This window comes from Vanellus vanellus, assembly GCF_965231255.1.
Source record: "Vanellus vanellus genome assembly, chromosome: 14".
NCBI classification, from domain to species: domain Eukaryota; kingdom Metazoa; phylum Chordata; class Aves; order Charadriiformes; family Charadriidae; genus Vanellus; species Vanellus vanellus.
In genome coordinates this window covers 13,318,968-13,603,804 of record NC_138919.1, presented here as the reverse complement: position 1 = coordinate 13,603,804, position 284,837 = coordinate 13,318,968, and the positions used below count along the sequence as shown (strand labels likewise).

At 49.8% G+C, this 284,837-nt stretch overlaps 2 protein-coding genes across 2 annotated transcripts; one reads left to right on the top strand and one right to left on the bottom strand.

Annotated features, from left to right (window-relative positions):
• Positions 1-53,060: 53,060 nt before the first annotated feature.
• SOX8 (SRY-box transcription factor 8) lies at positions 53,061-57,789 on the bottom strand (the record flags this gene model as incomplete). Its single annotated transcript, XM_082490490.1, has 3 exons — positions 53,061-54,668; positions 55,600-55,838; positions 57,344-57,789. The coding sequence occupies 3 exons, from the start codon at positions 57,787-57,789 to the stop codon at positions 53,932-53,934; spliced, it is 1,422 nt and encodes a 473-aa protein (XP_082346616.1). The 3' UTR covers positions 53,061-53,931.
• Positions 57,790-65,723: 7,934 nt separating this feature from the next.
• Positions 65,724-273,282, top strand: LMF1 (lipase maturation factor 1; the record flags this gene model as incomplete). The annotated part of the gene is made up of 11 exons (XM_082490667.1): positions 65,724-65,931; positions 76,285-76,594; positions 91,177-91,187; positions 126,416-126,564; positions 150,226-150,291; positions 208,212-208,379; positions 243,984-244,167; positions 247,230-247,383; positions 250,649-250,832; positions 261,228-261,340; positions 272,961-273,282. 11 exons carry the CDS (start codon positions 65,724-65,726, stop codon positions 273,133-273,135), a joined length of 1,722 nt encoding a protein of 573 aa, XP_082346793.1. The 3' UTR covers positions 273,136-273,282.
• Between the last annotated feature and the right edge of the window lie 11,555 nt (positions 273,283-284,837).

Here is a 284,837-nt window from a genome sequence, read left to right as displayed (position 1 = left end):
ATGTGTTTCCTAAGGGAGGAGTAAGAGTTGCACAGGACGAATTTTAGTCCCAGTGACCACGGATGAGACCTGCACATGCAGCATGGACCAGGTACAGCCCTGTGCAGCATCAGCCATGAAGGGAGGTATGTTACGGGAACTGAAGAGCGAAGAAGACATTTTATTTCTGCTTTTTCCCTTGCAGTGCTGTCAGCACACAACAGACGTGGAAATAAATGAAATGTGCCTTTTGGGTAAGGGACCTGGGCAGAGGCATCACTTGGGGTTCAGAGTGAATAGGGAAGCCCGTGGGTACCGCACCTACTGTGTTTGATTAGCACAGAAAAGGGCCCTCTCTGGGTACAGGCACAGTTTGTAAACTGCCCTGGGGCTCCCCATCGAGCAACAGAAGGTCCTCCAGGGTACTCTGCCTTGCCCCAAAGCATAGAGAAGGGCTGACGGGTGTTCCTACAGGAGTCAGGCTCTCCCATGGGTGTCAGCACCTTTGTGGACACATACGTAGATGTTGAGGGTTGGCTATCAAGCCGCTTTGCTCCATCCCAAGCAGCACACGCTGCTTTTCCCCTCCCAACTTCTCCACTCCCTCCATGCACATCAAGCTGTTCATGTCGCGCTGCTCGTGGTGAGAAGCCAAGTCCTTCCAGGGGCTCTTGGCAGACAGCTTGTGTCTCATACCAGGCTCATTTTGACCTGCAGAAAGGAAAGACAAGAAGTGGGGTGCAGCTGGGCTTGTCTCCATCGTCTTTCTTCTGCTCTTCTGTCCAAGGATGAAGCTGCTTCTCTTCCCTGCCGGCATTTGTGCCTGTCTGCAGCGGGGAGGAAGACTTCGTCTCAGAGACACGGGCATCAGGGAGTAATAATCACTAACAAAGAGAAACTACTACATGCAGTGAACATGCAGAGAGATTGTTGATTTTATAGCAGCAAATGATACCAATAAATACGTGGGCGCCAGGGGAATCTGCCGTCACGAGGGAAGTTCCAGGTTTCAAACCACCAGCTGCTCCGGCCGGTCTGGTATCAGAGCATGACCTGAAAAAAAAAAAAAAAAAAAAGGATTCTTATTTTACATTTGATTCCAGAGAGATGGATAGTGTCTGTTTTTGCTGAACTCATCAGCAGGCTTCTCTCGACGGCTGAGTATGCCAGAGGCTGTTGAATGATGCAGGCTTGATGTTATCCTAGGAGAAAATTTCATTTCCCCATTTTTACGCTGGAACGTCTCTGAACTGTTCCAGCTGTTTGGGAGTGAAGGTTCTTTAGGAATGATGCACCTCTGTCATATTCCTTTTCCCTCTCCACACATCAAAACTAGCAATGACACAACAGCGTGAGGCTTTCTGGAAGGAGAAGGTATGAAGTTCCTGCCATGGTCCTCTTTGGGGTGAAACATGCTGAGATGTGTGCCTGGGGGGCTGGCGAGGTCTGGAGCTGCTCTCCCCCCTCCTGCCACCCTTGTGCAAGGGCTGCACTTCCCTCTGGACCTCGCTTGCCCAGCACGGATGGCGGGAGCCCCTTTGGAGAAATACACCCCTTCCTCCATCAGGGGAATAACCTTGCATGGATTCACCAGCACACCTGGGAATGAGCTTCACCTTCCCCTTCCAAAACTGAGAGGAGACAATGGCTTTAGCCCCAGTCTGATACATTTCACGTAGCCGTCACAGAGAGTGATTGCCCCCAAAACTCTTGTTGAAAAACTTCGCTGGCACCCACCCAGCTTTGGGCGAGGGCTCACAGCTGGATTTGTCTTTTATCTTCTCTTCACACCTTGCGTAACAGAGTATGGCTTTTTGCAGCCAGGACTGCAGCCGACAGTTGCAAGTCTGTCTCGTAGCTTCCAGTGGCCCTAAAAACTGCAAATAATATATGCTGGAAATTCCCTAGCCTTGCCCATGCTTTCCCTGTGTAAGCCGTAGTACCTCCCATATCATTAGTCCTCCTTCGGCAAACTGCTATTGTGCATTTGATACTTTTATCTTTTAACAGTTTTCCTTTACATTTTTCATCTGCTAAATTGCATTTTTGTGGGCTTCTCTCTCTCTTTTTATTTTAGTTTATGTTAGTTCTTTCCCCGGTGTAACTGTACTCTTAGGAAGATTTTAATTACCTTCCTTTAAAGCCAAATGACAAGTAGAGCATGTCATTTGTAGCTAAAGTATCACTTGAAAATGCAAAAGCCCCGGCTTTATCAGGCTTAAAAGCTTTCCTGGAATATGTTCAAAAACTGCTGACTGGGCAAGATTAAACATCGCAATGTTAAGTAAAAGATCTCCGCATGTGGTATTCTTTTATTCCCCCGGGTGATCAAATTAAACTGCAATGCAGCCCTCGGGCCTTCTTCTAAAATATTATTAAGTTTTGTTGGGTTTTTTGTGTTTCTTTTTTCCTTTGTGCAACAGGGAGAGGGGCTGGGGCTTCGCTGAAGAGAATCTCCAAACAACTATACCCGAAAGCACAGGGGAGCTGAAGCCACGATGCCTTCAAAGGAGATCAGGTGTTCCTAGAGCAAAGCAGGGACAACAGAGGGCACCTGAGGAACAGCCCTCGTGCAAACACACCTCACGCTGAGCAAGAACCTCCCGCAAGCCTGGGCGGACTTCTAATCCCGCGGCACAGGAAGGGTCTGACTGCATCGAGGCATTAAGGGAAACCATTTGTTAAGATGATTTGTTGCGTGGGGGTCAGCAAACCCAGCAGGGGACCCACCTCTTAATTGCCAGGACAATGACTGAAAGTGGGACCGCGGCGTCGGGTGAGTGGCCCAACACGAGCCCAACAGCAACCAGGGTGGCCACAGCACCAGCTTCCCTGCCCACCTCTGCCTGGGGAGCCTGGGGCTTTGGAGCAGGGCCCCAAAATCCATACGTGCAGGAGGGACCCGCCTGTTTGGGTGCACAGGGGGGATGCCCATCCTCCCTGCTCCCAAGGCGGCCAGATCTGGGCTGCTCATCAGTGCAACCTGTATTTTCTGGGACCAGCGGGCAGGGTATCCCAACGTGCAGTCCTTGGGATGAGCAATGGGGCTCGCACCTTTCCCCCTGGGTAAGACGCTGCCTACAGCCGGCGGGCAAACAGCCCGATGCGACAGCCCTGAGCTGTAGGACAGCAGAGGGCCCTTGCAAGGATCCAGCGAGGCAAAGAGCCGGCACTGGGAGAGAAAAAGCCGTGGTGACAACCCAGATACCCACACGCACCTGCAGAGGTGGCTCTCACCGGGCCCTGAAGCACAGCGGTGATTTGTTACGTGTCTGTGGTATAAACCTCCTCAGATGTCGGCAGCGTGCTAACAGCACCGAGAGAGTCTCTGCTCCAGAGCAACGGGCGGCGAACAGCCCCTGCCAGGGGCAGAGCGGGATATTTCAACCAGGCATGAGCATAACCCATCCCAGCACAGCTATTAGAGAGCTCGGAGGTGTGAGCCATGCTGGTGGACCCTGGGGAGGCTGGGGATGGGGTGGGCATGTAGCCCCATCAGGGGCAGAGCCTTCACCCATCCACCCGTCACCAGGAGCTTCGTTTTGGATTTCCCTGAGGGCTGCAGGGATGTCTTAATTTATGGTAACAGGTTTACCCCTCCCTGGACGCAGTGAGATGATCCTGATCTGCTGGCCAAGAGCTCCTTAAAAATCCTTGGAAAGGAGAATTCTGGGATGCAGAGGGGAAACACTTATGGTTTAAAAGGCGCATTGGACTTCCAGGTCTGTCCAGATTGTCTCTGAAGAAATCCTCTGAGAGCTTGGATTACTCATTTTTAATACGAACAGGAACCACCTGCCCGCAATCACACACATAAACCGTTGGTTACTTTGCAATGGAAGAGCAGCTTGAATGCGTTTTACTGTAATGTTTAACCCACTGTGTGTTTTGGAGCTTTTTTCTTCTTTTAATTGAAAACACACTTTTCAGACGTGCCCCGTGCTGGCCTCTATCTCCCCCAGCCTCCCCAAGAAGCGGGAACAAATCCCAGGCCTTCCCGAGGGTGCCCCGTGGTTTGCAGCGGGGGGGATTTGGGGCGACAGAGCGAGTGGCAGGTCTCGCTGTGCAAACACCACCACGGCGGGGCTGGCAAGGGGTCCAGGGATCCACCACACCGTTGCCCGCTCCACCTGCTCACCGCTGACGAGCCCACGCTCGGACCCACCTTTGGCTCCCTCTGAGCAGCATCCGCATCCCTTCGCGCCACTCCTAACAGCATTTTGCCCGCCTCCTTCCCCCAGATCCCTCAGGTTGATAGAGGGGCACATCCTCGTTTCTTCCTCTGATTGCTGAAGCCTCCCAGGCTCAGATCTCCCAGGCAGACTGCTCAGCCAGCAGCTGGGAGATGCTCTGTCCATCACGTCCCACCAGCTCCCACGCAGGAGCCTGCAAAGAGAGGACAATCCCCGACAGGTCACCTTCCTCCTGCTCACTAACTATTTTGCATCACTCAAAGTAAATCTTAGAAAGTTGGGGGGGGGGGTTTGTCCATATTTTTTAAATTCCTTTCAAAAGCCACTGGATAAAATAAAAAAAAAAAAAAAAAAAAAGAAAGCAGCTGACCAAACAACAAGAGAAATGGGCAGAGGTCTTGGAGAAGGTCGCCCAGAAAAATTTCCATTTGTCTTTCTGCAGATTCGTTGAACCTGATCAAGTTTCCCCAAAAGTGCCAATTAAGACTTCTAGATCATTTTCTCCCCCCCCCTTTTTTTTTTTTGGACAGACAGGCTGAGCAGAGCTCATCACCCCAAATTTTAACCAGCTGGGAAAATGCAGCTCTCAGTTTTGAGCCAAACTTCCAACATTGGGGTGTTTTGTTGTTCCCTTTTTTTTTTTTTTTTTTTTTTTTTTTTTCTCCTCCCTCCAATCAGGCAAAAGCAACAGTTTTGCATCCTTGACCTGTGTGTGTGTAGCTGTGGGTGCCTTAGCAGCTAAAATCGCCTTTTGTCCCATTGGGTTTCCATAGGGACTGAGCATTCCCTTCAATAAAGGGCTCCAAATGAATGTAGCCTTCTCAGGGATATCATACAACCGGGCCTGCAAAAGCCTTTTATGAGGACATTCACCTCTGATGGGATAATTTTACCTATCAGATCACATAATCTCTTCCCCTGATGCTGAGCCAGGAAATGAAAAAAGACCGGTGGGGAGATTTTTGCCTGGGGAGCCAGGTTCTGCTGTGATGACAGCCTTGATTACCTGGTCACAGTTGTCTTAAAAGACGAGTACATCGAACGAAGCCTAAAATTACAATGCACAACTAGACAATAGGTGGGGCAAGAAAGAGAGCAACGACCAGACACTTTTAGATCAAATTATCAACATTTAGTCTATTCATAAATATTTTAGGGGGTTAGTTAGCTAGTGGAGCTCATCAGGCTGGAAGTGGAGATGTCTTCTGTTGCTCAATTTTTTGTCCACCCTGGTAATGTTTGATGCAAACACAGGTGATAGAAAAAACACAGAGGTTAAGAGGATTTGGGGAGAAGAGGATGGAGATTAGCGCACAAGCAGACCGAAACGTTAGCCTTCCTCTGCTCCCCGGGCTCCGACTTGTTACTGCATATCCTTTTTCATGGGGTAACATAATCATAGCAAAGTGAAAGGCTGCGCAGCCGGGTGGAAGGTAATTAACAGATACCTGGTTGCAAGAATAAACTGTTTCTGCCCCCAGAGGAATGGAGCCGAGGTTTCCGCTAAGCCCTTTGGGTGCACCTCATCAGCCCCATGAAAACAGAGCTACTGAGAGGCCGACGGAGGGCTCTCCCGCTGCTCTCTGCCCGGGGAACGGGCAATCGTACTGCCACAGCATCAGCCCCAGGAGCAAGGAAGGGCTGAGTTAGTCCCTTCTGCCCAAAAGCAGGATCGGCTTCTCCGCTGCCCTTTCTGGCCGGTCTGCTCTTAAAACAGACAAACCTTGACAGGAGATCCATAACACTGCTTCGCTATCCTCCCCCCTCAGCAGCTTTCAGCAAAATTCACTCCGAACCTCTTTTACTGAAATTTAAGCCCTCTCTTCTCCGCCGTGCATGTGGAGAATTGGTCATCCCCCCAGGTTTTTTTTTTTGCAGCAGTGGTTTGCAGATTGCTCTCATCTGCTTTTTCAGTTCTCTCTTCCCAAGGCCAAACAAGGCTCGTCCCTTCGCTTTCTCCATCAGGCCGGTGATTCATGCTCAACTTGTGGCCTGTAATAGTCTTCAGGCAGTTTTCTGAAGAGCCAATGCCTGTCCGGTTGTTTCGCCTCCTTTCCAATTGCCCATAGGTTATTCCTGTACTTGTTCCTCAGTACATCCCATTTTGGGGGTCACCCTCTCGATGTTGTTGGGAGCACTTTGAGTGCTATCACCTGTCACCCAGTACGAGGCAGCCCCTCCAGCCCGAGGGTCGCCTGCTAATCTAGTAAGCATACACTCAGTTAGGGTATCCTGATCGTTAATTAGAAGACTGAATAGCCTCAGACCTTGGGCAGATGGCCCAAGCCCATGGGATCCAGCTTCCTCATCCAGGGGAACCACCACTGGCTTCTCCCCCCCGGAGTTCCTCATTTCACACCCACCCTGACATAGACGGGGGTTTTAAAAGGCCAAATAGCAAAGTCTTGTACATCCACCAGCAGAATAATTCCGATGCAAGTAATCTGCTTCATGCTCGCGCTTCTGTCACTGCACCTGAACAATTCAGCTTTTGAAAGATAAGGCATTTACCCTCCAGAATGTCGTTGTTTTGCTGGAAAACAGTGGCTCACGCTAAAATGTCACCATTGTTCTCCCAAAATAACTTATGTGCTTGTATAACATTAGCTATATCCACTGAGCTGCTTGTCAAAACACCGGTTGTATTCCCACGAGCCCATCCAAACTGGCTGGATGCTGTTCTGCCATTTTTCACTGTAAATAAAACTACATTTTCAATATGAAATGTACATTACGGTTGCGGAGTTCATTTGACTCCTCAGTTAGGAAAACATCCTGTTTGGTCTAATCAAATGTGCCAGAGCAGGGTGGACGACCTTCCTCGCCCCATGAGCCACGACGCAAAATCTCCACCACAGCAAGAGCCACAAGATCCACCTCACGTACGCCAAAAACCCCCGAGGGGAGAAAGAGCTCTGGGGCATCATAAGGACTAAAGGCTGGGGGAGCAAAAAGGAGAACTGCGAAGAATTCATCCCTGATGGAAACCAGTCCATTGACCCTGGATGGAGTCCAGATCACCTCCCCCTGAATTCAAAGGCACGACTCCACATTGACAGGAGTGCCACTCGATCGAAAACGCTTGTTTATAGCTTGTACTTAGTGGAGGAAAGCCCTCTTCCTCGCTGACAATCTGCATCTATTTATAGGGATGTGAGGGGCAGAAGACAGAGGCTCTCTTTGTGCTTACCTTGGGATGATAATTTCTGGGAATTCCAACTTTCACTTGCCCTACAAGTTCATTATTCACTTATTATGGGGAAGCAAGGCAAGGCAAAGGCATGCGATCCGCTGACAAGTCACCTCCTAGGGTATTTTCTAGCCAGAGCAGGAAGTTGCAGCTGGGTTGGTAACAAAGACATCTTCCCTTTGATTTTCCCCCTGAGCCATTCCCTGCAGCCTCAGCTTGTTGCTTCAGTGTTGATCTGCCATTTCACCTCCGCTGCGAGCCTTCCTCGAGAATATTCCTACATGAAAGAGAAGGAAAACCCACGTGGGACGTTATTCTCTTGCAGCCAGACAGAGCCATTATGATCATCAAGTCTGACTTCACACGTAATACAGGACATACCTTTCCACACCAGGCTTAGAAGCCCTGCCTGAGCCGTAGCAGATCTTTGGGAAAAACTCCTGGGGTTAAAGTCTTCAAGTGACGGAGAATCTGCAGCACACCTAAGTAATTCCCTGCGCGCTCCTACCGGTGTCTGCAGCTTGCAATTCCCGCAGAGGGCACGGACAAAACGCAGGCACAGGTCCTCGTTCCTCCGCATCAGGAATGGCTAAATCAGCTGACGGGCACTGAAGGCACTCTCCATTCCTGGGAAGATGAGAAGAACAGGCTCCTTGCTGAGCCGCATCTTCTTTATCACACCAAAACCAGCATTTTGTGCTGTTTGTAAAATAATCCCTTTGAAAACAAAAACGTTCCTGAAACTCAGTATTTAAGAAGACTCTCTGGTGGAAATAGGGAAGAATGAGCTAGAAGGTATTTTCCATGCCATTTTGGAAAGAGCCAGGGCACCTTTCTCAGTACCCGGGTGGCAAACCAGCCCACCCGAACACCACAGACCCTTAACCCAACCCACAATTTCCTCTCTCCCCCTCGTTGCCACCCCCATGAATTAACTAGCCAACAGCTCAGGGTGGGGACCGCCTCGCCGAGGTGCTGCAGCAGCATCGTGGTGCTGTCGGAGGAGGCACAGGTCCACACACCCCCATAGCACCACATATCCCCCAAGCGGAACATCACCAAACTTCAACTTATTGCCTTCCTCCTCTGGAACATCTCAACACCGCGGTGGGGGTGAGCATCAGGTGCCGAAAGAGTTAATGGGGGCTATCTGCCGGTTCCTGGTGGAGGCTGGAGCGTGTATGCCAGTGACCAATTAATCAGACAGGCCACTTTCTCCTGCTCCGCCAGCTGGGCTGTGTTATGGTCCTGACGGCAAATAAAGACAGCAGGGAAGGAAAGCACAGGCTTTCAGCCGGGCAGATAACCCGACCTCCATTCCCAGGCAGATCCCCCCCAGTATCAGGCCCGAGAGAGGCAGATCACCCCCTCTCCCGGGGGGGGGTTCAGAGTTCAGGCTCATTAGCGCTGGCTGAACGAGAGCTAATCAGGGAGGAAGGGCTGATGGCAGAGCCCCGCTCACCCTGCCCTCTTCCCATAGGGGAGGAGAAGCTCTGGGCTCCCACACTGGCCTTTAATTAGCTCGTTGATGAGCCTTGGCCGCCCTGCCCTGGCACTGCCTCTCCCGTGCCCTGACCCCGGCTGCGATGGGGGCGTGCGGTCCCTGCGAGAGCCCTCCACCACAGTCCAGTGTCAGAGGGGAAAGGCCACCTCCCCAGGTTTCATCATGGGTTGGCTCAAAGGAAAAAGTCGTGTTTCAGGTGAAACACGGTCTTTGTAGAAGCTGAAGGACCGGGTGGAAGCATGGCATTCATTAAAGTCCATGGCAAAACCCACACTGTCTTTCCCGAGGGTGGGATTTTAGCCTGGGGAGAAGACAAACAGCAAAGCAGAGTGACTTCATATCATCCGTGTAGAGCTACGGTATCATCCTGCGAATGCTGCTGGCTCCTAAAGATGGACTGAGCTCCCCTCCCCTGCAGGAAAAGGGTTCATTGCTTTGAAAATCATTACAGAAAGTTGGCGCGGTTGAGCAGTCCGGTCCGTAATAGCTTAATCCAAAAAGGGCTGTTAAAATGCACGATTCCAGTTTAGTCCAGCTGGGTCCTTGTGTTGCATTTGTCACGGTGGTATTGGATGGCGGAGCAAGGGAGCGATATTGGGTGGGGGGCAGGGGGGAACGGCACAGCCGGGACTACCAGACATCTGCCATGCAAACCACAATCAGTTGGGACCAGCCAAAATCCTGAATCCATTGCACAAGGCAACAATTTGGGAGCCTTGACCCCGCTGCTGTGGGATGCTCAGGTGAGCCAGGTATCTGCAGACACCTTCTCAGCCCAGGGGAACTCACAAAGTCCTTGGGTCTACATATGGGGTTCACCTGCAGCTGGTGGGACCCCAAACAGACCACCACGCTGGACCAGCCTGGAGCCAAAGGAACATCATCTCGCGGTTAAAAAAAACATGCAGGGGAAGGGCTGCCCCTGGCCGGGTGCAGATGTCCGACTGCACCCGCACATTCCAGGCTGAATTCAATTTTCTGCTCCTCACCGAGAGCCCTGGAGAGCAGCAGCTGCCTCAGACTGCACCTAAGATGCATATAAATAGAGGCATAATACCTTATTATAAAGGAATGCATGCCTAAGCAGCAGATAGTGTTACCTTCTGAGGAGGAAGGGGAGGAGGCAAAATGCTGCACAGAGGAAGGAAAAGCAGGCTGACAGAGATCTAAATTGACTTACAGTAACGAGATGCTGTCAAGATTAAGGAAAAATTGCATTAACCCCCTCCTCTTGCAGCGCAGCAGAAGAAAGGGCCAAGCCACGGCACCCTCCGCTGTGCCCTGCTGGGGGGGGACCCGGGTTTGCTTCCAAGATGTTGGGGTGAGCCCTATGTCCCCGACTGTGCGGCCCAAGCACGCGCGGTTCCCCTGACCCTTCTGCAGGGGGATACAGAGCAAAACTGATGAATTCCGGAACCTACCACTTCTGCACTGCGAGACTTGAGGACAGGTTTTCATTCGAGGGCTGAAAATTACTTTGGGCATAGAGGAGCATTTAGTCCTTCTGACATATTCCCGGGCACCCTGCCTCAGCGGCGTGTCCCACAGCATACAGGAACCAGTACAACACCCCTGCTCACTGTGTATGATGTCCCCACTGTGTCCATATAGCGTGGAGACCACCAGGCTGAGTGACATGGCAGAGGCCGTGCGAACAGTCAGTGGCAGAGTAGGGCTCTGAGCCTGGGGGGCGTGTGTCCGCCCCAGCTCGGCCGTTTGTGCAATATTGGGACAATCCTGCCCCTCGCTCGCAGCCAGCAAATGCAGGCAGACCTCGGTGCTCTGCCTCCAGACCTGGCAGAAACCCTGCCTGACATAAATCAGTGGGCGAAGGAGAGCCGAGCCGGACCCCAGTGCTCCCCGGCCGCGTGCCCGCTTCCGACGCAGCAGCCCTGGTGGGCGCCGTGGGTTTTCTTGAGGGCTGTGTTATAATTGCGCGGGTCCCTGCAGAGCCCCGCTGTCCCCCGGGCTGCGCCCCGGCACGCCGCCCGCACGGCTGCTCGGGGAGGTTACAGCAGAAAGGAAGCTCTGTCGGGCTGAGCTTGCCAGCGCTCCGGCTTTGATCTTCCCAGCCGGGGATGTGATGTAACACCTGCAGAATTATACAGTAACGAGGGAAAGGAAAGTTTCTGGCAATTAAAAGGCACCGAAAGAGGTTGGGAACCCGTCGGGCAGCCCTGGCTCAGCGCAGCGCTCTGCCTGTCCCAGGTTAAAGGAGCTGCTTTTCAGAGGGATTTTTAAAGTGAGTTTGTTTTCCCAAGACCTACTGCCTCGACTTTGTGCTCGTGCTCCTGCATTTGCCTGAGCACCACTATGCCCCGCGAGCTATTGCCGTTGCATGTCGAGGAAGGGCGGCCCGAGCAGCCCCCGCAGGCGGCGATGCCCCTTCCCGGGGCTGCGGGGCAGTGGCTGTGCCCACCCATGCTGGTGGCCCCACGCGGAGCCCCGGGGCATCGCTCCGCTCCTCTGGCCAACTTCTGAGGTTTCCTAGCAATATTATGTGCTACCTCAGACCAAAGAAAACACATTTGCGGAGCATCTACTTTAGAACAAGGACAGAAACCGGTGCCAGCAACCATGGAAACCCCAGAGAAAACAACTGAAATTCATGTTTATATGCAGCTCCTGGTAGCTGCAGAAATTGGATTCCCACATGAAAGGGGACCTTCGGTGGCCGCGGTCAAACCCTGACAAACCCTCCGGCTGTGACCTTCCATGGATGCACTGTTTAATAAAGCCAGGGAGAGAGGGGAAATGTAAAGCGCTCTGCTCATTAGTTAATGTTCACCAAAGTACTTGGTAGGTGAAGCTGAAAAGCCTTGTACAAAGGCGGGATGTTCATCTTTTGGCGATATTCCTCAGCAAATTCAGGTATCAGCCACTTTGGGTTAGACAAGGCGTGACTCAACGGCATCAGACAGTGGTAAGGGAAGAGCAGGACCTGGACCAGTTTAGTCTGCGGGATTTACGCTGGGATAAAGCGGAGGGATGGGAAACGCACTGGAGAATTTTACCGACTGCGTCGGAGAGGTCAAACAAATTTCCGGATTGAACCCAGCCAGAGCAGCGGGTCCTTATTCCCTTGCAGCAAAAGCGGATTAAGCCAGGCCCTCCGGTCCGGGTATTCCTGTGCCCCTGACAGTGGACGGAGACTGTCATCAGCAGAGTCATGCGAATTTACACCCCCGAAGATGTCGCCCCCGGCTGATGGGGGCAAATGTCCTGAATCTGGTTTGTCTTTGGGTTTTGTGAGAGGGCTTTTCAAGACGAGGAGTTGGTTTTCACATTAAGGATCCTTCCATTTTTGATGATTTGTGACAGGCATAATCCCATACTAATTAGATTTCGGTGCATGTGTTGAAAGCACTGTGCACGTTTTGAACGGTTGGGGTTTATGGAGACTCCTGCTTGTTCTGCACAATTGTTTCAAAATTAATCCTTGGAAGCCAGAAAGCTCAGACCAGATAGAGCAGCCAGAAATCCAACAACAACAAAAAAAATTCACCTTTTTTTTTTTTTTTAATTCTCCCAATCTAGTTGGGTACTAGGCAGGTTACAATTTCTGACATTACGCTATCGCTCAAAAATGTCCCAAGCTGTCTACTTTCATTGCATCAACGATATCAGCTGTGTTGACCTGCTCTTAGAGAGTTTTAATTCTGTTTGCTCTTGGCTAAACTCCATTCCTAATCCTATTTTCACCCATTTCTATCCAATTTAATACAGCTCCTGTAAGTCAAAATTAATTACTCCATGTGCTCTCCCAGCCCTGTGGTCTAAAGGAATAATAGAGAAATCCCACCTTGTCGATAATGGCACCTCATGGCTGCTCTCATCTAGGGAAGCTGAGAGAGGGAAAGGGAGCTGGATAAAAGAATCGTAACGCTTTGCTCATTTTTGCAATTACTATTTCATCCTCATGGCTCTCTCCTTGGTAAGTCTCCACGTGCCCATTTGCTCCTTATTAGACGGTGATACCCATGGAGGAACGCAGATCTCCTGGGGCAAAGAAGCAGGTCAGCACCTCCAGGTCACGTTCTCCCTTTTCCTTCACCTACTCAGAAATAGTCCATTTGCCTTTCATTTCCAGTATTAATTACCCCTTCTGTCCAACCTTTGCCAACGGGGCTCCCAAGGGGCAGAAGGATGGTTGTCTGGTCACACACATCTCATGTTTCTTTAGTCAGGCCTCCTGGTTTATGACTTACCCCACCTAGAACCTGGGTTTGTTCTTTGCAGGGAAGCTGTAGGTTTGAATTAACTGAAATTCATAAAGTATCCCAAAGATGTAAAGCAGAATTCTTGTTAAACTCTAGAATAATTATTTTATTTCTCATTTGTAGGCACCTTGGAGCTCTCCTATCCCTATGATGACATTTATTCCTGGGGTTTTATTTCTAATTGTTTTAGCCTATGTGCATCCTCACATCCTCCTTTTTCTTCTCTCTCTGTAGATCCCCACAGTACACAGTTGAGAGGTATTTGAAACTTGGGAGCTCGTTCTCTGGTTTAACTTCCATGGCAGAAGAGTGAGAAAACATGCCACATGAAGGACACGAGAGCTGGCCAGCTGCTGATGCCTGTACGACACATCTGCACATCTGCAAACCCACCTTATCACCAGGTGCCTTGTGTAAGAGCAAACCTTTGATTCATAGAATCATAGAATGGTTTGGATTGGAAAGGACCTTGAAGACCATCGAGTTCTACCCCCCCTGCCATAGGCAGGGACACCTCCCACCAGCCCAGGTTGCCCAACGTCACGTCCAGCCTGGCCTTGGACACCTCCAGGGATGGGGCCTCAACAACCTCTCTGGGCAACCTGTTCCAGTGCCGCACCACCCTCACAGTGAAAAACTTCTTCCTAATAGATCGTATCCGTCCTTCATAGATCATATCATACAATAATATAATAAAGAGACTGTATATGCAAATGTCTTTTCTCCTTCATGCAGACCACCAGAAGATTTATTCATTGCACACGGACCGTGGATGGGAGTAAGCGTAGCTTCAGCCACTGAATTACAAACCTGGGGTGAGAGGAAGCCGTGCCAAGTGGCCAGCAGTGCTACGGCAGGGTACTGCACCAAGAAGAGCGTGTGGTCTGGCTCTCACGAGGACAGGCTGGCCAGAACAGGGGCAGCAGGGGATATTGTGGGGTGTTTCCTGAGCTCCTGCTCCAAAGGGTCTGTGAGCAGGTCCAAGTTATTGGGACTCCAGGAGGGCATCGCTTGCCTGCGGCCATCGTGGGGTCTGCATACCCTCAGAAGGGGAGAGCTTCGCTACGTGAGCTCTCTAATTCAGAAGGGGAAGAATGAATGAAGAGCGGAGCAATAAGCTGGTGAAAGAGAAATAAGAGATGTCTGTGTCTCTCTGTGTAACCGTGCACACCCAGCAACCAGCCTGGCCCCGACTGTTGCCCATGTTGATGTGTTTCAGAGCTAATTATGCCCATTGGAAATAGGACAGTGCAAAGCTTTAGAAGGAAACTTCAAACTTCAACCCAAGAGGCCTGAGAGGGGAAATTCCCTCCCCAACATTCAGTAAATTGTATGCAGAGGGTAGTCAGAGTCCACCAGGAAAAATCAAATGGCTTTCCTTGGGAGGTGAAATGAACCACAAATATCATGACATCATGATATCACGATGTCATCTTGAGATGACATCAGTGAAAGCGTTAAGGGGCTAAAACCATCCAGCCAATAAAAAGGTTTGAATTTTCTATGTCATAGAAGAAAATAAACCCACAATATAATAAAGCAAGGAGTTTGCTTTCATATAGGATCAGATCCCTCATGCTGGCCCACGCTCTTTACCAAAGGGTACATTCCAGTTATAGAAGAAACTACTAATAACGTGAAAACAGCCATCATTAAAAAGATCCGAGAGAAGGTGCATTTCTGCCCTGCTCAGCTTGACAAGATGCCACTGCAAGGCTCAGAAGTATTATGCAGCATAGGTTATTTGGCATTTGGGCAAATATTTGCTTGGCTTCTTTCTTAATCATCATCAATGCACCTGCTAAACCTTCACTAGAGGATTTTGCGTGCTCCAGAATGTGGTTGCCTTGTGTTTTTGCAAGCAGCAAAATAGCATTACGGATGTTAGGTAATCACCAGGAATTCAACCTGAATATCTTTGCGACAGCAGCGCAGTATTTATGTGGTGTTTATGAACAGCACACAACTTCAGTTTACTCTCAGAATAAACGTCATGGTCATAATTTTGCTCGTACCTCTGCAGACTTCTTACTTCAATGCCTTTGATGAAGATACTTATAATTAAGCTGTTACAAATAACTCAGAATTTAGACTAAGACATTAAAGAACAGAGATTACTGTGCCAAGAAATTACTTTCCTATGCAAAATATGAACGTCCTGTAGCTAAATATAACAGAGGTAGGTACTCATCTTGAGTAACTGCAGTGTGCTGAGTATCAAGGAAAACATGTCTGCAGGCTCGAAATCATCATTTTCCTATAACATTATGCTAATTCATGTAAGCAAATTGAAAACGGAAGCTCTTCAAAAATTAACTTCACTTCCATCACTTCATTTCCATTGTATATGCTGCATTGTATTCCTTTTAGCCTCAGTAAATCGTTCCTCTTTCAATTTCTCAGTAATTAGCACATCGGTAGGTGTTGGTCAGGAAGTTGTTTCGGGATTTGCTTACCACAAAGCGGTAAGACAGAAACACGCGGAACAGAATTGCAAGGCGTTGTGCCTTTCCTAAGTGCCTGGGTCTTACAGAAAATAATAACGTACTGTTGCTATTTCGTAATAGCGTTACCCCTTTAGCTTGAATAGAAAAAGTTTGTGCTGCAGAGCTGATGTGTTTTGCGTAGGACTGGCCAAAAAATTATGTTCCTTCCTAATGAAGAATGTCAAGGTTTCGTAAATCCTTTTAATCCCCACCAAGGTTTTTGGAAACTATTTGTGAAAAAAAAAAAAAAAAAAAACAAAAAAACAAACAACACCAAAACCCACAAAGAAGAGAAAGACCCTGATTGACCCACCCGCGCTACAGAAGCCAGTCGCTTTCTTGGTGGTAAAGCATCTCCCGAGGGAAGCAAAGGCCAGAACTGCTTGTTATATTTCATCTGCTAACAGAGTTGTGTTCCTAAATGATGATACGTAAGTGCTAAAATACAGCAAGCACAAAGGTGCTCTTTCATTCGTGGCAGCCATCATCTTAAAGTAATTAACTGGGGATTAGTCAGAAATGATGCCCAAACAAATGAGATACGGAAGGGCAAGAAATTGTATTCCTCTCTTGAACCTTGCGTTACGTGGAGCGCTGCCAGTGCAAACAGCGATGAGAACAGAGCGTTATGTCTTAAGAATAATGAAAAAAGTAAGATTGGCAATTAGAGCTGGATGGTTGTTTTCAAACCAAAGTGTCTCGGAGGGGGACACACACACACACATCGCTCCGCCTGCGACCGGCCACTGTCGTCTTCCGCTGCCCGGCATCCCGAGAGCTCGGCCTTCCTTCTCTCTCCGGTAGGATGCTCAGGCGGATCACACGGGACTTGCGGCAGCTTCCGCGGCTGTAAATCAAAGGCTGCGTCAACAGCGTGTCAGCGGCATGAAGGAACAGCACTGCTCCTCGTGCGAAGTTTTCTTCTGACAACCTCCTCCTTTCATTTGCCTTCCTGTGACTGACGCGTAGTTCGGGAAGCCAGCGCGGGAACAGTGGGTTCGCAGGGAATGGACCTGCAGCAGCTGCTGCACGGGGAGGTTTTATCCCTGTGAAACACCCCTACGGCAGGGCTGGGCTGCCCTTCCTTGGAAGGGAGGAGAAGAACTGCTCCAGAACCGCTTCCAAGGGTTGCTCACATCAGGTTCTTCGCAGCCTAAAGCCCCAGCCTGGTGTTGTCCCCCCCAGCGCAAGGCTGGCCCCGAGACTCCCCCCCGGGAGCCGTATCCCAGCGGGGAGAGGCGATGCTCCCAGCCCCCTGCACGAGCCGCAGCACCCCAGGGAAATCCTGAGTCGACACAAAAATCCCAACCCCACTCTAGATGAGCTTCATGGCTCCCCCCAAACCTTCACGAGGCGCACGGGCTGCTGTCAAACCCCAGTGGCTTGTGTGTCTTCTTGCTGATGTCCTGATAAACGCCGAATTCGCTCCCTCGCTCCCTCCCCGATTCGCGTCCTGAGGAACGCCACAACCCAGCACCCCGGGGCTCCGCGGGCAGCTGTAAATCCTCCGACCTCTGCCATCCGCCCGCTCAGCAGCCGCCGTAAATCCCGCCTGCGCTTCGCCCCGCTGCGGCAGCCCAGCATCCTCCCCCCTCCCCGGTGAAAGGCAGGCGGTTGCATTGCGGACACGGCGCACGGCGTGCAGATTGCGCCGGGAAGGAACCTGCCAGGATGTGAAGCCCGTACGGAGGAGCGGGAGGCGAGCTGTATGACCTCGGAGCAGTAATTGAGTGTGTGTGCATGGGCGTGTTAAGTGACTTTACAACCGCTCTTCGCTGGGACGCCAATAAAAGGGCGAAACACAATTGCTGGCTTTTAATTAAGAAGCTAACATTTAAATGAGGTGCATCATCTGTTTGTATTAAACGTGTTTAATTTAATTTGTTATAGTACACTTATTAAATAAATCAGCTTTATTGAATTTGCTATGCCGGTGGCATGCTGAGCAGAAGTGAATGGAAAGAAGCCGAGTCCGGAATTTTCTTTTTAAATCAACTAAGGCTCGGTCTGCGTGCGGCGACACTCGGGAAAATTAATTCCAGTTAATTAAAGGTGTGAATTTAGAGCAGATCAGTTCAGCCACCCTAAAACTCCGAGCAGACCTCTTCATTCAGAATTCAAATGCCATTGATTCAGCCCGGCTTGATTCACTCGGCGTGTGACGTAAGAAATTGAATTAAGGCCATTTTAAACCTGAATGAGTGCCTGCACCAGCCTTTCCCAGGGTTTAGTTTGTCCCCTTCTTTTTCCTGAGCATCCCTGTGTGCACCAGAGGTTTGCAGGAGCCGTGCAGGTTGGGTGGGTGGCCTCCGCTCTCCCGACCTTCAGCCTTGCTGGGAATCGCCGCCGGCAGCCGGAAAAACGAAGCGCTGGCGGTACTGTGCTGCCCTGGCTGCCACCGCCGGGCTGATGCCTGCCCCGCTCCATCCTCTCCCATCTCCGCTCCGCTGTGGAAATGCAATATTTCAGTTCATTGCTAAGGGAGATCCAGTCTAGAGCTATTAATACATACCAGCTGGGAAGAAATGTTCCTGCAAACGCCGGCCTCTGTCCAGACCGCGAATCACTGGATGCAGCAGCTCCCGGGGCCGGGGCTCCAGCTGCCCAGCGGTACCCGGCCTCAGGCTTCGGCTTCTTCGTCGGCACCGTGGACGGTCTTACACCTCGGCCGAGGAGCTGACAGACCCCCGGCTTCGATTCCTCCAGGCGTGGGGTTTGGAGGTGCGTACACACTACTGATGTACCCAAACGCACCCCCAGCACCCGACACTTCGAAAAACGCCGTTATGAGGCCCCGTCTTTTCCTGGCTCGCCTCCATCCCTGCGCAGAGTCAAGTAATACCTACTTATTTCACAGGGCAGCCAGGAAACTTTCAAAGCCGCCTTGCGAGCCCCTCTGAAACTCCCCAGCCAAAGAGCAGCGAGGCCGAAGCCTCGAGCGTCGGGGAGCTCGCTAACCCGGCACGTTGTCTCCGCTCCGGAGGGAGGGGAGCAGCAGGCGAGCGCCGCCGCCGCCACCGCCGTCCGTCCGTCGCCCCCCGGGGGGGCCGCACGTGCCGGAGCCCTCCCGCCACCTCCCCGCATGAAAGAGCCCTTGTGCTCCCCGCGGCCGGGCGGCCAGGCAGCCCCTTGTCATCCCTTCAACTCCGTGCGCGCTTTTCCTGGGAGGAAAATGAAATTCCTGCCTTGGAATTGGCGCCACCGTGCCAGAACGGCAGTGACCTCTGTAACCACACAAGATTTAGTGGTTACTTTATTTCAGCTGTAATGAGGCTTTGTAAACCGCTAAAAGCCAAATGTTTTCTTCTCCTTTAACTCTTGGTGGATCGCGCGAAATAAATAACAGAACAGACGTGCCGTCTGTGCATGAACTGAGAATTCGCTTAAAATTACCCAGCGTCTGAAGTGGGTGAAACGGTGGTACTGAGAGCAGGAAGGTGCTGAGTGAGAAGTTATTCGGAGAAATGAGCCCTGAGCTCCTTCCAGCAGGCGCAACCGTGGCCGGTCGGGGGCACGGGCAACAGCCCTGGGAGAACCCCATCTTCATCCCTGCACCGAGACCCATGGGGCAATTTTCTCCAAGCCTCGCTCAGGCACACCTGAGGGGTCACCGAAGCTCAGCCAGCATCATAGCACGTTTGTCAGGAGAAGCGTGTGCTCGTCCTTTCGATTTTCTCTCCAAGCTGCCTCTGCAGGAAGGCTCGTTCCCATTAAAAAGTGGTCCCGGCTGCAGTTTGCCAACTAACCATGAGCACTGAAGACAGACACCACCTGATAAATACAGTTGAAATAGTTAGAGGGCGTGTTTTTAAAGGTGAAACGCTCTTTCTTTGAATGCGCTCCTTCTTCCAGAGCCTGCTTCACCGCACCGAAAAGCATTAAAGATGGTGATGATGGAAACGCGCTGATGTGGCGGTGCATTATAGAAAACTTCTTCACCCTCTGCTGCTAAGAAAAAAAAAAAAAAAACCAACCAAAAAACTGGGTTTTATGCTTTGGAACAAGGCTCCAAACGTTTGCCACTTCCATACCATCGAGTGGGGAGGGCTGCCGGGGCAGTGCGGTGGGTTGGTTTGGGATTCAGCAGAAAGGCTGGGGAGAGGCAGTGTCCCCTTGACATAGGTGATGCCACCACCGTGCCACCACCATGCCGCTGCCGCTGGGAGCAACGGAGCCACGCAGGACTCAGCCTGGGCAACCCAATTAATTTGGAACAGCTGGAAACATCTTTCTCCAGGTTTAATTTGCTGCATGACTGAATACCACTTGTGTGATGATTTAATGTGGGAGAGGAGCAGGGCCCCAAGCAGGGCGATGGCACTGCATCGTGGAAATGAGGGCTCATTTCAAGGACCCTTCCTCAGATGTGCCATCCCGGGGTGCCGGGAGCCACGTGGCACCCAGTGACCCAGCTCCTTGCCTATGAAGGTATGGCACAGCGCCTGGTGCGGGGCAGCCAGAGACGAGGGATCTGCTGCACAGCCTGCACCCGAAGCGAGAAGGGCATAACTTCTGCCTGCTGTTAGTAGAGACCGGCTGCTCGTTGTGTGTAACTATTAATTTATCAGAAAACAACATCTTTTGCTATCCAGACAGCAGCAATGAACTGTGCCCACTCTCCCTCCCCAGAAGGTGAACTCCGCTGCACAACTTATCCCCTGCGGTCGAGATCAGCCCTTTGGGGTGGAGATACCAGCAGTGTGCAGAGGGTGAACTGAAAGTCAGGGTTGCTGGTTTCAACCCCCAGTTCAGCCCCGAGTAAATAACAACAAAGGAGGAACAAGCTTTCATCAGGAGTCTGATCCACTCATGCTCAGGGAAGATCAAGAATTTCCATTAAATTCACCTTGTGGGTATTTTGTGCCCAACCCTTTGCCCAACCAACGCCGCGCAGCAAACTGTGGCTGGAACAAGGGACTGGTTTCAAAGTGTTGGAGGGATTCACCAGATTTTTCCAAGCACACCGTCTCTTTGTTCATTTTCTGGTGAACTAATCTAGCTTGATATTCTAGTTTTTGTTACAGCCATGACCTTTTCTATTCTAATTCACATATATAAGTTTAACCATTTTGGCATCTGTTAGGCTCTCTGCTGTAACAATAATCTTGCATCAGTAAGTTCCACAAGTTTATAACCTATTGTACTGCACCAGTTTTATTTAAATAGATAAAGTCAGATTCTCACCTGCACTAAGTTGGAGTGAAGTCAATTTATGCCATCAAAAGAGCTGGCCCAAAGTTTTAATTTCATCAAACACCTCTTTGATCTTCTATTAGAGGAAAGGGAAAATAGAAGCATTTTATAATTGGAGGGGGGTTATGCCACATGTTTTATCTTCTTCTGCCTCGACCTTTCAGAGTGGAACTGTGCTGTCCCTTTTAACTGTTCCTGGTTAGAGACTCCCACCGCTGACCCTCTGGTCTGTAGTGACCCTCAGGAAAGCCCAGGGGTTCACCTCCTCGGCTTGACCTGCAGGACAAAGCTCCTGCTGTGTTATCCACTGTGAGAGGAGAAGACACCTACACATTGCAAACGTGTTTTAGGAAAGGCAGCAATTAATTCCACACCTGCAGGGTGCCTTGCACCTCTCGGAGGTGTTGGGTGCAAGACAAGACTCTGCACTCCATGGAGGTGGCCTTATCTAATCTTACTGCTCTCAAGTTAAGGAAGGACCTTATCCTGTCATTTGCTCTTGCTACCAGGAAGAAACATCTTCTCTGCATCTATGGTACTTCACACGTAACAACAAACAAAGGATTTACTGTGCCATACCCAGCAGCGTTCTCCTTCTCACCTTCCCCTTTAGTCCCTCCCTTGACCTCCCGTATTCCCTCAGAGGAACCAGCTCTCGTCCCATCGAACAGCCCCTCTGCAGCCAAACAATTTTCCTGTACATGTTCCCAATGTAATTTCTCTGTGATATGTCCTTTGGGATGAGGAGGAACCTGGGAAGGGTTCTGGAAAGGCATCTTTATGCCTCCATTGTTGAGTGGGCCAAGGAACACCATCTGAGAAGGCATTTTTCCAGCTAGAATCCTGGGGTTTATATGTGGGGCTTTTTGTGCGTGTGTGTGAGATCAATCTGAGCTACTGAAAGGGTCTGAAAGCTCAAACTAGGTCAATGTGCAATGATTGCGTGGTTGGATCGCTGCCTTGGTGATACGTATCTCACTGAGGACAAAGCCACGTCGCCTTGGCAGGCCTCTGAGCTATCATCTCAAGCTGATTGTTTTCTATACCTCCACCAGCCAGGGCTGGATCACAAACCCCAGGCAGCGATGGATGCATAAGCTGCCTACTCAGTAAAGCAGCTTACCTTGGAGCTGCAGGCATCCCCACGCTGGGGGGGCTTCCAGCGAGGAATTTAATCGAGTCGGGTCTCCCTTGTCTTCAGGAGTGACTCAGGCCAACTGCTTGAGAGGAAAGCATGAACAGACAGCCGTGGGCCAATGTGCCCGAAAGGGAAGTTTTGTCCTTACCCTTGCTAATTCCAGCTTTGCAGAGCACTGAAGCATGAGGATTTATAATCTTTCCCAACGATTGCTTCTGGGTTTCTCCTAAGGCTCTCCAGCTCAGGGTGCTGGTGTGGCACTGCTATTCCGGCTCCTCCTGGGGCGCTCTGCTCCAGCACAGCTCAGGTCACCTGCCACAGCACAAGGCACCAGCAAGCCCAACCAGTGGTTGTGCAATAAGGTCTTGCAAACTCCGAAAGGTTAAAACATCCTTATAAACAGAAGGACTGTAAAAGTTGTATTTCCAACCCTCCACCTCTCCCTGGGTGCCTTTGAGTCATGTTCTTTATGGCAAGGCAAAAAGCCCAGAGCTTTTAATTCGCACTCTCTGTGCTGAGATCCACTCAACGTTAGGAAGAGGGCACTGGCTTCTCTTCTGCTTTTACACATCCTGCACATGGCCATGCCAGATTTTTTTCTAGAGGCTCTGTTGACGGGGACAGGACATAGACCTCAAGAAACACTGATTTTCGGTATCTGACACTAATGCCAAGTTGCAGCCTTGCATTGTAGAAGTGGGGGGTGGAAGTCCCGAGGACTCAATGCACAAAACACTTGTGTACATCGCACCCAAGCAGTCTCAGTGAGTTCGGCAGGACCGTGTAGATGTGGGTACCACCTGGCTGAACAACAGGTACAACGTCAGGGCCAAAGGGAGAACGAAGACAAAACCCCAGAGCACGGGTGGGCAGCGATCTTCCACACTGTGCCCAAAGGCTTGCCCAACAGAAAAGGAACCTGAATTTGCCCTCCACCCCTTTAGTTAACATAAATGAGTGAAGTGTGATCCAAACTCTACCTGCTGACCCAGTATTGATTCGGCAACATCAAACCAGCTCATACTATCGACGTGTTCTACGCTCCTTGCAGCTAAAGCCGAGCTAAAGCTGCATCTCCAGGGACAAAACAGGTAAAGTCAGGCTTAGTTAATTCATTTTAAATAACTTTGACATAAGTCTGATTTTTTTTTTTTTTTTTTTTTTTTTTTGCCTAGGCAAAAGCAAGAACGGACTCGTTCATGGTGTGTAAGACCATTGCCAGGCGCACACCTGCAGCAGCAGAGGCTGTGACAAGAGCATGCAGGCAATTACCACGCGAACGTAGCTGTGACCCACAGGAAGACCCTACCAGCCAAGAGCTGGGACTTACTCCCTGCACGGGAAGGAAAATCCATTGCAACCGTACGTAAAGTAAGCCTGCACGGCGAAGGAAGGTGTCTGCCGCTTGGCTGTGCAGCAGCAATCGCGACAGAAGTCCCTGGCTTGTGAAGTTGTCAAACTGTAAAGTTAATGAGGTAGAAATGAGAGTTCGGCGCAGGCGTCTGAATGTTCGAATTGCTCCCCAACGGGTTCGCCCTCCTCTTATTGCAGCCTGCGTAAATGAAGTGACTAAGGGTCTCCTTGGACCCCGGCCAACTCGCCACCGCTGCTGCAAAAAAGCGCGCAGCCTTGTTTTGCAGATTAATAAATACGAAGCTGCCGGTGAAGGAAGAACATGTGGTTTCTGAGAACTAGACAAGCAGGAAAGGCAGACAGACATTACACTGCTCCTTGTCCCGGCGAAAAAATAAAAGCCGTAGAAGCCACGCACGCGCAAACAGCCCTCCGCCAAGCACGGGGGAAGCGGCGGTGGTGTGAGACAAAGCCGTGGTGTTCCCAGGAGGCTGGGGGATGCTGGGGGAGACAAGGGCTCGGGTGCTAGGTGGACAAAGTTGGAGATTTTGGGGCTTTGCCACTGAAAGGGGAACTTAAACTGGATGGATTTGGTTGGGGTTGAGGCCTGCTTTACCTGCGCGGAGGGACAGGTTAATGAAGACACAGGAGAAACCACCTGGTGAAGGACGACCTTCCCTTTTGGTACGGGTGAGTGGGCGGCTGCACAGAGAAACTCAGTAAGCATAGGTGTGCCCTCGTGGGAGCCCGAGGGCAGCGTGGGTAACACCGCAGGTGGAAACAAAAATCGACAGACTTATGTGCTACAGAAAGGTGAGGGACGAATTGAGACGTCTGCAAACAGCCTTGCTGGCTGAGTAACTCATACGTCCTTTCGGGAGCCCCACCAGCTGACCTGCAGCGCTATGTTAAAGTGTAGGAAGAATATTAATCGCAGAGAGCAAGCAGCAGAGCTAATTCCACAGAGACGTTCGTGTCTAAGGCTTGTGACTATGAGATTTTTCCTTCTCAAAGTCCCTCCAAGTTCGCCTAGAGAAGTGGGTCGTGGTCCTTGTCGTGGTCCTAAAAAGAATTATGCAAAACTGGAGGAAGATCACACGCTGCAAATTTTGAATCACTTTCTTAATTGCCAGAAAGCTCAGAAAACCCCGGAGCTGGAGCTTGGGCTTTAGTGCAGCTTGAAGCCCCAACGTAACCAGAAAGTTAGAGGTGTGCTGATGATGCCCATGAGCTCGGTAAAATACCCTCCTTTTGAAATGAATTATTTCAAACAAATCCTGTCTGTCCCTTCCTTACAGCTAACGAGATGAGGGGCCCCATTACAAAGCGGGGGCTCAAGGAAGGACTTTTAGCCGAGGATACAAGCAAGTTCAAAGGGATTTGAAAGTGGGAACAAGGGCTGGAACAAGCCTTTCACTACTGTTGAGACCACAGGAGTGATCTAGTTTGGTTTAAAAGAGGATTTGGACCCCATTGCCGTGTCTTCCCCACACCAGAGGAACTGATCCACATGTCAGCTTTGAGAATAGACATCCCAGCAAACCCGAAGCATCACGGGCGTGCTGATCGCCGTGTAAAACAGGCCAGACTCTCACCGCTAACATCTGTACGCTCTGCATTATCAGCACCATCAAGTTTTCTCTACTTAAGGCTCGAATCCATCCCCAGTGCACGTTATTTTGATAAAGAAGCATCTGTTTAGATCCTGTATGGTATCCAGGGTGCAGACAAACACATGTGATGGCAGCCCAGGGGTACTCTGCTCTCTGCTGATGACACGTACAGCAACGGGGAAATTGTGAAGAACAATTTTACACCTAATTTAACATGAGTTAACATGTCTCTGTAAGTTTCCTAATGGAACACAGTCCCACCGCGTGTCACTTACAGCTGTTTCTGTTATTTTGTGACTTCCAAAATTGTCGACTTGCGACTTTAGGAAATCGCCAAGCTGTGACTTTGGATTTTGCCGACTCGCGCCTTCCAAGAGGCTCTGGAAAGGCTCCAGGGAAGCTCTGCAACAGCTCTGGGAAAGCTTTGAAGTGTCTCGTTGGGAGTGGGGATGTCTGAGATGATTCTAGAACATGTCCAGAGAAGCTCTCAGGTACCTTTAGGACCAGGTCTGCCCAGGGTCTAGCGAGGCTCTGGGGTGGTTTTAGAAAGCCCCTATGAGCTCCAGGAAGGACTATTGAAAAGGGCTCAGAGTGCTTTGGGAGACTTTGTGCTTGTGCTATGGGGATGGCTCTGTGGGGCTCCAGAGGAGCTCTCGAGAGTTCTTGGTTACCTCTACAAAGGCTCTGTGGTACTCTGGAAAGCTCCAGGGAGGGTTTGATTTGCCTCCAAAGCAGCTCTGGAAAGGCCATAGGGAAGGTCTGGAACGGTTCTTTCAAAGGTAATGGGGAACACCGTGAAGGGTCTAGAAATGCTGCAAGATGTACAAGTCTCTAGAGACCTGCAGCCGCCGCCGCACCATCCTGCGAAAGCCACTGTCGCAACTTGACAACTTTGCAGAGTTTCCACTTGGCAGCGTCAGGAGGCCGGGACTGCAAAATTCACATTTGTGGCTCAGTGAATCACAAAGTCTGTGATTTACTGTGTTTCACTACTTCTCGCAAGTTTTTCATATTTGTGGGTTACAAATCTGAGGAGTTGTCAGTTAAAGGGCAATTTTCAAGCGTCCTTCTGTTCCACTACTGTTGCTCCATCACCGCTCAGAGAGAAAAACCAGAATTCAAAGAGGACAGGGCTCGAGCCTCCCACGTACCTGCACAGCTCCCTCCTCTTTATTCATTTCTCCACAGAGTGATTTTTCGCACACGCAGTTTTCTTCCAAGTTACTTCTTCATGTTTAATCACTGCTGGGCAGTCAGCACTTTCCTGCCTCCCCTTCTTCCCCCACCACAGTTTATGTTTTCTTACAGGTTTCATACCAACATCCAGGAGCGCACATTTGCCTCTGCCTTGCCTCGTCTCTGCTTTAATTTCTGCTTCCCTTCAGAATCCCTTTACTTTCCCGGGAAGGAACTAAGGGTTCTCTTCCACGTGTTTTCCAAGTCTTGCTGGATCTGTGATTTTAACTCCTTTTTTGCCACTAAGGCACTGCGTACACTTTGTAGTAATCTCTAAAGAACAGGACTTCACGAGAGGGATTCCAGAAGGAATCAGATTGCGAAGTCAGCACGCCAATCCTGTTTAATGTAATTCCAACATTTGCTTGTAGTTCTTATTTAAGACATTTTCACCAAAGCACGTTTTGGCCCCGTCGTTCGAACGTTCACGGCAGTCTCATTCGCGAAGCGCGAGTCATGTGAGAGATGCCAGTTCGTGCGAGTCAAGCCAAGCGGGTCAAACTTTGTGGGACTGGCACCTCCTTAAACGTGCTTTGCCCCATCGCTGGACTGGCTGTCCTCACTTGGGGACATCTTTCCATGGGTGTCCTTTAGCCGTACCAGTCCTGGCTGTATTATACCTGCCCGCCGCCCGCTTCTGCCGCAGAGGAGCTGAAGCCCCGCAGCCCTCACCTGGTGCCGTTACTCGGGTGGGATGTTTGCAGGAAGCCCTGCCAGCCCCTAACGTGCACAGGTTGGGACGTGCGCTGGCGACGGCTCCGTCCCACCTCCCCAGGCACGCTTCCTGCGAGGAAGGCGAGCAGCCGCTCGCTCGGTGTCTGTGTCGCCTCGCAGGGCACGGAGACACAAGATCTTGTTCGGGAGACACATAATATATTTCCAGAGCGTGCGCCCGCCCCGCGAGGCAACGCTCTTTTAAAGTGGTGGCAACAGCTCCTGTTCTGCAAATCTCGACTTCGTTAGCTCCCATCCCAGAGCCGAAGCTTGAGGTCCGGGGTTTTTTTTTAAACACAGATTAAATGCTGCAAGGAATCGAAGTGCTGCTTCTTCCAGCTGTCTTAATCTTCGGAAAAACAGCACGGTGCTTTCTTCCCTATTGCAAAGACTAAGACTTGTTGCTGCTGTGTCTAAAGCTTGAGCTGATGCCATGTTCCCAATTTCACATGTCAGAATCCTCCTTTACCCAAAGATATGAATTAGGCACGGTTCGCATCGCCTTCTGCCTCTGCCATGCCTGCGTTTTTCCCCTTTTCCTACGAGGGCCTTTTCATCTAGGCTGAGCCACCGGGAAAAATGTGAGCTGCCTCTCGGCTCCTTGGCCCCGCTGTATGGATGCTGGGATTATGTTGCAGATGTTGCCTGCGCTGAATGTGTAAGGATACTACATGGTGGTGTCACAGCTGGACATCCCATTAATAGGAACAATATTTGGTTTGAGCCATTTTAATTGAAACCACGGCTGTAGCAGCATGTATTTTTTTTCTTAATCGTACGCAAACGTGTTCCTCTCGTCCCTCCCCGCCTCCTGCGCGATAGTTATTGCTCTAAGACATCTGGTTTCACAGTTCAACAAGCACAGGCGTATTTCCACCATGTAGTTCTTCGCTTGTTGACAGGGCAGAATTTTTTAATATGGGGTTACTATCATCCAGACTTCCTCCACCTCCTCATTTATGTGACGGATACCTCTAAACAGTCCCTCAGCTCCTCCATCTTCAATCTGCTGGCCCGGTTTTATTAGCTCACATACATGACACCTCGATGTCTGATTTCCCGCTCCCTTCCCCTCCAAGGTGAAATCCAAACCCCAAATGTGAACCGGACCTAATACTTTTTTTTTCCCCACCCTCTTGTTAAGGTCTGTCCCATCGAAACAAGGCCAGCAGCTTGGAGCCCCTTCATCTTGCAAGCAATTTGCAAGTGGATATAAGGGCAGGATGAGTCCCCTCCCCATTCCTGACCAGGGCTGTAGGACAGCCCAGAGCAGAGCAACTCTAGAATCCCAATTTTTTTCTCTATAACCTCAGATTTTGCACAGACATTGTACTTTGCAGAGTGCTTTGGTACCTGGATGAGCGTGGAGGGTACCACCAGCTCCAGGGCACGTCAGGCTTCAGCATTTTTCAACGCAAACAGCTGTTTCACCATCTGCCAGCGTCACCAGCTTTGCTGATGTCCAAAAAAAAAAAAGCCCTGTTTGGTGGCGAGGCCCTTCTCTGCAGGGTGGTTTCCAAAGGGGAATCGATTTGCAAGGGGAGAGGTGCCCTTCGCAGGGGAGCACCATTGCCCCTGCGGTAGGGACATCAGCGGCACTTTGCCCCAGGCTGAGCCGCATATCCAACCTCCCGCTCCACTTCCGAACATCAGAAAACAACAGTTTCATCACCAATGCACCCCAAAACACACACCACGGTCCCTCCTGGCGAGTCACGTTATCTCCCGTCACGCTCCCTAATTTGTGCCTCATGCAGCCGAGGAAACCTGTGCCGGCAGCTCCAGCCCAGCTCCTATCCGGTGTCCTGGAGCTGCTTCCAGTGTTTCCCTGCGACATCAATCATTCTGGCCAGGCTGGGACAGGACCTGCCTCCGCCTGCCAGTGCCCTTCCAGTTCCAGCACGGGAATATTTCGGAGCCGCAGCTGACTCACGGCCACAGCTCAGGGATGCTCTCATCAGGGGAGCGAGCAAAGCTTCTGCTGCTTCAGCTGAGAGAGGGATGTCATCGTACGGTGTAACTGTGCCGTCTCAGGTAGTCACGGCGCACAGCATTGCCTCCAACTCAGCTTTACATCCTGCTGCCTTGGAAGGATTTCTCCAGATATGAATTAGCCCCTCCAGCACTGGATGAAACCATCGGCTCCGCTACAGAGACCGAAGGTGGGGAGGCACTTGCAGGGGGCAGAGTGGGGGTGACACGAGCTACCAGCAACGGGGACGGACACGTAGACTGCGAAGATGGAGTCAGTTTATGTAGATTATTGAGCAGACGAGAAAAAGCAGAGTTTATATTGCGTTAGACTGGAGGGAGCCCAGTGGCAGAGCAAGGACTGCAAACCAGAAAGTCTTCACTCTCCAAACCATCTTTTTTTTCCTAGCCTAGAGCTGCGTGTGCAACAACTCCAGCAGACCCCCGTTAGCTGAATTCACGCACCACCTAAGCCAGGCTTAAGCCTGGCTCACAGAGGTGCACTTTCACTGGAACAATTGCACCTGCTCGCCCAAGGTGTGAACTCAGCTCTTTATTTTCTTTTCAGGCTTTATTGTCCAAAAAAGGCAAAACCTAGAAAAAAAAGTAAAATTATTAGGCAAGGTAAAAACAAACTTTACCTTTCATTCTCGGTTTATTGGTTACTGGAAAATAAGTTTTACAAACTATCTCTTGCAAAGGACTTGTTTTCAGCTAGTTTATATAGTAGCTTTTGTTCACATAAAAATTTAGAAAGCTACTTTCCTCTTCTCCTTTCCCCCCCTCCAATACATAAGGGAGGTATTACAGTGTGAAATATATCTACCGCTAGCAGGGCTGTGTTGTGAAGCTAAAATGAACACAGTAAATTCTGAGAAGGAATTTGTTTAACCTATAACCTTAAAGTAATAAGTGGAGTGCTAAATGTTTTGGCTCACACTGATATATTTTTATAACACTTGGCAAGGCAGCCCGGAGTCTGAAAGAAAAACTTGAGCGCTGGAGAAACAGCTCGCTGCCTCTCCATCTCCGGGAGGCCGAGTCTCAGCCCGGCACGGTCCCCATCCCTCTACACGGGCACCGGCAGCACGCGTGTGGCCGCATGTTCACATGTGTGTGCGCACGCGTGTGGCCGCGGGAGTCAGAGCGCGGTAGGACGGTGACGCCGGCACCGGTGCTCAGCCTGCCCGCTCCAAGTTGCATTAGTTGCATTGGCTTTTTTAAAATTGAATTAAAACCCCTCTGGAGGGTTTTGGAGAGAACCGGGGCACCGGGAGCCGGTGCTTGAGAAGGTGTGAGTCCAGCAGTGCTCGGTCCCCTCGGTGCCGGCCAGGAGTGACCCCGGGGGCCCCGGTGCTCCCCCGCACCCCCGTTCCCCCATCCGCCACTGGGAGCAATAATTACCCTCCTCCCTCCAGCAGGCAAACACGTTTTCCCAAAGATTTAAGGGGGATGCAATACGCAGGCCTGGTTTTCCTTCATTAACACCCGTTTGACATGGATCTCAATAACCTCGCCTCCCGCTCGTGCCACCGCCGGAGCTGGGCAGGAACGCCGACGCTGCCGGTGTTTCGCCGCGAGTCCCTCCCGCTCCACGCCAGCTTGAGCAGCGGCGGGGCAGAGGGCAGCGGGGCTGACCTGGGATCCCTCGGTGGAAACCCGGAGTGAACTGCCCTGAAACCACCGAGGGGGAGTTTGCACGGCTGAGATGCCGATGAGGATTCGGCCCATCGCCTGGCGGGGCTCCAGGGTACAGTCTAGCCCGAAGCCCGCCTGTATACTTTGGTTGCAAACCCACACGCCGCTGGTGAAAGCAAAACCTTCTTTCTTTCCAGACAACGTCACTCCTGTTGCATCTCAGCCCAAGGTGATATTTTTCCTGGGGAGAGACCAAGGGTGCAGCGTTCGAGCTGGGCTGCGGAGCCCCGGCGAGGTGCTGCCGCCCCGCTCAGGGCAGGGAGCCGGGGGGGACGCGGGGGCTCCAGCTCCTCATCTCCATTTCTGGGGGGCTGCAAAGGCGGGAAACCAGGGGATCTCCCATCTGGGAAAGACCCCGAGGACTGCGGATGGTCCAGATCCTGAGCAAGGCATTGTGGAGGTGTCACCCTCACAGTGCAGCAGATGGGAAAGTGGATTTGGGGGGGATCATAGGAGATCCACGAGGTTTCCCAGCCCTCCCAGTGGGAGCTGCAGGGGCACAGCAAAGGGGTCTCACCTGTAACCACTGATGCTGCCTTGATAAATAGTAAAGTGTCTGCGTTCAGCCCGGGGCAGCGCGGGTCCCCCCCGGTGCTGGGTGCTGCCAGCCACCCCCTTCGCTCAGGAATATTGCCTCTGACAAAAACCTTTCCCATGTCCTTGGTTTAAAAATATCTAGCAGCACCCATTGCCGTGGCACTGAGCAGCCGTTTCTCCCCTCCATGTAGGACACTGCCCTGGGGAATTAGAAAGCATTCATATTCTGCGTATAAAGACGGGGAAACTGAGTCACAGCGCTATTAAGTGACTTTCTCCCGCAGCAGGTCAGGGGGTGCCACATGTCAGGACGACGTGAGAAGCTCTCCCCACCTCTGTCGGCTCTCTAAAGCTCATGGGAGATGAGGGGGGACCCACCTTCTGGATCAGGGTACTTCCCCTCCTGTTAGCAGCCCCCCAGGAAAGCACACGGCTCCCCCAGGGACGGTGGCAGCAGGAATGTTTGACACCCCTCATCCTCTTCTGTTTTTGGGTTTTTTTTTTTGTTGTTTTTTTATTTGGCATTATTAATCTCTGGGGGGATATAAATAACCTTGCTCACCCCTTCCCTGCCTCCACGTCCCAGATCATTTACTGTGGATTAATATTTGCTAGCTCGTTTGCACAGTAGCCTGTAGATTTTCAGCCTCCTCGCTGGAACGATGTTGACTTGCAGAGAAATTACAGGGGCTTTACCCTGGTACAAAGCAAACAGTGTGTGCTGTAATCAGACTCAACACCTCAGCAAATAATGAAAAGAGATATTATGTGGCTATAATTTCCACGCGGGATTAGGTGTTTGTCTTGTAAAGCATTCAGGTGCCGCCGGGTGTATAAACGAGTGTGTAATTATGGTCATCAGGTTAAACAGAGGGAGCAGGAATCCGACTCGGGGCTGGGGCGCGCACAGATGGGCCTGACGGTAGCTGTTAATTTGCAGCTATGAATGGCTCTTACAGGTCCTGGGTATTCGAGTGACTCGGCTTCTATTTATGGTACCCGAAAGCAGCGCCCGATCCAGGGCTCACGGGGTTCCGCAGGATCCGTTCCGCAGCTCTGCGCCGATCCCCCTTCTGAGCAGTTTCTGCTCATCTTATTTTCAGGGTGAACCAAGGGCTGCTCCCCCCGGCTGGCACAAAGCCACCTTGTCACGCGCCAGGAGATGGACCTCGTCTGCCTGCGGGGTTTGTGCTGGATCGAGGAGAAGGACCTGGGGTGGAAGAGCATGGCTGAGGAGACACTGCCGTCCCAGAGACACATCCCCAGAAAGGCTCTTTGCTCTTCAAGTATGTTCTGGAGGGGTTTAAGGCACTGAGTGGGAAGGTGTGAAGGGACAGGAGCGCATGCTAAATTTTTTCCTGAATCGGTGCCTTGTTCCCTAAAGGCTGGAGAGGGACCAGCCCATTTTGCCCTGGTCGGCCAAGAGCCGACAGCTGTCCCTACAAAAACCACCAAAGGCACCCAGGGCAGAAATGTCCACCCACAATGAAAAGGTGCGGGGGGGTAACAGCAAACCCCAGCAGGGTCCGGCATGGGACAACCAAAGCCCAGAAATGGAAACCAGGCAAAACTCGGACTGGGAATAACAACTGGTTTGGCCTGGGAAGAAGTGTTAGTTGCTGTCAGACACCCCATGGAAAAGCGATGGACTTGGCACCTCCGGATGGATGCGGGGCGTGGGCTGCGGTTCTGGCAGCGAGGTGCCAGCAAAGCACTCCCTCTTGGCCCAGTACAGAGACAACCTGGTGGTACCTCATCGCCAACAAGATGCTCCAATGCCATCTCGGCCTCTGGTTCTATGAAACCGATGAGTTTTCCCTTGCATGGGCTAAGCCTACCCAAGCAGCTCAAACCGGCCATCCAGCATCCAAGCAACAAGCTCTGCTCTCTTGGACAGTTCGTTCCTCCCTGTGCCCACGCAGGGGATGGGAGCCATGGGGACGAGGTGACTCCCAGGAAGCTCCTGGGCAGCCTGGCAGGGAGAGGAGCAGTTTTGCGAAAGGAAGGAGGATTGCATGGCAGTCGTGCTCCGCTCCCGGCGCGTGTCCCAGGTGGGCAGAGCCGGGCAGGAGCCCAGCTGCCGGGAGCAGGCTGGAGGAGGCTGGAGGAGGAGGCTGGGCTGGCTGCCCGGCCGGGAGGACAGGGCGCCTGCCCAGGCTCTGGCACAAAACCTGGAGGCCAAAAAGGACGATTTGCAGCCCCAGCAGCCGCCTGGAGCCATCCCGGCTGCCCAGCCTGAATTGACCCCATGGGGGAAGGCAGGAGAGCAATACACCCCTTTAGCACCCCCGGGGCATCTCCCCAATCCAACCCCACTCCATGGCGGGGGTTCCTCTGTGCAGAGCCCCCCCCAAGCACGGTGGGTCAATGCCCACAAGGAGGTGGGTCCGCAGCCCCTCTGTTGCCCCCGGCCATCTCCACGCAAGAGGAGCAGCCGGGCCAAAACGTCTACGCCACTCTCACGCCTTCCCCGAAACGGAGTCGCGGCTTATTATAGCAAATGTTATTGCAGCGGCGAAAGAGGCTGCATCCAGGAGCAGGCAATATCCTGCCTGAAATGTTCAGGGACCTCTGCCATGTGCACATTCTTCCACGGCGTAATTAGGGTGGCAGGCGCTGGCGACAAGCGCGCAGTCTGCTCAGAACGGGGTGGTTGGGTTGGGGTTTTTTTTTTCTTCTCTTTGCAGGAGATTCACCTCAGACGGGGAACACACTAGTTTATTGAACACAAAATGTTCCAGAGGAAATCATTAAAGTGGGGTGGAGTGACAGAGCTCTCGGTTAATGTCACCTAAGAGAAAAAGGGCTTCCAGAAAGGAAGAATTCAGGAAAGCCCTAACGGCCCCACATGCTCTCGGTGAGAAATGGGGACGTGAAGCCGATGCTCTCCCAGGGAAAGGCTGCAGCAAACTGATGATTTCTGGGATCAGCGCAAATAAAACGTAGTGCTCAGTGCTGTATGGCAGGAGGGACGGAGAGCCTCGCCGAGGGGTGGTGGCAGAGGGGACGTGCTAGCCGAGCCATGCTTGTAACTGCCTCCAGCCAGGGATGCAGATCTGGGGGGACCTGCCCCCACGTCTTCCGAAGCCTATGCCTTGGCCACAACATTATTTTCAAATTAAAAATTTCAACTATCTCTTTTCAATGCTATAAGACCTCTGATTTCAGCAGAGCGTATGCATCCCTCCTCGTTGGGGACTCGTGCTTTCAGAAAAGGTCCTCACAGCTGGAGCTGCCAGAGCCGGGTGAGTCTGGGCTCCTGAGCAGCCTCTCTGGTCACTGCGTCTGTCCTATCTCCTCACATGCAAAGTCCCTGATGCTTAGTAGGGTTGGGTTCAGCCCTTTCCCTTAACACACACTTGAGCAGCATCTCATAGGAAACTGGGATTTGTACTGTGGGAGGTCTCGGGACCGTTCACAGCATTGGGCTGAGTGAAGATCTGCAGATCTTCAGGCCTGCTTGTACCGTAGGCTTCCTGGGCGATGAGCTCAGGGTACTCGGAGGGAAGGATGCTGTAGGTATGTGACCTGTGGTGTCAGGATGTTTGGTGCCCTGAAATAGTCAACAACATATCTAATAATAATCTACTGTTTAAGTCCACGTCAGCTAGGGAAACACAGACTTTTAACCCAGACTAAGTAACCATGAAGCCCATCTCCTTAGATTGCAGAAGCATTAAAGAGTTTAGGGGGAAAATTTAACTACTGGGTAGGCTTGTGTTTGCTGAGGATGTCTGGAAATAACTTCTCCATTCATTCCACGCTGGGTGGGTATATGGGGGAAATGTGTTGTCCTGAGTGCTCTCTTTTGGGTTTCACGTTAAAGCGTATGCTTAATATTTAGCTTGTTGTTTTCCTGTTTCCTCTCTGGGGTGACTGAGTCCCCGGGGAGAAACCTCCACAGCTATTTCGGAGCCCAAGGATGTGATTCACATCACTTCCGATGCCTGTCCCCAGGAAGCGGAGGAAATCTGTCGCGCTTTAAGTCCTTGGTGGGCACATCACCGCACTGCATTTTTCTTCCAGCAGCCACACGGGTGGGTGCCACGGTACCACTGCCAGGTGTTTGCCAGGCTGATACTCCTCCCTCAGCCCGAGCTGAGTGTAAGTTTGGGGACTTCAGCACACTGGGAGCTGCTGCCTGTCTGAGCATCCATCCCTTTTGCCTCATAGCTGCCTATCCCCTTACAGCCGTGGTCTTGCCTTCCCATTGCAGCAGCCTATCCCACAGAAAAATAGGACAAAGCAACATGAAGTATATGCCCCAGAAAAAAAGGGCTGTGCTTTGGCTGGAGAATGAATAGCCACCTCCTAGCTCTGTGCCAGTTGGTTTTTCTGTCAGAGGTCTGGCAAGGAGCAGGGACAGCGAGGGCATCCAGAGCTCGGCAGCCCTGGAGCAACCCGGCACAGCGGGTCGCCCTTTCAAACCGGCTCCGCGCCCCGGCCTGGGCCGAGGCTGAGCGGGAAACCTCTTCACAGCAAAGCAGGGGGGGGATATTTATTACCACTGTCAGGATTTGGGAGTCGGAGAATGGCAGCAGAATACAAAATCCGAGCCCAGGGTACAAATTCCAAGCCCCTGGGAGTAAGGAGATTAAATAAAAGGGCTGAGTCCCGCAGGCGAGAGCCCACCTCTCCCTCCCTCTCTCAAAGGATGGGTTTCTGGTCTTGCTGCCCGCATGGAGAAGCGCTGTAAGAGCAGTGTCTACGTCTTGGCCCGTGGCTGCTCCTTCCACCGCCACAGCACAGCCCCTGCCAGCCGGCATCCCTCCGAGCCCCGGCTCCCGGCTGTGCCGCCGTAGGTTGAACTGGGAGGTGGATGCTGCGGTGCCGAGGGAGCTGCGGTGGGAAGGGATAACGCTAGTAAGAAGAGAGCAGGGCTGGTTCCGCGTTCCCTTCGGCTTTCGCACCCTGCTTTCACCCCATCCAAAATCATCCCACCTTCTGCGGGCCATCAAGGAGCGATCCGCGCCGCGCTCCCGCTGCGGTTGCGGCTACACGGGGCTGTCTCCTTCAGGAGGAGCCCGAGAGACGCGAGTGACGGCCCCGCGGCCGCCCCGGCCCCGCTTGCGCCGGGGTTGGCTCCCACGGTGCTGCCCGAACCCCTCCGTCCGGCAGAAACCCAGGGACACCTCCTTCCCCCCCCCCGGCAGGGACAACATCCAGCGCCCTCCTGGCGGCTTGCAGGCAGAAGGGACCTTCCCGATAACACGCTGGGACCATGGGGCAGAGGGTTTTATTTGCTACAGGCAGAAAAGTTCGGCCCTGTTATGCAAAGCAACAGCATCGCGCCCAGTAAAAATGCAGCCACTTCTGTAAATGCTGGGATTAGCCATGAGAGAGCTGGTTCTGGGGGGCCAACAAGCCCCTACACCAGCCCGGCTCCGGCAGGGTGAGGGACCGCAGAGTTCGTGGGAGCTGGAGGGGATGCGGAGCTCTGGAGTGAAAGGGAAGAGTATATTAATCAGCTAAAATGCAGAGAGTTTTACAGAGGCAATGTGTAATTAATAGGAAAAAAAAAAAATTAGCCAGCTAATTGTGACAGATGCAACCGCATTCTCATAAAGAGGAACAAGATTATAACAAGTTGAACAGTCCGAGCTTTAAGGTCCTTGTCCTTCAGACCCTACCTCCAGAAATCCCCTGTGGGCCCAGCAGCAGGGACATCAATATCCACCGAAAGAGCTGTAAAACGATTCTCTCCTGCCCTGGTATAGTTCCAAACAGCCTCTATGTGGAGCAAATGATGCAAATCGGTGCCCCTCTCTTTTGCATCTCATCTGCATGCCACCTCTTGCACCATGCCAGCCTGCCCACGCTGCAGCCCTCGGCTCAGGGGGTGGGGGCAAACTGGGAGGCACTGCCTAAATGGGATGGGGATGGGGATGGGGATGGGGATGGGGATAGGAAAAGGGACAGGGAAAAGGAAAGGGATAGGAATAGGGATAGAGATAGGGATAGGGACAGGGATAGGGATAGGGATAAGGATAAGGATAAGGATAAGGATAAGGATAAGGATAAGGATAAGGATAAGGATAAGGATAAGGATAAGGATAAGGATAAGGATAAGGATAAGGATAAGGATAAGGATGGTGATGGGGGTGGAGGTGGAGGTGAGGAAGGGGATGTGGATGGGCTATTGGTGCCTTCTCATCCAAGGCAGGATCCAGCAACATTAGCAGGTATTTTCCTTCCTCGTCTCCTCTGTAAGAACTGACATGATTCAGCTGTGATCATCTTTTAAAAATGAATGAAAGTTGCAGGGGAGACCGATTTCAGGAGAAGATGCCTGGGTCTAGCCAGCATGAGAAGGCAGGCAGCGGGCTGCTCCACCATCAGCAGAGACCACTTCATCTCACCTTTCCTTGTGCCTGTGTTTTGTCTCCAGCATCCCTCCTCAGAGAAAAGAAAAAGCAGACACTCGCAGCAAAACCAAAAAAAAAACCTTTGCTCTTGGAGCGGTCAAGAAACTAGGTATAACTCCAAGGGGGTCCTCAAAAACAACCACTTCCCTATTTGTTACCCTGGTTGCGGGCCTGGGCAGCTCCTGCGGTGAGCTGTGGTGTTCTCAGCCGGCAAAGCCCAGAGCGAAGGGCTGCAGGAAGCACCAAGGGGGAGCAAAAGCACAGCCTCCCAGTGCCCAGAGCCCCCAGCCCACCCACGGCCACCCGCAGCCCCCAGCAGGCGTGAAGGCATTCGCAAACCCTTCGGGCGGGATGATCACACAGTCATAATATTAATAAGAGTAATAAAACCCCCTTCTAACTGCGCTAGCGAAGCCGGAGTGTGGAAGAAAGAAAAAATTATGCAAATGAGGCTTATCGGCTGATCAGAATAACAAGTGAACTCGATCTGGAAGGGGACAGCCTTCCCGGGTAATGAGGATTATTTACCCGTGATTTCCCTTGCAAATCAGGAGCGGGTTCCCAGAGCCGGGCGCGCACAGGGCGATGCTCAGTGCCCAGCTACGCCTCTGCGGGGCAAAGCCCGGGGAGCGCACGGGGTGCTTGGCCGAGTCTTCAGCTCTCGGCAGTAAAACGCTGACTCTCGGGCAGGCGTTTCCCCCTGCGCTGCTTCGGGGGGTTGAGCCGGGTGCCGTACGGACACACCGCTTTGCTTTCCATGGCCGCGCTGCGTGTGTAAAGCTGAGGAGCGTTCATGTCATCCGCAGCCTCCGCTGAAGAGGGAGTTGCAAACCACAGAAGCGAGTTCACATTTTGGCAATTAGCAGTGTTCCTAGCTATTTTCTCGCTATTAGCGGGCAGAGCATCTGTCCTGTATCACGGAACAGCGCTCGCCAACGGCCTTGAAACCGTCCGGAGCGAGGCCGGGGTCTCAGCAGGCCGGTTGTCCTGTTTCCTCAGCTCCAAGGGATCGCCCTTTATTGAATGCAGCTTCCAAGCAGCGCTCAGAGAGCCGTCTCTTCGAGCTATTTGGGTCTTACCCATGCTTTCCGGGCCAGGACTATTCCCATATGCACGGTCCATGTGTTCCAAAATATTAGTGTATTGGAAAGGTCCTAACTCAATTTCACTCTGCGTTTTCCAGACATTTATTAAAACAGTGAGCTGTGAAATTCTGCTATGGATTCCCCCCGGCTCAATTTGTGTCTGGGATGGAGGAACCTGGAGAAGACCCATCCAACGTGTACCGGCACAGGAGACAGCCTCGCTAGGTGCTAATGGGAGTCTCTTGCAAGGATCCAGTGCAATTGGTGAAGTCAAAGCTTTTTCTTTCTGAATATTCAGTAGAGGACACAAAGAAACATCACAAATAGCCGAGGCCTCATCTTCTCTGCAAGAGCAATGTTTGTAGGACTCTCGGGAGCATCACCTCCCTTTTCACCGAGTGCCCCAGTTCCCAGCCCCAGCTCACTCTGAAGTCTTCTGCTGCCCTGTGGGAGGAGTGGGTACCTGGAAGAGGGAGCAGATGCACCACAGACATTGTGCTGATGCTGCTGGAGGTGGGCAGGATGTCAAGATCCAGCCCATCCCAAAGCCGTGTATTATCTTCCCTGCACATGCTCTTCCAGGCTTCTGGGAGCAGGATTTGAAGGTGCCACCCATCAGTGTGATCTGGCTCTGAACCAAGCACAAAGGTGAAAGATCTCCAAGCTGAGGTTCCTGGTGGGCTGACGTGGTATGCGGGGCAAGGAGATCAGAAGAGGAGATCTTGCCCTCCCAAAACTTGCTGATGGTGAAGGACCAGCAGTGTGACTGTTCAGAACCTCTCTTCCTTCCCACTCCAGCTCTGCTGGGGGATTTTCCATGGAACAGTAGGACATGGCTCCTTGGGAACAAGGGTTCAACCCAGAGACACCTGGCTGGGGTGGCCACATGGAGCTCCACCACGGACAATCTTGCACTGCCGGCAGTGCAGAGGAGCCACTACAGCCCTGGTGAGGGCCTGGAGAAGTATGAGAAAAGGGGAACAAAATTATTAAGGCCATGTGAATATTTGGGGCAGAAGTCCAAGTTTGGCAGGCTCAGTGTGCTGAAACCCACCACACCCTTGCCCAACAATGCATATTCATTTTGGCGTACCGGGGGGGCGGAGGGCAGCTGCTCACATGCTTGCGCTAGGACTTTGTTTCAGAGCATCATGCTGTGGGACAGGGACGTCCCGGCACAAACATTGTCCCATTGTCCCTCTGCCTCAGTGCTCCCACGGTCCAGAGCCGGTCTCCAAAGAACAGATAGAGGAGGTAGTCCAGGGTCATGTTTCCAACCTTGAGGCCATCTGCGCTGCATGAACTTGCCAAGAGCAGCATTGCTCGCCCCAGTAATCTACAGAAGCATTTGCACCATTGTTAAAAATGTAGGGGCCAGCGTGTTACAGGAGGTTATAGTTTAATTTTAGTGATGGTTTCTCCAGGAGTCGCTGTAATAAAGAGCCCGGTGCTTCATAGGCTTTGGGTACTCTTGGGTGAGGTTTAGCTCTCGTTACCCTTGTGCAAACCTGGAGTACTGTTCCTGGTGTCAGGAAAGATGCTGCATGTTTGGAGGCTTATAAGCGAAAATAGGATTGGGCCTAGGATTTCTCCCAACCAACCTTTCTCATGCAAATATGGCCATTTTGCACACGCCTTGAATACCAAATTAGTCTGTGTTTTACTACTCAGTCTCACATTTCCCCCACGTAACCCACACCGCCATGTCTGTCCGTGCCGAGCCCCGGCACACGGCTTTCCCTGCCCCTCAAACCCCAGGGTGCATTCTGCCGGCGGTGACTCCGCTCGCTGCAAAACCAAACTGCTGCCATTACCCCGATAGCAACGTTGACCCATCAGATGGGACGGCCAAGGGCTGCTCATATGGGAATATTTGACCGCGGAAATTGGGAGGAGCAGAAGAAATCAGGACACGACAGTGAACCCGGGAGAAGCTTTGCTCTTGGTTGTAGATGAAGGTGTCTGAGCATCACAGCACCGGGGAGGGGGCGGGTGTAAAACCCCCAGATTAGGTAAATGACCATTAGGCAGAAGCACTGGAAGAGAATGGCATATTTCTGTCGCACCGACGGTAACCAAGGAGCGGACCCCTCATTCCCCGTCCCCTTCAGGTGCTGCGCGGGATCGGAGCTGAGGGAATTTACTTTTGTCTGGCTCCGAGTCGTGCTGATCCCGCTGCAGCTGGGAGGGGATTTCCCGTCAGCTCCAACCCAGCTGCTTAAAAAACTCTTCCACTAAGGGAGCTAATATTTCATGAATAAATTGAAGTGGTCAAGTCCCATTTTGTGCAGAAAGCACGGTTCCCTGCCGATTAGCTTCCTTGGTACTTTCGGGGATATAAATAACTTCACAGGCTCATTCTCTGAGCCTTTCAAAATAAAAGCAACATTCAGTTATTTGATTTTTTTTTTTAATTTTATGCAAATGATCTTCTGTTCTGTGTTATTATGTAAACGAGCCAACTGAAATGGTAATGAAGGAACCCAGAAGTATGCATATATTAACTGCCGCTATAGAGCTTTACACCTACAGAAATGGCACTGAATTACATTTCTAAGGGAGGGACAGGTGTCCCGAGGGTGAAGATTTTACTCCAGGACTTGGTTACTTCTGAAATCCCTGTATATGAACGCTTCTTCCTACAGAGAATAGTCAAGCATTCAACTCAAAGAGCGACTCAGCACTTCAGTCAGAAATTGCTTATTTTCCGTGTGGGAAAATGCGTTGCATTCAGCCGCCATCAGTCTGGGCAGCAGCAGTTCACATCCCACCTCCCGCGATCCAGCAAGTCTAGCTCAAATCGGAGCCCACCTGAGGTTAGACGGCATCAGATGATCCCTGATGAAGACAGAGCTGTAGGAATTTTTCTCTCCATGCGCTCCGTTGCAATAGGGGAACCTATGGGGCATCCTATGTGCACCGCCCTAGGGCTGGGGAGAAAAAAGCATTTCTGGGCTCTGGTGAGCCCACGGCATGATAGACATATATAGGATGATACACACTAAGAGCGACTTTTTGAGTGTTTGAGGTAGAGGTAAAGCCCTTTTCCAAAGGTCATGCAGTCTCCAATGGAGTCCGTGGCAAAACTCAGTGGTGTTAAAGGAATTAAAACGTTTCTGACTCCTAAACAGCATCCTTGCCTGCTCAGAGGGGTCCTCTGCCTGCTCTCCCCCAAGGTACCACATGGGATACGCCTCAAGCTAGAAAAACTGCCACGAGAATAATAAGACAAGTAGCATCTTCATTTTCTACACTTTCCAAGAATACTCAAGGGTTTTAACCAAGGTGAAAGCAGCGGAGTTTCTCACCTTTCTAAAACCCTGAGAGAACTGAAGCTCGGATCACAAGGGAGCAGATGCCTCAAATCCTCCCTAATCCCCGTGTTCAGCAATGATGTTTGAGGCGATTAGAGGCACGGCGAGTACCGTTCCCAAGAAGGTAGAGCAGATGTTATACGCAGAAGTGCTTTAAGCTCTCAGTTGTGGCTGGACTGCAGAAATGCTGGCCAAAGTCCATCCCAGCATGTCTGACTGTTATGACTATTTGGCTCCAAACACAGTGGACTGGACCTGTAACATAACAACATGGATCCGTTTTTCACAGTTTGTGAACTCACCGCTGTGTCAGGAGCCAGAGTGAAGTCCAGGGACCTCCTGAAGGCGATGGGAATCTTGTCCTTGACTCCAAGGCACCTGGAAGCTTAATATCTGCAGCTTCTGTTTAATAATTAAATGAGAAACAGCAAATAATAGGTAATTTGTTATAGGAAAAACTACACCGAGTGCCTAGATCTGATCCAAAAGCCTGTGAAAGCCTTCTGCTGAGCCGACTGGGTTTTGGAACAAGCCCGTAGTGGTAATAAAAATTAATCCCTGTAATTAGGCAAAAGGGAAAATCCAAAAGATGCCATTTAAGCCATTTAGGGCTCAAAATCTGTGTCCTGGGGTTTGGGCTGGGTGGCCCTGAAACCTCAGCAAATCCCCCGAGCCCACGGGAGGTGGGCTGTGGGGGAGCTCGGCCATCCCCGTGGGAGGGGACGGGGGAGCATCTTATGCCCCATGGGTCTCAGCCTTCTGAAATGGCAATTCCCAGATGAGCCAGCGTGCCCCGAGCCTGGGCAGGATGAGGAGACATCGCCTGGATTGGGATCTGGCTGTCCCGTTCCCAGTCTCCGGTGGCAGTCCAGCCCCGGCTCTGCCTGCCTTTCCCTTAGAAAGATCCATTTGCTCCACCAGGTCTTGTCCTTCCTCCCCACAGGCATGTCTACGACAGTCCTGTCCGGGCTTCTTCGCCATCCGAGACACAAATGTCATTCCAAGCCATGCTACAGCCTTTTCTGCTTTGTCTGCTTCCCCTAGAGCGTATTTTCCCAGAGTTCTAGAAATTTATCACTTGGAAGGCATGGGCCCAAAAGCCGGATTTATTGCTCAGAAACCAGGAAACCCCGACTTTTAAAGCACGTTTAAAGTCCATTTTTCACCCTGGGATGAGACAAATGTGACCAGCATCAGTGCCAGGAGTGTATCGGGTCCCAACGCGGAGGCAGAGACAGGGACAAAATTCTGCCCGAGGTGGATATTTTTAGGTTTGGAGCTGAAATATGTTGCTTGCTTCTAGCTGGCTCTTTCCAGCCCAGACTGAGGTCTTTTGGTGTAGGCAATGAAGTACCAAATGGGGAAAGGAGAACGGGAAGGGAGACTGATTATTCTTGCCATCACCTGGTGTGTCTCATGATACAGCAGTCGAACAGAAAGCTGAAATTAGATAAAAAGAAAGACTTCTTATGTTTTTTTTCAGAGCAAACGGTTCAGCCGCAGAGCTCTGCCACAGGCAGAGGCCAAGAGCAGAGCTGGGTTCAAAGGAGGGTTAGACAAATGCATGGAAAATATTCAACTTCTAGGCATAGCATTGAGGCAACGCAAGTGTCTCACAGCAATCGCTGATTGCCAGAGGCTGGCAGAGACCAGGGGAAGGGCTATTTTATACAAGCCCCGTTTGTTTCCCTGGTTTGAGGGGGTTTTTGTTTGCTCCTACATGGCAAACCTACGTGTGCCTTTGCAGGATACTCCTGAGACAGACCTTTGCTCTCTTCCAGCGCAGATATTTCCATCTTCCCTCTTTTGTCCAAGCAGATCTGAACATCTATGTAGTTTGGGGCTGATTGTTTTAGCATTTCTTTTTTTTTTTTTTTTTTTTTTTTCTGGGGGGTTTCAGAGGATCTTTCCTGCGTTCCCAGAAATAGAACACAAACATCTACTACTCGGATGTTTTGTTAAGTTATTTTCATTAAAAAAAATAAACTTGCTTCCATCTGGGAATTTTGTTAAGTGTTTTAGATATGTTTTTAACTTCTCTGTATCCCATCACCAGGCGTGGATTTCAGCCAGCTATTCCAGGGCTTGAACACACAGCTCTTAAGGGATGGTCGGAATCTGGCTCTGAAGCGCTCACCTGACTTCATTCTGATAGACGTCGCTCCAAGCTCCTCCTCTGCAGATCTGATTTCTCCCAAATGTTGAGAATATCTGGATTCCTGCCTGAATTTTGTCCGTTTGGGTCCAGTTTTATCCTCATCTCCATCTGGTGACCAGGAGAGGCTCTCAAAGCCAACAGAACTTCTGGGGTTCAGGTGGCCCCGGGGCAGTGAGAACTTCAGAGGTGCAGGAGCAAGTGCTGGAGGACCTCGAGAGCCTGGGAAACTGCTGCCCACCTGCAGAAGGTCTCATTCGAGAGGTTGCATTAAATCCTCCTTGTTAGGAAAAGGGGGTGTTTGCAGGAAGAGGTGACTCGTTGGTCGCAAATAGCCGGCGGGTGACTCAGCTCAGCTCCAGGGGCCGAGATGCCAAGAGGATTGCAGCGAGTGTCATCTTTGGTGGCAGAGCAAGTGGTGGTGGCGTGTCCCGGCTCAGCAGGCGCCGGCGCTCCCCGGCCGATGCACCCCTTGTCGCTAAGAACAGCTTTTCCCTTTGCCTCCTTCCCAACTGCAGAGCGAACGGAGGAGCGCAAATGGCAGTATATTCTTTTTTTCCCCTTTCACAGTGTTAAGAAGCTGAAGTCTCAGGAGGAACATTACAATTTCCAGTGGAACCAGCTACCTTCCCACCTCTTTTTTTTTTTATTTTATTTTATTTTTGTTTGACATGCATGCCTTTACTTTCCCGAATGAAGAGTGCCACTAACTACCTCTTAAAATATTATTACAGAAGGGCTGTATTCTACAGAGAATGGCATTTTTTGTAATAACCCCATTTTCCTTTTCACTTATTCTTACCTAAAAAGTTTCAGATTGCAGCTCATCCATCTCCCTGACACCCAAATCCCCTCTCACGTTTTCAAATTTATATATATATCGTTAACCCGTTATTAGCCCATAGTACTATGGGCTAATAAAAGACAAAAAAAAAACAAAACAAAACAAAACAAAACCACCAAACAAAAAGAGAAGCGTGAGAAAGGGCCAGGTCCTGAGCGGAGGCGCGGGATGTGTGTGGGCATACATCAGTTTGGGCTGCTGTCTTGGGGAGAATTGTCTGCGAACGGGTGGCTGCCAAACCTGCTTTCTCTCGGCAGCCTCCCTCTGCAGAAGGCTTTGTGGGGAACACCTCAGTGTCACCAGTGGAGGGGACCCTTCTCCCTCCCACCCCTGGTCTCTGTCCGGCGCCTGGTGGGCAGCCGCAGCACGCTCTGCCCCACATCATCTCGGGGGTGACACTCGCTCTGCCCTCAGCCCGCTGGGACAGGAAGACCGGGGACCAAAAGCTGCGGAGGAGGAGAAAACCAAACTATCCCTGCTGTTTCCTCCAGCCAGGACCGGAGAGGTCATTTTCTGAAGGATGTGAGTGTGTGAGCTCATCCCAATGGGACCGCGGCGATGCACATGGTGCTAAAATCTCCCCGACCTGGGCTCCTGGGATGGAAGGAGGACGGGGATGGCGTATGGCTCAGGATGCAAAGGTAGACCTGGCAACTCCGTGCTGCCCACGTGAGCCGGGACCAGCCCATCCCAGTCCATCCCAGTCCATCTCAGCTCCTCCAGAAGCAGCCAGCAGGAGGATTCAGGCAGGCTGCAAGGGGCAGCCGGACAAGGTGCATCAGCACTCGGCGGCTTTTGCTCCTCTATTCCTTGGAAATACGGGGTCCATCCGTGGCACCGTGCAGCTCCTCGGCCGGCAGTGAGGATGCAGGAGCGCAGGTCCCCGGTACCCGGCAGGCGGAGGGGCGTTTGCTGCTCGGGATTTGGGAGGCGGAGGGCATCTTGCGTTTGGTTATCAAACAGCAGCGAGGGCGGGCGGCTTCCCGAGGACAGGAGGGAGGTTGTCTCAACTGAAGTTAGTTAGCCCTCCGTGAGCTTTCGAGCAGCATTTGAAATGTAATCTTTGTCGTGTGAAAATCTCTAGGCTACGCGGAGGTGACAGCTTTCTATTTTCATCAGCCTGGCATGAATCACTTGCAGGGGAAAAAAAAAAAAAAAAGCTGTATCTTCATGACAGTTTCCTTTCCCCCCCCCCCCCCCCCGAAACTTTCAACCAGCTATGTACAGACCCGACAGTAAACTGCTCTTCCTATTTCTTATCCTCTTTAAAAAAAAAGTGCATTCCTCCTCAAAATCACACCTACCCAACGTGCTGGGATCATTTTTTTTTTTTTTTTCAATTCTTTCTTTCCGTTCTGTGTGTGTGGTTTTTATTATAACTCACAGGCAACTGCTTAACATCAACAACAACACCACCGAAACTTTGGCAGAAGCCGCCTCAAAGGATCCGTGTGCGAGATGTTCAATGAACTTCCTAGCTACCAATAATTCCAGTTGGCTGCTTTTCCTTGAGCCGCATCCTCCCGGCGTCGGGGTGTGGAAGTGGTCAGCACCCCATCGCTCGCGGGGGCTCCGCCAGCTGCACGAGGCTTCCCCGAACGGCGGCTCTTCGGGAAGGGGGAGAAGTGGGAGAAATTGATGAGTCCTTTTCCTTTTTCTAAGTGAAGCTACTTCTCCCAAGTCTAAATATTTACTGCCGTTTCTGGACACACACACAAAAATTAATAAAACTATCCGCGGAGCGAGATTCCGATTCCCAATTATTTTGCCTTCGTGAAGTTAAAAAAAAAAAAAAAAAATATCCCAACTTTGTTTGTGCATTCTTATTGCAAACACAATGCCAACAATGGCTAAATAGACAGCATAATAAATAGCACCACAATGCCGACATAAAGGCCTTTCTGGTACTGCATACAAAATATAAACTGTGCCATGCCATTATTATTCCGGAGCCCTTGCTGAAACAGTGCAGTTGAAATTCCACCCCCAATGTGCACCTAATCAGCCATTCAGAGCCCCTTAATGACTTGTCAGTTCTTTGCCCTGCCATTTTCTGTCCAATTAATTCTTTTATTGTGCACCGGATAAAGGAAGACAAAGGCCTTCCATGCAATAATGAATCATTAAAATTCAGCAGCTCCTCTCTTGTGCTCTTGGCTCCTCACCAGCAATTCAGGCTGTTTCGCATTCGTTATGTGTGTGGTGGTTAAAATTCACTCTACCTCAAACAAGACCTTTCAAAACGCTTAACCCTTTCCTGGGCGAAGAGCTCCATCACTACTTTGGGAATTCAGACACACACGCACACACACACACACAAAAAAGAAAAGGAGGAGGAGGGGGACGCGGGAGGGGAGGAGAAAGGCAGGCAGAGGTATTTTGGGTAAATGTTTTAATATCACGTCTCTGACAGTCACAATATTGCCTGCGCACACATCCGCAAACAAATACGGGGAGCGGGAGCCGCTGCCAGCGCGGCTGCCAGAGCGGCCGGGCTGCGGAGCCGCGGCGGGACGGGTGCGCGGGCGCCCTTGTCCTGCCCGGGGGAGCGCTTTCCCACCCGCGCCGGCGGCGTCCCACCGCTTTCCCTAAACCAACACAGCCCTGGGAGCGGGCGGCGGAGGCAGGGAGGGACACCCTCTTATTCTGGATTAGGAGTGGCTTGGTTTTCGTTCCTAATTGGTTTAAGATAAACTGAAAGAAGGCGGCTTTTAAACCTGAATAAGTGTGTCCAACTGGCTTCTGCTTTTTTTTTTTTTTTTTTTTTTTTGCACGGGCTTCACTAAATCAGGTCAAAACCAACACTCCAGTTAAGCCAGTGACACACTGTGCACGGCTGAGCCCGCGGCCATATGGGAGCAGCTTAATAGGGGTCAGCAGGAACGCCGGCGGCTCTTTCAAGCACGGGGAGGGCAGAGCCCCACTTTCAGCAGCACCCACCGAGTTTTATCCAAGTGCCAAAGCATTTCTAAGCAAGACATCCCTCCTCCCCCCCGGGCTGGTGGCAACGGTCACCCCACCAGTGACTCCTGTGCCGCTGTGGTGGCTCTCCTGTGGGCAGCACCGCAGGCAGGTCGCAGCAGAAGCCGGGGGGAGGTTTGTTTTCTCAGCCCTGTTGAAACCGTTTTGTTTTTTTCAGTGCCCACTGCGTGGTTTTAGGGAAAGACGTTGCCTGCCGCTTCCCTTCTTGCGCAGTGAGGGTCTGCAAAAAAATAAACTCACTTTCCACCTAAGCCACAAAACCAGACACCGCTCCGGCCGCGGCTCCGCCGCTGCAATCTGCGCTTTGCTGCAAATGCTCTGCGACAGAAAGCCCACGGCCCGAGACCCACTGCGAGCCGCCTGGGCTGGGCGAAGGGCTGTCATTCCCAAAAACCCACGCTCGCCGTCTGGGAGCAGCCCCTGCATCGCATCGCATCACACCGCACCGGCAGGGATTGCCCCGCAGCCTCTGCGGCTCCGGCGCTGGTTGGGGTTGCGGGATGGCAGGAGAACAAAACAAATGTGTAATAAGCACGATTTTCCGTGGTTTGGGCTCCGGGGGGACTATTTTTAGCTCTTGCTGACTCATTTGGGAAATGGCTTCCCCTTCCCAAGCCTCATCCTTTGCCACTTGGTGCCATCCTTAATTCCTGCGTATAACACACATAAAGTGACACCACCCCGGCTCAGCTGGGCGATGGTGGAGGAGATGGGATTGGGGCTGGACCGGGTCTCCCTGGCTCCCGTGGTCCTGTGCAGCTTCCCTCCCTTCATTAACTAGGGTGCCATCTAATGACCCCCCCAAAAAACCTTGTGGAGGCTCTGCCGGGTCTGCAGGGAGGAGCGGGGCAGTGGTGGTACGGGGCGCTGTCTCTCCTGGGAGCTGGGCTTCCTCCGTGCATCCCTCATGGAGCACTTGGGAGTCGACGTGCAACTCCCTGCTCTCAGTCCCGCTCTCCGGGAAGGGAGTTTGGAGCCCTTCCGCTGGTGAATTCATGCCTAAGAATTTGCCTTCAGACTTAAAAGAGCTGTGAGTCAATTGGACCCAACCTCATGCTCTTGAAGGCTGAAAATAAGGCAATATCGGAGTTTCCTTAAAGCCTTCCCGGAGGGTTGGGTTCATCCAGAATCCCTGGGGACTGGGGCTGTGCCACGCTGTGTTCACCGTGGCACCTCCTCAGCTTGCCCAGCCTTGTCCCAGCAGCTCCCGTGGCCACCGAGCCTTCCCATGGGCTCTCACGCCTCTGTTCCTGCTCCCAAAATCTCCCCAGCTTTGCACAGCAGCATAGCTCTGCCGTACCGGGGTCGCTGGCCACAGCTCCCCCGAAAACAGCTTTTGCTGCCCTCCTGACCCTTAAACTCCACATACTCCAAACAGCACTCGTGTCTCTAATTATTTTTTATTCTATATATACTCTTTTTTTTGCCTCCAGATCACAAGCAACGCGTAGCCAGGGGCTGCGAGCGCCCGGCCTTGGCGACGGGCAGAGGGATGGGGCGGCCGCTCGCCTCCCCTCGTCTCACCCAGCACCAGGCTGGAGACGCCGGGCGAGGGCAGGCAGCCCCGCGGGGTCAAATTTGAGGACGGTCAAATCCCTGCGTGCAGATCCCTGGGGATCCCGCGGGGAGCCGTCCTGCGTGGGAAGGGCCGGGGAGGTCCCTCCGTGGGGCTGTCCTGCGTCCCCGCTCTCGTGGCCCCGCGTCCCGCAGCAGAAGAGCGGCGGGTTGGGACCAGCGAGCCCAGCTGGAAAAGCCAGAGGTCCCCCGGAGGTCAGTCCGTAGACAGGGAGCAGGGATAGACCCGCGCGGAAGTTTATTAAAACTGAACGCCCTCATAGAAATCCCATTTAAGAATTTCTTTGCCCTAAACCTAATACCCAACTGTAAAAAATGTGTAACCAAAGTTGGTATCATTCCAGGAAAAGTTATAGTAAGGAGGATGGGAAGGGACTTTTTCCACCACGCAGAAGGAATGTGGATACGGTCTATAAAATTAATTTCCTCTTTCTTACTAAACAGTACCTTCTGAGCAATTCAGCTAAACAGCAACATTCATTATTCTCTGCACCAAAAATAAAAAAAAAAAAAAAAAAAAGAGGAACTTTTACTGCTTGCGTATTCCTGCAATTATCTTGAGAACCCTTTTATGTTGACAGCCAGGGGTCAAAAGCCGGTCTTGGTTTCACCTGATCTCATTGACTTCTGCAGAGACATTCCAGATTCACGCCAACACAAGAGCCACCAGAGCCGAGCTCGGGACACACAATGCTGCCATTCACGTCAGGAGGACGCTCGGCTCATGGAAAATCACTTCTCTTTCTATAGATGATAGCTATACAGAAAATGGAGGAAAAGGACAATGCATGAGAACGCATTTATGCAAACAGCGTGAATTTCAAATCAAAATGCTCTTCTCTGAGTTTATAAACTCTGCCCCCGATCGCTGGTTTTCTCCTAGGGAAACGAAGTGGGAGACCGGTATGTTTAAGCCTAAATCTAGGCGTGGGGAATGAACTTCCAGTGCACTTCGAAATTTCCAGCGTACCCTAAAGCCTGAGTCACTGGGATTATTGGGGCCAGTGAATTTTACCTGCCTGTCACCTTCTCGAGCATCCGTTTTGTAATGCCTTCGAATTTCACTCAACGGCCAATGTGGCGCCAGTATCCCCCTACCCTGCGGGATGCCAAAAAAAAGTTGAATGTCACCATTCAGCATTAGCTATTCGAACGGGAGCTGCTTCCAGCAGCGGCAGAGGGGTCTCCAGGGCTCACGTTATCGCTTGTACCTGCGGAACGCCTATAGAGCTACAGCATTGTGTTTCTGCAAATATTAGTTAAAGCTAATTTGGTTTTGCAAAGCTTATGGAAAGCAAAACCAAGTGTGGCCAAAAGCAACCAGATTTAAAACCTGCGTATTTTGGTTGTGTATCATCTCCTCGGTGCGGGGACCCCATGGCCACCCAGGGCTCCCGCAGCCCCCGCAGAGGGAGCGCACGTCTCCCCGCAGACACCCTGCGGCTGCCGGCGGCGCCAAGGACGTGGCACTCGCTGGCTGTCACCCCGTGCGAGGGAGCCACGGTTGGGACAATAGACCGGCAGGAGAAGAAAAAGGAGAGAGGGATGAGCTTGGTAGCGTTCCCCAAGGGCCCCATCCTGCTCAGTGCGCACACCCCCACCGCACTCTCCCCTGAGCCGGGGACGCTTCGGTCCAATTCTTAATTTCAGTATATGGGGTGGTTTACAAGACCGTCGCATATAACTATTTTAACTCTGCTTTAAAGATTAACGCAGATATCGGCGAAGTCGCTGTAAGCTTTGCTATTCAACATCAAGAAGAAAGTAAAGATAAGCACTTATATTCCCGTCTCCCCCTTTTCCCCCCCCCCAAGCATGACTTTGGAGAGGAAGCCCGACCTCAACACGCAGAAGAGGCAGAGCCAAAGCCCACCCGTTTTTCAGGCACAAATTCGGATTAAGACTTGAAACTCACGTTGCAACCAGAGGGAGGAGAAAGGAGGAACGAAAGTCTCCTCTGCAAGTTATTCTGCAGCTTTGGCTTATAGCGGAACAAAGTCGTTTTGCCAGCAGTTTTGTAAATGAGAGCAGAGAAAATGGTGTCCAGTTACAGACACTCTGGCAAGATAGCTCTTGGCAGATCCTGCAAACAGCAAATTTGCTTTGGGACTCTGTTGTTCAGACTTCGTTAATGTTCTTGAGCCTCATTAATTGTCATCACATTTATTTTCCTCATGTTAAAACATTTTCCACAGCGCTGCACTGCAACCAAGTCCCGAGCGCATTTCACGGGCTGGGGCGGCCGAATTTCCCTAATCCCAACCCTTTCCTCCCAATTAGGGCCCAGCCTAAAAATCTTGCACCGGTTTGTTTGCACTGGTGAAAACAAACTGCAACTTAGTTTATATAAGAGGGAAAAAAAAAAAAAAGTCACAAATGTAACTATTTTAATGACTTTATTGAAAAAAAAAAAAAAAAACCAAAACGCAACAACCCAGTGCTACATGCAACGTATCATTTTGTTGCTATCATAATTAAGAGGTATTTCCAAGGGCTCACCAACCAGAAAACAGAATTCGGTACCGTAAAATTCCTACGTGCTGTACAGAAGATGATGGACTTGGTCTAAAACCATGCAGCCTGACCTCGCAAACCCCTACTCATGTGAGCAGCCTCAATGAAATCCTACGAAATCCTTGGGATTATGGATGTGGAAATATACTTCTCAAAGAAGTGGGGGGGAAAAAAATAATAATAAAAAAAAACCCACCTCATAGGAAGACACAGTTTAAGTACAGGGAAAGGGAGCAAGAAAAAACAAAACCAACAATAAAACCCAAGACATGAGGAGAACAGAAAACCTTGGTCAAAATACTTTATTCTGAACAGTCTGTCTCCTTCAAAGCTGCTCTCCGCATTTCTTTTCGGCACAGAAACAGGTTCAAGCAGAAAAAAAAAAAAAACAAAACAAAAAAAACATAACACGGACTTGATAAAAAGCAATTTTTAATTTTATCAAATTGATCTGTACAAAAGTTAGCATTGCTTAGTCAGACGCTAGTGAAGAGAACAGATAAGTAACAGCCAAAGTCTTTCAAACTTTATACAGAAAAATAGATTGCATAAAAATGAGTTTTCTGTATTTTCCCCCACCCCCACGTCCCCAAAAGGAAATATGCAAAAAATATTTTTAGAAAAAGAGTAGGAAACGTAGAAAAGGTAAAAAGATGATAACCTCTGAAATGTGTTTTTTAGATTTACAAAGTTTTTAAAGGCACAAGTTACCATAAAATAGATGGTTATTATATGCTCAGCATACAATGGAAGAAGTAGAAATATATCAATGAAATATTAGTCTAAAACTAAGTACCTAAAAATTTTTTTAGTGGAGAAGATTTTAGTTTCACAGCTTGATGGATGATATCTGGTCCCTAGAAGCCAAAATTAAAGCAGAAGTTGATAATTTCTCATTAAGTTACATCTTCCTATAAAGTAGTCCTGGTTCCGAAAGTGTACAAAGACTCTGCAATGCCTTAAATCCAATTTTAACACAGCTAGAAAAATCGCCTGCTCCTTTTCGCAACCGTTTTAGCCTCCCAATTTAATTAGTAACATCCCCACCCCCTCGTTATTTTACATTCCCCTTTGAGTTTCCCTGTTGGTGACCAGGTCCGCGATGGGCAGATTTGTTCAGTCCCTCTCTCAAACACGACTGCTGCAGCGGTTTAAAATGAGAAAAAAAAAAAAAAACCCAACCCAAAACCCAACGAAAAAAAAAAAATATCTATAGACTCAACACCATTTTATTGTATCATCTCCACTATTTTTATGCTCCCTCCCCACCCCACCTTTAAAATCTTTTAAAATTCTACTTTTTGCACAAAATTACTTCATTAATTAAAAGACAAAATAATACAGAACATAAATACATATTTAACAGATTTAAAAAACAAAACAAAAAAACAAAACAAAAAACACTTTAAGCCTCCAAAAAAAAACCAAAACAAAATGTTAATTACAGCCAAACCTTGCTTAGAAGAACTCTTGACTAAAAAAAACAAACACTTCAGACATTTAATTGGTTGGTCCCACCAGACTCGTTTGTTCCCACGAGATTGTTACACGGAATAGTCGGGTTTTCGGGTTTCATCCATGTTGGTCCAAGTGAGTTCTTGCCCTCAAGGTTGGTCCGTTCCTCACATTGCAATAGACCCTTAAAGTCTCAGACAGCTTTTTTTTTTAATTTCTTTTTTTTTTTTTTTTCCTTTTAATTCCCCCCCTTCCCACCCCCCTGCTCCGCTTTTGCACGTGTCATCTTCCACGACGAGTAAGTTCAGTTCAGTCCTCACAGAGGAGTCAAATGGTTTTGTCCTTCATTTATTCAAAAGGAATCGCCGGTCCTTTTTTATTTGTTTGTTTTTTAATTATTTTTTTAATTTTTTTTTTTTAAATTGTATTAATTAAAGAAAAATAGAGCTCTGTCCTTTTTGGAGAGTTTTGAAGCAAGGGGACATCCAGTCGCAACGAGCAGAGTTCCCAGTGGCTCAGGAGGCACTTCGGAAACTATCGCGGCACTCCACGCTCTTCGTCTTCATTCCTTCATTAGTGCATACGTTGGGGAAGCCCACGGGGGCTCCGCGCATCCTTTAAGGCCTCGTCAGGGTCGTATAGACCGGCTGGTCCCAGTTAGCGGTGGGGCTGTGGGCCGGCGGGATGGACAAGCCGTTGAGGATGGGCGTCGCGTAGGGACGGCGGGAGGAGTGGAAATAGGGATACTGGTAAATGCTGGAGGGGTAACCGGGGTAGGGGTTGTAGTAGTTGGAGCTCTGGAGGTCCGTGTAGTCGCACTGGGAGCTGGAGAAGGAGGCGGCGGCCGTAGCGGTGGAGGCGGTGGTGGCACAGGCCTGGGCGCTGTAGGAGCCGTAGTCGGAGTGCGCGGGGGAGCCGTGGGACTGGTCGCTGTAGTGGCTGGGGCTCAGCTGCTCCGTTTTGATGTGTGGCCTTTGCTGGCCCGAGTCGGCGGACGACGGTGACGCTGAGGCCGGGCTTTTGTGAGTCCAGACCTGGTTGGTCCCACCGGTGCCCGTGGCCGAGTGGGAGTAGGACGCGCCATAGGAGCCAGCGGCGGCGTTGGGACCGTGGTCGGCCGGCATGGCGGCGTGGCCGTTGAGCGGCAGGTACTGGTCGAACTCGTGCACGTCGAAGGTCTCCATGTTGTTGATGACCTCGCTGCTCAGCTCCGAGATGTCCACGTTGCTGAAGTCGATGTTCTGGCGGCCGCTCTCCACGAGGCGGCGGCCCTCGTGCTTCAGCTCCTGCTTGCTGCCGTGGTGGAGGTCGGTTTTGGGGGTGGTGGGTGGGGTGGGTGGCCCGTGGGTCTGGCCTGGGGACAAAGGGACAGCAAGGCTTTAACAAGAACAGCCACAATACACCCAATTCCTCCGAAGACAATTTTAAAAACGCACGTTTCTCCCCCCTCTTATTGCAAGAGGGGAAGGGGGATTGAAATCTATGGCCCCCATGTTGGAGATGGCTGATGGTCCCTGGCACGGTGGCAGAGGGACATGTCCTCAGCTGGGGTAAACCGCCCGCCTGGGCGATGGTTTGCAGCGGGGAGGAGAAGCCAGGGAGCCATCAAGGTCACTCTGGGACATGGCGGGACATGCCCGGCTGCACAATCTCCCCCTCTCCCGGGAAGCAGAACCAGGGGGCGGCTTCGGAGGGACCCGCGTGGCCTCTCCGCACAGGCGGCCCGAGGCCATCCCGGCTCTCCTGGAGGCAGAGAAGCCGTCCCGGCACCGCGGTCCGGGGCCAGGATCCCCAGCCAGGCTGGGCAAGAGCGCAGACGCGTCTGAAGCTGCAGGACGTTCGCAATCCTCCTGGAATCTGTCAACACGCGCCCCGTGCCAATTCGCAGCGCCGCTGGAGAAGCGGGGAGCTTCGGGGGGAAAGCCACATCTCCAGGACCCGCTCCCCCAGGCACCCTTCAAACGGCCAACAGCTTATTAACCCTTATTAGCTCGCAATTAATTTTCCCTGCTCCAGGGCCAGCTGGGAAAGCAGGATCTCTGCGATTTGGGGATTTCCTATGGCGCAGTCGGCTCTGCGAGCACTTACTAAAGAAAACCGTGGCCACGTTCACAACCTGGTGCAAAACCACAGCTCTCGGGGCAACAACTCCCGCTTTCGGATGGTCCCAATCCCACCGATACTCATTCAGGGGGCAGATGAGCCCGTGCCCACCAGCGGGTGCATGTCCCAAACCAACGCACCCGGGACCTGTGGATTTTTCTTGCCCGTTGGCGGTCCTTTACCTGTGTGATCGCCGTGATGGTGGGACTCGGCCATGCCTCCCAGCCCACTGTCCGCTTTGTAGATCTGCGTGCCCGCGTGGTGGCTGAGCTCGGCTCCGGAGTCGGAGTCGCTCTGCCCAGCTTTTACGCTTTTCCTCCTCCGTGGCTGGTATTTATAATCCGGGTGATCCTTTTTGTGCTGGACCCTGAGCCGCTCAGCTTCTTCCACAAAGGGACGTTTCTCATTTTCGCTTAACAAACTGGTTTGGGATGGATGGTAATTTTTTTTTTTTGTAAATAAGGAGGAGAGGGGAAAAAAAATATATCCAAAATTAATGTTTTTTCCTAGAAGTTTTCAGCCTATTTTCAGGCTCACACATCCCCACTTCCTTTACACTGATTCAAGCAATCAGAAAGTTAATTACAAAATTAATTTGCCATAGCAAAAAAAAGAGCTAAAACTATGTTGCAAAACTGTTTTAAAACATAAACTATAAAGGCATTAAAAAAAAGAAAAATGACCACTACTGATACCAATAACCAAGCAAAACAAAATCCCCCTGCCCTGTTTTAAACACCTTTGCCAAATATTATTCCTATGTTCGTCCTACCAATGCCACCCCCTCACCATGACAAACAACGCTGCCCATTTCCAGCTTTGTTTGCTGCTTACAAAGAAACCACGAAGGCAACAGCCACGGGATTATTTCTATCAAAACTCTTCCCCTGCCCAGACCTCTCTTTGCAAACTCTCAGAGGGTCTGAAACGGCAGCGGGAGCATCGCTGGCCCAAGTGGGCAGGAAAGTTTGGTACAGCCAGACACGACCGAATGTACCAGGCGGTAAAACGTGGCTCGTCACAGAGCCTGGGAAAGCAGAGAGCACTTTTTTTTGTGCAAAAAAAAAACCCCAAGTTTGCGTTGGTGTGCAGCGCTGAGCACGCACATAAGAAGAGAAATTAGGAAGAAGATTAAAATAACTACTAAAAATCGGCTTGTTTGGTTTTACAGCTCGCTAAGCAGTAAGTGAGCAAGGCATGGGGGGAAAAAAACTTTTAGAAAAAAACACTGTAGAAGAAGTTTTAAAAAAGTCTCATTCTCCTGGGGACGGGGACACGGGAAAGGCGGGCCGGGAGAGGAAAGGGCCCGGGCTGCACATCCCAGCGATGGAGCAGGGAAAATCCACGCGTGACACAGCGCTGGGGCAGCACCCGCGGGCAGCGCCCGGTCTGAGCCCGCGGCGGCCGTGGGCGCCCACAGCCCCGCGCGGGGGCTTCTGCGGAGCGGGGACCCACACGGGGCCACACGCTCGGGGCGGGGGGGGGGGGGGGATTTTTGCACTTCGGTTTGAAACGTTTGAAGAAGCCGCCGCGGACGGCAAAAACAAAACAAAACAAAAACAACCCAACAAGTTTTTTTTGTTTGGTTGGTTTTTTTTTTTTTCTTAAAAAAAAAGTATAGAGATTTTTAACAAGCGGTGGGAGAGGGAATCCAGCCGCGCATCCCCCAGGCAAAGCCCCGGTCGCCTCCCCCGGCAGCCCGCGGGGGTCCCACCGGTGCAGCCCCACTGCGGGGAGTCGGGGGGAGTGGGGGGGGGGGGGTGTCCGTGCGCGGATTCCGCGCCCTCAGCCCGGCGCGGAGCGGTGCCCCCCGCAGAGGGATGCGCGGTCCGGGGCGAGGATGCGCGGTGCCCCGCGTGGGCTGCGCGGCCCGGAGCGGTGTCCCCCCACCCCCCGCCACGGAGGGATGCGCGTCCCAAGACTCACCGCCAGAGTTTGCCCAGGGTCTTGCTGAGCTCGGCGTTGTGCAGATGCGGGTACTGGTCGGCCAGCTTCCTGCGGGCGGCCTGCGCCCACACCATGAAGGCGTTCATGGGCCGCTTGACGTGCGGCTTAGCCTTGAGCGATCCGTTGCCGCGGACGGGCATGGGCACCAGGCTCCAGTCGTAGCCCTTCAGCACCTGCGAGACGGCGTCGCGGATGCAGGCGGGGAACCGCTCGTCCACCTCGGCCGCGTCCACCTTGGCGCCCAGCGCAGCCGCGGCACCGGGAGGGCGCGGAGCGGGCGCGGGGGCGCAGCCCAGCCCCTCGGAGCCGGCGGGGGACAGCGGCGAGTCGGAGTCCGAGTCCACGTGGGACATGGAGCTGGTGGTGCCCGCGGGGCTGCAGGGAGCCTCCAGCGCTTTGTCGTGCTCCTCGGTCATGTTGAGCATTGGTGGCGGCGGGTAAGGGGGAGCAGAGATAGGGGAAAGGGGAGGGGAGGGGGACGAGGGGAAGAGTCGCCCCGAGGGCGAGGATGCGCCCGGGTGGAGCGGCGGAGGCCGCGCACCCCTCCGCGGGCGCCCGAAAAGCGAGAAAAAAATAAATAAATTTAAAAATTAAAAAAAAAAAAAAATAGAAAAACAAAAAGACACAAACGCGTGAAAATCAGCCGGGGGAAAAAGAAAGGGAAGGAAAAAAAAAAAAAAAGAAAATAACCAAAACCAGTCCTGCTGCCGTCCCGGCGCCCCGCTCTGCTCTGCTCTGCGCCCCGCGTCCGCCCCGCGCCCGCCCCGCGCCGCGCTCCACGTCCAGTGCGAAACTCGGACCCTGGCAACAAGTGACTTTAAGGCCGGGGCAAGCGGCCCCGCCCCCGGCTCCGCTTCCCATTGGCGGAGCGGGAGGGCTTATTTACATAAGGGGCGGGGCGCCCCGCTGGCGGGCCCGCGCTGCCCGCGCGGCCGCAGTCCCGCCGCTCCACCGACCGGACCCGCCGCCGCTGAGAGGTGCCGCCGCCCGGGGTAGGGGGGCGGCTGGACGCGGCCCGGCCGCGGAAGGGGCCCTCTTTCGGGGTGTGCGGAGTTTCCTCGTACTTCGGTCGCTGAAAATTGTCTGGGGTACTGGTGGGGATGTGTTTTGTACTGACGGCGTGCGCAGGGGGAATGCACCCCCCCCCCTCACCACCCCCCGCCTTTTGGGAGCGAAGGGGATACCGGGGAGCGGGTACGGGGCGGCCCGGGGCTGCGGAGCCCCTTTTAGAAGCCCCGCAGGACGGGACCGCCGCGGTGAGAAGGTGCGGAGCGCCGGCGGGACGGGGCGGCAGCAGCCGCCTCCCGGGGCTGCGGTCCGGTGGGACGCACCGGGCGGTTCGTGCCCTGGGGACAGCTGGTTACTTTTTAAGCCCCCTTTCCGAGGGGGCTTTTCGGGGGAGGGGGGGGTGGTCGGTGCGTGGCAGAAGTACTGAGTGCGTCCTGGTTGCAAACGGGGCCGGAGCTGCTCGTGTGACCCCGGCAACCGAGCCCCGGTATCCCCGGTGCCGCCATGCGCTCCCCGCAGCCCCGAGCGCATCATTTTTCCCCGCTTTCTCCAATGAGTAAATAACGGAGGAACGCGGGGAACTCCTGAAAAGAACGGAAACGAGCCCCACTGCGGCCGCCGCCTCCTCTTTCCCCGCAGCATTCCCATCTCTGGGCTCGGTCCCGGGCACCGGGGAACCTTCTCGGGAGAACAGAGCCGGGGCGGCCCCGGCCGTGTCCCCCCCGACGGCGGCGGCTTTGCACTGTTCGGAGGAGGATGCGGCAGCTCGGGGTGCGCCTTTGGGTCTCGGGGTGCGGGGGGTACCCCTCGGCAAAACCCCCCTTTTTTTGAAAGCTCTGCCTGCTCGATCCCCTCTCCGAGCGGGTCCTGGTTTTGCGGCATTTATTTGGAGCATTTGATTCTAATTACCGCGGAATCCAGCCTTCTAATTGCGACTTGGAAAAAAAAAAAAAGCAACTCCCCAAATTCCAGTTTTATCCGCTGCTTTCCCCCCAGCCTTCCTCCCCCCCCCGGAAAAAGAGGGTCAAGTACAAGATTTACAGGGGAAAAAATAGAAATCGTGTGAGTGCTTCGCGCATTTCAGTATTTAAAAAGTAACAGGAACGCAGTGTTTCTGAGAGCATTTTGTTTAGTTACTGCGATGTATAATCACACTGAAATAAAGCGTACACGTTGAATTTAAATGTAACACTGTTTAAGTGTGCCTGAGTGTCTGTATGCCTTCTATGTGAAAATGAATATATTCTGTTAAAGTGCAAAGCAGGCTTTTATTTTATTTAAAAATCATCTCATTTCCTTATTAGTAATTTCTCGGGATTTCAGCTTTCAGTTTGTAGAGTCACCAAGTGAGTTACCTTTGGGCAAAGTTGTTTTTGTTTTTTTTTTTTAATGTAATTTTACAAAGTGTCTTTTAAAACAAAAATAGTTTTTAAGGCTGAAGGCGCGCTGTATGTGTTGAACCTGCAAGTGAGGAATAATTAAACTTTTCTTCCAGGGCCAAATCCAAAGCTTAATGAGATTGTGGAAGAGTTTCTGTTTCCCTGGGATTTGGACTGGTGGCTTTGCAGTGTGGTTGGACACTTGACAGAACTTTTTTTTTTTTTTCCTCCTCTGACAAATAATTAACGTACACTTCTATCGTGCCTTTCTCTTTCGGTTCTCATAGTTCTTTAGTAAGTTTACCTTACTGAAATTCTGTGAGTCAGGTAAATTGTATTTCATCCGTTTTAGAGGTGGCTGAGTCAATGCAATAATCACTATTTTTAGTCCATCTTTTCAAAGATGGCCTCTCCCGCGGAGTCCTTTCCTCGGAAGAGTGGAACCTCATGGCGTGGCTGAGGCTGGGCTGGGATTTGTGGGACGCTCAGAGCTTTGGAGCAAGCCCAAGGAGGTAGGAATGAAAACAAGAGCCCCTATTTTCTGATCCCTGCCTTCCACTGCAAGTCAAATTCCTGCAAAAGCAGCCCTCAAGGACAGCAGGAATTAGAGACATTGGTTTTCTCCCCCCCCTCGCGTGCTGCTGCCTTTCACCGCTCCGCAGCTCTGCCCAAGGCAGGGAATTGCATTTCCCAGCCCACACACTTCAGTTCCTCTTTGTCCACTGCAGGTAGAAGGAGGAGGACAACTTTCAGTAGTTGCTTTCTCTTATTCCAGAGATGGGCACAGGAAGAGGTAAGTGCCCGGAACCCAGAGCAGAGGATGTGTCCTGCTTCATGTCTGGTTTTGTGATCTTGCACAAATCATTTCATGTCTCTGAGCGTCAGTTCTCAGCCAAGCTGGCGGAGGGAGCAGCATGGCCCTGCCTCGCAGACCGATCTGAGCTGGGCAAGGGTGCCAGAAGCTGAGATGACACAGGGAGAGGAGGGAGCTGGAGCCCCTGAGAAGCTTCAGTAGCTCTGGTTTCCTGAGAAGTTCACTCATTCATGGAATGGAATGAGATTACGCTGGGACAACAAGTGGGTTCAAATGGTGTCATTTGTCTTACGGGGTCTCATGCTCAAAGTTTGTATGACAAAGTTACCAGCGATGTTTGCACAGGGATGGGCAAATGACAGAGCTGCTGCGCAGGTCTTGCAGTGATCTCACATGACGTGTCGCCTAGACCTGGCCTAGCACTTCTCTGTCTTGACCCAGCCCGCTGCAGGGCAGGCCCTGACATCAGGATTTCCTGGAAAAGGGTGCAGACCTGGGAGGGAAGAACTGAGATTCCCATTGCCCAATGGAGCCTTGAAGAGCATACCCAAGCAGGGTTCGTTTAGAGAGGATTTGGTGGAATCAAGCTGGCTGTTCCTGACAGAGCAGGCACAGCACAGGTCCACCAGCTGCCTGTCAATATTGGTAATATTGCCTCATTTTCTTTAAAGTCTGATAACATCTCCAATAAGGTTCCTGGCCAGCTCAGACCAGTGTTGCTTGGGATCAGGCACTAAATACAAGGTCTGCATGCTTGACTCCATCACATTGTCACTTGTGACCTGGGAACCCTCAGAATCCCCATGGGATGGAGGTGGCTTGCCCTCCTGTCCCGGTTACTCTCTGCCATACCGATTTGTTATGCAGGAATAAATGGGTGTGTGCACTGCCTTCAGAGCAGTCACAGCCCCACTGGTGTCAGGTAGGAGAAATCTCATCTTCAGTAGAAGACAGGGAAGGCATTTTCAGAGCATGAGAGCTCGTGGGAAGCACTGCACACGATGGGATATGCTCTGCAACGTGCACACATACTGCACTCCCTCCCTGGCTGGGTGCTGGCCCAGCCCAAAGGTGGGCTCTATCGCTTAATCTGATCAAGTGGTAAAGTTATCATTTTTCCAAAATTGGCTACCTTTGAACTGCGAGCAGATTTTACATGGGAATTTCAAAAAGCAAATAGAAAGAGCCTTATGGGGGAAGAAAAAACAAACCCTGATCAGATAAGAGTAACCTACGCGTCGTGTTAAAATAAGACTCTGACATCTGCAGGATTAATGCTCTGCCCAGAGGATACAGCAGTTCAGTGGCAGCTCAGAGATTGCTGTGAAACAATGTTCAATCCTTTTCAGGACAGCTACTGATATCTGAAAAGAAAAAAAGACCTGTGCTAACTTTCAACTAATTTCATTTAAAATAGCAGCAGAAGAGCCAAAAAGCTTTGCTCCCGAGATGAAGTGTAGTGATGGTCCAATCCGACACTATGCGCTTGTGAAGGTTCCAGCACGTGACCAGTACCTGCTCATGCAGTTTTAAGACTAAATTTATATTGCTCAGCTGCTTGCAAATGAGTTTGTCCAAAATTTGTCTTCTGTTCACATGAAATGAGCCTTGCTGCTCTGAACAATTTAGGAGTAAAAGGGACAGAAGCTTTTTGCAAATTTTAATTAACACTTGGGGTATTTAGTCCTCAGCATTTCCACTGCTCCCAACACTGTGCTTAGCTTTGCTCTCGAAATTGTTGTTTTCACCTGCACAGCAGGAGTGAAAAATTACCGTGTGCTATTGTGAAAGTCATGTGTACTCCCACCACAGCAAGAATACATTTTTATGGTGCAGCCTCATCCAGAGCCCATCATTAGAGGTGTTTCCATGGATTGTGAAGAGCTGGGGACTCAAGGCTCCCACCACTATGAGTGGATGCAAACTTGCACCCCTTGCGCAGCTGCTGCAGTCTGCTGAGAACAGGAGGAAAAGACAGAGGCTTAAATATTAGTTTAATATTAGTTTTTACTGTGCTGACAGGGTGCTTAGCTCTGGCATCCCTCCTTTTTCTGGACAGGAATAGTTTGGCAGCTGCAGGGCAAACAATGGAGGAACACGTCCCCCAGCAGCTCTTTTCCAACACATGAACATTTACCTGGCGTTGGTACAAGAAACTCTGCACACCTGCACTGGGCAGGTCTCCACTGACCTCTCTCTTGCTTGAAATGCAAGTGGAGAGGAGTGCATGGGATTCCTCAGCCCTTTTCTAGGTTTCATCAAGGCAGAAGATATCAGAGGAAAAGGACGTTTATTTTTAGAAAGCTTTGACTTCAGTGCGAGTCAAAGGCAGCGAGGACTTCACGAAAATCTTTACGTGTTACATTGTGCCTGGTGTGGAATTTCTGCTCAAATGAAACAAAACCCAACAAAATAGCCCTTACTAACAAGAGCTTTTATCATTATTAATTCTTTAATATCCCAGTGGAAAACGTTAACTAGTGGCTCGTTCTGCCTTTTTATCTTGCATTTTTCCCAGCCTGAAGTTGCACACTGTGGTGCTCACAAGCCAAGGATCTGGAGGTGAAAGCAATTAGCAATTACAAACCCGAAAGGGACGGCCTTCTCTTTCGGTCCCAGAAAACACACGTGCATAAAGACCAAAACTAGTGGAAAGGGAAAGTTATGTCAATGTGTTATTTCCATTCAAATATTCCAGGATACCAGCAACAAAACCAAATTTGCTTTTGCGGAGTCAACAACATGCAGGTATGCGTTACCCATTAAAGGCCAGGTGAGACACCGGCAAAAGATCTCATCTTTCCTCCTGCACAGCAGAGACTGGATGGTGTCTTTACAAAATAGTGGAGAACCACAATTCTATTAATGATGATTATTGTGATTATTGTTTGTCCTGTGGTACTACTCAAGAATCCCTCTTCTGAACCAGCACTCCGTCATTACAGATGCTGTACAAATACAGGAGGGAAAAAAAGGTAATTCTTTCTCCGGAAATCCTTTTTAGCCTTAATCTTGCTAACCCTGGAGTTAAAGATTGGATTTCCACAAGGAAGGATCAGTGATTTTAATGGAAAAAATACTACCGCTGGAAAAATCTTAGCTAGTAGAAGGAAGCTCCCAAATTCTTTGCGAGATCCCCACCTCCCATTTAGCAAGCGCAGCTGAATGCTCAGCGGGATTGTGTATGACTGCATTATACATAATTGAATGTATGTTTTCTTTAGAGGAGTCCCCAAATGTTAATGCTGCTTTACAAAATAGTTATTTCTGCGCACATTCACTTTCTGTGTTTTATTTAAACCCAATTCCTGGCAGCCAGAGGGGCGAAAGACTAGACCTGAATGAACACAGAGTAATTTAGGGTGCCAGGGACAGCAGGGTTGAGGTGCTGGTGGGGACAGCTGCTGGGTGCTGTGACAGTAAATGCTTGTTTCTCTGTCACTTTTGCAGCTGTTTGGAACACAGCAAAATAGGGTCGGGCGGGGGGACGTGGCGGCGCGCATTTTGTTGAATGAAGATCAGCATCAATGATGCCTCAGCGCCTGCCTGCCGGCCTGACATTTATGAATCGCTTTCCCTTTGAGACTTTAAGGCTCAGAGCCTCGCTCTTAAATACCTTGTTTGCGTTACTTGCTTGGTTTTTACATCGTTTTCTATTCTGATACCTTACTTTTGAAAAGAGGGAATGTGAGCGAAAATCGCAATGAAAATAAAAGCTGACAGTAAATAGATAAGGGAGCAGAAAACCCGACACAGATGATGGTCCACACAAAGCCACGTACCAGCAGGAACTGCAGAACAGAGAGGAGGTCATCTGATGTTCTAATCTACTGTTTTATCACACTTTTTCCTTTATAGCTTGATCCATCTTCCAGTAAAGCTAAAGGAAAGGCTTCCATTGCCTTTTACTAGAGTTGGATTGGTCCTAACAACACTTTTCTGCCATTTAATAGGCTTAAAACTTTGCAGCTCGTATTGTTGAAAGACGCTATTGACACACGATGTCCCCCGAGCTCGGGTCGGCTGAGTTTGGTGTTTATTCCCGCTACCGTCCCAACCTGCGCATCTGGCAGATCTCGGAGCGATCTTCGGCAATGAAAACCGACCCAGTTCAGTGTTCCCTTCCCGGGTCCAATTATTCCTTTTGTTTTGCTAAATCTTTAGCCTAAACCCTCCGCTTTTCCTCAGTAATTTCCTCAATTATCCAGTTTGTTTTACAGACATTTCCGTTTAATGTGGAATTTGCCGTAAAAGTTTCATAAAGACCCCACAACAGAAAACCATTAGCTTACATCTATTTAAATTTATCTAGCCAAACCTCGTGGCTGATCCAAGGAGAGAGTGAAACTGCCATATACCACAGCCCTTTAACAAATAGCTTATTTTTCTTTCCCTATACAATGCACCATTATGTAGGGTTGTTTTTTTTTTTTTTTTCCTAAGGAGAACAATGCAAGCAGCAGTGATGGGAAACTGGAAAAACAAAAGAGGCATTTAGAAGGGACCGGTTTACAGCCTGAAAAGCATTGAATAATGTTACACCTGATAACAGATACTTTCTCAGAGGCCATCGGACGGTTTGGCACGGCGGTGTTTACTGAGGTGGGATACGCCACACGCGTCTCACCTCACCGATGACTGCCGAGGCCGCTTTATGAAAGCGGTTTTGCTAAAAAAAAAAACAACCCACCCAACCCAGTATTTATGAACTCTACACGGCGTCGAGCACTCAATGGCCACAGACTCTCTGAAGTAGAAATTGCGGCAGCACCGGCAGCGGCGAATGATGAAAACCAGAGGAATTTAACCGAACGTTTTCCCTCAGGGACGGAGCCCGGCGGGGCGGGGCGGGCTGAGGGGGCTACGGAGGGCCTTGGCCTCCCTGGGCGGGGTTTGCACCCAACTCCTTCCCCTTGATTTTATTATTTTTTTCTTAACTTTGCCCTTTCTCACCGTTTCTCCAAGGTCTTTCCCAGGGCTCGGGTCGTACAAACGTCATTTTTTTTTTTTTTTTTTTTTTTCTTCCATAGAAACCGCCGCCCGGGCCCCGCTGTGGTACTAAGGCCGAGCCGGGACAGCCTCCCCCGGGCTGCCGCCGCAGGTCTGTGGCCTCAGCCGCCGCCCGGTCGGCGCGGCGGGGGGCGGGCGGGCCGCACGCATGCTCGCTGCGGGCTCCGACATGGCGGCGCCCAGCGCGGCGCTGAGGCAGAGGCGGGCGGCGGCGGCGGGCGGCGGCGCCCCCGAAGCCCCCGAGAGGGCTGTGGCGGAGCCGGCGGGCAGCGGGGCCGGGTTACCGCTGCCGCCGCCCTCGGGCACCTTCTGGCTGACCCGCATCGTGCTGCTGCGATCCATAGCTCTGCTTTACTGTGAGTCTCCGGGCGCCGCCCCGCGCCTCTTTCTCTCGCCGGGGAGCGGGTGGGGGACCCGGCCCGGCCCGGCCCGGCCCGGCCCGGCGGAGCCCCGGGCTGCTGGGGGCGGCCGGGCCGGTCGCCAGGCAGAACGTCCTGGGATTGCCCCGTCCCTCAAGGCCTTCCCCGCTGCAAAGCCTCAGGTGGGGCCGGCGGGACCTCTGCCACGGGGAAGGGGGAGAGCCCCCGGTGCCCCGCCCGTCCCCGCCCGTGGGGTCTATGCCGCTGCCGAGGTCCCACCGTGGTGGGGGAGGAGGAGGCCCGTGACCGTGGTAGAGACTCGGTGGTGAATTTGTTTGCGGGACAGGGGGCTGTGCCCCCAGGTCCTGGGTCCGGGCCCCATCCTGTCATGGCGGGGGCTGCAGCAATCGCCCTGAGCAGCCCTGCCTGCCTTTCACCAAAGCACTGCTTAATTTTGGGTGTAGGGGGTGCGTGCTTTGCGTACGCAAAGCTCGAGGGGATGACTGAGATGTGCAAAGGGAAGAGCCTCTTGTTTTCAATTCTTGCTTTGCTGGTGGGACGGGGACCCCGCGGCTGATGGCAGGAATGGGGTTGGGTGGTGGTGGGGCTCCCGTGTTGGTGGAGCTGGAAGGAGAGTTCACTATGCCATGAGGCTGGAACCCGTCAGCAGAGCTGGTCGGAGCTGGTGGCCCTTTATCTTCAAGGTAGATGTTGTGTGCTAAATGTGCATGAGAGAAACGCCTCACCTCACACAGAAGCAGTCTTCAGCATCTTATGTAGGACTGGAGAAATGACGACATCCTTGGGTGCCAACGCTACCAGTCAGGACCTAGAATTGACATGACTTTAAAACGGTTAACGGTGAAATCGGTTTCCAACCTCGGCTGTGCTCGTTTGGCTCTCGCTTTGGCAAGAAACAGTGAGCGCCGCTCTTGGAGCCCACTAGTGCTCCACTTAAAAAATATTCACAGTGAAACCAAAACTGACATGTAACACACTACCTTACAAATTCTAAACTTGCCCCAGATTTGTCCACAAAATCGTTAGGATTTGTAGGCTGCCAGCCTGCTTAGATTATTTTGCATCAAAACCATGCAGAAGTTGTAGTTTTGTATGGTTTTGACACGTGCTCTGTTTCTAGTTTGGTTTCAGCTCTCGGTGAAATGCGGGGTTATGACTCTTTCAGTCAAAATGAAAGCAATTCTGATATTCCCCCGTGTGTAAATCCAGACTGCTGAGTTTCCCATAGCTCAGTTTGCAGTTTCCTTATGAAAAACTGATTAGCGTTCTCCGCTGCGCGTTTGGTGGAGGCCACTGCTTTCCGATCATGGGTTTGGGGTTATAAATATGCCCCATCTGGGACCAAATGCTGTCCTGTAGGGTGGTGGCGTGTTGGATGGGAAGGGGCTGGTGGGGAGGTGGGAAGGGAGAGGTGGTGGCTGGAGGGGTGGGAGTTGGTAAAGGGGTGATGAGGCAGACAAAGGCGAAGAGCAAGTCAAATGTATGGGACCTTCTGGTGAGCAGAAGACCTGCTTTGGGACAATGAGAGCAGTAAGAGGTGAGGAGCAAGTGTCCCAGTCAGGGTCAGGTGAGTTACAGCGATGAAATGATTGAAACATGAGCTGCAGGGAGAAAGGGAGGGTGAGCGTTTGTAAGCCAGAGGATGAAGCTGAGATGGCAGGCTGGTGGGTGAAAGCGGGATGACACAAAATAGGGAGAAGAACTGAATTTGGCACTTTTCGAAAGAGGAAAGGGGAGTGGGAATGCCTGGGAGTGGAAGAAGGGGGGAAGAAACCCTAAAATGCTCCCACGGTGCAGAGTGCGGAAGGAAACCTTTTTGAGAGACATAACCTCAGAGGAAAGGGTTTGGGTACCAGAGCTGGAAGGAAGAGGGTAGGAGGATGGCCCTGTCCTTTGTAATGGAGGAGGTGCAAGAAAGGAAAAGTTTATCTGCTTGTTGTGCAACTTCAGCTTGATTGCGATCAGATAACAGTGTTTTCTGCTGTTTGTTTTTGTTGGGTAACAGCCAAGGGACCCAAAGCCAGAAACCCCGGGCCAGATTTGAGACAGGTCGAATTCTTACTTGGGCCGTTACTTGCAGTGATGTTGGGGCTCCAGCTCTGATCCCAACGTGGGGGAGACACTGCACAGCCTACAACCAAAGCACTCGTGGAGTGGAAACTAATTAGCGTGTCTGAGATGGAGAGATTGTGAAGAGGCAGATTCCTCTGTCAAAGGCTGCAAAACCATGACACGACTGTTGGGGTGGGATGCTCTCGAGGGAAGGTGGGTTGCCTTTTGATCTCTTCTGAGAGCCTGGGTTTAGAAACAGCAGAAAACAATTTAAAGCCTCTGTGCCAAGCACCTCTTCCAAGCTCTTTTCTGAAGATGGAACCATTTACTCTGACAGATTATTTTTTTTCCCAGACGCGGCGATTCTGCACACGCCGAGTCTCAGACTTGCTGAGGAAACGGTTGATGCCGTTGTGACAGTTTGACATTCCTCAGTCGTGGGATGTTTTCCCCCCTTCTTTCATTTCAACCTTTTAAATGTAACCCTTTCATTCCTGCTGTGTTAAGCAACAAATCCTTTGGGGACATCTTGTGCTAAAGTATCAGCAAAGTCACCCCCTGATGATTGCAGCTCCTGCCTATTAGTGCAGCTGTGTGAGCTGACAGCTTTTTCTCTCTCTGAGGTGGAAAGGGAGGGGTGGGACAGTGATGGACCCTGTGGATGGGATGGAGAGAAACATGATTTGGGGGATACAGTGATACTGAGGTAAGGGGCAGAATTGCCAAGAGTGATTTGGGGGCCTGTCACCTCCTTCCTGCTCCCTACTCCACTCTTGAGAGGCTGTTTTATTGCCTGATGCAGGCTGGGGAGATCCTTTCCCTTTGGATCTTATCCTGTGGAAGGACGACAGGCAGAGCAAGGCAGGTGTGAAGTGTCCTTCTGTGTGCCCTCCCTTCTCCCCAACTCCCTTTGGTTATAACAGCTCTCCTCTTTTTTTTTTTTTTTTTTCTTTAATTTTTTATTTTGAAGGGGGTTTCCAGAAGCAACCAGAGCCTGGGAAGTCCCTGGCAAAGCAGCTGCTGTCTGAGAGGCAGGTTAGAGATGGGAAGGTGGGAAAGGATCTGATGTGATGATTCCTGGAGGCCAGCGACCAAAGCCACATGCTTGCTTGCAGGAATGGGAAGGAAGGGGAAAATGGATCCAAGCTGAAAGTGCTCAGTGGGGTTTGTTCTTTGCAGCAGGGCTGTGCCAGTAGGGTCCTCTCAGCTGAGCACTATAGCAAATGAAACACCTGTCTGTGCAATTCTGTTTTTAGTAGTGCACTTGTAAATTAGGTGACACTTAAATTCTTATAACTGACAGCCCTCAGAGGCGTTTTCGGATCTGAGACCTCTTTCTCCATTTCACCAAGTAAGTGTGGGCAGACCAAGTGGTAAAGCCCTTCTGGAAGAGCAGAGTGTGAAGTATCCAGCCCTGAACACTGAGGAAGAGAGCAATTGTGTAGGTCTTACCCTGTGCCCTGCTGCCCAGATTCCTCTGTTTCATCCTTGTACAGTATTGGTGTGCCAATGGAAGAGTATCATCTCACAGACTTCCACCGTTGCAACCTGTCGGTCACTGGCTAATTGCGGTCTTTAATACAGTAATTCATGGGACAGGGAGGCTTGGAGAAGTGCCGTTTTGAGATCTGAAGGTTTTCCATCCTGGTCTTGCACTGTGTTTGTTCTTTGTGGCAGGAATTGATATTTTGTAAGTACAGAAAGTCTTTGAGGTCTTGTTGGAAGTCCTGTTACAGTTAAATAGCTGGTCCCAAAACTCTTGACACCAAATGTGCATTATTTGCTCCCTTCATCTTCCTTCTAAATCATTGTTAAGTGCCCTTTTTGGATGATTACTATCATCAGATTCCAGATGTAGAAGTTTAAGTAATTAGATACCACCCTTCCCAATTTCAGCCAGGCTCTGTAGAGTGCTTTGAAAGAAAAGCTATTATTTAAATCCAGTTTATCTTCCTCTCCTTATGTATTGTTTAATAGTAGTATTTTCTTTCCCCAGAGCTAGAGCTACGGGAGGTTCATGCTACTTCTTCCTAATTCTGAAACCTAAAGCCTTCTCAGGGGGATTTGGCTTCCTGTAGGTTCCTGGCTCTCCCCGGTGTCCTTCCTCCTCTCTCTTTCTCTCTGCCATCTCCCCTGCTTTCCCCCTTCTCTTCCTTCAGTGATATTAAAAAGCTTCCAGTAGCTTTCGGCTTGCCTAGTCAGGATTATAGTCCATCTTCAGACGCTTTTTCTCCCCTGAAAGGTTTTATGTCGGCGCGGTACTTGTTAGCAAGTCTGCACAACAAAGGCAGTATGTTAGCACTGTGTCCCCTTAGCAAGCTACATGCCCCCCGTTTAACTCTGCACGAAAGAGCCACGTAAGTGAGACAGAAGCGCATTTGGTCCTGAACAAAGCACTTACACTGTGGGAAGATAAATTCATAGCAAGCAGTGATAGTTTAGGGGAAATGATAACAAGAACCGAGAAAGGGAGAAAGTCTGCCAGTCTGCTGTTTGCCCAGAGCCGGTCTGGAGCAGAGGGATCTTCTCAGGGCATCCTCCAGCTGCAGTCTGGGCTGCCATTGGTGTGGTTTTGAACAGTCTGGGTCCTACAGGGAAGCTTTTTTAGCAGGGCCACAGCCCAGCCTTTTCGATTTGCTTTCACATAATTTCAAACAAAGAGGCAATGGGGGTATAAGCGCTTAAAAAGCCTCCAAAGCAACCGCCCCAAAGTCTTTAGCTTTGCTGCGAATGGCAATAAAACAAAAAAGTGTTAAGAACAGACTACTTTGTTGTGTGTTTATTTGTGGCCGTGGGTTGCACGATGAAAAGGGGGTGCTTGGTTTCACTCGGGCTCTTTGCTCAGTACTACAGTGTTGTTGCTTCTGTGTTGCAAAACTTCACAGGGGAATTTATCAATTGAAACCTTATTTGATTCATTTCTCTGATAATAATGAAAGGACCATGGATATTCTCCCCCTTCTTCTTTTCAGTAGTACAAGCTCAGCTTGCCAGCATCCAGCAAAAGGCCTTTTTTGAATGCCTTGTTGGGTCAAAGGTGCACTTGATATATGGCTCCAGGCAGATTTTTCGTGTGTGTGCAAGATGTAGTTTGGTTTTCATGCAAAGCTCTGTGCTCTTGGTTCATTTCTTCTTGTGGTTTGGGCTTTAAGTAAAAGTTAAGACTTTTTTAATGGGGGGAGAGAGAAAGCCATATGACCGGAAGGTTTTGGATTTCACATCTTTAAATCTTTACAGAGCATGAAGAATGGGATTCTCTCATTCTCCTACCATGACAGGCTGAGCCTGGACTAGGGGAAAGGAACTGAGGTGACAGGGCAATGTGGATAGACCAAATTATTTCAGATGGGTGACTCTTGTGCTGCATGCTTGGGTTGTGTTTATTGGTAGCATGTGGGTTTGAACAAGGAACGTGTTCAGTTTGGGGAGGCAGAGGAGGCTGGGAGGGGAAGGAGAAGGTGGAGGGGGGGAGCTAATGGGAAAGTACAGTAAAGCACCTTCTGAGGTGAGAATAAGTAGTGAAGGTCTATTAGCAGTTGATGACAATTTACATGTATTACTTATGTAAAGATCAGCTCGCAGCAGGTAGAGGAGCGTGCTCCCATGTGAGCTGTCAAAGGCTCTGTCTGCCTCCTGAGTGGGAGGGAGCATGGGAGTCGCTGAGCTTTTTTCAATCTACGAAGGAGCGAATAGTCTGAAGAGTGGCAAAATGCTTCAGATGGAAAGAGGGGAAACTGGCACGGGCTGAAGATATGTAAATTCAGGGACTACTGGTAAAAAGTCCAGGCAGTGAGCAGCCATAGGGGTGATGGGGGTTCTATGCTGGGTTTGCAGAGCTGTGCTGGGAGCCCGCAGGGGATGTCCCTGAATTAGGAGCCTAGTCGTGGCCTCACATTGTTCCCATCCGTGATGCTGGAAAGGATAGCCATGGAAAAACATCAGCTTCTGCGTTGGCAAAGTGCATCCTGAACTCTGAAAAAGCACCCTCCTCAGTTATGCTGTCATTTTGTAAGATGATATCAGAAAGTCATTCTGAGGGGTTTGGCCTGCTAAAGAGGCTGGAAGGAGTGGGTGACTCTGGATCAGGCCCTGCATTAACTTGCTCCATCCTGGGGGATCCACCGTGGACTCCTCGGTGCCTGAGCTGGAGGTGGCTCGGGTGCTGGTGGAGGCAAGCCGCCCGGTGCATAGGAATGCAAGTGTTTGTGCTGTTCTTGCAGAAAAAAATATAAACCCTGAACCAACAGGAGACACTGATGAGTGCATTGCCCAAAGTTTGCAAATCCGGGAGTCGTGTTTGCTCAGGAAGAAAGCGGCTTCTCCTGAGTGAGATGCAGAGTCTTGCAGCTCTGTGGGTGAGTGAGACTCTGCCCGCTTGCCCGGCTAACAGTGATGCTCAGCAGCTGCCAGCTGCCCACTCAGGCTCTCCTTTGCCATTCCAGCATTCCTTTGGGTAAGACCCTCGTCTCTTTGTTGCCAGAGATGAGAACATCCCTGGGCTGGTGTGAACCTTGCAGAGACCCAGGAGCACAGCTTTACAGAGCGTTGGAGAGGCTGAGGCGAATGCAGTGCCATTGCTCAAGCAGACTTGGTGCCGTGGATCCTGTGGCGTGGTTGAACCCAGCACAGTGCGTAGGTGGGTCCTCCCAGCATTGTCTGGCTTACTAAGCAGAGAATTCTGGTTCATGTAACAGAATTGCACTGCCACCCTCTTGCCAAGAAGAAGCTATGGGAGAAACAAGAGAAGCGATTAACCTTGCCCCGTGCCCCAGCAGTGCAGCGAGCATGCCAGCCAGTGCCCAAGGTGGAAGCAAACTTGTTTGACCATGTTTACCTGTAGGGAGTGTGAAGATGGAGAGTGGAAAATCCCCAAATATGGGGCCAAAGGGAGAGAGGTTTCAGAATAGGGGTTAAGGAAGAGGAAGAAAAGCATGGGCTTTGGGGGCAAAAGGGATTTTTTCCCCCCCTGACTAAGCCAAGATCAAAGGGAAGGTTCCTGTAGAAGGGAGCAGGGTCTGTGTTACAGTCAATTTAAGGATACAGTTTCTCGAGAGGGGTTCATGGAGAGGAAGCAATGACATGCTGATAAATAACTTCCCCTTTTTTCCCCTGGACCTGTGTATGTCCTGTGTTGCTGAAATCCTTTGCAGAATCTGTCTTTAGTTTCAGCTACTGCACGTGTATGGTAACGTGGGAACTGCTGCCAACAGGGTGAAGCCTCTTGAAGACTTAGCTGATGCCTTGGGAGAGTAGGTCTAGATGATTTGATGGCAGGGTTTGAGAAGTGGGTGCTGGCTAAGGGATGTTGCCCTTCAAAGGTGCTCCAAAAGATGCTGGAGATGAGTGGAGTGGGAGCACGGCGTAGTGTGAGACAGCAGCTCATCTTGGGGAGTGTCCAGGAGAGGGAGCTGGATCCGGCATGGAGCAGCACGTCTAGGAAATGCTGCACACGTGTGAGCAATCAACGGCGCCCACCGGACATGGGCCCTGATGGCTTGGGAGGGTGATGAATCGAAACCTAAGTGGAACGGTCCAGGTTTGTTTTGGGTTAGATGAGTTCTTCATAAATTAGGGCTGTTGCCGATGGGATTTAGTTGTGAAATGGTAACATGTGAAATACCAGCAGCGCAGCAGCTTGTGAGAAGTCGATGTTCTGGGAGAAAACCACTTTGGAGCCCAAACTGGGCAATCTTTAGATGTGCAGTTCATGCCAACCTATAATGCAGTCTTTGCTGCTTTCAGGCTTAAAAAGGCTGTACAGTATTTTGTACATACAATGTGTACTTTTCTGCAATTGCTATAGTTTGTTTTTCCTAATTTACCCTTTCCTTGTTTATCTTGCATACTGTGCAGGGGTCTAATTTAGATTTTTTTAGAAAAAAAAATGCTTAGCAGTTATGGGTTGGGGCAGCAATTTCTTTAGCATTTAGAGGTGAATTTGATTAGCGCCTTTGGAAAACTATGCAGCAAATTGCAGTGCTAATCAAGGGAAATCAAGCCATGGAGTTTTAAGGCAGAGATGGTCTTTATTTTTTCTTAAAACCAAAAATGAAGATATTAAGTTGTCTGAGGCTCAGAAGCATTATATTCCTGCCTGTTTCATGTGTCAGGCTTTCTGATTACACAGTTGTGGCGTACAGAATATTGGTAGAAAAATATGAATATTCTAAAATATAAAACACTTAATTTGCGGTCCAAAGCTGATTCTTTAGTGTTGCGATCAGCTCTTTCCTCTTGTTCCTCCCTGTCCGTAATTGAGTAAAATATTCTGCATGTCTTTTATTAGTTGGAAAAATCCTTCACTGTGTATAAAAGACGGACAGAAAAAGATACAACCAATTAAACCTTTGACTTTATTGTGTTAGCGCTGTGATTCAGGATCTGTTGAAATCAAGGGGAACGTTCCCAGTGACCTCAGATATGTGTTGGATTGTGAGATGTAGTGGTTTTTCAAATGAGAACAAAATACACGCCATGTGCAAAGAGATGGCGTAAGTGTTAAGTGGATTAACTGGAGACCTTGGTGTGTGTCTGGGGGGAATGGGACATTTATTTCTATTCCCTGGGGCTGCAGATTTTTGGTTGCTAGTCAAACTTCAAAGAAACGGGAATCCAGGCCTGAACTCGGGATATGGTTTCACATAGGCTTTCTACCAGCGTTGCCTCAGTGAGAGACATCAACCAGATGAACACCAGAATTCTTGTTTGCAGAATGGCAGTATTCAGATAAGGAAGGAAACAGATTTGATCATTAACTAAGGAGTACTGGGGGGAAACAAATTGGCCTTTTGCAAGACCTCTGGTGTTGCTGCATGTGATGTGGCTGGTGTTTGGATAATGTTTGAAAGATGGGTAAGTTGGCTGCTGGGAGCAAAATGTATGGAGCCTAATCAGGAAATGTTGGCCTTCATCATTTTTTTCTGAGAAATGGAGATTACTGCAGTTACGAACTGCAAATTGGTAACTGGAGGAGATTCCTAAAATATGAGATAATCCCGAGAAACTGACCAACTTTCTCTGTAGAACATCAAATTCTAGGTCTATAATCTGTAATTAAATTGCTTATGTGCTGTTAAAAAAAGCATCTGGCTGTTCTAAGATTGTCCAGTGCAAGAGCATAGACACTACAAATGAGAGAGCTGTAGAGACATGTAAAAAGTAGCAATTTAGAGGACAGGAAAATATTAAGACTTTGTATCCAGCCTACCAGGATGTGAGAGGATCCAGAAGGTCAACCCATAGCATGATTACTGTGTTCTGCAATTGCAATGTATAACCATTAACCATTGCGCTGCCAGAAGAATTAAGGTATCCTTTGGACGCCTCTTGAATGGTGTGTATGAGTTTAAGCTGTCTCATTAACATTATTTTGAAATATTAAGTGTTTTCAATATAAGGAAATAATCCAGTACTTGATAGATGCACAGATAGCGTTATGTGAAAATGGAGAGATGTTGTCCTCTAAAGGCAAAGCATAACCCTGTGGGTACAATCTGCTATCAGTCTGTGGTGGGTTATCTGTACTGGGAACAGCAGACATTGTAAATCGCCATCAACAACAAACCTCATGCTGGAGCTGTTGTCTATTTACACTGCAAAATGTTTGGTGAAACCGAAGTAGGAGGGGTCAGAAAGCACAGCCCTGTCTTTGCTGCTGCAAAGCTGAAGGGAGATGTGTGTGCTCTTCTGGCTGCTTCAGCTGTGCTCCCCAGTATCTGTGCGTGAACCGGTGGTCCTCGAGGTCTCCTTCCCAAATGCTTGTTGAAAGGAAATTCTGTCTGAAAGTCTTGAAATTAATGCATTACTTTCACTCGTACTCCGCAGTGCAATTAAGCTGTTTTCCTCATCTGCATTAGGAGATGAATAGTGTATGTGACTAACGTAGGGTCACGCAGAGTCTTACAGAGCCGGGCTGAGCCTCCTGTTTCTACGCTGGGTCAGGTCGCTCAGTTACAGGGAGCTTTTCCCAGAAGTGCATTGTTGAGTTTGCCTGAAGCAAGTGGAATGTCCCTTACAGCTGTTGAGGAGAAAATTATCTCACGACAGACTGTGCCATTTCCTGGTTTGAAGGCAGAGACAGTATTTATAGAATTCCTCTGCCTTCTGCATCGTGGTTAATAGAAATGACTGTGTTGTGTTTTAATGGAGATGAGGACTTGTGAATAAATTCCTTCCCGAGGCATGAATATACTTCTGTAACTCTGGACTCAAATACGTACTTCGCCCTGGCTGATTTCTAATACTGCTTTTTTTCTCCCCCTCCTTGTTTTCCTCTAGTTGTGGCCTTCCTGGTGGCGTATCATCAAAACAAGCAGCTAATAGGAGAGAAGGGGCTGCTCCCTTGTAAACTGTACCTGCAGAATGTCAAAAAGTATTTCAAAGGGAAGATAAACCTGGATGCTCTGAGCTATGCGCCAACAATCATCTGGTTTCTGGACTGGTCGGACATGGACAGCATCTTGGACTACCTCTCCCTGTTTGGCCTGGCAACTTCAGCCTTTGTATTGATAACTGGATGTGCAAACATGGTCCTCATGTCTGTCCTGTGGGTTCTCTACCTCTCGTTGGTCAATGTTGGACAGATCTGGTAGGTTAATGGTTTCTCTGTTTTGTTTTTTTTCTGTAATCTCTTGCTGTTCGCTGTACACATTGACTTTCTATTACAATTTGAGGTTGGTAATCTGGTAAGAAGTGATGTAGTAATGTGAGATAAGGAAAGCATTTGGCAGAAATGAGTTATGGGCATGCCCCTGCGCTCTCTCTTACCCGGGACAGAGCAACTGAGAGGCAAATTGGCTGCAAGATGTGCCAGGCTACCTGCTGTCCCCGCTGTGGAGTACTTTCCCTCATGGCTGTTGCAAGGGAATTCCCCTATGAATTACCTTGGAGGTGGTTTCTGGATTTTCGGTTATATCCAGAAGAGAGCTGGAACACTCAAGATAAGCACATGAAACCCATGGAGAAAAAGTAAAGGAGAAATAATGACTATCTGCATATCGCTTTGCTGCAGGGAAAGGCTGTGGTGCAAAAGGAAAGGCTTTAGGTGGTCCTCACACTTGTTAAGGCCCCAGAGGGTGGGCTCTTAGAACCTCAAATTTCATTAGCTTACCTCTTCAGGTCCCTCTCTGCCTGTAGCAAAGGTGATGTGGTAACTTTGAGGAGCTGCCATGGAGGTGCCCAAGTTGCGGACATCAAACAGCTGTGTCACTGGGATGTTCTTCCCAAATCTTATGGCTCTACAACACACGACAGGACACCTTCCCTATAGATAGGCTCAGTGAATTTAATTTTAAGGATTTGCACATGCTTGGGCAGCCCTGCCTCTTGTCCTGTCCCATTCATTCCTATCCTACTCCAGATGGTATGTAAGTGGGTGAAGGATAACAGCGTCAGTTTTCTGAAAAGCTCTATTCTCTGAGTGCTTAACTCAGCGTGAACTTAAGACTGTGAAAGTAAGCCACAAAATTTGAAAAATAACTTGGTGGATAGTTTTCCGTTGCCCATTTCCAAGTTATTCCAAAATCGCTTGTCTGTTTTTCTAGATGTTTTATGTTACAGGGCAAGAATTCAAGCATCATCCTGCTCTTGTTTCCAGAGATACAGAAGCTTGTGTCATTGTGACAGCAAAATCTGGACGTATTCCTTGATTTCTTTCTGTTTGCCGTTCTGTTTGGGGCGGGGAGGGAACCCCTAACAACCTCCCCCTCAGGCTGCAAAGGTTTTGTAGCTGAAAGCTGGACCTGCAGTGATTTCCAAGGCTGAAGGTTTGATCTGGCTTGCTCCTGAAGCAGTGGGCTAACGAAGACATTAGCATGACAGGCTTTCTTCGTTCGTGCCCGCAAGGCGCTCTGGAGTGCTCAGCGTACTGGTGCTGTGGCTGTAGTGATGCTACAATGTCGTTATAGTTTTGACTTTGAAAAAAGCTAGCTCGAATGTGTTCACCATGTCTTGGGCAGTCGCGTTCTGTGCTGGTCCTCTGCTCCCAGTTGCTTTTCCTGGTACTGGCAGACTGAAGGCAGAGGCGTGATGTCTTCTCCGCTGATGCTGCAGGGGTGACAGTCCTGCAGAACTCTCCATTTTTTGCCAAAAGAAATCCAGTTGTGCCTGTTGAATGAATGGCTGTTTTGTCATCTTTCAAGTCTTTAAGGGGGAGGCGAAGGGCAGGGGACAGAGAGGGGAGCCTTTTTCCACCGCTGCACTGCACCGCCACCGGTGTCCAGCAGACCATGTCCAAATGCCTCTTCCTGAGGGGGGTTAGAAGCTTGTGGCCAAGCTTTAGGTCTCTGCATCTCTGAAGACAATGAGCTGGGCAGCAGGAATGCAAGTGGAGCCCAGAGTTTGCCTTTTGTGGATGCTGTGGTTGAAAGGAATTGACTCTTGATATTTGAGATAAGGCTGTATTTTTTTCCTCCTTTGCTACTTCAGATTCGGAGCTTAAAAGTTACTCTGGCACAGGCAGGTGACTCCTGTTGTAGAGTAATAGCACACCCAGGGTTCTTCTGGGGAAGGGGTGCGAGAGAAAAGGGGTGAGGGGCGATAGGAGGTGTCGCCTCAACTTCATCTCTTCTTAATTGTGGCATCAAATATATTAAACAGGAAATTAGGTGGTTTTTGTAAAGGGGTAAGGGAAAAGAATCAAAGCAACCCAGCAGTACAGTTCATTCAGCTGTGGTTACATTTTTCATTAGGTCTTCTGAAATGGGTCACTGGGTGGTCAAAACCATATTATTATTGTGCATACAGTGTGACATTCAATTCCTGGAGAAGGGAATGCTGGGTGGCTAGGTACTTGCCGTGCAAGTAAACATGAGGAAAGAGCAAAAGGGGGATTAACTAATTTCTCACCGTCCTTCAGGGAATTGTGGTCGCACGAGGGATGAGCTGAAAGTACCTGAAATCTCATGAATTCTGCTGCTGATCGTGGGTGGGTGGGTGGCAGCATTGGCCTTAAAACTAAGGCTGGCTTTAAAACTTCCTTTTCACACTATTTGTAAGGTGGGCTTAGATGGTCTGTTAACTTTGTTACTCTCAAATTTGGGCAGATTGAGAGGTTTTGATGAGTTCTGATTGTTCTCCAAAGCACCTGTTGAAGACCAGTGACTTCTTATAAAGGGGAAAAGGACACTGTTGTCAGACATTCCTGATCAGAGTTAGAAGATAGCTCAGCACAGAGGCGTCTGAAGTGAAGAAGAAATTCCTCCTGTGGCCACGCTGTTTTGTAGTTATTGTCTGGTCTTTCCTAATGTTGCTCCTCAGCTGGCAGGCATGGAGTCCTGCGAGCCGGCACTGCTGGGCTGGGCACGGACCCGTGGGCTGACCTGATCCACAAAAATCCTTTGCGGTAGTTGCCTGGGAAGGCAGTTCAAGGAAGATACGGGGTGATAAGGAGGCTCTTCTTCGTGCCAGTAAGGAACAATTTATTCCTTTTATCGCCTTTTCTTTTTCTATTTTAATTTTAAATGTTTCTATTTGTTTTGGGCTGGAGTCTCCAGATACCGGGCGCTGCTGAAGGAGCGAGTCTTTCAACTGCTGTCCAGCTGGCTTGGGCTCAGAGTCAGAGGAAGCTTTAGAAGAGCAAACCATCTCCTTTGAAGGGCAGGACGCATTGCCTGCCTGCCCCAGTACTGCCGACCTCCACCTGTGAGCTGGGGAATACACTGTGTGCCTGGGGACAGCTGAGCCTGCTGTGACAGCACGGCGAGGGACCTGCTAAAGGTCTTTGAGGGTGTTATAACCCTTAAGAAAGCTACTCCTGGAGCAGGCTGATATGAGCTGTTTGTAGTGGATTTTGCGATATAAGGATTACTTTGGCAACCTAAAATCCTGAGAACTGGGGCCAGGATGTTGTCCTGGCCCTGAATTCTTGACTTTGCCAGTTTGCTGTTGGCTCTGCCAAAGCGCAGGTGAACTGTCTGAAATAAGATGCACTGGTGGGTCTCAAAACTAGGCTGGCTTTCAGCGAACAGCCTATTCATTTTGATACCGGTGAAGTGCGGGGTCAAGACTGTGTTCCACTTTCAAATTTGGCAAAGGCATTGGGAAGCTTTGATAATTCTGGGCACTCTGTTCCCAAAACAGCTGTGGTATTCGGGGTCTGCTCAGACTAAACCTGGATGTGTTCTCTGGGTCATGGAGCATGTGTATAATGGTGCTGCACTTGCATCACAAGCTCAGTGCATCTGTCTTAAAATACTGCTGGTTTTTTTTTTTTTCCCTTCTGCCATTTTGAACTTTTCCTTTTGAATCAGGAGGAAACTGTCAAGAATCCAAAAATCTGGCAATGCAATAGAATATATAATGTCTGACCCATAGGCTGGGTGAAGTGCTTAATCATTATGTTAATTTTAGCCTTGATTTTTCTTGTAATTTCTGCAGACTGCCTAATTGCAGTAAAATAATAATAGTAAAAAGCAGTCCTAGTTTAAGTATAATAGATGCTATTTAATGAAGCTAAAGATGCTTAAAAAGATTTTGTGGGAATTCCCCATACTTCAGTGTCTATTTTGCAGACTGCAAGTCCTGCTTGTCTCGGTTCAGTCATTGAAGAAGAGTGCAGCTCCACAGGTCCAATACAAACAGCTTTGCCTTTCTCCCCGCTTCCTCTCTCCTGAACATTAGTATAATGGATTGCCGTACTTTCAAACAAGAATGGGAAAAGCTGCCCCTTTGTTTAAAAGTGAAAATACTTGTTGCAGGTGACCTCATGAAACCTCCATTTGTGGTTTTATTCCCTTTGGTTTCTGCTGGGGCATATGTCTGCAGAGATGGACCATTGGCAGTAGAGGTCCTTTGTCAGGACAGGCTCTCCGGGAGAGATCTTCCGGCAGAAGTTGAATCATTTTTGTACCAAAATAACTAATGCACTTCTAAAGTGAATTTATAATTCTGGAATAAAATCACTTTTATCCCACAGTAAGGTGTCTCCAGAGGGCTATTACATTTTCTTATATAAACAAACTTTTAAACTACTCTGCCACTGATCTCCTGTTTCTTCTTCTGTTGTTTCCTCACTGAACCACCCCCCCGCCACCAGCATTTTCAAATGTCATCTGCAAACACTTCCTTTCCCTTGCTTATTGTGTTCTTTCATTTTATAAAGCATATTGCCCACTGTTAGAGAGCATTCAGTGGTACAGTTTGTAAGACACTTGATATAAAAGCTAGAATTGTGGTTTTTTTAATCCTATTGCCTTTTTTCCTTTCATGACCGAGATTCTGGTAGAGTTACAAGAGCTCAGGGGAACAGGTTAAACAAGCCAATAAATAAAACATTATAGCATGAGGTGGCTACAGTGTTCTTTTCAGTGTGTTCTTCCCTTGTGGAAAACGTTGGTGGAGCTACTGCTAACAGGTATTTAGGGTAAAATAAGACTAAGCAACACCCCTTTTTTTCTGTAAGGAATATGAAACTGGACAGTGCTTCATCACTGTTCAACCCCAGAGATTGCAGGCGAGTGCCATTTGAGCTGTGCTCGCGTGCCCTTTGAAGCCCGCGTCTGCAGGTAGTTTCCAAGAAATTGCAGATGCAGCAGCGTTTTTCCAGAGCATGGAGGGGAGGACATGCCTTTGCCTTTCTGGCCCCTAATGCCTGGTGCTTTTGTTGTTGTTGTTGGGTGGTTTTTTTTTTTTTTTTTATATTTAGCTGATTGAACATAATATTAATAGCTTTTAATTTCAATATTAAGGACTTATTGGAGGGACAGGTATACTCCAGGTCATGAAAGCACGTCTCTGAGGCATGTAATTTAATTGCAATTAAATTACCATCCTCAGAAGTTCATTTACAATAGAGAAAGAAGAAAGACTTGTTATGTCATGGAGGTTTTGTGGTTTATATGTCTCATTAAAAACCACTTGACCTACGCAGGACTTTAATCACAGTCTTCTGTGTGCTAGTGGATGAACTGGTAACTGGTTCACGTTGAAGTCCATTAAATGCCGGGGGGCTGGTGAGATGCTCAGGGCTGTGTTTTCACTCTCCAGGAGGGCATAAGTAGCCATTAAACGGATCTCTTGCCCACTTTCTTTCCTCTTATATTCTATAGCTTTGGTTTTTCAGTCTAAAGTGCTTGGGTTTTTGTCTAGTGTCATCCTAGCCATTAAAGGTTAGAAGTAGATCTCTTCTGCGTTCCTTATTCCAGCTTGTAAAAAAGGCAGCGTGTGAATTGTGGGCTGGATTTGGCAAAGCATCATTCCCGTTTTTAAGTGTACTGGTTTGTGACCCTCTTACGGTGAGGGCACAGCACTTACGGAGACACTCATTGTATAACTAGAAGAGCTCTGTCTGACATGCAAAATACATATGGAAGAATCACCCTTTGAGTTTCCAGCAGTCCAGAGCCAGACCAAGGGTGAATGAATGTATCCACATGGGTACGTTTGAGCTCGTGCAGGTTTTATTAAGTAGTATGGGTAATTCCATAAGACGTTTTTGACTGCCCCTGAGCAAGCAAGCACTGAAGGATCAGGAGCCGTACAAGTAGGGAATAAAAACTTGCGTGTCCTGGGTTTTATCAGTACGTTGGGTCACTTGGGAAGTTCTCCGAGACCTCACTGTACAGGCAGGAATGGATGTGTTGGGCTGTACTTAACTCTGAGACCTTCGCAAGCTCTTTCCATCAGTCTATATCCTGCTTTATCTGCCTGTCTGGAAGTAATACAGGCTTGTACTGAGGGATTGTAAGACTTAATTGATATCAGCTTTACAGATATTGAAGTTTGAAGTGCAAACAAAAATTAATGTTGTGCCGGAGTCTAGTGTACAATTTTGTGGGGTTAAAAAAAAAGTATCTAGGATTTTAGATTAATCACATTTACAAATATCACCTTGATGCGTATGCTAAATTGGAGTCATTTGAAGTTTGCTGGGGGCTTTGCAAATAACTCGCTTGCAAAGAACCCTTTTTGCAACCTGGCTTTATTTTTCTAGCTCTCCAAAATATCCCAATGACAACAACAGCAACAACAAAAAAACCCCTTAGAATATCTTATTCCTTTATCTGGCCCTGGCCTTGGCAATAAACCTCAGGAATTTCTTTGTTATTGTGGATCGCAAACTCCCCTCCCTCTTTCCCCAGAAAGAAAAGATTATCTCTAGAAACGTAAACCAAAAGTTGAAGGATCTCAGGGGGTCATCCTTCCTGTCGAGGAAGCTGCTTTTTGGCACTTCCTACTCGCACAGAAGAGAGGGAGCGTATCGGTTTCAAAGAATGCTGTGAGCAGGCGTGAGCAGTTGATATGACATATTAATGAAAACAAAGATTAATACCATGTGACACTGTTGCCTTGCAGTACAACTGGGAACTAATGAGGCTAATGAGAACCATATTTTTGTTTGAGAGATTAAAATTTAATCACGGCTGATGTCAGAAATGAATCATTTAGCGTTCCTTTCCCCAGCATGTGTAAGGTTTCCCCTCCCTGCCCTAAGCTGGCTTCTAGTTTAGCAGCGGTCCTCGAGAGGGACCACAGCCCCTTGCCATCTACTGGCCTGGCATTCAGCGTGGCTGGGAAGGAGGAGGGTGCTGCCATGGCTGGCTGGCTGTCCTGAGTCCCCGAGACCCGTAAATGTCTGCGGTTACTTGTCTTGGTTGAGGCAGTTGAGTTAAACGCAGGTGGCAATGGGATGTGTGCCATTAATTTAGCTTGGCCTTTTTAGAAGGGCAATTAGGAGCAAAGAACGCAGTTGCCATAGGATGTCCAAGGAGCTTGCGTGTGCTCCTGCCCACGTCTACTCCAAATCCCATGTGTTGGTCTGGGAGAGTGGAGCAGACTGAAAAGGCAGGCGGAGATGTACCTGATTAAGAAGCCAGGTCTGGCTATGACATGAATTCGAGAAGAGCTGCATGAGCTGTCAGTAGAAGTCCTTTTGCCAAAAGCCTTAAGGGTTGTCAAGGGATGCTTCGGTGGGGTCTCGGGCTGCGCAGGACTGGTCGTTGCCTGCTTCCGTGAATATATTCCTGGAGAAGAACTGACCCGTGGCAAGTCTAGCTTGCCATTGAAACACAAGATGAAAAACAAGAGAAGCGGCTTTGGTCAAATGGTGTGCTGGGGGTTTTGAGCAGCTCCAGCATGAACGTTACAGCATTTCTGCTGAGGCTATTGATCTTGTAGCAAGTAGTACATCTAAGATCAATGTTATCTGAATAATGTGGATACTTGTAGAAACTTAAAAGGGTTTGAAAAGAGGGAAATTAAAGAAGAATTTATTTTACATTGATGGGTTGCATGTATTGTTTTGACTTATTGTAATTACTGGCTTTGCTTCACTTAATAATAGCACCTTTGGAGTTTTTATTTTTATTTTAATCTGCTGTAAGATAGCCAGAGATCTATGAAAATTAATTACCGTATGTAGAATAGATTGTGTCTCTGTGTACAGTAGAAAACAATATTGTGCTGAGGGTCCCCTTAAGGTGTGTGCAGGGACTGTAGTGTTATGTCTGTACCGCAGCGGGTGTTCGGGTGCTGACTGTTGCTGCTCCCGTGAGCACCCTAGTGCCACCCAGCTCCCTCTGCCCCGACACGTGCTGTGGCTGTTAAATGTGCACTGTGGGATTGCCCTCGGAGTCCTGGTTCATAACCTTTTATCATGTTAATCCCAGTAATCGCTTCTGCCTAAATGTCAGGACTGTTACCTCTCTCTAGTATTAAGGAAACACAGGAAAGCAGCGGTGTGTGTCTGCAGCTTCGCCTTGCAGAAAGCCTGACAAAATGACTTCACGTTGTAGAGCGTAACGCTTTGATAGCACAGCAAAAGTCAGCAAAAGGCATGTAGCAATATTCTTTCACCTCCTTCCAGCTTCCCCTGCCCCTGACTTGATTTCGTGAGAAGACTGTGTTGAACCATGAGCGGCGATTGGCACGGGAGGTGGGGTAAAGCCGTCGCACAGGGAGCTGTGTATTCTCTATGGACAGTTAATAACACCCCACTGTTTCCTTTGCACAGACCGTCTCTAGCTTCCAATCGCTTCTGCAAATCGCGGCCGCTGAGAAAATGAGAGCAAAGAAATTATCAGAAGATTATGTGGTTAGTGGCGTGGCTGTGCAGTGTCTGATGTACCACAGGGCTTTGCCAGAGACAGAGACAAGTATTTTTTAATTGGTTATTATCTGGCACATCTAATTGCCAGCTGTATCTAGTATGTAGACTTGGGTATTGATTCCACAGCTGAAGGATTTAGGAAAAGAATGAATAATGTTTTTTTCATTATTTTTTTTTTTTTTTTTTTTTTTTAAAAAAAACGGTAACTTGCCAAGTAGCTTCATGCACCCAGTCTGGTCCAGCACACGTTCATGTTGTTTAACTCATCTAACTTCTCAAACAGCTGTGGTTGGAAAGAATGTTAATGTAGTGATTGGTACAGCTGAAAAGCAATCAGGGGTTAGGGAAGGGTCCAAGCCGTGGTGGGATCCGTGTTTACTAACTTCCCTAAGGATCTTAATCCAGAAATCTAGTCTTGAGAACAGTGTTCGCTACCAGTGGTGCTGGCTCATCGCGGAGCTGGGGTTACTGCACCACCAGAGTTATTTGCCGGGCTGAGCCACGTTACTGGAGAAACGTTCCAGGTCGATCTGGGTAAACAGCAGCTCTGTCCTGGAGAAGGGGAGGTGAGCAACTGCAAAAACAAGCAAGCTCTCCTGGGGGAAGGGTCTGGGGTAGAAAGGAGGTGGAAACTTGTGTTAGAATAACTCATGTCGGTACGAACTTAGTGTAGAAGAAATGACCATGCTTTCACTGAAGCCCATAGCCTTGCTGCAGACCTCATTTAATGGAGTCGCAGAATGGTTGGCAGTGGGGAGACCAACCTTTGGAGAGAGATTAATCAGTGCAATTAAATTATTATTTTTTTTATTTTTTTTTTAATCAAGGAATGGAATTACTGAAATGCAGTTTTCCTGGGATTTTATCTGCCCAGCCCTCTGGCACCAGAAATACAAAATCTTTCTGCTGCTGATCCTGAAAAAGCAGGTTTGCAGCAGTCATTTTGTGCTGCCTCACCATGTGTGTGCACACACCAAATGACCGACCTCTTGCACGCGTTCAAGCCAGTGCTGACCCCTTCGTTTTCCATCAGTATCTGATTCCACTTGCTGGGCACACACTTTTGTTCAACTTTATTTTTGCCTAGGGAAATATATTGATTTCGGCAGGTCGGCCAGCCTGGCGCGGCTCCGGCAGGGCGAAGCGGGGTGGAGGAGCTGCGGTGCTACTGTGGTCGCCGCCTTGGTGCTGGTTCCTGCTCTCACCTCGCCTGCCTTGGACTCGCCGTCTGGCTTGAGGAGCAGCTCGGAGTAGGGTTCCCAAGGCTGCCATTTCAGCAACTGGTTTTGGCGCTGGAAGGATTTAACCAAAGCAAATTTTGCTTGAGTTTGGCAAATTCTGCTGTCGCGTAAGCCAGGGCTTGTAATAATTTTTAGCTTTGGAAACGAGCATGGAGAGAAGAGTTGGCGAGTGCTGGGGCTTAGTTGGGTAATTCACATTTGGTCTCTTAACCAAGCCTGGTTCTCAGCCTTGCAAAGGGGAAAATCAAGTGGTGCTGGGATGGATGGCTTGTAGCCCAGGACTGCCGCTTGCTCGGCGGCAGGGAGAGCCGTGCGGCAGTGCCCGACCACGTCGCGGCTGCATGGGATGGGGCCCGGGTGTGAGCGCCCGGCGCGGCTCCAGGAGGGCGGCCGTGCCGTTCCTCATCCCCTGGTTGGCTCCAGCTCTGCTCGGGCACCTTTCCCAGCACCATGTGCAAACCGAGGAGTAAACCTCATCCTCGAGCGCTCTTTTTTATTTTAATGTTATCCCCGTTCCTTCCATTTAAATGTGGATGTTGTAATTACAGAGCGCAGAATCCCAGTTTTTAGAGATCTGTGACCACAATAAAGTGAATCCAGAAACCAGACGAGTGGTTTCATTTACTACCATTCTAGCTTATTTCCTCCCCCCACGACCGCTGTGCAATACTAAAAGCTTGGCAGCAACTGAAACCAGCTGTCAAAAATGTTTCTTACCCCCACACTTTTAAGTTAATGATGTTCTGAAATTAATGGTGCACTAGACTAATTCTGTCGTCTCGTTTTGATGGACTCTCAGCCTCTTGCAAGCGGTGTTTGCCAACTGGCTTCTTTGTTTTGAGGCAGCGTGCTAAGGAAGTGGATCCCCAGGTGCCCGGTACTGTACGTATATATATATACATGGAAAAGACAGGTTTTTTTCCCCCTGAAGTGTTTACAGCTTTAATTTGGTTGGTATATTGCGGTTCACCAAACAAGCTTTCAGGCACGTAAACCAGTAACTTTTAGGAGCATCATGTGCAAGGCAGCAGTGGATGAGGTTTTCCACTTCTCGGAGCCGGGAGGTGTCAGCCACCATCTCCTCTCTGGTTGTCACATTGTGCTGGAAGTGGCTCCAGCCCCACGCCGGGCAGAGGAGAGGCACAAACCTCGGCGGCGGTGCAGAAAGTGGCCTGTTGTGGTGAGAAGCTGAAGGAGCTGAGTTTGATTAGTTGAGAGAAAGGAAAACTGGGGAAGGAGACAAAGATCTTCAAGCACGTGAAAGCAGCAGAGAGGATGGAAATTAACTGTTCACTGTCTCTGTGTGGACAGGGCAAGAAGCTGTTGGTTTATGTGATGGGAAGATATAGGTTGGACATAAGGAAAAGCCTTCTGAATGTTCATATGGAGGAGCGCTGGGCTGAATACCTGGAGGGGGAGGTACAGTCTCCATCCTGCTTAGACAGGCATCTGGCAGAGGTAATTCTCACACAGTCAGCCCTGTCTTGGGGCCGGCGGATTTTCTGCCCTTTCTATACCTCCATGGCTGAGGCCTTTTTTTCCTTCCCTAATGCAACACCTGGATTTATGGCAGGCAGCTCATCCAACTTTCCCTGTTACTGAAATTTTGGAAGGAAGCTCTTCGCTCTGCCAGTTATGTCCCCGTTTGATTGCCCGCTGTGGTCTGAGGCTGCTGCTGTCTCCTGGGGAGAAGGTCCCCTGCTTCCTCCTCTCCCTGGCTGGGTACCGGAGGGAAGACCGGGCTAGTTAATATGTCACATTTCCATCCTTCACAAGAAGGATTCCCTCCTGATTTCCATTGTGCTGCTGCGGAAGCCTCATTACAGCAGATTTTGGAGCTGTATCCCGATGGCGAATAGAAAATGTGTCTCTACTACCCAAATACCTTTTTCCCCATCCCAAGTTATACAGCCCAGAGCATAAGAGAGATTCATAATGGAGATGAAATCTGACATCTGGGTTCACTTTCCGTAGAGGATGTTCTCCATGGAGAGCAGTGAGAGAAGCTGTTAACACCAGCTGCAGATTAGGGATGCAGCAGGGAATTATCCTGCCTGTGGAAATCAGTTTAGTTGGAAGGATTTTGTGGTGTTGGGCACTGCCGGGCTGTGAATGGTGGGTAGGACTGTTTTCTTGGTTTTTTTTTTTTTTCCCCCTTGGATTATAAATACAGCTGCATTTTCCTAGTAAGCATCAATAGATGTAAAGATACAAGTTCCTGTCTGCATTCTAATACTATTTATTAATAGACTCGAGAATTTTGTCATGTCTTATAGACTTATAAGAGGAATCCCTGTCCCAGACAACTCTTGCATTAAATAATCTGCGTAGCTGTGGGGTAGGTGAGTGGAGAAAGAATGTAAATTTATTGGGCAAGTCTGGCTGATCTGCTTTTCCTCCTCCTTGAGCAAACACAAACCATCATCCCTTATGTTTTGCAAGCAGGAAAAAAAAGATGTGATACAGAAGAGGCAGTGTTTTGTGCTGGGTAGGTTTGGGAGCTCCCTGTTCGTTTGCGCGGCGATGCCTACATGTGGTTTGGAGACGCGGGAAGCTCTTGCAGAGCCGTGTCTTCAAACCCATCTTGGCTCCGCACTGCCTTCGCCACGGGCACTGATGGCGGAAAGTATTTTCATCAGGAGTGATGTAGTTTGATGTAGTTCAAACTATGTTTTGCTATCAGTTTTTGCTTTCCAGGAATATATTTGAGCTAGAATTAATCAGCATTACAATGTGGTGAAAACAATTTAACCCAAATATTTGATGATGTTTATGATTCCCAGCTGATACTTACAGTCTTTCTAAGTGTTACATGAAATTTGCCCGTAATGACAAGTCATGGCTAATGACATTGTTTCTCCAATCAGAGGACAGAAATGACATCACGTTTTAATTTGATTTAGAAAATCTGAATGGAATATACTTTGAATTTGCAAAATTTCTGGGTTTGACAATGTGCAGATCAAAAGTGACTCTGTTGAAATTTGCCAAAAAACCTCAAACCCGCAAAATCAAATCCATGTTTTTACTTGTCATTATCTGTTGGCAATGTTTCAAATGCCAAGGCGGGCAGTAGGAAAAGAAAAAATATCCATTTTTTGGATAAACACTTCTGTTTACTCCATATAAACAAGGAAGAGGACCTTGAAAAGGAAAAATGGTAATTAGGTTCAAACTCTAACATGAAGTCTGCGGGAGCTGGGTACCTGCCTGTTTGTACCTGTAAAAAAAAAACCCAATCCCTGCAAGAAGCCCTGCTGCTTTTATGTATTTGGAGTGGGCCATTTGGTTTGGTTTCCTTGGCATTTGTGTCGCAGGCTTCTTCAGAGAAATAAATTCACAAGTGTTTGCCTGTCATCACATGACAAGTTATGGAGCCTAGATTGATGTAATCAGCAACAGACACACGTCAGAAAACTTAATGTGGTTCAGAAGAATACAATATTTTATTAATTCCTCATTTTGTGTGTGTCTGTGCGTGTGTGTTTTAAATGAGCCTCAGGGGGTTCTTAACTTCTGCCAAGAAATAAGGATAATTCGTACAAGTTTATGTTTAACTGCACCACAACTGTGGTGGAGAATAGTGACGTTAGGTTGCCCTTAATGACAGATATCTTTATAAAGAGCCACTTTTATTAAGAAAGTTAAAACTTGTTGTGCATTTTAAAGTTATTGCTCTCTATACGTCAGTAGCCCTGTATGAAATTGTTGTTAAATATGTAGCAAAATGTTTAGATTGATGGATTGTATAACTATTCGAATGACATGTGTACGAGTATAAAATTTGCACACGTATTGAGGACATTTTCAGTAAGAGCAAATCTTTCTGAAAAATCTTTAAAAAGCCTGGGGTATTTTTTTGTTTTGGGGTTCTGGTTTTGTTTGTTGTTTTTTTTTTTTCTTTTGGTTAATGTAATGCAATATGCTGCAGATACAAATAATAAAGCCCTGATGTGGGATTGAAGCCATAATGGGACTAAACACAAGCTGTCTGTTGTAAAACAGCATCTTAAAACTTGTTAACCTTTGGGTTTTACTTTTAATCGAAACCGGTAATCTTACAGAAAATCACTATGTTGTAGTAAAGGCTAAAAGTAATTTCAATGAGTTAAAAAGGCAAGATAAATGAGGCACCAAATTGTGGCAAAAATTCACATGAAAATGATACAGTAAGTGTGTATTCCTTTGCCCGAGACACTGAGGATGGGTAAGCATCTCGTACACAGCGCTCAGCTAGCAGATGGCATCGTGCTAGACTTTTCTGTATTCAAAAGGGACAAAAACCCAACGAATAGTTCACCAGCGAGAAGTGACTTCTTGCTCTTCAGCAATGTGGACTTCATCAGTGCAGAAGTATGCATTAAGCTTTGTGTTTTTAATAACTTCCGTTGTTGCCTTCTGCCTGGGAAGTGCTTAGCACGGTTTGGAAACCATAAAACCTGGTTAAGCTGCACTATCAACTAGATAGCTCTCTCGGAGGAGTTTCTCATGTCAGAGGGAAGGTGGGGAGCAGCCTTTTGTGACGCTCAGTATTCGCTGTGATTTGGGACTGTGCTGTCTCTTCTGGGTGTGCTGCTTCAGCATCTTTATTGAAAGAAGAGTAACCAGTGTGCTAAAGAGTAACCGGAGTGCTAAATAACAGCTTAATTTGCCCAGAAGCGAATGATTTTGCTCTTCTTGCATTTCCAGGTAACAGATATTTACCATTTAGTGCCTTTGAGTTGCATGTTACATGGTTCGGGCATGTTTCCATACTAATTGACAGATATGTTTTGAAGCTCAAAACATGTGAAGTTTGAAATAAAATTAATATGAGACATAGGTTCCTACAATTGATCAACTGAGATTTTAATTATTTTGCTTTTTCTTCATTTTGTTTTGCAGGTATTCCTTTGGTAAGTGAATAAAAATGAGAAAAAATCTGCAGTAATAATTTATTGATGCATTTGTGGGTATGTAGCTTTTACATTACTCTAGCTTGCTTTCTCTCTCTCTGTCAAATGTTTAAGGTTTGATTGTCCCGATTCTCAACCTTTCACTGAATTTCTTTCTGCCCATATGCCTTTAAGGAGAGGAAAACTGGTGTAAAATCTCTAAACTGAGATTGGAGGAGACTTTGTGGAAGGGTTGCGTAAGTACCAACAGCATCATTAGGGGGGTGACATTAAAGACAAATAGTTCAATAAGCCTGAGGGAGCCAAGCGAAGCGAGGTCTGAAGGACATCCCCTGGGAGGGAACCTGTTCCTCCCAGATTCCGGTTCCCTTTCCACTGGTGATTTCCGTGAACATCAAAAACCTCTTACTCATCTCGTCTGCTTTTCCGCGGGTGTGAGGTGCAGATATTACTCCCTTGGAGGGCTGGAAAGTTGATTCGTGCTTTGCACAGGTTGGGTTTTTTTTTTAAGCATTAAGTACTCAAACCCACAGCCAGAGTCTAAATGGAAAGTTAGAAACCCTGGTAGAAAGCGTTCCTCTCTCTGGGAATATTAGGAAAACTGCTAGTGTACTTCTGATTTTCTGGGAAGTACTGCCGTGGCATAATGTCTTAAAACAGCTTATTTGGTCGTGTCCTCTCATCCCTTCAGCCAGGTGCTCGTGCTGTTGGATGGGTGGGTGGAGAAGGATGCTGCATCCCGTGTGGACGTAAAGGAGATTTGTATTCCCAAGTTGTCACTTGCCAGTCACAAATAGAAATTTGGTTTTTCTAATATTAGGCGCAAGAATAGTTAAAGTTCATTTGTGTCTATGTATTGTGGAGGCTTGCAAAAGTAACGACCAAGGATACCTCCCCTTCTCCTTCAGGGAATTGCATCCGTCTCCTTGTTTACTGATTGATCAATTTAATCAGTTGTAAGTGGGTGTACTAGTTTAGTGCGTGTGGGATCATCCAGATAGTGCTTCACCAAGTGGAGAGGCGGAGGAGTATGGAGAATTGTTTCCACTCCTGTGTGGTTTAAAGAATACTTCCAAATCAGATGTGGATTTTTTAACCAGGTGGACTTTACAATGTGAATCCACACTTTTGTTGGGTTAGTGAGGACACCCATCTTAGTTTTAACACAAGTTGCTCATCTTCTGTGTATGTTTTCCACTATCGCTGATGGTTGTAGAAAAACTGCTTTTTGCAAGTGGTGTTTTATCTTTCTTTGGCCTTTCTTTATGTCCCAACTGGATAGCCACCCTATGAGGATTACTGAAGTCCTTTGTACGCAGTAGGGTCTCTCCCTTCCTTGTTTTTGGCTTAAGGGCTCTTCTGAATAAGATGAATGAGATGTAAATCTTGAGTTACTTTTGTTAGAATACAGGAAAACCACAATATTTTTGTTATAATATAGCTGAAACAACAACATTGTCATCCATTGCTGTAGAAGTACATTAAATATTGCTGAGCTCTGGAAGCCTTATTCTTTGGTAGCATGTACTTCAAAGCAAGATCTTAAAAAAAAAATTCCTGGAGAGATCTTTGTAAATGCTGACTGTTTCCTATTCCCCTTCAGGAAGTGTGCTTTTTTTGATACATCTTAGGATGGATTTTGGTAGCCTCTATTAAAACTGCAGGCTGTCCCTATGAATTTTAAAGAACTCCAAAGTCTGGAAATAACAACAAGCTGTTAGGCCAAATGGGATCAACCGGTATTGCCACAGGTTTTGCTCTTTGCTCTTACTCCTGTCAGGTAACGGTTATTAAAAACACTCCTCACTTCAGGGAATGAACTGCGAAACAGCCGTGCAGGAGCTCTCACAGCGCAAAACACCGGCCGCGTTGGACTATTTATCTTTGAGAGGTGAAGAGGTGCTCTGCGACGCAAATCCTGGAGCGGGCGCCAGCCAAGGGGTTCGCGCTGTTGTGAAATTAGCCGAGCTGTAATAACTTCTCAGCTTTACTTATTGTTATTCGGGTATAAATTTGGCTTTAGATGTAGCGTGGCATGTTTCAGTGACCGTGCAGCGGTTTTACATTGGGTCCCTCCCCATGGATAGGCACAGCTCAGGCGTCTTCCTGGCCGGGAGACGGGAGCGCCAGACTGGATGTTCCCTTTTCCTCCCTGTTTTTGGCAGCGCAGTGCTCTGGTTGCTGAGCGTGGACTGTGCTCCAGTGGGACTGCTCGTTGGCTGGAGTACACTGGATTGCTTTGGTCCTTCCTAGCTGACTGAGGCTGCCGGGAGTCTTGGGGCAGTGGGCGATGGATGGGTGGGTGGGTGGATGGATGGATGTGGTGCCTGTCCTCGGTGGAGCATACCTGCAGGGCCAGCAGCCAGGCTGCTCCTGGAGAGCTGAGCTTTTGTGGCAACTTCGTCCTCAGCCTAAATCTCCTCCTTGAGTTTTGGTGTACCAAGGCCTTTCCTCCATGGCCCCTTCAAGCCCCTTTCTAGGTGCCTTGGTGACCTGTGCATGCCACTACGAGCCAACTGGCCTCGCTCAGCACCCTTGGTCCTGTCTCAGCTCCAGAAACGGCAGGTCTCCCTCTCTGTGAAGGTAGCAACTGTGGTGTTGGGGCTAGAAAGAACTAGCAAGGTCAACTTGTTATTTTTTCCTTCTTTAAGATTAAGGACATCTTTTGTTTTGCCTTAGAATGAGACCAGAGCTGCTTCAGCAGATTTGTGGTGTTGACAGCTTTGCTGTTTCTGACCCTTTCTGAGCAAGGATGCGCTCTCCGAGAGCACTGGTTCCTGATGATGCTTCAGTCTGACATATCCCCAAGGACATTTTTTTTTGCCCAGTGGAAGCCTGATTTAATATAGTGATTTATTATCTTTGTTCTAACAGAGACTTCGAAAAAGATGATGCTCTTTTACAGGCTTTCTTGTCCTCTTTCTTCTGCTCTGCCTTATTATTGTCTTAAATAGCGCCAGATATTCAGAAGAGAGTTTGATGGCCCTAAGTCTGTCCTGAGATATTGGTCAAATGAGATACCAGAGGGGAGCTACGCAGAGCTGCAGAAAAGCTGCAAAGATCACGTGAGTTGTAATGGACAGCCTCATCTCTCTGTAAAGTAAAAATCCAGGTGTGGTGTGGGAAAATGACGTAACTGTCCGGGGAGATTCTGACTCCACATCGTCACCTCCATGGCCGTCAGATACCTCTCAGAGCAGCAATCTGGATTCCCAGCAAGGAACACGCAGAATAGACAGAAGAGCATCTGTTTACCTTTTGGCTATCAATGGGATCATTAAACAGAAAGGATTGAGAAGCAGCTGATCTTATTTGACTCTTGATGCACAAAAGTGTCCTATTTGGAGCCAAAGCAAATGTTTCCTTGGGGATCGTTCCGGAGAGCCTTGCTTCTGCACTCTTTGCAGGCCAACTGTATGGCTAGAATTAGAAGCATATTTTAAAAATAAGAGCTTTTTTTTTCCCCTTCTTACAGTAAACTTTCTTGTAAATTTTGGGGTGGAGAGAAGACAATCACTGAAGGTTGAATTCAAGTCCTAGTTTTTTTCCATTATCCGTAAACTTGGAATAAGCAAATAATTTAGTTCATACCCATACCTGCCCCCTAATTTTATATTGCATCTATTATCTCAGAATTTGAGATGAAGTGTGTTTTGATTAGAAGTAGAATAAAAAGTTGAGAGCCGAGTGTACGTAATTCTCCATTACTTGTTAAATCCTCACTCTTTACTTCAATGCAAATTGTTCCAAGGAGGATTTTCTCTTAAAAGGTCTTCAGGGATCTTGAATTTTAGATGTGCATTGACATAAAATTAAATGCTAGAGTGCACAGCTGGGGTTCTGGCGTTTGCTGTACAAGATTGAGGTGTTTCTCCTTTGCGAGGGCATGTTTCCACAGAGTGGGCGAAGTTTTCATATTAGTTGCGCTACACTAGTGAGCAGCGCTGCGGTCATGGAAGAAAATGAGAGTAAGTCGAAATCAGTGAGGTCAAACTTCACTAGTGCAGATCCAAAGCGAAGTGTACTGCCATGGGGCTGTGTCTGGGCTGAACCAGATCTCACCCGCTGATTCCTGCAGACCCATGTGCAGCGTCTGCATGGTGGGTGTGAGGATGCCCAAGTGTAAGAGAATTCGCTGGCAGAGGTTTGCTTCCTCGCGTGGCAGCACGTAAGTATCCTGCTAGCACCCGGTGGCACTTGTTACTCCGGTAGCTCACTGTACAGACGGCGTGTGGGAGAGACACTGGCAGCGGGACGTGGAGGACGGGTTGGTCTGTGCTATTCCTGGGGAACTTTATTCTGTTCACAGCAGGAGACCGGGGAGCCGCGGCGCGAGCGTCCCAGCAAGCCCCTGGGAATCGCTGCGGGGTTGGACACCCAGATGGCCATAGGCTGCTATTTATTCATCCTCCCCCCATGCCGAGATGGGAGGGACGGGGTTGCTTACCGACTGTTCCTGTTCCTGGCTAATATTGTGATCTGCTGCTCCCATTTCTCGTGTAAGAGTGGGAAACTTTTCTCTCTGTCTTATTAAATCTATTTTTCAAGCTGTCACTTAACCAGGTCTAGTGACAGAGTCGGATGTTTATGTGGCCCTGGACACTTGAACTCTGGTGTTTTCAATCACAACAGCACCTTTTGCCAGCCGTTGTGAATTAAATACTCCTCGTGACCTTTTACCCTCGCCGCTCTTAAATTCATGCTTTAAAAACAGCTTAATGAGGGGTTTACTGGCCCAATTGGAAGTTTTTATTAAAACCTATTAGTGTGCTAGAGTAGCCTGCCTGAAGGAAACGATTAGCCCAAAGCAACTAAACTCGGAGCTGGCCCTTAGCCACACCAGGTTTTCACTAAACTGTTTCCAGACCCACGTTAACCCTAACACTGCAGCTTGCATGGTATTCATATCCTCTGCTTTAATTTATAGCTTGTCTGATTCTCTCCCCAGCCTTTCTCAATGTTCACGAAAGCATTTTGTTTTAATGTAATTAGAACTGTGTTAAAGGGCAACATGCCTTCGTTCAGGCCTGACTCGTTTGAGAACCTCAATTAAGTGGAAGGGTTCCCCCCCCAAAGTCCTCTGCTGATGCTGCCCGGGGAAGGAGCTGCCCTATAAGACGGGGTTGTGGAGCCCACTTGGACAAAGCCATGATGCTCCCGGGGCGCAGGTTAAGCTTCCCGTGAGGAGCATCCCAGCATCGACTCAGTGATGCAGCTGCATTGGCTGAGCACCCCAGGGTTTGAAATGAAGCTGTGTTATCTGGAGGACACAGACTTCGGGATAGCACGCTGGAGCTGGAGGGTGGAAATCCCAGCTGGCTTCTGCTGCTAACTTCCCGTTGGATCTTAGCTTGTTTGCTCTAAGTCCGTATTTTATATTGAAACCTGGGCCAGTGGTTCTTGCCCATCTTAAAAATAGCGTGTACAATGCTACTGACGCCCTGTAGCCACTGTCTTTGTGTTCTTGTGCTCCTGTCTCCATGCACCCGAGAAAAGCAGTCCAGAGCTCCTACGTGTTAAGAAAATTGCTGTAGTAAGTCCCATGCCCCAAAAGTGCTGGGCAACTCTCAACTTTGTATGTATTCCCTCCCCATCCTCATGCCTGGCTGCTTGGCCTGGCTGCTTGTCCAGGCTTCCTGCAATGTCTCCTGAAACACAAGGTCTTTGGAGAAGGGACTTCCAGTTCTTTTTTTATATATATATATTTATATATATATATTTATATATATTTATTTTTATATATATTTATTTATACATGCATTTATATTTTTATATATATATATATTTGGCACAGTAGCTTGCCTGTTTGTATATGTCTGCAACTGCTGAACTGAAGGCATGAAATAATACAAAACTTCTAAGCTGTATTTAATGTTTTGCTGGTGGTTTTCTTTGTTGTCTGGCTGCTCAAATGACTGTCCATATGTTAATGGTACGTCTCCAAAGTAACGATACATCACCCAGGGGGTCACCGATATATGTGCCGAATGCATTTGTTGGGCTTTATGTTTTTTGTTGCTAACCTGTAATCAGGGAAGGCAAGTTGAGGAGTGAGACACAGACTCTCGCTTGCAAAACCTTGGTTTAGCCTGCAAAGAAGCCAGATTCCCCCATTATAAGATTACAGATAGTAAGTATCAAAATTAATGGAAAAAAAACAGGGAGTTGCCCATGTAGCAACTAGGCTGCTGTTTAAGTGACAAAGGTTTAGGTTCTGGGATGCATTTTGAGCATCATAAAGTGATTTTCCGTAAATGAAGCACAAAACAAAAAGCAACTGGTCCCCCTCCACACCACGCGTTTCCCGAGTGTCACCTCCTGTCTTTATTTTTGCTGGCATATGGATGCACCAACCTTGGGAGGTGCCTTTTAAAAAGAATGTTTAAGGAAAAATCTGCCATTAAAGTTATTACTGTAAAGTAGTGCCTTTGATTGCGGCAATTATGCAAATGATTTTAAGGGATAAAATACTTCTTAACAAGGACTGATGTAAATGATGGTGCTGGAATGAGCGCATAACTTCTTCAAACAAGATCTTGCCATGCAAGTAATTTTCTTTCAGCCGTTTGCCATGTTGCCTGGATGTCGACCTGTGTAACCGATGACCGGCCTGCGGATGTGATTTTATTTTCTCTTAATACAGGAATGTAAGTGGGTGGAATGGGAACGCTGGTCTTGCAGAAACTGGGAAACCCTTTCCCTAAGCAAATTGTTTCTCCACAGCTCTTGTGACTGACTTTTGTCCTCGCCTTAACAAAAAGGAAACAAACAAAAATGCCTTTTTGCAGGCAGAGATTTTCCTTGGAAAAAGGCGAGTTGGACTGGGTGACGAGCAGGAGTGGAGCTCTCCTGCATCGAGACTCTTGCCTTAACGCGTTGCCAAAGTTAAGTTAAATGGAATTTCCTCCAGTATTAGTTTTAAAGCAGAGAAGTTGGAGCTTTGTCTTCCGTGGTTTGGAAAAACATTGACCACAGTTAGACGGCAAGGATCTGTTGTTGGTGTGGCTGAGAGACTTATCTCCTGCTTCAGACTGCGGTGCTTAAATTAAGCTTTTAGCTCTTGGTGGAGCAGAAATGCAGTGCTGCACAGTGCATGGCATCAGGTATGAGAAGGTTTACCGTTTCAGTTCAAATTATTCCCAAAAAGTGTCTACGGAGAGTCAGTGCCTCGAGTTCGGACTAGGTCAAGGATGTTCTCCCCATATTATGGATTCGTTGTCATTGCCCCCCCCTGCTGCTGGCATATAAAGGCATAAAAGCCGAAAGCCTTTATCAGGTCATTACAGTGAGTAGTCGTGGACGTAGAGCAGTGTGGCAGGGTGCCCGCAGGTGACGTGAGCACCGTTTGTGCTCTGCCAGGTAGTTGAATTGCTGCATCCCTTTGAAACCTGGGCATTAAAGCTGTGGTGGAAATGCAAAATGCGTGCGCATGTGTTCTCATTGGTGAGGTGCCTAGTCTGCCCGAAAACCCGCGTTGAGGGGAGAAAGCTGCAGGAATTAAAAGATATAACAGCAGGAAAAAAAAAAAAAAAGAGGTCTTGATGGCCTGGTAGCACTGATGTCATGTACGGGTGTTGGGATGCTGTGGGTTACAGGGTATTTTGTTCAGTGTGTGCTTCAAAAACGGGCACAGCCTGCACGAGGACGCCGCAGCCCCTCTCTTTGCCAGCAGCGGCCACAGGCAGCCCCCTTGTTCGGTCGGCGTCGGGCTCGCACGCGAGCGCTGCGTCTCCGGCCGGCGCTTGGATGCTATCACGCAGATCGAGCTGTGGTGCCCAGTTTGACTGGAGCAGGTGTAGTAATTTGCAATTATAATCACGGCTTCTGGTTTTGCAACTCTGTGCAAATAGCAAGGGTATTGTATTCAAAGCTTCATAACCTCCACCTTTTCTCCTGAAATGTGTTGTCCACTTTTTGGGTGCTTTTTGTCCTTTATAAGAAAAGGATTTAATGTGCTTAGGGCAATGATGTTAATATCTGCTTAGGTTTTTATCCTCTTAAGAAGATTCTAACGAAAGAAAATGTGTATGTGTATTTATTTTAAATCTGGACGTCTTGGTACTGAGGGAAGGACAATGCAGTTCGATTAACTTTAATTGCTGTAAGTATGTAAGAGTCAGCTATTCACAGGTATACCTGAACAGTTTGGTACTGGCACTGGGTTCGCTTGTGTGCATTATAAAGCCAGCACTTGTTCTCCTTATCTTGCGTTAACGTCTCTGTTATCTGCTGTCCTGAGCTTATGCTGGATTTGTGTTAAGCTTTTCCGTTAAACGTGGGACTTGGTGCAGTGTTCCCAGTTTGCGGCTTCCTGTGCAAAAGCAAAAACAAGACTAGGGTTAATAAAAGTGCCAGCTCACTTCTTTCTTTAAAAAAAAAAAAAAAATCTTTATAGTAGCCTTTTCATAGAGAGGTGCATCTGAACAAAGGCACTGGCTCAGATCATGCTCAAATTTTTGAGGACGATTTGACTTATGTCCAAACATCCCAGCTTGGACTGATTGCTACTTGTTTGTGTAAAAAAAAGAAGGCATTTCTTTTGCCAAAGGATCCTAAAGGCTTGTTCCAAACTCACGGTAGCCAAGGGAAATGCTGCCCACCGCCGAAAGGCTGCCACCGCTCGGGGTGAGGTTTAGCACTAATAATGCACGGGGATGGTGCACAGTGTGAGACGGGGTAACCCGAACACAATGCCCACTTGTTCGGGGGGGTTTAAGGAGGTCAAATGTGATTACCCAGTTGGAGTGTGGCCGGGAGAGGGTGACTAATTCCCCCAGTCCTTCAGAAAAGCCTGTGGGAATTTTAACGACCCCAGCCATAAGATCCTCAGTTTTGCGCATCACTCAGAAAAGCAGCGCTCCACCTGCCCAGCCCTGCTGTGACCCTGGCTCTGCTCGGATTCGGGACCCGTTCGGCAGCGAGGAGGGACGGGGACGTGTGGCACGGGCGAGAGTGCCATCTGGAGAGCTACCATGCGTGTCCTACAGCACAGAGGGGTTTCTGAGAGGTAACCAGGCAGGTATGACCGCTCTGACCTTGCTCACGTTGGGGGTTAGCAAGAGGTTGCAGCGGTTGCACAGACTGTTGGGAGTTGTTGCTTCTCCCTCTTTTGGTTCTTCCTATTTAATTGTGCAAAAGAATGAATTTTCCATCTGCAAAACTGGAGCAAAGTCTTTCAGCCAGGCTAGCTTCGTACAATGGCCACAAAATCGTTCCTGTAAATACTGTGCTGGGCCATTATTTTTTCCTTTTGCTCTATTTTAAAAAAAACAAAACTCGGGCAACTGTTGGAAATAGGGTTTTGTTAAGCGTTTAAGGCAATTGCAGAGGACACGGACTTTATTTAATGTCCTCACCTCATTTATGGGTTACTGCTGGGTTTTCTGCTTCTGAATAGTACCTTCTTTCTGGCCGTAGCGCTCACCTGTGTGTTATCCTCTTTGAAGGATCTTGAGCGTGCTGCTGCGAGCTGCCGAGCAAGGGTAATGGCACTCTTGTTGTCCCCGCGGTATTTGCCAGTTGTCACAAATGCCAAGAGTCAGCACAGCCCAGGCATTGCCCATCACCTTGGTTTTAATGTGCAGAAAGCAGTCAGTTCTAGGGAATATGTCTTGTAAGCCAGAAGGCCAACATAAAAGCATAATACACCTCAAAAGTGGGAGATTAGTAGAGTTTTTCCTGATTTTTAGCAAGAAAGACAAGTTGGGGAGAATCCAGTGAAAACAATGGATTAGCTCCATGACAGCGTTGGCTTCAACAGGCTGACACTTCTCAGCAAGGCGCTATTTAAATTCGTTGTGATATCGCCAGGCTTTTGATGGAAGGAGGATGAGAGATGGGCAGAGTTGTCTTCAAGGCATGCTTCGATCAAAAGTTCAAGTCTGGCATGGGAGAACAAGTTTTATTTTTATTTTTCTATTTTTCTTGAAGTTAAATAAACCTTGATGTGCAGAATAACCCCTGAAAAATAATAATAAACTGAAGGACATCCAAGGAACGGCTGCTGTTTTTATTTTTCATTAACCACACTGTCATTTCTAACGTGCATCTGATTTATCTATGGCTGGTTAACCATTCAGATGCCCTTTTTCTGACCTGATACATATCACATAAAAATTTTATGGCACTAATTTATAGAGGATGATTACAGCTCTGAATGTAAAGTTTTGGAGCACCGTTCTTCTTGGGGATGGTGAGTCTTTGCTTGGTGTTCCTGAGGTATATGGTAGAATTACAAATTAAAGGGTTGAGGTCTTGGGACTTGACATCTCTGGGCAGCAGAAGGAAGTTGTGTGTGAGCTCTGAGGAAGGTCAGTGAGAGTCTGGGCCCTTTTTAAGGAATCCAGCTCTATCGGGATTATTCTTCATCCTCCCTTTATTGTAGATTTGATCCGGAGTGTAGAAGTTTGAGTGGAAGTCCATAGATTTTGGATGTTTCCCATCAGGAATGTTTGATGAGCAGAAACGCACGGCAGTTTGGGTCAGGTTAAATGATTTAGATCTTTTGACTTTTTTTTTTAATCAGTCGAAGGATTTAAAAAGCTCTTTGGAGAATCAGCAGCAGACCTGCGCCGTGCTCCGAGTGCCTCTGTGCTGCTCAAACACAGGTGTGGAGGGAGCAGAGGTGACAGCATTGCAACAGCAACGGCATTTTGAAAAGAGGAAGAACGCTTCAGTGTTCCTGCCCATTTGCATCCGGTACTAACTTTTTTTGGCCGTGCATTAAAAACCAGTATTAGTCCATTGACTTGACCAATAAAACAAAGGGCCGGTTTCAGCACACATATCCCAGTGTGCGCTCATCTCTTCTTATTGTCTCCTTTTGCTTGCTGGGTGGAGGAGGAGTGGTACGTGGGTTGTGGGTTTTTTCCTTCTTTTCAGTCGTCTTTCTAAGGGTATTTATTTGGCCGTTCGATACTACTGAGGGCTAAAGAGGTTAACGTATTTATGCTGGCAGAGTCCCTCTTTGAAGCCTGTGCATTTCTTCACAAGTCCGTATTTTGAAGTTTATTGCTTTTTCTGTGTTCACTGCACGTATAAAGACTGGTAGAAGTACTGGCGTTGGGTGATGGAGTGAGAGCCAGAGGTCAAGTTTGATCTTCCTCTAAGTGTTGGACTCCTTGATCTCCGCAGAGCCGGGAACAGGCTGTCACTCTTCACTGTCTTTGCAGAAATTGATGCAAAAGTGAGTGACCACATGAATGGAGCCGTCTATGGATTTCTTCTTAAAGTTCCTTTGTCCAAAAATGTTGTTTCCTTGAAATGGAGATTATTCGTGGGAATGCACTGGTTTGAGCAGATTTCTGGATCAAGAAAATGAAGGCAACATTTTTGAAATTGCCGGAACTATTTTTGTCTTGCCATCTTTAAATTAGAAAAAAGCGTGTCATAGTTCAGAGAGACTTAGTATATAGAAATTGCAAAAGCAATTGCACTTCTTATAGCAAAAAGTGTGTTTGCAGTTGTGTGTTTGTGCATGCCAAAAAATGGAACTGTGCAGCACCTCAAAGCCGAATTAAGGTCAAATCTGTGGGTTTAGCAGCAACCAGAAATACTGCATTTCTCTGCCTCTCCCCAGATTTAAACATGCACAAACTGATTGATTTGTGTGACGAAAATGTTTCATGATTTAGCATCATTTAGAGCGTGTATCTTTGTAAAATTAGCGGGGTTTGACTGCATTCTTGAGCATCATCTGAATTTCAGAGTTGGGGTAAAATCGTTCCAAGAGCGAGTGTGCAAAATTTGAAACAAAAGAGAAGACGCGCAGTGAAAAGTGTGCGCTGTGCTGTTGAATTGAGTGGTGTCTCAAAGGTACCGCGAGAGGGAATTTGGGCCTTGGAGCTGCCAGTTTTCTTACTATCCCCAAAGCATCTTGTTTGACTGGAAGGAATTTACTGCGGCAACTGGGGGTTTGGAATATCTCATGTGTTTCTGTATTATTTGTGGCATCTTTGCGCAGAAGTCAGAGCTGCTTCATCTGCTTCCTACTAAGCCCTGTGCGCTTCAGCACGCTGCTGAGTGGGGTGCCCTTATTTTCTTAAATACCGTACTGTCACTTGAGTATTCTAGTTTTATGTTATCGGTTTTGGTTTAAGGAGAATGCTACCTAGCCAAATACTTCTGACCGCCTCCTCATAGCATCCACCATGTTCCCTTAAACTCTCAAAAAATTTGATTCATTTATTTATTTTTAGTCTAGCGAAATAATTTTCTCATGGGTTTCTTTTCCGTTTCTAAACTGGGTGAAACCGCAGTGTTAAGCCATCCTCTTCCCAGTCGTATATAGGAAGTGAGCGTGAGCCAAGGTACATATTTTATGTTAGTCAAAAGAGATAAGTGTCAGGATTTCAAAGTAAATTCCACCTTGCGATTTCCAGCGCTGAAATCTCTGCTGTACCTTGGCTCTCGTGCCTTGATTCAGAACATTGGCGCTTTTACTGCAACTCTCTTGTATTTTCATATTCTTTTGTAGGGGTTGGTGTGCCTGCATGCATGCCAAAATTAACTGTCCCAGTCATAATCCCTCTAGGAAAACCCTTGAATGGAGGGAAAACTGCAGGTAGCGAAGCCGGAGAGGGTGCCAGCGAGGAGGGGAAGAGGAAGGCGCATGATGCTGTGCTTTATCATCCGGAAAACAACAAAAGTGGGTCCTGTCCTTGCTCAGCAGAAGGCTTAAAGCCAGAAGGAGGTGGCTCATTCCCAGGGGTACGTACCTGCCGTGGGGAGGGGGCAGATGCATTGTCAGTGGGGATGGAGATGAGCGTGGGGCTGTGGTCCCATTGCCTGGTGCGCGTTAACTGCATCTTCCAGGTTCTGTTTCCCTTGACATCGGATGGGGATAAGGCTTTCCGCAAGGTGCTTCCAGACCTTTATGTAAAGCTGCTATGTAAAAGCCAGAGGTTGCTACTGAGTTAAGGCACAGTGCCTAAAATAACAGTGGTTTAGTAGTGGGATTTTGATTTCTATCCTATGCTTTCAGGCTATTAGGTGATTAAACCACCATTAAAACTGGACTAAACAGCTCTGGGTTTTAGTGGAACTGGTAGCTGAGGTGTGGAGGTTTATGAGGTTACTTCTTGATTTACCATTTATTATGAACATTTATCAAGGAGGAGATAGAGGGTAATTTTTTGTTTCGTTTCACGTTTGAGCCGCGCTGGGTCGTGCCTGATTCACCAGCTAACCTCGAGCTCGGCTGGAAGACCTGTGGGATGGAGCCCTTCGCTTCTGTGAGTAGGACGGAGATGGAATCCCCAGCGGCGGGCTGTGGTTTCATCTGCGCAGACTGAGCCTCTCAACAAGTATTGCTCAACCTCCCTGGAGCAGGCTCGGGGCTGGCCGGCGCGCTGCGTGGGCAGCCTGGGCTCCGACCTGCCTTGCCGAAACCCATGCAGGGACGGCTTCCAGGGATGGGTGGGAAACAGCAAAGGCAGGAATAGGTCCTGCAGCTCCAGCCTGTCACCACCCAGCCGCCTGCCTTCTGCAGATGCGGAATTTTTTTTTTTTTCTTTTTTTCCTCTGCAAAGGAGGGGTTGGGGCGAGCGTGGGATGACTGCGCTTGCACCCAGTGGAGATCTGCCCGGGAGCTGTGCAGCGATACCCGGGGGGAAAAGTCATCCTGCACTTCTCCAAAACCAGGGTGGTACCTTTGTGTGGGAGGGGCGAAAGGAGAGAGCAAAGCTGATCCCCTAAAAAAGGAGGGGGGGGGGAGGAGGGGGTAATAAAAAGCTATGCAGTAAATAAGCAGTGAGCAATCTGGGTGCAGGGTAGGGAGGAGATGTCGGGAAGGCTCCTCTGGGGGAAAGGAACCGCGGGGAAAGGTGAAGGATACGGAGTAGAAACCGATGGGGAAATCGTTCTTGTCCCTTGTTTGGGATGGCTGAGGTAATGCTGTTATTTTCGAACGGAGAGCTGGAGCGCGTGGCAGAGCTCGGTTCCCCCGTGTGATGTCTCTGCTCGGCCTCCCAGCTGCAGGAGGAAGGCTCTCGGCGACGGGAGCGCCGCTATAGCTGCGGGACAGCCGTGTGTTATCGCCAGTTGTCACAGGGGCAAATGACGCCAGGATATTTTTTTTGTTGTTGTTTAATGCATTTGGTAAACATGAGGGCCAAATTCTGGCTGTAAATCTGGAATAGCGTCAGTGCAGTTGGATCTATGTAGCTGTGCTGGCTGTCTGGCTCGGAGGAGAGTGTGGCACGGAGCTGGCACGGAGCTGGCACCCCGGGCTGCTCCGCTCTGCCTGGGGACAGTGAAAAATTACCAGAGGGATGGGGAAGGAGATGCTGGGGAGGTGTACACAGGGGTAATGCAGACTTGTAGCTCTTCCCATCTATTCTGCTCTTTGCTAAGCTTTAAAATGCTAATTTTTTTTCCTCTGTATTTAACCAATAAATGTATTACATTCTCATTTACTTGGCTTAGTTCTTAATATGACGTCTTCTGGCTTACTCAGCTTTTAAAACAGACGTGCTTGATAGCTAATGGCCAGGGAGAGGAGGAGGAGAACTTTTTAAAATCAAGACTTGATGCTTTAGATAAAACACCTTAAATTTGAGCTTCAGAAAATCCAGCTATAGGAATTCCTGTTTATATGGAAATGCGTGTGCCTTCATCCCCAGGCTTCAGCAGGAGGTTAACCAGGTGCCCTGCGCCCGTCTGGGAATTGCCCAGGCGATACCGGTGCCGAGCAGCCCCGAATGCCGGCAACTGAGCTGGGGCCAGGGGTGGCCACGGGGCCCTGAGGTCGCCCGGCTCTGCCCGGGGCAGGCGCTGGCACCGAGCAGCATCGCTCCACGCTGATTTCCACACTCGTGCGCATCTGCGGGCACGGCGCAGAGATCTTTGTCCTAAAAGGCTCCAGGATTTACAGCTGTGTTGGTTGTCGAACCCTTGGGGAGGGAGTTGGAGGGCGTTCAGCGCGAAGAGCTGCCTTGCCTGCGTCCTTGCTGCAGAGGGGGTGAGGTTCAGTCTGAAGTGTCATTTGGGCTTTAAAACTTACCCCCAGATAGAGGAGCGCGCCAGAGCTCAGAGCAAAGACAAAATCCGCATCCCTGGGGATTCTCCTGGGCTGCCGGGTCTTGTGATCCTCGCTGCAGCTCCTTCTGCGTCATGATACGACGCAGCTCGTCACGTAAAATCCTGGAGCACGTTTTGCAGCGTTGTGTCAGCCCTGCGGTGTGGCTCAGATGATGATTTTATTTATTTATTTATTTATTTCTAAAAGAAGGCGGCTCGGCGCGTACATTTCAATCGACAGGAACAGGGAGGGATCCGAGATCTGCGCTGAGAAAATGGTATCTAGATAGTTAAGCAGGGGAATTTGGCCAAGACTTTCTGGCACACAGCTTGGACAGTTATAATAATTTATTATAATATTTTCCCATCTGTTTGTTATTATTAAATATGAAGTACTGATGTTGCACAATCTTACCTTTTGGATTTATGCGCAGAAGAAATTGGTGTACGTTTTTATTGAATACCTTTTAACTCTAACTTACGGTTACGAGCAGCATTTTGAACTTCTCCTTTGTGAATTTAAAGTAAAATTAAATTAAAAAGCTCCCGACACATGCCACTCTTTAAGGGTCAGCACTTTCTCTTTAGAAAATTATCCTGTACACGAATATCTTTCTCAAGTGTTTTATTTCCCTTCTAAATCCTGGGTTGCCAGCAGCTGCTTTTGCTGCCCGGGTTGTACGTGAAAGGAAGTCGTCAGTTTTGCAGTTGTGTCCCTGGCACGCACGGGAGGCAAAATAGCCTATATTTATACCGGCACCAGGTATAAAACTGCTGTGAACAAGAAGGTCCGTGTGATGGCCAGAAAATATCTCCTGCTGCGGCAGGGCTGATTCCCGCTGCCTTGGACGGGTGCAGCCGGGGCCGGGGGCGGCTGGGGGTGTCCGCAGGGTTTTGTCACACGTGCCGCTTTGCGGGGCCACCCTCTGTAATGGAGACAACTCTGTAGACCAACAAGCGTCTCCAGAAATTCCAGGTAATTGCTAAAACCTCCCCTCTCTGCAGATGCACCGGTTGGAAGAGGATCTGGGCTCTTCTTTTGAAATGAAGCACTTTTTCACCCCTTTCGGTCCAGAGGTGTCCTGTGCTCCGTTGTCTTTATTTCCACGTGGCTAGATACTTTAAAAAATGTTTTATCCTTGATATCTGTACCTACCCTCCCATGGAGTCAGTTAGAGTGGGACATTGTGTCATGCTAAAAAGCTATTGATCTCTTTTAAATGGTTTTCTAGACCAATTAGGGAGAAGAGTAATGTTTTTGCGTAGAAGTTTACCGCACACGGTAACATTTAAAAATTGACTGGTTTATAGAGTACTTATTTTAACAAATAACGCAGATATTTTAGAATCGCTTTTGGTTCCCTTACCACGTTTCAAATGATTTTTAAATGAAACATTTTTTTCTCCCTTCCATCCCGGGCTTTATTGGTGTGAGCGTACTGCGGCCTCAGGTGTATGATAAATCACCGGAGTAAGCGGTGCTGGTGTTCGGGCTACCTTCACACGTGTTTCCAGTTACTGAATTGCAGCCCTCGGCTCTACCGACAAGTTTGCCATTAATGATTGGAAGTTCGCATCGAAGACTGGGCAGTTATTTCTAGCGACAAAAAGAATGCGTTCTTTGCGCGGCTGCTTTAGAGGTGTTTCCATCCACTTGCAATTTCAGCATTAAAGCAGTTGCAGGATATTTTCCCTGGCTTTGACGGGGTATTGATAACTATTTGTATAGAAACTCCCCAAGCGGTACCTGCTATTTTGCATTTCCAGGTTGGCTTTACATTGCTGAACGCTTAACGAACGACGCGCTCCCTTGGATCACTCTTTGTACTGGGGCACGTGCGTTTTCAGCCTGAATTAACAACACTGGAGAGTGAGGACAGAAAAGCCAGTGATTAATTCATATGGTTCGTTTTATGCACTGAAGTCATTTGGATTTCTTACAGCGGGGAGAGCCGAGCGGGTGTACGAGGCTTGTGGTATTGGGACATATGTGAATAGCTGTTTAATATCAGTTGTCACTATCCTGTGTGATTTTTTTTAATGTGGTTGATTTCAGCGGTTTATAGAAAAATATAAAAAGCTGCTTCTTCAAATTAGAAGCAAAAATTCTAATTATATGCTACAGAATATCCTCACCAGTGAATTTGATGTCACACGCATGGGAAACCCACCACCCAGGTTGCCGGCAGCGTAACCGTGGCCGGCTGCTTCGTGGCCAGGGGCAAAGGAAAATCTTGCTGTGTGCTGTTATGTTATCATTAAACCGCTGAATCCTTCCAACTGGCAGCTTCTCAGCAGAACTCGGGGAATGGTAGTATTTGTGGGAAAACACGCTGCTTTTCTTCCCCCCTCCTTTCCTTACCAGGAGGGCTTCGCGGCGTTTGCAGCTGGGCTGGAGAAGGGGGATTGCTGTGGGGTTGCTGTAGGTAGATGTTTGCTGGGACACCCGGCTCCATGTCTTCCGTCGGAAAGCCGTGGTGCAGGATCTGTCGGAGGGGCAAAAGAGTTCTTTTGTTGGGGTGACCTGAATCAGGACCGTCACCAGAGGTTGCACGAGCATCAGGACATCTTTGCTTGATAAATTGGCTGTGCAAACCCTTCGCTCAGCCCTGCTGGGTCTTCACACCTCACTGGTGGGCTGTGCAAACCCAGCCAGCCTCCAAGCGTGGCCAGTCACCCGGGCTTCTCTTCACGACAAAGTTAGGGTGAGCTGCCTTCGTGCTGCTACATCCTTAGGAATCTATACTGAGTGTCTGTGGTCACCAACGGAGCAAAATTCCTGCTCTGAACATCTCCAAGAATTCATTTGCAATTGGTTTAGATTTTGTAGCAGAAGCAATTAGTAGTAAATGGTTGTTCGGAGCTCTATGAAGTAGGGAAAGAGCTAACAATTTTAAAAATGCATTCCTGGGGGGGGGGAAGCCTTGCCAGTTAAACTGTTGGACGATTTCAAATGCAAGATTGCATCCTGTGAGTGTGGCGGTGGGGCTGCCTCTTTGGTTTTGTTGGTATTGTGTTTTTTTAATGATCTCCGGGCTAGAAGAGAGGAAGGACGGGACTGGATTTAGGGTTGTCTTTATTGCTGTGTTTGGCTACCGACTATGGGACGTAGGCATGAATAAAAATAGAATTGTGAGGCTTAAAATGTTAGCTATTGCTTCATAACGGCGCTGCATCGGGAGCTTCGGCGTTCCTCCATCCCTCTCTCCGGCCCTATAGGTGCATCAGCAACAGCTGTCAGAGCCTGCAGCTGGAGAGGGTGCAGAAATAATTAGTGTCCTTAATTCCCTGTCAAGGGAAATTGGTTTGATGGATGGGGCAGAAAACAAGAACCGAAGAGCCCCGCAGTTCTAAACCCGCCGGCGCCGCCAGTGCCACCGCCGGTGCCTCGGGAGCGGCTCTGCGTCGCTTTGGTGCCCGGTGTGGTGGTCCAGTGCAAAGCCGCCTGGCCCAAAGGACACGGGAGAGGAGGTAAACTGAGGCAACGGCACGGCCTGAAGCAGATCGTGGAAGACCGGAGACTTCCCCCCGGGCGTGCGGCACGTGTTTAGTCTTGCGTAGTCATTTCTGCAGAGTGCAATTATGTAGTTACTTTGCCTTGGGTAAATATAGATTTCAGCTCGCACGGGTTTGAAGTGGATGTTGTAATTTGGGGAACGTATATCTGTTTTAATTTCCTTCCCAAGATTTTCTTGATTGCTCCCTTGATACTTCTCCCATCAAATTATTCTCTTGACGGTTGAGCCTGACAGCTCAGGTCTCTCAAGAACATGTGCTCCTGTCCCAGATGGATTTGGGCTTGGAAACTGCGTCGGGGGGGCAGGTGGGGACGGGGCGGCGGAGCGGCCGTTTCTGTGGCGGCGCATGCAGAGTGCAAGCAGAAGGGGAAAATGAAGCGTTTGCCCAGAACCAGCTTAAGACACCGAACTCGCCAGTTTTGGGGCCTGGGGTGTGCTGCCCGCGGGGCACAGCCCGTGCTGCGGTGCAGGCACTGGCGTTGGTGGGGCGAGCGGTGCTCGGCGCTCCCACCCCAGGACCTGGGCTGGAGAGGCGGCCGAGCGCGGGGCTGTCACCCAAACTCCCTGATGACACTGTCAAGGGGAGGATTTGTCCCAGGATGTAGGTGACCAGCGCCACCGTTGGAGCACCTCTGTGCTGGGTCTGTGCGCCATCCTGCCTTGAGCGGTGGCCCTGGGCTGCCAGGTGATACGGCTAATGACGGGCTGAGTTACCAGGGGAAAACTCCTCGTTTAGGTTAATTACCAAAAGCTGTTGAACAGCGGCTCTTCAGCCTTCCCAATTAGATGGTGTCTCCGGGCCCTTTGGCTTGCCTTTTCTGAGCGGCTCAGTGAAGAAGCGCTCCTATTTACCCAGGCAGGCAGGCAGGCAGGCATTACTTTTTTAATCACTGTACTCTGCTCTCACTGTTTCCAAATTGTTTCTTACCTGAATAATTCTGTTTAGCCGGGTTTAACGCAATAGTGTGAAAAAAGGACACACAAGGCACACAGTACTGTGCATGCAGTGATTCCAGAGGAGTTAAGGGGAAACCGTTTGATCTACTGTGCTCGTTGTAAATCCCGATGGATGCCGATCATGTGTTGCTCGTGTTTATACCTGAGCAACCGGTCTGTGTTCAGACTTAGGGCCCCACCTTTGCCGAAGGTCTAAGTAATAGTTTTAGGGTTTGGTTTGGTTTTGGTTTGTTTTTAGTTTTTAGTATAAAAATAATATCTAATTTGCCACTTTTTCCAGGTTTGATACTGAATTCTGCCTCCTTGGAAGCTGAGCGTAGCTCTTCAGGGAGTTTCCTTTCAGGAAAATGTTTTTGGAAGAATATTTTTATTTTTACGCTTTGTTAGCACATAATGATATTGACTGTTCAATAGTAGGCAACAACTTTGCAAAATAGCAAGAAAGCAAAAAAAAATATACGTTCTTTTCCAAGTGTTGGGGAAGATTAGGCAAAGTAAAAGTAATTTATCCCAGCTGGCATTCTCAACCATAAGATGAACACGTAGTGTTTTCCAAAAAATAGGGTGGCTCATAACTTCCAGGAATTGAGAACTTTGTTTTTCTTCAGGCAATATTAACAGTGATCATTTTCATAGAAGTTGTGCAGTTAATGTCAGTTAACTGTGGCCGTGTCATTAACATACCTGATCCAGTACTTCGTATTTTATTTAACGAAGTTCTAGAGTATCTGCAGAACGTCTGCTCATGGATATCAGAGCTAAGGTACAGGTCCTCTGAATGAGAAAATGTATGTGAAAACACATATAAAGTGGTCTGTTTTCCTCTAGTTTCAATGTTTTCAAGAAAAAAAAAAAGTTACTGAGGAATTCACGCTCATGCAGAAACAAACTCAACGTTGGGAGTTTCCTTGTTACTTCTGTACTAATACCTTTTGGGGTTTTTTTGGAAGTTTTTCTCCTCGCCTTCCCTCAGCTTTTTCCTTTGTGGCTGCATCTTTGTGTTGGAGCCTGTCCTGCCACGCAGGACAGGTCCCCATCCCCGTGGTCCCCATCCCCGTGGTCCCCATCCCCGTGGTCCCCATCCCCGTGGTCCCCATCCCCGTGTCCCTCCTGCGGGAGCGGAGGGCCGATGGCGCTGGGCACAGCCTCCCCGCGCCGGGCACAGCCTCCCCGCGCCTCCCCGCAGACTCCCATTGCCCGCACTGGGCTTTTGGCAAAACCTTTTCAAAGTGCATCAAGGTATGACCTGTTTTCAGGCGCAGGAAGTAAAGGAGCGGGAAGCGATAATTTATCGTGCCCTTCGGGCGAATGGGAGTGAAATATTTGGAATATATTGATGCTAAATACTCTAGGTTGCTAGGTCTACTTTCCGCTGAAGGGAAGCACGTTGATATTTAATTTAAACCAACAAAGCGCCCCTGGGTCATGGCTCTGGCTGCTGGGCTGGGCGGGCGGGTGACACCTGTAGGGGTGTAAGCAACGGGAGCCAGGCGGGAGCAGGATGCCCCGTTGCCACGGTTACCAGCAGTAACCCCTGCCCGGACAAAACTGGGGGGATTTTGGGGTCAGGCAGCGGGTCTGGGGGTGCCTGTGCCCGGGGAGGTGGCAGGGACCCCGCGCCTGCCGGGGGCTGTGCATCGGGGGACGCGTGGCTCCCAGGAGCATCCCTGGGATGCGCACAGCCGGGGTGGGGGGGGGCACCGGAGCCCTTTACTGTGTCCCCCCCCCGTCCCCGCGGGTGTCCCCAACCCCAAAACACACAGTTCAGCTGCGTCTCCTCCCCGGACCCGCAGCCTGGCTGCTCTTACTGAGGCTTCCTTAGTTTCACAAAGTGGATTTCAGAGTTTCTTTTAGAACCCTCATAAACAGTTAAAACAACTAAACCCCAGCTGTCAAAATAAATAACTCTGCTTTGTGTTGCTTTATCTTTTTGTTTTCTTACCACTCTGAAACTTGCTTATTCCTAAAAATGGAATCCACAGTCATTCTCACAGCTGCTGGTTCCGATTAATAAGGGTGTCTGTCTCTGGCTTTCTTGCCAGCGACTGAGATTTTGAAGTTTAACAAGTAATATCTATACACGTGGCGAGGAAACATCGTGAATGGCACGTTAATAAGAGCAACGCATAATGAATGCCACATCTGGCTGTTTCTCAACATAAACCTGATTTGTATTTACCTTTTTTTTTTTTTTTTTATCAGCTAAAGTCTAAATTTATATTTTAGATGCATATTGTAATTGGCTTTTTACTCCTGTTATTTTGTAGGTTGTGAGCTGAGCTGCTTTCCGCTCGTGTTTGACACGGGTGGAAGCTGCTCTGGGTGGCTGCTGTGCGTCCCCATTTCCTAGAGGGACTAAAATATTAGGACAGGCTGAGAAAAGAGCTTAAAAGAAATGACCTGAGATCTTAAGACTCTCGCAATTATTTTTGTCTCTCCTCTCAGAGTATCCTGGTGAAGTAATTTGATCACGGTGGGGAATTTCTGTGGTAGAGGGAACAGAAAGGCAAATTTAGGGCAATAATTGGGGCTGCTTTATAGCAAAAGAAATATTGAAAATGTTATGGTATTGACATGCTGCTTAATAATTGTCACTGTTTCTGGGGGATGGGATGGAGAGGTCATCATCTGAAATCTTGACATCAGGCCCGCGGCATTTTAATTAGTTTTTTTTCTGTTTAAGCTGGAACTGGCAGGTTTTGGTTCGAGGTGGCTGAGCACGGCTCTGCGACCTGTGCTGGCTGCGTCCTCCTTCCCTTTCTGCCTCTGACATCCATTAACAGATTACCTTTGAAGGTGTCCAAAGGACACTTGGCTTTTTTTCAAAATGAGTAATGATGGGAAGAACACCAGCTTCTGCGGTGGGTGGGGTTTGTTTCTGCTGCTTTGGTAAATTGTCCTTTGTATGTGGCAGCAGATTCGCTGGGGTTGGTCGGTCACGTTGAAGGTTTAATGTTCCCTGCAGATGGATTGATCATCTGAACGGTCACTTACAGATCTGCTCGCTGCCGCCGAAAATAATTATGTTGAAGTATTTCTGATTTCTTTTATTGTTTGTAATTTTCAATGTGTTGTATGTCAGTTTAGTTGTTCGGACACTGAATTAAATGATTGCCCATCTGGTCCATCTCTTTCTTTGTATCAACAGGGAGATTTTGGGACTCGGAAGACTTGGCGCGTAGTTCAGGTCTCTGACCATCAGCATTTCTGCCTGTTAGTGTGTCCGCTCATCTCTTTGTACCGTGCAGGGAGAGGGCGACTTCCTAATGCAGTTGACTTTTTGGCATTTGTCCCGTAATTGCCAAAAAGCTGCTGCTTCCTCCTACGTATCCATCAGATCTTTTTAAAATCAGATGGGTTTTGAAAGCAGCTTTTTGATTTCCCGAGATCCGCATTTGGTCTTCCTTCCTCCTGCTCCCTCTTTCTTCCTTTGTTCTTGGAGGTTAAAGCTGTGGGTGTTGAGGTCCCATTAGTCATTTTGGCCACTTCTGAGCTCATCATGTTGAAAAATGCCTGGATTAAACCGTTCCTGAATTACAGCAGATTTACATCACTGAAACCTCGTTAGAGTTGGTTGAGTTGCTTCAGAGTGATGTGGCTGAATGGAGAGTCTTGTTTACTTCTGCTGGGATGGAGGGGATGCCCGAAAGGACACAGCAATATCAATAGTTTTTATCTAACTGTAATCCCCCAAAATAGCCTTTACTCCGGACGGAGCAAATCCCCTTTTAGGATCAGAACATTCATATTATAGGTACTGTGGTGGTTTTCTTATGCTGTCTTGTATAAATAGTCTCCTGCTTTTTTTTTTGGTTGGTTGGGTTTTGTTTGTTTTGGTTTGGTTTGGTTTTTTTTAAGGTTTTCAGTGTAAGAGATGGGGCAGGAATGTAACTGAAAGTTCCATGTGTGGGTTAAAGTAGTTTCTGGTGTTCACCACCGCTGAAGGAAATGGGCCCTGCGGTCCTCTCCCTCCTGATGGCTGTTGGCTTGAGCACTGTTGCTGTTTCCTTGGATGAGCGTGGTTGGTGGGATCCGGCTGTGCAAACACCGGCTCTCCCCACGCTCCCGCCCCACACCTGGTTCGCGGGGCTGATGATGCCTCCTGGGCGTTTGGCGTGCATGTTCTGTAGGCATTGGATGAGGGGTTCTGTGTAGCTGTGTGTTGATGAGCGTCTGTCACGCCGAATGGTGGGACCGTGACCGTGGCTGATGTCTCTGGCCCGTGCACCGATAAGAACAGCCCATCGGAAAACAATGTGCTGTGTCCGCTAGCTAATACACTAAGTTGTGCGCTCCTTCTCTGGGACTTCTTTTCACTACCAGGATCTGTATTTCTTCTCCTGCACCAGGATGGCCTTTCACGTTCAACCTAAAAGTTGGCCATAACCTGCTCATGGTCTTCTCACATCTCACTGTTGGGATTGCACCTTTGTCATCACTCCTGTGATTCTGCGGCTATTGAGGGGTTGGATGGGTATATCTGCTTTGAGGTGAATGAACTATGCAGCTTTTTCTTTCCCTACTCCGTATATAAGCTATATTTTAAAGGCACTACCTTCAGGAAAAAATTAGGGAGGCAGAGAAAATTTTAAATGAGAGGTCCACTTCAAACTGGTGGGGATGCTGGACGAAGGAGTCATCCCTCGGAAAGTATTTATCATCTCCTGCAAACGTTGATGCTAAGCCATATGCTTGCATGAGGCTAAAACGTGATCTCCCAAGGGCAGTGGGAATCTCACGTGATACAGCAGGAAAAATATGCTTTTTATTTCGAGACTCGAGACTTGCTTTCTGTCTGCTAGCGAAATAGCTTGCCAGGTGCCTTCATGGTATTGGTTTTAATTTGCTCTTGCTTGAAGTGTACAAGTGGGGAATGATAGTTTTGAAATGGTGAAGAAAGCGGGCTGGTTGAGCTGTTAGGCTCAACGTTGCCATGCGAACCATGTTAACAGCTGCTAATGGTTTCTTAAGCTGCCAAAGCAGCCTGAAGATGGATTTAACACCCAACAGACACCTGTTTTTAGCAATTTAGCTCCACAGGCACATGGCACGGTACTGCAGGGGTCCTGTCCATAAAGAACAGATAAAATGCATTCAACAGGTTGCTTGAGAAGGTGGAAATTGCTGGCTCTTTACTTCATATTAGGGATTTCTTGGTGGAGAGTAAGGAGGAGAAGCACAGTAAGAAGGAATATAACCTGGAAGAGATGAGCATCAAAGGGATTTTTTAGTATTTCAAATTCAGCTACACCTTCCAAAGCCCTTGGGGTCTTTCCATCAAAGGATCCTCATGGCCTTGGTTGCAGTGTCCTCCCAAGGTTCAGAGTGCTCTGCAGGTGGGAATAAGATGCTGATTCTCCCAGATGCTTAGAGGCTCCCGTTCCATCTTTCAAAGAGTCCACCTGTAGCAAGACTGGGTTGCAAGAGGACCTTCCCAGAAGTTTCAGCCCCAAGGTGGTGTCAGAGTTCCCACTTGCTGATCCCAGCATGACCTTAAGTTTCCTGAATGGACATTTCTGCTCGTTCCTGCTGGTTTTCTCCCTGCCTCGTCTCTTGGCACAGTGACCACACACACTGCGGTGGCCACCAAAGCCGAGCAGAGGGCCATGCCCAGAGTGGCGGGGGATGCTAGCCGGTGGGAGGCCCTGCTGGGAGAGCCAAGCTGAGCTAGGGAAGGTGTGTTGGCAACAGCGATGGCCTTCTGGCATATCTTGGGCATGTTGGGGTAGATTTGCACTTCTGACCCAATCAGGCCCATATCAGCTCTTTATCAGTGCTGGGAGGAAAACATCAATTTTGCTGCAAAAGAGGGCTGGGAGCTGAGGTCTGTCTCTTCTTGAGGCTTTCAGAGCCACCGCTTCAGCCTCCTGGAGCTTCTCTTGACCACTCAGTGCAATAAAGGGACTTTGAAATAATTCAGCTGCTGAATCGCTGTTAGCTTCACGGAGGGAAGGTGCTGCAAACGTTGCTGCAGGATTCCCGTGTGGACCTCCGCCGGGAGAGCAGCGCTGCGCCTGCAGAGCTGCGTACAGACCAGCTGCCAGCTGAGCAAATGGCGTGTTTCTACGTGAGGTGGATTTGGGGCTTTTCCAGTCACATAGCAGGGACGTGTACAGTAACCGCTGATTCCTGAACAAACCCTGACTGTTCTGGTTTGGCGGGTGAGGGTTCAGTCTTCGACTTTTTTGTCCTTTGGGTATGTTCTGGTTTTGCTTCTTTTCTTTTAAGCCGAACCCTCCTGCCTCTGCGCGCTTGGCTGTGCCATCACGTATTCTTTTCATCTGATCGGCGTGGGTTTCCAGAGGGAAAACTCACCAGAAAACCGGAGCTGGCTTTTAGTTATATCATGGACTTCAAAGCGATCGGCACAGAAAGGATAATTGGAAAGAAAATCCCTTCCAGGTTATAATTATTTGTCCCGAGAACCGGAGTTCCTTAGTGATGATACGTATTTTCCCTTTTGTTTTCCTAGTGCCATGGGAACCTGGCAGTAGATGATCTCCGCTGGTATGTGCGGTGTATACCTGAACCTCCGCACAGGAGGAATCCCAATATTGGATTCAAACCAGTGATCCATCAAGACTTGCTCCCAGCAGTACCAGAGCCAGCTGCTTCAAAGGAAACCAGGGGGCTCGGCAGTAGGCCGGTTACCGGTTCTGCAGGGAAAGCATCCCTCCAGCGACTCCGTCAGCCGGGGATTGTTCTCTGCCTTCAGGCGGTTTTGTTTCAAGCCTTTAAAGCCGCTTTCTTTTCTTCCGCTGAGAATTCGTTGAGTGGGAACTCGCAGCCCTTGCAGAGCGCGCTGCTGCGCCCTGATGCAACACGTAGCGGTGACACTAAACGGGTCGTCTCATCAGCTGTCCTTGGCCTCTCCTTTCGTTCGGCGTCCCTTCCTGGCTCTGTTCTTCAGCGTCTCGTCTCAGTCAGTCCCTTCTGTCACTTTCCATTTCTTTTATGAAGTTCTCTGTGTGGCGTGTGCTTTGTGGACGGCCGCAGGATGCGTAGCTTTGTTGTCTCCCCCCATCTTTGTGGCCAGCCTAAATGCTGCTGATCTTCGTCTAAATTTATTGATGGCCATCATTGACCCTTCTCCTAATAATCTGTTCGGGGGAAATGGGGCGAATTCCCCACTGCAGGAGGTGAGGCCGGAGGAGCTGTTAAACCTCCTGTGGGGTTGCCCTGGGGCTCAGCACCAACCCAAGCTGTGCCCGCAGGAGGACAGTGAGGAACCCTGGGAAGCCACTGCCATCTCTCGATGGTCGTTCCCCTCATTTCACCGAGGTCTGTGGCACAGGTCTTATGGCTGTTGGCCATGGGAAGATTTGAGGGATGGCTTGAGATGTTGAGAAGTCCGATGAGTAAGCAGTAGCTGCTGTGGTTACACATCTCCAGAGACAGCACGCACCTCGCTGACGGGCAGCGATGCTTGCACGTTCTCCTTGCCTTGATGGCCACGCTTGAGGGATGCTGGAGCCCGTGAGTTCATACGAACACAGGTGAAATTATTTTCCTTACTTTAAGACAGAGTAATTAAATACAGTATATACGGATCCCTCAAAATGACAGCCGCCCACAGAGCTAAAAACAGGAAATCCATTAACTTCATTATTTAAAAAATAAAATAAAAATCCTCCCAACTGATTCCTCTGTCACTTAAAGTTCTGCATGGAAGGAGGGCTAATTTAACGCTGCATTAACTCACTGTTATCACCCTCCTGTTACCTAAGTAGTTTCTAATGACTACCCTGGAGAGCACTTGGAAGCTTTTAAAAGTTTTTATGCTAAATTTTTTTTTTTTTCTGTGTGGTTTATACTTTAAGAACAAAAGTTATTGATAACATCTTTCCAAATCTTCCAACAACATCAAGAACTATTCTGTTGGCTGCAGAAACGCGAAGCTTCTGTCTGTTACCTCTTCGGCAAATGAGAAACGTGAAACATTTAATATAGGTGGTGTTTGGGGAAAATGGATATGGCGAAATTTGACTGTGGGAGCTAGTTCAGATCTTGGGCTCGTTGATGGTTGGGGCAGCCACGTGTCCGGGGGATGGGAGTGGAGGAGTGGGATAATCTGCTCTTGCCCAGGACAAGGTGCCAAAAGGAGCTCTGTCCTTCAGCCCTCTGAGCTTTGGCTTTCATCGCTCTGAAAAGACTCGAGACCCCGTGGGGCAGGCGGCTTGCGAGGCGTATCTCTTTGTTCTGGGATCCGTACGGGAAAGGCACCGCCGAACTGAGAAGCAATAAACCATTGTCTTTCCTCATTGTCCTTTCCTCAGAGCTGCGGTGGACCGATTTCTTCTTTTTTAAGCATCTCTCCTCCTTTCTCTGGCCAAGTTCAGATGTGCTTCTGAGGTCAGCATCTGTCGCACTTGGAATTTTGGGGTGGTTTTTTTTTTTGAGTGACTTCAAAATGAAACGTTCTCGTAGCTCTGCAGTGTTTTTAAGTCTTAAAGTAAAAACCTTCTGCTTTATAGCAGTTGAAGAGAGCTTTGCTGTGCTCCTGTGGCGCGGGCAGTGCCACTGCCTGGGCTTGAATTTCCCCCTGCTTGAAGACCTAAATTATTTCCAAGTTAAGCCGTGCGCGTGTGCTCTGCCTGTTGATGGAGGAGATTCAGAACTGCTCTCTGACATCATTAACAGGGTTTTCGTGTTCACAGATTGACTGTGTGACTGCGGAGAGACCTGATCTTTCCATTAGGAGTCACCAGGAATCCTGTCCATCAGGAGCCCTGGGAAACTTTTAAAACTTGACACAAACTTGAACGTTTCTTATATGTGCTCTTTGTGCCTCTACTTTTTATTGATACTCGGAAAACTAGAGAGTCAGAGGAATGAGTCAGCCCCCCTGATAGGTTTGTTGTCCTGCCGGAAAAGGAAAAATGGCTGGAAAAAAGCAGAGCCACAGGGGAAGGACAGCTGCTGGTGGTGCTTCATGGAGCGCCCGGTGCTTCTGGAATGGCACAGCAGCGGAGGGATCCTGCTGGCTTGGGTTTTTAGTGTTATCTTCAGCACCGCGATGCTCTTGCCCTGCCCCGGGGCTGGCTGCTGAGCCCGCTGCTCCCCTGCCGCTCCTCTCCAGCGGGGAGGAAAAAACCAGCGCGTTTTCGACAGGTGGTAGCTGAGACCTGTGGAACGCCTGGTGAAAGCCAAACCCCCTTGAAACTGGTGATAATTTTGCCATGGGTTTTAGTGTGGCCGGTGTTTCACGCTGGAGATAAAGTAAAAAGTATTTGTAGTTAGCTGGCAAGCGCGGTGTTTTAAGTTACTAGAGGACATGTTCGCAAGGCAATTCAAGACAATGCAGCTCCTTTTTAGGACAGTTAGGAGCTCTGCTTTCCTTTGAGGATGTTGTTGCTATGAATGATGAAAGCTGCAATGATTTACAGGGTATTTTGTTTTTTTTTAAAAAAATAAAAAAATAAGGAAAAAGCTGAAATGTTTATTTTCCATGGGTGGGGTTTTTTGGTTTGGTTTTTTTTTTTTTTTTTTTTTTTTTGTAGATTTATAGTTGGAAAAGAGGGCTAGGTTTGACCTGACTCTTCTCCTTTAAGGCACTAATGTACTTATTAAAAAAAGTATTGATATATTAGTAGAGCTCAGAGCATTTTCTAATATGTTCCGCGTTTCTGCACGTGGGGATGAGTACGGCTGGCAGGGTGAGGGTGAAGGAGGAGACCCTGACCGGGAAGGAGACGGGGACGAGCGGTGGGTGCAGAAGCGAAGGGCAGCCCGGCGCCCCTGGGAGCACCCCGGCAGGTAAACACCTAATTGCGGGCGTATCGCTCGCTGCCGGACACCAGTCCGTTTGCGTCGGTTGAACCGCACGTGGTCGTTGCAAAGAGCATTTGCAAACTGAAGTCCTTGGTCAGAATATCCTGTAGTCGTCAGCGTAACTCATACTATTTTCAACAGGTGTTTTAACGCTATAGCTGAAATTATATCATACTAAATTTCAGGGAGGTAGGGAGGAGAGGCTCGGGAGCAGTTAATGTAATTCCAGTGTAAGTCGGTCCGTATTGGGTGTCTCCCTGGCTCTGGCTGCCGGGGCGTCTGACACACAATATTCATAGGCGGACAGCTGCGGCGCCCTGGCTGCGCTGCCTGCAGAGAGAGCTCTGAAATGCGTGGACGTTGTAGAAGCATTTGTCTGTGCCGTGCAAACGTACGGCACAGACATATAAATATATATCTCTATAAATTGTATGTGTAGATATGTATATACGAAGAGAGGCGGTTTGCCATTTCACCTTATCCCATATTTTAGGAAGAGGAATTATTAAAAATAATTTATCTATCTGAGCTGTTTCTACCATGGCTAGGTATGGGGGTTGATTTTAACCAGATGATTTATTTTTTTTTCCCTTAGAAAAATAGATGGGTTGAAAATAAGAAACTTCATTATCCTCGGGTCTGACTATTTTGTATTCACTTCTGAAGGTTTTCTGCCCTTCTCTGCCTCATTGCTTTCTCCCCGACTGTCCGTGTAAACAGAAAACTGGTTTGGGGTGCGGGAAGGCTGGAGGGGCGGCGTGCGGGACTGGGTGGGAAGGGATTGCACGGCTTTCCTCTGTAGCCATGGACAAGCCGCGATAACTTAGCTGGTTTTTCCATCAGGCATTTGATGGTAAATAATAAAGATGAAAATTGGAAACCTTAATGATATAATGCTATATAATCTATATTCCATTAGAAATAATACTCTCTATAGGGAGCCATAATGGGGCTGCTTCGGACTTTCCTGGAGATTGTTCATACCAAATTGACTGTTTTGTCTTTTTTTTTTTTTTTTAACATGTTAAACACCAGTAATGTTTTCTACAGCGCATCAGATGTTCCTGCCGAGGCGTATGGTCTCTGCCGCGGGACGTGGTGCCGGTTTTCGCAGTTCCTCTTTCAAGCAGCAAATGGTTTGTGACTCTAGAGATCGCTTGCCGTTGAGCTGAATTTCCTAGCTGAAAATTTAAACTCTTGGAGGTTCTATATCATTTTGAAGAAGAAAAACATTTGAAATCCCTAAAAGGAAAACGGGAAAGGTGTTTTTTATGGTTTTGTTTTTGCTTCCTCTCCTTCCCTGTCTTTCCTGTCCCCCCCCCCGCCCCCCCGGCACATCCTCCCCGCTTCTCCTCCTCCCCTGCCCCAGCAGAGACCTCTAGAAAATGCCAAACTATGGAATTTGCCGCATCGAGTTCGGAGCATGTAACAAACATTCGAAACGCGTGTGGGGCAAGTGCAGCCGCCATTGGCAGTTTATTTTATTTCAATTTTTTTTTAAAAAAAAAAAAAAAAAAAACCCACCAAAAACCTCGTGGCTCCCTCTCCGGCTGCGCGGGAGATAACAATGGGGCGCTTTGTGCCGCTCTGCAGCTGCTGAAATTTGACTAGATCCAACTGAAGAAAACAGGAGCAGGTGGGTCAACAACGTGACCCTTTCGTTCCCAGCAGTATCAGTGTGCGTCGGGGCCGGAGGGACCGGGGCGGAGGTGAGCCCCGAGATTTAGCCCAGGCAACGAGGATGTGGTGGTTGGCGCTTTGAGGATGGGAGCTGCCTTTCTGGGATAGCCCCGATGCCTCTAAATATCGTGGGGTTTGCTGCCATTTATAAAATGGGTTTCACTCCAAAAATGCTAGGATTGGGAAGTGTCGCTGGATGTGATAAATGGGCGTCGTTACAGGTCAGGAATCTTTGCTCTGTTACCAGTGCTTTGATTCCCATACTGCCCACTAGTTTCTCGGTTTGCGCGATGCTCCGTGGCTGTCCCATGGGTGCTCCTAAAGCTCCCGAAGCTCAGCACCTGCCCTCCCCTCCCCTCCCACAGCCCCAAAGTTGGGGATCATTTGGTTCCCCCTCTGGGTCCCCCCAGGTCGTGGAGATGACTTCCGTCATATCTGTGCTTTTGCGGTGGTAGAACTGTCCTAAAAAATGTCGAGGATGAGAATTTCTGCAGCTTGGAGGTGGGTTCGGTACATGGTTCCCAGTGTGTTTGGTGGAATTGGAGGATGCTTCTTTGCCTGGCACTGCCACGTCAGCAAATACACCTCATCAGCACTGCCCACTTGATAACCAGAAGAGGACAATAAAGTGTGCTGGTTTGAGGACCTCGTTGAAGAGGGGTAGAGGGGAGCATCTGGCGCTCCCATCTGGGGTCCCCCACGTCCCCAGGAGCCAATTCGACCTATACCACAACATAAGGATACAGAGAAAAATACTGTTATTACTTAGCTGCAGGGCTGAGCTGGGTACCGCTTGTTCCTAAGGTCTTCCCTGCCAAGGTGTGATGACTTGGTTGATTCCTTGTAGGTGTCACAGTGTGTTTGGGCTTTGTGAGCCTCAGAAGTGATGGTGGCAATGCTCACTTCAGCAGTGTTCAGCAGACACGTGGTTAAGGCCTCAAACCTGTCTAAGATTGCAAGGGATTTTGAGTCTGAGGCTTTTAAGGGGTAGACACGAACAACTGTTTGAAGGCAGCAGCTAGAAACGCAAGGTTTCTGCTGATGGATTGTGTAATCTTGCCTTTCTGATATCAACTTACAGTAAAGCGCATGTGAGATGGAGCAGAGCTCCCCCCCTTTTTACGCTGTACTGGGGATACAGTTGTGGTGTTGAACGACGTGTTTGCGTCCTTGAAAGTCATCGTGATTTAGCTGTAATTTTTAGTAGAAAATATGACGCATGTAGTGTCTTGGATAATCCTACCATCACAAGCGCTTGCATTGCTCATGGAGTAACATCAAGCCGTGCTTTGTTTGCACGGGATGAAGCCTATAAGAGGTCTAACAAGTTACAGTCGGGATGAGATCCGTGCTAAATGGGGAAGGGGAAAGCGGGGACAACTTTGGCCGTGGGGAGGGAGTGGGAGGGCTGTCGTGGGGAAGGGTCCAGGGCGAGGAGCTGCTTGGGGTGGGAGGAAGATGGATGGAGGCTGGAGAGGAGCTTCCACTGCCGAGGGCAGGGTATGGGGCTGTCTGGGTGACGTGTGCTAGAACGGAAAATTGATCTGCATGACCACATTACCAGCTGTGGAGGCTCAGTCCATCAGGAAGAGGGTTGTTAATAAATCAGAGGCTCTCCGTGCATATCTGCGTCTAAAACTTGGGTTTTTAGCGGGAACTGGCTGTGATCTGATACGAAGGTCAGTGGCAGAGCAAAGCAGAGCACAACACTTCCTCAGCGCTAGCAAATCTGCCCGCTGCCATCGATGGGCGCAGAGCAGCCGGAGCTGGACAGGATTTAGCCGCAAGCCGAGGAGGTTTAGGCGGAGACTTCTGAAACGGTGCTGTGACCGTAGTTTGTCCTTGGCTGCACTTGCGCTTAAACCCCGTTTGGTGCCGGCTTAGCTGCGCCCGCCGCCAGCCCCCGTTGTCAGCAGCGGGTAATTTAGGAGGTTTCTCCCAACAGCTGGCAGCACTGTTCGCTCCGGTCCTCCCCTCCCGCCGCGGCGCTGGGCTGTCCCCCCGCGCTGGCACGGTTGGCGTCGGATTATGCGGTTGGATGGACTCGCAGCCGGGCGGTGGCGGTGCCAGGATTCAAACTTGTCGCTTTGGAACAAGAAGCACAGGTGCAGGCTGAACTCACGGTGATCCTCGGAGGCCGACGCATGCCGGGAAGGCTTCGGCTTCGCTTCGGACAGGGGCGCGCTCCCGCCGGGCGTCCCCGCCTGCTGGCTGCGCGCTCGCCCGACCCGTTTGACGCAGCAGAAACGCGCCGCGCCGCATCGCGCGGTCCCTTCGTGCCGCTTCCCTCCGCACGCGCCTCCCGAGGAGTTTGGGTTTAAAATAAAATTAAAAGAAATGCCCCCCGTGTCCTGCTTGGTGAGAGGCGATGCTGCTCTGGAAGGGAAACGCGTACGCGTAGGGACCCAAAGGGCGTTTTGGAGATGGAGAGGCGGACGCCTTCCTGCTCAGCCGTCCCGCGTGCATCCTATACGTCTGCAGGGGAACACAGTGATTAACATATGAAAACGGGGATAACAGTGGGATTCTTGTGCAGGCAGAAATGAAGGAGATATACTACCATTTTGGTGCCAGTTAGACCCGTAACTGCTATTTGTGGCTGGGTTTAGTAACAATTAACCTTTCACATTTTGCATTAGCCATCGCCTTCCTGGTGCAGCTGCTTTTATAACAATATACTTTGCTTCTCCTCTCAGAAGCGCTAAGTTTGGCAGTTGGGGTGTCTGTTCTAGAAACCACAGGATGTATGGAGGGAGAATGGGGATTTTTTTAATAGCCATTTGATGTATAAGAATCTTTTCGAGGAAAAAAAATTGCATTTTGATTTAAGGGACCTTGTGCTTATTAAGATAAAAAAAAAAAAAAGGAGATTGCATGACTGGTGCTTGAAATATTTTAAAGTAAATTCAATGTGTTTTTTTGCTTGTGTGACAACATCAAATCACGGGTTTGAAAAATCTCGACCTGGTGTGCAATGGGGGGGGGTCTCCGACTGGAGCTGGCAGAAATGAAAGCCTTTGGGAGGTGTTTCCCTGCCCGTCGGGGCTGGGTGAAGGGAGGTGTTATGGACCAAACTTTGTTGCTGCCGTTTGAAAACCAGGAAAGTGCCTGGGGGACTCTTGGGAAGGAACATGGCTACAGGTGACCCATGGGCACCGTCTGTATGTAGACATGTAGGTGGGGATACCAGCGTCTTAAATGGCTCCAACAAGGTTGCTGAGTTTTCAGGAATTGTCCCCACTAGCATGCCTTTTTTATTTTTTTAATGTTTTTTAATGGCTTTGGAGTGCAATTGCATCTCTCGGAAATAAGTGAAAATAAGGGCGTGTAATTGGAGGTAGGACGAAGTTGGAGAAATTTGGTTTTGACATCAGTATATTGTTACTTAAAAATGTAGTGGAGGTTGGATTTCACCTGTCAAAACAGACCTGCTGTGTTCTGGCTCTTCCGGAATAAACATTTCAATGTTTATACTTTATGCTGTGCTGGAAAGAGAAAATGCAAAACGCAGATTTGCGTGAAGCAGGTTACAGTCTGCCTTCTCCCAAGCGTCTGGTCTCGCAGGTGACAGGTTCACTGCGCGGTTACGAGGCTGTGCTTTGATCTCAGCTCTACCGGTATTCAGTCTAGAGGAATTTTGCTAAATCCAGCAACGTGTAAAACCGTCTTGATGGACGGTGCGGACTTTTTTCATTATGACGTCTCTTTGTGAGTAAAAATGCAAAGCTTCTGGTTGCACGTTAGTGTTGGTGATGAATAAGACTTGATGTGATTTTAATCATTGTCTTTTGAAGATAAAGGCTGCCCTATTTTGGCACAAATCCAGGAAAGTCAGTGGGAGTGTTTGCAGTCTCTGGGTCAGTCGGTGGTCTGCAGGAGTCAGCTGTGTGCCTGAGTCACCTTGCCCATTCCCAAGGCACTTAAATCACGTTTTCCTTTGCTTCGTAGAAGTTCTTATTTTTTCCTCTCGCTTTCACGCCGCATAAAATAACCATGTAAACAACAAAAGCGTCAGTGTGTGTGTTTGGAGAAGAACAACACAATGCTCCAAACGTAGATGCACATCATTCACACTGTAACTTAAAGCATCTGAATTCCCAGTGTGTGTGATGTGTGTGTTAGGACGGAGCTGGTACCTCAGTTCCCCTGAGTTCGACCTAAAAAGCATTACAGGTTGGTTTTTTTTTTTTTTCTTCTTGGGTGTCTAAAATTTGTGAAAGGTTAACTTCTAAGACTTGTCCAATAACTATTTTCTTTTTCATTTTTCACATGTTGGCACTACAGGATGGGAATCGCAGCTCCTGGAAACGGGGTTCCTGGGGATATTCCTCTGCCCGCTCTGGACCCTCTCCCGCCTGCCCCGGTACACTCCTCCTTCCAGCATCGTCATCTGGGGCTTTCGGTGGCTCATCTTCAGGATCATGCTCGGAGCGGTAAGCGGGACTTCGCATTTTTTGCCTTTTTTTTTTGAGGTGACAGCGAAAGGAGCGTCTCATCCCAGCAGAAAACCTGCCCCTGGTCCAACACATTGGGGTCCTCTGGTTTAGGAATTTTTCTGGTTAAAAGGAAGGAGCGTGTAGCAGGAAATGCTTCATGCTCTGGTTCACAACATCTTTCAACTTACTATTAGGGTGTGTTTTAAGGGGGACAGACATAGGAGTACGAATATCTGCGTTGATATGTTGGTGCTGCTCTTGTGATTGGCTCCTGAAGAGGAATAAAAGTGAAGTTTGAGACTTGGGCATTGTGGCTTTTTGATAAGATGGTTGGGAGTTCAGTGGGTAATTCCCAGGAACCAGGACCTGTACCCTGAGTTATTATTTCTTTGTGCGTGCTTTGCTGAAATGTCATTCTCTGCTCTGTGTTTTCAAAGAGAACAATTGCTGTGTGACTGTCCCAGTGCCAGTGGAAATTCCCAAGTAGCTTGTAAAAGAATCCATCAGGAACTGACACGTCTTTGTTAAAATAAAGGTGTGGCAGGGACATTATCTTGGCGTCTCAATATGCATTTTGGACATACGAAAATATCCCAAAACTTTAAGCTAAGGATCATCACCGTAGAAGGTGATTGGAGGCAGGTGGGGCGTTCCTGCATCCATTTGCTCTAAAATCCTTCTCTCACCCCACATCTTCAAGTGCTTAATCTGTAGTCATAGAATCACAGAATGGTTTAGGTTGGAAGGGACCTTAAAGATCACCGAGTCCCACCCCCCTGCCATGGGCAGGGACACCTCCCCCCAGCCCAGGTTGCTCCAAGCCCCGGCCAGCCTGGCCTTGAACACCTCCAGGGATGGGGCGGCCACAGCTGCTCTGGGCAACCTGGGCCAGTGCCTCACCACCCTCAGAGTGAAAAATTTCTTCCTAATATCTAATCTAAATCTACCTTCTTCCAGTTTGAAGCCATTCCCCCTTGTTCTGTCACTACATGCCCTTGTAAAAAGTCCTTCCCCAGCTCTGCTGTAGCCCCCTTCAGATACTGGAAGGCCGCAAGAAGGTCTCCCCAGAGCCTTCTCTTCTCCAGGCTGAACAGCCCCAACTCTCTCAGCCTCTCTTCATAGGAGAGGTGCTCCAGCCCTCGGGTCATCCTCGTGGCCCTCCTCTGGACCCACTCTAAAGCGGACCTCAGTAAGCTCTTAACTATCCTCCTGCTCTTAGAAAAAAGCAAATAAATGAAAGACAGACTTTTTTTTTTTTGTGTTAACCTTAGTGTTATCTGGTTTTAAGACAACTTTGTTAGTGGAGAATGTGTTATTGCAGTCAATATTCTTGGAAAACGTGTGCTGTACACTTGTTGCATCAAAGGGCAGCTTCCCCGCCCGTGGCGGTTCAGCAAATTCAGCTTGAAAGAGCAGAAAATTTTGCTTTTTCGTACGTGTCGTGCAAGTGGTATTTCAAAACCCACTCTTTGATGTTGCATTCATTTCTTTGCCATAGCTGTTGTGTAGCATTGACAAATTTTGCTCAGCTTCCTAAAGCTGCAGTTCTTGCTCGTTATTATTTCCTGCAGTTCTTGCTCATTGTTAATTAAATAGATCTGGTCCTGCTGCAGGGCAATGCAGATGGATAAAATGACTCCTGAAGGCCAACTCCAGCACAGCTTTCTATGACCCTATAGAATATCTGCATATGTAGATAATCCCGTAGATTTTAACGCAACTGCTGGTTGAAAGTATTCAGTAATTACAAAGTCATCTTTGTAATGCTTTTAAAATGCCGTAAAGCTTTTGGTTGGAGTTCAGGTGAATGATGCTGTTCTAGCGTCCTACTGTCCTGCTCCTGCCATACCCTGGGATGGAGGCTACTGGATGCATCTGTAATTGCAACTTTACTTCAAACGATAGAAAACCAGTCTTTTAGGAAGCCTGAGTCTTGTGAAGAGTCTGACACTTCTCAGGATGAGAGCGGGAGATGGAAGATCTCCGTGCTGGGCTGAACACCAGTGTCAGGACACTCATGGCAAACAAGCCGTTGTGCTTGGGTAGGTAAACGCAAAATTATTTAGGCTCTTGTGATCTGCTTCATGGAGCCTTTTCCTGGGACAGCTGGGAAATTCCTATTAGAAAAAAAGTTGGAATGGTTGTTAGCAAAACAGCGGATAGGAAAGGAATCAAAACGGGAGCGTCTGCGGAGCTTGGTGCTGCCAATGAAATGATGTTGAAGGGAAGCGTGATAGCCAAGCGCAGTGCTGTGTATGGTTTTGGGAGAGAATAATGGAAGATAATCTTTAAAAATGGCCTGCCTTAAACCAACACTTTGTAAATCTGTGCATGGGCTCTGCTGCAGCATCAGAGTCCATCACCGGGAGGAGCAGTCGGGGGCTTCAGGGCTGGCGCCGTGACAGGCTCTTGCTGCGCAGAGACACTGTCCCCATAGCGTCAGGGCTGCGTCTGTGACGGGACTTACTGCTCGCTGTCACTTCTGCATGAGGTGGCCTGTCGACTTGCTGCTGGCTCTGTGTGGAACTCCTTGGGGACAATAGTTTGCAGTCCACGTGAACATGACAGACGGTGAGATGTGGGTCTCCATGCAGTAGATCCAACAGGTATGTTGCTGGTCTAGTGAGAAAGGTTCTGTTGAACCTTTTTTGGATGAGAGATTAAAGGTGGGTTTGGTATTAATTGTTTTGTGAGAAGGCGTCTGTTGTTCTTGATGCTTTCCCATTTCTCACCTTGACTTGGTTAAAATTGATATCTCTCAAAGCTGGCTGGAGAAGGTCCCCGTCACACCTACGCTTGAGCTGGCTGGAGCCGGGTGTCCCCGCGCCGTGGGACAGGTGTGGGGAGGTCACAGCCCCGAGGGCAGCTGCCCTCCGCCTGAGGAAGGATTTCTACAAGTTGAAAGCCGCACTTAAAGCTTAACACACCGGCCGCTCCCGAGGCATGGTTTTTACAGTAGTTCTCACGTAGTTTAAGCAAGTGTTTAAGGAACGCAGTTGAAGGCTGCCAACCTGCCAGAAATATCCATCCACGTTTTATTACAAATTAAATTTCCTGTCTGCTCCTTTAAGCACAGAATGATAAGCACATTAGTAGCTGGCCTGCGGGGCTGCTTCATTATATTCTTGAAGGCAGCAAAGGTCTAAGTCGTTAAAGACCTGGGGGCGCAGTAGCGCAGCGCTGGCTGGTCTTCAGCGACAGTCGTGGGGACCCGCGTGGGTCACCCGAGGGGTCCCAGTCTCTGCAGGACCCCTGTGCAGGGATTTGAGAGGAGCTGAGAGTGTTCCGTGTCTTGCTGGATTTGATCCCATGAGGTGACCTGTTAATCCTCTGACCTGGTGAAGTCCAAGCTGCAAGTTACCTTAAATGCAAGTTAGACTTTGCTTTGACCGCAGGGCTTGGGGGGGTAGGGGGGGCATGGTTATGGGGGTTTGGTTTTTTGGGGTGGGTTTTCTTGTTTGCTTGTTTGGTTTTTTGGTTTTTTTTTCAGGAACCTCATTGTGAATGCATTATTTGGGCCATTTATCACCAATGACATTTTCACCAAATGTCAGCATAGCCCCTTTGTCCCCGAGGGATGGAGGCTGACTCCTGGGGTCTTGATGCTTCTCAGCTTCTGAAATGCTTCTTCTCAATCCTGATGCTGATTGTAGAACGAATTGACAGCCCATGACACCAAACGTAGGGAAACACAGCTAATTTTCTTAACAAGTTATGTGATCACCAGGTTTGCGTCCTGCTTTCCTTTGAAAATGGGAGTCTGACTGAGCTTTGCTCTGTTCCTGCTAATTTGTAATATATATTCCGAGTTGTGGGACAGGTTGGCTATAAAGGAAAACCACGCTCACCAAACATCTTTGTTTCTGTTATCTCTGTCTTATTTCTTGATTTTTATCTGGAGAGTAATAACTCTCCTGTTATTTTAGGGAGAGCCCTCTGCAGAAGAGATGCCGCCCCGCGAGTCCCGTGTCTGTCTGGGTTACTGATGGATAAGTAACAGGCATGGGAGAGGAAAACATGGAAAGGTCATTAAATGGGGATCTGTACAAGCAAGTGGAAATCAGTGATTGATGGTATCTTTAATGTTTTGGGGCCCAAACACATGTACGTTTCCTTCTCAGCCGGGGTAATGACGCTTGCAGGCACCGGGAAGCGAGTTTAATGCGTGAAACCGAAGTATCCTCCTGGAGCGCAGGTGCACCTGCTCACAGGCCATCTTTGATTTCTTCCCTAATCTGGGCTGGAGCTGAAGCATGTGCACAAATGGGGCTGAAGGAAGTTTTTCCCAGGGGTGGGATTGGCAATGATTATATTTTACTCAGAAAGAAAGTCCGACTTTCCCGCACGGTTCTCTGGGGACTCTTCCAGCAGGTTGGGGTGAGGCTTTCCTTGTCAAATGCCATCCTCCAAGTGAACGGCATTCCCTCGGGTCAGCCTGGATTTTCTCACCTTGTGCTGGATGTTAGGTGAGCAGTGCCCTGGGCGGGTTTGAAACGCCCCTTAGCTCGGCCCGCTTGTCTCCCTCTTGCAACATGGTGGCTCCCAGTGAAGGCTTCAGGTTCTTATCCCATAGCTCTCCTGTTTTTTGTAGTCGGTTCCTGTATCATGAACGGGACATGGAGGTGGATTTCACTTGTCAGCCCCTTTTTTTTTCCATTCAGCGTATCATATTTGGGAACTTTTTCCATGTGGAGCTCTAGCAACCAGAGACTTTGCATTGAAGCACTAGCAGTTCCTACCAAAATGAATTCTGATGTGCCAGTGCCCGTTGCAGCCCCTCTTCTGTCAGCCTGTGAAGGAACAGAAGATCAAGCCCAGTAAGCTGCTAGGTGCAAAATAAACCTGACTGGAAAGAAGGGAGGATGGACCTTGAGGATGTTGTTATTTCCTAACCCAAATTGGCATGATTGTTGCTGTCTGTCCCCCCGGAGCACGTTAACCATCATCTCAGAAGCTTCCTGTGTCCTACCACCCCACACGCTCGGTTACAACCTCCCTAATTAAGGCGCGTTGGAGCAGCGATATGTCTTTATACTTTCTACTTTCTACCACGTAAACCGTAGGAGTCCACAGAGCTGGTGGAAGATGTCTGAGCGGCACGTGAAGCTCATGGAGGCACTGTGCCCGCTCTCCTCTCTCCTGCTTTGCTGCTGCCTTTTCTTTTGTGTCTCCCTGTTGGTATCTCTTCTACTTAGGAGGTGACTATTGCTCCTGACGCTCAGCAGTGGTCCTGTTCCTCCTCTCTCAGTCTTAACCTGGTGTTCGCTGCTGGAGCACGGGAGCACCGTCATCCAGCTCTGGACTGGTGTAAGGGAGCCTTGCAGTTTCCTGGCTAATCCTCCCCCCAAAAATCACGTCCAGATCTTGCTTTATTGTGCGCGCCTTCCCCGGGGGCTGGCTGGGCTTGCTTAGGGGGGAGATGCAGCGTATGAGAAGTAAAATAATCCCGGCTGCGTACTTGCAGGAGGCGAGGAGCGCAGACAGGCTCCGCTTCTGGGGTTTGATTGGCAGCAAGCGCTGGGCTGATCTCAAATATTGCCAACTTTTTAAAAGGCATAATTATGTGATTCAATCTATATGTTTGATGTTCCTAATAATCCATTAGCGCAGGATGTAAAGACGGATGCTTCTTAGGAACATGCAGAGGCAACAGAATAGCGGTCCCTTTGTGTGAGCGAGCAGCTTGTTAGGAAATAAGTGATGCAAACAGACATTTACGGGGCTGATTTGCCTCAGAAGCGCTCGGTGACTTGATGTCTTTGTCGTTTTGCTTGTGACTCTCTGTCACTCTGATTTCTTGAAGCTTGGAAGGTGCAAAGCGTTGTTTTGTGTTTCCACAGGAATCAAGAGGTGGGGAAGCGAAGGTGGGTGCTCAGCCCGTCAGGCGTTAACCGAGGACGTTGACCAAACCACGATGACTTGCCGAAAGGAGCAGCCCACGCTGCTAGTGACGTGCTTTGCTCGGCAATGTTGCCTGGTGGTAATTAGGTGTTTTGACATCTGCAGCCACCTGGGGAGACATCTAAGGCACGATGCTGCGCTCTCAAAGCCTCGGCCCTCTCTCAAGTATATATGTATTTTTTCGGCAGACAGACTTTTGGTTTTCCAGCTGCTCCGTTCCCTGCAGAGCTGTTGTTGGCCTCGGTGCAGTTGATGGGTTTGAGGACGGTGGGGCTGTCTGCGTGCTGCTGGTCCAGCTCCCCCCTCTGGGCCAGCCTCTTCTCCGAGCCCCCCGGCCGCAGGCTGGGGGTCCTGGGGGGAACTGGGCTCCTGGCAGCCATTTGGCCAAACTACAGCTTTTCATAATCACCTGATCCCCAGTAATGGGACTCGTTAGAGGAGTAGCAGTGCTTCCCCAGGTCGGTGGAGCGGCATCTTGTGGCTTTTCAAAGCCAAGTCACATCTGTGCTGTCTGGGCTTCGTGCTCTGGCTGGGCTCTTGGGGGGAGCTTCTGGTTTAATTACCAGGGCTGTGGTCATCTGCTGCACTAGGTGAGGCTGTGGGCTTTACTTCCCAGATGGGCAACTTTCTCTTTTGCTTTGGGTTGGGTTTTTTTGGTGATAGGCAGCAGCGTAGCTCATGAGCTCTCCTCCTTTATCGAAAAAAATACAATTTATGGCTAATGCCCCATTCAGCAAATGTTAGTCCCATTCATTTTTTGCAGAAGACTTCAAAGTGGATGACAACTTTGTGGAGTTCATAAATTCCGTGCAATTACCTGCTGCAGGTGAAAACCGTGTGCTGGGGGAATCCAAATACCTGCCCCGGTCGTGCTGGGGGCAGGCGGGGGAGAAGCCGCGAGCTGGTGAATCGCTAACCCTGTCTTGCCGAAACTTCGTAGCAGCTCTTTGGATCCTGAAAGTCATTCGTCATTGCATATGTAAACCATAAAATACAGTTTCTGTTTCTTCATTAGTTGACTGTGTAAGAAGCATTGCGGGCGTAGTTGCTCAGAAATGTGAGAATTTTATTTTCGTCAACACCTGTGTGCGTAACTATAGTAACACTGATAAAACTTAGTAACTGAAAAAACACGTGTAAAAGGATAGGAGTACAGGAATGTGATTTAACTAGATTTTGGGAAGAGCCCTAGACAAGGTTCATCCTTGAGCTCCCCGCAGCCCGCCTTGGTGGGTGAGGGGTGGCAGTGCGGGGTGGTGGGGGCACCTCCCGATTTCTCTGCTGTGGGGTTTTCCTGCATTGCATGAGCTTTAACGCCTCGGTCCAGCCTGCAGCGTGATGCCATGCCGTGCCGCGGAGGAGCTCAGGCTGCATCTTGGCGTGCATCACGCTGAATCTTGACTTGCGAAGGATGATGCTTTTAACTGTAGACATGACTTTTATGAAGGCCAACTGTATCCTGGGCTGCATCAAAAGAAGTGTGGCCAGCAGGTCAAGGGAGGAGATTCTGCCCCTCTACTCCACTCTCGTGAGACCCCAACTGGAGTACTGCGTCCAGTTCTGGAGCCCCCAACGTAAGAAGGACATGGACCTGTGGGAGTGGGTCCAGAGAAGGGCCACGAAGATGATCTGAGGACTGGAGCACCTCTGCTATGAGGACAGGCTGAGAGAGTTGGGGCTGTTCAGCCTGGAGAAGAGAAGGCTCCAGGGAGATCTTATTGTGGCCTTCCAATATCTGAAGGAGGCCTACGGGAGAGCTGGGGAGGGACTTTTTACAAGGGCATGTAGGGATAGGACGAGGGGGAATGGTTTTAAACAGGAAGAAGGCAGGTTTAGATTAGATATTAGGAAGAAATTTTTCACTCTGAGGGTGGTGAGGCACTGGCCCAGGTTGCCCAGAGAAGCTGTGGCCGCCCCGTCCCTGGAGGTGTTCAAGGCCGGGTTGGATGGGGCTTGGAGCAACCTGGGCTGGTGGGAGGTGTCCCTGCCCAGGGCAGGGGGGTGGAATGAGATGATCTTTAAGGTCCCTTCCAACCTAACCATTCTATGATTTTCTCACCAATTATTGCCAAGGATTGCCTCTGCTTGTTACACACAGCTCCTCCAGTCTCACACCAGAGGGGTTTTTTGACAAGAGACAGTTAAACGTGGGGCTGTTCCCTCCTACCAGCACATCTTTCTGTTGCTAAAGCAGATAGAAACAGGGTGCGTAATGAGTTCAGGTCTAACTCTTGGCATAGTATTGCCTCTTCCGACTGGAGCTGGTGAAGTACGGTGGTAACAATGGGACAGATCCAGGACTTATCAGGTCAAAAAGCAAAGCAAGCAGCGAGTCCCCTATAAAAACTGTCCCCCCCGCTGCTGGGGGCGGAAAATATGACTTAGGGACTGGAATGGGAAAACAAGTCCCGAACTGAGCCAGGGGCCGTGGGAGAAACCGGGATGAGCGGGGGCAGAGCAGGCGCGAGGATGTGGGCGCCCCGTCTCGCACAGGATGCTGCGCCAGCCCCTGCCAGGCGCCGGGGCCCCTTCCCGCTTGGGCAGGTTTGTCGACCCTGGTGCTGCCAAAATCGTGTACAGCCGAGTTCAGGCCTGCCAAGATCTGTCCTCGCGTCGTTACATCTTTGGCTTAGTTGGGAACGGCGGTCCATCGCGGGCAGCTTTGAGCGGAGGGGACTCGGGCGGTATTTATGGGCGCACGCGGTGGCGTTTGCACGTGTGCTCTCTCTCCCGCTGCGTGTTATTTGAGGTTTTGGAGATATTTGAAGTACGCGTGAATGTTTTTAACGAGTGTGTATCAGCCGTGCACGGCCTGGATGGGTGCTGCAGGTGAGGGTAGCGGAGCAAGACGTGCGAGGGAGCCCTGCCTGGGAGCGGGAGCTGCCGCCGCTTTACTGCGGCTCTGCGCGGCTGCGACGGCGCAGCCGGCGCTTGGAGGGCTGGTGCGAAAAGCGGCGTGGAAATGCCGTTATCCGTTTAGGGCTGGTGTTCCTCCTGTAAAACACGAGGCACGCAAAATGCCTTTAGGTGAGGTTGGACTCGGGGCCAACAAGAAGCGAGGGCTGGGGCTGAGTTTTCTCGCACCAGAGCGAAGGCGAGTGTTTGCGGCGTGCAGATGGCACGTGGCCACGGTGCCGTCGGCTGGTAGTGGTCCCTCTGGAAGAGCCCAACAGTGATGGTGCGCTTCAATTTACGTGGCTTGTCATCATCTCCACTTCAGGCTCTCTCCTGTGCCTCTTCCCTCCCCGCCTTTCTCTTTGTGGGACACAAAGGTGGAGCCTTGGCCGTTCCCGGTGTTACACACAGCCGAGGGCTGGCGGTTGCTGTGCTGCTAACACGGATCCCGTCCCAACGCACCCTCTGAACGAGGGAGGCGCCAGTGGGAATATCTGCCAGAAACGGTGATGGAGGAGATTAAATGCCTTGAGATTCCCACTCTTTTGTTCCTGCGAGCCTGCTGCCTCCCCGTTTCACGGCAGCAGAGACGCATAAATTCGAGTGAATAAATACACACAGGCAGTGGCGCTTGTTCGGATTGTTAATAAGGAGGGGGTTGTTTCCCAGGGGTTTCCAATAAGCGCGTTATTTTCCATCGGGGTGGGTTTGCAATGCCCCGTTAGCAGAGAGCCGTCAGCACTGCTGAGATGTGTACGTTAGGCAAAGGACGGGGCGGGTAATGTTTGCCAGCTTGATGATGTGACGGTCTGTACAAATAATTATCACTACCGGAGGTGTAACGGGGAGGCGGAGGGGATTCAAGCGCCGGGGGTGTAACAGCACGTGGGGAAACTGGAAGTAAAGAGGGAATTAAGGTGGAGCTGTGTCTCGCGAAGGATCACAGACATATGGAATAAGTTACCAGGGAAGGTGGCTGGAGCAGAGAGTATAAGTGAGTCTGAGACATCTTGATTAGTTTCTGGAGGAAAGGATTGAAGAGTGTAGTGAAAAAGCAGGGAAACAGGATTTAAAGCACATTACCACTTTAATTTAAAAGTGCCCAAAGCTAGGAAATTCAGATTTAAAGCTGCCAATCCATCACCGGCTGATGCAGGTGTTGGGGTTGGGAGGACTCCGCGGGGTCTGCGTGCAGATGGGTCCGTGCCCTGCGGGCTCCGCTCCCCGGCGCCGGCCGTCAGCTCGCCCAGCTGAAGCCCGAGCCTCGCATTTGCCGCAGGAAGTAGATCCTTTAATATGTGCGTTATGTAATAATATAATAATAATATTTATCATATGTGTGTATTCTTATGTAATAATATTATCATCGTCTGCTGTGTGCGCAGCGCCCTTGGCGTCTTCCTGCTGTGATGCCCTCAAAACTGTCGCGGGGGCTGCTCCCTGCCCGCCAGGCTGGTGGCACACCAGGGGACGGGATCACCCGGGGAAGGGGGGGGTTCTCCCCCTTTTCTTCACCTATTGGAGACCCCTCCCCAGGAGCCGCTCCCCCCACTCCTCCCTACGCAGGGTGCATCGCGCGGAAGGTCCTGAGCGGCACAGGGGGAATTTAGGGAAACCCAAGTGCATCTTTTCAAGTTGTGATTTGTGACTTGGCGGTCCCTCCCCTTGGTTTACTTTCTGGAAACAAAATTTCTCTCTTTTTTTTTTTTTTTTTTTACACTTTCTGGATTTCCCTTTCTGCGTATAACTACAGACTGAACCCCCCCCAAGTCCGAGCTCTGCCTCTCCAAGTGGTTCAAGTACATCCTCGCAAGAAGCCGCTGCAGAACAGAGGAGTCCGGCAGCATTTTTGGCAGGCAGAGACTTAGAAAATAATTTAAATCCTCTGGCGTTTCAAGTCTACACAGAAGATAGTTTCCCCTATTCGGGGGGGGGGGGGGGAGATCATTTAAAGTGGTAGTCTTGGGAAAGAAATAGTGCAAAAAGATTTATAATAATTAGCAATAAATTCTTCCACTAAGTTCTCATCATTGTTTCCTAGTAAATGTTGCCCATCTTTCACACAGAGATGTGTTTTCACAGAGAAAGGATCAATTATTTCCAGATTATTTGTATATCACTAGGTATTTAATATCTTTTTAATTTTTTTTTTTTTTTTTACAATTAGAAAAAATGTTTCTTTTAACCAACTGCAGCAAATTATTTTAGAAACTAGTGGTTCCTGTTAAACTCTTCATTTTTCTTGTTTTGGTTTTGCTTGGATTCTGTTAAAAGTGTCATAACGTGGGTGGCATTTTAAAGGTTACTGGAAAGGGTGGGGATGTGATTAGCTAATAAGGGAGATGAACTTTCTGGCAAAAATAATGAAGACTTTGAAGCAAACAGAATCTGAATGCCTGTAGTAAAATTACATTAGATGTAATGAAATAAAAGTTGGAATTTAAGTGATCTGTAAATTTAAAAAAAAAAAAGAAGAAGAAGTAGAAGAAGAAGAATCAAACGGATGTAGTTGTCATTTCAGTGACAAGCGTGCCCTGATCCTGGGCATTATGGCTCTGAAATTGAGAATAATTATTCTAATTTGTTTTATTACATTAGCGTGGGTAGGAGGGAAGAAAGGGAGCTTTCTTTTATGGCTTTCTCATTATTCATAGGCGAGCGCGGCGGGACCAGGCTCCCGACTCCCGCGCCGGGGCTTCATGGGAATTTTTGGAAAATGATGTCTGCAATGTTCTGACCTTTGCCGTCCCAGCTGCAGCCCTCCTCCTCTCTGCAGGGATCCCACACTTGACTCCTTAGCAACCTCCTTTGTGCCTCTGATCTCTCTCCATTTGTCTAGTAATAGCCCTTGGCAGGAAGACTTGTTGTTCCTTCGGTGGCTGTAAAAGGCAGGGAGCCCTAATGCCAAGTACTTTTCAAAATCCCTTTCACCCACTCCTCGCAGCGCTGTCTTCAAAGTCAATCAGATGCTGGGGCAGTCCTGGTGGCTTCTCAAAGGGGCTTTCTGGTAGCTGGGGGAAAAAGCGGCAACAAATCAAACCAAACCAAAATCAACACCGCTGACTTCTCTTTCAGAAAAGTGGTTTTCCAGCCCCTTGAGTTGAGGTGCTTCGCAGTTGCGTTTCGTGGTGAGTCCAGTTTAGCTTTCGGGCTGGACCAACCTGCGCCCTTTGCGGCAGACTCTAGATGTTCACCTCTTCTTCGGTGGGACCTGTCCTGTGGGCATACGGTCCTCAGGGCCCGTCCCTGCCTGTGCGGGTGGGCACCAGAAGTTCACCTGAAGGTGGGTTGTTCCAGAGAATCTGGAGTCCTGTCCTATAACCTGCTGATGTTGAACCAGAACTAACGTTCTCTAGATGATGGGGAAGTCCCATCACCTTGGCGCAGGCTTGGACCTGAATAGGGCTGACTGCGGGCTCTGAAATGATGCGCAAGGTACAGAACAAAGCCATTTAATCAGCAGTGTCCTCTGAGGAGCGTAAGCTTGTCATCCTCTGGCTAAGGAAGAGGACTTCAAGCCCGCTATTTCTCTCTCTTTTCATGGAAGAAGCAGGAGAGATTTCAATTACCGCCTGTTCTTTAATGAGAGGTTTGTATGAACGTTGGGTACAGCTCTTCTGAACGCCTTTAGTTTGCTGCTGAGTTGTAGAAAAAAGTTCCCCAAAAGCCTAATACCTGTGTCACGTCTTCCCTCTGTGGCGTTTCTAAAAGAAAGGAACAAATCGCCCCTCTGCAGCACACGCGATCCGGATCATCCTTCCTGCGCCGCGGAGCCGGAACCCTCCGGCAGAGACGGGCTTCACGTGGAGGGTCTGGATGGGTCTGGCCCAAATCCAGCCTCTGCCAGCGGCACGGTTTGTGGCAAGCCCTGCACCAGCGCACGCTGCAGTTGGAGGTTTGGGCTCATAAATTATGTAAATATTTAAAAGTATGCAAACAATTTCAATAACCATAACATGAGCCATGAGGCATAAAAGGACCATAGAAAATGTACTGAATTTTAAAAAAGCTGGAGCCCTTGCTGGTCCTGGGAATGAAATATTTTTCTGTTATGAGGTGCGTTGGAAAAAAATGGCATAAAACAATGTTGTGGAGTTCAGAGGCAGTTTTACACGTCCAGACTGTGTTGCTGCTATAGGGTCACACCAGATGAGCGTCTTTCCCCTGGTGAATGCACCATTTGAGTGTGATATTCGTTACTGAGATCGAAATAAAATGCAGAATTTTTTCAAGATTTATCCTTCCAAATGCAGAAGGAAGCTGGAGCAGGTGGGCGGCGAGCAGGCTGGGCGACCGGGTGCGTAAAACCAGGGAAACTCAAAGTGCTTTAGTATTTCTGTTGTGGTCCAAAGGCATCGTGTCCGGTCCCTCGGATCCGAGTGCTTCGGGTAACCGGTGCGCAGCGTGACTGAGGAGCAGCGGAGCTGGCTGTCCCTTTACAGCCCTGCCCTGTAGTCCTTAAACAATTATTATTATTTTTTATTATTATTATTATTATTATTTTAACTTTGTAAAGCTTATTCCTCTTCCGGGAACTTGGGGTCCAAATCACAGCTGGTTTTGTCTTTAAAAATACGCTGGTGTGGTTTTGGCTTTCAGAAGATGCTCAGTGGGTAGCAGAGGCTGACGGGTGGCCGAGCGTGTGAAGCGCAAGGCACCGTTTGGGATTTTCTCTGGGAGTGTTTCGTGTTCATATTATGAGAAAAAATTAAAATCTAGAATATAGGATTGCCCTTCATTGAGTTTTTTTTTTTTTTTTTTTTCTGCCCATCTTTTGTATTGTGAGGACACAGAAAGGAGGTCTTTAAATTGACTCTAAATTTATAACGCTGGTGCCCCGTACCCCACCCTTCTCTCGCGAGCCGGCATCAATAGGGGTTTTGCAGACATAGCTTGAGTCACCAGGCTTTTTCTCGGCTTCCCGTGCTATTGGCCTGTCTGTACCATTTTTTTCAGAATTAATTTTGGGCTGAAAAAGTCTCAAAGAGTGCTTTGTTCCTCCTTGACACTCACTCCAGGGGAAAAAAAAAAAGAAAAAAGAAAAAAACCGTGGAAAATCTGACATCTGCATTGTAGAGAAAAATCAATAGATAGGGAGGAATATAATTATCCCCCACTCCTGAAAGAATTTTTAAGATATTTTTTGTAACAGTGACTCATATCGGCTTAGAGCTTGAATGACATTTTAATTATTTAGGCTTTTTTTCATTGTGAATCACCAAAGTACAGCAGCCTGAAAGGGGTACAGTCGGGCAGAGCAATCTGCGTAAGATGAAAAGGAAGGATTTGGCGTGTCGGAGTTCAGCCACTTCCCTCCCTCCCAGCGGTGTCGGAGCGGGAGCTGCGTGGCTCTGGGGCGTGCAGAGCAAGATGCTGCTCCGCTCCGCTCCGCAGCAACGGGTGATGGATCACGCCTGGGTCCGTGAGTCACGTTTGCTGGCATCAAGTAGATAAGGAAACAGTTTATCTCCTTTGGAGTTGCTTTGCTCCTTATGCAAAGCGTAAAATCAGAGAATCATAGAATGGTTTGGGTTGGAAGGGACCTTAGAGACCATCGAGTTCCAACCGCCCTGCCCTGGGCAGGGACACCTCCCACCAGCCCAGGTTGCTCCGAGCCCCGTCCAACCTGGCCTTCAACAGTTGCCTGCGAGGGTGCGTCCGCGGTGGCTCTCGACCTGACACTTGTGCCTGGGCTTCATCTGCTGGGGAAGGGGCGTCAGGGATGAACATGGGGCTGGTGGAGTTGATGGTGGAGAGGGAGCGAGGGCGATGCTGTGGATTTTGCTTGCAGGCAGGTTTAATTAGAAGGAGATCAGCTAATCAGAGAGGTAATTGAAAGGAGAGTGAACACAGGTGGGAAGGAGAGAAAGAGAGGTCTGAAGTAAAGCTGGAGGTCAAAGACTGGCCAGTGCCCATCAGTGTGGGGCAGAGGTGGAGTGAGAGCTTAGCAGGAGGTCTGGGGGAGCTGGAGGTTAGACTGGTGTGGACCTTGCCCAGAGGATGCTCCCCCTCGTCTCTGTTGCGGTGGATGAGCTGCATCTAGGTGGGACAACAGCTGCATCCAGGTGGGTTGTGAGGTGGGCAGCAGAGGGTGGAGGACCCTCAGAGGCGGGGGACTGGAGGTGGCTTTCTTGACCCTCATTGTCTGTGGTGGCTGTGAGGTGGACACAGTGGAAGGACTCCTCTCCACCTCTCCTGGGATGGATCCGCATGGTTCCCACACTGAGTCTTCTGCAGATCCAGAAGGTCTGAGGCAGGTCCTGAGGGGGTAGGGAGGGGGTTCCCTTTACGGAGCCTCTGCCGGTGGTAGCAGGGACCGGGCAGTCCTCACGAGTCAGTGCTTAGCGTAATCCTAACGGCAGGAGCTAGGGATGGGACCATGAAAAGGAGCAGTGGCCAGATGTGCTCCTCTCACCAAAAAAATGCAGTAGAACAGTGAGGACCCATTCTCTTCACATGTTCATCCTCTCTGGGAATTGCGAAGGCGATCCCCAGCATGGCACAGGGCAAATTCAGATTTCAGGGCCCTAAAACCGAACAGTGAGGTGTCTTCGGAGGACGCAGCGGGCGGTTGCCCAGCTCGCATCCCTCTTCGGCTCTGCCGTCCAGTCCCGTGTTACGTCCCCTGTGCCACCGTGTGCCGTGGCCTTAGGTTTGGGATTTCTGCCACAATTTGATCAAACTCCCGAAATGTAGAAATCAAAAGCTGTTGGTAAACTTTCTCTCTATGGCTTAATTTCCCCTGAAGTCCCTTTTGTTGGATACTCTTTCAGTGATGGGGAAAGAGAGGGGGCATGGGAGGTTACTCAATCAAGCGAGACTGGAATTGATTCAGTGGGAGCGAAGGGGTGATTTTGATTTCCATCCCCGAGGTTCCCTGGCTGCCAGTTGGCAAACCTTACAAACGTATTCGACAATCTACTGCATTTGAAAGATAATTTATTACTCATAAATAACTAGTTTTCAGCAGGCAAACTGAGGTTTATAAACGGGGCTGGTTTGGTGCCTTGCTGGCTGGGTCAAGTCCTGCAGCAGGCAGGAGGATGAAGTTTTGCAGTGTGGGTTTTGCTAAGAATTTGCTGGGAAATACGTATATATATATATTTTTTTTTTTTTTCCCTCTGGTTGCTTGTGGATCTGCTCGAGTGACTGCCTGGTCATCTTTCCTTTGACGCTGTAGCAAGCTGTCAACGGTAGTGATGATGCAGGAGGCGAAATGGTGTCTTATTCCACATAGCCCATATCTTACCTATAGCCGACAAATAAAATAGAAGTACAGTGACAAAAGTGATCCGTGACACCTGCGGTGTATCCAGGGCGCGCATCGGCTGAGTTTGGGAAATGCCGTTTATATGTGACCGTACGGGCGCAGAGCAGGGCGGACAGAAAGCGCACCGGAGGGGTTCTGGTGATTAAAACCAGGCGTTTTATTGAACACCATTAAAATAATAATGAAAAAGAAAGTCCTGAATGTAATTTTCCTTCCCCTGTGAAAAAGGCTGGTGAATTTAATGCGCTTTAATTGTGAGAGCCCGGGAGCCCCGGAGGTTGGTGTTTTCGAAGTACGGGCAGGTGCTGCATCTCCATCCTCCCCCGCGCTCCTCAGCCGTGCCCTAAAGGGAGCAAACCTAGTAGGGGGGAAGGTATTGAGCGCATATTTCATTCTGGATGCTAATTCAATCCAGGGTTAACGTTTTATAGTTCTCATGCGGACAGCAGCGCGAGGAGATTTCTGAGCGCGCAGAATGGCCCGGAGCCGCAGTCAGCTGTAAATTAATATGACAAAGATCTCAACTTTCCCCTTCCCCGGGCCGGGCTTCCTTATTACTGGAAGGGGCTCGTGCGCACGGTCTGGCTGCCACCGGCTCGGCCGACACGATCAAACCCCGGTGTCTTTGTAGCCACCCTCCCATCAGTATGAATTTAATAATTCTGGGTAGAGCCGGATTCAAAGCAAGGCCACGGAGGTGAAAGGGCAATTGCCGGTTCACTTAGCCACCTGTTTCCTTCCCTTTAGCTTATATTTAATTTGTATTGCTGAATACCTTTCCCTTCTGATACGCGGGGCTTTGAAAGTCCCTTCAACCCACCCCCAGTGTGCAAACAGAGCCGGCCTTTCTGGGGCTGCTTGGTTTTTTCCTGGGGTTGTAAGCCTGTGAGCGTGCATTTGCCTTTGTCATTGGGAAAGGAAAATAGACTTTAAAAGCCATTTTACTGTCATCGTCCCGTCCCATCCCCCCGTTCTATCTGATGATTAGAGCGGATCATAAAAAGGGAAAAATTAAAAAAATGTTTTCAAAAATCCCTGTCTCCTGCCTGTTAGTCCCCAATCCTTATATCAAAATAAATGCAGGATTCAAGTTTTTAGCTAATGCTCTGCTAGCTCAGAATGAGGAAGAAAATGCCTAAATTTGCCAACTTAAAAAAAAAAAAAAGAGAAAAAAAAGAAAAAATCCTTTTCAAGTTATTTGGAATTTAGAAAATGAGAAACAAGGCAGTGCGCTGACCTTCCTATAGCACATCTTTTCTGTGTTTCCCAAATTATTACATTGCCACGTGACAATATGAAGTGCATTATGCCAAGCTGGGATAATATAAAAACGTGTATAAACGAGAGCAATGATTTCTTGTAACAGCAGTGACTTGAATTGACAGAGGAAGCCGGAGCGGGTGCTCCTGGCTGGCGCGAGGTATTTAAAAGACGTGTAGCCGTGGCACTTGGGGACGTGGCTTAGTGGGACGTGGCAGTGTTCGGTTTCTGGTTGGGTTCGATGATATTAAAGGTCTTTTCCGACCTAAATGGATTCCAACCTAAATGCTTCTGTGAGGCACCTGCGGGGCTCACAGCTTCCTTCTGCGTTGGTACAGCATCCCGCCGCAGCGGGTCCTGTTTGGGGACATTAACTCCTCGGCGCTATCGCCGTGCGAATAGTGAATACCCGCGTGCGGCGTGGCGTCGGGTGCTGCTTCGTATCGCCTGGGATCTGGAATATTTCTTCGGTGTCTCAGACTTGTGAAATGGGGTCGGTGTGTTGTGTGATGTGCAGCGGTAATGACGTTACCAGCTGGCACGTAGCCCCCGCTGCGCGGGCAGCCTAACCTCGCAAGTTTAATAAAAAGCCAGGGAGATGGTTGCGTTGGACAAGGAGCTGAAAGCGGGATGAGAAAGGCTTTCCTCTCCATCGTCATGGTGTCTTATTATACTCCTATCTTCAGGATGCTTCAGAAAAGGCCATAAAATCCGGGATGGTTTAGTACGTTGAAGTGCGGTCTGGTCTTCAAGGTGAATTGCGGCGGGTAAACACTTCCCCATCATTTTTTTGTCACCCGGGAACTGGAGCTCAATAAAGAGCTCGGGTGCTCAGTAAAGAGGGGCTGGTGGGACCCGGCCCCACGTACGGCAGCAGTTTCTCAGGAGTTAGCAGCGGCTGCCCTTGGAAGTATATTGCTGCTTATTGCCTACCTGTAAGCACGGCCAACATCTGCCAGCATCAATTAGCTCTGAGCTAATGGATCAATTTTGATGTTGTCTCCAAAAACATGTGGTACCTGAAGATGCTTGAACACCACAGGGAGAGATTAAAGTTGGGAGGGATGGAAAGGGACCAGGCTCGGCATGGAGAGCACCAGACGCTGGAAAATAAGAAGAGGGTTTTGCAAGTGTTGCTTTTTTTCCATTTGTGTCCTGAGCCCTGAACTTACTCGTTACAAAAACTAGAAACTTGTACGTGTGAGAGAAGGCTGGTACAACAGGTTTGTGGTAGCTGCAGCCTGAGAGCTACTGAACGTTCTAAATGCCTTTATATGTTCTTGGGCTTTGAAGGTATCAGGCAAATCCTACTCTCAAAAAATGCCCCCCCCCCCAAAGTAACAGCAAAGTCCTTTGTTAAAACATCTCCATCCCGGTCTTTCTGACAGTCGGGTGTTGCCTCCAACACAGCCTTAACGCAGCAAAGCATCGGGTTTGTTCTTAAAGCCATCCCACCAAAGCTGATCTGGGGAGCTCCGTTTCAACCGTATGCTTATAACGAAATGCTGTGCAGCACGAGAGCCTAAAGATGAGCTGTTTCCTTTCCCTCCTTCCCTTCTGCTCCGGCCGTGCTACCGGGAGGGAGCTGGAGGTGTGAGACCTGACTGCCGTGTGCTGCAGGACGGAGCAGTTAGAGATGTGATTTCGGAGTTGTGAGCTCTGCTCTCCAAAGTGCTGCTAAGTGATTTCTTTCCTTCCCTTGTTTTCCGTTTAATTTGTCCGTATTGTTCACCTCTCAAACTCTGCTTAATATTTGCCCCCCAAATACTCCTTGCGAGATGTTTGTAGGTTATGTCCAAATGAGAGGAGGGTCTTCCAGGTCTTCTGGAGTCTCGTGGGGTTGTCCCATGCGTGTGCCCTCTGGCTCCTTTTCCTTTTGGTCTCTCGCAGGTCCTCTCCTCATCCAAAAGACGACAGTTGGGGTCCATCGGAGATGCGCTAGCCTCTGCCTGTCTGAGAGCAGGGGATGGGGATTTTTCCCTGGGCTTTGATCTGTGGTATGGCAGCGTAATGTGCTGCAGCTGTGGAGCCCAGGCCAGTTCCATATGCACAGAGAAATCTTGCCAATGGATTGGGAATTGTTAGCAGACCGAAAGAAATCCAGTGCATGTCAAACTCCACAGCAGATGTGGGCATCCCCATTTCCCCCCCAACCTTCTGTCCTCCTGTGCTCACTTGAACCCAGATACCATTTCTCAAACTTAAGTTTGCATCTTCAAGAGAACAGGAGCTGACTTCCAATAACGTCAGCAGAAGCCAAATAATGAAGGGAGAGTGTGTAAAAACAGAGTCCCTCCGAGCACGGAGCAGTGAGGGATGCAGAGCTTGTCCTGGGTGTTTCCGTACCCGGGGATGCACAACTCTGCACAGCAGGATGATTTAGCAAGCCACCATGGCTCGTTCTCCTTTCATGGTCTTCCTCAGCAGAGATGAAGCTCCAGGACAGGTAGATTTTCGTGCACGGCATGCTCTTGTTTCCTGGTCCAACTTCATTTGAAAACTGGAAATCTCACATGCCGGTGTGGGAGTGGAAGTGGACCTGAAGGCAGCAGCAGGGTAAAGATGACTTGAAATGCCTCCTAATTACGCGAGTGGGAGTTTTCTGTGCTGAAAAACAGATTTGATATTAAGAGCTTTAAGTGACTTTCCTGTTTGAAAGCTTTGTAGTAAACAAAATGTGATTAACTCCCTTCGTGACTCATTGCAGGAAAGATTTTGGTTTTCAGTGTGATGCTTTTCTATCGTGTGCTCATTTTAATTATTCCCGCTGAACAATAGAGCTTGATAACAGCTTGGGCAAGGTGGGAGGGAAGGTCATCAAGATAGCTGTCCTTTTTTAATATTCCAGCATTCTTGCACAGAGCCTTTCTTAGCGTCTGTCCTGCCACTGACAGGGCACCGGCTGCGGCATATCCTGTGAGATGCTATCACCGTATCCTGTAATTTTAGAAAAGGTTTGAGGGGCAGCGTGCGCTGCGGATGATGCGGGAGGGGGAGATGAAGCCGTGACTGTTGACAGCGAGCCTGTCTTGTCCCTGCCTCCCCTGCTCCAGCCCTCGCAGAGTGACGGAGGACAGTGACGGGATCTGCTGAATAACTCGCTGGAGAGTAAAACTGCAGAGCAGCCACCGGTCCCCACCGCTCTGCTTTCCCATCCCGCTGGTTTTGTGTGATACCGCTTTGCATCCGTCCTGCTTTTATCTCTGCCTTTATGGACCAGCTCTGCTTGGGGTTTTTTTTTTGGTGGCGGCGGTGGTGCTGGTGGGGGGTGTCCCTTTCATGCTGCTGCTGCCACGCAGACCTCCCGGGCCAGGGTGTTTCTAGCTCTGAGCTCCTGGCGTGGACCCGTCTCGGCTGTGCACGGAGCCACCCCGAGCTGTTCCCATTGCAACCTGCGTAAGACGACAGCATGCGCGAGGTTTGAAGGTGCCTCTCTCCTCCGGAGGCTGCTGGCAGGGCCGATGCTCAGGCTTCAGCATGGCTCTCGGGGAGTTTCACAGGTCTGAAGGCCAGCAGGGACGTGCAGGGTACCAGCATCCCGTGGGCTGCCCGCCCTGGGGGGACGGAGCGTGCACCGCGCTGCTGTGGTACCCTTCCTCCTTCTTGTGTTGTGCAGAGCCACATCAGACGCCGCAGAAACCTTTGCCTTATTGCTCTCTTCCTTATCAATCACTTCCGTAAAATAACGCTTACCTTTTACTGTATCTCCTTGTTCTTCCTTGCTGGTTATGGGGGTGTCACTTTGCTCTGTTGCATCTCTGGCGTTTGCCTCTGTGAGGTGATGCTTTTCCCGCAGCCGGTAGTTGATGCCGAGAGCCCGTGGGGGGCCTGTGCTGTCTATCTGGCATTTTCTTCGTACCACGGGGTGGTATTGTGTAAAAAATCACCCTGCCGGAGGGGATTTCCGTCCTACTCCATGAGATGTGCCATGAGGAGTTTGGGTTTTTACTGCCTTAACTCTACCAGGTTCTCCAGGTTTATTCTTGGCTAAAAATTACAGGATGTAAATTGTTTGGATTCACGGATTTTGAAAATATGTAATAGTTTCTGTTTACTGTCCTCTTCAGTTAGCATTGGCATCAAAAATACTTCATTGTTTTATGACTAGGGAAAAAAAGGAAAAATAATTGGGAACAGCGTGGGTGAAATCTGCTTGACCTCAGCAAGGTGCCTGATAACAGGTATCGTTTAAGGCTGTAAATAGCACTGTTGAAGGCCACTGGGGTCACCCCTATTCACGAAGACATATACGTCTAAACATCATACATCAAGGTGTTATAAGGCCCAGACCAAGAAGGATGCCTATTTCCTATTAGTTTACCTGCCAGATAAGCTTGTAACTATTTTTGTGGATCTTTGTTTGCTTAAGCATGTCTATGTTGGGTTAAGCCCAAGGTCCAACTAACTTCTCCTATTGTCTCTAATAGCAGCCATTAGCAGATGCTTGGGGAGGAATATAAAACGCAAAGTGATCTTATGGGGCAGCTCCTGGCAGTCAAGTGGTTTAGGGACTTTCCAGGGAGGAGGTTGTGTTCTGAAGTTGCCCCGAACCGGTCCTCTGGGAATGGGTCTAATACCCTTTTAACGCATTTGCACTTTTGGCTCCCGGAAAGTCAATGATTTGCTGGGTGGAAAAGTACATCTTTTGTTGGTTTCTAAACCAGCTACTCCATCCTTCCATCGGATTGCCTTAACGTCTTGGATCAGGAGAGACGGTCAATAATCGTTCCCAGTTGACTCCTTCTGTATCGGTCAGGAGTTGCCAGACCCTGCTCTGTGCCGCCGTTCCGCGCTCAGCAGCGCTGGGCGCTCAGGTGTCCCACAGCCCACGTGCGGTCTTGGGAACTGAGTATTTCTGGATATTTACTTATGAGGTCTGGACAGTTTTGCAGGGTCTTTAACTGGAATTTGGAATTTTTCCTCAGCCCCAAGCCTGCTAAACTTTAATGCTGCAAGTGAAGATTTTTTTTTTTTTTTTTTTTTTTTTTAGCAATTTGGAACTGATAGGCGGGATGTGCCATGGTGCTGGAATCCCCTCCTCCTCTGAGCTCTCACGTTTTAGCGCTGAAAGGTCACTGGTTTCTTCTTGAAAACCTTCCCTACTGCAAACGTAAAGAAGCTTCGGGATGCTCCTGGTGCAGCCACCATGGGTCCTTACAGAAACTCCCTGTATTCTTCGACTAAGGCAGGCAGGAACATTATAATTAGGGGCAATGTCAGAGGTAGGCAAATACCCCCTTAATTGTATGCAGATGATAGAGCTGGTTCAACCTTTTGACTAGTGAAGCTTTCCTCAATTTGGGATATTGTGATCCTAATCAGGGACCTTTCCGCCATACATCAAAGCCGCGTCAGGCTGGACCCGCATACCTTGGGGCTGGCACAGCCTGATTGCGCGGCTCCCTGCTAGCGGGCTCATCCCCGGCCAGGTGTCTCTCCCGCTGTGGACGACTGATTCCTTTTTACTCTTCATCACTGAGGCAAAGAAATTTAATCCCAATATTACTGCCAGCCCTGGAATGGACCCACTGATTTGGAAATTTCACCCTCTTGTTGCCCTGAAATATCATTGCACAGCAACCTCTGATACCTGCTCATTTCATTGCCAACCTCTAACCTAAGGTGGAGCAGACCTGTCATTAGCGCATTCATCTGTGTTTAGATCTGTCAGCTTCCTTCCCCTTCTCCTCTTTTGTTTCTCTAATTACTTTGATTGCATCTCCGCATCCAGCTCGGGGCTGGTGAGGCTGCCGGGTCCCCATCCCAGTCTGCGTCGCTCTTGCCTTTTCCGTCTGCAGCAGAGGTGGCTTTGCGAGAGGGAGAGAATTGCCTCCGGATTTTAAAATTTAGGTCTGCGGGTAACTTTTCGGTCTGTTATACGGAAACGTCCCAGCAGCAGAGCCTGCTTTTCAGGCTTTTCCGATGGCTTCTCGATGCTCTGTGCCTCCCCGCCTCGTACCAGCAATGCTGGAAGCCAGTGCTGGGAGCACTGGGCTGCTCATAGCCGCTCTGCGGAGACTGGGCTGTAGGCAAAGCATCTTCCAGCACCCTTTAAGTGATGTGGCATATTCCACAAGGACTTTGTGTCAGATTTTCGGTAAACAGGCAGTGGAAGGAGTCATGTTGGAGCTCTTGTTGCATTATATTCCCTCGGGGAGAACGACTGGGCCTGGGGTGCAGATGTGGTCGGTCTCCGGGGAGTTGTCCCAGCCTCTGCGCTTCCCTGTTCCCTGCCGTTACAGGCTCTTACTGTAGTTGAAGCGGAGTATTTGGCATCTTGAGATAATACCTTTGTAACTGTGGTTTTTTGTCTTTTTTTTTTTTTTTCCCAGGGGCTGATTAAAATTCGAGGAGATCGCTGCTGGAGAGACTTAACTTGCATGGATTATCACTATGAGGTGAGCGATCTGCACATTAGAACTGATTTCTCTCGTCTTCTTTACTTTGGTAGAAAAATGTTCTCTAACCTTTTCTCTTCTGCCAGGCAGCTCTCCGTGTTTTCTTTCTTTATCATAGCCTGTCTCTGGCAACACCGTCCATGTCCGTGCGCCAGCTCGGTGATGCTATTTTTCCCAACCACGGTCTTAAAAGACCAATTTCTCTCCTTCCTTCCCCTCACCATCATGGACTGCGTCAGGAGCAAACCTAAGCCCTGCTGAGAACTCCCTCTGTAAAAATTCTACAGGAGAGGAACAGAAAGGACTTTCCTGTAGCATCGTGCTGAATGCTCTCTGCTTCCGCTTCCAAAATGCAGCCATATGTAGACAGAAATAGAGCATCTCAGTGCTCTCCAAGATGCCGAGCACTAATCGTCGGCAATTCAGAATTATACGGTTTTATCTTTTCGACATCTGTTTCAGTGATTACATTGCATTCTGATTATAAACTGTGGTTTGTATTCTGGCTCCAAGTGTTGTCCCCTCTTTGATTAGGGAGAGAGGGAGCTCAGCTTCCCCTCTCTTTTTACCTATATTTTTGCGTTTGCCTTTTGTATGAACAGTGTTAAAAAAGAAAGAAATTGCTGTGTACAGTGACACTCCGCTGGGCGAGTAGCCCTGCTTTGAGGAAGGAAGCGGCGCTGAAGCAATATTCCCTCCTCCAGATTAACATCGCAGCCACTGAGAATGGCACACTGCCTTGTGACGCCTCTGATGCATAATCCGTGCCCATCTAACGAGCGGGTGAGCGCGCTGCATCTGTTAGCACGAGACTGCGAAGTCTCAGCCTTCCGCCGCGCTTGTCCCATGTCGGTAAGACCTGGGGACCTCTTCGTGCCTCAACCCCACGGTTATTTGGGGTCAGCAGGCCTGAGCTGTTGGTCCCTGGGGATGCACTGTTGGGGTGACGTTCTCAGCGGACCTTCGTCGCATCTGGAAACCATTTTCCCCCTCCAATTAAAGCTGACACAACCTGACTTCGCCGACCTGCAGGACACGTTCCGAGGTGTTGCCTGTGTATTACTTTTTACGGAGTAGGCGCGCTGAGCGGTGGAAGTGGGGACGCTCCTACAGTACCTCTGTCTTTCCACCCTTGAGTGAAGGGAATTGCACCTGAGTGCCGAGGACCACGTTACCAGTCCTGTTACAGGATGAGGATGCCTTTTTCCAAAATAGGAAAAAAATCTATCGGTTTCCCAGGTGCTGACACCTTCATCTTTCGCTCCTGTGACCGAGTTAACTGGTCGCGTGTTTTGACATGGAATTCTGCAGGTCCAGAAAGCCGTATCTGCCTTTTCCAGTTCAATGCTCCTTTATTTCATCACCATTTACTTTTAACGGGGTTTCACCCAGTGGATGCAGGGGGGCCCTTTGTGAAGGCTGCCGCCCAGTTAGCTCTTGTTGGACCACCGGTGTCCTGCTTCGTTTTGAGTAAAACTTCGGATGCAAAGATCCGTCGGTGCTGCCGTTCTTAATCCTGAGCACAAAGGCGGCTGCAGTAACTTGTCCTTCCTTTTCTCCCAGCAGCGCGAGGACTCTGCTCCGTGTGCTGCCGGGCACCTGGCAGCAGTCAGAGAAAAGGCAGCTCAAAGCGAGCCCCCCGCAACCCCCCGGCCGGCTCCGCCGGTGACCCCAGCCCACAACAGTCAGCCTGCGTAATCCCAAATATTTCAAATCAAAACCAGAATCAGTTCTGGAGCCCAGAAGGCTAATTAAGACCATTCCTGTCATATCCATAACGCAGGATCCCCAGCCTCTGCGAGTAATTGGGAACAGGGGCGGGGGGCAGATCACATTATCAATATCAATTATTTTAATCCGCACCAAAGAAGCTGCGATAAAAGGAAAATGAAAGAGGCCAAACTTCGTCTACCAGCGAAAGCAGACAAAGGGCCGCGATTCACCTGCTGATTTCCACCAGCCCGAGGGAGGAGGAAGAGGGCGAAGCTCGAGATGCCTCTGCGAGGGAGGGAGGGAGCTGGGAATCTGCTCGTAATTAGGATGATAAAACTGGGTATTGGACCAGCTCGTAAGTGGACCTGGGCCAAATGTAGTCTGCTGTGATGTATGTTGGCCACCCCAGCTCTCCTGTTCCAGTCCTGAGCTGCAGTCCAAAATCTACACGGGCTTCTCTGCCAAGAGAATTAACGAAAACACATGGCCTCCATCTCTCGCGTGGTGAGCGCGCCCTGCGCTATTTATTTGTAGTAGAACCAGCAGCTACGCTCGTGGAAAATAACATTTCCACTTTTGTCAGGAATCGTGTATAAAATAGTAAAATGTTGTTATGGCTTGGGTAATTAAACGGAGCATATTTTTCCTACCTCTTTCCTCTCTAATGTGCGGGGCCTTAATCCCAGCCTTTATGGAGATCTGTTCCTCAACTGAAGACCCTCTGTTTAGAGGGCGTACGATCTGTGACGCCGTGTAATTCGGAGAGGGAAATGGCAGAACGCGCGGTTTACGTAGGAAAGGTATTTTCCTACCAGCCTAACTCTCCTCTGATCCCTGAGGAGTAGATGGGCTCCAGTAAGCGTGGAAGGGAAAGGCAGACGCTGATGGAGATGAGAAGACTTTGCTACACCACCACACGCAGCCCGGCACGCAGAAACTACCTGGGGGCTGAGGTGAGGGGTGGGGGTGGAAACGCTCGGCGGATTAATCGTGGCTGTGGGTGCCAGGAGTCCCAAACTCTAATCCCAGCTTGGCAGGACACCGTGAACGGGGAATTTAACCTCCTCCTGCATTAGTTTCTTTGCTGACGTGGCCAGAGGCTCCGAGGTGGGTGCGCACCTTTGCGCCCTGGTGTGCACGCAGGTCGGGGCTGCCGATGCCTGTGGTGCCCCGGAGCTTCACGTGCGGCGGTGTCCCCGTTAGCGTGCGAGCACGGGCATGCCTGGCTGGCGGGTGAAGTCCTGAGCTCTGACCTGCCACGGGCTTGATTTATCATTTGTTGGGTTTGCCGTCGTTTCACCGTGGCTGCGGTTAGATGGCTTTGTTTCCCCTGTAAGAGGTCCCAGCAAAAAGGAGGCTCTTGCTCAGTGCGACCTGTTCCTGATGCAGTTAAGCCCGAAAGAAGCTGCCTCTGGGTTTGAGGTCTGTTTGTCATCATGATTATTAAGCATTTATCTGCTGTGTACACAATGGTTTACAAATATGTGTGCGGCGGTTTGCAGACTGGAGCTAGATTTCTGCTTCCACTGGAGCGCATGGCACGGATCCCACGGCGTTCGGCGTCATCGGGCGAGACAGAGCCACCTCGGTCCCTGTTTGTGTGAGAGGGGAGACGTGGCTGAGCGTGTCCCCCCTGCCCCTGCCTGTCCCTGCCTGCTCCAGAGCATCCTCCCCCCCCTCCCCCTCCCCCTCCGGCAGCGTGCCACAGCTCCCTGCCATAGCCAGGCTTCCATATGGACCAGGGAAAGAGTCTACTGCGGAAGGTTTTGTGCCACTTGAGGCCGTTTCTGGAGCTCGCACAGCTTGCAGCGCATTGCCCGGGCACGGGCTGGAGCAGCTTTCCAGCTGCTGTTGGTAGGTACCGGGACTGTGAGCCAGGCAGCGGCTCGGGGAGCGCCAACCTGCTCCCCGGGGGCCTCTTCCCGTTCCCTCCCGTGCCAAGCTTCAGCTGGCCCAGGCTCTGCTCAGCCTGGGTGTGCTGCTTCGCTGGCGCAAGCACAATGCCTTAACGTGCTCCAAACGGAGAAAATCTTCTTGCGCAAGACCCGCATTTCAAAATATCTCCCCGCCAAAGCTGCGGCTCTCCGAGCCTTGCGCTTACACCGCCGCGCACCTTGCGACCATATGTCTTGGCGCAGGGCGGGTTCGAGCGGCACAGGCGGGAGGTGAGCGTTTCTGACCCGCAACCAGGCCGAACGGAGCTTGGGTTTGGATGCCGGTGGTGGTCTTGGCAGAGTAGTTAAGGAGATAATCCGAGGGGTTTAGAAATGGGAAAGTCCTACGTGGTCACATCTACTGCGTCTCCCCGTATTCCTACTCCCCGTGGGATGCGATCCAGCGATGCGTTTTTATAACGGCTGCCAAAGCATTGTTGCTTTTTAATTACAGACAGATATCTTGTAAAATTCAGCCACCAACTGGTAGGAACAGCTGCCGAAGCAGCTGCTGGGGCAGGCGAGCGCCTGGAGGAGAGCCCCGCTGGGCATCCTCCTCCTCTGCCAGCTTTGCACTGACACTGCGCGGGAGCCCTTAATCGCATCCAGGGGGTCCCTCGCGTCCCGGTGGCCTGTCCTCGGCCCGGCCGGTGCTGGGGGAAGCTCAGCAGAGGTGGCAGCCATGGCAAAGGGCCTGGGGCTCTTCCGCTCACAACTGGAACAACTGATATTTCATAATTTTAATTTTAAGATTTTTTTTTTTTTTTTTAAGTAATGTTTTAAAGTGAATGCTTTTAATCCAAGAGTTTCGCAAAGATTTGCGTCCTTTGCTGCAGAAAGCCAGGCTAGGAAGCAAACTTACTACTGAGACAAAGATGAGGCAGAGGGACAAAGGGAAAGGAAAACAAAAACCCGCTCCCAGACCAACAAAATCCTGGTCAGCAGTGGAAGTAAGACCCGGGATTTGCTTCCCTGCTGTGGCGTTATGTGTAGGTGCTCAGGATGGGTCGGTTGACCACGAAGCAGAAAAGTTTGAAGGACTTTGCTGAACCAGCCTCTACTTAATAACTGAGTCACATTTTAGCTCTGAATTTGTCAGTGCTGCTGAGGAGAGCTTTGTTCTTTCCGTAAGATGCTGCGCAGCCACAAAGGTCACTTCTTCTGATTTGTACAAATTGTCGCTAATTGTTCTGTAACTGTTTTTTCTTAAATAGAGGCTGTCAATCAGTGCTCCAGCTTCTGGCGTACAGCAGCTCTCCAGTTCCTGGAGAAGCTCTCCAGAGCACAATGTCTTTTGTACCTAATTATGGGCTTGCTGACTGATCGCTGTGCTGATAAGGATGAGAAGGAAGCTCTAACTGCTCTTTAACTGCCTCTTGATTTCTTTTCTCCCTTCTCTTCACTGTATTAGACCGTGTTAGACTTTTCATCTAGCTCTTTCCAACCTATTATGAAACAAAAAGTAAATAATATCTGTCAATTCATTTTGACAAATCAGAAAATTATCTGCTTTCATGATCCCTGATGTCTTAGGATGGGCTTTATTCCAACAGTTTGCATTGCTGGAAGCAAAAATGTTCCTAACAGGGAAGCGGGTACTCAGATCTGGCCGAAAGTTACAAACTAATACGAGGGAAACTGTGCTGAATTAAACAGAAAACGAGAATATTTAAAAGGAGTAACCATCCAAAGCATTTTGGAGATCTTCTTTTCAATATCATTATAAACTATTTCTGTAGCATCCTAAGTTTACAATCATTGGCCCTTTACAGAATTTTCTCCGTTCTGAAGACGCTGTAGGTGAATCCTGGCAGGACTGATGGTTGCGATAATGAATTATTCAGGGTCAAAACCCAGTATTCCCCAGGTGTGGCTTCACTGTGGGACTCCCAGGTCTGGCCTGGCTATGGGAGCTCGGCTTTGGCAGATGGGCTTTCCAAAACTGATGTCTTGTGGGGGAAGCACAGAGCTTCCCTTTCCAACGGCCGCCACAGGGAAACCACAGAACCCACCTCGGTGTTTCTGGCAGAGCGTGGCTGAGCCCGTTGGTCGGCAGCTTTTCCCCTTGCTGCTGTGAAGGGGTCTGGTTTTGTTTCATTGAGTGCAGAATAATTCGCGTCTCTGCTCCTTCCTTCGTGCAGGCTGGGAACTTGTATGGTTTTGCTGGTGGATTTTGCTGGTTCCCCTTGGGACAGGAGGTGCTGGGTCACAGCAGTTGAGTTACCCAGCTCGGGGCTGCTTCCGAGTCCTGGCACGTGTGTTATCTGATGAGGTTTGCTGCAGAATTGGTTGAGGCTTGCAGGAGGGTTAAGATGCAGCCTTGACACGGGCAAGTTTTACATATTTTTCCAAAATCATCCAAAAGGGTGTGGAAGTCCAGCAGTCCATGCCTGCAGGGCCTGGGGTGAGCTCAACGCTGCTGGACACGTGGCTGTGAGCCCAGGACGACTGCCCACCCTCAGCGTCTGGGAGGGTTTTAAGAAGTGACCATGGGATTTGGTAGAGGTGTCGTGGGTTTCTGGAGTTGCTCACAGCCTGTCGTTACTTGAGACAGTAAAATTTGTACTCTGAAAGCTGTGTTTTTATAAAAATATGAGTGAAGCGAGTTGTGATCTATCTCTGACCTGACTGGACAACTTGCCCCATAGAAGCCAAAGCTGTTGATGAGTCAGTCCTCCATAAAGAGAGCAAGGCAGAGGAGACGCTGTTCTGCCCATGGTGGATTATAAACGCAGCTTACTTTCATCTCCTGGTGTAAAAGCAAACTGTTCTTTGAGTTAAGGCGACTGATGCCGAAAGGAAGAGCACGCTTGTGTTCAGCCTTTTTTCTTTTTTTTTGTTCCATTTGGTCATAAGTTTTGAAAAATGACCTTTTTGGAGGCATAATTGAAAAACCAGTTGTCCTCATTCACACATATCGAAGGGCTGCTTAGTGTGGATTTGAAGCTGAGGATTAGGTGCTTTCTTCTGGGTTTTGGTGATTTGCATGATGTCAGTGCTAGCACTGGAAGAAGGGCCAATTCCCGACCTTGCCTGTGATCAATTAAGTAACAAGATCCATCATAAGGTAAGTGCATGAAGCAATAATATTGGCAGATAAATGTCAACACGACATCAAAAGCTTATTACGCTGTATCTGGATTTTGTATCAGGCTGCTGCAAGAAGGTCTCTATCTGAGACAGGATTTTAGATGAATCCCAGGTGCTCTATAGTGGATGCAGGATACCTTTCAATGCGATTTGCTAGAAATGTTTGTTATTCCCAACTTTGGGCTGGGCTCTGTTGTTCTAATAATAGTTAAACGTGCACTTCGCTTTGAAAGGGAGGGAGCAAATGCTTTCAAAGGCGTAATTTGTGCTCCGCTCGGGAAGACAGGTATCGCTGGGTATGCACACGTCGGGTTCACTGGCAGAAGCACAAGCAGAGATTCGGTGACTGTATAACTTCCAGCTGAGCCCTTCTCGGAAGGAGGCCCGGTTTTCCAGAGTTTGGGCGCTGGCGGCGGGTTCTGCTGCAGACGATCGGCGCTTCTGAAAGCGTGGTCTGAGCTCTCGAAAGCTGCGAAGGAGTAAACTTGCAGAAGTGTAACCTTCCTGGTGGAGTTGCAGTTTTAGAGGACATAATGATAAATGCTGCCGTTTATGCCCAGTCGTGCTGCTTTTTAAAAAGTGAAAAGGAACACAGGTCTTCTGCCGTCAAAGGATGCTCCAGAAGAACGAGGGTGATTGATTAATAACGTTGGACCTCAAGCAGAACAAAAGCAGATTTCTCCTTCTTGCAGGGACATGGTGGGTGATATTTTATTCCGAGCAGAGCAGGCGGAGAAGCCGCTTTCCAGAGTCAGGCACTCGTGCGAGCGTGGGTTTACTGTCAGCCGGCGTTTGGTCCGGGAGTCTGGCTTGTATTACCCCGAAGAGCAAACATGACAGACAAACGGTAAGTGGATTCCCAACCGCCTCCCAAGTCAGCATCAGTTCAGCTGTCGTCTTCATCGGGACCAGGATCCCGGCAGTGAATTTAGGAGAAGGGGGAGGAGCCTCTGGTCAGAGGGCTATCAAAATAAAAGGTAGAGCTGCAAACCAGCGTCATGAAGCAGACCCAGCATCTTTGGCCCGGGCTCAGGAAACCACATGCTGCTGAAGTAAATAGGACGTAAGCAGGTGCTGAGAGAGAAACTTGCAGAATAGCTTTAAAAGGACACTAATGGCAGGAATTGGAGGGGTGGAATAAGCGTGCAGTAAGCGATCCCTCCCCGACGCCAGCCACCATGGGTGGCAGAGCACTTGGATTTTATTTCTCTTTTCGCTGCTGTTCGAGAACTGCTTTTCTCTCCGTGTGTCTTCACCAAAAGTAGCTGTATTAAAACAATCAAAACTAAAGTGAACGGCCTCCCTGGTTCTTGCTTTGGTACAAGCCAAGCGGGTTAGTGGCACCTGCCACTTGGGTCACCCACCGGCTGCCCCAGCTTTCCCCCGATCTCCAGCTATATTAAACCAAAATAGGGTAAAGTAGCAAAAGTTTAGTGGAAATGCCCTCCAGGGAACTTTCTGCTGTGAGCCTTTTGAGGTTTTTGAAGCGTAGGAAGACATTATCCCTCCCCACTGCCGGGATCGGCAGCAGAACTGTCAGTCACACGCTATAAATGCATTGGGAATATGCCAATACCGTTTTCAGCAGTAATACAATTCCTCTTCCTGGATTCTTTTCTGTTTTTCTTAAGGATTTGTTTTAAGCCTGGTGAAAGCTTCCTGTACAACTATTGGATTTCATCTCTTCGTTACACTCTCCCACTGCTTCAAACTCGTTTAGAGACCACCCAGGACCCTCATCACTTGCCTTAAATATTCTCCTCTTTTCTCTTCCTCCCCCCTCCACCCATTTGGTCTTTTTCAATCCTAATCAGATTAGTCTTTACAACCCACTTCGCGGCCACTTAATCAGCTCTCCATGCCCTGATCCTGTGCGTGGCTTTTATCCCGCTGGCCAACTTCTCCAGCGGACAGGAATGATGGAGCCCATCGCTTCCCTCTGCCTCCCAGGGGCTGTGGGGAGTAATCTACTGCTCACGAAACGTTCAGGACCCAGGAGGTTTCTCAGCTTTGAAGATAACAGAGGCAATGCTCTGGTAATTATTTAAATTGTGGATTTATGAGCTGGATAATGGCGTGTTTTAATAAATCTGCAAAGAGAAGAAAGATGACAAATTTCAGTGTTAACTGGAAGACAGAAACGAGAGGGGAAAATGGTAGAAGAAAATTTAAGAGCTTTCCATTCCAAGTAATGTGTCTGTTATCTCTCTTGCTTTATGGATGAGAATTGTTCAGTCGGCCTCCTTGATACGGTGTCAGCAAGTCCTCAAGTTCTACCTCGGTCCTCCAGGCTCCACAGCCGCGTCTGCCAGGCGGGACTGGCTACCTGACCCGGGGCCCTCTGCGATGGTGGGGCAGCCTCGACACCCAGCCTGGGACTTGCTCAGACCTTGCCCAGAGCCCTCGCACTGGTGTACCCACCCTGCCTACTCGGAGTGGTCAAAACTAGTCTCCATGGCAAGAAATACACTGATTTTTTTTATCATCCTTCATGGCATGCATGCTGCAGTCTAGGCAGGGTTGGTCTTCTCATCCGTTCCCACCTTCCCCAGTGTTTGAAGGGGTCCTACCATCCTTCCAGTTCCCTTGCTTCGGAGACCTTTGGGATGATGCAAACTGTTGGTGTCTGCCAAAATGTAGCGCTCTTCTGTTTCCGTAATGTTTGCTCGCAATGGTCCAGAAGTCTTAAGCGAAACTGAACCACGAGCACCGCGATTTCGTGTAGTATCAGCTGCAAAATGGTGTATGCAGAGCTCTCACGTACAATTAGATTATCCAAAAAACAACCTACGTCCTTGCCATCTGCTTTTCCAGGGAAAGCAAAATAACTACATGCTTTTAATTGTTTAAACAAATAGGGTGTTGGTTTACGAGCTGGTGCTTTCTTCTTTGGAGATTAGATTACATTTTCATCAGATTATGAAAATGTGCTACTGTTTCGTCTCTTTCTTTGACCGTTAAATGTGTTAAATCGTTTAATGACTTTTTGCATAATAGAGAAGTCTGTCCTAATTTAATACGTAAAATATTGAATTTGATGCCTACAGAATAGCAGAGGCACAAAAAAGTTCTACGGAAGGAGCTGTGTTCCCAGTGGGGGGTGTCTTTGCGCATCTCTCCTCCTCTGGTCTCTTACTAAGATTTTCTTATGGGAATAACCACAAGAAGCTATTCCTGTTCTCAGGTTAACACTGTGTTGATTATTGCGTGCACCAAAAGTTTTCATTTCCGCTTGAAATTTTATTTCCACAGAACCGTTGATCTGTCCAGGAGAAGGAGCAGCCATTGGCAGTAACTCATAAATAGTAGAGCCCTTCCATTTGCTGATGAAAGTTTGAATGATTTGCCTATCTTCCTTTTACATTTAAATTGTGCTGTTTCTCTGCAATTCTCTGCGTGTTCAAGCGTTCCGTGTTGAGCGTATACTTGATTTGAATTGCAGCACACGGGTACTGTCACTGCAGTAACCAGGGGGCTGATAGCCCCATACAGCTCCCGTACCCATTTCCCTCCCTACTGTAGGTCGGGAAGACTTGCACGTATTTCTCCAACGCAGTTTTTTTCCTGCCTTGCATCTATTCCAGTGCTCACAGCAAGCCCTCATAACTCTAAAAAGAAGAACGCGGCATTAGGATGGTGCACGAATGAGTTAATAGTACGTCTCTGCTGGGGTGTTTTGCTCCAAAGTCGTGTGCGCCAAACTGACCTTTAATCTTGGAATATAAATCACTTTCCAGTCCTATTATTTGTAAAATCCTACAGGCTTGCAAATGCACAAAAGAAGCCTTTGTCTCTTATTAATTTAATTTATAGGTTAAAGTTTCAAATCAGTGGCAAGCAAAAGCTGATTTACTATTCACTTCAGGAATTGCCGTTCTGGAAAGCACGGCATTTGCTAGGCTGCCTAGAAATTGTGATATGTAATTAGGAGCTTCTGTAATTATATATAATGTAATATAATTTGCTTATCTTTTTTGGTATGTATTATACGTAAAAGCTGGGAGGGTAGCTCAATGTGGATTAGCTCTTTCAGCCCGAAAAACTCAACAGATCAGTAAACCCGCTGTTTTTTGTCTTATTCTATTAATATTGGGGCAGGATCAATGTTTTCAAGCATTTGAAGTTGCTGCCCTTCCTTTTACATAGAGAATCATCCTATCGTCTCTTGTGCAATGCCATTTGTGCTGCAAAAAAAATAGCCACTGCTGTGATGAAATTTAGATGAAGGCAGTATGGAGCTTTTTCCCACCAGTTTTAAAACAAGACAACCATTTCTACTTTTTTTTTTTTTAATTTGATTTAAGCTATGAAATTCCCGTGCGGAGTCAGGTGTGGGACACTGATTTCTCTTCCCAGAGTTAAGAGTGTTCCCATCTGCAGTTCAGACCCATTTCTTCTACTTCATGGGATTTCTAGTTAAGAAATTTTGTAACCAAGTTCTCTATTCTATCTTAAAATAACTCGAGACAAAGAAATAAGACTTTTTCACAACTGTGCTGTCATACGGTCTATGAGGGTAAAAGCTTTGACTGCTCAAGGTGCTCACTAGAAGCTTTTACCTCTTGACCAATTTACATGGAAAAGGAAGGATTGTGACTTGGTGCCCTTGCAAACATTATGGAAATATTTGTATTGAAAATGGCATTTATCTTGCTCATATTCATGAATTCACTTATCTATATTTTCCAAGGATCATATTCTTCCTCTTCCCTTTCAGCCTGGCCGTCTCGATGGCTAAAAGGGGTTTTATTGCTTTAGCATTAATCAAGACATTTGATGGAATTGAACTGGATCCCGTCCAATTAGACTGAGACAATATTGAATTTCGAACTGTCATGTTGGATCCATTTGAATGTAACACAAGCTTGTCGGCCTCTGCAATCAATACATCGGTTTAATAATCCCAGCCCGAGGTGAATGAATGCCCACCTTTCCCCGGCAGCCGCGGCCGGTGAGTGAAGTCGGGGAAGCTGTGCCGGGGCTGCCTGCTTGGGTTTCCCGGCGGCTGCCGAGGGCACTGAGCAAAAGCTCTGTGGGACAAGCGGGGAGAAGGTTTTTTTCTCTTCTCAGAGCCTCGTTCAATGAACTCGCCTTCCTCCAGAAACCTGCTAACATCTGGAGTCCTGCTGCTGGTCCCCCTCTCCCCCCAGGCTCGGCGTTCCAAGCCGTTGGCTGCTTTGGTGAGTTGGGACCAGCGCCCCTTTTTCACCCACGTTTCCCCTTAGGACTATAAATATGAGGAAGAATTTTTTTACTGTTTTTATGATTTTTTTTTTTTTTTTTGCAATGAGGGTGGTGAAACACTGGCCCAGGTTGCCCGGAGAGGTGGCAGATGCCCCATCCCTGGAAGCATTCAAGGTCAGGTTGGATGGGGCTCTGAGCAACCTGATCTAGTCGAAGATGTCCCTGCTCATTGCAGGGGGGTCGGACTAGATGACCTTTAATGGTCCTTTCCAACCCAAATTATTCTAAGATGCTATGATTCTACTACTGCTTTTTTGACTTCTGGGTGTCTTGCAGGGAGGAGAGCGTGGGGAGACATTAACCCGCAACTGCTGGAGCCGAGCCAATTCTGCTCCGCAAATAATACTATTAAAGAGCATTTATTGAAATACAAAATCTGAGTTGGCTTCAATACCCACTAGTCTAACTGCATCGCTTGCCACAAAGAACACGGAGGTTCGTTGGTAGCTCGAGGGCCTTGCAACAGTCTTCATCGCCTTTGATAAAATTTCCTGTCATCTGTCTAAGGAGTAGAAGTGGTGTCCCACGCAGGAGGTGGCCCACGCTCCGTATGAAACGAGCTAGGATTGGTAAGGCCTTAAGGCAATAGTTGCAATTAACAGTTTGCAAGCAGCCCACAATGGAAATCGGCTTGAATGTGTTACCCTTGGCCCCGAGGCAAATAAGTGAAATATTTTAATTCAAGGAGTTAATTGCAATTTTAGCAGCCTTTCGATACCAAGTTTGGCAGATGATGTGAAACGCTGTCCTGCTGTACTCCACGTGCCAAATGACTAGGAACACTGGCACAGACGTTGAAAGCCAACATGAGCAAGAACAGGCGGGGAATGTTTCTTGACTCGTTATGTCGTTCATTAATGATTTTTTAGTATTGCTGCCACACTAAGTTGCTGCGAATCGCCTCAAAGAGTATTTCCAGCACCTACGGAAAGAGCCCCACGAGCAGATAGCACAGTCAGATCCTGAGATCTCTAACCAGTAGCTGCCAGCTCAGAGTGCCCTCTCCCTTTGCCCTTGCTCACGGCGTCTGTTGGTAAACAGAGCTGATGGACGTTTCGCAGCCTGTTCCTCCTTTTGAACATTGAACCTGAACTATCTGAGTGCACAGGGGATTGACAGGAGCGAGCAGGAGCCAAAGAAAACTGCAGTAACCTCTTTTCTCTGCCAAAAGAAGTGAAAGGATAATGTAGCGTGTAGTTATCAAAGGGTATTTTCTCAAAGCCGGTCAGACCTGACTTTCCTAATGGAACTTTGGTTTTATTATACAGAGAGCAACTTGCTTTTGTAACTTGCTGAGATCAAAGTTCACATGAGGGTACTTCTCCGAATTCCTGCACCCCTGGTCTTGTATACTGACCTTGGGCTTGGGGGCTGTGGTTAGGGAGACTTCTTCTTCCAGCAGTTCTTGTGCCGACCTTGATTCTACCAGTAGATGCTTAGGAAGGTCCTACAGAGATTGTCAAAGAGAGTTTGAGGGTCCCAGGGGAGGATCAACACCCGAAACCCTCCAAAGGGAGGCAGCTGACCCCTCTCCATCTCAAGGCGCCCCCCGGTTCGCTCCCGGGGCTCTTCATCCAAAGGGATGCTCTTCATGTTTTCCTCCTGCCGGTGGTCCCCACGCAGTGGCCTTGCGGGGCAGGAGGCGGTTGTGAGGGGTTGGGGAGCTCACCCTTTCTTGGCCAAATCCTGCTGGGATGCTGCTTGTGCTCAGCGTTTCCAGCAGGTTGATCCCTTTGTTTCCCAGAACCCCCCCCCTCCCCCCCCAAAGTTTTAAAAGGGCGATCCTTTAATTCTTTAAGCCGCTAGTCTGAATTTCACCATGGTCTGTGAATTTGTCGTCACTGAGAACTTCCTTTAGAAGTTTTGTAAGAAATGTAACCAGGAATATGTCTTTAAAAAGCCATTTTTCTCCATTAATGCATTCCTCTTCTGCAAAACGTTTGATCGTTAGTATTCCTCTGTGTGTGTTTGTGTGCAATTTTCATCAAGTTGCTCCCGCCGTACGTGTTCCTAACCATGAGCAAGATCTCGCAGTGCTTTTTATAACTCTCTTTTGCAATTATCCGTGCCAAATATGCAGCAGCAACAACACACGTGACCCGACTGCGCTACCAGCAGACGAGCGTTAGCTGATTACCTCGGGGGGACGTAAAGGCCAGCAGTAGTTACCAAACGTGGCCGGTTAGCTGCTTAAATATCGGAGATTTGCTTTCTATTGTTTTATTACTCCTGTAGGTCTCGGCAGTATGATTAACGTCAAGCCCATCGCTCTCCTCCTTACTGTAATGAGTTTATCGAGCCGATGGGTGAGGGCGGAGGGGAGTTCCCGGGGCCGGTGGAGCGCGATGCTGCGCCGAGGCGAAAGCCACGGGTGATGCGTTACGTAATTAAATGCCAAACTTTCTCAGCTAGAAAGTACTTCTGAGATTTGTAGTCGATGTGTTTTCTTGTTTGTGGGACAGCCGCAGGTAAACGGAGAAGGTGCTGTCGGAAGGACCGTAAAAGATCAGTACGGGGAGGGGGTTTGTTGCCTTTTTTTACTTCTGAACTAAAAGATCTTCTGAAGGTGGCGATTTAGCAGCTTGGGTGCTTTTGAGGATTTTATCTGGGGCTTTGTCCTGTTTAGTGTCTCCGTATCTGTACCCTGTATGAATTGTTGGGTCTTACCCTCCTTCCTAGCTAGAGAAGTGGAAGAGCACGCGGTACCCCGGCCCGGCGGGTCAGGAGGCGGGAGCGGGACCCTACCAGGCTCGACGGGCGCGAGGCAGAGGCTGAAGCACAGGAGCTGCTATTTACTTTACTCCTTGCTCGGCACCGGCTGGTATTTTGGCTGACGGGGATGAGTCCGGGTTTCTATTTTATGCCATGTGCCTCCAGCAAATCTCAGAGGAGCTCGTGCCAGGCTTGAGACCTTTCAGCCTGGCTCCCTCTGCGAGTACTGTCTTTGGGCAATAATACGGGCTTTTAGCGGGGTTGCCTCTACATCAAGCGTGGTATGGGTTTAATTTGCTAGTTAAGATGTTACGGACTTCTCCTAGATTTCTAATGTTTCCTCTTCTACGAAATCTTATATGTCACCTATAACAGGAGCCGTTTTGGCTGGAGTTTTTTAGGAGAGCACTCAGGAATTTCTTACTGTTTCTCTGGCACTTTAGTTCAATTTACACTCTACACTAAAGAAATAGTTCCCTTTAGGTTAGGATAGGTTACACGCGCTCCTCCGTGGAAGAACAAAGGGCTGTCTGTTAGAGCGAGCGTGGTTGTAAGTTGGGAGGTGATGCTGCAGACGGTGAGGATGCGAGACGGGGTTTTGGGGATGTATTTCCCATTTAGGAGGTTGACGAGCAATGAGAACGTTGCAATGAAATGGGACGCAAACAACCCTTTAAATACTGGAAAAGTAGAAATAAATTAGATGATTAAAGCGCGGGGTGTTGGCTGCATTGTTGTTTTCTGCAGGGACCCTGTAGCAGCCCTCCGTGGTTTGGGGAGGCTGGATCCTGTGGTCCTGGCTTGCTGAGAGGGGGCAGTGGGGGCAGGCGGGTCGTTGCTGCCCTTAGGCTGTATTGGGTCCCACGAACAGCCCTGCCCTCCTCCCGAGGCTGGACGGGCTCCTCCGGCTCCACGGAGTCTCTTGATGCTGAGCTTAACTTGCATCTTTGTACCAGATTTGGGCTTTTTTAGTGCTGCTGGTCTAATACCATGGCTAAAACTGGGGGAAGTCACTTCATTTTTTTTTTTTTAGCATCAGTCATTTAACCAGATCTTCGTGAGCAACGTTAGGTTTTGCTTTCCCCAAAGTTGTTCTGCATACTGCGCCTTTTGCTGCTTTTTCGGTCACATCCCCTCCAATGGCTGCAGGCTGGTAGAGCCCATCATCTCAGTGGAAGGAGAGCCCTCCGTAGGGTGCACTTTGACATTCCCAGAAGTGCGTGACGTAAAAGCGCTATATAGCCCTAACCACCGTGTCTTTTCATGCAGACTTTTAGCCCACCTCCTCTTTAGAGCCCATTGGAGATGCTCTCCGTGGCCTGGTGCTCACGTGGCTCTGGTGCATGGAAACCTCTGCACAGTAGCAAGCTCTGACCTCTCTTCCAGGCCTTTTTACGTTGGGAGAAATGAATCCCCATGGACCCTTAATAGGTGTTTTCATGTTTGGTTTAAGGAGGCTCCACAACATGCTGGTTTTATGGGTATTGCATTCGTGTGCACCAGAGCTGGGTTTAGGGTCCCTCTGGGATGAACGGCCCAGTTACTCCCCCAGTCTTTTCTTCCAGAACTTGTATTTAGAGGTAAAGCACCTGTAAATTTGTACATTCTCTCCTCTGCCATTAGACACTGCTGCTGGAGTTGAAGGCCGCAAAAAAGCTAGGCAGTGATTTTTGCCTTGGAGCGGTGGTTGAAATGATGACTTGAAGTTTGTTTCTCCCGCTGTTAACATAACCACTGCCTTTGATCCCCAAAAATAGCTAGAGCAGACCTGGGCATGCATTGCTGAAGGTGTGGAGATTTCAGCACCTGATAGTGTGCAACGAGAGTTGACTTCTTAGGTCTCCTCCTGCTCCTGTTAGACAATCCCAAGCCTCTGCCCTTACTCTGTACTTGGTTTTGCCCAGTGCAAACACGGATTTTCACAGGTTTTGGGGGGGCTCTGCCTGGACTCAAGAGACCCGGATCTAGGGAGTCATTCTGGAAGGTCATCCACGTGATGACCAAAGACCAGAAGCCATCCAGGGTGTGGTAGCCTGTGCAGTCAGTTGAGGAGGTTGAGGCAGGGAGAGAACAACTCTCTCTGTCTGAGGCCAGATGGGTACACAGAGCTCGACAATAATCGCCAGCTTTGGATTTCAGTAGAGCATCAGACTTGACGTGCTTGTTCTTGGGGTGGACTTCCACTGGCCTTTCTTCGCCCATGGCTCCGAGAGGAGTTGTCCACGTATCTAATTGTCACTTTCTAAGCCCCTGTTTCTTGAAAGTGATCCCCCCTTTGCCAGCTGGTGGGTTTGCGCGCAGCCTGCCCAAAGTAATGCCAGACCTGGTTCTGTTCTGCAGGTTGTAACATGGCTTAGGAGAGAGTACGCACCATCAAAACCAGGAGATGGGCTTCGTTGTGGAACCAAGAGATCACACGTGTCTGATGTGTGCTGCATGAGTCAATGCCAGAAAGGTGATAGCCGGGTGCCATGGGAATATTTGGTTTTTAGCCAAAACAAGCTCTCGTAAAAGCATCTTGGGAAGAATTCCTTGCAGCATGCGTATGTTCATCTTGGTCCTGAGCGTGCAGCATGTTGGCCATCAGTGTGTCCAGGGGGGCTCACTCACATGTCAGTGAGTAGTAATTAACTCACCGTTCAGCATTGTACATTTTTAATGGTTTTATGGCTTCTGAGAGAGCCTGACGCTTGGATTACTGGGGTTTTGTTGTTGTTGTTGTTGTTGTAGTCCATTAAAAAAGCTTGCTTCAGGATTCGGTTCTACCTGTTGAAAGAATTTATTATAAAAGATATTGAGAGCTTTGTCTTGTTTCGTTTACAGATTTCACAGGATAAATTGTATCCATGTTACGGGACCGTGAATGTATGTCTGTGACACCAGCTGGTTTTGATAAACTACAAAATGGCCTGTCTCAAGGAAATTAAACATAAATTTTACAAAACAATTATGCATCGGCCTTTTCATTCCCTTCCCTCAGAGTTTGAATTTAATTTTAGTGCTTGAGATTTAGCAGAAATTTAATACTTTATCTCCTTCTGAAGAGTGAACCATCTTTCCGAGGCCCAGCATTCCTTTGGCTGCACAGCGTGGATTTTGGGTTCCAAGCACAGCTTATGTTTTGCCAAATTTAAGTTACTCTGTACCCAAGCTGCCGAAGTTTAGTGGATGGTTAAAACTTTTGAAGTTTGCTCAAGAATGCGCTCTACGTTTCGTTGTGTGGCAGGAAAGATTCCTCCTTTTTAATTTTTCATTTAAAGCAGCCTTTGGTCAGAAAGCCAGACTCAACCAAGACGTCCTGAGTCGCTAATCTTTCAAAATGCTGGGGTAGGCCTGCAGAGGTATCTGTTTATTCAGTAAGGATCCAAGACTTATCTTTATTGAAAGAAAGTAATTTAGAGCCACCGATGCAGTGCTTAGTCTTGTGGTTATTAGATGGGCATCTAATCCGCTCTGCAGTGGGGATGCGGTCCTCCAACTTTACTAATGATAGGAATGTCATTAGTGTCTGTGGGGCGCCGGTGTAATAAATACTTCCATGTGTGAGAGTTTTGATAGTTCAAGATAGGAGTTTTATGGGCGTTTGTGCATAAAGGCTCAGGATCGTTTAAGGAATGAGTGCAACAAAAGATGATCGGTGTTGCTGGAGAAGGAAAACGTGGCTCACAGTTGGACGGGGACGAACGTTTCAAGAGTGTTGTGGGCATGGCTGAAGCCTGGGGAACCCTGAGATACCATGGCATTGATGTCATGGGAAATGTGGTGGGTCAAGAATATTGAAATGGGATGTGGTGGAAGAGGAGGACGCGTAGAGGCAGATCCATAGGAAACTCGGCTTTGGAGCTTCGGCTCCTGACGGCACAGCTCTCATGGCTTTTGGCACTGTTTACTGCTTGCAGGAGATCTGCATCCCAGGAGAGAAAACTGGGAATGAAGGTAATACCGTTGAAGCATTCAGCAGGTGCACCCAGGAGCTACCTCCTGGATCAGACCATGGCCTGGGTCCAGAGGTCGGGCTGCTTCATACGCTGCGGAGCCGCTGGCTTAGACTGTCTCTAGGAGTGCCATCTAGTGCTTCCCTATAGTACTGGAGCATCCCAAACCCTTTGTTTTGGAGAAGTAAGGCCTCCATTGGCTTGTTTTGTTGTGCCAAACCAAGGACTTGTGGAACGCAAAGTACTTTTGTTCTAAGTTTCTTTGGAAGCTTCATGTTTGTCTTCTGCTTGGCATGGGTTTCTGGATTGAGTGCGACATGTGAGCGGAAATCTCCTCGAACAGGTTTTTATGCATACGGAAAAATCATGTCTTGCTGTCCTCTGGGTTTGAGACGGGGAGTATCTCTGCAGGGACTCAAGCACAGTTGGGTGAACGCGAAAAGTCCCCTTTTCCCTTGACTTCCGGATCACAGCACGGAGCTGGGGACAGACGGTGGGTTCGCCTTCCCCGGGGGTGCCCGGTGTAACTCCCGACCTGCAAAAGTTAATTTGTTAGAGACAGGCTCTGGTCTCACAACTGTCAAACCATGAACGTGCTCTGTAGTAGCGAATATGGTTGATTGTGGTCTTTATGATACACTGCTCCATCGAGTTACCCCCCTGATATTAATGCTGTGGGGTAAACCTCTTGGCTTTAAACGCTTATTTCCAGTGTGCTGGCTCCAAGAATGTCCTTTGTTCCTTTAAACTAAAATTGTGCCGTTTCTGTGGAAGGATAGTGCCCGGGGGGGGCTATCTCGTGGGAGGGTTGAGGTGGGGGGAAGAATGATCACGTTATTCCCCGTAGACACGTGGCTAACAGCACACGCGGAGGGGCTGCTTTCGTGGGCGCGGGTGTCTGCGAGAAGGGCAGGGTTTCTTCTGATTTGCAGGGGCAGGAGGGGGGAACGGTTTGGGTTTGCCCCAAAGGTTATCGAGATTTTGTAGCGTTTGCCTTCGGTGAGTTTGGCTGTCGCGTGAAGGTCCCCAACTCCCCATCGACACATTTACAGGCGACTCTGAATTGCGTCGCTTTTTGTGAGTTTGTGCCGGGGCTGTATTATTTTAATGTGGCTGTTAGCGTGCAAATCCGCCTCTGTTGCGGCGTGTAAACAACAGCGTTTTCCCTTTGCAGTTTCCAAAAAAAACACAGCGTTGTTTATTCCTCTGGTTTTTGTCCACTAACACCGGGCATCTCCTACCCGAACGCAAAGACTGAGACAGCACGTCCCGTTTTAAAAGGAATTAGCAGATTGTCTGCCTTTTGTTATTTGAAGTAATTCCGTCGCTAGTGCTTTTCTAGAGGATGTTCTCGGGTAGCGAGCTGGTGCAGCGATGATCCGATTAGGGGCGAGCGGTGGATACGGGGACTCTCAAAGGCAGGGATGCGGCTTTCCGCATGGGATGCTCTTTGACAGGTCCCCGAGGCATGCGGCGCTGGCAGGAAAACCATTGTAAAGCCATTAAAGGTGTCACGCTTCTTATCTGCTTTTTGTTTATTAAAAAAAAAAAAAAAAAAAAAAAGAAAGAAAAAAAAAAGGCTACAAATAAAGCAGTGTCACAAGATCCTACTTGTAATTGAGGGTCCTAAATTAATTAGCTATGGTGAATGTTCTGCATGGCTTTCTCTCTCCTCTGAAGAAGGACCCCTTTGTGCGTCGTGGCCGAAGGCTGCCCGGGCAGGATCCGCACATGAAATACCTGAGGGCATCCCGGGGCCTTTTCCTCCCTCTCTTATTTTCACACTTCTCTTCCCCTTTCCCTGCCTGTCCTTTCAAATCCTTTGGATGGGAGGATTTCCTAACATCTCTTTTCAACGTCTCTTCCTCTTTGGCTCCCTCACATTTCCCTTGAAGTCTCTGAAATGCAGAGTAGTAGTGGTGTTACCCTATTTGATTTTTAACACGGGAGATGATGCTATGGGTTTCCAGAGCTCTGCAGGCCGGTGGATGCAGCTGATCCTTTTCCACGGTCCGATGCTGCTCCTCTCACACCTCTCCGTTGGTTTGCGCGCTGCGACTGTCACGTTTTAAGCGATGTGCTGCTTGTCCTCCTCTGCAGTGCCTCTTAATTTGGGACTTACTGGTTTCTCTTTAGATTTGCTTTTTGTAGCCAGTTCCGTCCCTTTTTTGCGGTGATCGACACTGTTTTGCTCTTCATCTGTTGCCTGAGCTATGGCTTTCGAGGGCACAGGAGCAAGTCTGGATTTCTCTAGATTTTTTGCCTTTTTTCTATTCAGTCTCTTCATTTTTTTTCCAGTGACTCCTGCGTGGCAATTTCAAGCCTACAGACAATAGCTGTTAACCTCGAAAGTACGATTGTAGTTTATAGAATCGTATTTTATATCACTTATATTAAAATTTATATTTTAAAATTATCATTTAAAATAATGAATCGTCAACAGATTCAAGTCCCTACTCGCTTTTACATTTAATTTGTGTTTCCTGATCATACAGGACTGGGTTCCGCCCTCGCAGTGCTTTTCCCAACGTGACACCCCCTTTTGCGTGGGGATGCGCAGCCGAGGAGCGGAGCTGCTGGCGGACGAGGAATGTGTCCGTCAGCCCCGAAATAAATCAGGATGGGAAGTGTGTCGGGGAAACTAATCCACCAGCTGTTCCACCAAGCTGTCGCCGATCGCTCAAAGACAAGAATTAGACCGACGTAATAAGTATGGAGATGATGTTCTGCAGGCAACACTGGCCCGGGTTGTCTCCGTTCCCCGTGAGGGGAGGTGCTGAGCCAAGCTCCGTGCGGAGCATCCCCGATAGCTCAGCATCCTCTAGGAGCGGGTACCCTCTTTCCGAGGGGTACGTGCTCTCGGAAGCGTGCTCTGCTGCACCAGGAGCTCCTCCGGCCACTGCTGCGTTAATGTGGGGTAAATCCAGTGGAAACCCATTCCCTCGCAGCCAACCTACCAGTGCAGTCTGGGAACCTGGCTATAATCTGTTCCAGTTGTAAACTTACAATCAGTCCTCGCCCTACTACCCTTTTAATACTTTTGGGGCTGTTTAAGCTAAATCTGCTCAGCGTGAGTATAATCTTATTTTACTGTTCAATGCAGTGTTGCTGCAAGCAGGGCAGGCTAATTAAACTCCACCGCCGCTTGTGTACCGACACTTTGGATAGAGTAACTGGAGTCATTCACGTTGCAATCCAACGGGCAGCCGAGCCAGGGCTGACGTTGGAGACATATTTCATAGAGCAGTAATGAGCCTAAATTTCAGGTATGCGTCCTCTTCCCCGGCCCTCCCCAACGCGGCTGCGACACGCTGTTTACTCAAGGAAATTAAAGCCAGCAATGTACGTGCTGAGTTTTCTTATTTGTTTTTTGGGTTTTGTGTATGTGTGTGTGTGTGTGTGTGTGTTTAAAAAATAAAAAAGGAACAACAAAAATCCCCTCCCGACACCCTCCCTGACCGTTAAAGTTTGTGCATGATTGATTTTAGTGGGTGGATTAAAAGAGCAAATCTTTTCTACCACGTTCCGAATCATACATCCGAAATCATAGGGGAGACATTTCTGCCCTGGGAGCGGGGCGTATGTTATCCCGCTTTTAATTGTGAGGCCTGGATGTGTGCGAACCGTTTCTTACCGTAATTGGATGAGGGTCACTGCCTGCCCTGAGATATATGGGCACACTAATCAGAGAATAATTTCGACCGAGGTTGAAGTTGCCAGTAAAAGTTGTAAAAGTTAATTTTATAGGAGCTGGTACGAAATATCAGCGAGCAGTTTTGGAGTTATGGTTTATTTGCTTTGTCTGGTGACATTTTTATTATGTTTTATTATTATTATTTGTGTTTCAAATGCAGTTTTGGGCAGAGGGGGAGAGAGAGGAGGGAGCGCTGACCTGATTAGCAGCCGGAGCGGCGTGTGCGGATGGATCAACCAAAGCAGGAGGAATTCATAAACTGACGTGAACCTCCCTAGTCCCAACCGGAATGAAATCAAGTCGCAGGATGATTTATATATTTTTACCCTTATATTCTTTCCTTTGATTTCCAACAAGCGGCAAAGCCACCGTCCAGAGTGTATTAAATAAGCGGGTTTCTATGTGCCGTAGCCTATTGCTCCGTAAGGATGAAACGCTTTCAAACCGCCGTCCTCGGCTCAGCCCCGCGCTCGCCGCAGGCGGGGAAGGTGGGACGTGGCTCGCGCGGTGGGAAGACGCACGTCGTGGGATGTCTGCAGGCCAGCAAATGCAGAGAGCAGTCAGTCGCTTTGGGATTTCATCAAACCCATCTCAGAAGATAATTTTTGTGTTGCAACAACGCGAGTCCTCCCTTAATCTGCCCCTAATCATGTTAGGTTGTGCGGTTCCCGTTAGTATTAATAGATGTGGCTGAAACCCAGTGTCATCGGGGATCGATTGCTTCCGTTTATATTCTTATTTCAGGCGAAATGCTTCGTGCTTGGATTTTTGCCATTACCGCCTTTTTTCCTCTGTAAGTTTCGGCACAGTCTGTTGTTGAGTGGCACAGCCCCGTGCCTCCCATCTGAAAGCATTCGTTAAGGACTTAATTGTACGAATAGGCAGGCGATAGCCCACAGTAAAAAAAAGAATAAAATAAAAAAATTTTGAAAACGTGCGGTGGGAGAACTGAAAGTTAAGCAGCGATGGGAGTCAGCCTGGAGCTCAGCGGAGAGCAGATCCGCGGGGATGTCAGCAGACCCTCGCGGAGCCCCCTCGGACCGTATCTTCGGAGCCTTCCTGCCGAACGCCAGCCGGCCCCCTGCCAGCAGCAGGCTCTGCTGGGTACCGCACCAAAACACGCGGTATAAAACGTTATAGCCCTTGTAAATGAGTAATTGCTTTGGAAAGAGCCCCGTTAAAAGAGCGAACGATGTCAGTGCCATGAAGTTGCCCGTTAAACTGGAGCGAACACCTAGGGAGGCCAGGTGAAGCTGCCGGCCAACGCGGACTCCGCGCTGCGGGATTACAGTCCGGCTCTTGTCTGCGCCCTCTGGTTGGAAGCCTGAGCGCTGGCCCGAGGTACGGTTCCCTGCTTTTTCAGCAGCATGACTTCGATGTACTTTCTCAAAATAATTTTCTGTGGTCCTGGAGAATCCCCTGAGCTTTGCAGTTTAAATAAAAGCCAGACCTCAAATGAAAGCTTTGTAACATTCGAGCAACCCACGTTGACGGTTTCTACAGCATGGCACGACCCTTCTTCCAAAAGCAAACAAGATAGTCATGCTTCTCAATGAAAGATTTTGGGCTACCTAATGGCCTGAAATGCTTTTTGATGCCTGTCTGGTTACCTTTGTATTTTCTCCTTCTGAAGTTGAAAAGTTTGGAGGTACTGTTGGTAATTTTGGGCTCATGCTTGTTCTGTCCCCGGCAGAGACGTTAATGTTAGGTAATGAGGCGTGGCAGTACTGTCTCATCAAATTTTCCTTGGAGGATGCTGAGCAAGGGTTTGGAATCCAGGTTAGGAGAGAACGGCTCACAGTGGTCTGTCGTGGCATCATAGGATCATTCCTTGATTTGGAATGGTGTTTCAGCTACCCCGTGTTTTATCTGATGCTGCCAAGGCACCAGGTTGCTCCGTTGCCGCGGTGCTCCTGAGGTCGGTTCCTGAGGTCCTCCTGCGGTGGGGAATTGGCTTTGGGAGCCCCGGTCTCCCATACAAGAGGTGAGCTGGATGGTTGCAGTGCTTCTGAGGTTGGTTCCAGTAACCTGAGGTCCTCCTGCGGTGAGGAATCGGCTTTGGGAGCCCCGGTCTCCCTTCCATGCAAGAGGTGAGCCGGATGGCCGGGGAAGAGGAGTAGGAGACACGCAGCACCGGGGAGCTCCAGGTTGGACTTTCTGAAGGTCCGTTCCTCAGGAACGGTCTTGTGGGGTTTATTTATGATCTTTTTAAATGAAATACGCTTAGCTGAAAGTCACTGGTCTAAATGCGGTGTTCTTCATCTCGCTCCTTGCGCCAACCACAGCCTGTCCCGGGGGACCCACCTCTCTTGCAATACACACTCCCGACGGCACAGAGGTACCCTGCAGGGAGGGGAAACGGGCCGAGTAAGCGCAGGTGGCCGTACATCAAAGAGCCCTCCACGTGGTGGTGCGGTGGTGAGCTTTCCTTCCCAGCGAAGCCGAACGCGAGCAGGGTGGGCAGACGGCCCGGCGGCTTCTTGCCAGGCGGCTCCGGGCTTCCAGCCCGCCTGCAGCCTGGGCAGCGCTTGTGTTTGTTCATGGTCACAAGAGTTTTCCACAGTCGCTTCACATTAGGCGAAAATACGACTTTTTGAAGAGGGGATTGTGTAATTGGAATTGTTTTTCAGAGCCTGTTGCGGGCACCATTCTTATTCACCTTCCTGTTATTCATCGTAGCGTGTCGTCTGAGCTGCAGGGTCGCTATTGTTTCGGGCTGGACTGAGCCTGGTAGCAGAAAAACGTCTTCTGAGGGACCTCGGGGGACTTCATCACTAATAATAAACCGCTGGAGGGATCAGCAAGTCTTTTGCATTGGCATTTGGCACGAAACGGGCATTTTGCCCTTTGACTTCTCTTTTTGGGGCCCACAGCACGTCCACTGCGGTTGCGCTGCTCGGGCTGCTCGGCTGCGCCTCTCCAGCCCTGTGCCAGGTGGGGGTTTTTTATTACAGAGGACTGATAAAACTGAACGTAAACAGCATTTGAGAAGCGTTTGCCCTGTGAAACGCTGCAGTGTTCCTGTGCTGGTGGTAGAACGGGAGTTCAGATTCGTACGTATTATCAGAAGCGAGAGAGACTGTCGCTATTAAAAACGATGAGCCACGTGTTTTGAAGGTCTATTCAGTGCCCGCGGGACAGGTAAAATGTCAGCTGTTGGTTGTAACGTCCCGGGGAGAGATTCATTTCCTTATTTCTGCAAACCTGAAGTAATAATGTTCAATTGCGTCTGTAGTTTTGAAAAGCAGAGGGGGCCGCTCCTCCCTTTTTAACAGTCCTAAAATATCTGGTCGCAGGCCTCATCCCCCGTGTAAAGACAGTCACACGAGATACCTTCGCAATTTACGAATTGAAGCAAATTGGCTCTTTTTTAGTAACATACGACTCTAGTGGGAAACCTGCTCTTTTCCGTTCTTCTCGTTATGTGTTCACGCACGGCGGCGTTGCCGGCTGTCCCGATCAGTGCTGCCAAAAGGGGTGGATGTTTGCAGTGATTTACCTTTCCACCCTTCCCCTTGCACGGCTGAGAGTCACCTCCTGCTCTTCTCTGCTGCTTTCCGCAAGCCTGGCTGGGCACCCGCGTCTCTCTGGGCCGCGGTCGTGGCTCTGCTCTGCAGGGCAGGGGCGAGCGCCGCTTCACCGGGGGCATCTGCAGGGCTCGACGGGGTGGCCGGCGGCTACCAGGGCCCGGGATGTCCTCGGTCAGCGTTTCTGTGTGCGGTTGCTCCAAGTCACAAAGCTCACGGGCAGATGTGAACCCTGGGAGGCCAAGCGAAAAGTAAATGCTGCTTGATTCTGTTTACCCCCAATAGTGACGTTGTTTAGTGCGCGGTTCCTGGTTTGCAGAGTGACCCTTCCTAATGTGCTTCTGTAGAGAAGGATTCGTTAACGCGCTGTTTAGGGAATTCTGGAACGCTTTCCCAGCAGTTTCCTTCATTACTGCAGACGTTAAATTCCAAGAGCCGGGCTGCAAACAGTATTAGCGTGGGGATGACGGACGGACACTTTCCTTTTGATGCCTGCGTTGCTCCAGTTTTGATGCTGAAGTTTCATTAAGTAGAGCAAAAAAAAAAGAACCGGTGGAGACAGGAGACATCTCACGTATGGGCGCGCACCTCTGACGGCGGGGTGGCGCTGGGCTCGGTGGGACCGGGTGGCTTCCCGGGTCCCTGCACCGAGGGCTGGGGAGAGGGTGCTGCCGGTAGGGACGTGCACGGGCTCCGTACCTTTGCTTTCCCCTATAGGTCTTCAACTTGTAGTCTTTTTTTTTTTTTCCAGTTTTGAACGGATGCAAGGGGGTTGTTTCTGGCTCGTGGAGGTTGTGGGGTGAGCGGTGGCCGGTTGGTCTCCCTCGCAGGTGGTTACCTCCTCGCTGTGAGCCCAAACACAGAGCCCCGGAGAGCAGAGCCTGGTCTGGTGGGACGGCAGCGCCCAAAGAGAGCTTTGCGTCGGGCCCCGCTTTCCCGTGTCGCAGCAGCCCACCGTGCAAAGAACAAAATTAAGAGCTCCGAGAGCCTGCTTTAATTAAATGCAAAAGTACTCGTAAATCCCGCTCATTTTTCATTCACATGTAGAATCAGGAGATCGTGCTCTTGGCTCCCGGACTTCAATAAGGAGCCCAGCGTAGTCTGTCTCCTGTAACTTTTTGATGGCTGAATCTATTAGCGGGTGAGAAATTCCTTAATTTGACTCTTCTGTTTTATCTGACATTGAGCAGTTTCACAGCTCCGGTTCCTTGACTCGGGACAACGTGTTTAATTTTCACCATCCGTCTATGTGATTTGTGATCTGTAACTCCCTTCTCTCACTTTAGCGGATAGTATCAGTACGGGGCTTGTTGCTGTTTAAGGGGGTGCCTGTCTCTGTTCTTATTTATTTTGGTTTTGTGTTGTTACTATGTAGGTCTACTCTAAAGAGCTCCGTTCTAGCCCTGGGCAGCCCACACGGAGGGGACAGCTGAGCCGGAATACGCTTTTACTTTATTTTATTATTATTTTTATTTTACCTGGGAGCTGCTTTGGTTCTTGACGTGTAGTAGGTTAAAAAAAAAATAAATAAAAAAAATTCCAGATCATAATGAACAAAACTAGGATGCTATTTAAAGAGTTTAGGGACACAGAATGGGACGTGGCTCTGCGGTGTGTGGTCTCACGGTGCCCAGTTTCTTTATTTCACTAAAATGGGACGCAAAAATATTTCATTTAAGTCCTCAGCATGGATAGAAGTAGACGTGAGGACAGGTCGCTTGCTGTTCCAAATGCCCTTGTCAGGGATGGTACCGTTCTTGGGGGTGGATGTGAGATATTGATTATTCTCAGCACCGGTCTTTGCAGAATTTCGCAAAAAGAAAAAAAAAAAAGTGGTTTTAATTATTATAAGTAGGAAAAATATTTGCATTATTAAAAACATCTGCATCCAGCCGAGATTGCTCTTATCAAGTGAAAAGTTAATTGCTTTTGACTGAAGCAGCAGCATGTTTATTCAAACATGCCTTTCATTTTGATGATACTGCTAATTAAGCCCTTTATTTTATTTAGACAATTATGTCTAAACAATTGTGGAGTTACAGTAGCTCTAATTGAGCTCTTATTTTCTTACCTGCTTAAAGATTACATGTGGCTTTAAAGAGAGAGAGGTGGGGCTGGGTTTACGTCCCGGAGGACTTTAAACCCCAGAATCTAACACGAATTGGTGGGCTTCCAGTTCCTCTTTCTGTCTGTAAAGTTTACAAGGGGGGGGGGATAGAGGGTTTTACTTGATTTTTGATTTTTTTTTTTTTAGCATATTCTGCTTTCCACAGCCCTGTATTGAGGTGCTGGGTGTGTGGGCTGCTCCCCCAGCGAAGCCCAGACCCGCTCCTGGTGTCCTCGCCCAGAAACGCGGGAGCTGAGAGCACGCGTAGGGTCAGGAATATCCATTGCACTGATTCATAGATAAAGCGTGAGCTGCTTCCATTGCACCCTCGTCCCCGTGCGCTTTTATTCCTGCTGAGCACGTGCATTTGCTCCCATTTCTCCCAGCTGGTCCTCCTCTTCCATCGGTATAAACCAGCAGCGGTGCTACTAAATTCGCCGGAGTTGCGGGGACGTGGCTTTCTGCAGCCCTTCGCTTGCAGTGCGATTTCTGGTTTTAGGGACATTGGAAGGAAAAGAGGATCCTTTCTCCTCTGGTCGCCAGGCGCCCGTTTCCCCGTCTTGGCCCCGTGCCTGGCACCCAGAGCTCAGTTGCTGCTCTCCCACGCTTTAACTCTCGCGCCCTCGTCTCGCTGGATGGGCTTGCTCTGCCACCCCCTTCTTGCGCTTTTAAACGATATCCCTGTAAAGCTAAGAAAAAACCTTCCAACTAGTAAAATCTGTACTTCCCCATGTTCTTTTCATTTATAAATTCCTCTCTTTTCAATGTAATTAATAATTCACAGCCCCACGCTTAACTCTTTCCCTCCTCCTTTGGCTTGCTTTGCAGCAGCTCTGACCGCACACCTATGTGTTGTTTCCCTCTCTCTCTCCTTGTTCTCGTTTTCTTTTTCACCATCTGCCCTGGTTCCTTGCTGTGCGGTTTTCCCTGCGCTGCGGCTGCCTCATCCCCGCTTTCCCAGGGAGATCTCTGGGGCTTTTCCCGAGTGGAGGGGAGGGAAGGGCTGAGGCGGCCGTGCTGGAGCTGCCCCTTCGGCAGCGCCGGGGCAGGATCCCTCCCGGCTACTTTAGCACTCCCGGACGGCGCTCGTGCTGCCGCTCTCCATCGCCGCTTTGCCTTGAAAACCTGCCGGGAGAGGAGAGCGCGGAGCAAGCGAGGCAAGATTTTCAAACTACTGTATCGGTTTAGTAACGGGGATCAAGAGTTGTTTTAACTACATTTCCTAAACATATTCCAGGTGTGAAATCCGTAACTCGCCTTTCCTCCTTTCTCTCCCTTTCCTTCCTCTCCTCGGGCACCGCGGTGTGGGTTTCTTTTCTTGGCCGCAGCTAAAAGCCGCAGCAACCCCTCCGCCGTGCCCGCCTTGGCGGCGGGAGCGCACCCCAGGTGGTCCCACGGCTTTTCCAGTGAGAGCTGCAGCCCTGCGGGCGGCAGGATATTATTTCTTGAGCTTCCTCGTGCAGAGAAGAGCCGCGGAGCCCCCGGCGTGGGGTCTGGATGCGGTTGCGCCCAGTGCTGTTCAGGTGGGGCGCAAAGGGTTGGCGGAGTCAGCGGTGAGCAGGTGGACAAGCCCAGACACACGGACAGGCAAAATGAAGAATATGCCCATCAATCTGGCGGGCAGCAGTCTCCGTGAGTCGTAGTAATACCGCTTGATTGTTTTAGCACGAGGTGAAGGACCACGCGTACGAGGGAGGCACCAGGAGTCGGTGTCAGACCCGTGATGTCCGTGGGGCTCCCCGGGCTCCGTGCTGCTTTTGGGGAGCAGGCAGAGGAGCGTGTGCCTTCCTGGCTGTGAATGCGTCTCCCTTACACCTTGATATTCCCACGTATTAGAAGAGGAATTCATTACTTTAATCACTGAAGTATTTCCCGGGTTTGTTGTCAGGCGGACAGCTGAAGGACGGGGGGACGGGATTGTTCTCTTGCTTAAAAACTTGGATTTTTTTGCATCATTTGGAGGGAGCGCGAGTGCTTCTGAACTGTTCAAGCTGCTTTAACTGACTTTTGCATGTGAAACAAGTGAGCGTGGCCCCAAATTCCTAGGATATTAATCTCAGTTAGGGTTCCTGACCGCGAGCTGTCGTCGTTGTACCCAAGCACCTCCCTCCCCAACGAGCAGAATCCCCGGAGGGCGCTGAGTGTTTCTCTCCTTCAAGCCAAGAGCTGCTTCTCAATTTTCTTTAAGGTGATGCCCTTCTCCTGCCACGTGGGTTGGGGACCAGCCTCAGCGGCGTGCGCGTGTCCGTGTCCGTGTCTGTCCTGCCAGGAGATTTCCTCTCCCTGCTGGCAGCGTGGGCGCTTTTGGCAGGACAGTGCCTGTCACCCCGCGTGGGGACAGCGGGCTCTCGGGCACGGTGCTCTGCCCGCTGCTCCCCCCGAACCCTCCGCTCTTCCGCTGAGCTCTGTGCACATACGCGCAAAGAAATATAAATTATGTTTTGTCAACAGCGCGGGGTGGGGGGATGTTTTGAGCCTCCCAGACTTGTTTGTAAGGAAAAGCAGCTGAAGACCTCCCTTGCCTTTTCCACCTTGTTTGTAGCCGCGAGGCTAGTTATTAAATTAAAAATACACGTGCCCTTTGGGCTTACGTCCGTTTTAAGCACCGCGGGGTGTATTTTAGAGCTTCTCTGGTCTGCGCCTTTAGAAGTAAGGGGTGCTCTGGCTCTTTCCCTTGTTGCCTTCGTGTCTGCCACCCTCCAGGACCTCCTCTGTGGTCACCGAGGAGTTCAGTGGTGCCAAGGGGCTGGTGGGCACAGAGGGAACCGAGGACGCCCCCAAAGCCATGGAAGCTGTGCATCCCTGGGACCGTCGTGGTCAGCCGAGGTGCGGGTCCCCTGGGGCTGCAGACAGCTGACCCCCTTGTCCTCATCTTCCTTGCCTGGAAACCAAGCAAATAAAGTTATTACCAGGCTTGTGCTGACCCTTAGCACGGGTTAATCCCAATTTAGTTGGTGTCCCGCAGTTTGAACGGGAAGGTAATGTTAGTGCCATACCTCCTCTGCCTGGGATGGGGCAGAGGGGTGTGCTCGGCCGCACCGAGCAAAGGGGGATGAAGCAAATAACTCCTTCTCCTGCTGTTTCTGCCCTTTCCGTATCATCCTCTCCCGGAAAACCACTGGGGAATTGGAGAGCCCGCAGCGTTTGCCGGCGGTCCCATCCCGCATCTCCCCCTGCTCGCTGGGGCGCTGAGGCCCCGGGCTCCGGCAGGTGTCTGTCCCGCTGGGGTGACCGCCGTGATCAAAGGGTATTTACTGTCCTGGGGACAAGGAAAGGCTGTGTTATGTCAGGTGCGACCGGAGGCTAACAGAGGGGTTTATCCTTGTGTCTCGATTCCCGTTTTCCGGAGCTGTTTAGAAAATGTCACGTGCAGAGGGGTTCCCAGTGCCGGACCGGAGCAGGTAAAGCGCAGACTTATCCATCTCCCCCCGAAGCGAGACGGGTTTGTTACTGCTCTCCCTAAAACTCAGCAACAAAGCCGAGTTTCCTTGTTTGCTGGGAATGTCAGGGGGATGATGGATTTGGCTGGAAAGGTAAATAATCTGCCGGGCTGAAGGGTAGCCCAAGCAGCCTTGAGAATGTGCAGTCGCTGTCTTGAAGACCTTTCACTTCTTACTTTTGATTTGACAGGTTTTGGTGATTGCTCAATATTTTCACTCCGCTTTGGACCCGCACTGTTTATTTCTGTTAGAAGTTACTTAAACATCCCAAATTTGTTCTTCTTAGCCAGTTGCTTCAGTTTGTAGAGGCTTTGAGGCAGTAGATGCCTCTGCCTTTGCTTGCAGTGCAAATAAATAAATAATCCGTTTCCAGGATTTCCAATTTAGTTTTGTTTATTTTCTTTTAATACACACGCACGCCCGCCCAAAGCTGGAGCTACGGGGCATGGTGATGCATTGGGTTAATTCCACCCTTCTTTGTTTAAAAGTGATGCAGTGCGCTGTGCCGGAGCAGGGAGAAGGGGCGCCTTGGGGAGATGCAGCGAGTGCTGTTTAAGATGCGCTGAAGGAAATGGCTGTGCTGCCGGAGGAGAGGTATGCACCGCTGCGGCTTCTGGAGAGGGGAGAAGTGTAGACAGCTTTTGGGTAGGAGAAGGCCGTAGGGTTGACGGATCGCCACGTGAAGCCTGAGTTACGACGAGTTTGTGAGATCCCTTTACCTTCTCCCTGGGGTGATGCTCACCACTCGGGCAGATTCTCAAGACCATACCTTGTCTTCTGCCTCCAGTACGATGCTGCACACTTGAAAGCTCATCTGAAACATCTCACAGGTCTCCAAACTTGGCTTCACGGTGCTGCACAGACGTAACAAAACAGGTTCCCCCTAACACATATGCGCCTGCGTCTTCCCACGCTTGATTTTGCAGCAAACGTGCAACACCATCTCCCTTTCCCCAGCCGTCCCGTAGCGGCGGGAGCCCCGGGTGGGTGCAGTGGTGCTGTACGGAGGCATTTTTGGTGCTACGGCATGTTTGACTCGGCGAATGAATTGCAGTTGGCTCTGCTGCGGGGAAGCACGTGCTGGCTGCGGGGTCCGGCGTGCCTCTGCCGCCCTGCTGCGCTACCCTGGCGCGGTCCCTGCAGGCGAGACGGCACGGCGCATCTGCAGCACCCGCGTCCTTCCCAAGCCTGGTCCTTCCCAGGGCTTCTGCCGCTGGCGTCTCCCGGGGGCAGCAATATCCAGGAGGTCTCCAGACCCTGACTCTCAGCCTGCGGAAGTGGAAGAGACTCTTTTAGGGACTCCGCTGCCTTTTTGGATGCGTCCCTGTAAGAGAAACAGCAGTGATTGGGGCTGGAGCCGCAGGTACTGCTACTTTAATAAAGGCTAATTCAGAGTGTAAACTCTTCCGGGCACTGCCCTGTCTTTGTTTCAGCCCTATAGGCGCTATAGTAAAACAAATATGCGAACCAGTAAAGCAGTAGCTGTGTAATACAGCTTTTACTCAAGAAATGAAACCTATTGTTCAACTGCAGTACTGCCGAGCTGAAAAGGAACAGGGGGGGAACTCCCCCCTGCCCCCCCCTCGTTAATGCTGGTGCTTTGAAATGCTTACAGCTGCTATCACATAAAACCCATGAAAGGATTATTTTTGGAAACTTTGTTGGCACGCCCATAAGGTCATTCTTTATTGTCAGCTGAAGTCATGCTATTTTGGGGCAAAGCGTGTTGAATTTGCTCAGGGTTCGGGACTGGCTTCCCGTGTCCAGGAGGGAGACGAGGGGCAGCGCTGGGACCCGCGTGCGGCGCGGGATGCTCCGTGGGCAGGAGGGGGGCGCAGGGGCAGCTCTCGGGGTTCCTTAGAGCCAGTGCCGCGGGGAGCAGAGCTGGCGTACGGGCATCGCAGAGCACGCAGGAGTTGTTTGTCCTGATTTAGGGTACGAGGCAATTTGTCACGTGTAGTGAGCTCACGGTAATTTATGATCGAGGTTTCCTTCCAGGAGCATCTTCCTGAGAGCTCCTTGGGGTTGCGGCGTGCGATCGGAGCCGTCCGGTGGCAGGACAGGTAACGCGAGGAGGGAAACCGCTTGCGGCAGCATTTATAAGCGTAATAAACCGACGGTGCGATTAAAGCTGTGGAACGTTCCCAGAGCAGAAAGGCTGCTGGTGCCAGATGCCAATTGCGCTGGGTTTGACCCGGAGCGCGGCTGGGCCGGCGGGACCGGGGCTGCGGAGGGGGCTCCGTCAACCCTTAGCGAGGTGTCCGCTACGAGGCCAGGGCTCTTAAAAGTCCTAATGAGGGCTGGGGAACGGAGCTGCCCGGTTTTTGTTTTATTATTTGAGTGCTCCCAACAAAACAAGCTAATATCCACCCGGTGCCTGGAGCCATTTGGAAGCAGATTAAAAGTTTTCATCGGCTCTTCTTAATAGAGCCAGATAAACCAGGCTAATAGTCATGTGTTGAGTTATTGAAGGGAAGTTCAGGTAATATGCAATCACCTTTAACCTTCGGCTTCCTAAGACCTCCTGCTTAGCGATTGTTTGTCTGTGGTGTAAACCATAGTCCAGTTCATAAATTATTATGTAGTTCCACTAACCTTAATGCAGTACAGGTTTCACGGTGTTTCATTTTGTAGCGTAAGCTAATTCTGGCTGTGCACACAATAAAGCCCCAGCGTCGCTAGAATTAACCCTTTCCCTGACCACTCGGGAGTTTGCCGCTAAGGGAATTACCGCTACTTGTGTGCGCTGGTGTCTCTGTTTTCTTCATGGGTGTGATCCGCCGGTAATTCGCTCTTTTTCGCAAGTTTCTGAAACTGAAAAACTGCCCTGAGTAAAACATAGCAGGAAGTTTTTCTAAAAAATTAAAAAAAAAAAAAAATCATCTACGATGCCATTTTTGGAATTCAACGTTAATACCACTGTGGTGATTTCAGCTTAAAATTTAAACTTAACAATTTTACACCAGGGATATTAGAAAAATGTATGTTGCTATCATGTCGCATATGATAGTTGTCTGATATTTTTTAATTGAGGCCGAGCCAGTAGATCCCATGCGTTGTGCGGTGTCCTCTCCACTGACCGTGGCGAGGAACGAGTCCCAGAGGGTGTTGGGAAGTCGGGTATCTCTGCTTGAGCCTGCCTCGTCGTCTGACATGTCAGGGGATGCGGCTGAGCCCCCCCTTGAAACACGAACATCTGAAACCCGTCTGACGCCATCACACAGAGCTGTACCCTTCCTTCCTTTGCGTAATTTCCCTCTAAATGAATTTTATGCCAAGGGGTGCAATCGCAGTCTTGAACTTGTTTCTCAATGTTTAGGGGTGTGGTTGTGTGTGGCTTTTTTAATCCTGGTGGGTTATGGCTTTTTTTTTTTTTTTTTTTTTCTACGTTTTCCCGTATTTTCCTTTATTCAGAATCGCTGCCGGAGGATGACAAATCTCGCCCACCTCCCGCATTGTTTGGGGCTGGGAAAGCGGGGAGCGAGGAGCCGGGCTGGCCGCCCTCCCGGCTGCGCAGGGGCGATGCTGCCCTCTGCGGGAACGCCGACCCCCCAGCCCCAACGGCCCCCCGAACCCCCTCTCCTCCTCCCTCGCTCCAGCCTCTCCTCTCCTCCTGCTTTTCCTCCTCCGCCTGCCCTCTGAAAGCCTCACCGCGTCTTGTAATCACGCCGTGGAACGACCTCATGGTTACTCCTGACTGCAAAATACCGTGCAACGTATTTTTCTCCCCACGAAGGCACTAAAATGAAAGCATTAAACCAGCATTCATCAGCAATCCCTATCTGTTGCACCCTCTTTTCCCCCCCTTTCCCCGACGTCGGGTGCCGGGTCTCAGGCTGGATCGCAGCACAGTTTCCCGGGGTGCCGGTGCGCGTGGGTGGGTGGCTCGCTCCCGCTGTGATGGGAGAGGGGCTGCCATGGGAGCGGGAAGCTGAAGCTGTTCCATATGGAAGAGTGTTTTTGCTGATATAAAACAGTTTTGCTTTCTTCCTCCATAATAAGCTAGTTTTTCCTCCATAATAAATTCATATAAATTCAATAAAAAGCTGATAAATTCATATTGCTTTAATAATAATAACGCATTGATGTAACAATACCTTAATATAGTGTACTTAGAATTTAGCTGTTTATTCTTATGAACATCTATGGAAATTTGTATTCATACACTTTTTTGTAATCACGGTTATTCTGAATTTCTTCCAATAGTTCCTCCTCCCATTCAGCAGTTATTGTTCTCCATTTAAGTAGCAGATATCCAACCCTACCCTACGGTGAGGGCTGGCTGACACGCAGCGCAACTGAAGGATATAAAAAAGGCCAAAAACCTTTTGAAATGGAGAGCAGAGTCCCGTCGCTCGCGGGGACTCGGAGTCGCTGGAGCAGGAGGTTGTGTGCGTGGGCGTTTCAGGGGTGTTTACACCCAGACTGCTCAGCAGGTTTTTATATTTGGACTTTGACATTGTGATTTTATTTTTTTTTTAATTTTTTTTTTTTTTTATGGAGAAGCCGTGAGAGGTGAAATTCAGCAATTGCTGTTGGACAAAGCCAACCTTACGGAGGAGCTGCCGTTTTCTGCCAGCGGTTGCCTTTCGCCTTGCTCTCCAGCAGCCCCATGCACCGGCGTTCTCAACGTTTCTTGTTTTTGGAAAAAGTTATTGCTTCATTAGCTCTGCAGGACCTGGATCGCATCCATGAGGTGGGAGATTTGCACCAGAGGAACTGGACTGCCATTGAGGCCCTCCTCGTCTCTGATCTCCCTCCAGCTGGCTTTGAGAAGCCCTCTGCTTTCTTGGTCCTCGGTTCCTTCTCCTAGAGCTGGATCTGATCCCCTGTCCTGCTCCGCCACGTCAGCTCACCTGTAAATCCCATTCTGACCCTCTGGCCCAACACCCAGGACCGGGGTATTGGGCTCCTGCTTCCCTTGGCTTGGGCCAGACCACCTCCTGTGCTTCCCGTTGCTCTCGGCCCAGTCCCACCCTGCTCACGGTGCCCCTCTTGTATTATCCCACTCAACCGTGTCCTACAGACCTTGCTGAGACCAAACAGCACTCTCTTGCAGCCCCTTCATCCCCTTGCAGCCAGACTTACAATATGGCAGTGCTTCTTAGGAACCCTATCTGCCCGCTGTTCCTGCTGGGCCACAGGTCTCCCAGCTGTCCTTCCAGTTCCTTCTCCTCTTCTTCTAGGGTGGGTGTCCACCACTCCTCTTCTTCCCCTCTCCAGCCAGAATGGTCTCCGGAGGTCCTTGGTCTGTGGAGGTCCTTGGAGGCTGACTGTGGTTCACTTAATCGTGATGTCCTCTGCAAGAGGGTTCTCAAACCTGCAGAGTCTCAGTTCCTCTTCTCCTGGCAGCCAGCATGACACTAATGAGGGGAACTGTCCTAATCTCCCCTTTCTCAAACAGGCCACCCAGCCGCTGCTGGCAAAACATTCAGGACAACCTCACAGGAAGATTTGGCTATACTTTCATTTGGGTTTTTGTCACCTCATTGCAAACACCGCATGGTCCAGCATGTCTCTGGGCAGTTTTTCCCCTCTTCCCTTTGAACGGTGGCTGATAACCAACTTGCTGGTTGAAAGCAGGAACGAGTCTGCACTGGTACGTGTCTTCCTGCTGAAGTATCTGCCCTCACGCTCCCCATGTGCCCAACTTCATCAGGATGGTGAACGCCACTTCTTCGTCCCCTCTCCAGCCAAGGGCTCAGCCCCCAGAGTGCGTTCCCTCATACAGTGGTTTGCAGGTTCTGCTGCCTCTCCTGGCAGCTCTGGAGCCCCTTTTCTCCCTGACGCTGAGCAACATCATTATTGTCGTCTTCCGCTGAGCCTTGGCAATCGTGTAAGAGACTCTTTTGGATTGAGCGTAGTGCACTGCAAAAGTGGAGTTAGAAGATGTTTGAGATACCTCCAGGCAGCCAAGCCCACAGCCAAGTATTTCTGTTGTTGACTTGTGTATTTCATTATCTCCCCTCCCCAAATTTTCTTCTCTGCTCCACGCATGGCACATCGCAAACGAGGCAGGAAATAGCCATGACGGTCCTGAGGCAAATATGAAATTGTTGCTTCAGAAAGCGCCAGGAAACGCAGGACGTTTCTCAACTCCATCCCACCTCTGGAGTCTTTTCCCTTTGGTACCACCAATGGGCTGATTAGTGGGGCAGCAAGTTTATTTTAAAACGCTCAATTTTGAGGAAGAAATGCTGTTACCAGCAAGGTGGTCCCTGGTGAGGTGCTGCGGGCCGTCGCAGTGGGAATTTCCAGCAGCGCACCAACTCACAGAACATGGTGACACCGTTGTGCCATCACATCGTATGAATTGTGCCGATGCGGTTGCGGAAGATGGGGCGATGGTACGTGCGGGTCCTCACCAAGGGCTGGGTGCAGAGCCCCTCCTGTCTGCGTCGCCGCTTGCGTCTCCTTATAGCCGCCTGATTATTTTTAATTTTTTTTTTTTTTGCCAGGAGTCCGTTTTCCTCCCAGCAGCAGCAGCAGCAGCAGCCGCCGATGTTAGTTTTTCCATATCCACCGGGAACCACACTCCTCGTTAAAGCCGTTCCAGGGCGGGAGGAGGGGAGGGATCCGGTTCCTTCCAACAACACGCCGTGCCGCTCGCAGCGGGCGCGACGCCGGGGCCAGCAGAAGACATTGACCCATTGAGGAAAGCGGCGGCTGCCGGTGGCACATACCTGCGAAAGGCTCCCGGTCTCCTCGTTGCAAGCTGACACCTATTGGCACCGTCTGCACAGAGAGGTCCCTAATAATTTCAGAATTTAAATGTAAACAGAATAAGAACAAAAGCATAATTTTCACTTTCCGGTTAGCTGCTTTGTTAGCGATTCGGGGAGCCCGGGACAGGAGTCCTTCAGGCACTGATTTGCCCCTCTCCTTCCCTTTCCTGGGCTCGTTTATCTGTATTTATTAGTTCATCCAAGTCTTAAAATAGTTTGGAAAACCCGTTGCTCTTTGCTTTTCCCCCTCAAAGCTTCTGAGAGGAGGGCAGTGAATTTTTAATGAGCCTCTTTCAAAAGTGTTTGCTGGCTGTGGAAACCAAAGTGCTGAAAACAAATTCCTACAAATCTGACTTTTGTAACCGTAACTCCAGGCTGCCCTTGAGTTCCCTTTGCGGGGACGTAACTCCCATTCTCCTGAACCTCCGCAAATCCCTTTGGTAGTCGGTATGACTTCCCTAGCTCGCCCAAGACCTGCTTTCTCCGAGTAAGGAAGAAGGATGATAATTATATCTACCGTGTGAGCGCTGTGCCGGTGGCTTGCTGGGCTCTCTGTCCTCGTGGGGAAGAACAAGGAATTTATCTCCATTCAAAGCTCTTGGCCTTCTCCCTCTAAACGTGGAGGTGTTTTCCTTTCTGTCCCGTGAAACGCAGGCTTACAAAACGGTACTTCTGTGCAGGGCTTTTTCTTCCTACCTCCCAGTTGCGTTGCCGTAGGGACCAGCTGGACATTTAGACGCGCTCCAGGCGAAACGGGGTGTTGGAATCGCGCTTTTGGAGTTCAGTTCTTTTCAAGTCAAGTTGGATAAGAAGTTTATGGAGACTTAGTTTAGCCCTCGGCGCTTTGTAGCAAACGCAGGACTGAGTCGTTGCTCTGCCCGTCCCAGGTATCCGCTGTAGCACCTGGGAGAGATGCAGCCTCCCAAAAAGATGTGAGCAAATGTGTGTGCGACTGCAGGACGCTGCTGTGCTTTGGTCCACGGGGTCAAGATCCCGCGCAGACGCGCAGTCAGGTTTTCAGTGTGTATTTGTCTATGTGGATATCAGCTTTGCACATGAAGTTGTTGTGCGTTGTGGGGCTTGTGCGTTGTGACTGCTTGTGTGGGGGCAAAACCGCTGCTGCCGTGGACCAAAGCTGGTGCTCCCTCCGCTCCCTCGGAGTGCGTTGACACAACATCTATTGCTTTGTTGGTTGGGAACGCCAGAAATGAGTTTCGTGTGCGCTACGCGTTGAGAACTTCTGCGCTGGGATAAGACTATCGAGTCTTTTTTTTGTTATTTTTTAACTGGAAAATTCTGGTTTATTTCTTTGTTCACGTGGGATTGCCTTCAAATACTTAAGTTCTATAAGATCAGCCACAGTAATGTTTATATGGAGAAAATTATTTGGGTATTTTTGATACATGCGCTGGCCGTGGGGCGAGGAAGTGGAAAAAGCGGTTCAGCGGGGAGGGGGGGGGGACCGTCGGGGGGACGAGGGAGAGGGGCTGGGGCTGGGCTGGCGTAAGCTCGGCTGCATTCACGGCCCCGCCGCATCCGCTGAGAGATGATGGCAGATTGTAAAGCGTTTGTCATTATTGAACTGAAGTGGTCCCGGTTTATAAGTCTGATTAAAACTATCCTTGTCCACATCTTTCTGTAGTATTTCCTCCGGCCGGAGAGATGCCGCGGACTTTCCGGTCCATCTGACCCGGAGGGGCTCTCGGTGCTCTCCGGAGTTGGTCGCTCTTCCCATGTTTGCGTGTTTGTTCCACCTCCCCGGGAATGAGAGGTTATTAACAGTGGGTACCACCTTAACAAGAAGCAATGGTTAGCAGTTCATAACTATTTTTTTTTTCCCCTGAATATAGGAGGAAATTGCTGGCAGTGGTGAACTAGCGATGTTTTAATGGCAAGTGCTGTTAAAGAGTTTCACTTCCTGGCTTACTTATTTGTAAATTTTATTTTAATTAGTGCATCGTCTTGGAAACATGTTAATCGCTAATACGTAGGCTCGAGCAACTCCTTTCTTTTGGGGTTGGTGCATACTTTTAATGCACTGAGCCGCTTGTGTGGGCGAGAAGCTTACTTTTTAAATATTTTATGGAAGGCACAAAGTCTCAAAGGTGTTTTATGTGGCAAGCTAAAGATGTAATTTAATAACAACAAATAGTTGAGGGGTTATTCGGGGAAAGCTTGCCTCTGTGCAGAAATGCTGAAGAATGTAATGGAAAATCCAAATTACCTATGCCTGGCGCGCTGCTTTCTGTTGCCCCTCAAAAGGAGGGGCCTGCGGCTCTGTTTCATTTGCCTGCGCTTTTTCTGGTAGCGTCTGACCCTAAAGCCTTTGCTTTTCCCTGCTGGGTGTCTGTAGCGCCCGGGGTCACTGCCTGTGGGACATCTCCCACTGCTTCCACTGGTATGGGGCTTTCAGGAGAGGTTTCCAGAGGTGGTTCGGGGGGTTGGACCCACTCACCACTTGCACATTCTGGTTGTGACTATAATAAACCACCTTTCTCTAGATAAGGATTTTTTTGTTGTTGTTCTTTCTAAAAGCCCATGTGCCGAGAGACTTACGGAAAATTCAAATATCGGGGGGGGAAGAAATCTGATGTTTTAAAACTCTATAAACATTTTCTGCTCCCACCAGCTGTCTCCTTCTTGGCACTGGGTTGGAAAAGAAGAGGCTCACTGCAAACCCTCCTGGCAGCTTGCGGGAGCTCGGGGCGCTGCCCTCCGTCCTCCGAGAGAACGCCTGCGTCGTGTTTCAGCTCCTGGTGCCGTCCGGTAACGAAGTTACACCTCGCAAAAGAGCGGGATCATAAAGGAAATGTGAAATTATTTGTAGCAGAAGTGGCATGAAACGTCATTAGAGGGGAGGCGGTGTAGGCAGGGGGACACACCAAGGGATGGGGAGACCCCTCTTCTGTCCCGGCCGACGGCGTTGATTTAATAGCGCGTCGGTTTAATACAGCGTTTTAGCCACGTCACATTTTTGGTACTCCTTTGCTCCCTTAAATTGTGTTGTGCCTCTATTAGGCTTTCCGCTCTGATCTCTCACTTCCTCCGTATTTCCACGGCATTCAGCATAACTGAGTCCCAGACACGGACAAACTGCTTGTTCAAACAGAAATACCACGTTTGTTGTGCAAACGCATTTTTGGGATGAGCAAGTGGGACAGCGCTGAGCTCACTCTCACCTTCTGGTTTGCTCTTTCTTGGCAGCGGGATGCTCAGGACTGGGCTTAGACGGTTGGAATAATTACTGGCAAAAATCACGGCACGTCACACAGGTCTGCGCCGTTCTGGGCAGCGGCTCTGTGTAACGGAGGTGTACGGCTTCGCTCTGCATTGCAAACGCAAATTATTTAAATACTCGGGTAGGCAGAGACCTGCGTGGGGGTGGCCTCGTCCTAACAGTGCTCTTTCGCTCTCTGCATTTCTTGTGGACAGTCGCGTTTGCTTTGTTTTGTCCTTGATTTAAGTACGGCTGGAAAGGCAGCTTCGACTGTATTTAATAACAACTAGTCCTTCAACGCAGAGAGGTGCAGAAAGTAATTTGTCCCCTTGCCAAGCACCAGAAAGAATGGGCATTTTGTTCTTCGCTTCACGGTGATTTTACCTGGGTGTATTATGGAAAGAAAGACTTGTGCTACTGTTACCCTGCACGCTGTGTTGATTTATTGAAATTGGAGCCTGCGAGTGCGAGTCGCGAGGTACGTTCTGACATGGAATTTCTAGGAGAAATATACAATTGGCCTGGTTATTATTTTTTCCCTCCTCTGTTCGCTTGGGCGTCTTTCCAGCTTTTGCACTAAGGAACAAGACTTTAAATTAGGCTTGAATTTTAACACAATGCAGCTTTGCCTTCCTATTCCCAGTGTTTTATTATAAAGCGTCTGAGCGTGCGTTCTTGGTTCATCTCCATCACCTTGCTCACCTGCTCTGAAACAGATAGTTTCTCCTCTTTTTTTCTTTTTTTTTTTTTGGTTGGTTGGTTGGGTTTTTTTGGTTTGGTTTGGTTTGGTTTTTAGAGGAAAGAATTAGAGGAATGATTTTGAAGTTGCCCAGGGAAGCTGTGGCCGCCCCATCCCTGGAGGTGTTCAAGGCCAGGCTGGCCGGGGCTTGGAGCAACCTGGGCTGGTGGGAGGTGTCCTTGCCCAGGGCAGGGGGGTTGGAATGAGATGATCTTCAAGGTCCTTTCCAACCTAAACCATTCTATGGTTTTATGAAAAAGAGGCTGCAGGCAGTTGTCCTGCTGAAACTGTGGCTTCGCTGTGACTTCAGTGTCATTGTCCCCCTTCCCTGTGAGTCTGCGTGGACTCCAGTTGCCGTTGCTGGTGGGCACGTCCAGGCAACCCTTCCTCTCGGCAAGTGAGCTCCCCATGGAGCCAAACCTCTCCTCCGTGGGATTTGCCCATTTCTGCCTGACACGTGTGGCAGAGGAGATGCCGCGCTCTGCCTCGGAGCAGGCGGGAGGAAGAGGAGGAGCCAGGCTGGGCTGAAAATGGGTTTTCTCTGATTATTGCCTAGGAGCGGGCTGCTTGCAGCAGAGCGGAGCGGGAGAGGTTGGGTGAGAGCTCGGACATCACCTGGTCCGAGCCCCTGCTCACACATGGCCTTAGCAAACTGGGGACGCACTGGAATATTTCCTCTTATTTAAGCAATTCTTAGGTGGTTGTAGAAACTTAGGATGCTGACATTGCAGCGAATGCTCTATGTGGCCACTTTACTTACAAGATTAATGGCAAAATGGAATAAATTTGTTGGGCTATAACAGAACTTTATCTCTTGTTTAAGTAAAAGCACATGTGAGAAGCAGGAGGGGGGGTTGTTGGGTGAGACGGTGTAGCTGGTCTTTTTTGTAGGGCTTTCTTTTGATTTATGCGCTCATATTTATATATAATTTTGTCTCTGCTTCCAGAAGCTGATAAAGACGTTACAGATGTAGTGGGAAGAAAATGTAGGGATTAGAAATGGCCTGTTCGTCACAGGTAAGAAGATCTGAGGAAGGCGCTGGGCCCAGGTTCAGCTAAAGCGGCAAAGGAATCACTGCTCTGCATGGGGCGGGCGCTCTCGCTCGCCGGGAGGAGAAACTCCTCCTTGTCCGTGAAGGTACCGCGGGAGGTTTCGCTCGGGTGTTACAGTCACATATATAACGCGTGGGAGAGTTTCAGCGGTACGCGGTGAATGATGTTCTCCCCTCTTAGTCTTTCCATTAAGATCATCGCTGAAAATCTGTCGATGCGCTCTAGAGGGAGGACACGGGGCAGCCGAGCGTTGGCTCCCGGGTGGCAGCCAGATGTGCGCTGGCACTGGGGAGGGCTGGGAGAGTCGAACCCTCTCGTATCTCTGTACGGCCTCATAAAGCTCGGGGTGTACTGGCTACGGAAAAATTGACGCAGATGAGGAAAGCACAGGGAAGGAATTGTTTGGAGACATGGTGCTGTGTTATCCGTGTCTAAGATCTGTGAAAAGAGTAAATTCCCTGATAGCAACTCTAGTTAATTTATTTCCTCTTAAGCTGTATTAAATATATGAAGAAATCCTCTTAATTAATATTGCCAACGTTATATATATATATATATTTTTTTTTTTTTTTCATATTTCATTATTTTTAGAGCAAGAAATTCAGGATGAGTATTTTGTACTGATTCCTCCAGACATATTTCATATCTCTTTATTAGACATCTAGACTGCTTCTCCTCCAGTTTTAAATTATTTGCTGGGCAGGTTTTAACTCTTAGAGAAAAGCTCTGATCTCAGTTAGAACTCTGCAAACCCGGCGGGGTTACATCACGAACAAGCCTTGAATCTGTTCCCGTTAACAAATTCTCGACAAATTAACTTGGGATTTGAGCATTTCTCTGTTCTTCGCCATTAGTGGGTTTCTGTTAATTGTTGTCCCACGTAGTTATTAACAAGTATCTGTGATCGTCAAGTTAAAGCACGTCCACAGGCTGGTGTTTCTCCGTGGGAAACGTATGTGCCTCCTGACATGTGTAGTAATTCAGGAAAACGCTTCGACACGTGTTTGCGTTGAGACCTGGAGCGGTTGTTGGTTGTTTGCCATCGGATCGGGACCGGCACGGCGGCGGCGGCCTGGCGAAAGGCAGCGGTCGTTGCATGGGGATGGTAAGAGGCAGTTTTGGTGAGCACACGTAGGGCAGAGAGCCGGAGCTGCTGGCGTGTAGAGACCGCGGCAACCCAGCGCAGGTCCTCTGTCGTCCTCCCGCTTTCCCTCTCTTCCAGTTTGATCAATGGCAAAACGCCGCTTTCCCTCTCCGGTGAAAGATCAGCTCCCGAGTAATGATGTCCAGCTGCACTGACAAAATGTGATTGCTCATCAGTTTGGTTGATGACTTAATCTGGGGCTGATTAGCATCTTGGAGACGGTCCAGACGATCAAAAAAATGATGCATAATTTTGCTGCGGGCCACAGTTTATTTAACATTTTAGCATCCTCCTGGCTCTCGCGTAGCGGCGGGGGCTCCTGTTGCGATGCGTGTTGGCTCTCCACGAGGCTTGGGTTTGGGGAGGAAGGGTGCGCTGAAGGCAGGCTCCTGTCGTAGGGAGGAGAGCGTGAGCCGGAACGGCTTGGCTTTGTGTCACCGGGTGGTCGCTGCAGAGGACGTGTCGGTGGCCGGGACGTCACCGGGCGGAGGTGCAGAGCATCCCGCACTCGCCCCGGGGCATCGCTCCCGGAGAAGCTTGCTGTGCCCTTGGGGTAGTGATAAATCCATAAGAGTGATAAAAGTCCTCTCCTTCCCCCAAAAAGCTGCTTCCTTACGCAACTGTATACATTTTCCATTTCTTCTCACAGCTTTCAGATCATCGCCCCAACGAGCCTTTTTGCTGCCGGGGGGGGGGATGTGTTTGGGGAGCAGGAGAGAGGACAGCGCCCCGGGGGGGGAACGGACACGGGGACATCATCCGCGGCTGCGGGGGAGGCGGCACTGCGGCGGCTCCTGCCCTCCAAGGGTTAACGCTGGAAGCGGGGACTGCTGGAGGAGTTCAGTTGTTTCACATTAGGCCGGGGCGGCCCTGGCTGCCTTCCGTGCTCTGGGAGCCGGGGGCCGAGTCCCCAGTGTTAAATCTGCGTAACCGATGCCGTACAACTGGCACCAGCCTTGACCACAAGTGGCCGTTAAAATAAACATCCCCGGGCTTAACTGACAGGCAGGCTCAAGGAGAAACAGCCCTGCATGACGGGGAATATTAAATACCCGGCGAGAACCTAACTTCATCAGACAAACACACCCCCACCCCCACCCCCCCCCCGGCATCGCCCCGGCCCCGCGGCATCAATGGGCGCAGTGTTTGGGGCAGGCGCGTGCCTCTCCCGGGGGTGACGGGCTGGTGCCAGCGGGTAGGGGAATATGCGAGAAATCCAACCCCCAAAAACCCGCCCTGGGTAAACAGGACGGCGCGAGCCCCGCGGCGACACGGGGACCCCGGCACCCAGCGGGGAGGCAGAGCCGGAGGAAGGGGGCTGCCGTCCCTCGGGGGCTCGGGCTCTCAGCTCCTGCACCGGGATGGTATTTGGCATTAGGAAAGGAGGTAAAAGGCTTTATTAAAAATGAGACGTTTGGCTTAGGTCGGCAGTCTTATTTATAACGACGATTTGCGAGCGCTCCAACTCGGGACAAGTGTGAGAGCATTATTATGTCCCTGGGGATAGTGGAGCGACACATTTATTGGGTGGAATTTATCTGTCTACGGAACTTATGTATTTATTTTTTAGAAGAGTGTAGAAACGGGCAACAGTTACAAAACAAGTGAGGCGATTACACAAGTGAAATGCTTGCCGGACCTCGTGGCGATAGGATTTGAACGAGCAGACGCGTGTCGGTTGGTGCTGGTGGGAGAGACTTCACCCAACCCTGCAGGCGACCTGAAGTCCCTCTCGGTTGACGAGCTGCTCCAGCACGTGCTGCTTAAAGTCGGTCACGTTTTTGTGCCGGAAGGTAAACCGCTAGAGTTATTAAGAATGTACTGTAGAACTTTCCGTTCCGAAATTGTCCTTAAAAATATAGGTAATTATTATTTTTACCCAAGGAAGGCCTCGAGTAGGACGAGGACATTTATAACAAGCCCGCTTGTGTATCCAGACCTCCAAAGATGCCCAAGCCTGTTTCCTGGCATTGGCAGAAGTTAATATTTCTATCTGTGTCACTATATGTGTGTATTGCTTCCTAGCAAATTGTCACGTCTTTGCAAGAAGTGGCTATTTTAACCCTTTAAATGGTAAAAGAGAGTTGTTTGAAGGGTTTCCACGCAAGAAGATGCAACACCTGTTTCAACGGTGCAGGTCACTGGAGAGAGGGAGAGCAGAATCGGCTGCTGGATTCATCCCACTGTTTGTGCGTCGGCTCCTCGTGGCCAAGAGTTTTCTAGTGAGTTGGTTTACTTGCCCTAAATTCTTTCAGTCCGTGTCCTTTGTTACTAGGCAGAAAGCTTAAAACAGAAGTAAGCTCTGCGAAGCTGTTGGCTGCCTCCTCGGGACAGTTACCTGTTTTTCCTCCTTTCTTGTTCGCGCGGGGGAGAATGGCTGACGCAGGAGGTGACACTCACTGCTTGCCAGACTCCTATTCCTTGGCAGATATTTTTCTTTCCTTTTTTTTTTTCCTTTAGGAAACAAGAAGATTATTTTTATTCCATCTGGCTCTGTAAGTGCTCTTAGATGAACAGGAGATTCAGGTCTGAATTCTCCCGAGTCGGCCACTGTGTCCCCTGCGGAGCCGGTGCCTCTAGCGGGGTCAAGCAGGGTATGAGCATCACTAAGTGTCCAGTGAAAGGGATGAGGAATTTATATACTCATTTAAAAGGCCCTTTTGACCAGGTGTCACAGAGAAATCTTTCTGCCTGATTACAATATATCCCGGAGCTGTACTACTTCTGCTATAGAGAAATAGTTAAATTTGTAAAGTACTGTGGACTAGAATGGGCAGAGTAATCCTGGTGTTTATATCAGTGTAGTTTCTAGAGGAGGATAAGAATAAGATATACCACGTTATTTTATTTATATATTCAACTGGGATTGAATTGGCATAACCATTTTGGATTAAAAAAAAACAACTCACATCTTCATTATAACCATGCAAGACCTGTCTATAAATTGGAGGATTTATGTGGCAGATTTGTCAGGCGGTACTGCTGAAAAATGGGCTGGAAGAGCACATGAAACAAGATGAGAACACGTGTTAGAAATCTCCGTTTCAGTGTCTGAAACAAAGAGGTGAGGTCTACAGGAGCAGGGATGTCTTCTGTCTGCTCTGGGAAGTCCTTGGGTGTCCTTCTCAGTACAGAAGGGCAGAGTAGCTCCATACCCTGTACTTTCTCAAATCCCAAGGACCTTTATTTTCATCTTGATGACCAGGTAATAGAGAAATAGGAACGTATTAATCTGGTGCCACAACGACTAGAGCACAGAGGAGCAGACCTCGCTGATGTTACCCACCCCAGAAGCCTTGCCCAGGGCTTCTCAAGGCTGTGTGCTGGGACTCTTAGGCAAAACGTGTATTCCTAATGATGGCCATCCACTTTTGCAATTCTCCGATGGAGTGAAGAGTCAGTTCAGGGTTTTTTTTTTTTGTTGTTTTGGAAGGGTACTTAAGTTACAGTTAACAGCGTTACGGGAACGCATGGCAGCTCTTTGTAAACATCCAGGAGGATGGAGGAGAGCTGATCATCGTCAACTTGTTTCACCCTTTCCAGCCTTGCAGAAACACCTGGTGAGTGTTGGGATCACTCTTCTGTTTCAATGTGAAAGTTTCAATTTACGTTATTCTCCATCTTTTTCTGACTTGGCTCAAAGTCTTCTCAGTAAAGCCCAGGTGACTCGCAGAGGGGACCACCACCAGGGTGCCTTCCACACCGTACCCTCAGCCTCCACCACCACTTGGATGTTTTGTGTACAACAGCGACTGCTCAAACCAGCTAGTTGGTTCAAATACCCACGTTTGAGGCAGATGATATTGAGCAGACTCTGTCTCTTGGGCGGTTGGAGGGTTAAACGAGGCGGCCCATGACGCTGAGTTCCCCCTCCTTCCCCTGGCGCTGGATTTGGCATGGAGCGTGGTGGCGTTCCAGTTCGGAGAATTCAAATGACCATCCAGGTAGTCGGTTCCTAATGGCACAATTTACCCTTTGTGAACACGTTTTATGAAAGATCTCACTGTTTGTCTCAAGTTGTGAAGAAAAAAAAAAAACAACCAACCAACCAATCCCAACCCTAACCCAACTGTAAACGTCCAGGCCACGAAACTGCCTAATCCAAACACGGGCACGAGCCGGGGGCTTTGCTGGCGTTCGCCGCCCGTGGGTTTTGCCCGTGTGTTCCTTGGCCCGGTGCTGAACGTCATATTTATGAGCGCACACCAAAAAAAAAAAAAAAAAGAAAAGCCCTCTGAAGGCGATACGATCCCGGTTTTAGCACCGGACTTTTAAAAGGGGAAAAAAAGTGAAGTAATGAGGGCCTTTGGGAGAGCAGCGGCGGTGCATTTTTGGAGTCGTGACTGGGAGGTTGAAGCCCAAGGTCCCTGGGTCCGCCTCAGCAGGCGCAGCCGTTGGAAAGATGTGCGGAAAGATATTCTTCCACCCTCTCTCTGAAGCGTTGCGTTTTCCCTTCAAAGCACATCCCCAAAGAGAGAGAGTTGAGGGTCTTTGGGGTAGATGGAAAATGGGTACTAGCCGGTTCGGAAGTGACTTGTCGTTTGGGGCAGACCCAGGGGGATGAAGCGGCTCTGCCGGCCCCGTTATCCCGTGCGACTGCCTCTGGGGCTTTCCCGCTGCAGGGAGACGTGGCAGCCTCCCACGCCGGGAAGGGGAGAGCGCTGGCACCTCTCGCAGGAGAGCAGGAAGGCTGACAATAACCTGGTAGCTGCCACGGTCACCGCAGGCGTCCCAGGTGCTCGCAGGGGTGGCAGAGGACCGTGCTTCTCAGCAGGGTGTCTCCCCTTACTGCACTTGTTCTCAGCTGGACATCGCGGAGTTGTACCAAGAGACCCAGAAGACAATTTGCCTGTAGATCCTCAGCAGGGACAGCAGGCTGTGCTCTGGGAATATGGACTTTTTCCAGATCGAATGCAAGTGCGTCTTCTTTTTTAACACCGCAGATAGTTTCTCCTCCTTCTCTTCTCACCGTCTTCGGTGCTGTAGGTTCAGCTTCAGCTGCTTAGGGCAGCCTGTGATCTGTATTTTTAGTACTTAAAGTGAATTTTAAACACTTTTCCGACCCTCTGGCAGTTATGGCCCTATCTGTTGGCAGCAGAACACCGTCACAGCCCAGGGCTCTGCAACTTCTCATGCAAAACGGAGACCTTGATTTGCGAAGCAGCGGACGGGAGTCCTGGGGTAGCTTTTGGTTCGCGCATCCTTGTCCCTGTTGTACCCACAGGTTATGGACATCCATTTCCCATAGCACGCAGCATCCCGGTGCCCTGTCCAAAGCTCCCTGCTCGTCCGCTGCATCCAAGGGCTACCGCAAACCAGGGAGTAACCACGGTTTGAAACGGTGGGCTCAGCGAAGCAGCCCGGCGTGACAGCGGCGCTGGCTCTGTGCTGTCTTGCTGTGTGGTGTTGACTAAATAGCCTTTTTTTTTTTTTTTTTTCCACCGCTCTAAAAACACGCTAATTTTGATGCCATTTCACCGCTGCATTATGGACTAGAGCGTGCCAGGAACTCTGCTGAGAAGGTCAGAAAATCCCAGTTCATTGAAAATTCTCGCGGAAGAATACTGTGGTGAAATGGTCCAGAGAAGCCCATGCAAGTGACCATGCAGAGGTGAGAGAGGGGTGAACAGGAGAGGAGTATCAGGGGATCTTGAGGTGCCAGAGATCTCAGGGTACCGGGCTGTGGGACCCAGAGGTCCCATCTGGTCCTAGCTGGAGTTAAGAGCATGGAAGACGGGGGTGACTTTTGGGATGAAATGTTGACATCTTTTTCTTCAAAACATTCTGTACTCGGGCAGAATAAGGAACCGCGTGAGCTTTACTGTTGGAGATGTTAAGCACTGTCACCTCAGTCCACTGGATGGTGGAGCTTTGGGTCTTGCAGCAATGATGCAATGCTTAACGTGGTGTCCCGGCTCTGTTTTCTCTCCTTTCGGCCGCTTATTCCCGGGATGTGGCAGCGTCGCTGTTGCCCGTTGTCTGATGTACCGGTTGCTCGGAGGGGGGTACCTGGTGGAAGTTGGCAAACCCCTCAGCGTGCTCCTGTACCGAAGCGGTACCTCGGGCCTGCAGGAGAAAAGACTAAATGAACCCCAAACTAAGGTGTATTAAAAGAAAATGTAAAATGGCAGAGGCCACATGAACTAAGCAGAGGTATTTTCTAGCTGTCTAGTCTAACGTTTGGTATCATTTTTCTCTAGGATTACAGGGGCTTTCACCTCATAAATTTGTGCCTGTTTGAGGTCGTTAATCTTTCTTTACATGTTGCCTTGCAATTTTAGAGCCTTGCCACCATCTGGGATCACATTTTAAATGGAGTTTCCACTCAGTACGTTCCTTTTCATGAAATTATTTATATATAGAGAAATATATAACAAATATATCAGGCCTGGGTTGTTTTGAAACATTTTCAGTGCTTTCGCAAGGGCTTACCTCGTGTGGAAAAACTTGTCTTCTCTAATAGAGAGCCATAACAGTGACCAATTAAAGGATCACATTTGCAATATGCTCTTAAATGGCAATTTAAAATATTGGTGAGCGACCTGCCTCGTGATCCGCCGGGGAAGGTGAACTCCATCGGAGAGCGCCGGGCCAGGGAGGGCGTTTCTGTGCCGGAAAATCTCGGCGTATGAGACCCAGCGGGAAAGCACCATCTGATGGCAGCTGGGTATCAAACCCGGAGAAGGATTGCTGCAGCTCCTCCGTTGCCTTTGGGATGGCACCTCCTTGGTAAGCACGCGTTGCCCTTAGCTCCTGTTTCTTACAGAGGCACCTTCCAACCTGGTCCACTCCCTAAACCAAACGTGACCCATCTCTGGTGCTCTTCATAAACAAGCCTTCTCCCCAAAGGCGGTCATGACCCGCGGTTGGTTTCACCAGCTTCTTCTGGTTCCGCCAGAGCCACGATGTCTGTTCCAGCCCCTGCTAATTATTTTAAAGGGATTTTGAACAAATAAATAGCCTGAACAGTTCAGCGGTTCCTTGTGTAATTTTAGCTCTGGATTCCTCCAAGAATGTACAGAATAAATAGGTGAATCTGTAATACATCCACAATTAACTCTGTATACGGTGAGCAGCTCGGAGGCACGCTACGGAGGAATAGTGTCAATAAACAGGTATGCTGTGGGCCGTGGAAATGTGGTCTTTATTATTGGAGAAGGACAGCGCTGACCAGGAGGTAGGGTGCAGTCTGGAAAAGCAAACAGTGCAGCTATAGATCCTTCTGCCTGGTTGGAATTCAAAACTCCGTCATTTCGGTGTAGCCCCGGTAAAGTACATCCTCGCTCGTGCCGGTGTAAATCAGGGCTGACTCATCATGAGCAAAGCTTGGCTTTGTAGCTGAATGTCCCAGATGTGGCAGGAAGGTTTCACCCACACGGGTGACTTTGCAAGTGCAACTTGGTGAATGGAAAAAAAAAAAAAAAAAAAAAAGAATTCCTCGGAATTCCTCGGGATATTTTATAATGCCGAGGCATGAAATTGCACAGCAGAATTTTCTCCCAAGACCCTTTCCCCTCCGGCGTTTGTAGCCACATGTGCAGCCATCATTCCCCAAGAAACCCAACGCCCAGACATGAATCATTTCTCTGATTTTTCATGCTTTTAACTTTTCATTGCTGAGGCTTCGCTCAGCCGGGAGAAGTAGGGACCTGTTTCAGCTTTGAAAAGCCTTAGACGAAGGGATGGCTGGGGAAAGGAGTTAAAAATGAAACAGCAGATTTATATATATAAAAAGTAAAAATATATGTTCTACATCTGAAGTTTATTTAGGTCCTTTGGGAGAGTGGCGCGGCACTACGTCTCTACTAAATTGCCAACATTTTATGGTCGTGCTGGCACCGAGTCAAACACACATCTCCTTGGCTTGGGTCGCTGTCTTAAAGCCGGCAGATTCCAGTATGTTTTTCTATGAACTGAATATTACTATTGACTGGACAAGGGAAGCTCTGCCCAGCGAGAACACGTAGGTAACTTTTCTTTTTAATAGATCTATCGAGACTAAATTATTTTGATATCGCATTAATGAAGAGCCGGCCCCTTGTGACCCACCTGGACATTAGATCTCTGCGCGTTTTAAGACAGATACAACTTTTTAATTTTTTCTTACGATTTTATTTTGGTTGGAATCGTAGTAATAATTGTTTCAAAGGGCCTATTTTTGACTGGTTGGCTGTTGCGTATGCACATATGTTAGTAGCACGCACATGGAGATGTGTGCGTATACGTGTGTGTAAAACGGCGCGAGGGACAGCTGGGATTTACACGAGAGGCTGAGCAGTTCGCTGCTCCATTTCCTCTCGGGACCCTCTCCTACGTGTGTATCTTTGTGCAAAATCACCGTGGTGTTCATCAGTCGAGGTCGCTGCGCATGTAGAGCGCCCACCACAAAGCCTCGCGGCGAGGAAGCGGCAGCTCTCCATAATCTCCCCCTGTTCCGAAGAAGGGTGTTCTGCAGGAGTCGTTGGTTATTGTACAGCACGAGACGGTCGGACTTCAGTCGAGACACGCATCTTCCCACACTTCCCAGCAGCTGCGAATGACCCAGTTTATCTCCTTTCTGCTCGCTGCCTCTTGCTCTTCTGCGCGGGGCTGGGAAGCCGTTTCTGCTCGGGCTTGGGAAAGTGGAGCTTTGATCTGCAGATGCGTAAGGAGGAAGGGTCAAGATCTGAAGCAGAGTAGACTGGCAGAGAAACGGCCTGCTGGATCACGTTGATGAAATTATGCTCTGCGATGGAGAACCCTTTATATTTTTTGGTCCAAGGCGCAAGAGAACTGAGAGCTTTTCTTTGAAGCTGAGAAGATGAGTTCATGCCTCGGTGCCTTGGGAAGCTGGGGAACTGTGCTTTGCGGTTCCTCCGTACCTTCCAGAAACGGTCAGGAAAACATTCAGTAATACCTCTCCGCCCGGTTTGCCAGGGTGCTGCTCTTCTTCACACCTTGCTGTTTGCGCCAAAGGCTCCCCTCTCTTTGACTGTTGGAGCCTCCGGTGCCCGCAGACCCTTACTGAAGTGCCCGTTGTGCCAAGTTAATGGAATAGTTTTGATGGAATAGTTGCTTCCTCTCGTCATTTATTCGTATTTGCTGTTGTTCTGTTTCCTTCTGGTTTTCAAGATTTTTCTTCCGTCAAGTGCACTCAGTTTTGAGTATTTTGGTTAAGTCGGTGCATTTCAATGGGAAAAGAAATGATAGTCCCTAGAGCGTATGGGAATATCTATGACTTTGTTTATATCTATGACTTGGTCGTATCTATGACCAAGCCAGACTTCTGCCGTAGGCCCCCGGGTGATGTTTTGAAAGGCCGTCCTTAGTGTTGTTTTAATATTAACGCCAAGTACACTTTGGATTATCTGAATCGACAGACGATCTGAGTTTACCTTAATACAAACACGTAGAAGAATGGATTTTTTTGTTCACCTTTTTGAAACGGATTCATTCATAACTTGCTACTCTTTTTTGCAAGTCGGTGCTGTTGAGGCGCTCAAAGAAGCGAGCAGAAACAGCTCCTGAAGCCGCGCCGCGGTTTACTGTGGAGTGAAGGAAGGCAAAAACCCGTCCTCGCAAAGGAGAAACCTGACTTGATGTATATCTCTGGCCTCCTCCTCGTCCGTGGTCGGGAGGACAGGGTCTTCCCCACCCTCCAGCTTCCCCCTCCCCTCCCGCGTGGTTACGTGCACGGGAGTTGTGCCGCTCACGCGACAAGAATAACTTCCCCGGCCCTGTGTGAGCAGCGGGTTGTTTGAGGACAATGTGGGACTTGTTTTCACGCACACGTGTAGGAGAGCCTGGAGATTTCCCTAGGCTGAACCGAGGTATCCAACACTGGGATTAAATACCCGGTCGGAGTTTATGTAATGCCATACCAACGAGGAGGCTGAAAGGAGAGCCCGTGTGCATTTACAGTCCCAGAGAAGAGCGTTTTCTCTGGTGTATAATAGCCTTCTGTTGGGTTTTAGTAGCGTATAGTTTAGTAAATTAGAAGTCTTCAGGTACTTAGCACTTTAATGGTTCTCACTAAGAACATAATTAAACCGTAGACCCCTTAGGGAGAAAAAACAGTTTATTGTGCGTATTTTTAGAATCTGTTGCCAGCCCTCGTAAAACCTGGTAGATACAAGCCAGAGAACATACCTTAGCTGGTGACCCAGAATTCATTCAGCAGCCCCCGCCGAGCGTCGCCCCGCAGTCGCACGTTACAAATCTGCCCCGTGAATTATGGAATTAATTTTCCCCGATCTGATCTCCAAACGCATTTGCGGCGCAGTTTTTCTCCGGCTGCTGGAGGCGTGAGGGAGGCAGAAGGTTTATTATATGGCACCTTGTGCCGACACGTAAAGATGGTTTTTGCTAATCGCTTTTTTTATTTAAAACCATTTTTGCGTTTCAGGGAGTTATCCAGAAGCGGGGCTTGTTGGAGACAAGGGCTCTGCTCCGTTCCCCTCGCCGCCTGTCTGCCTTGGGCTTCTTTATGTAGCGGCGTCTGAGTTGGAGCTGCATTTTTCTGTGTCTGTGTGTGTCAGGAGTTCCCAGTTCTCGAAGCGGGGGAGCTCCTGGCTGCTTCCTAGGATGCTTCTCCTCGCAAAGCAGCCGCGAAGCGAAGCGTAAAGCTCAAAATCCCCAGCGAAACAAGCCCGGTGAGGCGATCCCGGAATGCCTTTCCCTCCTCCCGGGCTCTGACACCGCCGCCTCCGACACCACCGCGATGTTTCCGTGGGATGTGATCACACCGGGAAGGCGCTAGGCATGCCTGTGCCGGGCAAGTTTCCCCTCTTAACCCCAGCGATGTGCCCTGGGTGCTCTCGCCCAGCCCCAGCTGGGTGCTGGGACCCACCGGTCAGGGCATCGGGTGCCCCCAGCATCCCTGGGCAGCGGTCAACTGGAGTGGAAAAAGGAAGGAGAAAGCTTTCCAGCATCGCAGGTGCCTGTGTTCGGCGCCGCAGTGATTGCCACGTCGCTCTGGGTCTTTGCTCTTGCCTCAACACCCCTTCCTGAGCAAACACGGCGTTCTCCCCGGGAAACCTGTGCCGCGCTACGCCCGTGCTCGCAGCATCTGGAAGGCATTGGGAGGAACACACACACGCACAGAGCGCTCGCCTTCCCCAGCAGCCTTTTAACGCGTTTCTGATCCGTGCGGATCACTTCTCCATCGCTGTGTTTTGGTTTACGTACTGGAGGTTTTACAACGCCGGAGAAGGGGCTGCAGCGGTGGGGAGGGAGGGTCCCTTTTACTGGTCATGTCCCCGGGGGCTCCATCGCCAGCGCTGCTCTTGTCAAGTGCATTTCTTTCCCTCCGTCAAAACAAATGCCGAGGAACCGTGTGTTATTTGTGCTGGCTCTGCTGCTGTTTCAGACTTTCCGTCGCGCCTGCCGTTTGAGTTATCTCGCCTGTCGTACAGCACTGCCCCCACTGACACCCCGACAGTGTCGGTGCTGATAAGGTGACGGATGGCAATGCCGTAGCACCTGGCGGTGAATTATTAACCCGCACCAGATTGCTGCGCTTCACTTCTGCTTTTTCCCCACATCTGCTTCAGGATAAGAATTAGGCTGCTGCTAAAAAACGTAAACCGCAGCAAACCCGCCTTTGTCAGCCTGGGCTGTTCCCACGCGAGCCCGTACGTGGGCCCAAACCAAGAACTTTTTCTTCTGCTTCTTGTCCCGCTGCAGTGGGACTAGAGGCAAGAATTTAATCTTTCTGCCCCTAAGCCCAGCAGATTGGGGGGGGCCAATATCTTGAGTCCCAGTCCAAAGCAACAAGTGGGATTCGCTGGCAGCGGTCGGCCTTGACAGATGAGGGCATCAGCGTGAGCCAGTGATGGAGGGGAAGGGGATGTGGCAGCAGAATGGCACGTTCGATAGCTAAGGATGGTCTTTGCTTTAAAATTAAAGTGTCAGCCCGGCCCTGCATCGCCACAGTCAAACGCATAAATGCTCAGTGCCATCACATTATGAGATTTAATTACGTCTATAAGTGGGTATGTAATTACATGTGAGATGCTGCCTGTTCTCCGTGGTCCCCGGCCGTAGGCGATGGAGGGGAGCGGGTCCCGGCGCGGCTCGGCGGCACGCTGCCGATGGGGGAATGGGCCGTGGTGCATCGCAAGAGGGGCTGAGCCCGAATGCCGCCTCTCTGCAGCTCTGGCGTGCTAGAATTGGGCAGGTACCTGCTGGAAGTTGACTCATCTCAGGCTAAATGGTACCACCTCTAGGGCTGATACCTCATCTTGGTCGGGTTTGGTTAATGCTCTTTAAAAAAAAAAAAAAAAAAGTAAAAAAATAGAAGCCAAATAGCACCCTGCCTTTTTGGAAGGATGAAAGCATTTCTCAGCATTTTGGGGTCAAGGTAAAAAAAAAAAAAATAATCTCTTTGTGAGCCTCCCTGACGTTCTGGGAATGCTCAAGAGCAATCCAAGGAGCAGATTAACTCGAAACAGGTCCCGTGCGGATGGGAAGGACCCACGGTGGCACCCGGGGCTGCTGCCGCTGACCTCCCGCCCCGCGCCGGAGTGGACTTGGCAGAGCTCCTTGACCCCGACACCGCTCCATCCGGCGCCGATGTCCGAGGAAGGAAGGATGCGGTCTCCTGTCCTAAGGGGTTACAGCAGCCTCAAACCCATATAAAGCAACAACTTTATTAATCCCAGCTTTGCTAATAAGGAATTACAATAGTTGTGGGATTTGGCAGTGGAAACGCGCTCAGTTGCCATGCAGAGTACAGTATTTTCCCTGTTTTGTTTGTATTTTTGATTTAACTACAAATAATTTAAAGATGTGTTGTGTCTCCTTCAATTAAAATTTGCGTCTTCATACGCTCTTTTTTTTTTGTCGCAGTTTTAAAACAATACCAATGAATTTGAGCTTGTTAGATACGCTAAGATAAATTAACTTCTTTCTTTTTGGTAAAATTAAAGCATTTCTAAGGGTGGCAGTTAGTAACATATCAAGAGTTGGGTTTGTTTCCTTTGTAAAATTTGCGGCTTTATTTTACTGGATGGAAGATCTCCCAGTGTCAAAGATTTCAGGCTGATAGAAGAATAATATTGTCACAAGGCCAATATGTAAATACCTTAAACCAATATAGCGTGTTTAGAGGAATTACACTTTCCTCTCCCAAATTACGATTTTGGAAAGCAACTCTACCACCCCGTTTATTTCAAATTTAAACATTTTGAAAGAATATCTCCTAGGTTTGGAAATCTGGTTTCCATTCCTGGCTCTGTTTGACCTACTGTGTGACCCCGAGAAAATCTTTTTCTCGGTTTCCGTATCTGCTTAGTTGCCCTGATGATCTTCAGCGCTCATGCAGAGCAATTCAGCGTCCGCCGGTGTCGAGCTACATGTAACATTTCAGTATTAAATAACGGTGGTTTTCACTGAAGATGAGTGAGTTTTGGTTACGATGAAAAAAGAGAAAATTAAAAATCTTGGTTTTTAAAAGACGTATTGGTTTAAAGATTCCTTGGGTTGGCATGAAAAAAATTGAATGAAGTGATGTTCTCTCAAAAGACATGAGTGCCCAGAGGCGAAGGAACGTTCCCCTGTGAGCAAACCTGGGGAAAGAAACATGGGGAAAGGCCAGGAGCTCTGTAGCTCCCCCCAGTGATGAGCCTTGGGACGGGGATCGATTCTTTTTTTCTTCCTCCTTTCAGACGCAGCCAGTGCCCAACCCCATCGCCTACTTCATGCATCGCTCGCCGTGGTGGTTTCACCAGTTCGAGACCCTGGTCAACCACTTCATCGAGCTGCTGGTGCCATTCTTTCTCTTCCTGGGACGGCGCATGTGCATCGTTCACGGCCTCTTGCAGATCCTCTTCCAGGTGAGATGCTCCCGGGTTTGCTTCCTGAGGGCCGCGTCTTCATCCGGGATGGAGCAGGGGATGTTCAAAGGGTGTAAAACCTCTCCGGCTGCCTGCGGCTGGGGGCTGTAGGGAGGGCTGGGACCTGGGGGACCGAGATGCCGACACGCATTCCTCACGCCGGCTCCTGCAGCCAGGACACGGGCCCGCGTGCCGGGAGCAGCAGCGGTGTGGTTCGCTGGAGCTCATCTTCTCCGAGCAGGAGCAGCATCCAGAGGAACTGACTCAATCAGCAGGTCAGGAGTTCAGGCTCGAGTGAATCAAGATGATTCACAGCTATTAACTGTTGGCTCTCGGGTGGTTCGCGTTGGTGTGGCTGCTCTCAGCGCGTTGCTGGAGGTTTGTTTCCCTTACTGCTGGTTTGGTTTCCATTCCTATGGATGGCAGAGGAATGTCAGCCCCGGACTAGTGCAAAGGGTCTGATCCTGTGGCTGCGGACGGCTGCGATGAATACTTGCAATTTCTCCAAATGTTAATTTTTATAGACATCTTTCACCCTTTGAAGGGATTATTTTTTTTTTATAGTTAACATTCAAGGGCTGTTCTTTATCTCTGAAAATGTTTGAGCTGGTTTTTACAACCACCAGATTTACTGAGCCTTGGTTCATAGTGAAAATAATTTTTTCAAAAGTTAATGGCGTTCATGTTGCAATTGATTTTGGGTTTTTGGTTGGTTTGGGGTTTTTTTTTTGTACATGAATAAATAAACGTGGGCAAAAGTCAGCGGGCAGAAGCTCCTGCATATATCCGTTCCTAGCCCGCATCTGACTTCGCTTGTCTCTGCCCTGGCATAATTCAAACAGCTCATTAAACCTCAGCCGCTCTGACTCGCAGCCGCGCAGCGCTGAGCCCTTGCTGACTGCCGTGTTTGTTCAATATCATTTCAGCATCATGAAATTCATACGCAGTAGCTGTTACTGCTTCCTGTAAATACGTGTGATGATTAAACTGGAGAACAGCTTATAAACTCTTATTGGCAAACCACAAAAACGCCCATCAGATTTTAAAGGGCTGACATAAAAGCCGTGGGATTTGTGCCCTCGCAGGGATGCCCACTCCTCCTCCTGCTTCCAAAACGTGTCCCGTTGTGTCTGGGTGCCACCGAACATACAGCTTGTACCTCCGCTCGCTCGGCGCACCGTTTGGTGTCAGGTTTGGTTATGGTAGGATGGATCTTCTCAGGGTGGACGTCCCGCCGGTGGGGCAGAAGAAGTCTGACCCAAAGAGGTCTCGGGGCGTTGCTCCACGAGATGCCAGTTGTGTTTGCGACGGGCATCGCACCTGAGGTTTTCGGTGTCACTGGGAGGATTATATTCAGACCAGCCCTAAAAAAACCTGCTCTTTTGTCTCATGGACAAAGCCAAACGTCTCGTCTCTATCGGCTGCTCGTTGCAGAAGCAGGCGGGTGTTGAGACATGGCAGGGATCGGATTAGCAAGCAGGAACCTGCTCTAGTGGGAGGTGTCCCTGCCCGTGGCAGGGGGGTGGGAACTCGGTGGTCTTCAAGGTCCCTTCCAACCCAAACCATTCTATGATTCTGTGAGTTGCACACAGAAATACTTCTGCATGTAAGGACGTGTAGGGAGGGTGGCAATGGCTATCTAAGGCGAGTAGACCCAGAAAGGGGCAGAACACGCCACGGTGAGCGGCCTGTCAGAAAATAAACCGCGTTGCCAAATTCCCGACAGGGTTGCCATGTCTCGGGGCAGCACTGTCGTGCTCTGCTCGCTGCGGCGTTGGCAGAAAAATAATAGCGTAATGGGCTGAGATGGTGATGCTTTGTCTTCACCTCTCTGCCAGAAGAAACTTCCATGACCAAAAAGCCTGACCAAACGCTCCTTTCTCATCCCCTTCCTTCTCGGCTCCGGGTTCCTCCATCCTTGCCGTGCTCCCGGGCAGGGGCTGGGATGGGGCACAGGGAGGATGCGGCCCCTGTCCCCGGCCGGGGCTCTCCGGCTGGCGCACACCTCCAGCGCCCTCGCAGCTCCTCCAAGGGCCCCTAACGAGCAGCGCGACTGTTTGTGCGCTGGGGGACTTCAGACGGAGCCAGTGGGATCTGAAAAAGCCAACGACATACAATAAAGGCTCATAATGACATATTGTAAATGCATGCATCTAACCACCCTTTAATTGGCGCTTTATTGATAGTTTGCAATTACTGACTTATTTCTATCATGAGGGGAGTCTGCGAAGGAAAAAAGGGTCCCAGTGTAAAATGCAGCTCTGGTGCATTTATAGCATTTCAACAAAAACCTGTTTATTTAATATTTACTGCCCTTTTCTTCATTCAGAATGACTTTTATTGACAATACTTCTGCTCTGCAAAGGAAGCAATAAAGTTTAATGTTGATATACCACTTAATTCTGCTTTTCAAGATTTGAATTGACATTACATGCAAGTTTTATTGGACATTTTATAATTGTTATTGGAGTCATGGTGGCTAGGTTGAGTGAGTGTATTTTTCCAGATTCCAACTGGCCTGGAGAATATTGCTTTGTCAGGAACCCGAAAAAAGTTGTGCTTTAAAGAAATAAGTCTTTTTTTTTTTTTTTTTTTTCCCCCAAGTGTGAACTTATTCTTCTCACCTAGTTCACGTTTGTAAGGAAAAAGGCTTAGTGAGTTTGGAAACATCCATCAGGGCTCGGCAGCCCACTGCCTCTTTGGAGCAGAGAGCGCGCCGGGAGGGGTGGATGTGTGTCCCCCACCAGATTCCCCTGGTGTTGTGCCAGTCATGCCGTAGGCAGACTGGGCTGGTCCTGCTGTGCCAGACCATCCTGGGCCACCTACTGTGCAGGAGATTTGGGTGATGACGACTGAAACACGAACCGCGTAGGCGCGTCTCTGCACCGTCCCCTTCCCGTGTTCGCCCACCCACCCGTGTCCTCGCAAGACCTGGAGCGGGGAGCCCGAGGAGCCGGGACGCCCCACGCTTTTGGTGCTTTGTGTGCGTTGACGTTGCTGTGATCTCGGTTTGGGGTCTGCCTGCTCTGATACCAGTCCCCGTAGCTTGAGCTTCCAGCAGTCCCCCCTTTTTGATCTCGAATAAATCAGAGAGAGTCTTACTTACTGCAAGTCCCTCGATATAAATAGTCTTTTCTTAAAAAAAAAAAAAAATAAAATAATGGAGGAGTGTGTTGAATGCTGGCCAGTTCCCATTAGAAAAATCATTCTTCATTGTCGCTAACCGCCAGATTGGGGAGGGCTTTGTGATTTACAGCTGTGGGTGTAGGTTTTGCAGGACATCTGCGCACAGAGAGATTCTCCACCAGATTGCAGCGCCCCGAGCGCGTTTGCCAGGATCAAAGGTGAGCGGAGAGAAAATGTCATCCAAGGTTTTACAGCGGAGGAGCTCCCCCGCCATCAGCGCAGCTGCTCGCAGTCCCGGCCAGGGGCGCAGGGCTGGGGACCGTCCCCATGGCGTGGCATGCTGTCCCACCGGGCTGCCCGTCCCGTCCACGCCAGGTCCTCCGCACCGGTGACTCCATGCTCCCGAGAGAGGTTTGAAAGGGCTGCGCTGACCTTGTCGTTAATTGCTGCGTGAAGCCCCGGTCCCGAGGAAGCTGTTCGCACTGACGAGATGGCCGTGGAGGGGAAGCTCTGGGACGCGGCACCTCCAAGGCTGAGGAGCCTCTCTCAGCCATACAGCCAGTGCAGCCGACGGGCAGGTTTGTGCTCAGCGGGACTAAACAGTTCGTGCCCGTCTTACTTTCTCCCATCACGCCTGTCCCAAAAGCGAAGACTCCCACACTCCTGTCTTGCACAGGTTGACATGAGGTTGACATGAGTTGACGTGACTCCATGAGGCTTTTTTTCTCCCTTCATTGTCTGCTGGGATAAAAACCCCTTGGGTTTCCGAAACCCGAAGTATTGCATCAACCCATGCCGCCCGCGGGGGAGCCTGCTCCAAAGATCTCAGCCGGCGTGAAGGCATTAGCAGGTGATGGTGGCAAAGCCTCCCCTTTAGACTGACTGTGCTGAGAGCATCCTTTTACGTTTGGAAAGCAATCGTAGATGAGGGGAAGCCAATTATAGAGGATATCCAGGGTAAATATGCAGCGTTGTTTCACAAAAACGTTCTTTCTAGAATTTACAATACATAGAAATCCAAATCTAAAACCGCAATGAAAGCAAATGAACGTTTAACTTTTCAGCTTTGTTAAGGATTTCTTGTAAGCAGGTGCCAGACTTGACATGCCGAGCAGCGCTGCTGCAAATTGTCTCCGCCAGGAAGAACGCTGGAGGAGAGACGCGTAACTCAGCTCCTTCCCTCTGTGCTACGGCCCCGTAAAACAGGCTGGTGAGAAATGGCCAGGCTGAGCCGCGGAAACTTCCAGATAAGCCTGAGGTGGAGTTTGCCCTTTGCTCATATGTAACTGAGAGTCCTTAGAGTTTTTGAGAGTTGGCTAAATATTGAAAGCTTTTCGCTACCACTTATCGTCATCCTCCCTGGGGAGCCCAGGGACGTTTTGTAGCTGCTGTGTAGAGACAGGACCGTGTTCTTCAAGGTGCTGGTGTCTGGAGTGGGGACACGTGCATCGCCTCGTTAGGTTTAAACTTGCAGCACTGGGGATGGGGTTTGGGACACCCTTTCTAGTTTGTCAAGACGGGGTCGTTTTCGCCAAAAGTCTCTCGATGGTGGCTATTGAATGTGATGTTCACTTAACGGGATGGAAATCCGGCTGCAGGGGGTTGCAGGGACCAATGTTTTGCAAATCAGTTTGATGAATGATTCTGGCATTTTGAGTCTGATGGCACCAGTTGGCTGATTTTGTAGTATTGTTGGGGTCTGAGCCTCAAAAATATACAAGTAGATCCGAAGCACCCCGAAGTTCAGGAGAAATCAAGTGCAAAATGTGGCTGTTAGTGCCTGGAGGTGGAAGAAGAGGTCTTGGAGGGTCTTGGAGACCACAGGGGAGGTCTGGATGCTGTTATTCGTGGTTCTGTAGAAGCATCAAGCCAGAGCCTGTCCGTGCCCTAAGGAGCTTGTGGTTTTAAGGGGGAGGAAGGATGAAAGTGCTGTGTGGGGAAGACAAGTCCTTTCCCCTACCGGCAGGTCGGTGGCGTAGGACCCCTTCCCACCACACCACCTACAAGAGCATTGCGTCCCTGTCTCCCCGCTGACATTTCCATCCCCCGTGCACACGCGGTCACCTTTGCGTGCCCGTAGCTCCGTCCCTGCGCTCAACCACCCCCGGCCAAATCGAGCCGAGTACCAGCGTCCGTGAGTGAAACCGGAGAGGGTGCAAACCCACGGCCTTGCTGCTCCGCGGGTGTTTCGCCGTTCTCCGGAGCTGGCTCCTAAAACCCTGAAGCTGCATGTTTTTCACGACGTCTAATGCACAGCTTACACCAGCAAACGTATTTCTTGGCTCCTTAAGCCAGGCAGTAAAATCACGCTGCTTGGCAAACGAGTCGATGAGGGGAAGCGAGAGGAAAGCCAAAAAAGCCAGGAAAAAGCCACCTTGCCCCTCCGAGCTGGCAGGTAGCGCTGGGTTAGGGAGCATGGCAAGGGGGCTGCAGGGGCCGGGGGGATGGGGGGGCTGAGGTTTCTTACGGCCGGGGGGTGGTTTCGGCTGTGCCAGATGGGAAGGAGCTTCAGTATCACGCAGGCAAAATCCATAAATAAATAAGAACTAAATGGAAAGGATAAAGCCAGCACTGTTGGAAAATCAAGGTCATTCCTTTGCTTCCACGGCACTGTTCTGGGTCATAGTCATATAGGCAGAGTTTGGGATTTTCAGGATGCGGGGAGAGTTTTAGGCCTTCAAATCCCTTTGGATTTGTATGAATTTGGGGAGCCTGACTCCTTTCCGTGGCCCCTGAAAATTCCCAGCACACCCTCCTGCACGGAGCATCCTCGGCGTGGCCTGGTGGCTGGGCAGCTCCCGGAGGGGCCCCTTCGTGCCGGGACGAGCTCAGCCCCCACCATCGCACCTCAGGAGAGAAGTTCCCCGAAGGAGCCGGAGCGGCGAAGCCTCGGGATTGCCAGTTCTTCACTGCCACCGCTCCTCCGCCCGCGGAGGTTTGGCAGCGGGCTTTAAATTGGGGCTGTCCCAGGATGTTTTTCGGCAGGAGCCGTATATAAAGCGGAGGAACGACAACGCCAAGAGCGCAGCTGAATTCCAGCCTTGCGGAAGGCAAAGATAAAACCTCCATAGCCAAAACCCCCTCGAACTCAGAGCGCTGACAAAGAAGGCTCCCAAGACGGCTCTCGGGGTCCGGCCAAGGAGCTGCGCGGGAACGCGGCGGCTTTACGAGCTGGTGGAGGGCCAGGGGGGAGGACCTGCTGAGAGGGAGCCCCCAGGGTGGGGTGGGGGGGGGCTGCGGCAGAAACCTCCTCCAAGAGAAACCTCTGGCTCTTTTCCCTTGGAAAACAAGCTGGGAGCACTACCCTTGCCCAGCTGGGCACCGCACCGGAGACACGCAGCCCTGCGCTCCTGGGAGCCGGGAACACATAGGAGAGGGGGCAGCAAATCATTTTCCTCTTCTTTTTTTTTTCTTTTTAAGCAGAAAACAGTTGTTGAATAGATAGGTCTTTCCTGCCCTTTTCTTTCCTTGGCTTGGACAAACCCCAACCTCCTAAAAATTTTGATGGAAATGGACATTTTCCTCTAGTTGATCCTTTTCCCATCTCCTTCTCCAAAGCTGCGCATGGGAGGCGAAGACGGGGTTTTCACCCCCCCCACCCCTACCCCTTTTGGGATGGGAGGACCAAGCCCCCCGCTTCCACCGCTGCCGCCTCTGCCATGCCGCAAGACGTTGGAGGGATGAACTGCCCTTCCAGCCACACACATGCAAATTAAATCATGCTGTTGCAGTGCCACAGCTGCAACATATTGTGTTGCTGACTTAAGAGGTAGCAGAGGTCACAGCAGCAGCCCAGAGAGAAGGAACAAAAATTAAACAGCTCCCCCTTTCCCTGCAGAAAGTGTCTGGATCCAGTGTTTGTTTTCACTTGTCAGATATGAGCTCGGTTTTGTTCTTTTTCTTACACTGGTGTAAATCAGATGTGCCTCCAGGAGGATTATCAGGGTTACACCAGTCCCCCGCTTGTGGCGGAGGAATCCGGCCCTTCGTTTGGGCTTTTTTTTTTGTGCACCTATAGGACACTCGCACTGCTCAAGTAGTTGTTTTTCTTTATTGATGCAGAGTAGTGTCGTTACGTTATGAGCACGTTGCACACGAGAATAAAGGTGCTGCCCCATTCGCCGTAGGAGCCACCCCAGGGCTGCCGGGACAGCCAGAAAATTTGGGCATCCGTTCCGCGCTGGTCATGTAGAGAAGGGCACCGGGAGTACCCTTGAGAGAAGAGACTGCAGATGCGTTGCTCCAGGTGATGTCCCCAGGCCGACCTCTGATTTCACTTGCAGGTGCCCCTCAAGGTGGGATGCAGGGAGCGTGGTCCCCCGGGCGCAGCATCCCCGGCAGCAGCATCCCTCGGGGGGGGGCGAGTGAGTGGGAGTTTGCTGCTCGGGCTGGGCGGCAGCACGGCCTTTCCCCTGCGGAAACAAAGAGGAAATTCAGCCTGCACAAAAGTCCAAATTTTGTTGATTTTGTTGTGGTTTAGAAAAAAAAAAAAAAAGGAAAAAAAAAAACTTACAACAAATGGAGAACGTCCCAGGAAAATTAACAGCAGAACATGAGTTTGCTGTTGGGGGGGGAATGGTCTGATGGAAAATAGTTTTGCAGCTCAATTGTTTAAAAATCTGTTTTGGACTCAGGTCCGAGATAGAGGATGGAGGGAGAGCATTTTAAAAGGTTGTTCGGGAGCCCTGAAGCACTGGGCTGGGATTACGGAGGTTAATTACGATCGCTGCAGGCTGCGGGTCGCTGGGGCCAGCCCTGGGCACCCATCCCGGTCCCGCGGGCGAGGGGCGGCCGGGGTCCTCCTGCCCCTCGCTCGTCCTCCAGCTTCCCGCGCTCAGCCCTGGCGCGGCTCCAGCTCGGCTTTTCTCGACAGCAAAACAAAAGGAATGTGAAATCAAAGGAGTTACGGGGTAGATTTTCTGTTACATTTAAGCCACCTTAAATTAAATACCGAGCTATACCCCCTCCGCAAAAAAAAAAAAAAAACCAAAAAACTCCAACTTGAGCAGGCAGAACCCAAACTATTTAATCACTCCTATATTTGATTTCACATCCAGCTTGATAATATCTGTTGCGAGGCAAGGCTGCTGTGCCAGACACGAGAATACCAGCGCATACCACCCCAAATCAGTAAATAACACTGCTCGTATAATGGTGTCTGGTATTAGTTAGCAACAAGTTAAGTTCTTGCATTCTGCAGTAGTCAGAGTGACTTAGAAACACTTACTGTTAGCCATAGGAGTGCATTTAATTAGCTTCTGATTCAGGGGTCTGTTTTTTTTTTTTCTCTTTTTTTTTTTTTAAATCATTAAATAAAGTGTCACCCCTAGCCAGTGCTGTAAACTCTATTTTGATTGTGGCTGCAATAACCCCTTTGGGCGTCATTCAAATTGTACTAAACAGTTTCTGGAGAGAGCTGGTTTCTCTCAAAATAAACCAAAGTCCGGCTTTGACAAGCTCTAATGAAAAACAAATTGTTATATTACTTAGAAAAATAATTTGAAGGAAGTCTGAATTAGTTGTAAAGGTGGAAAAGGTTCAGCTACTTGAAAATAGAAATTTGGAAGGTATTTATTTTAACCATTAAGCCAGCGGCCTTGAAATACAGCCTTGTTTGTTACAGAATGCGCCTAACGAGAGACATGAATCATGCTGTTAATCAGTATGGGAACTTGATTAATTGGAAAGGGGACCGTCAGTGACTCCAACAGGCGGAGCCGCCTGGCAGCAGTCTGCGACGGAGCCCTGGAGCTGGTGTGATTTACCATCAGTCATCCTGCTGGCAAGCCGAGGGAAGCTTTGGAGGGATCCCACAGCCTTGGGTTTGCGGGTTGGTGGGGTTTTTTTTTAAATTGAAAATAGAATGTGGTTATTTGGGACGCTCTCCGCCTTTGATTTTCGGTGCCTCTGCGTTTGGTTGTCCGTGCTGGTTTTCCACGGAGGAGGGTCCGGTGTGTCTTGGAGGTGTCTTGTTAAGGTGTCGCGGGCCGGGATGCCTGTTGTCTCACCTTTGCTACCGATAGTGGGTTTGCTTATTAAATCCGAGAGCGAGATTTTACGCCCAGCTATGAGATCAGATTTGCACGGGAGGCCCCCAGGATGCCGAGCGCTGCAGTGGCTGTAAAAACGCAGCAGGAAGGTCCATATTAATTTTCACTGTTGACTGAGGCGCTCGGTTTTTGGGGCCAGGAAGAGTTTGGCCATCCAAGAGCGCTGGTTTAGTTTCAGAGCAGCATATATTTGCTCATATGGCGAAAAGATACGGTAGCAGGGAGGGGAGGGAGCGTGCGGCCGCGCCAGAGGGATGAGTCCCAGCTGAGTTTCAGGTTCGTGGTGGAAGGTGCCACGTGTGTCGGGCTGTCCCAGCTGTGGTGGCGCGGTCCAATGCCGTCAGTGTCATCTCTGTGCCACAGCAAACCCCATGGCCAAGCCAAGGACACCCCGTGCCCTTGGGCATGTCGCTAAGAACTGACGTTCAAAGATCACAAGTTACACCCCCAAATTGCAAGATTTCCTTGAGTAGCATGAAAAAGCAACCAGTTCTGGCTGCCTTGGTGTTTCTTCTGCCTTACGGCTTCCCAGGGTACTCTCAGGTGTCGTTTTGTGTGCTGCTCTGTGTAGGCTTTACACCACCGCTCTCCTCTTCACACTACATGAACACCTTCCAGAGCCCTCTAAATGACATGGCTGACATCCACCACACGTGGTCCTTCCTTGGCCAAGGGAAGAGGTTGTGGCGCTTAGGCTCCTGGGGCTGTGGAGCAGGGTTGGGTTTGGGTTTTTTTCCCGTTTTAATTACGCATTTGATTTTCAAGATTTCTCTGCGATCCAGAACCTTTGTGTCTGCAGTCCTCTAGCTGAATTTCCAGGTGCTTGGGCTTGAAGAGAAAAATCAATTACGACGATGTTGTCAGTGAAATGATATGAGTTGGCGAGGCTGCAATAGCTTCAAAACATCTGCACTTCCCAGATGTGATTCGCTCGGTGCTACGCTGCAGCATTTGGGTCCAAACAAGGATGAGAGATAAAGTATGTGTTGCACATGTGATTGCATGTATGGTAAGTGTATGTATAAAACATTATGTCTAATAAGAGCCAGACCAGCTATAAACCAGAGATGTTACTGAAGTCAATGACATGATCTTGAACATGCGCTGTTACCATATTTCCACTGATGATTATTTATTTATGTTTAGGTGTAGCTACTAAACCTCACTAAAACCATTACGACCCATTAATGTTCCCCAAGCCAAAGGACTCGCCCACTAATACGTGTCAAATGTCTTTAAGCTGTAGATTTATCCAGTTTCAGTGGATTGGCTTGAAGTAATGGTAGAGTTCTTACAAGTTCAATCACATTTTCTGAACCTTATTCCTGATCTGAACTGGTCACATTGCATCTTCCCAGCCCTTGGTTCTCACCCAGTCTTTGCTTTTCGGGAGGGTGACAGTGGTGGCGGCGGTGGTGGGATTTGGATTTTCATTTCTTTCCTCCCACCATCTAGATTACGGGACCTTTAAATAATGTTTTATATTCCGTTTCAAAGAAGAAGAAATCAGAACAGCCTAACTGGAAACAGATGGCAGATTATGAACTTTTTTTAAAGGGAATTTATAATGCATGTATTATGAAGAGAATCATTTAATAGTGTCAGATATAGACGTGTGAAGACAGAACGTGCCCATCCGAGGAGTGGAAGGGGCTGGGAGTGGGCTGTTGCCTTTGGTGCCGTGTTCTCGGGGGTGAGGGGCGGATTTTGCTGCAGTTAATGGTTACAGCGAGCTCTCCTGGCTGAAATGAGGGGTTCCTGCCATTGCTGCTCTTCAGTCTTTCCCCTGCTGTCACTGGCTGTCGGAGCAGTTTAAATTATGCTCTTAGCGTGGGGTTCTGGGCTCAGGTTAGCAAAGCCAGGGAGCCCGGCGGGTCGGAGCTCCTCTGAACCAGCTGTCCCCCATGTGTTGGAAATCTGTCTCTGTTGACTCTGCCTTTAGCCGTGTCCGAATTTCCCTGCGGAGACGGAGCTCTACGCATCTTCCTCACCAGCGGGAGTCTTCCTCGGCGGCTGCGCCCGCAGGGAGGGCTGTGCGGGGGGTGAGGACCAGCGCAGGTTGGCTGCATCGCTGCGGGGCACACGTCGGCCGTGCTGGGACCTGACGGGCAAAGACCCGAGCTGCAGATACCAACTCATGGGGTAGATCTTCGTTTGGTGCCATCGGGGTAACTCAAAATTCATTCGGACTGCGTACCCAGATTATACCTGCTGTCCTCCCAGGTGGTCGAGGATATTTTATTGATTTGCATATTTCAATAAGTGATTTTTTGCCAAGTTAATAGTGTGTCTTGCATGTGTGGGGGTAGTTGGATTTAAGCACACCTTGTGTCAGCTGAATATACATCCGTAAAACTACCTCCGGATCAGAGGTGCAGGTTTTACCTCTATCCCTTGCACAAAGATTGGATAGCTTTAATTAAAGCCATTAAAATCAATCCCATGTAGTTTCAGGGTAAAGACGAAGCTGTGGAACTTAATGTCCAGGCTGCTTAGGGACACAGAGGTGAAGATGGATTTTGTAGTGTCCTGCTTTGATGAAAATAACTCGTTTGCTTGTTCTGGGCCAAGTTGCTGGGTTTAATGTTTCTCTGTAATGGTGCTGCCTCCAGAGAGGTTTTATTTTGATTTGGAAGTGTTGGGATGAGGATGTGGCCCTGAGATACTTTAGCCCACACGCAGTTTACACAGCTGTATTATCCCATCCCCCAGGCACCACCGAAGACATTATCTCTTTGGTGATGCAACAGCTAGAAATTGCAGGAAACCTGTGTCACTCATTTCTTTCATCTTCCTATAAAAAACTGGGGTTTCTTGGAGCCGGTGACTCAGAGAAATCGCCGATTAGTGCGAGATACTCTTCGAGCAGCTGTGGTTTGTTTGCTGCGCTGGCCGAGAGGAGTGATGTTGCGCTTGGACGCAGGCAGCGGTGCCCGCCTCTTCCCGGGCTGCGTGCCCACCCACGCCTGGGATGGAGATGCTGCGCAACGGTCGGTGGTGATCCTCACCCGGAGAATTGTTTGCGAACCCCAAGTGTCACCTTTCCTTTCCTTGGGGTAATGTTGGCATGTTGCAGAGGGGCGTGGATTTTTCTGGCTGCCGCAAACTGTGTCAGTGGCTGAGCTCAGCTGAGCCTCGAGCCCCAAAATACCTTGTTCCAGGACAGCGTTTGTAGCACAACGTCTCGCCCCTCTTGCTTTCCTCCAGGGGACTCTCACCTTTTCGTTTCATCTCTCCCAGGAGCACGCTGACGGTTTGTCTGTCCACGGGAGGTGTTCTTGATTAACTGCTCGTTTCACACGTATGCAACTCACTTTGAAGATGGGTCAGGCTAAAACAGGAGCAACGTAGGTTTGGTTGGGGCTTGGTGTCCACATGTGGAGCTACTCAGGGAGAGATAAATTTACACCCTACCTTAATAAGAAAAACTTGCAAGCACTGAGAAACCCTCCATCAGTGCCAGTTCTGCAAAGACTGAGAAAGCAAGCGCCTAGAACAGTGTTCCCTACTCATCGCATCGGCACTTCTCGTGACTTGTGCTGATGGGAGGAGAGATGAAAGAGAAATTCCCGGAGGCTCTCGGGTAGCCATGCAGCTGATTCATTCAGCTAGTAAAGATCCAAGGATCTGAACCCTCTAAAAGCTTGAAAAGCTGCTTCCCTTCTGTGAAGCGTGTAATTACTGAACTCGTGCTGGTGTTAGAGGAGACATCTACACGTGCGTAGCACGGGTCTCTCCCAGGTGCACGGACCATGTATACAAGGCGGTGCAGTGGGAGCGTGGAGAAAGTCTAGCAGAAAAGCTCACAAAATCAGCAGTAAATCCTTAGAGCAGCTTGGACATGTTTAGTATCAGGTCACGGCCTGCGTGGCATGGCAGTCGGGGTTGGTAGGGCACGTGGATTGATGTCTCGCACCTCGCGAGCGAGCAAGCAAGCGGAGAGCAGGAGTCAGGAATTTCGGAGGAGCCCTTCTCCTTGCGATGGTGGGTTGCTGCCTGGCTGCCCCTCTTGCTTCTGGAGCGCCCCTGTGTCATCTTGACTGTTTTCTGTAGCGCCCCTGTGTCATCTTGGCTGGTTTCTGTAGCAGTTGGATAACGCTCTGCGTTGAGTTTGTGCCAACAGCCCAAACGGTAGCTGTCCTGGTCAGCTCGGCACCGGCAGCTCAAGGTGGGCTTGAGGCTGTGTGTGCTCCGTTAACCTTTCTCCCCAAGGAGGCAGCAGAACCTTCTTTTTCCCCTTTGAAGGTGTGAAAGGCCCAGGTCTGCTCGGAGAGTCAGAGGAGGGCCCGAGCCCCTGTGCTCCTTCATCGGCAGTGGCAAGCCGTAGCCTTCATAACCGATGAAGCCGTGAAAACGAGCAGATGAAACGAGAAACCAAAACCTCCCGTGCCAAATGGTCTTTGCAGAATGCTCCCCTCCCCCTCCCCCCCTCCCAGCATTTCATAGCGATGCGTTTCCTGCTGGTCTGCTCCCAATTCAGGTCGTGAGCCACAGGAGTGGAAGTGACCCCTCGCCCATGGACTCGGATACTCACCTCTGCATCTTCCTGGGGTGCAGAAGCAGTTGTTCTTACCTGCTTGGGTTTTCCAGTGCCTGAAGTCACCATCCCTGGATGTGTTTTAGAGACGTTTAGATGTGGTGTGGGGGATATGGTGTAGGGGAGAACTTTGTAGAGTAGATGGTTGGACTCGATGATCCCAAGGGTCTCTTCCAACCTAGACAATTCTATGATTCTGTGATTCTAAGTCACTCTAATAACTGTACTGGTTTCTTTGTGAAGCTCATCTTTTTCCTGGGGAAAAGAGATTGATGATTTTGTTTCCATCCACACTTTAACCAGTTTCTCTGCAGGAGCCATTTTTACCTAATTCCCAATGTCTTTTGCTAACACTTACCTGGATGCTTGGGTCTGTGCTGCTTGTGCCAGCACTCCTGAGGCTGGTTAGCGTTCAAGGTGAGAGTTTCCTCTGTATCTCCTTCAGCTGCGTCCTCCTTCCTTGAGGAGACGGTTGATTTTGGAAGCGGTTAAATTGTGAAAGCTCAGGTATTTCTTCCTGAGCAAAGTAAGAGGTTAGGGAAAGAGAGATTTTTCTGAACTCTGCATTCCTATAGCATGAAACAGGTTGGGAAAGAAGGAAGGACAGTCGTTTCTCATCCACCAGTCAACCATCACATCATGGTCTGCTTTCGAGCACCTGCCAGCTCCTGCGGCTAGGTGCTGTGGAGAGATGCAGAAATACAGGGGCAGTAGAAAACTCAGAGTATAGTCAACATAAATTAAAAAATTTCATCTGGGAAGACAAATCACACTGCGTAGCTTGTTTGGATCGAGTTTGGGAATTCGTATGGCAGGAGTGGAGAACGGGAAAGGGACAGAGATTGCTTTTATTGCATCAATAATGTCATTTATTCCATAGCCAACCCTTGAAAACCAGTTCTAATCCCCACGCAAATCCCTCTGTAGCAACAACGGCAAATCTGCCAGTTCTCCTAATCAAACGCTGATCATTACTGCAGGCCAGAAACCTCAGAGGGAGCGAAGCCAAGGTGAAAGGGTCAGGATCTGGGGGAGGGGGCACTCTCAATCCAATGCACCCAAATCGACTCCGTCTCTGCGATTCAGTGGGCAGATGGGATGGTGCCAGAGACACTGTGGGGCCAATATTTTTCTTTCCTCCCCACAAAGTGTTCAGGGGCAGACAGTGGGGTCCTAAAGAAGTATAGGGATAATTTCCCTGGGGCTGTTTAGAAGAAATGTGGCCGCAGATAAGAAATGGAGCTTCAGTGTGTGCAATCCATCCTGTGTTCCTTCCCCCTTCCCCTTGTCCGCCCAGAGAAGAAGCGGTCATCAGCTGGAGAGCCTCCATTCGGGCTGTTGCCTGCTGCTGGTCCCAGTTGCCGTCAGTAAAAAGGGTTGTTGGTGCCTGCAGTATCTCTGCTGGAGGGTTTTCCTCTGGCCCCCATTACCGATTACTGGAGCGCAGGGGAAGGGGAGGGAGATGTTTTCATGGAAATCTGTACCTCAACCCTCTTGGCAGCCAAACCTGAAATGGCTCGAGTCTTTTGCCCCCAACTTCATGTTTATGGTCAATCTGAAACTCCACCTGTGATCACCACATGCGTCCTCTGCGAGACTGCAGTAAATTAAAGCACAACAGGGAATTTTAAGAAATACATCCTCTTCCTTCTTGGAGTCAGGTTACATCGACCTCCGAACATCTGGACTCAGTGTCTCAGGGCTCCCAGAGGTTCTGCCGTATTAAAGGTTCATCTGCCTTTGTTAAATTCCCGGCCTTTTCCCTTCCTCGTTGCCTTCCTCTTGATTCGGCGTTGCTTTCAGTGTGGCTGGCCATCTATGTAATTGGTATTTTATGTTCAGTATGTAAAAGACACCGTGGAATTTTAGTTATCTCTTGCCATGGGTAAACACAGATCCGTAACCCATCGCCATTTACTGTGCTCATGGGAGAAGTCTAAAATAAAATATGCTCCTGTTTTTTCAAAAGCCTAAATTCCTTCTAAGCTACTGGTTACCAACATCCTAAAAGACTCGAATATAATGTTCACTTAAAAAACCCCCGTATTCCCTAGCATTCCCTAGGTCACAAAAATGCATTTGTTTGTATGATGCCCCTTTGCTTTGAAATTCCTTTGCCTGATCTCCAGGTTGCCCTGATAAACAGGCAGGCTTTAATCACCACGTCCCGCTAATTGACATGCAGAGTGCAGAGGTGGAAGCAGGCAGGTCCCGCTGCCTCCAGCCACTGCGGTTTATTGAGAGTCTGGAGCAAGGGAGAGGTGCAAAAGCCATCCGGTGGCCGTGCAGGAGCTGTGGTCGCTAGTCCCACGGTGCTCCATGTGGTCCCCGTTCGGATGATGTTGAACTACAGCATCTCGTGGAAGTCACCCCATCCTCACCCCGGGGAGCGGCACATCTCTCTGCTCACCCCCGTAACGCCACAACCCTTTAGCTGCTGTGCAAACATCAACGCCCAGAAGGAAAATGCAACTCCAGCTTTTTGCTTTCTGCCTTTCAGGCATAGGCCTCAAGGTTTTAAAGACTTACATATGTGTTTCACTTGCTGCGCTCTGAGTATTCCCATTGAAGTTAACTAAGTGGATAAGACTTCGCAGGATTAAAGCCAAATGAGTCCTCACCCACCATGCTGGGAAGTCTGGTTGAAGTGGGTCATTGGAGGGAAAGGAGGAGGAGTCAGTACCGAACTTGCCCCTTTCATTTTATGCTTCTCTTTACTTAAAGGATATTTTTTCGAAGCCAGCTCGAGGGGAGAAAAGGAAAAAAAAAAGCCCCAGGCTGTGGTGTAACCACCACAGTCAGATGTTGTCATGACTACTAAACAAGAAACCTAATTTATAAAATGAAGAAAAACATATGAATGTGAAATAAAAGAGAAAAAAAAGAGAGGGGCGATCTTAAAATATTAACTATGATGTAGAGAAAAATATAAACAGACACAGTTAGGAAATTCCATAAGGAATATGACTTGTTTCATATTAATCATAAAGGAAAAGATTATGAGAGCTCCAAAGAGAGCCAAATGAAATACTCCGCACACATCCAGTACTGTGATAAGAGTCCTTGGCGGTGATTTTCCTTGGCTGCTTGGGCAGTCAGCGCTCTCGGCCGTGCTCCGGTGGAGATGCCCTGGTCGGAGGAGGCTTCAGGGATGTACGTGGTGGTTCTGCTGCTTCTCTCTCTGTGGTGCTTCTTCTCCCTTTGCAGTACTGGTGCAGTGGACAACTGAGTGCAGACCTCCGTCCCATCCATGACAGCCAAAATAATCTGTACTTTTATTTAAAATATCAGCAAGTTGGGGAAAGTAATTGTGTTTGGGGATGCGGAGGGATTTCTGTGAGTGGATCAGGTCAGGAGTGGATCTGATGTTCCTTAAGCCACAGCTTAATTGTCTTCCGAAGTGGAGGTCACTGGGGAGAGGTGGCTGGGCGTGTGGCGTGGGAACGCAGCCACCGCATCCCCTGCGGTGTGCCTCGGCTGGGCCCGGCTCCCTCCTCCTGTCTCTGTAGGTGCTGTGTCGCGCTGCTGCTCTTCTTGCCCCTGTCTTGCCGTCTGTCCTCTCCTGAGTTGGGAAGGCGCAAGGGGATCCTCAAAGCGAAGCGTTAGAGAAGTCCCAGATGTTCATGACTTGATCGTGAACACTCATGAGCTCCCAGGCTAACAACCATTCCTGGTCCAGGGTAAGGTCAAAACGGGGAACCCTGTGGGACTTCAGGAGCCCTGATGGTCTTCAGGACCAGGCTCTCCCCCAAGACACCTCCCAGCAGGTACCAAAGGGCTCCTTCGGAGCTCGCTGGGTCCATGCAAATACCTTTTGTTGTGTTGGGCTGGCACCGCTCGCCTGTTTTCTGGTGACAGTGCCCTGATGTGGCCCAGGGGCCCGTGACCACCAGCACCATGACAGCAGCGGTGCCACCACAAGACGCCAGAAAGGAGCTGCTCTGACCACAATTGCCGATGAGTGAGTACTGGGAAATACCTATGTGGTATCTCGGGTGGAAAATCCTGGGCAGAGCTGTAATTTGCTGCTTCGTTAAACTTCCCTCAGTCATGTCTGAGCTGCTCATGTATCTGTCACGCAGAGATTTCAAGGCTAAAATTGTGCGTTGGGAGATTAATGCCTTGTGGCGCGTCCTGCGCTCTGTCGTGTAATTTTGCAGCGGTGGGGCTGGCTGCTCGCAGCCCGCATTGGACCCGGCTCTCTGTTTGGCACTGCCTTGTAAACATGCGGGTTTACAGAAACCTTAAGGGTTCCTTCTCGCTGTCAGAAGAAATTAAGCTACAAAGCCCTACTAAAACTACCCGAAACAATGTCAGACTGAAGCCCGTAGCGTGAAGGTCCAAGATGGAGATGCCCACCCAAGCCAGGACCTTCCAGGAGTGCGGACCAGGTTCTCTCCATGCCGGACCACTCCAGCACACGGGAGCGGCACCGGTGCCCGGCTCTCGGCTCCCAAAGTGCGATTCCTCCCGCTCACCGTCCCGTCCTGCTCTAACCCGGCTGCATTGCCAAAGCGCTAATCGCGATGTTGACGGCGCAGAAAAACTGGACCGGCAAAGCTCCCTGCATCTTCTCCCAGCTGCGTGCCGGCGCGCAGCAGCCGGGGAGCGCTCAGATCCCGCTCCTTCCCATCGCTGCCATTTCAAATGCCGCCGCGGCAGCGCCGGCCGGTGCCAGGCAAGTTCTGGGCTCTTCTGCTCTGCGTCTTGTTCCCCCTCTCCTCCCTTAATGTCACGCTAGCTGTCACCTGGCTCAGAAGAGCTCGTTATTCCCCTTTGCTATGCTGAGGCTCTTTGAATCAGAGAGTCAGGCAATACCGCATTTTTGCTCTCTTCGTCTGTTGACAAATCTAATTTGCTGGTGAATAATGAGTAACCTTTTCACATCAGCCCCGTGGCTGATGGTGGTGCACTTGGGTTTTGTTGAATGAGTCACACGCTCGCTTTGGAGCGTAAGAACTTACTCATGGACAGGCAGCTGTATTTCATCCTCTGCTAGAGATTATTTTGAGCTGGAAAACCTCGAGCCCCGTGCAGCTTTCTTCCAAGAGTGCATCGCTTCTTGATAAGAGCGCAGCTGCCATTAGGTCCTCGTCAACCCAGGGGCTCATTGCAGCGTTACTCCCCCAGCAGTAAGGCTGGAGGGTGACAGCTCTTCCTGGAATATTCTGATATACGTATATTTTCATTCCTCTTCCGAGGTTCATCTCATATGTAAGCGATCAGTGCAGCAGCATGAGCCGGGATCTCCTTGCAGCTGTGACCTTGAAAGTGGGTGGCATTTTCTGCTTCCTCTCCGGCATCCTCCGGGATCTACATTTCATGTGATCCCATCTGACACGGGCCAAATCTGTGCTGGGAAAAGTAGTACGATACCACCGGGAAATACCCACTACACTAACCTCTTGATGGTTGAGATCTTCAAAGCTCCCCGTAGGAGACAATCTCCTTCGGCAGCTTTTGAAACCATAACATGCCATGTGTGGAGACGGCTGCCCACGAGGTGAATTGCACAAAGTTTATCCTTTTACATATATCCCTTCAGAGCACCTTATCTTTTCTGTCTTCCTCTGCAAACCTAAATGCAGGGATTTAGCTTCTTTTCAATATTTGCATTGCTATTTAGTGCTAAACGGACGCAATCAGTTCCGGTACTGGAGGTTTATTTTGGTTTTCTACGGGGAAATAAATGCGCACAGGAACGCACAGATGAAATAAAAGCCCTCCCAGCGAGGCCGGAGCACCACTGAGCATCCTGGTCCTCCTGGGGTCTGCACGTCCCTGCCTGGCTCCATCCCACCAGCCGTCCGCAGGCATGATTTGATCCCGTGGAGAAGGAACTGCTCGAGAAGGGGAGGGAAAGAGCCGAAAGTTCTCCTTTTTTGATCATTTCATAATTTACACCTCGTTCCCATTGTAACCTAAATTACAAGCGAGGCGCCCCAACACTGAAAAGAAACTGCTGCAGATGGCAGCATAAAAATGTGTTCTTTAACACGTTTTGTGTTTTCTTAAGCATATCTGGTTTTGCCCAACGTACATTTCATTTGCTATTTACTTAAGTCCCCTCCACTGACAGCCTGGGGATTGCTAAGCCGCCATCTGGGATGTAAGTAAAATGCGCTTTTTTTTTTTTTTTTTTTTTTACTTTTTCTTCTTTTGAGCTTGGAAAAGTTAACAAAGGCTTCATGTCCACTGGTTGGGCATTTCGTATTTTTAATATGCAGTGCAACGTGTCAGCGAGCTGGCCGGTCACGTCATGTATTTGTCACAATTCTCAACCTGTTTTCTAATACGGTGGAGGGAACGGCTATGGGTGAGTGCGGCGGAGAGCGGCCGGAGCTTTGCCGCCTGCTGCAACGGCTCTTCACCGGCAGAGATCCTAAGACACGGTGACGATTCTGCACTTCCATCAGGTTTCTCCTCTTTTTTTTTTTTTTTTTTAATTAAACATAGCATTTCTACTAACATTTTTACATTCAGTGCTTCATTCTTTATCCCTGTGGCTTTTGCAGGCTTTCTTTATTAAAATCAAATGGTAACCAAATAAAGCACCGGATTACTTTTTCTCGGTGCGTTTTCACGCCACAACTGTTTTCTATTTCTCCCGAGCTCGCAGAAGCCCACGGCCGACAGCTCAGCCCCGCGCCCGTACGGGTATTAGCTCCGAACGTGCTGCGAGAGGTTGGGTGGGTGGAAAAATCCAGGTCATCCCGGATTTTGAAATACGCCCAGCCTTGGCTTTCAGCGACACCGAGTAGCCAACCCAAGTTAAATATTTTACTGCAGATGTTGCTAAGAGCTTAGAGTTACTGAAATTATGTACTTTAATGAGGCAAAGAAAGTAGCTGCAGAAAGATATAAATCAGAGAAGCCACCAATGTTTTCCACCGTAGTGTCAAGCTGATCAGATGTGACATCCCCTTTACTTTTTCCTTGCATTTTCCTTATGCCTGCGGATGCGGTCCTGTCCTTTCCTTTTAACTTTAAAAGGAAAAGATGTGTCTGAGTCTGTGTCGGGGTTGAACCGCCAGTGAATTTGGGGAGCGGAGTGCCGATCCAGCTTCTGCAGCTGGCTGCTGCGGCTCCACAATTGGTGGAACCAAAACCTTGGATTTGAGTGGTTTTGAAAGGGATTCGTAACACAGATCCCGGTTGCCTATGCCAGGGCTGTCTGAGATTTGAGGTGCTCAGCCTGCCCATCTGAATTTACTCCAAAGAACATTGTTTCCCCCCTGCTCTGTCTTTTATAACAATTTAATCCAAATTTTACCGAGACCTGGATGGATACTAGACAAAAAGGTTGCTATCAGAATAGATTTTTTTTTTTCCTGATGTGTTCTCCTTCTCTAATGGGGTTTGCTCTTATTTTGGCAATTGTTAGATACATCTAAATATTGTAGAAAAAGTGAATTTCAAAGGAGCCTGCAATGACTGTACGTGGAAAGGGAATTGAAGTATTTTCACCAAAAGTATTTTAGCATTCCTTCAATCAAAGAATATAAATAGTTCCATGTGACTTCAGACTGATGCAGGATTTGAGAGAGCAGGGTTTAATTCACATCGTTTCTTGCAGAGGGAATTTTGAACCGCATGTCTCTCAGTGAAGAATGTCCTAATTAGTAGAGAAAAGGATGTTCTGGAAAAGGGGCTTTCACTTTCTAGTCTTAATACTGTTCTACTTTATTATTGATAATTCAGGAATCATCTAGCATTTATTACGGCGGAGTTCTGTGCTTTGCCATGTAATTGGTGAGCGAGTTATTGATTTATGCCTATTGACAGCCTATTCCAGATTGCAATTAAAACAGGTTAGACCTCAAACGAGGATTGTTTCTACTAATGTGAAAAATGCTTTTGCCCAACGCTTCTTTTCCTGTATGTTAATGCCAGCAGGTAATGCTTGCTCTGAAGCAGAAGTGGCAAATGTAATGGCGTTTACTCATGAGGGAAACCACTGGTTTGTCCGTTCAGTGTCTCGGTCCCGTTGAAGCTGGTGGGAGAGGGTTGGTGGAGCTGTACGCTGGTCTCGGTCCCCTGAAGCCTGCCGGGCCTGAAACCCGTGTACGTTTTGGGGAAGCCCGAGGCGCTGGGCATGCCTAGCGAGGCGTTCTTCATCCCTGCTACTGCGTAAGGCTGAAGGGCCGTAATTTTGCCACCGGAGTAGGTGACCATCTACTTTTCTTTTTTTCGCACACGATTGAATTCAAAGCACCACCGCGTGGAAGTGACTTTCCTTAGCCCCAGAGGACCCTAAGGTCCTCTCATTCAAGGGGGTGTATAATCGGTCAAGATAAAGGCAGCGTTTCCCCTGTTGAGGGCTTCCCACATCCTCGCATCATCTTAATTCATCCGTCTGACATTCCCTCCTTGTTTCTTATCCCCTAGAAGAGGAGCCACGCGCTGTGGCACCCCGAAAGCATCTTCAGTGTCACCGGTGGGCTGTGGACGAGATGTCCAGCGGGCCCCTACCGAGCCTTGCATTACAAATGCCAACCACCCCGGGTGGTTTCGCAGGGACGACCCACCAGCCAGAGGTCCAACTGGGTGAGCGGGGCAGGGCCGCGCCACGACCACCCCTCGGCAGCCCCGCGGTTTCCCACGGGGACGGCCTCTGCCGCGGGTGTGCTCCCGCGGCGCCGCAGCCCACAGCACCGCAGGTATTCGTCTGCATCCGCTTCCAGAAGCGCATCCAGCCAACGGCACAAGCAGCCCGTGTAACTGCTTAGGTTTTTGACAGTTTTATAACCTTAAATTTGCACCTTATGGAAAACTATGACAGTTAATGATTAATTGCCGTGTTGGAATTTTTCTTATGATGTCTTAATATCCGAGTATGCAGCAGACCTCAGCAGAGAGGAAAAATAAAAACCTGCAGCAAAATGCTCCCAGAACAACCTGACTAAGCAAGTATTGCCCGGTCCAGCTCGTGCTGTCCAAAAGACGTGGTTATATTTAGGAATATTTTTCTTAAAGCTGTAATGCTATTTACTAGGTGTCTAGCTCGAACTAGAAACCGGCTTGAAAGGAAGCTGTGAAGCAATTTTTCACGGGTGCGTTCTTCAGTCACTTTTCAGTAGAAAGTTGGTTGCGGTGTTGCAAAGCAGCTGCTGGTTGTTAACCAAAACAGGCGAGAGCTCGTCATTAAAGACCTCTGCTGTTGCACTCTCAGACCTTACTGCCGGGCTAACAAGAAAAGAAAAACAATTTATCATTTTTCATGGCTGGGTAGCTGCTGTTAGCTTATGTGCCATTGATCTGCCTTATCTTGTGTCTGACTGTCTCCACCGGTGACAGATGTGGCCTCGTAGCTGCTCCTCGTTGGCGTGCCAGCCGCCCCGCTCACGCCTCTGCCCCGGCCACAGGGGATGGGAGCTGGGGACAGTCTGCGGCTCGGGGCTGTGCACGGGGAGACCGCGGGTCCTCGAGGAGTCCCTAACCCGACACCGCTCCTGTCACTGCAAGAAGAAAACCTCAGGCACAGGATGGCGATTCCCCATATGAGTCAGTTCTGGAAGCTCAGGTTCGATGGTGTCCCACAACCCAGAACGATGGTCTTCGAGCATCCTGGGTGGGAACGGGGTTCCCGGGGAAGGTGCTCACAGCTGGGTCTGGCCCGTGTAATATTTTGATGAATCCACAAATCTGGATTGGAAAAAAATCCTTTCCAACCTGTTCTCCCTGCGGAGGAGGCGGATAGAGAGCAGAGCCTGACGTCCCTCCGGAGCGTGTGGCGTGGGGCTCTATCCAACATAACCCGTCTGGAGATACCACTGCAGCAGAGCACTTCTGCTGGACTTCAACTCTACATTTGCTATAAAAGTATTTTTAATGAGCGAGATGGAGCTGGTTAGTGAAACGCTTGGGCCGTTAATAGATGTAGAATTTTTTTTAATGTGCTGTTTGACTTTATTGATGAAATGAGCTAATGGGAACGAGTGCCGCTCTCGCGCGAGTGAGGAAACCCAGGCGTGCTCTGGGGGAACAATGCTCTGCTTTTCCACAGCGCTCTTGTCCTGGGGATGGATCCTAAAGCATTTTGCAAACAGCGCGTTTGGAGCGCTGGGCCGGTGGTGGGACGTCACCGCTCCGTGGCTGTGTGCCGGAGGGATCGGCTGCCAGGGCTGCAGGGTCCTGCGGGGAAGCCGGGAAGGGCTGCGGTGGCCTGGTTGTAACAACCTGTCTTGGAGTTTGGGTTGAGATCTTCTGCATCCTGCTTCTCCTGGCTTCATCGAAAATTCCACCGTCTCTTTTATGACCATGAGTAATCAGGAACTTGGTTTTACGTCCTGTTTCAAAGTCCACACAAGGCCCCATAATACGGTTTTCCCGGGACTGAAGCAGGGCCAGGTCCTCATCTCACGCCGCTACAAACCAACGGGGTAGTTCCCTCCCGTAGCTCTGCCCCTTCCTGCTCCACCTCCTCCGGACAGCGACGGTAGTTTTGGTGGTGACCTGCCAAGTCTTCTGCTAATGGTTAGTGTTTTGAGTCGGTGCCTCCTGGGTATTACCTGCCCACAGGGCTGGTTTGGGTTAGCAGCTAGAATTGTTTCTGAGTTATCCCTGTACGAGCTCAGAAGCTGAGGGTCTGTAGAGAGGGTCTCCCTCACTCTTTTGCCACCCTCTTTTCATGTGCGGACACGTTCTCCATGGAGAAACCCTCTGTCCCAAACTTAGAGGACTTGGTCTAGCCTGGACTTGCCTTCCTCCCCTTAAACAGCACCCTAATCTAGGAGGTCTGCCACTAAAGTCAACTTTTTGGCGCAAATTGGAGTCAAATCAGGAAGAAAATATCTGAAATTGGTCCTCTAATGTAGGATGCTGCTGTAAAGCTTGTTGAGATTTGCTGGTCCGTGGAAATGCCCTTTGGTCTTTAGTAAAAATAAATAAGGTGTTGAAAGGTTTTTGCCGTTAAGTGTCTTCATGACAGCTTCGCCCTTTAGGAAGTAACTTTATCGTCAGGGATGGAAAGATGTTGATAATTCAGAGCAGAGTAGCAAAAAATTCCTTCCTTCTGTAAAATTATTCTTTCATTTTATATTGGTCCAACACTTACATAAACAGTCCTTCAGCAGTTATTTCGCCTGTAATACTTTAATGTGGAACACTGTAGCCTCTAGCAAAAGAATCAACGGATCAAGCAACACCAAGAGGTATTTTACATAACAAAGCTGCAGATCAGAATAAATGTGTCAAAGTCAGTAATGTGGAGACATATCCCGGCTCTGCAGGAGCAGGACAGGGGGAGTCCGGTTGTGCTTCAGACCCAAAGTGAGCAACTGAGCCTGAATTCACACACAATACTTTGGTAATTGAGTTAAACACATAAAATTTCCTGGAATGGGAATGCTTACTACAACATCTTGGGCTACATGATAAAGAAAAGAAACTAAGTTTAACCCTTTTGGCACTGGACTTGTCTCTCATCCCAGTATCCCATCCCCAGTCCGGGGTGTTTCAGAAGGGGCAGCCTGTGCTGAGCCACCGTCTGTCCGTACTTCTGACCGCTCATCGCTGGAGGTCAGCTGGAGTGCTGAGAGATTTATCTGTTTATATATATATATATATTTAAAAAAACCAAACATAATCACTCCGCTTTCATTCTTTTGCTTCTCTTCAAAAATTTTTTCATTGAAAATCTGGAAGTTGTGCTTATCCGTAGAAATGCTCCGCAGTCAAATCCCATAATCTGTGGGAACTGCAGTAGGTGGTTCATATAGCTACAAATTAAAAATGAGTATGGAGTGAGACATTTATATTGCTTCACATTTAGATCAAGAACAAATGTCGGGTATATAACAGGAATGGAAAGGGTTTGGTTCCCTATTGCTTTAGCACAGTTCTGTTTGTAACTTTAGACCAGGTACTTGGACGGGGGATTGCAAAAGCCTTACAGTGCAATTTGTAATATGTCAAAATGTGACCCGGTTCAACGACAAATTTTAGCTCAGATTGCATGATTGCATTTGTGGATCTAAAGTTATTTTATTCCTCAAGAGTTATTTTATTCCGCAATATTGCTATTCTACATTTAGAAGTTCGGGGGAGTCTCTAACTAGACAAGTATTTATCAATATTTTAAATACTGACCTCTGCTTTTTAGGGATAAATACGCAGCTTTTTTAACACGGTTCTCCAAGTCCCCAGCCATAGCTACTCAGGCAAAACCGAAAAATATCTATATATAGCATGTGAATTATAAAATGCTTTGAATTCTGTTTAATTCCTCTGCCTCTAAAGGAATCGTTTGCCTGTTTTCAGCCGTGTCCGGGTGACCCCCCACTAACCAGAGGTGCACGGGGGGGGGGGAGGGGGGGGGTGCAGCTGTGCAAGGGGCATCGCGAGGTTTACTATTTTCTTATTTCTGTATTAAATGTGGTAATAATATGTGGGTTCTCTCCTATCATCTCGTGGGAAGGAAATACTCGGCCTTCGCCTATGGAATCATGTTTTGGATACCAAATTTGGGCTCTTTCCTGACTCCACGATATTCCCAGTGCGCTGGGTAGGTGGTTCCATCCCTTTTGGAAACTCAGGGCTGAGGTATCTGGGGAGCGTCCGGGTGTCCTGACATCGGGTGTCCCCACAGCAGGTAAGGGACGGAGGGAGGGAGTTTGCTGTCTCTCGTGGGCTGCGGTTCGTCACGTGAATTGAGATTGACCGCGCGTCCAAAAGTAAACTGAAGTCGCGTTCTTCTTTCCCGTCTTACCGGCAACGACTGACTTTGCTCCTTTTTATCCTGGTCCTCCCAATAGCTTTCTGAATTTTTGTGGGATTCACAAAACCGTTTTATCTGCTGTCGAAAAAACAGAGCAAGTGGACAGAGGTCGTTATTTTCCTGTGTATTTTTCTGCACTAAATAGCTCTGCAAAGCAGAGATTAAATCCCCATGCAAATATCGAGTCAAGAAGTTAACAAGAGATTAAATTAATAATAGGGGAAAATTAAATGTTCTTGCTGTTGTCATTTAATGGGAATTTTTTGCCCGTGCCTACAATAACTTTTGGGAAAAACTACACATATAAGTATTTTTCAAACTGAAACCAGATGGGGGAATGATAGCCTGTTTTTCTTTGTGGGAGGCTGTGTTTTCATGGTACGCAAGTAACTGGAGGCACATTAAAATCAAATTTGGCTTTTGAGGCTTGTCCTCCCTATCTCTTACAGGAAGGACCAACTTTTGATGTTATGAGTTTCAGCTTGTCCCAGGAGTAGGCCATCCTTGGGCGGTGGGGCAGCAGGTTTCAGAAGAGCGGAGTTAACCGCTTAACCAAAACCAAAGCACAGTACGCCCGTTCGGAGAACGCTGGTATTTTCTTTTTGAAGATCCATCCCAGGCACAGATGGCGCAGAGGCTGTGGGCGATGAAGCGTCCCCAGCGCAGCCAGTAGGGCTTGCTCTTCGATCCGGTGGCACCAGCGGGCCACCGTCCGCCTTTCACCCAGCCCAGCTCCTGGGTGCCCAGGGGAAAACCGGAGAGCAAACCGGCAGAGGAGCCAGGAGTGGTGCCGGGGGACTGGGCACACAGATTGAGATGGGTGATGGCGAATCTCCCTTTCCCTTGGTGTCAGGCGTACCACCAGGATTTGTCCCCCTCTGCTCAAATGCATGGCCTGGTTGGGTCATTTCCGAACTCCCGCTTCTCCCTGGTTCCCACGGGGAGCTGAGCAGCCCGTAGTGCCTTGGCTCGCCCATGGGAGGTGAGCCTGGCACAGGCATTTCTCTCAGCTGGGACCTCTGCCGTTAGCCATGGCTGTGGAGTAGCACTGTTGTCGCGTGCAGGACAGAAAGGGATGGGGACCCAATGGTCCTGCCGGTGCCGAATGCCACTGCTTTCCCTGGTTGCTCCAGAGAGCACAGCGCACACGTTCTTGGGTGCTGACATGAGCTCCTGGTCACATCTGCTCCTTCATAAGGATCCCTAAAGTCCAAGGGATTGAAAGACTGATTTCCTCTTTCCTTGGTGACGCGCAAAGACCATGGGGGAGCGTTCTTAAGTTCTGGAGATCCAGCAGCAGGAGAAGAGCGTCTTTGCTGTCCCCATCAGCTGAGCTGATTGGTGTGTGGCTGTGGGGGTCTGCGATGCGAAGATCCATGTGGGACCCAGGTACTGCAGTTTTGACAGCGCGCGGGTGAGCCGGGCTTGTTATTCTCCAGCTTTCGTTAGCGCAGTGAGTATGCGGTCATTTATTTAGAGTGCAAGGAAGGAGGCTTACTGTTGCTTTTTTTTCTATAGCCTATATTTTTTTAATTGATAAATTTGGTCCGTGTTTTATCTTGAAGTGATTAGTGCCTTTTTCGTAACAGTCATCACTAAAAAGTCCCATCTCACGTGGCTGTTGGTATAATTAATACCAGTAACAAAGCGGGATGACCTCAGCCACAGGCAAGGGAGAGCACTTAGCTAAGTTAGATCTTTTCAAATCATCTGAGCCTAAGGAAATCTATCCAAGGGCTGTTAAAGAGCTGGTTGTTGAAATCCTGTCAGCGTTAGTGATTATCTTTGAGAATTCATGGAACATAGGTGAAGTAATGAAAGAACGGAGAAGAGCTAATAGAGTACCTGTCCTCTAAAGAGAGAAAAAAGGAAGAGCCAGGACATTACAGAGCCGTTACTGGAAAAATACTGGGGAAAAAATGGTGAAACAGGCCATTTCTAAATACCTCCAAAAACCAAGGGGGATAAGTACAGCCGTCGTGGTTTTGCCAAGAGCAGACCATGTAAAAGCAGTCGTCTTTCCTTCATTGACAAAACAAGGCGCATGAATAGAGGATAAACAATATATGCTTTTACTGAGGCTTTTGAAACTCTTTCACATAAAATCTCATAAACAACCCAAGAAAATAGGGTCTGTAAGAAATAGAAAGTACTGTCTGGCGGACAAAACAGGTTGGAAAGTCTATTGAGCAGTTATCAATGGCTCACTGTCAGAGGGAAGGATTTATCAAGGGGGCTTCCCCAGGGACTAGCCAGAGATATTCAGGGTTGCCATTAATGATGTCTAATATTAGTAGATCACGCTCAGGTAGAGGGTATTGGCGCACGTGATGAGTATTCAGAATAATCTTGGCATAATCTTGGGATCGAGTCGGCAGGGCTGCACTGTTGCAGAAAGGGCGAGCGTCCTACTGGAATTTACAAACTCTTTGTGCTCCGAGCATATAAATCCTTCCTGCTGCCTGCCGCCGGTAAGGCTGGAGCGAAAAGCTGTGGCTCAGTTCTGAGCGTTCCCGTCACGAAAGGTATGTTCCAGCTGGAGAAAATCCAGAGGACGGTGAGAATAAGCAGAGATCTAGAGGCTGGATTCACAAGGCAGGGTTGGACCAGCTGGGATCGTGTAATCCAAACGAGAACGTCACTGGGAGGGAGGAGGCGGCGGACAAAGGACCGCTGTCACCTATATGAAAGGCGGTAGAAGAGAAGTCTTTGATGCCAGTGAGCAGAGAAGGGGTCATGGGGTTAAATACTGTCAGGGAAGAGTCAGGCTAGATATTAGGAGTAATTTAAAGATAGCGAAGCAGTGGAGCAGGTAGCGCAGGGACGCCGGGGACCTGGCTGCAGCACTCAACAAGGCTTCCAGGAGGAGGTCAGACAAACACACTACAGTGCAGGTAGAGACGACTCTACCTTGGGGCAGCAGGGAAGACCGGCCAGCTTCTTCAGGTCTCTTCCAGCCCTCTGCTCCTATGTTTTACTCTTTAAATAAATCATAGTTCTTCCGGGCATCCCAGTTTTGCCTCTTCTGTGCCAATGGCTTAATATCAGAAAGCTCCGGTGCCGCGTGGGGACCGTGTCCCCGCACTGGGACGGAGCCTGCAAGCTCCAGCCAGCCCTCGACCGTGTTTAAGAGTTTACAGCCTGTTGTTGTTCCTTCTGGTCAAATATACAGGCCGCTCCACAGAATATGAGCTTCTCCTACCTACTGTATGTTTGTAACAATCTGTGATTTAAAAAAATAAAACCCAGCCAAACAAAGAAGTCTAACCTGTAAAAAAGTTATGGGTGTAGGTGCCCATTTTCTGACAGAGGGGTTTGGTAACGGTGCAGGGGACAGAAATGTAAGGAATAATTGTTTTTGGGCCTAGAACCAGGAAAACTACTTTTCCAAATTAATCCAGTGAGAGCCATGAATCCACAGTATTTCATATCACACTTCATAAAACTCCAGTCATAATCCATAAAACTGACATTATTAGATTAAAAACCTCAGTTCCTCCTATAAGGAGCTCGCTCATTAGACATGCTGTAGTTTTATAACCTTAAAGTTCCTACCCAATTACCATGATTAATACTGTGCTTTAATAAAAAATTTTTAAAAATCACCACAGGGGTTGATACCATCTGTTTGTTATAATTGTGCATTTAAATATTGTCCAGCAAGAGAGAGACACTCAGTAAACACAAATCAAGCCCGAGGTAGGGAGAGGGCACAGCCCATCCACCGCAGCAGAGGTCTGGAGCGTGGAGATGCGGAGATGCGGTTGGGTTGCGATCGTGGTAGGAGCACAGAAGGGCCAAACCTGGCGTGGTGCAAAGGCTGACATTCCTGTGACGTGCGTGCAATAAACTCGCCTTCTTCATGCAGCCGATGGGGAAGGAGCAGCGATGCTCCCCGTGCTCTGCCAGCCCCGCAGCACCGGCTCCTGGAGGGGTTTGGTGGCCCCAAACGTGGGTGCGGAGGAGGTCCAGCACCTACACACCTGCCTTGAACATGGGTGAAATAAGACTTTGGGAAGTTTGGTGGCTTAGCCCAAATGGCCAGCACCAGCCGGGCAGCCCCGTCGGTTCCCAGGGCGGGAGCTGAGCACGCGGTGATCGCAGATCTCTGCCCTCACCGCCCGGAGAAACTCACGTTAACTTGAACTTCCCACCAGGAACCAGCGCGGCTCCGCTTTGCCAAGGCGGGGGGAGCAGGACACGGAGGCTTAGGAGGTTTCCCACAGAAAAGGAAGGATTTTTTAGGTAAATGCGCGCTGCCCGCCAAGGCAAATACCAGTCCGAATCGCAAAGGATCCACCGTCCCCGGGGGATGCTGCGCTCGCAGCATCAGCGCCGCGGAAGACGCCGGTTGCTCAACTCACCAAGCTTATGACCTCAGCCTTAATGCTGAGGCCACGTCGCTCAGATAACGCACACCTCGTGCAAGAACGGGCACCAAACCGTTGGCTAGGACAGCCGCCCGTCGGCGTCTTTGAAAATTTATCTGTTGTCCCGTTAATTGACTTTGAAGCAGGAGTTCCTTTGAGGTTTATTTTCGCAAAGCTGAGGGGCTGAGGGCGCTCAGCCCCCCTCAGGCTGGGTATAATATTAACCGGTGTTTGAATCCGCTGCCGGTGCCCGGGCAGCCCTCGCGGCGGCTGGCGTGAGCATCGCGACTCGGTCAAGAATAACTGAAGTTAAAAATGTGTCAGGTTCGTGATTCCACCCACAGACCAGAAAACGCCAAACTTGTATTATTTTTGAATCCCCTGATTTTTAAGGGCTGGTGGAAATAAGATATCTTGCTTCTGACTTCCAAGCAATAAAGAGAGGTGAATCACTACTAAAAAAAAAAAAAAAAAACCAAAAAAAACTCCCATGGACCACCCAGTCGCTCCGTCCGAAGCTGTAAAACGAGCCTCGGCAGAAGTGGCAAAGTGCAGTACTATTTTCTTAATATTACTGCAATTGCACGAGGCAAATCACATCAGAAAAGGATCAGAGTTTCCTAACGAAGTAGCTAAGTGAGAAGTGTGTTAATGAACACAGGCTGATTAATATGCATTGAACTAAATCACATTCGGGTCAAAGGGGGAGCACCAAACCTGGAGTACAGCGTGTTCTGTTCGAGGACCTAACATGTGTATGTAATTCAGATTTAAATACTTTTTTCCCCTCATAATTCTGGGTAATTATCCAACTCAGGATAAATAAGTAATTATTTTTTTAAGTAAATAATAGTTAGGACTTTTGTTACGTATTGTAATTGGTCAGATCTCTCATTTTTTTAAGATTGTGTGACTCTGTTACTGAAGAGTCCTGCTGGGGTTTTGAAAATTGTGACTTGCAAATCACCGTATTTTAAAAAAATTCTGCCCATCGTATAAAACATGAAGTGACATGTTTTTAACATTTATTTGTTGCTGGTTTTAATGAGAAAGCATACCTCTTTTTAACAGAACACTGGCTGAAAGTCCTCAGACCGAAATTGGGTATGTGTTATTGACGTTTGCATTGTGGAATAGTGTTCTGGGAGACCACCGTGAGCCCGGTTCAGGGAAGGAGGGGCGGGGGCGGGGGGGGGGGCGGCGCTGGATGCGGCACTCCGGGATAAACCATAGGGAAACACCAGGGACCAGCGTTCGGGCACGTGAGTATTTCAGGGGGGGACTTGTAATTAAGACATGGGATTCGTAATCGGGAGATTTGGGTCCTATTTCAGGTTCTGCTGCACGACTCCGTATGTGATGCTGAGTGAGTTTCTTTGAGGCGATGTCCCTGGAGAGCGTTGCTGAAATAAGAATTAGGTGCCAAAATTTTTCCGCTCTCTGCCTGTAACACAGCTGTAATACATCCTAATTTTGATCTAACTTTGTCCAGTATGTTTAGATTTAGGTTTTTTTTTCAGGACAGGAACTGTCCTCTTACCATCTGTTTTGGCAAGTCCAACCTAAACGGGTCCACGTTGCGACTGGAGCCTCCTCGTGTTACGTGAGCATAACAAAACCCTTACAGCAGCCCCCAGGTAACGCCCAAAAGCGCTCGAAAACAAATTCAGTGTGCTGCTTGTGAAGTAAGGTGGTCTCATTTCCTCGTTCCCGCCGGTACAGTTGGCGCTGCCATGCAGACCATACTCTCCAAACAAGCCCCAGCAGAGGGCGGTGACCTCTGAGTGAGGTCAAGAGACACGTCTCTAAAAGCCAAGGGTGGCATGAAGGAATACGTAAAAAATATACAGCGGCGTTCCTAGGCATCCCGGGATTTAGCTAACGACCTGCTCGGTTACGTGGTCTGTCCCGTGCTGTAGGAAGTCTTACTGTGATAGTGGCTACGTGATATGTTGCACAGTGGGGTTGATGTCTGCCAGTATGTGTCAGAGCTTTCATCCTCCTGCCCAGAGGAGGAGAACCTGCCAGGTTCACTAAGATTTCCTCTTTACCTGAGATGTAGCTTTTTGGTGTTCACTGTGGAGTTCTTGTATATGTTGGAGAAGGCAGACCCGAAGGTGTGCTTTGCCGTGGGAGTGGGAGGCTTGTGATGGTCTCCAGCTCCCAAGGAGTCTTCTTGTGTTTGAGTCGAGTTGGGTGTCGAAGGCAGCTGGCTTTCCTCCAGACACCCTCTGTCTTCGGGTGCTACGTGGGCTGGAGGAGCAACGGAGAACTTCAGCTCTGCCTCTTGGGTCTGTGGTCAGTCCTTCGGCTTCTGCATCTCCTCAGGGTTTCTGAAAGCTTCATCGCTTGTTCACTGAAAGGAAGAGACCAGCGGGGGGCTGTGGTTAATTTGGTGGGAGTGTGGTCCACAGTCCAGCTCCTCCGCCTGCGGTGGGATGCTCAGGGCGTCGTGGGGTTGTGTGTTTGTTCTTGCACTGTCTTGAATGTAAGTCTTCCTTGGCCACATGCGCTAAAAATTGTGAGTAAACAGTCCATGGGAGGATAAAGTTCAGCTGTGTGAATGGAGGAGTGTTCTTTAAATAAAATAATAGTGGTGCCAGTCAAGGTTACAGCTTTCAACCCAGCTGGAAGGTGGGGGAAGTTCTCATTAGCTGGTCTGAAGGCTGAAAAATAAATTACTTTGTTACATCAGGGCATTACTTTTCAACCTGTAATAGATTAAGTCAGCTTTATAACCTTCATTTTTTATGGATAAGATCGTGAGACTACTTTCTTTTCTTCCCTTTTTTCCTCCTCTTTTGTTTCAACGTGTCTAAGGAACAGCTAATTAATTAGGGCTAAACCCTAAGTAATGTGATTAATGGGACAAGAATCCAGAATCGGCCTCAAAACTCAAATAGTCCTGAATAAGCATCAGCTGCTTTTCTCTCCTTGTCTTCGTGTGCATGGATTCCCGTATATTGTTATATGCCAACACGCTGAATCGCTCCTAACACCTTCCTTTGTCACCGCTGCGATGGCTGGGCAGCCCCGCGCAAGCCCAGATGTGTCTTCGTGGCCACCGCTCTGAGGTTGGCTTCATTTGCCACGTTGTGTTCGCTGCCGCTGGAGCAAGTTCCCGACATATATGTCCTGCATCTGGTACAAGTGCCGGTGTCAGCCAGGTTGAGCCGGCAGCAGTCCCGTCTCGGATAAAACATGGAGCAATTAAATGCTTCGTCCGCTTTCGGTTAAAACCCAGGTTGTGTATGAAAGCAAAGCAATGAGTTTTTGAGCCCGTCAGTTCTCAGCATCCTCGGTGGTGCCGGTGCAGCCCGGGCTCCTGCCTTCCGAAGGTTAACGGGCAGACGGGATGAAATTGGGCTGTGCGACGCACGGGATGACGCACCGTGGGCTAGGAGCAGAGACATCTGCGTGATGCTGGGAACCATGTATTTGGAAATGACTTACGTACAGGGGGACTTGCGTGCCCGGGCTGGCAGGCACTAATGTGACAGCCCGGTGGCAAAGATAAATGCGGCGTTAAAACACAGCGGGAGGGGTAGTTCTGGCTGAGCATAAGAAATAGCAGCGTCGCCGTACAAGTTCCTGGTGAGACCCGTCCGATATCCTCCTTACGGTCCGTGTCAGCACCCAGAAAGATTGACTGAGCCTCGCCGGGGTTGAGAGCACGGCTGCTGGGATAAGCAGGTAGGGAAGTCCTCTGGGAGCGGAGACCGGAGCGGTTTGTCTTGCTTGGAAGTATAAAGGAGGAGAAGGGGTGTAAATGTACGAATAAAACAGAGGGGGGACTGTGAACAGGTAAAATACTGGCTTAGAAAGAAAAAAAAAAATTGTAGGCTGGGCTTTAATAAATTTAGGCTAGAAAAATAGAAATTAAAAGCAGTGCTTGTGAAGAAGCAGAAATTGCTCTGTGTGTTCAGATTTATATTAAGCTCTAATGAAAAGCTCTGGCAGAGGGTTGGCGCGTACCCTGAGCAGGGGTGTACCTGCGCCTTCCCCTTCCCCACGGCTGACGTATGAACAGGGTGAAGAAGTGATGTCTCACGGCTGCAAAACGGAGCCACGTGCTGTGAAGAAGTGATTCATGACCAAGGCTAAACGGGCAGTGCCCAAACACAACCGCCTGATGCTCAGTAGGACTTGCTGGGGAACGGCAAGAAAGCTCCTCATGTTTTTCAAGTCACTGTAGGAGCAAGACAAAAAATAGCACGTGCCTACAAAAAGCTTTTTCCAACGTGTATAAATATTTACGGGGGCTTCTCTGAAGGCTTGCAGATTTTTCCACTTTCTCTGCTTTACGCATGCAAGACGTTCTCCTAAACAGCCAATAAAAGCTAAAATTTAAAAAAAAAAAAGAAAAAGCCTCTTAAAAAACCAGAAATGCACATTTCTATATTTAATGCTGCTCTTTAATTAGAAGGTCCAATATTTCCTCCTGAAGGGTTTCAGGAATGTGGCTGTCACAGATACATCGGCATAAGCAGGAAGCGGATGATTCCCCTGGGGCCAGACCGCCGCGCCGTCACCGGGAGCGCTATGGAAATCATGTCACACTACACCCTGCCTGATCTTTCCCCTGCTGAAAGCAAGGGCAGAGCTCGCCTTGCAAGCCAGTGGGGTACATTTGGGCTGCAGCCTGGGCAGGGAGGGAGAGGTTTGCCATCACTGTTGCAATCATGGAAGATCAGCGCAGTATGTGCTGGGGCGCTAAAAATCCATCCGGCGTGTCCTTCACCGCTCTTTCCTGTTGTCGTTCAAGCAGATGCAACACCCTCTGCCGCCTGCTTTGCCCTTTAGGTGCTTCTGATCATAAGTGGAAACCTGAGTTTCCTCAACTGGCTGACCATCGTGCCCAGCATCGCCTGCTTCGACGATACCAGCCTGGGCTTCCTCTTCAGCTCCAGACGAGGAGGGGTGAAAGAGCGGGTGGCGCAGATGCAGCTCGGAGGGGCAGCCGGGGCGCAGCTTCCCCTGCGATACGGTGAGTTGTTCGCGGAGCGCGGGAGAGGTGCGTTTGGTGCGCTCACCTCAAAAGCTGTCATCTTCTTCTGGAGCAACCATGGGTGGGCAGGGAGGTGAGTCTGACCCGGCATGTTCTCCTCTGTGGGTTGGAGGGTGCCTGGACCTCCTGCTGCGGATGGTGGGCGCGAAGCCAGTGGCTGGTCACGAGGACCCATGGGGACATTGCCACGGGGGGATGGCAGTGCCTCCTCCCTGCAGGGCCAGCGTCCGCAGCGAGTCCAGGCAGCTGCAGCTCTCACACCTGAGCCAGTCCTCCTTGCTGTCACCCCAGTGAGCATCAGACGCCAACCCTAAATAAGCAACGCGGAACTGCACAATTTATCCTGTGATTTTTTATTTATTTATTTATTTGAACTATTTAAACTCAAGGATGAAACACCCAGTGTGGTTTGCAGCAGGGATTTCATCTTAGGAGTTGGGTGCAGAAGCAGCTCTCGCGTTTGCTGTCCTCTCTCCCCCGTGGTGGCCCTGTGACTGATCCGCCCTCCCGGAAGGGCGCTAGAGCTGCACGAGCATGCTGCTTCTCTGATTAAATAACTGGCACGAGCCCAGACTTCCAGAAAGAACCAAATTGATTGGTGATCCATTTTGGGTCCAGCGACGCTTTAGCTGACTGGGAAAGAGACCTGGCTGCTGGCAAAGCGGCCGTTCCCCATTCAGTGTCCTGCTTGGAGAGGCGAGAGGAGCAGATGCTCATGGCCACCGCTGGCAACGTGGGCACTGCCACGGTGGGAAAGAGTTCCCCAAAGCAGGGAGGAGGTGAACTCGTGTTCATACCGTGACTATGGAAAAGCAAATGCAAGGGGTTTCGGAACTGAACAGAAGGGATCAACGTGGCTGACGTTTCCTTCTGAAGGGGGGTTTCAAGCAGCCCTGTTCCAGAAGATCCCCCGCGCAAGCAACCCTGGGATATTTTTCACGGGGCTGCATAACAGATGTAGAGTTGTGTTTGTAGCATTTTTGTAAACCGCATATAAGCAACAAATTGCCTATAATATCAACAACAATCACAGATGCTCATTTTTAAATATACTAAACATCTGTCAGAAAATGAAAAAGGTCAACAAGATACAGCATCTGTCTCTAGTCCTTTCTCATCTACCGAGAAACACGGCCTATTAACCAGAAGCGGTAGTTCCAGCAAGACTAATGTAGTTTCATTAATGCACTTTCTGTGTCTCCTGTCTTACATATTTTGCTGGAAGAAATCTTTTAACAGCTTTTCCCCTCCGTTAGCTTTGCTTCAGAGGCTCTGAGAGCCTGGAGCTTTCCTACCTACTGTATTTTTGTACCCAGTCCCAAACAACACTCAGGTTGCACCTTGCTTCCCGGAGGAGAAGCCAAAGGGTGCCTCCTTGCTGTGGCGCTTGGGGCCTCATCGTCAGGGTGAGGTAGATCCTTTTTTTTGAGGAACTTGCTCCTTTTCTGTCACGTTCTCCAGAAAACCTTACTGAGCCAGGGTGGCCGAGCAAGGAGAGCCACCCATACTTCCCACGGCTCTGGAGTATAGATGTGTCCCTATTCTGGGCTTTTAAAAAGCTGCAATCCGTAAGTAAAGAGTAGGGTATCTCTAATACTCTGGGTGAATTTGGATTTCTGCCTGTTTTTTCTGCTAACAAAGCAGAGGCTGTTGAGCTGGTGCTGATGGGCTGTGTGGTAAGAGGCTTACCTCACCCCTGGGTCACCAGAGCAGAAGACAGGAGGGTACCCAGCCATGCCCCGCTCGTGACTTGATTTTACAAGGCTCTGGCCACATCCTTGAAGTGTGCGTGTGTAATTCCTACTGAGACCTCCAATTCCCATTGCTAGTGCTCAGCTCTTGCCTGCTTGATGCAGATCCTCTTGGCTCATGTCCCATGCTCCTTCCCCAAGTCTTGCTCCATCCTTGCCATAGTGGGCTTGTTTGGGTTTTTTTCCTGTATTAAACCCTTTTTCTCTATGACTGAGTAGCTGCGACCCCAAGGGCACGATGACGATCTCCACCTGCTGAAGGATGAGCAGTCCACGCGTGGCCGTAAAGCGACCTTAAGGAGCTGCTGATGCTCCACCATGTGGTGGAGGGCTCTGTCTCTGTACCTGCTCTTTAGTTACAGGCTCGAAAGTTTAGCCCTTCTAAAAGACAAAAAAATGCCCGACGGACTCGTACTGCTCTTACAGCAGCACTGGGGGCGAGGGGAGGCATCTTGGCGAGCTCCTTCCCAAATCAAATGATTCTCCAGAAATGTTCTCAGACTAAACAATTTTTAATAGCTTCTGAGAGAGGTTCAAATAAACATCCCTCTCCTGCAGAGATAAGGGGAAAGCTACGTGCAATTGCTTTGAATCTGATCCTTTGGCTGTTGACGTTAAACAAATTCAAGACGGCCATAAGGGTAGGAACCCCTCCGAGGTCACGTCTGCTTATTTGTCTGATTGCAGTAGGTGTCTCCTTAGCCTGAAATCCAGCACAGCCCTGCGCTGCTCCGGCAAACCGAATTCCAAAGCGCTGGCGAAGCAACGCACGGCTCACGATAAGCCGAAAGAGATTTGCAAAAAGGAAAAACGAGGTTTGAAGGGAGCTTAGCGAGCGAGAGGCAGGGAGAGGCAAGGCAGAAGCCTGGGTGGCGAGGGCCTGGGGCGGCGGGGAGGAGGCAGCCCCGGGGAGCTGGAGGCGCTCCCCACGCGGCTTACGAACCGGGAGGGCAATTTTGAGCGAGGTGCAAGCGCCAGCTGCGGGTTCCCCCCCACCCCGTCCCAGTCTTAAAGCAATGATTAATCTTAACATTTTCGACATTTTTCTTTTTAGCCCTTTCTCAGACTATTTAGAGAAAGGCAGATCTCCGGCGCGATAGCGTATGGCCCTCGGCAAGGTCAGATTCATCACGGCGCAGCGTTTGTCAGCCCGCGAGCGGAGAGCGGCTCCGAGCACAGAGAGGGTCCCGGCTGCCACGGGGGGGTCGGGCAGGGGCGTGAGGGGGGAGCAGAGCCCATCACCGGTCCTGAAATCACCTTCTTCTGGTTTGCTTTTGTGTCCCCAAACAGGCTGCTACGTCCGCAAAGTGGTCAACATCTCCTTTGGCCTCCTGATCGCTTATCTCAGCATCCCGGTTGTCCTAAACCTGCTCAACTCCAGACAAGTCATGAACACCTCGTTCAACCCGCTCAGAATAGTGAACACCTACGGAGCTTTCGGGAGGTACGTGTGTTTTCATGGCACATCGTATAGCTCTGCTCCTCTCTCCAGTGTAGTCCGATAGCCAGTCTGCGTGCCGTAACCCTAAACAGAAATCCTAGAGATCCCTCCAGCAGCCAATAGACTTGGAATATCTGTTTGGGAGGGAGAAGGAGAAAAGGAGCAGGTTCTTTCCCGCTGAATTAGAATTTATGGAATATCTGTTTATGAGAGAGAAGGAGAAAAAGAGAAGGTTTCTTTCCCACTGAATCATAATTTATGGAATATCTGTTTATGAGAGAGAAGGCGAAAAGGAGCAGGTTTCTTTCCCACTGAATTAGAATTTATTTTCTTTGAGCCGCTTTTAGTTAGCTCATTATGTTGATGTAGTGAATGTAATAGCAGGATGAAAATATCCATAAGAGAGTTCTTCCAGTGGATAGTCTTCACCATCACCAGCCCACTATATTTATGGTGAACTCCTCTTCCCCTGCGCTTTTGCTCTCCCTCATGTAAATATTCACATAAGCTATTGGGTAGCAGATTGAAGGCCAAAGAAAGGAAGTGCTTTTTCCAACGAGTGACTTGGGGAATTCATTGCTACAGGAAACTGTGGAGACGAAAGTATAAATGGCCTCAAAAAAGAACAAGACAGATGGAGAGGACAGGCCCAGCGGCAGTCAGCCTGGCTGCTGCCTTCAGCTCAGGAAATCCTGCTTATGGTGGGACTTGACAAGAGATCCTTGCAAGGTGGGACTGGACAAGAGAAGCATCTCCAGCTGCGTTTGTAACCGGGCTGGTTTTGAAGCATCCGAGTCTGGGGGTTGTGGGGACAGGTCACCAGGCTTAGCTGAGCCACGGTTGGGTTCACCGTACCCGTTCTTGCGTGCCGGCCCTCGCTCCCAACTGAGAAAATGCTGAAAAACGGGGCTTCATCGGAACAGCTTGCCCCAGGGGCAACAACAGGGCCAGTCTTCTCTGCATGCACTTTGCCACCACCTCGCCGTGGTGGCTGTGGGGTGTTCCCCAGCGGTCTGAGCTGAGGGGTGGGATGGGCAGCTCTGGAGTTAGTGGGCCCCGGATGAGGTCCCACAGGAGAAGCCAACAGTAATTAAATAAATAGGTTTTATAAAAGGCGAAGCGTTTATAAAAAGGCTGTTGAGAGGGTTGGCTGAGCCGGTGGGGAAGGGGAGGAGCAGGTCTCACTGGGAGCACTGGAGATGCAGAGGACACCTGGAGCACGTCAAATTAATATGATGTTTTCCCCAGTTTTTCAAATAGCAGAAATTTCTGAGGGGAAAAAAAAATTAGAAAAAAACCCCATGAATAGAAATATCAACGCTAGTTGTGGAAAATGCTGAAGTTTCTCCTTTTTTTCTGAGAGAGAGGGAGAAATAACCCCTGAACCTCTTTGAAGGCTGGAGCGGTGAAGCTACGGGAGATTGTTTTCTTTGGGTTGTTGTTCTTTTTCTTCTTCAGTCTATGGTTTCTGTTTCAACAGTTACCAGAACCTAAAGAGCATGTGATGAAATGCTGCTGTAATATGTTTGTAATTCCAGCCTATGTAAACCAATAAAAAGAGGATTGCAGCTTATAATGAATATACGATTATGTGAAACTTGACATATTTTGAATCACACAGTAGGAACATACTTTTATTAGTAATTTGGTGTCCCTGATTTACAGTGTGTTTCTAACCATTGGGCAGCTGGCCACGGCTCATAACTCAGCCCAGCGTATAATATGGAACTTGGCTGGAGAATCCAGAAATCTATTAAATGTAGGTAACAATTATAAGCGGAGACGTACAGCATTCCTCGGGTTGTAAGCATCTATCGCTGGAAGCCGTTGGGGGAGAAGGTGGAGGCTGTGTGTTTCCAAACTTTCGTTTTCTTGGGTTGGAGGAGGAGGGACCAGAGTAGTAAAAAATTAAAAGGGTGTTGGGAGCTGGACAGCTTTGATAGGCAGAGTTACGCAGTTACGTGTTCGTTATGGAAAACAGCTCTCCAGTGTAGGCGAGCGTCACTGACAGGTCATTGAGAACTTGATGGTGGTGTTTTCACGTGGGCTTTCTGTGGCCTGGAGAGTTTGCCATCCCCACTGCTCTACCACCTTGCTGTGCAGAGAGAGTCCAGCCAAGCAGCAAAGGGAATACGCCTGACCCCCCCTAAGGCTGGGGTGCTTTTTAACCAAGTTTCTACGCATCAACTGGGTACGGGGGGCATTTTTTTTGTTTTCATTTTCTGCTTTTCTTGGCTTGTTTTGCACTGGCTGACACGTTACCTCCTCCTCTTGCTGAGTAATAGCTCCTTGAGACCCGTCTTCCAGCCGGGATGGTGGAATGTTTGGGCAGGTAGAGACAGCTGTTAATGGTGCCCCAAGAGTCCGCTCCTGGGGGGTGCTCCCTATGGGGCCAACCACCTGCCCGAGGCTCAAGCAGCTGTAGCCAGTTAACCTGGGCTCATCGCGAGCGTGTCCTGCCCTTTGCCGTGGCCAAGTTCGTGCTGGAGCTCAGCACCCTGTAGCCAGCAGCGCCGCAGGGAGAGCCAGGCTCGCAAAGGGGACACTGGAGTGGTCCCAGCTGGGAGCTGCTCTGCTGGTCCCACAGCTGGAGGTGTCAGGGCCGGACCTTCAAAACGCAGAGCCCGGATTTCTGTGTGCAATCCCTTGTGAAACTTCCCCTGCAGGCCTCGTTGGTGGCCGTGCCATCAGGGCAGCCACGCGTGCCAGTTACAAGCCTGTATTTTTGCACATGGTGCCTGCTAAAAACATGGAGATGGAGCTATGTTTTGTGACTGTCTTTCATCTCCCTTTTCTCACGTCATCAGGAGCCTGTAGTCAGAGAGCTCTTGGATCATGGGGGTCAAAGGTTTTCTTCAGAAGCATGGGGCAAAGAGAGAAGCTGCTGCAGGTTGAAGATGCTCACGTGAGACTTGGGAGACACTCGTTATATTCTCTCAGTGTCTTGGACAAGTGTTAGGCTCTGATCTCGAAAGACAGACCTGTCGATTTCAGTAGGAATCATCTTTTTTCGGCCATAGCGCCTTCTTGGATTGGCACAACTGCAGTGTGATAGAGGGGAGCGTGGGAGGACATAGAAGTTGAAGTTTTCCATGTATTTTGCTGCTGGAGAGAGAAAAGTCTGCTGGATAGACAAGTTCTCTGTAGCTTGACCCATCAGGATCCAACTGTACCACGAGGCCATTGACTCGTGTTACCATGTTGACTCTCATAAATTAGCATTTTACATGACTTGAGATAAAAACCAGTATCGTGTTGTGTCCCACAGCATTACCAAGGAAAGAACAGAAGTCATCCTTCAGGGGACGTCCAGCCTGGATCCCAATGACCCCGCGGCTGTCTGGGAGGAGTATGACTTCAAATGCAAGCCTGGGGACCTGAAGAGGAGGCCGTGCTTTATCACCCCCTACCACTACCGCTTGGACTGGCTTATGTGGTTCGCTGCCTTCCAGGTACGCGCCTTTGGGTGCTCTGACACTTGGGTGTCCCTTGACCAGGAAAAACAATTTATATGAATTTACTATGTGTTGGGGTGGGTGGGGGAATATTTGAAGCTCTGGCTAAGTTAATTATATTTAAAAAAAAAAAAAAGAGGTTGTATTCCTACAGGATGTCTGCTACTAGTGTAACGAAACTCTTGGAAATTTTATGTGAGGCATTTTAATTGTTTCCCAGCAATACCAAGAGTTACAGACATTGAGAAAGCCCCCGGACGAAGCGGTGGCACGGGGGGGCAGGAGCTGCCTCGCAGGGTGCCTGGGGCTCTCCCGGGCTGGCAGCATCCCCAGCTGCCGCCTCCACCAGCCAGCTTGGACCCGTGTCCCTCTTGGGGACACCCCTGGGGACACCAGCAGTTGCTTCCACTGCCCGCCTGCCTGCATATGGACGTAGGGTCCCTCCGAATATTTTCCCCAACGTGGTACCAGCAAACGGGTGACAGCCATAAATTAAAAAAGGGAAGAGGGGGAGCAACTTGTAAAATTAATTCTTGTATGGTTTTTAGCCTATTCTGCAAAATCTTCTTCACGTGAAGCGGGAGAACTTGGACTGGGTTTTACCAAACTGGGGCTTACAGCAGTGGCGTGAGGCAAACCCATCTCGGATAATCACGGGCTTTGCTCTTTGTTCCCGTATCCTCTCCCGGCATATCCTCTTCCTTCGCTCCTCTCCCCCTTCCCCAAACTTCTCTGTTTGCTTTCTTTGTGGTATTTTCATTTAGGCGCCTTTTGGATTCCTCAGCGATGACATAACCATGGCTCTTTGGCTATGGTTTTATATTTACCCCGCTAGTTTTTGTGTGCTGGAATTTCATTTAATCTGCATTAGGTATGCTTATCCCTCAGCAAGACGACAGCAAAGGTTGAAACTCAAGCCAGCAGCGGTGCCCGGCATTACATGATGGTGCAGAAGGTCGAATGGGAGCTGTTGGTTTAAATCTGACTGTATTTTGGGAGGGCTCCGGCAGCGGAGGAGAAATCCAGCTCACCCAAACGAAGGTTGTTTCTGAGATGAGGGAAAGGCTGTTCGTTTACAGGGCAGGAGTATCCCAAAGGCTTTAAAATACAAAGGGATATCGGGTTTTAAACCAAAGGAGGCATAAATGCTGACGTATCGCAAGCGAGCGTGCTGAGGGACACCATCACACCGCAGCGCTGTCTCTGCCCAGAGCCGGACCGGGCGCTGAGCGACTGGGACAGTGTGGGGAGGAGGAGGAAGAGGAGACGACGTGGCCTCTTCGCATCTTTATTATTAGCGTTTAATTCACGGAAAGGTGCCCCCCAAGTGTTTCTGTCCTCCTGGGCGCCCGTGCCTGCCCAGGCCTCTGTCCCCACCAGCTGATGAGCAGCAATTAGCGTTGCGGGTCTCACGCCCGGGCCGGAGGAGGGTGCGGGCCGGAGGTGTGCACCAGCCCTGGAGCGCGTCCGTCACCTCCCCGCTACGGCAGCACTGGGTGGAAATGGGTCTGTTGGCCCTCCCCGACCATCCCGGCCTGTGCATCCCGTGCCTACAGCAGCGCTCCCTCGTCCCCTCCTCCCACTCCTATGGCCCTCCCCCGCTGCACACAGGTCTCCGTCCAGCAGTTGTAGGTTGTGCTTACGAGAGTTATTGACCAAAAGTGCAGAAAGGAGAAAAAAAACCTTCTGAAAAGTGGGGATGACTTGATGAAAACGATAGGAAAGGCAGGTAGCCTAGGCACAGCAGCAAGCATTTCCAAACCTGGATGCGCAGGAATTTAAATACCTGCTTAAGCATGGAAGTAAATCCCATTTGAAGTGGCCAAATGTTTGTTTGAAAACTGCGAGCTGTAGATTTGGTGGCAGCTGTCATCCCTGGGAAAGCTGGCTGTCCTGTTGTCATCCCCACACTGCCTCAGCCAGGAGAAGTCGCCGTCGTTCGATTGTTGTTTAGGCTTGAGTCACGCAGAGCTGCAGAAAGGACGAGAAACCAAAAATCGAAACCCCAGAAGAAATTTGTAAAGCCGGGCAAGTTTTGCAAACCCCGTACAGTAGTTTACAGAGTCCATAAAACCAAGTTACTTCAGCCTCTGGATTAGATTTAATTTGTTTTTGAAAGTTCTGGATTTTTTCTACGCCACTGCTCGCCGTCTGCCCCATCGCTTCCCGAGCAGGCGGCCGCAGGGCTGGTTTTGCAGTTCGTTGGCGGTGGCCAGGTAAGGAGCTGACATATCCAGCTCTGACAGGCTGCAGAAAAGCCGGGGACTTGGGGGGAAGATATTTACCATCCCTTTGTGCTGCTCGTGACAGGTTCCTCTTTGCACCTCATCACCGCTTGACATATGACGCCTTCCTCCGCTCGGGGTTTCCTGCAAAACTTTCCACCTTGGCTATGGCTGCAGGATTCGCTTTGAAGAGCCGGAGCACGGGCGAGCCCTGCCCTTGGCACGGCTGGCGTGGGCCGGCACGGCGGGGGAGCCGCCGGCACAGCCCTGGCGCGGGAACGGAGGAGCCATGGTGCTGTTCCACCTCTGAATTGCACTTTATTAGTTGACGGCCTCTTAATTACCGTTCCAGTAGTGCCATAATTATATGTAATGTAACATGGCATTATTTTCCAGGAAACAATTTTCATGATGTTAATTTTATTATCTAAATATAATATGCCTTTTCACTTGTTTTCTAAATCCCCTCTTTGTTTTGTATGTCTTGACATCCCGAGGGTGCTGTAGCTCTGAATTGAAGCCCTTCATTTGGTTCTGGCAGGGACATAACCCGTCCAGAAACATGTCTGCATTGCTTCTTCCCGTCTGCAGAAGGGGAAAAACTCTCATGAACCGGCAGCGGCGTGCGGAAATCTGTGCGACCCTTTTCAGTTGTTTCTCAGCAGCCGCCTCGGACGGGACCCCCTTCGCTCCATCACCCAGCCGATACCCTGGTCCCCTATGCGCAAAGCGGGCTGGGATGGTCTCAGCAAAAATAATGTGTCTCTCGGTCAGGAGCTGATGTTCCGGTGCTTGTTGCTGAGGTCGGTCGCTCTGGATCACCAACTCCATCGAAGGAATTTAAACCAAGGTCTGAGTCAACTTAATGCACACGCACGTTTTTAGGAGGAGCTACTGCTAATTGGAAAGAACGGCACGATGTGCTCACTGCATTCGCAGATGCCACCAGGCTGTGAGTACAATGGAGAATAAGGTCTAAAAGCCCAGCAACCTTGCTGGTTTTTGTCTGAGCGGACAGGAGAGGCACCCGCGGAGCTGCACATGGGCAGGACCCATCACCTGCCCCGGGACGGGATGGAGCAGAGCATCGTGCCCCGGGGAAGCCTCGTGGGCTGAGTGTGCATCACGAGATGAGCACACTTAGGAAAAGGCACTGTGGAAAGGCAAACACGATGCCGTGATAGGCGAGCAGGCATTCAGCATGCATGGTGTCACCCTCCCACCACACTCAGCGGAGCCCCCAGTTCGGGAAGGGTGCAGCTGACTGGTGACGGTGCAGAAGAGGGATCCGTAGGAAGAGCAGAGGTGCAGAAACCTTCTCCCACGGCAGCAGAGCGAACAAATCTGCATGGGTGTCCAGATGTCAAAAGAGGTTCGGAATAGGTGAAAACCTACTGCAAAGGGGAAAGCAGCCATCTGTTTTCTGCGTCCCTGTGGGGGAGGGAGGAAACAATGGACGAAATGGCAGAATATGATTTAATCTCAGGAAAATTCAGGTTAAGCATTAGGAAAAACTTTCACCCCTTGACACTTTATTGTGTTAGCACAAAGACATCCTGTTTTTACAGGATTGTTAAAGCTTTGTCTGTTCTCCAGCTACTGATGGCACCGCTCCTGTAATGATTTGACTTCTCCTTTCTGGTGGGCATTTGTAGAAGGAACGCAGCCATCGCAACCCAGAACTGAGCTATGTTGTGCTGCTGGTACAAAAAGTGTTACAGGCAGATCTTTGGCATGCTGTGGGTGGATTCAGCGTCGTTAATAAACAGCAACCGGAAAACAAAATACTGCTCATAGTTTTGGGGCTTCAAGTTGGTCACTTTTCCTGGTAGCGGGATGTCTTGGGCTTTACAAAAGCCAGTTGTTTATCGTACCAAAGATTTGTTCTTCACCAGTGGGCAGCAGTGGAAAGCCTTCAGTGCTCCGAATAAAGAAAAATCAAAGGGAAGGCTTTTCCCCTCCGTACTATGGCATGAAGGTTATTTATTCTGTTTGGGGACTGCGTTTGGCCAACGCGAAGGCACGCTCTTGGTGCTTACCAAATAATAGCTACTCAAAAACTAACAAAGCTAATGCCGTCTTCATATTGTTTTTTAAAGCCCAGTGTCTTGCTGCATTGTACCTTGAAGATGCTCCAAAAGTCTCTGAATGTCAGGACTGGCGCAGAAACCGCTCAGACTGGTGGCCTGTGTTGCTGTGTCCTACCGGGCTCTGCAGACTGTCAGCAAACCCACCGCAGAGCAGCATTTGCGATGCTTTGAGAAGCAATATGTGTATTCCAGATAGGATGTGTAAGTTTATAAATAAATTTCCGCTGCCTTCCTAAGAGAGAAACTTCAGCAACAGGATTGATGCTTGGAGGGTCTCCCCTGGGCGGTAACAGGGAGTCGTGATGGAGACTTCACGTTATCACACAGGAACTGGAAGAGCTGGAAAAACGTAGCCCTATTTATTGAGAAGGCAGATTAATATTTTTTTATAAAATATTTTATTCAAGCCTCTCTTATCTCGGTCTTCCAGCCAGAAAGTGCTTATAGGGAAAAGCTGTGTGGCAGCAGAATGGAGGAGGAGGTGTGTGTAACGTAATAAAACCTAAACCTCATGCGCAGTGTACTAAGTACAGCCTTTTACGTTTCCTTTCTTTCCCCTTCTAAAAATACAGGCCTCGGTTCACTTCCATTTTCCATTCCAGCATTCATACGTTTTGGTCCATGTTCAGCATGTTAGAACTTTATTTTCTTCTTTTAACTGTGATTACTCGTCTCCCTGTGAGTATGAATAATTTCACACCCCCAAGCTGCATTTAGACAAGCTGCAGGGCTGGATCACGGGCGGACTCACCTCCAGTCGTAATATTGTGATGGAAGTGCCTAGAAAGCCAAATAAGACTGATAGCCTCTCGTGCCGCGGTCTGTATAAATACAGAGTAAGACCTTGTCTATGCGGGGAATGATTATTGTCTACAGCGGCTATTGTATCTGCCTGTCTGGACTCTATTCTGGAACAAAGTGACTTTTCTTTCCAAATACAGAGGTGATACGGGAGCTGTGCCAGGTGCGCGATTTCCCCGTATAGGCAAGATCTAAGAGCCGCTTCCCAAAGTCTTGCTCTGCCCTTTATTCCTCGGCCCGGACCTGCCGCGCTCTGCGCCTCACCCGCCTCCGCCGGGGGACCGGCTGCTTTCCCAAGCGTTTCCTAATAGGACGGGCTAAGGGACGGCTTTTAGCGAGGCTTGAGAAACTGCCCCCGCTGAAATACTATACGTTGAGCCAGACCGACGGAGAAACGGCTTGCCTCTTTGGGAAACTAATAGAAAGAAGGGGATGTGGTTATTGGAGATAATGAGAAGTGATGTGACCTGATGTAGCCTTTGACCTTCCTTGGTTAAGTCGCTCGGGCAGCGGGATAGTAGCAAACATTGGTAAGCTGGAATATTATAAAAAAGCAAAGGATTGCGTGAATTATGCCGTCTTTTCTGTGGGAGATGGATTATTTCTCTAGCTGATAGCTCAAGTTCCCTAAACAGCAACAGTTGAAGGCGCTCAGCTGCAGAAGTGGAAACAGTGTAAACAGCGATGTGGATATTGGGTGAAAACATCCCCAAAGTGGGTAGGCTGTGACGCGAAAAATGCCCCTTACGACATAGCACGGGAAATGTAAACCTCCCCTACCCCTCTGTCATCCACCCTCGCACACCGATGCCGGTGTGAGACCGTGCGGGGCTCCCAACCATGTGAAATAATAACGCTGGGCTCCTGTTCCAAGTTTCCAGCTGTTTCCACATGTGCATCTCATACTTACCTCCTCCCGTGTGCCTGTGCCAGGACTGAGATTCAATAAAATGCCACACTAATCCGCAGTCCTTTTTCATTAAATGACCAATTAAAGCTAGAGGAAAAGGGTTCTTATTATTATTATTTCAGTTGGGAACATGTTCCCTGTAGCGCCGGGTGGTTTTTATATGTATTTTTTGCGATGATTATACTCTCTTCTACTTTGTTATCTCCGCAGAGTTTCGTCGCTACTGCGTCTGGTTTGCCCCCAGCTCCTTGCTGGTGCCTGACTTAGCGGTGATTCGGTTTCAAATTCTGTAAAGTTATTAAATACTTCTGTATACAAGGTAATGTATTCATGCTGTGTTTGTACGCTGGTACAGCGTAGAAGTGGTCAGAGAACATAAAGAGCTGATGAGAAGTCTCGGGGCAGCGCTGCTCCCGGGAGGTGGTGGTACCCGGGATGGGCAGTGATGCTCGGCTCCTCGCGCTGGGCCGTGTGCAGGTGGGGAGGAGGCGCAAACCTCCATCCCAACGCAGCGTACGCAGCGAGACCGGCACGGAAAGCCGGAGGGGAGGCAGCTACCCCAGCACCGCACGAGGCTGGAGCCTCTCAGGAAATAAAAGCTCGCGCCGTCTTAACGCCCAGTCCCAGGTTCTCTTTGTTAGTCCACTGTGTTATATCTAAAACGTGATTTTTGGAGGTCGTTAGCGCCGGTACCGGCTGTGAGGACAGTTGAAGGGGATCTGGCTTGCTGGAGAGCTGCGCCTGCTGCATTTCTGTGGGTCTGCGTGGACTGTCTGTGAACACAGAAAGGCTCCAGCTCCGTGGTGAAGGTAGCGTTGCTTTGGGAACCTTCTGCCCGAGCCGCCTTTCCCGGCCCTTTTAGTGGTGTTGATGATGGTTTTTTTGTGTGTTTGGGTTCCTTCGTTGCTTTCTATGCTAAAACAGAAAGAAAACTCCCACAAGATAAAGGAGGGAGTCATGTCCACATCCCTGGTGGGCTGCACCTCCCCGGGGACGCTCCTCCGCTCAGGGTCACACAGTGAGCTGTGGAGCTCGTGGCACGTTTCGGCATGCTCCGACCGGCAGCTTGTAGCAGCGGGCTGGGCGGGTCACTGGTGCCCCAGTCAGCCCAGCACGGGTACGGCAGGGGCCCTGCGTGGCAGGAGGGGAGCTGCAGCCCCAGGTTCTGGAGGGCAGGAGGCGGGTGTGGGGGTCTCGGTCGGTGCCGGTGTGGGGATGGCGGTGCAGCGGGATGGAGCAGCCTGGGGACCTGCGGCGCTGGTGCAGGGTCAGTCCCCACCTGCCTGTCTTTGTGCTCGGTGGAGATCCAAATTAGCAAGAGGAACCCAACGCGTGCGTGCGTGCCCACCTTCAAGCAATGTGTGCAGCTGTCCTGGTTGGTTTGTTTGTTTGTTTTTTAATTAATCCACTGGACGGTTCAAGCTCAGACTCTCCTGTTTCGCACGCTCAGAGCTGGCAAAAGCAGAGAGTTCCCATCCTGACCATCACAGCCCCACAAACAGTGTTCGGGTCTGGGTCTCACTGGATCCACAGACAGAGGAACTGTCACCTTCCCACCCTCCGGTGTGATGCTTCCCTGGACGCAGCCCAGATCTCCTGGACTCTTTTTTTTTTCCCTTCCCTTTGCCACCATATCACTTTACCGAGTAATGAGTTAAACAGCGCAGTCGTTAGCGCAGCTCGGCTCCTGCGTGCTCCGAGCATCGGCGGTGCGCAATATCTAAGCCTTCGTCGGGGGGGGCTGCACCGGGTGGAAATTTCCCACCGCAGACTTTTCTGGGGCCAGACATGTTGTAAATTTTACAAGAAAAACACTTTACAAACCAGAAGTCCACCTCTCATGCGCACGGAGCTGCTAATTAACAATTTGGAGGCCATGTGAGCCAGGGAGCCGGTTCCACCATTACAGAGCCTCATGGTTTTGAATCAGGCTTTGAAGATTTGGGGTTCTCCATAAAGCTCAGGCTCCGGGAGTCTGGTGATTTCCCTTTCTGTTCTTCCCCAGCTTCTCCCCAATTCACACACAGGACCCTCACAGCTCCCAGACCCTCCTAGAAATAGCGCTTAAAATCATACAGAGCACTTTATAAAGGGGATCTCCAGGGAGGCGCAGGATGCTGACTCGTGCTATTTGATGGTCTGCAATTGCTGTCGCGCCTCTCAGGAGGTCCCTGCTCGCAGCCGAGGATGCCCTGGGCTGCAGGTCCCAGCGTGGCACCCACCCTCCCGAAGCCCAGCCAGAGCCGAGCATCGCGGGCATCGCCGAGCCGTCGAGGGGCACAGCGTCGCTCAGTGTGGCTGGGAGTCTTGGCCTGAGTCACCCCGTGAAAAGCGATGCGGTCGGGCCCTCGGCAGGGGTGGCAGGATAACCCTGCCAGCCCCCGTGGGGTTAGTGCGAGACTTGTGCCTCGCGTGACGCCGCGCTCCCGGCTCCGGGGCTCACCGCGGCTCCGCTCCCACACGGCTGCATCGGGGCTGCGGTGGGCTCGGTCCTGCGGGGGCTGAGGTTGCCCTGTCCCACCCTGAGAGCCATCACCTCCTCTGCACCGGGAAGGGGACCGGGAGGTGGGAGACAGGGGCTGGTACGGGGTGTCGGGGGAGAGAGGGATGCGCCGGAGGTTAAAGGGGGCTTTGGGGTGGGCAGAGCGCGGCACGGGGTTGGTGGTGGGAAACATCCCCCGCTCTGTCACCCCTCTGTGTTGGTGGAGCATCCGCGACAGCAGATGGAAGGAGCTGCGCGGTGAGGCAGGATGGAAGCGGGCAGATTGGGAGAGTAATCTCCTTTTAAAAAGTTGTTGGCTTAAATGACTGTGGTTTTCCTCTAAATTGTGATGAGCACGGGTCAGAAACCCTGCGAGGCCGAGCTGCTGCTTGATGGGCCTTTCCATCAGTGTTTGGTGTTTTCCATCTCGTTTCTCTCCTCTGTTTCCCATAGCAACGGAAATAACAAACTTTACCATTAGAAAAGATTTGCAGAGTAACTTTGCCTCGATGTTCTGCATTAGTCACAGTCCTGCAGGTACAGCTGCCGGGTTTCGCTTTCCCACAGTGTCCCCTACTGCTTGCATTAAAAAATCCGTTTAGGTACACATTGAAAAAGGAGGGGAAGAAAAATCTTCATAGAAGTATAAGGCAAGTCACCAGAAGGGAAAATGCTTTTTATGGAGCCTCAGCAGGAATCCCTGCAAAGCGCATGAGATGCATGGGTTCCTGGAGGGAGGTAAATGCCGAGTCGAGTTCTGCCACTGCAGCTCTGACTGCAGCTCCCGAGAGCTGTTCTGCTCCCTTTCAGTGGCAGCACGACTAAGGGAATGGCATAGATACGGGAGGTAAAGAGGACAGATCAGATGAAAGGAAATAAAGAGGGCACCAGAGAAAGGAATCGGGAATAGAGAAGTTTTCTCTCTGCTAACACAGCAAGAGATAGTATTATTTTAAAATGATGGGTGAATCGTCATTTCAAAACGTGCCCTTACTGCTCCTCTGTGGAGCTTGCTGCTGAAAGAAATTATTAACATCAAATGTTCGGGGGGCAGAATAGGCAAGAACACCTCCAGCTGTGGTAGATACATGTAAAGTCAAGATGAGATTTGTGATCCAGGGTGTAGGAGGTGCCGCAGCTGATGGGCGGTGGGGAGAACTGTGGATGGTGGGTGCCCCGTAGCCAGGGAAGGGCTGTGCATGTGTTACACATCTCCTGGACCGGCGATGCATGGGGCTTTCCTGGTAGCACCATTGTAGGCTTCTTCCCTGGCACTGGGACAAAGCAGTGCCGTGGGCTCGACAGGGCTGCAGGGCTGGCAGAAATGCCCCCTCAGGCATCACGAGGTAGATCATTGGTAGAGGTCACTGTCTGGGGTGGGTGAAGGTGGAGGTGCGTCCCTGACCGTCATCTAGTCTCTGACCGTCCGCTGAGCTGTGGCTGCTGGCTGCGGACATGCTCTTCACCCTGCTCAGCTGTGGTGTGAACACCTTTGGGGATGCTCTGGATGGGGGACATCTCTTTGCAGTTGGGGCAGGCTGGGAGCGTGCACGGAGCCGTCCCAGCTCAGCTAACGAACAGCTCATTAAACCTTTGCGACCTGCACACCCTCGGTTGTGTCTGTACCCTTGGGAACGATTTCCAGATGAGCCAAACTCAGTGAGGCTCTCCCTGCTCCCCACAGATGCCGGAGGGTCTCGGTCTGGACCTCAAGGTATTGGATCCCACGGGATCTGTTCCTTGCAACACCAGGAAATTCATCGTTTGCTACCCAAATTGGTTGTAATCCCTCCCCAGAGACCACACAGAAGTCTTTAACACTGGTAACACTACACAGCAAGCTCAGCAGTGCCTAACGTTTATATTTCTTATTCCTTCCCTAAGACCTATGAGCAGAACGAATGGATAATCCACTTGGCTGGGAAGCTGCTGGCCCAGGAAGAGGAGACCTTGTCCTTGATGGCCACGAACCCGTTTGCGGGCAGAGCACCCCCACGGTAAGCTTTGCGTTTTGCCGAGGGAGCTGGACGTCCTCTGGCTCCGTGTTGTTCCTATCTTGGACGCACACACATGGTTCCCCTTGATGGATTGGGTTTTGTGTTTGGTGGTACCCAGGTGGTCTTTAAATAGGGTGGGTTTAACATGAGGACACCGTGAAGATGCTCTCAGCATAATTAGGTCATCTTTTATGAAGAGCATGTTTGAGCTGATCATCCTTGTCCTCTGGGACCAGGCATGCCTTCCTGATAGGGACGCGAGGACGCTTTGGTGGAGCCCATTCCCAGGCAGGTCTGTGAAGGGCTCGGCGTTGCTTCTCTTGGACAGAAATGGTGACTGCTGAAGCGGTTTCCTGCCCGTCAACTTTAGATTTTTTGCCACGATCGCTTTGCGAGCTCAGATCAAACCCACCGTTTCCACCGGCCTACTGAGCTATTTCAAAGACAAAACAGTCCTGCAAAAATGATTGGGTTTGTGGACACTTGTCTTGGAAGTGTTTGCACGAAGAGACAAAGCAAACATCAGCAAGTGAAAGACACAGATGAAAACCCCAAGGTTTTCTACAAAAGGAAATTTTTCACAAAAGTGTCTATTTTGTTGATGAAGTTATTTTTAGCTGAGAAAACATTTTAAGGGAATTTTGGATCAACTCAAGTAATATTATGCTCTTGCTAATATTTTCCATTTGAGGCTCTCAAGATGCACTGCAAACAAGGATGAAGGTTCATGGCACCGTGTGAAATGAACTTCCCCTTGAACCCTGCTGATGTTTTTCGGCTTTAGTGCGGTGCATCCCTCAAATCCCTTGAGGAGAGACTCCTTTTCCAGCTAAGACATAACAACTTCCACCTTTTACCAAAGCGCTTCCTCTGAGATGGTTTCCACATCCCAAGATGGTACAAATGTATAAACCCAAAATGGTTTATACTCTGAGCTGACCACATGTCTGTATATAGTCTGCAAAAGAGCAGAGCTGAAGCACAGCTTGGAATACAACTGCTAAGTGGGTTTCCCACTGTCATGTTTGAATCATAGAATGGTTTAGGTTGGAAAGGACCTTGAAGATCATCGAGTTCCAACCCCCCTGCCATAGGCAGGGACCCCTCCCACCAGACCAGGTTGCCCAAGGCCACGTCCAGCCTGGCCTTGAACACCTCCAGGGATGGGGCCTCAACAGCCTCTCTGGGCAACCTGGGCCAGTGCCGCACCACTGTCACAGTGAAAAACATCTTCCTAATGTTCAATCTGAACCTGCCCTCTTCCAGTTTAAAGCCATTCCCCCTCATCCTATCGCTACGTGCCTGAGTAAAAAGTCCCTCCCCAGCTCTCCTGTGGCCCCTTTAGGTTCTGGAAGGCCGCAGTAAGGTCTCCCCGGAGCCTTCTCTTCTCCAGGCTGAACAGCCCCAACTCTCTCAGCCTCTCCTCACAGGAGCGGTGCTCCAGCCCTCAGATCATCCTCGTTTCTGGGGGTACCCCGACATCCAGCCCTGTCCTAGTGCACAGGCATCTTAGCAGAGCATCGGTACAGGCTGATGGGAACGTGCTCCCTCCAGGTGCAGCAGCCAAGACCGCTGTAAGAACAGTTATTTTGGGGGTTGTTGCACATATTCTTATTTAAGAGCTGGTTTTCCCGTTGGCGCAGCATCGCAGAACGAGCCAGCGGGCGCTCCCGGCACGCGGGGCCGGATCCTGCCCACAGCCCAGAGACTCACGGCCGCACCGGAGTTCCCATAAACGATGGTTTATAGCTCAGGGCGCGTTACAGGGTGGTGTGGCAGTTTGTTGGGTTACACAAGCAGCGGATCTGTTACACACAAATAATGACACCTTGGCTCCGGTCCAGGAGGGCTCTGGGGAACCTCTATTAATTATTGCTACAAAAGGCGTGCTGGGCTAGACCAGCACAGCCCTCGCCGTGGACAGATACAGCTTTAATAATGTTTACGGAGGGGTTTGAGCCGTGATTAGCTGTGCTGAGGTTGGCTTTGCGTGCGCGGAGTGGTGCGCTGATGCTGCGGGATCAGCTGGTGTGGCTCGGCGGCGTGGAGAGGAGCGTGCCGTCATGCGCGAAACCTCCGTGCTGTGGGTTGTGTTCCCATTTTGGCCACCTTTTCTCTTTGTTTTTACGGACCTTCGTTTGACTGCGCGTGCATTTATAAGCCAAAGTAGGGTCTGAGACTTGTGACAGCGAGCTGGACTTCCCCGCTGCTCCCTGCCACCTCCTTTTTGGGGGCTGCTCAGCCCCTATGGAGGTGGCACCTTCCTGATGGCCCGGGATGGGGCACGGTGCAGCCCCAGCGCCTGCGCAGCCGCTCCTGTGGCGAAGGCGGTGGGTGCCTCATTAGGGTGCTAACGAACGCCGGAGCTCACAGAGGGCAGAAATTCAGCCCAGTGAGAGGTCTCACCCACCAGGATCCAGAAGGAGCTGGGACCTTCGGGAGCTGGTCGGGGAGATGGTGTTGGGGCATCCTTTGCGAGGCTGAGCTGGAAGAGCGACCGGAGAACCGGCATTGTGTCGGCTCCGTCTCGGGTGGATTTATCAACTGAGTCTCTCCAAACTGCTCGTGTCGCCATGGCTCAGTGCTGTAAATTCACCAAGCGGCGTTCATGGTGGGGCATTCCCTTGCCTTTTTAATAAAAAACAAAAACAAAAACAAACAGCCAAACTTAGAAGAAAGAAAGTGGGTCCTGAGTGCTGGCTGACCCCAGGGGTTTTTAGCAGAACCTGGGACCTTTAGACACCGACTCACCAGTTTGAGTTAGGTGTCCCCTGGTGCCAGCAGCCAGAAGCTGTGACCATCTGGTGGCTGATGGCAATAAACGGCTCTCGCGGTTCACGGAGCGACAGAAGCATTTGATAATCCCAGAGCTGTTTATTACCACATGTCCCCCAGTGCCGTAAGCGTTGCTCCTGGTACTCACCACGGCTGAGGCTGAAAACAAGACATCGTAACAGATTAAAAATCAAGAAAACATATATCACGCCTTCCGAGATTTGTCATAGACGGGCTGCATCTCTTCGGTGCTTTCTGGCATCAGTGGTGTTAAAAAAAAAAAAAAAAAACAACTAAAATAAAGTAGTTGAACACAGAAACTCATTTTAAAATGAAAATAATGAGGGGAGAGGTGGCTGGGATACCACTGCGTTGCTCCAGGTGGTGAATAGGTTTTTTTTATTGTATTCTGTAACAGGTGAGGAAGTGAAATGTTCAGGAATTTAAAGCAAAACCGAAAGCAAATCTTTATCTTTGTTAGTTTTTATAGGATAACGATTGCAGAGCATACAGAGGAATACAAACAGGTCCAGTAAGTAATTACACAGCAGCGTGGATGCCGTGTTGAACACACGGTGCTATAGATCTTGTTGAACAGGGTCTTGATTCATGCGTTACCTCGGTTTAACCAAAGCACAGACTCTGTTTTCACTCTTTAGCAGCTAGTTTATAGTAGGAAAAGATCAGGATCCAGCGCTGGTTTTATGTGTCAGCTGCCTTTGCTCTGGCATTAGCTCTGCTTTAAGAGTTTTTCATGGGTCTAGTGTATTTTTGGGTGGCGTAAAATAGAAATAACATTTTAAAAACGCTCGTTTTGGCTCGGACCAAAACCCAACACCCCGTTTCACTCTGGATTTCGGGTCGTGGGTCACGTTTCGGGTTTTAGCAAGCCGAATCCAAACGCCTGGGACATCGGCACCATCCAGATTTTCACCCGGGCGCGAAGGCGAGGGCTGGGGGCACGGGTGGGCGCTCACGCCTGCCCGCGCGGGGGCAGCGGCGTCGGGGGCAAATCCTGCGCTGGGCTCTCATGCGGGTCACCGATTCCTGTTGCTATTCACGTTCCTTCAGTTACCGCTTGTTTGCTGCTAGCGCTTTGCTTGGGTAAGGAAACCGAAGTGATCATTTGCCTTTTTTTCCCCAGTTTTTGTGCCCCATCCCAATTCTGCCAGGTTTACGCTGGTGGCGCTCACGGCCGGCGTGGGCACAGCGGCTCCTTCAGCTGCTTTTCGCTCAGCGTTACTTCTGCTCAGGCAGGCTCACCCGCTTGGGTTTGGGTTGGGTTTTTTTTTTTTTTTTGCCTTTAAAGTTCAAAACTGCTATTTGTTTGTTTAATTTTAAACGTCCCCTTGTTGCCCGTGGAAGCCTCCGGCGGGGCTGGCCAGCCCCCAGCACCCCCGGCACGGCCCCGGCCGCGTTCCCATGGTAGAACCACGGCCAGAAGCGGGGGGATTGATCTGCGCCCTCCGCTCTGGGCGCAAGAAGCGTAAGAAGAGGCAGTTGGCAGGATACCTCCTTTTTTCATCTAGACCCCTTATTAACTGAGCGCTGGATGCGGGCATCCGCAGCGCCGGCAGCCGCTTACAGCCAGCGATTGCCTTTTTGTTATAATTCCCTTTTAGTTGTGAACAAAAGCCTTAAATTTAAGCCTCAGCGGTAACACCGGGAAAGAAAAAGATAATTCAAGGTGGCTGTAGCTGTGATAGCTTCCCAAGGGCATCTCTGCACCCTCACCCGTGAGCCGGAGCCCATCCGCAGATGCTGCAAACCTGGAAGACGCCTTCGCTCCCACCTTCCAGCTACGGATCGTGCCCAGCGCAGCTCGGATCCCTTCGGTAGCTGGGTGGAAAAAAAAAACTAATTTTGCTACCATATTCCACCCCCCCCGCCTCCACTCTAAAGAGAATTTTGAGACTTAATTATTTTCGTTCCCTGCTAGACTAAATAATTAGGGGAAGGGACTGTTTTCCTTAAGAACATTACGCTTCATACTCCACGGAGTTTATTCTGTTAATGGAAACTCTACACCTTAAATAGCCAAGGGACTTTCAAAATGAGTTAATGCCTTCGAAATGAAATTTCTGAGACCAAAGTTTGTAGGTTTCTTTACAACGCTAGAAATTATAGTATTTTTTCAAGTGTGATAAACTTAAAATGAGAAACAGGTGACTGATTAAAAATGAGGGTATTGTTGAGCGCCCAGCCTAGCTGAGTGTGAAGCTTTACTTCAAGCACAGTGATGTTTGTGGAATGTGGATTTACAAAATATTATTGTGCAGCGGATAGTTCATAAAACACCAGCCGTCATAAATCTGAACGGTAGGGCTTTGGCTGAGAAATTAATAAGTGTTTAACACACCATCATGGAAACAGACTGCAACAATGAAAGAAAACAAAAATCGGGTTTTGCCTACAGAAGGAGGGGGAAAAAAAATCAGGTTTATTTTTGACTGAAGTGTTTGGTGTCTCTGATATTAAATCACGTTCACTTCAGGACTTTTATTCCAATTATAGTAGCACTTTGTTGAAAAAGCCCCAACATGTAGCTGAAGACCTGGATTTGTAGCGGAGGTGTTATTTATGGAGGCGGCGCTTCCCATTTGATGCTACCTGGCTGCAGAAAGGCAAGAAGACCATAGCGTTTGGTATGCTTTTCTTTTATTTGCTTTCCCATTTATTCCCCGGTTGTGTCACAGCTACTGGGCTTCATACCTGGGGGCACGTTGGACTGGATTTTCAGGCTGCGTAAGTCACCGTGCATCCTGGCAGGAGGCGGGGGCGCTTTTCCGTGGGACCCGCGGAGATGTACAGCCCAAGTCGTGGGAAGGGCTTCGTCGTATTTGCACGGTGTAGAAGTCAAGTCACTTTGGGGACCGCTCCCTTGGACACCCCCAAGAGGGGTAAAGGTAGTTCGGTAGCTATTGAGAGCGGTGCCGAAAGCAGGCAGGGATTATGGGGTTGTTGGAAAATACGGGCATCACTGGGATGTAGGTGGAAATGACATTTCTGTCCTGCAAGGTCTCTCCCCAGAAGTCTTTAGGTGGGAGCGGCATGGGATGGTCCATGGGGATGCGAGTCCTTCGGGGTTTGAACTTGGTTTTGCCGAATCCCAAGTGCCTCCTCCCACCCCAAGACATTTCCCTGCTGGGACAAGTCTCCCTCCAAGTATCCGTGATGGTCCACGCAACGTGACAGCGTAAGGGAGTGATGTAAATCCGCAGAGTCCCCAAAGCCTCTCCCACGAGCGCTGGTGCCTTCTGCACAGAGAAGTAAAATGTTTCCTATGGTTTTCCCACTGGAAAACAGCTTGGCCAGCAATGAAATTGTCCTGGGAAGTGACAGCATCCTCAGAGGTGAAAAAGAATAAACACGTTCTTTTGGCTTTCTCACTGGGTTTCGCCATAGTGAAATGTTTTATTGCAGTTTGTTTCTTCTTTCCCTATGTGCTATCTATAATTTAGAAGAAAATCTTTAATTTATCGGCAACTTTATAACATCTGATACTATCAGAATGAAATGATTCCACTGTCCTGAATGAAAGTTGCAGGGATTTTCTTGTGGTGAGAACAACCTCAGTCTTTCAGCCTTGTCACAGAGGGCAGAGCTCATCTCAAAGGGTCGGGATTTCCCCCAGCGTGGGAAATGTGGTTTCCAGCCACCTCTCGCAGCCGTGGGGCAGCTTCACCGTAGCCAGGCTGCGCCGTGTGTCCCGTGGCCGTGGGAGGCATCTCCCTTGGCAAGGGCAGCTCCTGCCTGGGCTCTGTCGGGAGCATTGGCCGCATCCCCATCACACCTGCGGAACACTAAACTGAAACCCACACGTTGGGTCTGTCCGTGCCAAAAGTAACCCCAGCCCGTGCTGTGAGCCCCGGGGACAGGCACGTTTCCTTCCCCCAAGGATTGCTTTGCCCTCGGTATAAATGCAGCCTCTGAGCCTCCCTTTCTAACCTGTCCACGGGGGAATAAACCCCCATCTCCCAAGAGAGTTTTGAGGATGCTCCGGCTCTGCAGGGCCGGACCTTGCAGGAACCTTGGAGAAAGAGAAGTCAGCGGCGTTGAAAAACAACCCATAAAACTGCCCTTATTCTGCAAACCTGGGCCAAGATGAATTTATGATCCCTCCCGCTAACGGGGCTAGAATAAGCAAGAAAGCCGATGATGGAGACTCTGTTACTGTAATGAATTTGTACTTTCCACTGCCGCTCGCTCCCTGATTTACAATGGAGTGGGGAACTTTAAGATAAAAAAAAAAAAAAAACCAAAAACACCAAAAAAAAAAAAAACACCAACCCAAATCGAAAAGACGCCCCGTGTTTTGGTTTCTTTCTTCCCTCTCCCACCCTGCCTTGCCCTGTCAGGCCATTAATTCTAACAGAAACCACCGGCTCTGGTTTTTTCCCTCGAACCCCTCAGCTGTTGCAGGGAGACAGCTGCACCCTCTGGAACTAATTACAGCTGTCTGGGAGATTTAGCCCTCCATCCCAACAACTCCAATATTGCTGCTAATTTTTAACACGTACAGTTGGAAGATGTCATAATAGGCTGATATATGATTGAATCTTAAAAGTGCTACAGCGCAGCTGCTACCAGGCATCTGGTGGGATGAATATATTGATTTAAAAAATAATGCTTATTATTTTTAGCCTTCCTGCCCTCCCTGAGGCTCCAGTTTTGCCCGATCCAGGTGGTGATGGGGAGCGGATGCTTGCCCAGAAGAGTGGTGGCAGGCAGGTCCCGGCATCCCACGCGGGGCAGTGGGTCCTTCTGGGTGTCTCGGTGGTCCTCCCTCTTCCAGCCATCCGCACCGGGATCAGCGCCGTCGCTCTGCCAGCACGTCACCGGGCACTGCCGTTGGGCTCGGGAGAAGCTGCCAAAGGGTCACTTCTGTCCCTTGTCCTCCATCCCTGTTGTTGTTACAGCAGAGAGGGTTTTCCATCTCCTGGAGGACAAATGTCTGACTTGCTTTATCTGACCCTATCTTGTTTCTTGACTCTCAAGTGATTTTTTTGCCCTTGTGCTTCTCCTAAGGGACCTAAACTGGGCTCAGCTGGTTCAACCTGACGATTCTTCTGGGCCATTTCCCTGCCCAGCTGTGGTACCTGGTGCCCAGTGCTTCCCAGGGAGCCAGGAGGAGCTGCCGGCTCACGTTCGCTCAGTAAATCCTGGGAAACTGCATGTGGCTGGGATTGTCCTTTCTGTCTGTCTCCTCTGAAGCAGGGGTCTGGCTCATCCTTCTTCAAGTATAAGTGACCGCCCATGGCATTAGACTCCTTTTAATGAAGATGAAGTCAGATAGCTTCTTCGTGATCTCCTTGAAGATGTTCCCATTTCTCCGGAGCAGCAAGCGAGGTTCACACATGCCGACAGTTTCCTGCCATCACCAGCCAGAAGGTCTTCCTGCCATCACCAGCTCCAAAGTTGCAAAAATCAGAAGCAGCTGCCGATACGGCGATCTGTAGCTTGTGGCAGTTTCCTGATCTGCAGGCAAACGCGCATGTGCATGTCTCGCCGGAGTTACGAGCTATCCCCGGCTCCAAGGGATGCTTGTAAACTCTGTGAGCCCTGAAATGATGGACCCCGGGGAGTTAATGCTTCAGCCCTGTCAGTGCAGCAGCGCGTTCGCCCCCCGAGCCCCGGGAGGAGGGAGCGGGTCCAGCGAGGCAGCGCCGGAGGAGTTTGCAAATCCTGTAAGTTCAGGACTGAGGCACCCAGGTAGCTTGTAAATACTGGGGTAGCTTGTAAACTCTGTGAGCCCTGAAATGAGGGGCTCCAGTGAGTATTAAACTCTGCGGCTTTTACATCTGTGAGCCTTGCAAGGGAAGATTCCCACGGGTTCCTGATTTTCCACGTTACTCCCCCAGCCCCTAAGCCCAGGAAGGGCGGAGAGGATGGATAGCGCGGGGTCTTGGATGCTGCCGTCGTATTTTGATGCTGAGAGGTATTGTGATGCTCAGAGGTATTCCCACTGCAGTTTCTCCGTCCTGCAGCACGTGTTGGCTGCTGCAGCCAGGTAAAGGCTCTTTGGTGCCTCCGTTGACCAGCATAGAAACCTTCAAGTCCTGAATCCCAGAGAAGCGCTGGCAGTGCAGGACAGCGAAGGTGTGCTGGAGCTTTATAGCTCATCGTTGGGTGAGTGGTTCAGCTCCATGGAGTTTACCAACCCCACAGCCCACGGAGGTTCCTCCTGCATGGATCTTGCCATCCTGACGTGGACCGTGCATCCCAGCACCCCATCCCACGGCACAGGCGGAGCAGGCTGGGGGAAGCAGAGTGGCCGTGGCTGGGACAAGAGGGTGGCGGAATTTAGCGGTTGGACTCGTGGGGGGACTCTTCAGATGGATTTAGGCTCTGAACAGAAGAGCCTGAAACACAGTCAGATAGAAAGGCAAACTTTCTGCCACAAAAATGCACCTTCAATTGCATGTGGTCGCTTTAATGCTCACACGCTTCTAGTTTTACATGCCGATCCCTTTGATAGCAAACATTTTAATAGACAGAGAACATATGGGAAAAATCATACCAAATCAGATGATAGATACTATTTAATCTGGGCAGGCAAGCCCGTTCGAAAGGGACAAGGAAATTTTCATTCCAGAGGGGTTATAGGACAGTCCTTGAGGTTGGGGAGAAGGCGCTCCTGTGTCTGAGCAGAGACCTGGGCACCTCCTGAGATCTTCCAGGTCTGCCCTGGGGTACGGCAACTGCTCTCTGCGCTCTGCGTGCCCGCCTAGAAAATGGGAACTTTGCCGCATGGGGTTTGCAGATCGCTCCTTCAGCGTGAGACACCCCGTTACACCCGTACCGAGGGGGTGCGTGGAGACGGGTCCAGCTTGGTAGATGCTCTGCAGTCGCTTAGTGAAGAAAAAAACCCAAAAGCCCCGGTGTGGCAGACGGAGGGAGGCTTCGAGCAGGAGAGGGACTGACATAAAATCAGCCACTGAAGCTTGTTTTTTTTGGGAGGTGGATATGTTTTTTGAATTCAAGCAAGCAATCGAGCAGCACAGCTTGGAAATCTCTAACCATCCCGGACAGGAGCCTGCAGGCTCCCTGCACCCGCGGGACCGTTGCTGTTCAGTAACGCTCTAATTATTAACAGGAAATTTTGTGCTCCTGTGAAGTAAACACTGTGGGAGTAACACTTCAGCCCCCGCTTGACTTTTACCAGCCTCAGAAAAGGAGGGGGAAGAGAAGGTGTGGAAATGGCCCTGACTGTAATGGAGCCAGCAGCCGCAGGGCAGCGTTTGCGGCGATGAGCCGCAGGTTTGTGCAGCCCCAGCCCCCGCCGGGGCCGGGGCATCGCCCCCTCCTCTGCCCATTTACCACCCCGTGTTTGAGGGTTGGCCCCCTGCCTCCCTGCAGCCCCCTGTCAACAGTGGGGTGCTCTGCCACGGAGCTGTACGGCATCGGGGGACACCTCCGTCCCCGCGCTTCCCTCGGCACCCAGCCCTTACCAGTAGTTTAAATTAGAGCTGCCCCAGTGTAGCTCCAAATGCTTTAGTCTGGGCTTCCTTGGATCCCACCTTCATCCTCAGCAGAGGAGGAAACATGGAGATATTTGTCCTGTTTTCATTCCGGCCAGGAGATAATCAGAAAGCAGATGTACCGCTGGTTGCTGCGAGCCAGCAGCAAGCGATGAGCGTGATGAGCAGCTCCGCGTTAATGTGTTCTGTTAGGAGAATCGATTCTGTACTGCTCATCTGGGTACCCAGCAAGATCTAAATTGAGATGTCGGGATGTGATTGCAGCAGACCTTTTAATTGGGTGCAGTTTTATCCATCGTCTGCAATCTCCCCCGCTTTCGTCGGAGTGCCGGTGGCACGAAGGTGAGCGCTAATGGCAAATACGTAGGAGTCATCCCTAATTATTTTAGCAGTAGGAAGGAACTTTACGGCCGCCCGAGGTGCAGCCCTGGGAGCGAGCAGCTGCGGGATCACGGTGCCCTGCTCAGTAGCAGGGTTTGTATTTTAGTAGTGAAGCAAAGCAGGTTTAAATGAGCATTGACATGACTTTGACATTTTTATATTGTGGGTTATTTTATGAACTTATCCGGCAAATGCGGCGATGCACTCTGCAAACAGGGACCGCAACGCTGGAGGACCGGGGTGTTACTCCTTCTCTTGTCAGCATGCCCTACATCAAGCGGGACCAAACCTCCCGAACCGAGCGGCATGGTTAGCCTCCGAATGTGTTTCGCGACACTGATGAATGCTTCTTTCTGCACTGTTTTAAAATCTCCTTTTCTGTCAACTCCCAGGGCGGCCAGAAAACAGATGCGCTGGTAGCCCCACTAACAAGCTGCGGAGCAGAAGGAGCAGCCGCTGGCTGGGGCAGAGGGATGCTGGGGTGGGAGTCAGGCTCTGTACCTAAAAACGTCCCGGGCAGAAATACTCCATAGTTGCTCTCAGAAAAGAAAAAAAAAAAAAAAAGTATCATTTTCCTGCTTTTATTATGCTTTTATTATTATTCTTTCAAATTTGGTTGTAGAGAGGTGTGTGGAGCGTGTGGCGGCGGTGGGGAGTTCAGAGAAGGGGGGTGTTAAAGCTCCTCTGCCTTGTGCATCGTTCCGAAATTGCACCGAGAAGAGCCCGGGAGCTCCCCGGTGCCTTGCTCCGGCAGGGACAGCTGCATCGTTGCCTCCGGCTGCGGGCATCCCAGGGATGGATGGAGCACCAGGATGCAGGAGTCAGCCAGGCTGAGCGCCCTCAAGCTGATTTCTCCATCCAGCTACAGAAAGGCTTAAAAACTCCGCTCCCAGGGAGCCATAAATGGGGTCTGATGCCTTTCCGCATCCCCCCGGCAGCGGTGCCAGCCCCTCCTGAGCAGGCTGTGCTTTGTTTCTCTGCAGGTGGATCCGAGGAGAACACTTCAAGTACAAATTCAGCCGACCCGGGGGAAAGCATGCCAGCGAAGGGAGGTGGTGGATTCGGAAGAGGATCGGCCCTTACTTCCCCCCTGTCAACCTCCAGGGCCTGAAGAAGTTTTATGAAGACAGGAATTGGCCATACCCTGTGCAAGACTGACGGAGGAGGATGAGCAAGGTCAAGAGGGACTGGCTGGGGAAGAGGGAGAGCAGTCAGCTCCTGTACAAACTACACATCTTGCCTTTCTCTGTATTTTTGATCCATATCCTTGTTTACACGTATTTTACAGAAGGTTCCCAGCCAACCTGTCCATCTGCTGTTGTGGTCTGTTTTTTCTCATCTTTCTTTTTCTTTCTGTTCATCTTCTCACCACGGCTTTGCCTGATGATTGATTTCTTTTGCCAGGCTGCTCCCTGCGGAAATCATCAGCTCTAGAATTGGGCAAAAAGGTGAACAAATGCTGCGATTAGTTTGGGGGTGGTGTTGGTGTTGCTTTCCCTGACCCATTGCATTGTGTGATGGCTGCAGAGGTGCAAGGGGGTATTTTGGGGTGGTCTCCTGCCTCACTAGCGCTCCCAGGTTCACTGGGATCCAGCATCAGACAGAGCAACCGGGTCCTGCTGTGCAGGTGGCTCATGCGGACGTGATGCTGGCCCAGCACGGGGCACCGCTCCTCCACCCCACCCCGTCCCGTCCCATCCCGTCCCGTCCCATCTCATCCCATCTCATCCCATCTCATCCCATCTCATCCCATCTCATCCCATCTCATCTCATCTCATCTCATCTCATCTCATCTCATCTCATCTCATCTCATCTCATCTCATCTCATCTATCTCATCTCATCTCATATCTCATCTCATCTCATATCTCATCTCATCTCATATCTCATCTCATCTCACCTCATCCCATCTCATCTCACCTCATCCCACTTCATCCCATCCCATCCCATCCCATCCCACCTCATCCCGTCTCGTCTCATCTCGTCCCATCCCATCCCGTCCCATCCCGTCCTGTCCCACCTCATCCCATCCCATCCCATCCCATCCCACCTCATCCCGTCTCGTCTCATCTCGTCCCATCCCATCCCGTCCCATCCCGTCCTGTCCCACCTCATCCCATCCCATCCCATCCCATCCCATCCCATCCCATCCCATCCCATCCCATCCCATCCCATCCCATCTCATAGCATCCCATCCCACCCCATCGCATCCCATCCCATCCCACCTCATCCCATCCCACCTCATCCCACCCCATCCCACCCCCTTGTGCATCACCAGCACTGAGCCATCAAAGCTGCTTTATTCCCAACACTGTCCTCACTGTCACCCTGGGAAGGGCCCAGTCACCACCTTCTCACCGCCGGTTAATGACTGGGCTGAGCTACATGTCCTGCCTGCCGGGCACGGCCCGGCTGTCCCACAATTCATCCCCGGGGCAGCACGGCAAGCCGGGGCTGGGCAGTGCCCCCAGGCTGGGGAGAACACCCTGGGACCTCACCCTGAGTTTCCCCTGTCCCACCCGCTTGCTTTGGAGTCTCCCCTCATCTTGGTGTGTGTTTAAAATCACTCCAAATTGTCCCAGCGTGTGGGTTTTTGCTTGGGGAACCCAAATCCCACTGATGGGAGGGAAGCGAGAGCAAGAACGTGGACGACGTCTGAAACAGCCGGCAACTGGCCGGGGTAGTTTATAATAATCAGTTGCTTGTTAGCACATTCCGCTGCACACGTTTCTTCTTGCGGGTGGGGGGGGGGGGGACGAAGATCAAAGCAACCTGTGTAATGCATAAAACCCCGTTGTCCCAGGGCTTGCCTGCAGAAAGCCACAGGTTTACTGAGAAACCCAAAATAGCTCCTTGCTGGAGCTGCCGTGTGGGCTCTGTGACTCAGCCCCGAGGACAAGCGCAGCCCTGTGCGGCCGCCCCGTCCCGTGTCCCATCGCTGCCGTTGCTCGTGGGTCACCCCGGGCGGCAGCGGCCGGGTTGGAAAGGCGGCCGGAGTCAACAAGTCTGCCGCCAGCCCCACCGCGTTTACACAGGTCTTGTTTTAACGGGCCCTGGCCTGGCGGCGCAGACGCACGGGGCTGCGCCTTCCTGTTTGCTTAACCTGGGATTTTTATAACTGGTGTTTTTTGTCAGCGGCCCCAGGGCTGAAATCCGCCTGTTTGGGGAGCTGGCGGAGTTTGGTGCCGGAGGTGTCTGCCCGGCCGGTGTTCGGGAGGAGCCGAGCATCCCACGGCCACGGTCCAGCGCCGCCGGCTGCGCGGCCACGCACCCGAGCAGGAGAGGGCAGGGAGAAGCGCAGAAAGGGGTTTGCCAGGCTTTTCCCCCTGGTTTTGGGGTTGTGTTTTTTTTTTTGCAGTGACTCACCTTGGTTCCCCGGGGAGGAATTCCAGTGGCTGGCAAGCTTACAATAAGGCTTTCACCCTTCCAGAGCAAATTCAACCCAAGCCACACGCGAGGGGAAAAGCGTTGCTATGTGCCGGGCTCTGAAGCGGTTCGGTGCTCGGGGCAGAGCCGCCCTCCCCGGGGGACCACCGACCTGGCGGGGACCGGTGGGCACCGTGGGAGGCAGAGGCAGTGGCCGCATCTCTGCCCCCGTCGCCGGGGCTCGGCCGGCTGAGCCCGTCCCCTCCCGCGCGAGATGTGCCAAAAGCAGCCGAATGTGGTTTTGAAAGAAAAACGGGTCCAAACTGGGGGAGAAGCAAACCAGCAGGTAACTCCGGCAGCGGTACTGGCACGGGGCAGCGCGGGCTGTGGATGCGGGCACAGAAATGCCATTTCACACATTTCTTCTGCCTTTTTGACTGTGTGTACCGAATGGGCACCACTGAGAGTGTATTTCTGGAAGGGGATTAAAGCGAACGGCTCTTGCATAACCCGAGGGAGCTTTACTCATTTTTTCTTTTTTCTAAAAGTGTTAAAAAGGGAAACCAGCAGCAGCCCTGGGAGGGCAGCCCAACCCTGGGTACAGTCCCCCAGTGCCTGCCTTGATGTGGCTCGCTGGGGACATGCCGGCTCCCACGGGGCCAAAGCGATGGGCAACAAATAAGGTGAGTCCTGGCTGTCGCAGCACTTCTTTGTGTGCCTGGCGTCCTGCCCGAGCGCCTGATCTCTGTCCCGGTGAGCCCAGCACATCTCTCCCTTCCCTTCTCCGGTGCGCTGGAGGGCACATTTGCACGGGGCTCCTTCTTGGTTTGCGGTAACTTTTCCTGCCCGGCTGCTCCATGCCTGGAGGATCCCGCTCGGGATGGCTGGAGGGAGCAGGAGGACCCTCAGGTGGTCTCTTGCCCAGGAGCTGGGAGGCTCCGAGGTCCTGCGGGGTCGGCGGTGTCGGCTCTGCGGGGTCCCAGGAGGTGCCCAGCTTTTCCAGGGACGAGCCCGCGGGCAGGGAGCGATGGCGGGCGGTTGGCAGCTGAGAAAGCCGTGACGGCGGCGGAGGTGCAGAACCCATCACTGGGAGCCACCGCGCTTCTGAAGATGTTAATGCTCTTGGCCAGGGACTGGGAAAGTCCTATATGTGACCCGGTCTTTTTCGAACCAAAACGAATAGTTTAATTGTGGAGCTTGGAGCAACGTATAGGGCGCTCCAAATTGTAAATAGCGTTTATGACTTGATTGTGTTTTCCTAAATATTTGCCATAGTTGGGAGCCAATGCTATGCTGCGAACAATGGAAGAACGTTTTGTTCCGATTACCGCACGGAGGGACACGGGCAAACGCTGTGATCCTGCGTCTCGCTCCCTTTATCGTCCTTCCTGGCTTGGCCGACCCGCCGAGGGGATGGGGACGACGGGGGCCAGGTTGTGTCCCTCGAGATCGGCGTAGTTCATGGGTGGGGGTTCGTGTCTCCATGGGCCTGGGGGATAGCGGTGCGGCTTCACGCTGAGCATCTCCATCAATGTGAGCTCGGGCGCTGTCTGCACTTACCTCTTTGCCAGACATTATTTGGGGCATTTTATTAATTTTTGAATTTTCTTCTCCCACGGCTGAAATTGAGCCCTGGAATCAAACGTACAGAGCAAGGCTGGACCCCATCCCATGACCCTGTCCCACCTTGGGCAGCCCCCAGCAGTCGGGCACTTCAGCAGGATTTTTTCGGGAGGTGAGTTGGCCCAGAGCAGCACGCACTGTCCGTGTCCTCTCTGCCTGGACGGGATTACGGAACCTCCCATGAAAAGACACTTTCCATCTCCCCGGCGCCTGCGACAGCCACGGTGGCACTGAGCTTACCCCACCGCAGACCCCACTGTCCCCTGCCACCAGCGCCATCCCTGCCCCCTCGGGACCCTGCTCCTGCGTGGGGTCTGGGTCGCTTGCTGCAAGAAAAGCCCCTTTAGCATCCCACCTCTGCGGCTGCACCCATCCCGCTGCCGGGGCCGCTGCCTTGGGATCCTCCAGGCAAAGCCGGGGGATTTTAAGTCGCGTTTAAAAGTGACCCTGTCCCCCAGCTGTGCTGTCGGCTCCCCATCCCCGTCCGTCCTTCGGCTCTAATGAGAACAAGCTGGTGCGGGCGGACAGCCCCGTCCGTCCCCGTGGGTGCCGGGAACCGGCAGCTGCGATAACAGTACGGTAACACCATGACGGTGCCCCCCCTGTATGGGCAACGGGTGATGGGTGACGGAGGTCCCCCGGGCATCCCTCACGGGCTGGTCACCAGCAGCAAATGGTGCTGGCCTCCCCCCTCCCCAATTTAATTAATTTCTTTTGGTTTCCAACCTCTGGGTCAGGGATAATGGAACCCAGACCGACATTTCCATTCCTGTTTGCTGCGCATTGTGCTTGTTAAGCTTTTTTTCTTTTCTCTCTCTTTCTTTTTTTTTTTTTTTTTAAATCAAAAATTCTCGCTCGGCTCTGGAGCGCTGGCTGGAAGATAATACACATTCAAAGGCAGTGAGGAAGGTGCACGCGGCGGATTAAATTAGAAACGTTTCCCTGGGACAACATTTTTAAAAAAGAAAAGAAACAATTATCTAGAGGGGCCGAGGAAATCGGAACCACATTGTATTATCTGTTGACTAGAAGTTTTCTTGCAGAGATTTTTTTTTTACCCTGAGCTATGCGCTGCAAGTAAAACTTCGTGGCGTTCCCAAGTCAGCGCACCATAAATCCACTTGAAAGATAACTCTGTCTGAGGTCTGCTCCTGCCAAGCTCCTCTTCCTCAGATGTCTTTGCAGGCGGGAGGGGGACACCCACCGAGCACCCGGCAGAGAGGATGAAGATCCCGACACAAACTCCGCCGGCTCTCGGGCTCAGGGTTTGGGTCCGTCAGTCAAAATAACCATCAGCTGAACCCCTCCCTGCGACAACTCTCTTATCTTAGCCGTGTTTTCCCGGCTCATCCCCTCATCCGGGATGAGGGAGCCTGATATAATCCCGCTCCCTCCTACTGTTTCTCTGTGAGGTCCAACTGCATCCCAGAGCCACTAGTGGGAGAAGGGAAGGACGTGGCCGGGGTGCTCAGCCCACGTCAGCCCTGGGCATCTCAGGAGGCGTTGTCAGATCAAAAATAAGCAGCTTTATTTTTTATTTTCTTTTCCTAGATGAAAGTTATTGACCCTTGGGGTATTGAGAACGCATCTGCTGCAAGCTGTGCTCCCCCGGCCATGTGCGTGGCCGTCGGTGGCTCTGCCGTGGCACCGGGTGCTCCACGGTGCTCGGTGCAGGGCGGCAGCCAGCTTTCCTCTACCCCAGCGCATCACCCACTAAATCACAGGTGGGGAGGAAATAGCCCATGTGCGTGCAAATGAATTGTCACCTTTCCTCCCCCACTCCCGGGTGGAATTCCCGCAGGGAATAGGCGATGCTGGAGGGGGAGCGGGGCTGCAGGGAGCCCCCACTGAGGATGCTTTGGTGTTTCCACGGGGGACGGTGGCGTCATTTGGCCCTTCCAAATACCTTCTTCACGTGTTTGCTGGGGATGGCCAGGGCTCAGAGCACACCGCCTTCCTCCCTGCTGAAACCCGTGTGCCGCTGCATTCAATACTCACTCGGTGATGGCTCTTGGCCGAGAGCCTCCAGCCCTCCCGCTTGGAAAGGTGTCCCCAGCCCCCTGCCCGCTGGTTCGTCCCAGCCCTGGGGCTGTTTGTCTGTGAAGATGGATGTGATCATGTACCCAGAGCTTCCTCCGCGGGTTTAGGAGGGTCCCTGCTGCCACACGGCATGGGAGGAGCGTTTTCATCCCGGAGAGGGAAGGCTGGAGTGGGCCCTACGTGTCCTCCTGGGGAGAGCAAGCACAGGCTCGAGGATGCTCGTGTTTAACCTGCGCTGAAGGTTGAGCTCCTGTCCCTGCCCATGGTGGGGACATGCTGGACGGGGGACCATGCGGGACCTGCCGGCGCTGCCCTTTGCACCCTGGGTCCTGCCCTGCTGGCAGCTGAGCTTCCCTTCGCAGGTGACCAAACACAACAGGTTCAATTTTCTGCACATCCGAACCCCGCATCCCAGTGCACCCAGGCGTTCGCGGGGACGGTCCCTCAGGTTGTCCCCTTCAGCTTTGCTTTGTGTGGCTGTAGAAGTTTCCTCGCTTGCATTTTTTTTTCCCCCCTGACATCACTGCAGGTGGTCCTTTTCTGCAGCCCTCCGACCCGCTGTGGCTCCCAGGGGCACCCGCTCCGCCGCGCGCCCCAAGGCGAGTCCTGGGGGTGACCACCACCGCGGCGGGTACCGGCCCGGTGATGCCAGCTGGCAGGAGGTCCAGGCTGCAGGATTGGACCGACCTTTTTTTTTTTTTCCCTTTTTGCCAAGATTACAGAGTTTTGAAAGCATGAGACCCCCTAGCAAGTACAGCTGGGTTTGTGTTTCCCCACGTTGGCCACCGACTGCGGCGGGGTCGGATCCTGCAGCCTTGGCCGACGTCCTCTGGGCTGCTCTTCCCTCGAAAAAAGGAAGCCTCCCCGGGCTTTTTGTTTGGTTGGTTTTTTTTTAATACCACATATAAATGTCTATTCCTGTCATTGCTGTGGGGGAACACAAAGTGAATTTATATGTGCAGATGGATTTTAGCTCATCTCTCGTACACAGGGAACGGCTAAATTGCTCCGTGCTTGCGTAGTTTGGGAAGACCCAGCAGCGTGGCTTTCGGAGCGAGCTGGAAGGGACGATGCCCATGTCAAGGAGAAGGCGGTGTGGGAGGCTGGATCAGGCAGTCCAGCGGTCCCCAGTGGGACTGGGTTCTTTGGTTACTTTATTACGCTGCCCGCTATGTGAGGCTTTGGCTCAAACTTCATTGCATATAAAGTTGCAAGAGCTTTCCAGGTTTTACAGATCATCTGCCTGTCTCCGAGCCCTCCAGGAGAGCTGTCTTTCGGTGGTAAGATGGAAACCTGTGCTGTGTGTTAATGTGCAGTGTGTTTATTCTCCCACAGGCATTTAAGATTCAGCTGGAAAATCTTTAATCGTGGATTTATATTAGGAAGTTCTGTTTTCGCATCAGGGTTTATTTCTGCTGCAGGACCACAGAGAGGTTCCCAAATCCGTCGTCATCACGGTGATCGCCGGGCTCTGGGAGGACATCTGCCCCTCGCCAAACCCCCTGGCACTGACAGCCTTCCTTTAAAAAAAACCCTCTGAGGTTGGTGTAAAAACCGTAAGTTTGGGGGAAAAAAGTCATCCTTTCCATTTGATTTTTTGAGCTCCACCCAGGTTGTATTTTCAAACCTTTCTCTGGATAAAAGCATGGATTTGATTCGTGTTTTGGGACCTTGGCCTCTGCAGTGGGGTCAGCGGTGAGGAGCTGCCGGAGAACGTGAGCCAGTGCCGCTGCGAGGTCCTTGTGCCGGGGCTCACGAGGCAGCCCTGGTATTATCCGTACCAGCAGCTACAATGCACCAGCCCAGAGATTTCCTTATTCCTGGATCATTTATAAATTGTAGTTATTTGTTTGAAAGTAGCCAACCTTCAGTCTGGGAGTTCCCGTAGAAAATATGTGTATTTGTATACCTTCCCTGCTCCCAGCGGCTTTTAGGAGCTGGCTTTACTTTAACACATATTAAAGGAAAGAGCTTTTTTCCTTCCCAGTAGATTAAGTTTGGCTAAACAATTCAGTGTGAACTGCTGGGCATGAGGCAGAAACCTGTAGGCTAAATTACCCAGCTGCTATAAGTTTAGACCAGCATGGGATGAATTTCAGGATTGTATATTAGTTTTCATTTAATCTGATTATTCTGGGCTGGAGTTCCTGGAGGGTCTTCAGGTTATTGTCAGTCAAAAGAATCTTTAAGAGCTTCCATTTGCACAAAACTTTTCCCATTAGAAGTCTATTTTCATTATGGATCAATTTTTATTTTAATGAAAAAATGATTCTCCCAACCTCCTGCTTTTTTTTTTTTTTTCCCCCCCCAGCCAGGGTTAAAACTGAAGCCGCAACGGGGTCTTGCCACTCAAAATGCCATTTTCCTCTTTTGCTGAGGCCGTTGGCTTGGTTGAAAGTGCTCGAGCAGAGGAGGAGGCGGCAGAAAACGCAGAAAGGCCCCTCCTCTGCTCCCAGCGATGCTCCCAGCGATGCTCCCCGCTACCCTCCGCTTCATCCTCAAACCCTTCCCTCACTGGGGAAACGCTGTAAGTGGCATGAATCCTGGGGGGATTGCTAGCTCAAAAGCCTCGGAGATTAATGCAGGACTAATTGGTCTTAAAAGCCCGTTTCTGGATGGCTCGGAGTCTTGCTGTCAATTCACGGGCTGGTTTCTACCTGCTGCCGCCTCTGGGCTCCCAGTCTGGGGAGCAGCGCAGCCTGGCAGGGAGGGGCGGGAAGGCAGCAAACCCCGTGTTTCGTGCTGGTGAGGACATCCTTGTGGGGTCTGTCCTTTGGTCGGGAGTGGCACGGGGTGGCTTTAGGCTTCGCCAGCGCTGAGCTGAAGGCATCTCCCTGGGGCATCCCTCCCTCCGCACCCCACGGCTGCAGGCGGGATGGCGAAGGGCCGAGAACCCCCCCCAGGGCTGTGGTAGGAAAAAAATGATACAGAGACGTCCAGAAATAAACCCCAAACTCGGGTCCTTTATTTATGCAGGATTTTCCATTGGATGTGCTGGCCTAAACCTTCTGGAGTCCACATGCCATCCATGCTGCTCCGGTAGGTGATCCCAGCGCTGACCCACTGGGGGACCAGGACCGTGCCAGCCCGGTGCATGGCCCTGCGGGGACATCCCGATACCTGGTCACTGCCTAAACTCCTGCGTTTGCTCAGGCTTTGCACAACCCCAGCCGGGGAGGAAGGCGCTGAGCTGCGGTGCCAAATCGTCCCGGTGCGAGTTGTGCCCCAGCCGTGATGCCGGGTACCACGCGGGTGTCCCCCGCTCCGATGGCATCGGGGTTTTCCATCCTGCTCTGCCTCCTTCTTCCCCCAGCGAGTCGGCGGTCAGGACGAGACTCTGCCTGCGATTTCTCACACTCAGTGGGATTTTGCCGTGCCCTGCACGTCACCAAAACGCCGGGTTTCCCCCCGTTTCCCCCAGCCCGCTTCCTCCGCGGTAGCAGCTCCGGATAAGATTGCACATTGCTGAGCTTTTCCCTGTGAGTGCCTGTTGCTGGGACAATTATACTAAAATCACACCACCTGCAAGCGGTTAGTTAGAATAATAAATAAGTGATAGATTATCAAATAAAGCGTTGGCTTCAGATGAGGTCATCCTAGCGCCGTGTCGCGGGTCTCGGAGGGTTCGCAGGCTGCTTTCCTGCCGCTGATGGGCTAAATAGCTCTTGTATCAGTCAATAAAAAAGTTGTAGAGATTAAAGAATCAATTAGGTATTAGCCAAAGGGGCCAAAGCGTAACCCAAACACGCTGATAAAATCCAGTAGGTGATTATGGGAATAGTTCTTATTTCATTTTACTTTTGAAAGGAATAATTGCTCGTTATGGAGCATGCAGCAACCTGGACTGGGTACTTTTCCAGCTTTAGAGAGGAGGAAATTCTAGCGCTTGGCTGAAAAACACAGAGGCACGCGGCGCTTTAGGGCTGAATGGGCGGGGTTTTTTTTGATTCTTACTTTGGGGAGCGTCATTTTGTCCTCGCACAATTGGCTAGGGGAGCTTGGTCGGTTATTTGGTGCAGCCTCAGCTCAGAGCATCCTTACCTGTGCCGGTGCCCGTGTTCGGGGTAAGGAGAGATGCTCTCGGGGGAGGCGGGAGGGGTGGGACCGAACATCGGTGCTGGGGTGGTTTGGAGCCCCAGGGCTCTGCTGCTTATCACACAAACTTTGATTAACCACATAGAACCTGATCAGCTGAAAAAGCATTTAGGGATGTACATATTAGAGTTTCTTTACCGATATTTACCATATGGCTTTCCGTTTTCCAGGAACACGCATCTGCAGCGCCGGCTCCCGCCTGGGCTGACAGCTCGCGGTGGGCAATCGGGCTGCGCAATATCATGTTCTGCTAATTCACGCGAACGTTTATTAAGTGTTAGTCTAGTGCAAAGCCTTACCTCATTTGGCGCCAAAAATAGGGAGTACCCGCCAGGGGATGGCTCCTGGGGAAGGAGCGACCTGAGCATCCCAGCCGGCATCCTGTGGGATGAGGCAGCTCCGGAAACCCCACGGATGAGCCGGGGGACGAGCAGCAGGACGGGTCACACTGGTTTTGCCTGTGTGTTTCTGCAGAATGGGGCATTCGCCAGATCGCTGAGGAAAGCTCAAATGAATTATCACTTTCCTTTCTCCCCTCGTATTAAGGTGAAATGTTTGATTTTACAAGGGGAAAAAAAGCATGGATTGCATTGTTTCAAGTAATTTCTGTTTGGAGCTATTTTTTAAGGGGAAGCATGATGCTTTTGAGTGGATTTTTAAGTCGTTTCCACCCCAGGAGAAGCATTGGCTCTTCACTGCTCCTGTCCTGAGCAAACGTTCGTGTTGAGATGGAGCACCTCCCCGGGAAGGGCCGCTCCACGCGTGCGCTGGCTCCCTTTCCTACTTAAAAGGGAAAGATTTACAAGCCAAAAAAAAAAAAAAAGCAAAAAGCGGGCCGTCCTGCAGGCGCTCTGCGCCTGGGGTTACTTCGGAGGTGGCATGAGGACATCACGCCACGGGGACAGCAGCCGCCAGCGTCCCCTTTGCCGGAGCGCACCGTGCCGATTCGCCTGGCCGGGTCCCGCTGCCTACGCTTCTTCCAGCCGAGCTGGAAGCCGAAACCGAGCTTCTTCCCTGCCTGCCCGCCCTGGATGCTTACGTATCCTTCACAAAGCATTATTTTTATGGCGTGCACATAAAGCGCAGGCACAATGTACATCACCGCCAGGCTGGCAGCACCTCCTCTCAGCCCGCTCCGGCCGGGACAGGATGGGAAGGAGCTGTTTATTGCTGTGTGCCCTCACCTCGCCGCTCCCCGCCAACGTGCGTGGGTGGGTGAGACGGGGAATTTGTTTTTCCCCTTTGGGGCTTTTTTTTTTTTTTTTTCGCCTTTTCACAGGTCGTATACCACCAGGCCATGCCGTGGCTGCAGGCAGATTGCCTGGCGTGGGTTTGTTTGAGGAGCATTGGAGAGTTTATCCCAGCCTTGGCCGGGGAGGTGTTTGCTCCCCGCTGGATGCAGGCAGGCTGGGGCAGAGGTGCGCCGCGGCGACGGCGTCGCCTGGCCTCTGCCTTTCCATATGCATTAAAAAAAAAAAGCAGAACAAAAAAAAAAAATAGAAGCCCGAGGGCTAGCTGCCCAGCCGGCAGAAAAGGTCTGGCAAAAGCTAATTTTGCCGGGCTAACGATGGACGGCTGCGGTGTTGGGAGGGGAAGAAGCGCTCCCGGCTGGTGCGGGACCCGCGGTGAGGAGTTGGGTTTCAAGCGCAGGGGAAAAAAGAGCCCGATCCTCACTCGGGGGCTATGCGCCGCTAATCCCCTGTTTATTCTCCGTCTAGCCCAGCCGCCCACACTCTCC